The 264,943-nt window shown below is 39.1% G+C and overlaps 2 long non-coding RNA genes across 2 annotated transcripts; one reads left to right on the top strand and one right to left on the bottom strand.

Annotated features, from left to right (window-relative positions):
- Positions 1 to 29,180: 29,180 nt before the first annotated feature.
- LOC132345187 (uncharacterized) lies at positions 29,181 to 41,179 on the bottom strand. Its single transcript, XR_009494382.1, has 4 exons — positions 41,061 to 41,179; positions 36,413 to 36,531; positions 30,044 to 30,077; positions 29,181 to 29,447 (listed from the first exon to the last, which is right to left on the bottom strand). It is a non-coding gene; the product is annotated as an uncharacterized lncRNA (long non-coding RNA).
- A 64-nt stretch (positions 41,180 to 41,243) lies between these two features.
- Positions 41,244 to 151,742, top strand: LOC112446337 (uncharacterized). Its single transcript, XR_003034267.2, has 4 exons — positions 41,244 to 41,450; positions 42,386 to 42,479; positions 52,345 to 52,423; positions 151,629 to 151,742. It is a non-coding gene; the product is annotated as an uncharacterized lncRNA (long non-coding RNA).
- The last annotated feature ends 113,201 nt before the right edge of the window (positions 151,743 to 264,943 follow it).

The raw sequence follows: 264,943 nt of genomic DNA, 5'->3' as shown, positions 1-264,943 counted from the left end.
CTGTTTGTCAGCTGACGGCATGACTGGCAGACCTAGAACATCTCCAGTGTATTCCCAGCCTACTATGGCCTTCTGTCCTCTTCCTGTGTAATTAACTACTCCTCTGCTGATTGCATAGAAGCAGAGAACAGGCTGGATCTGAAAACTTCAATCTTTCCCTATTGTTTCCAACAGAAGTATTCGGCCTTCAGTTAATTTAAAAGTTTTTTCTACTGATACATATATATATACACACACACACACACACATATGTATATGAAATAAAATATTTCCTTCCATATCAATAAAGCAAGGATGTCACAGGCATAGAAATTCCAGCCCTCTAATGTAAGGCCCTGAGCCCTAAAGGCACTCAGGAAGGAGAAGAATACCTGCAATCAGGCAGCCATCAGACTGCAGCTACTGCCTATGGTGAGACCCAAGGAAGCTCAGGATGTGAAAAAACACAAGATACTGGGCTGAATAGGGTAGCTGAGATGTATATGAAAGGAGTGATTTCAGTGAGCCCAGATTCTTGCATCTTCCCATACATAGAAAAGCACTAAATTGCTTAACTTGGGACAGCTGGTTTTCTTTAATTAACAATAATCTTTTGATGTTCAGACTACCTGCCCTTGGATACAAAACTTGTGTATAACCTGCGTCCTCCTCTGGCCTCCTCAGAGCAGTCCTCTCAGGGTTACTTGAGATGCTATCTCCCAGGCTGGAAGTACTGAAAATTCCCACTGCATAAAACATAACTCTTAACTTTTCAGTTCAGTTCAGTTGCTCAGTCGTATCCAACTCTTCATGACCCCATGGACTGCAGGATGCCAGGCTTCCCTATCCATCACCAACTCCTGGAGTTTACCCAAACTCAAATCCATTGAGTCGGTGATGGCGTCTAACCATCTCATCCTCTGTCATCCATTTCTCCTCCTGCCCTCAATCTTTCCCAGCATCAGGGTCTTTTCAAATGAGTCAGCTCTTCGCATCAGGTGGCCAAAGTATTGGAGTTTCAACTTCAACATCAGTCCTTCCAATGAACACTCAGGACTGGTCTCCTTTAGGATGGATCTCCTTGCAGTCCAAGGGACTTTCAAGAGTCTTCTCTAACACCACAGTTCAAAAGCATCAATTCTTCAGTGCTCAGCTTTCTTTATGGTCCAACTCTCACATCCATACAAAACTACTGGAAAAACCATAGCCTTGACTAGATGGACCTTTGTTGGCAAAATAATGTCTTTGCTTTTTAATACGCGACCTAGGTTCATCATAACTTTCCTTCCAAGGAGTAAGCATCTTTTAATTTCATGGCTGTGATCACCATGTGCAGTGATTTTGGAGCCCAAGAAAATAAAGTCAGCCACTGTTTCCACTGTTTCCCCATCTATTTCCCATGAAGTGATGGGACCAAAGGCCATGGTCTTCGTTTTCTGAATGTTGATCTTTAAGCCCAATGTTTCACTCTCCTCTTTCACTTTCATCAAGAGGTTTTTTTAGTTCTTCTTCACTTTCTGCCATAAGGGTGGTGTTATCTGCATATCTGAGGTTATTGATATTTCTCCCGGCAACCTTGATCCCAGCTTGTGCTTCATCCAGCCCAGCGTTTCTCATGATGTACTCTGCATATAAGTTAAATAAACAGGGTGACAAGATACAGCCTTGACATACTCCGTTTCCTATTTGGAACCAGTCTGTTGTTCCATAACTATTGCTTCTTGACTTGCATACAGATTTCTCAAGAGGCAGGTCAGGTGGTCTGGTATTCTCAATTCTTTCAGAATTTTCCACAGTTTATTGTGATCCACACAGTCAAAGGCTTTGGCATAGTCAATAAACCAGGAGTCGATGGTTTTCTGGAACTCTCTTGTTTTTCTTAACTTTTAGGTTATGAATATTTTAAAGTCTCTCTCTCTCTCTATATATATATATATATGTATATATTATATATTTATTCATTTGTTTATTTTGGCTGCACCACTCAGCATGCAGGATCTTAGCTCCCCAACCAGGGATCAAACCCGTGCCCTCTGCAGTGGAAGTGTTGCAGTCTTAACCACTGGATCGCCAGGGACATCCCAAGTTAATTTAAAATTTTGAGAGCTAAGAAATATCTGTATTTCCAGGCATTTACAAAACCCTGACATTTGCCATTAGCCATTCTCCCTAAGTGTCTACTTTTACTTACATTATTCCTAGACATTCTCTCCTGTTCCCTAAAATAGGAATAAAAGCTGAGGAAGCCCATGCCCTTGGAAGATTCTCTGATTCCTTTCATAAGAAAGAATGACTCAAACAGGTAATACAGTTGAGAAGCTGGTATAAAGCAAAGTTCTAGAAAGCTAGTGATCAATGCTTTACTGTATTTCCTCTTGTAAAAGTGATTGTAGCCACAGGGACATGGCAACTATTAGGTGCCAAACATTGTTCTAAAGATGTTGTATATAATTGTCTAATCTTCCAGCAAAACTGTGATGTGGGTAACTTTACCATATTCCCAATCTCATGAGAAAACTGAGGCAAAATGATTTGTCTAGTCACACAGATGATAAATGACAGACCTTGGATGTGAATTCATATATTTAATCATTAATCTACACTGCCTCTCTCTGAAGACACTTAAGAGATTCTACACCAACTATTCCCTACCAAACTCAGATCAGGTGCCTTACATGGTTGAAAGATGTTTCTATTTTGCTTTCTTGATACATAGTACACTTCACAAGTTTGTCCCCTGTCAAATGTCAGTAACATGAACTGTAACATGTGTGATGTGGGAAATAAATATTCTATCTACCCAAATTAGATTATTATTAGCCTGAGAAGAATATTGGTTTGTGTTTCTCTTCTCTTCAGTTACCTAGTGTGTGTGTATGTGTGCGTGTGTGTATGTGTGTGTGTGTGTGTATGAAACAAATCTATGAAAAGATTTGGAAAATCAATGTAATTGACCAGAAGGTGACATCAAGACTAGAAGAAAGAGGGACACCTTTAGGACTTTTGTTTTCTTCCCTGAAGCCCCTAGCACCTGGTGAATTTCCAAAATCTTATCAAGAAAACAGCATATAATAATATTTATCCTTTATTGCTATCAACTCTATGCCAAATATTTTTGCATCTGTGATCTTTAATTATTCCAAAACTTAAAATTGGATATATCGTTTCTCCATTTCTTAGATATTTTCCAAGGCTGAAAGAGCTTAGAATAAATCAGAGTCAAAGAACTTGTGATGATAGAATTGGAATTAAAAACCAAGTTTCAAGGGATTCCAATGTGTATGCCTTTCCCATAAACAAACCTTGAATTTAGTCAGCCAGTGGAAGGCATCTTTCTGAAACAGCATTAGCTCAGTACGTACCAAATCCCCTAGTGAGCACCATAGTTCAAACTGAATCGACAAGATTCCTGCTTGCTTTATATTCCAATGAAACTAGTTCTTCATAGCATTTATGCCTGTCTGTCTTTGTATGTATAAATTTGGCAAATTAAAATCTGGAGCCCAATCAAGCATATTTAGTGAAGAAATGTCTAAGGATATGGGTAAATTGATAAAATAATAAAAGCCTACATGGGGAAAATACATAATGAAAAGTGAAGTTGGCAAATAAAATTAAAATATTTGGGACTTGACTGGATAAAAAAAGTTAATTTTTCAATCACTAGAAGCCAGTTTAGCTGCACTGAATACGGTTGTGGGGGGAATCTAGGCTGCTTTGAGCTTTTGGCATTTCCTTCTCAACATGCATTTTGACAATTTCACGGTTAAGAAAGTATTGGTGGGTGTTTCATGTCAGCTGAGATATTTCCACACAGCTATGACATCTATCACCTCCCTTCCAGCCCATTAGTTTTCCAAAGTGCCTAGAAGGAAAGGAGAAATGAATATAGGTAAATAATAGATATGTCTTCTATGCAGAGTGAAAACAAGAGAGAGAGAAACAGAGGGAGGAAAGTACAAAATAAAAGGATATATAGAAACTCAGAATCACTGTTTCATGACTGCATAATAGTCTGATAATGGTTTTGCTATTTTTTCTTTGATTCTGAATATTAAAAAATTATCTTAAAGACTTTCAGAGAAAAAGGTCTATGGAAATCTCATTGTCAGAGTTAGAACAGGTCACAGAATGTCTACCCATTGCTGTTCAGTTGCTAAGCCATGTCTACCTCTTTTAAACCCCATAGATTGCAGCACACCAGGTTCCTCTGTCCTCCACTATCTCTGGAGTTTGTTCAGATTCATGTCTGTTGAGTCAGTGATGCTATCTAACCATCTCATCCTCTGCTATCCCCTTCTCCTTTTGCCTTCAATCTTCCCTAGCATTAGGATCTTTTCCAATGAGTCGGCTCTTTGCATCAGGTGGCCAAAATATTGAAGCTTCAGAAACAGTTAACTCATACCCTCCATCAATCTTTGGCATGTTGCTTCATCCTACGAAGGCTTCTGTAGGAGGCTGAAGAGGATGGATGGTTAGGAATGAAGGGGCTGACTATGACAGCAAGACAAATAGCTTTGTATTACAAAAGCAAATCACTTCTCTGAATCTTTCCTACTTATTTCACCTTTGAAAATAAAAACGTTGATTACATTTATAAACTTTAAGATCAAGAAAGCATGAATTCATTTCTTTCATTTATAATAACACTAGTCATTCTATCACTGCTTAGAAAATGAAAAATGATTTTACCACTTTTACTTGAGCTGTATTTCCTTCAGTTTACAGTAAGAAAATGGTTTGGAAAAAAAAAAAAAAACTACTGCTGGAAATAAGTAAAGAGCCTGAGGAAAGAACATGGTCCTTCAGCTCAAATGATGGACATTGTGCCTCTCTCTGTCATCTCTTCAGAGCTCGTATAATTAGTTCAGTTCAGTTCAGTCACTCAGTCATGTCCAGCTCCTTGCAACCCCATGAACCACAGCATGCGAGACCTCCCTGTCCATCACCAACTCCCAGAGTTTACCCAAACTCATGTCCATTGAATCGATGATGCCATCCAACCATCTCATCCTCTGTCATCCCTTTCTCCTCCTGCCCTCAATCTTTCCCAGCATCAGGGACTTTTCAAATGAGTCAGCTCTTCACATCAGGTGGCCAAGGTACTGGAGTTTCAGCTTTAGCATCATTCCTTCCAAAGAACACCCAGGACTGATCTCATTTTGAATGGACTGGTTGGATCTCCTTGCAGTCCAAGGGACTCTCAAGAGTCTTCTCCAACACCACAGTTCAAAAGCATCAATTCTTTGGTGCTTAGCTTTCTCTATAGTCCAGCTCTCACATCCATACAAGACTACTGGAAAAACCATAGCCTTGACTAGACAGACCTTTGTTGAAAAAGTCATGTCTCTGCTTTTTAATACGCTGTCTACGTTGGTCATAACTTCCTTCCAAGGAGTAAGCGTCTTTTAATTTTATGGCTGCAGTCACCATCTACAGTGATTTTGTAGCCCAACAAAATAAAGTCAGCCACTGTTTCCACTGTTTCCCCATCTATTTGCCATGAAGTGATGAGACCAGATGCCATGATCTTAGTTTTCTGAATGTTGGGCTTTAAGCCAACTTTTTCACTCTCCTCTTTCACTTTTGTCAAGAAGCTCTTCTGTTTTTCTTCACTTTCTGCCATAAGGGTGGTGTCATCTGCATATCTGAGGTTATTTGATGTAACCTGGGAGAAATCTGATATTTCTCCCAGCAGTATGATTCCAGCTTGTGCTTCTTCCAGCCCAGTATTTCTCATGATGTACTCTGCATATAAGTTAAACAAGCAGGGTGACAATATACAGCCTTGACATACTCCTTTTCCTATTTGGAACCAGTCTGCTCTTCCATGTCCAGTTATAACTGTTGTTTCATGACCTGCATGCAGGTTTCTCAAGAGACAGGTCAGGTGGTCTGGTAGTCCATCTCTTTCAGAATTTTCCACAGTTTATTGTGATCCACACAGTCAATGGCTTTGGCATAGTCAATAAAGCAGAAATATAAGTTTTTTTGGAACTCTCTTGCTTTTTTGATGATCCAGGGGATGTTGGCAATTTGGTCTCTAGTGCCTCTGCCTTTTCTAAAACCAACTTGAACATCTAGAAGTTCACTGTTCACATATTGTTGAAGCCTGGCTTGGAGAATTTTGAGCATTACTTTACTAATGTGTGAGATGAGTCCAATTGTGCAGTAGTTTGAGCATTCTTTGGCATTGCCTTTCTTTGGGATTGGAATGAACACTGACCTTTTTCTAGTCCTGTGGCCACTGCTGAGTTTTCCAAATTTGCTGACATATTGACTCCAGCACTTTCACAGCATCATCTTTCAGGATTTGAAATAGCTCACCTGGAATTCCATCACCTCCACTAGCTTTGTTTGTAGTGATGCTTTCTAAGGCCCACTTGACTTCACATTCCAGGATGTCTGGCTCTAGGTCAGTGATCACCCCATCGTGATTATCTGGGTCGTGAAGATCTTTTTTGTACAGTTCTTCTGTGTGTTCTTGCCACCTCTTCTTAGTATCTTCTGCTTCTGTTAGGTCCATACCATTTCTGTCCTTTATTGAGCCCATCTTTGCATGAAATATTCCCTTGGTATCTCTGATTTTCTTGAAGAGATCTCTAGTCTTTCCCATTCTCTTGTTTTCCTCTATTTCTTTGCATTGATCGCTGAGAAAGGCTTTCTTATCTCTCCTTGTTATTCTTTGGAACTCTGCATTCAAATGGGTATATCTTTCGTTTCCTCCTTTGCTTTTTGTTTCTCTTCTTTTCACAGCTATTTTTAAGGCCTCCTCAGACAGCCATTTTGCCTTTTTGCATTTCTTTTTCTTGGGGATGATCTTGATCCCTGTTTCCTGTTCAATGTAATGAACCTCTGTCCATAGTTCATCAGGCACTCTATCAGATCTAGTCCCTTAAATCTATTTCTCACTTCCACTGTATAATCATCAGTTCAGTTCAGTTCAGTTCAGTCGCTCAGTCATGTCCAACTCTTTGTGACCCCATGAACTGCAGCATGCCAGGCCTCCTTGTCTATCACCAACTCCCGGAGTTTACCCAAACTCATGTCCATCGAGTCGGTGATGCCATCCAGGCATTTCATCCTCTGTCATCCCCTTCTCCTCCTGCTCCCAATCCCTCCCAGCATCAGAGTCTTTTCCAGTGAGTCAACTCTTCGCATGAGGCAGCCAAAGTACTGGAGTTTCAGCTTTAGCATCATTCCTTCCAAAGAACACCCAGGACTGATCTCATTTCGAATGGACTGGTTGGATCTCCTTGCAGTCCAAGGGACTCTCAAGAGTCTTCTCCAACACCACAGTTCAAAAGCATCAATTCTTTGGTGCTCAGGTTTCTTCACAGTCCAACTCTCACATCCATACATGACTATTGGAAAAACCATAGCCTTGACTAAATGGACCTTTGTTGGTAATGTGTCTACTTTTGAATATGCTATCTAGGTTGATCATAACTTTCCTTCCAAGGAGTATTTAATTTCATGGCTGCAATCACCATCCGCAGTGATCTTGGAGCCCTAAAAATAAAGTCTGACACTGTTTCTACTGTTTCCCCATCTATTTCCCATGAAGTGGTGGGACCAGATGCCATGATCTTAGTTTTCTGAATGCTGAGCTTTAAGCCAGGGATTTAATTTAGGTCATACCTGAATGGTCTAGTGGTTTTCCCCACTTTCTTCAATTTAAGTCTGAATTTGGCAATAAGGAGTTCATGATCTGAGCCCTCAGCTCTCGGTCTTGTTTTTGCTGACTATATAGAGCTTCTCCATCTTTGGCTCATGTAATCTGTTACATACAAATTGAATGGACTTTCCAGATTTTCACTTACTTGCAACAGGTGATTGAAGAATATAGACTCGTAGAGGTAAAAATATGAGTTTACATATTTTTCATTAACTGTCCTTATGAGTTAGTATGCTATAAACTGCTTTTCCTATCCCTTATTGCATCTTGGTTAGAGTCTATTCATTTTTCAGGCACTTTTGTTTATTAAAACTACACTCAAGTCTACACCATGAATACTGTATGGATTCAAATGATCTTCCTTGTCTTCAGGGGTAGACAGATTTAAGCAATTTGATGATGGTGCATTCTTCTTAAAGGATTTTTACCCCCACATTTCTAAGGGTTCTGACTCCTCAAGGGTTTGGGATAGAGATATCAGAGAAAAGTGAAAGTATCTCCTCACTTACCAGTATAAAGACACAATCCTCCTCTTATTTGTCTTGCCACTTCTCTGACTGTCATTGATTGACTGTCAATGCCCTTGAGAGAGGATTCAAAGTGGAACTCTTGATTGTTGGGCAAATGTATGGATGTCTTGGAGCTTCTCCACTACAAATTCTTCTGATGTGCATGATTTAGTCCTGGAATATGCCATGTTACATGGCAAAGGGGAATTAAGGTTACAGATAAAATTAAGTTTGCTAATCAGCCTCTAGGTTTCCCAGGTCAGGTTGGGCTCCGTCTGTCAATGCAGGAGACAGAAGAGATTCAGGTTTGATCCCTGGGTGGGAAAGATTCCCTGGAGTAGGAAATGGCAACCCACTCCAGTATTATTGCCTGTGAAATCCCATGGACAGAGGAGACTGATGGGCTACAGTCCATGGGGTTCCAAAGAGTTGGACATGACTGAGTGCACACACACACACACACACACACATACAGTCAGCTTGCAGAATTGAGGGAGATAATTTGTTGGTCATAAGCCACCTAGTCTATGTATTTCTGTTATAGCCATTTGAACAGACTAAACACTTTCTAATTTTTATTTTCTCTCCTACCTTTCTGTTTTTTTTTTCCTTGCCAGAAGATTTTTCTGAAGTGTTTTCCAACACATCTGTCAAGTTTATTGCTTCTCTCTTATCACAGTTTTAATTTTTAAAAGCTCTTTTGGTCTCTAAATGTACTTTAAGAGTAGTATATTGTTTTTGTTCCATGAATGCTGCATTTTACCATCTATTTTACTCTCTTCAGAGACTAAAACCCCCAGTCTCCACCAGGAGGGGAAGGTATCTGAGTGTGTGAAGTAAGTGAGAAGATCTAGGACTCTAGCTTCTGCAAATTCAAATATGAGTTTGTTTCTCTATATGACAAAAAATAGAATTATTGCTCTATAAATATTTACACATCAAGCTCTCCTAATTTTTTTCGGTCTTCTCACTTCTTCTTCTGGCAGTATGACACTGATAGATTTTCCTCAACAGTTAGCTTATCCACAAGACGACTCCATAGGTTCCACGCCTAGTGTCTAGAGTTCATTTTCATGATCATGTTTGATCTAATGAACTTACTATAGGTATGATGTTGAGAGAAGAGTTTCCCTCATCCTATATATCCTGCATATACTCATTTTATGATACCACTTTGATATAATATGATATTTTATGATATCACTTTCTACAAAAACTTCAATAAGTTAGAGCTGTAATTTCTGGTAGCTGATTCAACCACAGTGGAAAAAAAACAGGAAAATTGTGCTGTCATGAATCGATCATTCATATTAAGGTGCTTACTTAGCAAAGTGAAGCTTCACTCTTTGCAGTGATGAGGACTACATTTTGTAGGCAGCCAAGCAGAAAAGTAATAAAACAGGAGCAAGTGCTGGCTTTGCCTAGAATTGAACCAGTTTGCCTAGAGCAAAAGGGGAGAATCTAGCAGAGGGGTGTCAATTCATGAAGGGTTGGTTTTTTTCACATGCAGTAGCTGAGACATCACAGTTAAAGCTCAATGTGAGTTTTGAAGCACAGGGAACATGCCTTGTCTCTGGTCTGTCATTACTTGCTATGTGAGCTTCAGGCAGATTACTTATCTAAACCTCAGTTGTCTCCTTGGTAAAGCAAGGACAGGATTCTTCTGAAGAGTAAATGAGATAAACTTTGTGAGTGCCCTTTGTAAATTTTAAAATGCCATGAAGATCCAACTGGTATGATTGTTTAATGCTTTCTGTAGCTGAAGGAGGACTGCATTGCAGGGCACAGCCTGATGTAGCAGATGCTCCATAAAGAGCATCTTCCTTAATCCAAGGAAGGAAAATAAATGTCCTCTCGGTAATAAACAATTATAAGACACCCTAGAGATTTGAGTGCTACATTAACATTTTGGGGGGAAAGGATAATAACATGGACTGTTCTAAAATCCATATAATCTAATTTTTTGAAGATTATCAGTGTTGTAGAAAGAGCAGCAACTAGACTTACAGGGGAGATATATATATATATATATATATATATATATATATATATATATATATAGCTAGCACAAGTGGTTTCTCCTTTTCTCAAAAGTGAAACTAAATAAGTTAAAATTTACATGAACAATCAACAGCTTAGGTGATCATGATAATAATAATGGTGAAGTTTTTTAGGACTTTTTTAGGACTAGAAAAGAAATTTAGAAATCCTCTCTTTTACATTTCAATGAAATAAGATTACTCAGAGATCTAGTTGAAGTACAGTAGTTATTTACTTAAATAACTAACTTACTAAATAATCTATCTACTTAGTAAGAAAACCAGAACTAAAATACAAATATATTGAGCCTTCATGCAGTCCTCTTTCTACAACACCAGGCTGCCAGTCCAATATCATTTACACTTTTGTTTCTTTGATAGGATTTTAGAATATAGTGGTCGTTGGCAAACATTTGGTTATAAAACATTCTCTTATTAAAAAACAATAAATGTTTTCTCCTGAACAGGCCTATTTCTAGAAATTATGCTTCCTAAAAATATTCACTGATTGTATACCATGTCTCCTTGGCTTCTCCCCACCTATTCAATTGTTAAAATTATGTAGATAAAATAAACTATTAATTTCCTAAAAGTAGTATTAGATCCTATGGATTATCTCCCTCAACATGTATTCCAATCTGCTTTTGTGATACAGAGGCTGGAAAGCTAAAAACACTATGTTTCTCAGATGCAGTCAAAGCAAGAATTTCACCCATCAGATGACATAGGGGAGACCTACTTGGAAGTAAGTGTGGTCAGACATAAGGGCCCCTTTTCCCACTGGTTCAAATAGTGGTGGAGGAGGCCTAGTTCTGGGACTTTCAGAATTTTGGAAATTCTTCAATCTACAGATTTTGTATTGAATTAGAGGTAGCTGCTTTCTGTACTTCACAATCTAGTTGCCATAATTATCATATAGTGTTTGCATGCTATTCCACTTAATGACCAAATCATACTTTTATTGAATGTTTTTCTATTATGGACTTTTTTTTAATTGATGGCTTTCAATTTGTACTATTATAAATAATATTGTAGTCTGAATGCATAAGTTATATCCTTCAATTTTTTTTTCTCCTGAGGATAAACAGAATTGAGGTTGTGAGCTGAAAGGCATACTCACTTTTATAGGATATTATTATGAAGATATGCCTGAAAATGGAGAAGGCAATGGCACCCCACTCCAGCACTCTTGCCTGGAAAATCCCATGGATGGAGGAGCCTGGTGGGCTGCCAGTCCATGGGGTCGCTAAGAGTTGGACACTACTGAGCGACTTCACTTTCACTTTTCACTTTCACGCACTGAAGAAGGAAATGGCAACCCACTCCAGTGTTCTTGCCTGGAGAATCCCAGGGACGGGGGAGCCTGGTGGGCTGCCATCTATGGGGTCGCACAAAGTCAGACACAACTGAAGCGACTTAGCAGCAGTAGCAGCTTGCCTGAAAAGGGGCCTTTTCTGGACAGAGGGAAGAGAAATGGATCTATGCACAAATTGCAAAATTCCAAGGTATTTGAGACTAGTCTCAATCACTGAGACTAGAGAGTGATTGTTTTGTCTTGACTTCCTCTGCAGACCACAGCTAAGAAGATTCCTCTTGATGGAATGATGCCAATCAAAGAAGGTGCAGGAAGGATGGTGGAAGTTTGGGGAACCCACTCTTTGGATGGAGTAAAAGTGAAAAATAGAGCTTCAGTCTGGCTTCTACTCAACCCCCAGGAAGCAAGCTAGAATCTACAAAAATGTTTACTGGATAACCTTTATAAAATTAGACATAGTTTAGATCAGATTAGATCAGATCAGTCACTCAGTCATGTCTGACTCTTTGCGACCCCATGAATCTCAGCACGCCAGGCCTCCCTGTTCATCACCAACTCCCGGAGTTCACTCAGACTCACGTCCATGGAGTCAGTGATGCCATCCAGCCGTCTCATCCTCTGTCGTCCCCTTCTCCTCCTGCCCTCAATCCCTCCCAGCATCAGAGTCTTTTCCAATGAGTCAGCTCTTCGCATGAGGTGGCCAAAGTACTGGAGTTTCAGCTTTAGCATCATTCCTTCCAAAGAAATCCCAGGGCTGATCTCCTTCACAATGGACTGGTTGGATCTCCTTGCAGTCCAAGGGACTCTCAAGAGTCTTCTCCAACACCACAGTTCAAAAGCATCAATTCTTCGGCGCTCAGCCTTCTTCACAGCCCAACTCTCACATCCATAGATGACCACAGGAAAAACCATAGCCTTGACGAGACGAACCTTTGTTGGCAAAGTAATGTCTCTGCTTTTGAATATGCTATCTAGGTTGGTCATAACTTTCCTTCCAAGGAGTAAGCATCTTTTAATTTCATGGCTGCAGTCACCATCTGCAGTGATTTTGGAGCCCCCCCAAATAAAGTCTGACACTGTTTCCACTGTTTCCCCATCTATTTCCCATGAAGTGATGGAACCGGATGCCATGATCTTAGTTTTCTGAACTTTAAGCCAACTTTTCCACTCTCCACTTTCACTTTCATCAAGAGGCTTTTTAGTTCCTCTTCATTTCTGCCATAAGGGTGGTGTCATCTGCATATCTGAGGTTATTGCTATTTCTCCCAGCAATCTTGATTCCAGCTTGTGTTTCTTCCAGTCCAGCGTTTCTCATGATGTACTCTGCATAGAAGTTAAATAAAGAGGGTGACAATATACAGCCTTGACGTACTCCTTTTCCTATTTGGAACCAGTCTGCTCTTCCATGTCCAGTTCTAACTGTTGCTTCCTGACCTGCATACAAATTTTTCAAGAGGCAGATCAGGTGGTCTGGTATTCCCATCTCTTTCAGAATTTTCCACAGTTTATTGTGATCCACACAGTCAAAGGCTTTGGCATAGTCAAGAAAGCAGAAATAGATGTTTTTCTGGAACTCTTGCTTTTTCCATGATCCAGCGGATGTTGGCAATTTGATCTCTGGTTCCTCTGCCTTTTCTAAAACCAGCTTGAACATCAGGAAGTTCACGGTTCACATAGTTACTTTCCAACTATTTACAGACGACACAATCGTTATAGAGCTTTAGAGAATTAGAAACTTTCTCTTGTTTTAAATTGTTATTTGCTTGGTAATTTTCAGTGAAATAATTAAAATGAATAAGGATGTGTTTATGATCGGGAGCACCAAGATAGGAAGAAAGCAAGGGACTATTATTCTTTGGAATCCCACTGGAGTAGCACTATTTATTGTGGGCTGCTCTGTGAGGCGAGCTGGCTGGTCTCTTCTCATGCATGAGCCTGGGTTCTAGCACCTCAGTCAAAATGTGCCTGGAGATGGAAAGAGCTCTTATACAAATAGCCAAAGACTACAACGGTATCTAAGTGGTATATTTGATAGGACCAAAATCAGCTAGCAGTATTTTCTTTCTTTGTTCACACTAGTGTTCTTAACAGTTATTTTATGTCTGTCTTCATTTTGTTCTTGCCAGAACAAAATTGTCTACAATAATATTTAGCACATAAATAAATGCAATCATAATGTATATCTCTAACCCAGTTAACACATAAGAAGGCCTAGCAAATCAATGAATAAAAACCTACCAGACTGAGAAAAAAAATTATTCCATTGTCAACTCTATTAAAATATTTATTTACCACCTGCTTTGGAGAAATATCAATAACCTCAGATATGCAGATGACACCACCCTTATGGCAGAAATGAAGAGGAACTAAAAAGCCTCTTGATGAAAGTGAAAGTGGAGAGTGGAAAAGTTGGCTTAAAGCTCAACATTCAGAAAACTAAGATCATGGCATCCAGTCCCATCACTTCATGGCAAATAGATGGGGAAACAGTGGAAACAGTGTCAGACTTTATTTTTGGGGGCTCCAAAATCACTGCAGATGGTGATTGCAGCCATGAAATTAAAAGATGCTTACTCCTTGGAAGGAAAGTTATGACCAACCTAGATAGCATATTCAAAAGCAAAGACATTACTTTGCCAACAAAGGTCCATCTAGTTGAAGCTATGGTTTTTCCAGTAGTCATATATGGATATGAGAGTTGGACTGTGAAGAAAGCTGAGCGCTGAAGAATTGATGCTTTTGAACTGTGGTGTTGGAGAAGACTCTTGAAAGTCCCCTGGCCTGCAAGGAGATCCAACCAGTCCATTCTGAAGGAGATCAGCCCTGGGATTTCTTTGGAAGGACTGATGCTAAAGCTGAAACTCCAATACTTTGGCCACCTCATGCGGAGAGTTGACTCACTGGAAAAGACTCTGATGCTGGGAGGGATTGGGGGCAGGAGGAGAAGGGGACGACAGAGGATGAGATGGCTGGATGGCATCACCGACTCGATGGACATGAGTTTGGGTGAACTCTGGGAGTTGGTGATGGACAGGGAGGCCTGGCGTGCTGTAATTCATGGGGTCGCGAAGAGTTGGACACGACTGAGCGACTGAACTGAAATGAACTGAACTTGGACATTGTACTAGATGCCATGGGGATGGGGATAGTAGGAAGGTACCAAGAAGCATGAGAAATATCTTTTCCTGTCCTTGAGGAACTATTAGGGTTAATTTAATGAAAACTGATTGATCCTAGATAGCTCGACAGTTGGACATTAGGTGAGGTGAGACATATACATGCATACATATGTTACATTTCGTTCTTTGTAAATATAGTATAAAAATGAAGTCTTCAGTACAAACATGCACACATATAAGCAATGAGTCTCCTCTTAGGCTACCATTCTTATAATGCTCATGTTTAATGTATTTTTATAAGTGATTGTTGGATATACCCAAGAATGTACTCTAATTTTATCATGGAAATGGATTTTTTGATTAAGAACTATAGACCCTCTACTTTCCTGTCTGATGTGTTGATTTCTCAAGCTGGCATTCAGGACAGGTGAGTTGCAAAATACAATGAAGCAATTCATTGTGGGTGAACAATAACAAACTTAAATGGGTTGAAATGATTTTAGGGCAAATTTCACAAAGCTAATTGCACTTCAAAGCAATCTCTCTTTTGAGTCAAATCTAACCAAAGAATTGAACATCATCCAGTTATTATATAAAACAAGTGTAAACTAGATCACAGTATAGTACTCTAACATAGGGCAATACTACATAAAATAAGTAAGCACATCTTTTGGATAAATTAGACTATGTAATATAAAATATATGTAAGTTAAACTATGTTATATAAAGCATAAGTGATTATATTTATCATGTCTTTCATAAATGTGGACTTCCCTGGTAGCTCAGACAGTAAAGTGTCTGCCTACAATGTGGGAGACCCAGGTTCAATCCCTGGGTCAGGAAGATTTCCTGGAGAAGGAAATGGCAACCCACTCCAGTACTCTTGACTTGAAAGTCCCATGGACAGAGGTGCCTGGTAGGCTACAGTCCATGGGGTCGCAAAGTGTTGGACATGACTATGCAACTTCACTTTCTTTCTTTTTTCATAAATATGAGAAATTGGGCAAAATATATAATAATTCATTTAATCTCATATGTGAAAATAAGTCCATGTTTTAAAAATATATTATCCTAAAGCAAGATATAAAATGTTATGCACTTTATGCATAATGATGATCATTATGTAGAGGAAATTGACATTTCTTAAAATTTGGCTGTTATATATATATATCAAATAATTTTTACAGATAAGGCAAGAAACCTCATATGCTAAGATTATATTTTTATAAAATAACTTACTTTGTTTAACAAAATTTATATGGGAAACTATCAATTAACTGTGTTGATTTGCTATTTATTAGAATTGTCTAAAATATCTTCTGAAAATAGGCCCATCTGGTAAATAACATTCAGTATTCCTTTTAATTCATTGAACTGCTTTTTTTCTGACAAATATAAAGAGCTTTTAAACTATCCTTATATAATAGTTTTACCATGTAATGAATCATTTTTTAAGCAATGAGATGAATTAAAAACAATAGTTGACTTGAACAGAAATTGCATTGCATCCAAAATTAATTATCCCTAAAGTAAAGTTTCCAATTTATTGCTGTATTTTTATTATTGAGATTTTAATTATTCAGAATGAAATGAACAAAACTAAGTGTTAGTGGAATTATCCTGAGCTGAAACTGCATTTTGTGGCTTGTATCAATTATGATTTATTATACTGGCTTGTTTTCACTTTTGAGAAAAACTGAAGAACATGCCAAATATGGCAATAAATCAGTGTGGATTGGCCAATCGTTGCAATTTCAAAAGTCTTTATACTTTTTGTATCAGCCTACACAATATCTCTGGAGAAGGCAATGGCACCCCACTCCAGTACTCCTGCCTGGAAAATCCCATGGATGGAGGAGCCTGGTAGGCTGCAGTTCTTGGGGTTGCTGAGGGTCAGACACGACTGAGCAACTTCACTTTCACTTTTCACTTTCATGCATTGGAGAAGGAAATGGCAACCCACTCCAGTGTTCTTGCCTGGAGAATCCCAGGGACAGCAGAGCTTGGTGGGCTGCCGTCTCTGGGGTCACACAGAGTCAGACACGACTGAAGTGACTTAGCAGCAGCAGCACACAATATCTCATGAAATGAGAAAATAAGTTACTATGCCATAATCTAGTGGTATTTTATGCCTTTAAACACTAAAGTTTTATGGTATTTTTATTACTAATGTAGAAATACGAGACTCTTAAAATTACTATAATGTAAAGAGTAGAGGACATTGTTTATGATTTTATGAACATATCAAAGGAAATATAAATTATCTCCTGAGACCAGGAAGCAATTGTTTTGTCCTGGTTTCTTCATAGACCTACAGGCTGAAAATTCCTCTTCATGAAATGATAAAAATTGAAATTAGGGGGAGGAAGAATGGTGGAAGTTTAGGGAACCCTCCTTCTGAATGGAGTCAAAGTAGAGAAAAATTTCTGAAATTATTTGTAAAAAAAAAAAGATAAGTTTTGAAATGTACTTTAAAAATGGCTTACCATCTATATTAGTTATCTATTGCTGCATAATAAATCACTCCAAAGCTTAACAGCTTAAGGCAAATAACATTCTCTCACATTATTTTTAAGGATTAACAATCCAGGCTCGGGACTTTCCTGGTGGTCTAGTGGTCAAGAATCCACCTGCCAATGCAGGGGACATGAGTTCAATCCCCACTCCGGGAAGATTCCACATACCTCAGGACAACTAGACCCATGTGCTGCAATTACTGAACCCACACTCTAGAGCCTACTGAAGCCTGCACACCACAGTTTGCCCCACTCATGCAACTGGAGAAAGTCCACTTGCAGCAGTGAAGACCCAGAGCAGTCAAAAATAAATAAATATATAATTAAAAAAAAAAAGAAGAATCCAGGTACAGCTTTACTGGCTGGTTCTGGCTCAGGGTCTCTCAAGAGACTGCAGTTGAGCTGTTGGCTGGCATTTCAGTCTTTGATGCCTTGGATGGGGCCTGAGGGTTTGTTTCCCAAATCATTCACACATGTACTCCTTCAGTTTTTCACCATGTGCTGCTCATGGCATGACTTCCTCCAGTGCAAGTGATCCAGGATGGAGGCTGCAGGCTTTTATAAACTACCTTCAGAGCAGCACACCTTGACCTCCACTGTTGTCTACTGGTCACATAGACCAACTCTGGTGAAATGTGGGACCTGACTATACACGGATGTGAGTACTAGGAGACAAAGCTCATTGGGAGTCATGAGCTTTGGAAAGTGGTTACCACACCATCCTTCATTCAGTTGTTTATGCATTCACTCATTTGTAAACATTCACCAAGTCCCCTTTATGTGCCAGAAACTGTGTTAGATCCTAGAGATAAAATAACCAAAATAGACACAGTTTCTACTCATGGAGACAAAGTATCAGACGTTTACAGTGGTTAAAGCTATATTGGGCTTCTTGGTGGCACTAGTGATAAAGAACATGCCTGCCAATGCAGGAGACGTAAGAGATGTGGATTTGATCCCAGGGTCAGGAAGATCTCCTGGAAGAGGGCATGGAAATCTGTTCCAGTATTCTTGCCTGGAGAATCCTCACAGACAAAGGAGCCTGGTGGGCTACAGTCCACAGGGTTGCAGAGAGTCAAACATGACCGAAAGGACAACAGTATCAGCAGTTATATTAAAAAGTCCATAGACTGTCTCACAGGCTCCCATATATTGTGTATTTCTTTAACATATTTCTGGTGCTTGTTTGACTCCATGGGTAAAGGGAACATTCCCACACCAACAAATGATACACTTCCTCTTCTCAGATAATCTTCATTTCCATTCCACCTTACTATACACTCTATGCAGACCATGGAACTTTTCTTCATCTAAAGCCTTTCACCTCCAATAGCACTTATTTAAATAATCCAGGACTTCCCTCGTGTTATAGTGGATAAGAATCTGCCTGCCAACGCAGAGCACATGGGTTCAATCCCTGCTCCAAGAAGATCCCACATTCCACAGAGCAATTAAACCCATGTGTCATACCTATTGAGCCTGCAGGCTGCAACTGCTGAAACCTGTGTGCCTAGAGTCTGTGCTCTGCAATAAAAGAAGCCACTGCAGTGAGAAACCTGCATGCTGCAATAAAGAGTGGCCCCCGCTCATCATAATTAGAAAAAGCCCGCACAGAGCAAATGAAGACCCAGTGCAGCCAAAAAATAAATAAACACATAAATAATCTGTTAAGCACAATTGATAGTCACAACTTCCTTATAAAAAGAATTGTAGTAGGATTGTGCTTCAACACTGTTATGATTTCTAGTTCACTTATCCATACTTTATTCACATCTGTTAGCTTTCTCCTATCTCCTCTCCGCTTTCTATCCTCTTAGTCTCTACAATCCATCATTTTTAGTTTCCTGTTCCAATATTCCAATTTCACTTCCCTTTATTTTGCAAAACTTCAAACTAGGAAGAACCCAATTATCTGATTTTTTTAATGCCTTTAAGTGACAGCTAGAGCACTGCAAGAAAATTTAAAACAGGGTGAATGGGTTTCACTATAAATGTATAATTGTCAAATGCATAGGTATCCCAAGTATGCCAGAAACCTGATCTCATTTTCCAAATCAGTTTGTTTTCCACTATACACGACAGTGATTCCATTTCTTTTCCACTCCCCTTAAGCACCTGACCCATCTCCACTTTAATGCCTTCAACTCTCAACAGAAAACTTCCAAAGAGGAAATAGAAATCACCATCTGGAATTTCCCCAATCTCCCTTCACTGTATTTCCAAACATAATTTTGCATCTGTTCTGTCTTCATCTCTTTTCACTTACTGAAGGAAATGCACTGCTCTGTTCCCATCCCTTCTGTGTGCACATGGATCACACCTTCAGTCTAGCTGCTGCTGCTAAGTCACTTCAGTCGTGTCTGACTCTGTGTGACCCCAGACACGGCAGCCCACCAGGCTCCGCCGTCCCTGGGATTCTCCAGGCAAGAATACTGGAGTGGGTTGCTATTTCCTTCTCCAATGCATGAAAGTGAAAATTGAAAGTGAAGTCCCTCAGTCGTGTCTGACTCTTGCGACCCCATGGACTGCAGCCTTCCAGGCTCCTCCTTTCATGGGATTTTCCAGGCAAGAGTACTGGAGTGGGTTGCCATTGCCTTCTCCGCTTCAGGCTAGGGTCACCCACATCAAAAATTACACACATCATTTCTCTGATATCTTTTTGGTTTCTTTCACAATGTCCTGAGTCTTTGATTTCCTGCAAGGAACAAGGTGTTCTCAAATTTCTAACAGTGGGAACCCCCTTAGGTGGCACCAATCTTGGTTTCCAACTGGAACAATGGTGTACAAAAGGAAAAGTGATGGCACGTATGTCATAAATCTAAAGAGAACAGAGGAGAGTTCTGCAGCTTGTACCACCTGAGTGATGCCAGCCTCCTATCCTCCAGGAATACTAGCCAGCGAGTTGTGCTGAAGTTTGCTGCTACCACTGGGGCCACTCCTTTCGCTGGCTGCTTTACTCCTGGAACATTCAGTGACCAGATCCAGGCAGGCTTCCCAGAGCCACCGCTGCCGGAGCCTCCCGATCCCAGAACTGATCAGTAAGTAGCCTCTCACAGATGCGTCTTAATATGAACCCACCCACCATTGCTCTGTGTGACACAGACTCTCCTCTGCACCATGGGGGAATCGCCATCATCACGGGAACAACACAGGAGACCACTCCCAAGTCTGCAGTAGTGGATGCTCGCTGCAGAAGTTCTGCGCATATGCCCCATCATCCCTAGCGCGAGATCAGCACCATCTCTACTTCCGCTGTGACCCAGAAGAGGCAGAAAAGGAAGAGCAACCATCACTGGAAAGTCCTGAGACCAGGGAGGAATTTTGGGTGAATGGAGTGCTCCAGCTCCCAAATGTACTGCTGCTCCTCCCCAAGTCACCTGAGAAGGCGCAGTTCCCTTCCGAAGACTGAGCCTCAGCCCAGCCGTCTAGGACTGGTCTGCAGTCCCCACGGCTCTGGCCACTGAAGGGGTAGGAACAACCACAGAGTGGTCTTAAGCTGTTCTCTCACAGACTCAAACACAGAATTGAAGTAAGGTTGACAGGAGATAAACAGTTTCTTTATAACCAACCAAACAACAAATGAAAAAGACATTTAATTTTTGGTTTCTTGATGAAAGTGAAAGAAGAGAGTGAAAAAGTTGGGTTAAAGCTCAACATTCAGAAAACGAAGATCATGGCATCTAGTCCCATCACTTCATGGGAAATAGATGGGGAAACAGTGGAAACTATATCAGACTTTATTTTTGGGGGCTCCAAAACCACTGCAGATGGTGATTGCAGCCATGAAATTAAAAGACGCTTATTCCTTGGAAGGAAAGTTATGACCAACCCAGATAGCATATTCAAAAGCAGAGACATTACTTTGCCAACAAAGGTCCATCTGGTCAAGGCTATGGTTTTTCCAGTAGTAATGTATGGATGTGAGAGTTGGACTCTGAAGAAAGCTGAGCGCCGAAGAATTGATGCTTTTGAACTGTAGTGTTGGGGAGAAGACTCCTGAGAGTCCCTTGGACTGCAAGGAGATCCAACAAGTCCATTCGAAAGGAGATCAACCCTGGGTGTTCTTTGGAAGGACTGATGCTAAAGCTGAAACTCCAGTACTTTGGCCACCTCATGCAAAGAGTTGACTCATTGGAAAAGACTCTGATGCTGGGAGGGATTGGGGGCAGGAGGAGAAGGGGACAACAGAGGATGAGATGGCTGGATGGCATCACTGACTCGATGGACGTGAGTTTGAGTGAACTCCGGGAGTTGGTGATGGACAGGGAGGCCTGGCGTGCTGCGATTCATGGGGTCGCAAAGAGTCAGATAGGACTGAGCGACTGAACTGAACTGAAGATTAAAAAAAAAAAAATTCTAAAAGACAATCCCATCACTCTTCCTCCCTATAACCTAAGAATTAAATAAGGGAGAAAGTAAGTGAGAAAACAAGGAAATAAGTTTAACAGTATATTAACAATTACTGATGATAAAGGCTTCAACTGCAGAAAGTTAGTGAATTCAAATGTTTGGTGCCTCAGGAAATATTTTCCAAATTATTAAATCCATTCCTCTCTATCCCAGTGAGAGGTTTCCTCCCCTTCTTCAGCAGAAGTCTTATAAAGATAATTGCTACAGCTCTCCAGATGTGATTTCATAACTCTGGAATCAGTTTAAAGAAATCTTACGCCTCCCATTAATACTGTAGTTGTATAGCTTATTTTTCTGATGAAAAAATAAGCCCAGGAGATATATGAGAGGTGAATTCCTCATGACAATTATTTGTGGTGGTAAATTTATTTGAATTTTTTATTGATTTTATTATTTTTTTTTCTTGTCTTGGAATGAAATGGATGGAGAATTGGAGTTGAGCTGAGAAGGCCTCTATGTTATGCTGTTTGTCAGTGGGTGCACATGTATGCACATGTGGGTGTGTGTATGCATCCAGGGGACAGGTTTGATTATCTTTTGCTGCCACATTTCTTACACTATCCCTTTACTTTCTGAATTTTTGATGTAAGACAGTTGATCAATGTGAAAATATAGAGTTAGCAAAGGTACCATTATAAAAACTATTGTTGTTGTTCTTTAGTCACTAAGTCATGTCTGACTCTTTGTGACCCGAGGACTGTAGCCTTCCAGGCTCCTCTGTCCATGGAATTCTCCAGGCAAGAAAACTGGAGTGAGTTGTCATTTCCTTCTCCAGGGGATCTTCCCGACACAGGGATCAAACCTGCGTCTCCTGCTTGACGGTTGGATTCTTTACCACTGAGCCAACTAAGAGGTCCGAATAAGAACCATTAGGTCCACTTAAAAATGAATTATAGTCATAAGAGGCTAACAAGATCCTTAGTTGAAAATGGCAACATGGTAAAGAAATGAGAAATAATGAAAAAAAAGTGGAAAGCCTGAAAATGCACTTATAAAAACCCTGCTACACTGACATTTCCACAACTCAAGTTCTATGAGATGCTCTGTCTCTCGGTCTCTGTCTCTCTCACACACAAACACACTTGTTATTTTCACAGTTTAAAACTACACATAACAGAAGAAAACGGTTATAGATTGTAGTCCTATAGATTAAGGGAGGTTTCTGTGACTCCACTCAGTGAGAAACCCCTCTGTCTGCCCGGCAGAGTAGGATCCCATATACCCGCTTATGAGGCTTAAATGCTGCAGAGAGGACGGGTGGGGTTGATGGGGGGAAGGTGGGAAAGGACTAGAAATATAGCTATAAACATAGGCCAGAGAAAAGTAGGAGTATTTTCTGGAAAATTGGCTAGGTCTGTGGTTGGTTCTATTGTGGTCCAGTCAGATGACTCTGCAGTAATGGTCACAGTGATCAGTGAAATGGATTAAAGATCTAAACGTAAGACCAGAAACTATGAAACTCCTAGAGGAGAACATAGGCAAAACACTCTCCGACATACATCACAGCAGGATCCTCTATGACCCACCTCCCAGAATATTGGAAATAAAAGCAAAAATAAACAAATGGGACCTAATTAACCTTAAAAGCTTCTGCACATCAAAGGAAACTATTAGCAAGGTGAAAAGACAGCCTTCAGAATGGGAGAAAATAATAGCAAATGAAGCAACCGACAAACAACTAATCTCAAAAATATACAAGCAACTCCTACAGCTCAACTCCAGAAAAATAAACGACCCAATCAAAAAATGGGCCAAAGAACTAAATAGACATTTCTCCAAAGAAGACATACAGATGGCTAACAAACACATGAAAAGATGCTCAACATCACTCATTATCAGAGAAATGCAAATCAAAACCACTATGAGGTACCATTTCACACCAGTCAGAATGGCTGCGATCCAAAAGTCTACAAATAATAAATGCTGGAGAGGGTGTGGAGAAAAGGGAACCCTCTTACACTGTTGGTGGGAATGCAAACTAGTACAGCCACTATGGAGAACAGTGTGGAGATTCCTTAAAAAACTGGAAATAGAACTGCCTTATGATCCAGCAACCCCACTGCTGGGCATACACACTGAGGAAACCAGAAGTGAAAGAGACATGTGTACCCCAATGTTCATCACAGCACTGTTTATAATAGCCAGGACATGGAAGCAACCTAGATGTCCATCAGCAGATGAATGGATAAGAAAGCAGTGGTACATATACACAATGGAGTATTACTCAGCCATTAAAAAGAATACATTTGAATCAGTTCTAATGAGGTGGATGAAACTGGAGCCTATTATACAGAGTGAAGTAAGCCAGAAGGAAAAACATAAATACAGTATATTAACGCATATATATGGAATTTAGAAAGATGGTAACAATAACCCGGTGTATGAGACAGCAAAAGAGACACTGATGTATAGAACAGTCTTATGGACTCTGTGGGAGAGGGAGAGGGTGGGAAGATTTGGGAGAATGGCAATGAAATATGTAAAATATCATGTAGGAAACGAGTTGCCAGTCCAGGTTCGATGCACGATGCTGGATGCTTGGGGCTGGTGCACTGGGATGGCCCAGAGGGATGGTATGGGGAGGGAGGAGGGAGGAGGGTTCGGGATGGGGAACACATGTATACCTGTGGCGGATTCATTTTGATATTTGGCAAAACTAATACAATTATGTAAAGTTTAAAAATAAAATTAGAAAAAAAAAAGAAAATCTTCACACTCTCTCTTCATGCCTTTGGTGGCTGACAGTAGACAAATAGCTGCCGCAGCAGGTGAAATTCTCACATACTCTCTTAGAAAAGATGCTGGTTTCTCTGATAAAGAAATGGTTGCACACTTATCATCAGGGAAATTCAAAACAAAAGCAGGATACATCACCTTACATCTGTTAAAATAGCTACCGTCCAGAAGACAAGAGACAACAGTTGCTGGTGAGGATGTAGTCAAAAAAGAATCTTTTTTTAATTTTATTTTTAAAATTATCTAATTTTTACTTTTCTCCAGAGGAAAGCATTCTAAGATTTAGTCCTTTAGACACTAATTCTTATAAAAGTTTTTTTTTTCTGAAAAGGGAATATGTGTACACTGTTGGTGGGAATGTAAATTAGTCCAGCTACGATAGAACATAATAGGGAAGGTCCTCAAAACACTAAAAATAGATCTACAATATGATCCAGAATTTCCACTCTGAGTATATATTAATACCTTAGGGAAATAAAAACTGGATTTCAATGAAATATATACATGATTATGTTTATTGGAGCATGATTCATAATGGACAAGATATGTAAACTACACAAATGCTCATTTATGGATGAATAGATAAGAAGTGTGCTACATATACACACTGGAATATTATTTAGCAATGAGAAGAGGTTTTCCATCTGTGACAACAGAAATGGACTTTGAGTGCATTATGCTGAGTGAGATAAGTTAGATAAAGACAAGTACTGTCTCATATCACTTATATGTGGAAACTAAAAGAAGTGAAAGCTGGAAAAAGCAGAGTAAAATGATGGTGACTAGAGAAAGGAGATAGAGGGACAAGAGTGATGGTGTTTGAGGGCACAAACTTGTAACAATGAGCAAATAAACCGTAAAGATCAGTACAATGATATGGATATTATACTGATTATATTATTGTATCACTGTATTATTGATATGTACAATAATATCCTACTACAAGAAAAAAGAAACGGTTACAAGTCAATAATAGATTGGTCAATTAAACACCTTTTTCTAGCTGACTAGTTTACAATGGCACCCCACTCCAGTACTCTTGCTTGGAAAATCCCATGGATGGAGGAGCCTGGTAGGCTGCAGTCCATGGGGTGGCTAAGAGTCAGACACGACTGAGCGACTTCCCTTTCACTTTTCGCTTTCCTGCATTGGAGAAGGAAATGGCAACCCACTCCAGTGTTCTTGCCTGGAGAATCCCAGGGACGGGGGAGCCCGGTGGGCTGCCGTCTATGGGGTCGCACAGAGTCGGACACGACTGAGGCGATGCAGCAGCAGCAGCAGTTTACAAAACCCAATTCCTTTGTATTATTTTGCAGTGCATGATGTAGCAACCCGGGGTTGTAGCCAACAGTGGAGCTTTTGCGGTCCTCTTGTTACGTGATGTTTCTTGGGATGAGTATGGTTGAAGTGATATAATTAGAAATAATTGATGGAGAATGTGTTAATATAATATATATACCTCCCAAATATCTTCTCATACTTTAAATTTGCTGAAGCACCAAAAAGTTGACTGTTAAGTTGGAAGTGTCTGGCAACAACGTAGTACATCAGAATTCCTTCTATCACATCAAAGTAGTAATGAAGTCCACCCAACAAATAGTCCAGGCCATACAACAATGAGTAAAGGAAATCATGTCAGATAAGCCAGACATAATTTACTGCTTTCTGATTGTGAAATGAAAGTGAAAGTGAAGTTGCAGAGTCGTGTCCGACTCTTTGCAACCCCATGGACTGTAGCCCACCAGGCTCCTACATCCATGGATTTTCCAGGCAAGAGTACTGCAGTGGGTTGCCATTTCCTTCTCCAAAGTATCTTCCTGACCCAGGGATTGAACCCAGGTCTCCCGCATGGTAGGCACATGCTTTTACCGTCTGAGCCACTGTGAAACACAGTCATACAATCTCCTGGGAAAGATAACTTCATTTCAATTTTGAATACTTTAAAATTTCCAGAGATAAAGCTATTGGAAAGATAATATTAGATACTGAAGATAATGAAAAGAAAATTTCTAGATGTCATTCCATATGAATAGAATCCTTCAATACCATTTAACAGAAAGTTTTAAGCATATTATCTTGAATGACTACTAAAGATATGATAGTTGAGATATGACTGCATGTAGGTATATAAATTGTAAGGTTGATATGTTTAAAACTGTTCACAGATCAGTTCTATTTTAAGACGACAGTTTCTGGCACTTGGATGGTCACATTTGATTCATTAGAATTCTCTGTGAAGTCTGATTTTATTACAGTAGTTATAAATGGTGATTGAAATGTACAAGTATTATGTTGCACTATGAGGTTCTTACACAACTAATGAAATTGACTAAATCACTCATATAAATAGAGGAGAACTTGGATGTGGTGCTCTGATAGATAAAACTTTATATGATTACTCACAGAGGTATTGTTTTCAATTAAGAATCATGTTTGAGTTCCTTGAATCAAATGGGTTATTATCTATAGAAGTGCTCTCTAATAGAACTCTGTGATGATTAAAATATTCTATATCTGCGTTGTCCAATATGGTAGCTACCAGCCATATGTGGCCCCTGAGCTCTTGAATGTGGCTAGCGTATCAGAGAAACTGCCTTTTTAATTTATCTTTGTTTAAGTCTGAATTTCAATGGCCACATGTGACCGATGGTTACATTTTTAGAACAGTGCACGTCCATGGCATTGACGTGTATTGGACATAAAAGTGAATGCAGGGGTTCTGACCTCATCCGCTCTTGCAGGTGTGACAATGTGATTAATCATGAAACAATGCTAAAGAGGGTAAAATAGGAGATTATAATTTGTTGGTATAATTAGTGGGAGTTGAATATTTAAATGGTTATATGAATTTTAAGTTAGTCACTTAGTCGTGTCCAACTCTTTGTTAGCCCGCCAGACTCCTCTGTTCATGAAATTCACTAGGCAATAATACTTGAGCAGGTAGCCATTCCCTTCTCCAAGGGATCTTCCTGACCAAGGGATCAAACCCAAGTTTCCTTCATTGCAGGCAGATTCCTTACCATCTGAGCCACCAGGAAAGCCCCCAAAAGTTAGTCGCTCAGATGTGAAGAGCTGATTCATTTTAAAAGACCCTGATGCTGGAAAAGATTGAGGGCAGAAGGAGAAGCAGGCAACAGAGCATGAGATGGTTGGATAATATCACAGACTCAGTGGATGTGAGTCTGAGCAAACTCCAGGAGATAGTAAAGGATAGGGAAGCCTCGCATGCTGCAGTCCATGGGGTCTCAAAGAGTTGGACATGACTTAGTGACTGAACAACAAAAATGACTTTTACTGATTTCAATGAGGGTATAGCTGTAATGCATCCAGTATTAAATTTCCAGGGACACCAATATAATTTTAAAGGAAGTCATTCACAAACCTCAGTAGTAAAGCAGATATAGCAGATAATGAAAAAACAATTCTAAGCCCTTGAGCATCTAGAAAATAAAACAGACCTGTTGTAGAAACTGTCCATATTCCATTATCAAAAATGATCTTACTTCCTTGGACTGGAAAAAAATGTAATTTTTAAAACCTCTGGTAAAAATAGGAGTATAATTCATCAGTTTATTGAAGAATTTTTTTTTATTTGGATGAATTAAGAGACTTCATTCCTAACATCTTTAAAGATAATTAGGGAGTCCAGTTATCTGAAGTTTACACTAATGCGGTAATTGACATTGAAGACTCTGGAGTACTAATAAAGCTGAATCCATGCATGATTGCTATATTCCTTCACACTATCCTGCCCAGTCAGTCTTTGAGAAAATATCCCACTATCCTACAAGTAGAAATTGGCTAAGAAATCCACATGAAAAATTTGGATGTAATTTGGCTGGTGAAAGAATGAGGTATTATAATAAAGTAATTCAGTTTTCTGCTATAACTCCTGTCAAAATGCTAAATGATAGAAGTATAGGAATAGAAGAGGCATTTCCTTAGTTGTTATTTAATTCTTCTTCCCCAGGATTTCTTAAATAATTATAGGATAGAATTCACCACACCAACAAAGACAGCAACATTTCAGGAGTATGTTGTAGTGTATAGATTTATATGTAAAATAAATATATACTAATATTTTTATAAAAGTGAAATAGAGGGAAAAACAATAATAGAAACAAAGAGAAGGACCTAAGCAGTATAAAAATAGAACAGAAATATTTGAAACCTAGCAATGAATTTCTACTGGAAAAATATATCTGAGGAAATTTCTGAGAAATTAACACAGACATAAAAGGATGGAAAAATATGAAAGATCAGTTCAGTTCAGTTGCTCAGTCGTGTCTGACTCTTTGCAACCCCATGGTCTGCAGCACACCAGGCTTCCCTGTCCATCACCAGCTCCTGGAGCTTGCTAAAACTCATGTCCATGGAGTCAGTGATATCATCCAACCAGCTCATCCTCCGTTGTCCCCTTCTCCTCCTGCCTTCAATCTTTCCCAGCATCAGGGTCTTTTCTAAAGAGTCATTCTTCATATCAGGTGGCAAAGTACTGGAGCTTCAGCTTCAGCATCAGTCCTTCCAGTGAATATTCAGAATTTGTTTGTTTTAGGATTGACTGATTTGATTTCCTGGCAGTCCAAGGGACTCTCAGGAGTCTTCTCCAACACCACGGTTCAAAACATCAATTCTTTGGCACTCAGCTTTCTTTATGGTCTGACTCTCACATCCATACATGACTACTGAAAAACCCATAGTTTGACTAGACGGACCTTTGTGGCAAACTAATGCTTCTGCTTTTTAATATGCTGTCTAGGTTTGTCATGCTTCTGCTGCTGCTAAGTCACATCAGTCATGTCTGACTCTGTGCGACCCCATAGACAGCAGCTCACCAGGCTCCTGTCCCTGGGATTTCCCAGGCAAGAGTACTGGAGTGGGTTGCCATTGCCTTCTCCCTAGGTTTGTCATAGCTTTTCTTAATAGGTTAAGATAAAGATATATTATAGATTTTCTTGGAAATAAGGCATCCTCATCTAGAGTATAACAGAATTTTTTAGATGCAGATTAGAAGAAAAATGAAATGAATCAACATTTTAAAACAAGAAGTTAACTTACTGGTGCAATCATTTTACAATGAGTCAAATCTTCATGTTGTATACCTGAAACTCATACAGTGATGTGTCTCAATTATATCTCGATAAAACTGGAAAAAAAAAAAAAGAAGAGGGCATAAGCTACTATAAACAAGGATCAGGAGAGAAAACAAACAACAGCACTTGACCCTCAGAGTTACAGATATAGTAATTATTATAAATAGATTATAATAACTTATGAATAAAAGTTTAAGGAAATTAAAATATAAAGCCACCAAAATAAGCAAACCATAAGATCTAAATAACAAGGTAAATCTGAAGAACAAACCAGAAATTGAAAACAAAAATTACTGAAACTGTAAAATAGATCTAAGAGATTATTAAGAATTCAGCAAAGAGAAGGAAAAAATAAAAGACAAGTTAGGACATAGGAAGGCTAGAATGAGAAAAAGTAGCATACACCTTATCAGAGTTCTGAAAGGATAAAAAGGCAAGAATGGGAAGAAGTAATATTTGATGAGGTAGTGGTTGAGAATTCCCCCAGTTGAGGAGAGACATGAATTCTCAGATTCAGAAAGCATTCCAGATCCCAGAACAATGAATAAAAATAAATCCAATAAAAATTCCAATTCAAGACATATTTAACTGGCTTTGAAACTCCAAAGATAAAGACATTAAAAAAAACTGGAGAGTAAAGGTAACTTACCTATAATGTAACGTCAGTTGGATTTACCACAGGTCTTTCAGAAGCAACAATAAAAACCAGAAGATAATAAATTAATATCTTAGAAAGTCTTGGAGAAAGAACTATCAACTTAGAATACTTGGCAAATTATCTCTCACGATTGAGAAAGATAACTTCAAACAAAAACATACAAATACACCTACTTAAAAGGAAATGTTACAGAAAGAAGACAAAAAGTAAATCTATCTCAAACTAATTCAGACATACAAATAGGAATAAAAAAATTAGAAATTTAAAAGCAGGTGGGTTAATCACAAGTTATGAACCATAAATATCTGCCTTGTAGGGTTAGTAAACTAGATAAAACTTCAGTTCTGTTCAGTTCAGTCTCTCAATCGTGTCCGACTCTTTGCGACCCCATGAATTGCAGCATGCCAGGCCTCCCTGTCCATCACCAACTTCCACTCAAATTCATGTCCATTGAGTTGGTGATGCCATCCAGCCATCCCATCCTCTGTCATCCCCTTCTCCTCCTGCCCCCGATCCCTCCCAGAATCAGAGTCTTTTCCAGTGAGTCAACTCTTCACATGAGGCTTATGTCTGGACAAAGTGTTACATTTAGATAGGAGTTGTATATAGGTGTTCAAGATGTATATGTTAAGTGTATGTGAAGAAGATTGTTGTTTAGTCACTGAGTTGAATCTGACTCTTTTGTGACCCCATGGACTGTAGCCTACCAGGCTCCTCTGTTCCTGGGATTTCCCAGACAAGAGTACTCAAGTGGTTTGGCATTTCCTTTTGCAGGGGAACTTTTCAACCCCGGGGAATAAACCTGTGTCTCCTGCATAGGCTATTTGTCACCATTGAGCCACCTGAAGCCTGAAGAAAAAAGTAGGCATTGATTGTTTTTTATTTTATAAATTAAACGTGCATGTTATTTTTTTAGAATACGAATTCGCAATAAAAGTAGAGTATATAATATTCAAATTAGTAGTGTATGTAATATATATATATACAATTAATTAAAAATGCCACTAAAAAGCAAGAAAACAAAAGAAATAAGGGTTAAATATATCAGTATAAATACATGTAAATAGATTAACCTCTTCACTCCTACACACAGCTGAAAGATAGAGACTCTTGGGTTATAGGTTGCCTTCAGAAGATACCTATAAAGCATAAAGACACAGAGTGTTGAATATACTTTTCAGGATTACCAAGTAAATTCAGATATTTTCCTTTTTCTTTTCTCCTACAAATCATTTAAAAGTGATAAAGGGAATAAAAGCTAAAAATACAAAGGCTGGGCTTTTCTGGTAAAATGAGGCAGTAAAGAAAACCTTAAACCCTAAAGTGGTGAGAGAGCTGGGAACAGTAGCCAGAACAAGAGTAGGAAGCAGGACCTCACTTCCTCCAAGCTCAGAGAGTGGTGAAGAACGCATCCTGTCCTAAATTCCTCGTCTGCAGCAGTTAAAAGGTGCTACATGAAATCTTTTATGACCTTTCTTTGCTTTGTTTTTCTTCCAAGGTGGAGGAGTCAAGTTTAAACCAGCAACCACACAACAAAGAAGCCTCTTCTCTAGCAAGCAGATGGCCTCTCTAGCTGCAGTAGGAAGTCGGGTATTATAAAATATTGTCCATTTCCACTGGGGGTCATAAAGAAAGGTCTTGCTAACCTGAAGCGCTTCCCCTCCTTCCCTCAAAAGTGTGAGATCTTTTGTTTAGAAATTATTAAAAATTTTAAGATGGTGACAGAAGAGCACAGAGTCCTCTGTGCAAAGAACCTTCTACAACTGCACAAGCTGTGTGTCCACAAAGTTTTTTTCAATGGAATTCTCTTTCCCAGAAAAAAAAAAAAAAAAAAACTCACCTCCTGAAAATACGAAATAAGGAAGAACCAGAAGAGAGTTTAATTGGAGATACTACAAGAAAATGGAAGCAAGGGAAGAGGAAAACAAATTCACAAAAGCAAAAGCTTCACCAGAAAACGTTGCCATGAAATGCTGAGAAACTGTCAAATTTTAACCATGAAAAATAGAAAACATGAAAAAAAAAGAGGGGGAGGAAGAGAACTTAATGAAGCATTTGCCTCTTTGCGGAAGAGTAATGAAAGAAATGATGAGACATCAGATGATGAGAACTGAATTGGCCAAATGCCTGAAAACAGTAAAACATAGTGTAAACCAGTGGTTCTCAAGCCTGGCTGCATATTAGAACCACCTGTGGAACTCTTAAGTCACGCCAGTGCTCCAAATCTGGGTGCATAGATTTTTCTCTAATAGTTCTGGGCTGGGGCCTGCACACTGGTATGTTTCAACATCTCCGTGTGTGTGCCTGCTAAATTGCATCAGTTGTGTCCAACTCTTTGCAACCCATGGACTGTAGCCCTCCAGCCTCCTTTGTCCATGGGATTCTCCAGGCGAGAATACTGGTGTGAGTTGCCTTTCCCTTCTCCAGGGCATCTTCCCAACCCAGGGATTGAATCCACGTCTCGAACATCTCCTGAACTGACAGGCAGGTTCTTTAGTAAGTGCTACCTGGGAAGCCCGCAGATGACTAATGGGCAGCCAGCATTGATAATTACACACAACTAAAGGAAAATTAGAAGGTAGGGAGACAATTTAACAAAAAAATTAGGAGGATGAGAGATGCTGCACGAATTTCCTTATTTTTACTAGCTGAAGATAAATATAAGCCTGTAAAATCAATTAATAGAAGTATAACTACATTTTTCAGCACAAATGGAAAAACTAAGAAACATATTAGAGTTAACTAAAATTAGATAGAGGAAGAAATGAGCTGAAATAAAATAGATTTCTTTTTTTTTTTTTGAAGGAAATTTAGAAATATATTGACCAAATATGAAAAAGACTAATTTAACATATGAGTTATAATTATAAGGGGAGCCAGTAGTACAGAATAGTCTTCCCTGGTGGCTCAGAGGTTAAACCATCTCCCTGGAATGTGGGAGACCCAGGTTCGATCCCTGGGTTGGGAAGATCCCCTGGAGAAGGAAATGACAACCCACTCCCGTACTCTTGCCTGGAGAATTCCATGGACTGAGGAGCCTGGTAGGCTACAGTCCATGGAGTCGCAAAGAGTCGGACATGACTGAGCGACTTCACTACTACTAGTAGTACAGAATATAGTATTTCTCTATTTTTAGGAGATGCATACATCAAAAACAAATAAAACAGAGTGAATAACTTTTTAAGATATCTTTCAGTTCAGTTCAGTTCAGTTCAGTCAGTCATGTCCGACTCTTTGCGACCCCCATGAATCGCAGCACGCCAGGCCTTCCTGTCCATCACCAACTCCCGGAGTTCACTCAGACTCATGTCCATCGAGTCGGTGATGCCATCCAGCCATCTCATCCCCTGTCGTCCCCTTTTCCTCCTGCGCCCAATCCCTCCCAGCATCAGAGTCTTTTCCAATGAGTCAAATCTTTGCATGAGGTGGCCAAAGTACTGGAGTTTCAGCTTTAGCATCATTCCTTCCAAAGAACACCCAGGACTGATCTCCTTTAGGATGGACTGATTGGATCTCCTTGCAGTCCAAGGGATTCTCAAGAGTCTTCTCCAACACCACAGTTCAAAAGCGTCAATTCTTCAGCATTCAGCTTTCTTCACAGTCCAACTCTCACATCCATAAATGACTACTGGAAAAACCATAGCCTTGACTAGACGGACCTTTGTCGGCAAAGTGATGTCTCTGCTTTTGAATATGCTATCTAGGTTGGTCATAACTTTTCTTCCAAGGAGTAAGCATCTTTTAATTTCATGGCTGCAATCACCATCTGCAGTGATTTAGAAGATATGAAATATTTAATAAGACTATGACATCCACATCTGTCATAAGGTAAATGTGAATTGTTTTAATTCACCTATTAAAATAAAAATAATTGCTCTTTTGATCACATAGAAAGTCCCAGTTCTATTATATATGTATGTGTATGTGTGTAGGCATAAGTATATAGAGAGAGTTTGATTGTTTACCTCCATCTCATAGAGTAAGAAAGCTAGGACATTTTATGCCACTCTTAACTTAAGTTGGGTCAGGTTTCTAAAAATAAGTAAAAATACTAAGATAATTCATAATTTTAAAAAGTAGGTAAACATTTAATGTATTAATAGCTAAATATTATTTTATGTGGTAGAAGATAAAAATTATATTTATGTGAGGCTTTATGAATCAATAGACTTCTCTGTCAAAGGATTGAAGGAAAAAAATTAAAGAAAATGATTATGTTTAATTTTATATATTGTATTCTTTGAGTTGATTTTTATCCAAAAATGTTATGCATAGTTTTAATTTTTTTTATATGTTGGGTTTACACTGGTTTTTCTGGATTATGGTGTCTATTTTAGACATTTATTTGTGTATACATTTATTCAAACGTTTGCAGGGAGTATTTTTATTCTTTTAGAAGAGGGATAGTAAAGGAAAATTAAAAACTATTTCTCTCCTCACAACACTTTAAAAACTGACTACTTGGAGTTAGTGTAGACCCACAGGGCTTCCCTGGTGGCTCATATGGTAAAGCATCTACCTGCAATGCTGGAGACTCAGGTTTGATCTCTGGGTTGGGAAGATCCCCTGGAGAAGGAAATGGCAATCCACTCTAGTATTATTGCCTGGGAAATTCCATGGACAGAGGAGTCTGGCAGGGTACAGTCCATGGGATTGCAAAAAGTTGGTCACAACTAAGCAACTAACACACACACAGGCTAAGGGCTCAGTCTCACAAATTGGCCCCTACTTCAGATGACAATGAAGAGTCCAGGCCTCCAGTACTTCTAAATCTTCTGGCTATAAATCAGGGGTTCCCACAACCCCCTCTTTGGGTTTGATAATTTGCTAGAAGAGTTGACAGAACTCTGGAAAGTGCTGCGCTTATTACCCATTTATAAAAGGGTGCAACTCAGGAGCAAGCCATGGAAGGTGAGCATAGCACAAGGTCTGGGGAAGGAGCAGGAGCTTCTCGGTTCATGTGTTCACCAATCCAGAAGCTCTGTGCACCCCTTCATATTTAGGATTTTTTAATGAAATTTCCATTACAAAAGAATGATTTGTTGAAAACATTGGCCATGAGTGATTAAGTCAATCTCCAGCCCCTTTTCTTTCCCTAGAGGTAAGGAGTTGAGGGGGGTCTTCCCTTGTAGCTCAGTTGGTAAAGAATCTGCCTGCAATGCAGGAGACCCTGGGTCAGGAAGATCTCCTGGAGAAGGAAATGGCTACCCACTCCAGTATTCTTGCCTGGAGAAGCCCATGGACAGTGGAGCCTGGCAGGTTACAGCCCATGGGGTCACAGGAGTTGGACACAACTTAGCAACTAAATCACCAACCAAGGAGTTGGGGCTGAAAGTTCTAACTCTCTAATCACGTGGTTGGTTCCTCTGGCAACCAGTCACCTTTCTCCAGGAGTCACCACATTAGTATAAACTGGGGTTAGATCAAGAGGGATTTGTTATGAATAACAGAAGATGCCTCTCTCACCTTTATCACTAAGGAAATTCCAAGGGCTTTAGGGAGTTCTGGTCTAGAAACAGGGGGCAGAGATCAAATATATATTTCTTACTATGTCACAAATGGTTAAAAAAAAATAAAAGAAGGTATGCCTTGTATATTAAAAGGACATATAAATTAATGACAAAGGATGGGATAGTTAGAGAAACATGAAACTATTGACAATTTAGAATCCAGAAAGAACTTATATTTCCATTTAGATTAATATGCACATGCATTAGAGTTTAAGTCATGTTCAATTTATTTACTTATAAAGCACATTAAAAATAATCTCTATAAATATGCTAAAATTTTTTAAGGTTGAAAAGTTAATTAGTAAATTTGACTGCCTTTTTTCAGTACCTAAAATGCAATCTGTTAGTCTGTGGGCGGAACTTGTTGTTATTTTATTGTGTTATGCACTGACCAACTGTTAATTTATATTAAGCCAGGTATGGATAAAAAGAGCAAATTATTTTTTAAAACAATCAGAAATATGTCCTACTTCTTCCAATAAAATTCCATCCTAGTACTGTTAATTGCCCCTGGCTTTGTATAGGACAACAGATGGACTCCACGGCTGAAAGGAAAAATTCATGCATTCCAAAGGAAATTTTAGTAGAAATTCTCAAAGGAAAAAAAATAAGGGCATGAGAAAGAGCATTTGAAGACAAAATCATACGAAATTTATGTGATTATGGGCCAGACATAAATGTTTTTAAGGTGTACAGGTAGAAATACAAGTTTCCCTTGCTGTCTAGAAGTAGAGCTTTCCTATGAAAGCTTTCATAGGCCAAAAAGTATAAAGGCAAGAAGCAATTACCTTAGGACATTCCTTGCTAATGGAAGCACAAAATAAAGGGAGGTGAAAGCACAGATGCTTACCAACACAGTTCAAAGCTTAGGGCACCTTGATGTTGAGATGCTGCTGAGGTGGGTCCTGGGAAAGAAGCTTGGCGAGACCACTCTCACTGCATGGGGTGCACTGCCTCTATAACAGCTTGCTGCAAAACAAATAGCTGAATGATATTTTCATTTTCTCCTTTTTCCATAAAAATGAAAATCCTCCTGAGATTTCTTTTTGTTAGCTAAAACAAGCACTAATGTAGGTCTTTCATGAACATAAAGTGGAGTAAAGTGAACTTATGAAAAATGGAGAACACTTGTGAATACTTTCCATTTGATAATAGTAGGGAAACAGTTTTTAAATTTATAACTTATCTATAGTTCCATGCTTTTTAATTACATCATACCCTTTTTGTTCTTAGGTTTGATATTCTGTTAAAAAAAAACATATTTGGTGAGCAACATATTTTTCTCAAGGTTCTTATTCTATGTTTGAGCAAAAGGGCCCCCCTCCCAGTGCAATCTAACACTTTTGTATTAAAGGATGACTAATTATGCCCTCCTTCTCTTGTTCACACTTTTCACTAGTCAGATGAAATGTTTTGCAAATTTATAGCTTATGCACCATCTGGCTTTGGTACATAATTCACACAGCCAAAGACAGTGTAGTTTAGTTACATGACTAAAAGGAATGGATTTGAATCCAGGGAGACCTTCCTTTGTCATAGGCTGTATGAATATGGATTAATTATTTACTATCTCTGGTCTGCAGTTTGCTTATCTGTAAATTGAAGACAACATACTTACCTATGGAGTTGTGATATAGATGAAGTGATTTAAGTAGAGAAAGGTGTTGGTTTAGAAACACAGCACATGTCTTTTAGAACTGAACATTCACTAGTAGTTGACTATTAATTTTTACCTAAGTATAAAGAAAATGTAACCATTCAACCCGGTCTAATATCTTTTATGAACAGGTGGCAGTTCCTACAATGATGATTCGAATGGCAAGTGTTGTAGGACACAAAGAAGGGGGTATCAATTTGCTTTTGGAGACAATAAGAGGCCTGAGGAAATATAAAGATGTTTCAACTAAAAAAAAATAATTTGAAAAATTTTACTTAATATACCAAATGTTTGATGGTGAAAAGTGAAAGTTGCTCAGTTGTGTCCGACTCTTTGAGACCCCATGACTATACAGTCCATGGAATTCTCCAGGCCAGAATACTGGAGTGGGTAGCCTATCCCTTCTCCAGGAATCAAACCAGGGTCTCCTGCATTGCAGGCGGATTCTTCACCAACTGAGCTATCAGGGTATGGACACCAAATCAATACAAAGTTTGTGTGATCCTCCATTTTGTCTATCTATCTGTCTAAAATTTTCAGCCCTGCTCCAGTTTCGGGACTCAAGTTACAGTTCTCCCAGTCCTCGAGGTTCCATGCAGTCTCTTGGAATTCACAAAATCCTGTCAGCCCTCATCTACCACCATGTCTTCCATTTAAACTGTAGAATCCAAAAAGCTCTCTAATGAGATTAAGAAAGCATGAGTTCAAGGTTCAGACAATTTCATAGTTTTGTGTGTTATGATTTTTTTTGGCCTTGCATCTTGTGGGGTTCCCTAACCAGAGGTCAAACTTGGACTGGCAGTGGAAGCCCTAAGTCCTAACCACTGGACTGCCAGGGCACTCCCTGATACTGTTAGTTTCCTGAGAGTAAAAGCCACCCTGAAGAGGGAATTCCCAGCTGTGATCGTTTTCCAGAAGTCTCTGCCTTTATTAGGATAAACGAGGGGCTTCCAGGTGGCTCAATGGTAAAGAATCTACCTGCTAATGCAGGAGAAACAGTGGACGTGGGTTTGATCCCTGGGTCGGGGAGATCCCCCTGAGAAGGAAAAGGCAATCCAGTCTAGTATTCTTGCCTGGAAAATCTGATTGACAGAGGAGCCTGGCGGGCTGCAGTCCATGGGACCGCAATGAGTCGGTCACGACTGAGCATGCGTGCACCTCAGATTAAGGGAGTTCCAAGAAGTATTTTACCCTGCATCTGTTGAATCTCAAGTATTTCTTCAGCTTAGATTGTCTTTATAATAACCATGTGTTAAAGGAAATGTTTCCATACAGTGAATTCTATCCCTGTTTTGAGATGTGCTTGTGATTGCAGGCCCCCCAAATCCCAGATTTGGAGGTCTGGGAAAGTCAGTGATTATGTCCATCACCTTAGTTATTAAGGACCCTTCTTTCCTGCTGATCACGGCAGTATTGCTGCTATTGAGGGTCATATTCTGGGTGACCAATGACTCTGCCTCATATGAACCTTGTGTATTCTCCCACAACAAATGTCTTGTAGGCTGCATAAAACATACAAACTGGGACAGGGGAAAGAAATTAAAGTGATTCGCTCGGAATTTGTAGCTATAATATATTGACTATATAGCTATACAGCACTATTTAATAGATACACAATATGAGGCACATGTAAAATTTCAAATTTTCTAGTAGCCACATATCTTTAAAAGTAAAAATAAACAAATAAAATTCATTTTAATAGTGTATTTCATTTAATACAGCATATCTAAAATATCATTTCATCATGTAGCTGATACAAATACCTTACTGAGATATTTTCATTCTTTTTTCATATGACAGCTTCAAAATCTGGTGTGTATTTTATATTCATATTGCAAGTCAATCAGAACAGCCCCAGTGTGGGTGCTGACTGGTCTCTTGTGGCTTGTGCCTTCCATATTGGACAGGAAACAGGCATATGTTTAATCTGACTTAAGGAAAACCATGGTAACACAAGGAAAGATATTCTCATTCTAGAATTTATGATTATATTTTATTTTTTATTGAAATATCATTGATTTACAATGTTTCAGGTGTACAGCAAGGCAATTTGGTTATTTGAAACAACTTTCCAAGACACACAAACTAGGCAAGGAGTGAATAACCTGGCACATAATATTTCACATCTCCAAGATGCAAAATACGACCACCTAGAGATCCATAGCATGAGGACCAAATGTCAAATGTGAAATTGATCACAAAACAGAATTCATATCCTAGACCCGAGAAGACTCAAGAAAGCCACATAGCGGCCTTTCAATAGCCGAAAAAGTCTCAGTAGACAACCAACATGAATAAATGCTTCTTGTTCAAACGAAACTAATATTTTAAATGCATATTGAGAACTCCTCTGTTGTTATTTGAATCTAACGGCAGAATCGCATTTCTGCTAACTGACTTCCTGTATTTCCATCCTGAGGAGAAGCCTCAATGTACCCAATTTCCTCATTCTGTAATTACAGATCTTGTGTCTCAGTCTCCTTCTGGAAAGAGCCCCCCACCTACATGTTAGGAAGTCATTAAGAATTCATCTCCATTCAATCTTCTGAATTTCTGCCAAGATTGCTAACAGAGGGCCAAACAGCTCTTAGATGCTTGTAGATCTGGGCTGAACTGAGCAGGAGGATTTACAGTGAATCTCTATTTACCATTACTGATTCTGAGTGATCAGATTTCCTATTAGATTTAATTTAGATGATTTCTATTGGTTTTACTAGTGAAAACAGTGGAAAAATGGAAAATAACATATGAAAAATGTCTTCAGTGGAATCACATTACTAACATGGATATTTCATTTCTTAAGAGCTCTTCTGGTCACAGTTTGCAAATCACTGCCAGCTAGGTACTGAATTTTTCAATAAATAGATTTCTCTCTTTTGTGAAATTAGCTTACTCTGCTTCTTCTTGTTTGTAATTGTCATAAATCTGGAAGCATATAACATATGGTAGCTTTATTTCTTCATCATTATAAAGATGTATGACACCAGGAAGAAAAAATTGAATGTAAAGTGTGTGTCAGCACAATATAGATAATTAATTGTTATTTAAGATATACTAGGGGATGGTTTTTATTATAAGCAATCTTTGTGTTTTCCAGGCCTTTGAAGAATTGTATTTATGGCCATTTACTACTCAGAATATAACCCTGAAATCCTCCCCTCTGCTTTATAAAAACAAATCATACTGTCAAGCAGTGTTTTCCCTGTGAGTTTATCAAGTCACAAGGTAAGTGACAGTTCACCATATAAAGCTGTTTAGAGTAAATAAAGATACAGTTTACTATAAGTGATTACCTAATCTCCTTTTAACTCCTGTAAAGTCTTGGCATAAAAGTAGCTTGAGTAATTGACAATGGGGCATAGTTTGAGATGACATACTGTAAAAATTTTTATTTTTGAGAACTACAGAAAGTAATGATTATGGAGATATCTTTTATATTAAGAGAATATCTTTTATTGAGCACTTATTTGCTTCTTTTGAATAGCCCCTCTCATCTTAGATGTTAAAAAAGGAAATAAATATACCTTTCTACCATATCAGACCCCAGAAATTGAATATTAAGTGTCACATATATGTACATGTATATACAACACCCTCTAGAATATACTAGGAATTTAAAAAATAGAACTAATTTAAAGTTGCGCTTTTCTGGGGATCTTTAAAAAAAAAGAAAAGTCATTGGATAAAAAAGACAGATCCATTTAAAACACTCAACCCAAAATGGAAACAAAACCATATGTGTACATGTGTATACACTAAAGGAAAAATCTATGTATATATAGCATATATATATATGTAATGTATTACATATATATATATATATATATATATATGTATATACCTCCTCTCCTTTAAAGTAGCACAAATGAGGCATCATCAGCCAAACTGGACACTTTATGTCTTGTAAAGTCACTTTTCATGCAGATTACTCGGAAGGTTACTGTTTGCCTCTCTTGTGCGACTTCCATGAAATCAGCATTCAGTAAGCCTGGCTTCCTGGCAACAACGGAACATTCATCTCATGTGTGAGGGAAGAGATCCCTCCAATGAGAAGGGAGGCAGAGAGTGGGAAAAGTGGCAACTCGGGTACAAAGGAGCAAAGAACAGTGATTCATAAGGAGGGTGGGAGAGCCAGGCCTGCCTGCCTCCACGCCTGCCACAGTATAGATTCCACTCCTGGCACTTACTTGGCAGATGAACCACAAGGGCACTGACTGCCAGCTTTATAAAGGTAACCTTTATGTGAAGAGGAACTGTTCTTTGACAATGTCTCCAATTTGCTTGCCATAAAAAATTTTTTTCGCAAAGAAAAAGAGGGAAATTCATGAAGAAGCATATTTCATTCTTCTATCCTCATTTACCTCTTGCTGCAGAGGCAACGTTCAGGATTCATTGTGAAAAAATTCCTCTATGCCTTGTGTGTTCTTCATTGTCCTTAAGGATGTTTAAAAGTCAGTTAATTAGAGAACACAGCAACAATGGCTTTCATTAGTTCACTGTATTTTATTTCAATTCAGGGCCGTACAAAAACTAGTCCTCCCTGGTAACCTTTTGTATGGTTAATTCTTTCAGTTCATCTCATTCCCAAGAGGTCAGTCTCTACCTAGAATGTTGCTTTCTGTCCCAGTATCCCTACTTTCACCCACATGCCACATTAGAAAAGTAGCTGTGACGGTGGCCTTCTTGCTTCCATTTAGATGTCTGCTGCTGCTGCTAAGTCACTTCAGTCGTGTCCGACTCTGTGTGACCACATAGACGGAAGCCCACCAGGCTCTCCCGTCCCTGGGATTCTCCAGGCAAGAACACTGGAGTGGGTTGCCATTTCCTTCTCCAATGCATGAAAGCGAAAAGTGAAAGTGAAGTCGCTCAGTCATGTCCGACCCTCAGCGACCCCATGGACCACAGCCCTCCAGGCTCCTCCGTCCACGGGATCCTCCAGGCAGGAGCACTGGAGTGGGGTGCCTCTAACCACCTGTAATTTATTATTCTCAGAACTCATGTACTGACAATCAGAGGTGCCAAAAGAGATAAGATACCTTATGTCTGAGAAAGAGAAAGCTCTTGCTTACGAGAGTTGGAGGGAATTTTATACTCTCACAGTTAGATGCATGAATTCAGTGGAAGAAAACAAAAATAAAATCTCACCTTGTTTTTTGATGAATATAGAAATACCAGGAACAGTCTCCATACTGAAAAAGAAGTGTATTTGAAGAGTTTACCTGCCTGTGCATGCTGAGTAGGCTGCCAGCTGAGACTGATGGTAAGCCCATTCAGAAATTTCAAACCATAGCTCCTTCAGGAATAATGTGCTATTGTGCCTGCTAGCTCCAAGCCAGAAAGGGCTTTTCCCCTTACAGCTGGCCTCAGGCTTAGTGATGAATCACTTGCTTCTTTATACTTTTGCTCTTCGTATTTTGTTGAAGATTACTGGCCATAATTGATGGCTCCATGCAATTCGTAAAAGCAGAAAATAGCTGCTCTAGCATAAAACAAGAGGAAGAAAAAGGCCATACTGTATGTCTACCTTAGGTTTGTCACCAAACTAGTCAGTTATGCTTGCCCAAGAATGGGAATTTAGTTTCCTATTTTGTCGCTCAGATATTATGGTCTTTACTCATAATTGGATCATGCTGTAAATCAAAAAAATAATGTCTTCTAGACTAGCGCATGGAGAAGGAAATGGCACCCCACTCCAGTACTCTTGCCTGGAAAATCCCATGGACAGAGGAGCCTGGTAGGCTATAGTACATGGGGTCGCTGAGGGTCGGACGCGACTGAGCGACTTCATACACACACACACACACACACACACACACACACAGCACATACTTTTAGGCTAGACTGAATATGGCTCCATTGAAAGGGTGTTTTGGATTATAAAAACAGTATCATATGTTCACTTTCTATATATTGGTATTGCATTGTGTACTTTTTATTTTTAGTATTTATCATAATTCCAATTTATCAACTATTCATTCATCACTTATTTACCAATAGGTTTAGCATTTGTAAACTAAGCCCCAAAAGAGATTCCTCTTGGTCATTGCTTATCCACATCACCTAGCACATGTGAGATGCTCAATAAACATTTCAAATTATTGGATGAAAGACTAACACAAGGATGTATAACATAAGGTCTCACTATATTATGTACTTTGTTACGAAAATCAGCCAAATATATGCATTTATATGAAAATATGAGCGAGAGGTAAAAGTAACAAGATAGGGAGTGGTATAGAAGTTTGGGGGAAGATACATTTACTTTTTTAACTCAGAAGGGAAGATTAGAGCAGGTTACAAGGCAGGAACAGTGAAGCAGGGCTTGAAAACAGAAGAGCAATAGAAAAATTGAGGGACTGAGAAGCATCAAATTATTTGGGTAGAACAGATTGAAGCAAAGGGCTGATTTATGAAGTTGTTGGAAATCATGCTGGAAAAGACAGATGAGGGGCACTTTACCAAAAGTTCTGTGTAACAAACTGTAGGATTTAGTTTCTATTTAGTCAGAAAAGGAGTCAGCAAGGCTTTTCAGTAAGTCAATACCAGGATCAGAGGGAGGCATTGGGAAGACTAATCTGAGAGCATTGGGAACAATTTGTTACAATGTGAAGAAGGAAGAAAGGAATTGCATTAAAATGCTATTGTTATTGTTCAGAAAGTGGATAATGAAGTATAGTGAAGAAGGAGCATTTAAACTTAGGAGAGTGATGACTTAAAGGTTATCAACATCAGCTAATAAGCCAGCCATGGCACTGTTAACAGAAATATGAAAAACCAAGCAACGAACAAGTTTGGATAAGATGATGTTAGTACTAATCATGTTAGATTAGAGGCACTGATAGACCATGTTTAGAAATTTGACAATGCAATTGGAATTTCAGAGTTTAAATCTTCATGATAGAGCAGTGCAGGATAGTGGGAAATAACAACATGAGGAGCAGTTCAGGATAGTGGGAAATACCAACATGAGGAGCAGTTGATGGATTAAGTGGATTGGAGATGAAGGTCATTAGGTTATCAGAGCTAAGAGGGTGAGGGTCATTAGTGCTGAGTAGTCTAGGGGTAAAGGATGAATGGGAAGAGAAGATTTACTTCTAAGGAGGAAATGAAGAATATGTTCCTTATTGCCTCCTTAGAATGAACTATGACAGACTTTACTTTCTTGGGCTCCAAAATCACTGCCGACAGTGACTGAAGGCATGAAATTAAAAGATGCTTGCTCCTTGGAAGAAAAGCTACGACAAATCTTGACAGCATATTAAAAAGCAGAGACATCACTTTGCTGACAAAGGTCTGTAGAGTCAAGGCTATGGTTTTTCCAGTAGTCATGTACACATGTGAGAGTTGGACCATAAAGAAGGCTGAGCACCAAAGAATTGATGCTTTCGAAATGTGGTGCTGGAGAAGACTCTTGAGAGTCCCTTGGACAGCAAGGAAAAATCAACCCTGAATATTCATTGGAAGGACTGATGCTGAAACTGAAGCTCCAATACTTTGGCCACATGATGCAAAGAATTGACTCACTGGAAAAGACCCTGATACTGGGAAAAGATTGAAGCCAGGAGGAGAAGGGGACGACAGAGGATGAGATGGTTGGATAGCATCATCGACTCAATGGACACAAGTTTGAGCAAACTCAGGGAGATAGTGAAAGACAGGGAAGCCTGGTATACTGCAGTCCATGGGGTTGCAAAGAATCAGAATGACTGAACGACTGAACAACAACAGCAATACGATTTTTTAAGGCTCTTGTTATATACTGATAATATGGTGCTATTGTCTCTCTCTTTCACCACCCCCCACACATGCATATACGTATTCATGTTACACGGTTGGTTCATACTAAATTTGAGGTACTAGGTACTATTTCTTCCTGGTGGCTCAGAGGTAAAGAATGCACCTGCCAATGCAGGAGACATGGGTTCGATCTCTGGGGTTGGGAAGATCCCTGGAGAAGGAAATGGCAACCCACTCCAGTATTCTTCCCTGGAGAATCCCATGGACAGAGGAGCCTGGTGGGCTACAGTCCATAGGGTCCCCAAAATGCCAGACATGACTGAGCAAATAAACAACAACATGTCTTTTTCACACATATAAACTGCTACTAAATTAGATTTTCTCATTTGAATACAAAAGCAATCTTAAGACTCTATTTTGAATCTTGTTTCTGCACTACATCCAATCCAGGTTTGTGTTATCTGTGAATTATATAAGCAAATCTTCAATATCTTCATCTGTCTATGGTAAAAAGTCTGAACTATGCAAAATCCAGGTCTTCTTGTAGTTTACTAAAGTCTCCTTATATACTGAAATCAAATTAGTTAAACTTTAGAATCTTTGAATTTTAGAGTAGGAAATCAGCTTGGAATAAGTCATCTCCTGTGAAATCATCTCCTTAATTTTTTAATCAATTAAGAAACAGACCCAAAGAAATTTGCTAATGTTTACAAGGCCACACAGTCAGAATGATAAAGATACACACTGTTGCTGTTCTACATATTTAATTTCATTCTCATTTTCCTCCCTACCTGCCAATTGTTTTTATCCAAAATTATATCATTGGAAGATTCACTACACACATCATTGAAATCAAGAACTTTATATCAGCTAATTACTAGAGAAATGCAAATCAAAATCATAATGAGAAATCTCTTCACACCAACCAGAATAGCTATCATCAAAAATCCATAAGCAGTAAATGCTGGAGAGACTGTGGAGATAAGGAAACCCTCATTACACTGTTGGTTGGAATGTAAATTGGTACAGCCACTATGAGTTTCCTTAAAAAACTAAAGATAGAGCTACCATATGACCCTGCAATCCCACTTCTGGGCAAATATCCAGGAAAAAAACCACGATCTGAAAGGATACATGCACCCCAATGTTCATTGCAACACTGTTTATGATAGCTAACACATGGAAGCAACCTAAATGTCCATAAACAGAGGAATGGAAAAAGATGTGTCCATTATATATACAGTAGAATATTACTCAGCCTTTAAAAAGGATAATATAATGCCATTTGCAACAACATGAATGGACCAAGAGATTGTCATGTTGAGTGAAGTAAGTCAGACAGAGAATGAGAAATATCGTATGACATCCCTTTTGTTGGAATCCAAAAAGAAATGATGCAAATAAACTTACAAAGAGACATTACTTTGCTGACAAAAGTCCATCTAGTCAAAGCTATGGTTTTTCCAGTAGTCATGTATGGATGTGAGAGTTGGACTATAAAGAAAACTGAGTGCCAAAGAATTGATGCTTTTGAACTGAGGTGTTGGAGAAAACTCTTGAGAGTCCCTTGGACTGCAAAGAGATCAAACCAGTCCATCCTAAAGGAAATTAGTTCTGAATATTCATTGGAAGGAGTGATGGTGAAGCTGAAACTCCAATACTTTGGCCACCTGTTGCAAAGAACTGACTCATTGGAAAAGACCCTGATGCTGGGAAAAGATTGAAGGCAGAAGGAGAAGGGGACAACAGAGGATGAGGTGGTTGGATGGCATCACCAACTCAATGGACACGAGTTTGAGCAAGCTCTGGGGGTTGGTGATGGACGGGGAAGCCTGGTGTGCTGCCGTCCAAGGGGTCACAAATAGTCAGGCATGATTGAAACGAACTGACTGAAACTTAGAAAACAAAAAGAGACTCAAAGACTTAGAGAACAAATTTATGACTGCTGGAGGGAAGGGATAGTTAGGGAGTTTGGAACGGACATGTACACACTGCTATACTTAAAATGGGTAACAAACAAGGATCTACTGTATAGCAAATGAATTGTGCTCAATGTTGTGTGGCAACCTGGATGGGAGGGGAGTTTGGGGAAGAATTCATATGTGTGTCTGTATGGCTGAGCCCTTTCTCTGTTCACTTGAGACAGTCACAGCATTGTTGGTTAGTCTGCTGTACTCCAATACAAAATTAAAAGTTTAAAAAAATTTTTTAAATGAGAAAAAGAAACTTTATGTCCATGACATTTTCCTCTCAACATATCAGCAGAAATGAAGTCAAAATGGCATACCTTGCTTTAGTGTGCCATTTATTTATTCAGCCTGCAGTTTCTCACTGTCCTAAGGGAAGTATATACACTCCCCTTTTAGCTTGAGGATCATTCTCTGTTTGAACAACTAGAAACAAAATTAATTTGATGGGATCTCGGTGTCCAGCACCTTTTCACTTGAGGAAGCAGAAAACTGTGTCACAGAGAAATAAAATGGCTTGCTCAAGAGTGATATTGAGCCAGTTGCCTTTTCTTTTTTATTTGTTAACATTACATCTTAAGTCCTGAGACTGTTCCTCTTTCTTTTTACTTGGAACAAGCCATGAGCCTCATCCTGTTCAGTGAGGACTTCAGTCTTCCTGATACTATTCATACAAGTTCACACTAATCTTTGGCTTAGTCTTGGTCATATGCCCACATTCCGTGGCTTGTTCTAGTTCCTTTTAGAAGGTGTCTTTACTTGCTTCCCTCCTTAAGATTTTAGGGCATTTTTAAGTGATTACTTAGTTAAAATTCTTTCCCTCCAGCCCATTCCAGATTATTCCTGTTATTACAAAGCCGATCTTTTTATAACAGCATGTTTTTGCCCTAAATTTTTAAAATATATTTTCTAAAACTCGAGTAGAACTTTCCCTTCCCATACCTTACTGTTACTTGGTAATAATTGTTGTTACCAAGTCTTGTGTAGCTCTGTAGCCTCTACCCAATATTGCCACATCCACATTGTGAATTTGTTCTTCAGTGATGACTAAAATTAGGTAGAGGCGATGATAGATTGGGATTTGGGGACTGACATGTACACACTGCTGTATTTAACACAGATAACCAACAAGGACCTACTGTGTAGCCCAGGGAATGCTGCTCAGTATTCTGTAATAACCTAAATGGGAAAAGAATTTGAAAAAGGATAGATTCATGTGTATCTATAACTGAATCACTTTGCTGTACACCTGAAACTAACAGAACATTGTTAATCAATTACACCTGTCTGAAAGGGGTCTTTCCCATTTCTGATGTTCCCCAGCAATGCCTGTGATGGGGTGTGTAAATCTGTCTAAGTGTACAGTTCAGTATTGCAAACCTTCCCCTTGGATGCTAACATAACCCACATTCTCCACAATCAGCTTCATTGGTAATAAAGGTGGTATATCTTTATATTTTTTCCTTTTCTATTTGTGTTCTCTGTCTAGCTCTTCTCTCTGTGAGCTCAGGCAGGGGACAATGGACATTAACACTTGAGTTCCATCAAACCCAACGCCTAAGAACCATGTCTTGAAACACTGAGTCCAACTGCAGTGCCTCTGGTGAAAGCTTGTTGGCCTGCCACCTTGATGGTCCTTAAAGATAGCTCTGAGGGGCTGTGTGGCCGTGAAATGCAGAAAGCTCTGTTGATGGAGAGAAGAGGAAAAGGAGTTAGCAAAGGAAGTAGGAAAGGAAGGAATAGATGGAAAGTGAGAGATAGTACAGGAATTTACAGATACACAAAGCCCATAAGTTCTCCAAATAGCTTCAGATGTGTTATATACTGTGCACGTGGTGATTTTGATGGGAAAAAAATAAGAAAGATGAAAAGGTAGCCAGAAAGGCTATTAGGAGAATAGATGCTCTAATCTTTTTTTTTTTTTTTTTTTAAGATAAAGGATATTGATAGAAGGAAAGAGTCCATGAAAAAGACTGAAAATGCTAGAAAGGAAGTATTTGTGTGTGAGTATGTTGTTGTGTGAGGGGGAGGGAGAGGGAGGGAGAGAGAGGAAGAAGAGAATCTTACATCAATGTTTCTTAAGGTAATTTTTAAATTCAGATTCTTCAATAAGCTCAGGGATCTGTATTTAACACCTGGTGAGTGCTAAACACACTAAAGATTAGTAACTATCACTTAAGTGTCTTGGAATGGGATGTACTTTTGTGTTTACTGGCAAGAGATTAGCTTTAGATAAGAAGTAAAGGCCCTCTGACTCTAGATGGAATGATGACAAGATAGAAATACGTTTAGTATATGGTGAAGTAAAAAAAAAGACATATAAAAAGGTGCAAGAAGACCTGTGTTACTTAATGTTGCATGATTTTTTGCTTTTATTATTCTTTTAAAGAGAGGAATAATTTTCTCTGTGTATTAGTCCTTGTGCATATGTTCTCAGTCGTGTCAGCTCTTTGTAACCCTGTGGACTGTAGCCCTCCAGGCTCGTCTGTCCATGGAATTCTCTAGGCAAGAATATTGGGTTGGGTTGCCATTTCTTCCTCCAGGGGATCTTCCCCACCCAGGGCTCAAACTAGCATGACAGTCCATCAGTCTCTGTGCTTGGTACTTTGTGTGTGTTAGTCACTCAGTTGTGTTTGATTCTTTGCAACCCCATGGACAGTAGCCCGCCAGGCTTCTCTGTCAATGGGATTCTCCATTCAAGAATACTGGGGTGGGATGCCATTTCCTTCTCTAGCTTGGTACTTCTATTCTATGCCTTAATACTCAACACTGTCTCTATAGAGTTGACATTATTTTCTCATTTGTCTTAAAAAGAAACTAAGATTCATAGAAATTGAGTAATATGTCAGGATGACACATTCAAGTACTAGTAGAACTGGGGTCTGGTTTCAAGTAAATCAGGCAAATCTGTCTCCACATCTCCAACTTCTTTAGTATAAGGTAAGGGTATTCAGACATTTTCTGTAAAAGGCCATGGAGTAAAGGTATTATGTTTTGTGGACAGTTACTTAACACTGGTACTGACCGCAAAACCTGCCACAGATAATAAGGTAAATTGTGGGCATACCTGGTTTAAGAAAAGCTTTATTTGTGGATACAGAAATTTATAGGAATTTACAGATATAGAAATAACACAAGTTCCCCAAATAGCTTCAGATATATTACATAACTGTGCAAGTGGTAATTTTGATGTTAAAAAATAAGAGAGATGAAAAGGTAGCCAGAAAGGCTGTTAGGACAATAGATGCTCTAATCTTTTTTTTTTTTAAGGTAAAGGATATTGATAGAAGTAAAGAGCCCAGGAAAGAGACTAAAAATGTCAGAAAGGAAGTATTCATGTAATTTCCATATATAACAAAATATTTTTCTTCTCTTCATGTTTTTTCAACCATTTAAAAATGTTGAAACCATCTTAACCTTGTGGGCGGTACAAACCCAGATGGTGGGCCATATTTGGTCCATGGGCTTATCAGCTCCTGGCATAAGGCTCTGGCTATCAGATTCATGCTCTCCACATCATTCTTCCAAATGCAGGATCTGAGATTATCCAATCAGAGCAAAAACTACGGTTTATAGTGATAAGTAACTTTCTGAAATAATCATTGTTTTTTTCAGAGGAAAAACATGATTTTGTTAGTTCTGAATCATTTCCCATCTTTTGATCCTGGATCAAAAAAAGAAAAAGCAGACTATAATGGAGATTACGTCGCCTGTCATCTGTTTGGTTTTCAGATTCTTTTTCCCCACTGCTCTGAGATGGAGGAGTCTTGTCTGTATGGATGCCTCCTTATTCTCTGGCTTTTGCTTAGTGTTGGCCAACAAGGAGCCCTGGTAGGGAATGAAAGGGCGGGAGGAGAGTCCAGTTAGGATCTGCATTCATCTACTCCCTCCCTAACAGGTCCATGCAGTTTGGATGCTGGCTCTGAGGTCTCAGCTCCTTTTCAAGCATCTCTCTTTGTGGTGCACCTCCTCCCCAGGTTCTAGAAACCACTCTCCTCCTCTCTACTTCCAGTCTAGGAGGAGTTCTTGTCTCCTGCACTACTACCCAGGGGGAGCTGCCTTATCTGTAAGGTTTTTCTCCATATCTTTCTTGTACCTTTGTATCCAGTCCTTTTATTGCTCTCTTCCTATGTTACATGATTTGATTGTGCCCTGTTCCTTGTGAGAAACACATGAGGTGAGCACCCTGTCTAATACAGAGAACGAGATGGTGCTTGTAGCAGTATCTGTTTAAGAGGCTTCTGCAGAAGGTCTCATCCTCTGCAGGAGGAAAACTTGACCATTCTTTCCTTTATGTCCACACTGTACCCTGTAATATATTTTTCACAGCTTTATTGAAGTTTGACGTACAATAAATTGCACAGACTTAAAGTAGATATTTTAATAAGCTTTGATATATATGTGTACCCATGAAATGAACATCAGAATCAAGGTAATGAGTACATTCATCACACCTGAAAGTTTTCTTATGTATTTTTTTTTTTTTTGAGCTTGATCTCTTTCTTTACTGCTCTCCCTCTCCCATTTGACCCCATCCCCAAGAAGTCACTGATCTACTTTTGGCTATTAAAAATTCATTTATTCTTTTAAGAATTATTTATATCTTAAGCATCATTTTAGTATGAATTTGCTTGTTTTTGGTCCAGTCTCTTTCTCTTGGCATAATTGCTTCTTATAACATATTCAGTTGTCATATTACAAAGTGTTTATTGCCTGTGCATGCCAGCATATCTATTTGCCTCTATTTAGACTTCAAGTTCTTCAAAGTATGCTGCACTTGTCATTGTATCCCTAGAACGTGTCACAGCACTTGACATAGAGAAGATACTCAGTAATTAGGAAGGAAAGGAGGGAGCTGTGGGATGGCACCTAGCATCCATCCCCTGAGAGCCCTTTGCTTCTCTAGCAATGAAATTTTTTAAGTAGCTCTGTGAACAGTGTTTAATGATCTGTTCAGAATTGAAGCCTGTCAATAGGACTGGCTCTGTCAGGAGATGAAGCAGATAACTTTCTTCCTCTTTTACATGCGAGCTATCATCCTGCGTTTGCCTTGTCCTTCCTTTCTCCCATCTCCTCTATAGAATCCAGAAATCTACCTGTCTGTTGTATGTAGAGGATGCACCTGCAATTTCTCACCACCCAGGCCAGCAGGGGAGAGAGGAGGAGTGGAGAGGGGATTCCTGGGGAGGAGTGATAAGGTTAGACAGCATGGGATTCCAGGGCTGAAGCAGAAATAGTCTTACATGCATGTGGGGTGAGGGTGTGGATCACATAACTCCCATATAGGTACTTCCCTAGAGAAATGAACAGAAGATATACTTTCGTAGTTTCTTCCGCTATCATTTTGGGCTAAATCTGTGGAGTCTGAAATACCTGGATTGTCTTTATTGAAAGCTAAATAGTATGATTCCTTCCATTTAGATTTCTGAACTTGAGACAAGAAGATTGATTCTGCAGGAAAGCACAGGCCTTGAACAATCAGCTTTGGCCTCGGGCTACAGTGAGTACATGAATTGGTTTGGTTAATGGTCTGAAGATCCTGTGATAGAACCCTCTCCCCTCATTCAGATAGAGATGTCTATCTATGTTAGTCCATTCAAGTTCAGGCATAGCCTGGAAAACTCCTCTATGTTCTCTTCTCCCATGGGTTTATCAATGCTTTTAACATCATGCCTTTATTCTGGGACACAGATGGACAATGAAAGTCCTACAGGATTAAAAAAGGTAAGTAATTCCAACTACCTCTTCCATCTTTTTTAGATGCTTCGTGGTCTTTCATCAGCCCCTTAACAGAGTCAAGACTGATTATTTACATTTTAGTGTGACTGAGTTCTATAGACAAGCCCAAGCTTGCTGGGCTAGCAGCCAGCTTACTCCCAAGGCATCCTCGTGCCATGGAGTGTGTGTAACTAAAATTCCAGGCTACAGATTTCAAAAGTGTTGCTTCCAGTTCTTTACAGTTACATAGATATAACAATTTATACAAGAATGAAATAGATTTCTGCGTTATCCTGGAAACTTAACTGCCATATGTAACATGTTGTAGAAGTTTCCTTCTATTTCTTCTTTGCTAAGAGATTTCTTTAAAAATCAGTAACCGTCTCATGCCAGTCAGAATGGCTGCTATCAAAAAGTCTACAAACAATAAATGCTGGAGAAGGTGTGGAGAAAAGGGAACCCTCTTATACTATTGGTGGGAATGCAAACTAGCACAGCCACTATGAAGAACAGTGTGGAGATTCCTTAAAAAACTGGAAATAGAACTGCCATACAGCCCAGCAATCCCACTTCTGGGCATACACACCGAGGAAACCAGAATTGAAAGAGACATGTGTACCCCAATGTTCATCGCAGCACTGTTTACAATAGCCAGGACATGGAAGCAACCTAGATGTCCATCAGCAGATGAATGGATAAGAAAGCTGTGGTACATATAAACAATGGAATATTACTCAACTATTAAAAGAATGCATTTGAATCAGTTCTAATGAGGTGGATGAAACTGGAGCCTATTATACAGAGTGAAGTAAATCAGAAAGAAAAACACCAATACAGTATATTAATGCATATATATGGAATTTAGAAAGATGGTAATGATGACCCTATATGCGGGACAGCAAAAGAGACACAGGTGTAAAGAACAGTCTTTTGGACTCTGTGGAAGAGGGAGAGAGTGGGATGATTTGAGAGAATAGCAATGAAAGATGTATATTGCCATATGTGAAATAGATCGCCAGTCCAGGTTCAATGCATGAGACAGGGCACTCAGGGCTGGTGCACCAGGATGACCCTGAGGGATGGGATGGGGAGGGGGGTGGGAGAGGGGTTCAGGATGGGGAACACATGTGCACCCATGGCTGACTCATGTCAATGTATGGCAAACAATAACCCTGTATGCAAGACAGCAAAAGAGACACAGATGTATAGAACAGTCTTTTGGACTCTGTGGGAGAGGGAGAGGGTGGGATGATTTGGGGGAATGTCATGGAAACATGTATAATATCATATAAGAAACGAATCGCCAGTCCAGGTTCGATACAGGATGCTTGGGGCTGGTGCACTGGGATGACCCAGAGGGATGGTACGGGGAGGGAGGTGGAGAGGGGTTCAGGATGGGGAACACGTGTACGCCTGTGGCGGATTCATGTTGATGTGTGGCAGAACCAATACAATATTGTAAAGTAATTAGCCTCCAATTTAAATAAATAAATTAAAAAAAATCAGGAATAGATGGTGCCTTCTTTCAAATACATTTTCTGAGTCTTTCTGAGATTATCCTGTTATTTTCTCTTTTGTATGGTAATATGGGCAATAACACTGATGGATTTTTGAATGTTAAATCAACCTTGTATTTCTGGAATAAACTCTACTCGATTAACAAGTATTATCCTTATTTTTGTGGTATCATTTTTAAAATTATTATTATTTTGCTGAGGATTTTTTCAGCTATGCTCATGAGGGCTACCTTCTGTGATTTCTGTTATGTTTATGTCTGGTTTTGGTATCAGAGTAATACTGGCCTCATTTAGAATAATTGGGAAGAATTCACTCATTATCAATTTTCTGGAAGAGTTTGTTTATAATGTTAACTCTTCCTTCAATTTTCAAAACTGGGAAAATTCACCAGTGAAACTATCTGTGCCCAGAGTTTTCTTTGTGGGAAGGTTTGTAACAAAAAACTTAACTTTTTAATGGAAATCTACTGTTGTGTCTTTGTTTATTTCTCATTGAAATTTTGTTAGTTTTTCATTTCATGCAGTTTGAAGTTCTCTTACTGTGTGTATAACTGTCTGGAATTATTATATCTGCTTCATGAATTGACCTATTTATCAATAGGAAATGACCTTTTTCTGTATCTGGTAGTATTCTTTGTTCTGAAATTTACTTTTTCTGATATAAATATATTGATTTCAGCTTTCTTTTGGTTAGTGTTAACACAGTAAATCTTTTAACATCCTCATATCCGTAATTTGTGTTTTTGTTTTTTTTTTTAATTTGAAGTGCATTTCTTATAGGCAGCATAGTATTATGTCTTGTTTATTTATCCTGTTGGAAAAATCTCTGCCTGTTAATTGGGTGTTTAGACCATTTACATATTTAGTGTTTGTTCATATGATTTTGTTTAAATTTATAATTTTGCTACTTGATTTCTGTTTCTTCCACCAGTTCTTTATTCCCTTTTCCAACGTTTTCTGCCTTCTTTGGGATCAACTGAACACTTTTTTGTGATTTAATTTTAATTCTTCCGTTGGCTGAATGGCTGTAAATCTTTGTTCTGTTAATTTTAGTGGCAGCTTTAAAGGTTATAGTATACAAGTTTGGCTCATTACAGTCTACCTTCAAATGATACTATACCACTTAATCAATAGTATAAGAACCTTATGGGATTTCCAGGTGGTACCATGGTAAAGAATCCATCTGCCAATACAGGAGACTCAAGAGATGGGGGTTCAATCCCTGGGTCAGGAAGATCCTCTGGAGTGGAAAATGGCAACCCACTCCAGTATTCTTGCCTGGGAAATTTTCATAGAGAGGAGCCTGATGGGCTGCAGGCCATGGGGTCGCAGAGTTGGGCATGACTGAGCAGGCATACACCTATACAAATCTTATAATGTACTTCCATTTCTTCTGTACCAGCCTTTGAACTAACACTGACCTACATTTTACTTTTACATTTGTTATAAAGTCCATGATACATGGTTTCTACTTTTGTTTAAACAATATCTTCTAAAGAGCTTTACATAATCACACAAAGCTTCCTCAGCTTTTACGCAAATACAAATGAGGTTATGTATTTTCTGGTGCTCTTCATTCCTTGTGTAGATCAGATTTCCTTCTGGCATCATTTTTTTCTGCCTGAAGGTCTTTCTTAACATGTCTTATTGTGCACGTGTGTTTGTGATAAATTCTCTCAACCTTTGTATAATTGAAAGTCTTTATTTAGCCTTTGTTCTTTAAAGATATGTTCTGCATTTTTTTCTTTCAGCCTAATAAAGATATTTCTCTACTATCTTTTTCACTTGCATTGTTTCTGGTGACAAATTTGCTATAGTCCTTATCTTTATTCCACTTAGATAGTGTCATTTTTTTCTCTGACTGCATTTAAGTTTTTTTGCTTTTTGTTTTTTTCTCATGTTTTAAGCTGTTTAATTATAATATGCATTGAGGTAGTTTTCTTCATGCATCAGATCAGATCAGATCAGTTGCTCAGTTATGTCCGACTCTGCGACCCCATGAATCACAGCATGCCAGACCTCCCTGTCCATCACCAACTCCTGGAGTTCACTCAGGCTCATGTCCATCGAGTCAGTGATGCCATCCAGCCATCTCATCCTCTGTCGTCCCCTTCTCCTCTTGCCCCCAATCCCTCCCAGCATCAGGGTCTTTTCCAATGAGTCAGCTCTTCGTATGAGGTGGCCAAAGTACTGGAGTTTCAGCTTTAACATCATTCCTTCCAAAGAAATCCCAGGGCTGATCTCCTTCAGAATGGACTGGTTGAATCTCCTTGCAGTTCAAGGGACTCTCAAGAGTCTTCTCCAACACCACAGTTCAAAAGCATCAATTCTTCAGCGCTCAGCTTTCTTCACAGTCCAACTCTCACATCCATACATGACCACAGGAAAAACCATAGCCTTGACTAGACGAAACTTTGTTGGCAAAGTAATGTCTCTGCTTTTGAATATGCTATCTAGGTTGGTCATAACTTTCCTTCCAAGGAGTAAGCGTCTTTTAATTTCATGGCTGCAGTCACCATATGTAGTGATTTTGGAGCCCAGAAAAATAAAGTCTGACACTGTTTCCACTGTTTCCCCATTCTTCATGCATATTATACCTCAGACGTATGAATTCTTCAATTTATACAGTTATAATTTTCATTGAATTTTGACTATTTCTAGGCATTATTTCTTGAAAAATTAGTCAGTCCCACCCTCCAGCTCCTCTTCTTCTGTGATTCCAATTACATGTATATTAGGCTGCTTAAAATTGCCCCACAGCTCACTGATGCTTTTTCACTTCTTTTCTGGCTCCCTTTGCTCTAGATATTTCATTTCTGATAGCTTCTATTGCCATGTCCTCAGTATATTAATTTATTTTTTTGCAATTTATTTTATCTAGCTTTTTAATTTTAATCTCTATAAATTTTATGAGGGTCTTTAAACTTTTAAAATATCTTCCACGTCTACATACCTTTTGAATACATAGAATACAGTTTAATTGATATAGTATTCCTGTTTGATAATTTTAACATAGATGTCAATTCTGGGTTTGTCCTACCCAATGGAATGATTTCCTCTTTATAAGTCATATTTTCTTGCTTCTTTGGGTGTCTGAGAATTTTTGATTGGCATTGGGAATTTCACCGGGCATTGTGAATTTTACATTGTTGGATGTAGTTTTATGTTTGTATTTGTATAACTACTACTGAGGTTTTTCTGTGATATAGTTACATGTCTTGAGAAATTGATTATTTCAGGTGTTACTTTTAGGATTTTTTATGGACCAGAGCAGCACTCATTTTTAGACTAATAATTTTCCACCTTCAAGGTAAAAATCTTGTGTGTACTCTACTTATTGTCCCTCTATTTTTGAGGGTTATTCAGTTGGGAGGTGGCAACAGGCACTATTCCCTGCCTTGTGTGAGCACTGGACATTGTTCTGTTGTTGTTTAGTCACTGACTCATGTCCATCTCTTGAGACTCCATGGATTGTAGCCCGCCAGCTTCTCTGTCCATGGGATTTTAGGTAAGACTATTGGGGTGCGTTGCCATTTCCTTCTCAGGGGATCTTCCTGACCTAGGGAACGAGCCTGTGTTTCCTGTTTGGCTGGCATATTCTTTAGAACTGAGCCACCAGGGAAGCCCCATAGGGCAATGTTACTGTTAGTTATTTTGGGCGGTTCTTTTGTGACTCATGTAATTTCCTCAGTGAAAACATAGTTCAGCACACAGGTGAATACTTACAGGGGACAACTTACACATCAATTATGATTCTCTCTCTGTTTGAAGTTTCTCCCTTTGCTGCTCTTTCCTGAGAACTCCAGATGCTTTGTTTTTTCCAGATGGTCAGTTTCATCTCCTCAACTCAAAGAGTCTCCAGTCTCCACCTGGTTTCTTCCTTCCTGCACTATGGTTTGGAAACTGTCAAGAATGTCATAGGGCTCATCTCATTGTTTCCCATCTCTAGGGATCATTGTCTTTTGTTACCTGATGTCAGTGCCTTGCAAGTCATGGTTTCATATGTTTTCAGTTTTTTGTTGCTTTGGGTGGAAGGATGGAACTTGTTCCTGTTTCTCCATTGCGTGTGGGCTGATGTCTGCAAATTTTTTATAAAGGGAAAATATATCAACAATTTAGAACAACTGACTAGGGATAAATTTGGAAGCATCAACTGTTTTTAAGTTAGGTATTGGCTGTATAATCAGTTCTTTCAGAATTAGAAAAAAATGAGGAAGCTAAGATAACTTTCACTGTATTGAGCAATAAGAATTGTTTATAATGAGACCTTTCAATACTTAAAATAAGCTGAAATATCTTTTGAGATATCGAAAACATGTTAGGCTATTTTAGCAAAGTTTTATAGTTTCAAATTATCTTGCATTCCAATAAATAACTCATATTATGCATATGGTAACTTTCACTTAAAGAGGATGCTTGTATCATTTTTCAACTATTTAGGAGAAAGTCCAGCATGGATTGTCCTAAAGGTTTTGATCATTTTATACTATTTTCTTATAAGTTTATTTTCTCTTCACTCTCAGCTTCTTCTGGGTGGTTTTTTTATTAGCATTGATTGTTAAAGCAAAGATCATTGTATTGAGTTTTAGATTTGGTCATTTTCCAGTTGCTTATATAAAAAGCTATATGAACAACTTGAGGATTCTTGGCCTGCTTGAAGCACCAGATTGTGTTTGGGAATATATTGATGACAAAATGAAAGAGATTAAATCTAAAGAAGATACCATATGCCTGATATAATCTCATTTGAGGTCTGTTAAAATGGAATAGATGCAAAGCAGAGTTATAGAGTCATAGACCATAGTATAGAGCCATATTCCTTGAAGTGCCAGTTCATGATAAAAAGCTTGCATGGGAATGCAAATAAACTCAATAGATCCTTTATTGGGAAAGTCTTTTTTAAGCCTTTACTGAATTTGTTGCAAATTTGCTTCTGTTTTATGTTTTGGTTTCTTGGCCGGGAGGCATGTGGGATATTGGCTCCCTGACTAGTGATCGAACCTGCACCCCTTGCAATGGAAGGTGAAGTCTTAACAACTGAACCATCAGGGAAGTCCTGAGAAAGCCTTAACATGAAAAAAATGTCAATGGAACTAGAGAGTGTGCTTAGTAATGGCAACAGACTGAATGCTTATTTCCCCCCAAATTGATATATTGAAATCCTAACCCCGAAGGTGATGGTATTAGGAAGTGGGGTCTTTGGGGTGATGAAATTACAAGGCAAAAGCCCTCATAAACAGAATTCAGTCAGTTCAGTTCAGTTCAGTCGCTCAGTCATGTCTGACTCTGCGACCCTGTGAATCGCAGCACGCCAGGCCTCCCTGTCCATCACCAGCTCCCGGAGTTCACTCAGACTCATATCCATCGAGTCAGTGATGCCATCCAGCCATCTCATCCTCTGTCGTCCCCTTCTCCTCCTGCCCCCAATCCCTCCCAGCATCAGAGTCTTTTCCAATGAGTCAACTCTTCGAATGAGGTGGCCAAAATACTGGAGTTTCAGCTTTAGCATCATTACTTCCAAAGAACACCCAGGGTTGATCTCCTTCAGAATGGACTGATTGGATCTCCTTACAGTCCAAGGGACTCTCAAGAGTCTTTTCCAACACTACAGTTCAAAAGCATCAATTCTTCACTGCTCAGCTTTCTTCACAGTTCAACTCTCACATCCATACATGACCACTGAAAACACCATACCCTTGACTAGACGGACCTTTGCTGGCAAAGTAATGTCTCTGTTTTTCAATATGCTATCTAGGTTAGTCATAACTTTCCTTCCAAGGAGTAAGCGTCTTTTAATTTCATGGCTGCAGTCACCATCTGCAGTGATTTTGGAGCCCCCCCCCCAAATAAAGTCTGACTCTGTTTCCACTGTTTCCCCATCTATTTCCCATGAAGTGATGGGACCAGATGCCATGATCTTCGTTTTCTGAATGTTGAGCTTTAAGCCAACTTTTTCACTCTCCTCTTTCACCTTCATCAAGAGGCTTTTTAGTTCCTCTTCACTTTCTGCCATAAAGGTGGTGTCATCTGTATATCTGAGGTTATTGATATTTCTCCCGGCAATCTTGATTCCAGCTTGTGCTTCTTCCAGCCCAGCGTTTCTCATAATGTACTCTGCATAGAAGTTAAGTAAGCAGGGTGACAATATACAGCCTTGACATACTCCTTTTCCCATTTGGAACCAGTCTGTTGTTCCATGTCCATTTCTAACTGTTGCTTCCTGACCTGCATACAAATTTCTCAAGAGGCAGATCAGGTAGTCTGGTATTCCCATCTTTCAGAATTTTCCACAGTTTATTGTGATCCACACAGTCAAAGGCTTTGGCATAGTCAATAAAGCAGAAATAGATGCTTTTCTGGAACTCTCTTGCTTTTTCCATGATCCAGCGGATGTTGGCAATTTGATCTCTGGTTCCTCTGCCTTTTCTAAAACAAGTTTGAACATCTGGAAGTTCATGGTTCACATATCGCTGAAGCCTGGCTTGGAGAATTTTGAGCATTACTTTACTAGCGTGTGAGATAAGTGCAATTGTGTGGTAGTTTGAGCATTCTTTGGCATTGCCTTTCTTTGGGATTGGGATGAAAACTGACCTTTTCCAGTCCTGTGGCCACTGCTGAGTTTTCCAAATTTGTTGGCATATTGAGTGCAGCACTTTCACAGCATCATCTTTCAAGATTTGAAATAGCTCAACTGGAATTCCATTTCCCAGCTGTGAAAATTCACAAGATTAAGATAACCTCACTAAGCTTCAGTTTCATAATATATAAAACAGGAGCAATGGTAATCATACCTACCCCACAGAGTTGTTGTTTTCGTTGCTAAGTCTTGTCTGACTCTTTTGTGACCCCATGGACTGCAGCCTGCCAGGCTTTTCTGTTCATTGGATTTCCCAGGCATGAATACTGGAATGGGTTGCTATTTCCTTCTCCAGGGAATCTTCTTGAGTCAGAAATTGAACCCATGTCTCCTGCTTTGGCACATGGATTCTTTACCACTGAGCCACCATGGAAGACCCCTATAGAGTTGAAGTGAGGATTAAATAAAATATTCACGTAAAGCATTCAGCATATACCATGCTCAATACGTGTTAGATCTTATAATTTTTGTATCAAACTAAAGTACCTTATATAGTATTTGACCAAATACTATAATAAATTATAGATATTATGAAGTAATAAGTAGGAAGAAGATGTATGTTGTGGGGGAAAGGATCACACCAAGTTTCAAAAGTTATATTACAGGAGGATATACATTTATTAAAGGTGATAACATTCTGTACCTAGCTTTGGTCAGCTGAAACAGCAGAGTTGCAAACCAATATGTTTTAGATTCTGTGAATCCTGAAGATTTCCAGAAACAAATATGAGGTCTTCCTTTGAAATTTTCTACTTGAATGTGCAGGAGTCACCTGGTAAAAATCACTTACAGGTCATTCAACCAAATCCACACATGGATGCTTTTCTAAAGGTGAAACTTTCAGGAAAACAGTCTATTTATTCACAATAATTTCTACTGTATTGGAAGACACTCTTACTTTAGATGCTAGTAAAACAGCACTCACTGAAAGAGACAAAGAGTATATAATGTCATTCAAGTCAAGAGGTTGTACCATGGAAAAAGTATCCTTAAACATAAATCCCATGACATCAGAGCCATTCTTGGTGTTCTGGGAGAATACTCATTCAAGGGCTTAGCATGAAATGAATAATTGCTGAACAGCAAAGAGGAAAATACCAACAACATGAGCTAACTTTTGCTTGGTTCTTTTGGGAGGACTCTAATTGGAACCAGCCTTAGGCAGATTCAACAGGTGCACTAAGGTCTTGACTGCCACACTTACACCCACAAGGGAAATATGGTGCCCTCTTCCCACCATTCGGGGCTCCCAAGTTTGGCCCTGGTGAAGGAGTAGCGCTCAAAGAGATCAGCTCTTGGGGAAAGTACAAAGTGTCAGCAGCATCAGATTGATACAGAAATCTCACTTAGGATGCAAACCCTAGCCATGTGCTACTGGAAGGGGTCAGCCTGCTATCAATGGGAGAGGGTATCATCACATAACACCATCTCTTCCTCACCACCTTTTCATTGTGACTTACCTTGTAACCATCATGCCTTCAATTGTGTATTTTATACTGCTTACTCTGATAACTTTTCACTGTGGTCTTGCTATGTTGTTAAAAAGGCGTCACTTTGGGACTTCCCCAGTGGTCCAGTGGTTGAAACTAGACTCTGTGTTCCTAATTCAGGGGGCCGGAGTTCAATCCGTGGTCAGGGAACCAGACCCCACACGCCGTAACAAAGATCCTGTGTGCTGCAACGAATACCCAGCCCAAGCAAATACATTTTTACTTTAAAGGCATTGCTTTGAGAGAGTGTACTCTCAGGAAGATTCACTCTCTCGTTTTATTCTAGACTCTGCCTACATATCACATTGTTGAGAACCTCTCTGGCCACCCTCTTTAATGACACCCTACCTTCTTGCTCAGTCTAAATCCTTTTCCAACTTTCTGTTTCTTCCTAAAATGTCAGTACCCTATGTTATTTCTAGTCTATCCAAACAACTCAAGTCAGCTCTTAAAAAGTACCAATTCTACAACACAAAGATTTATGACTTCAAGATCCAGGGCTTTTAAACCTCCTGGTTTTTTTTAAATGTGTTTCTTCTGTGAACTGTGTCTCTTCCTCAGATATGTCTCTATGACTTCCTCTACTACCTTCTTCTAACAGATGTCTTACTATAAATAAGGTCAGAGGAGGCTTGGAAAGGAGACTGTGCGAGTTTCTGTGTCAAGCGCCACAACTACTCCTAGTGATTCAGGTTCCTACCACCATTTATAAAAAGCTGTTCTATCCAGTTATATAATATTTGGAAGCACGTGTCTTCTAAATCCACTTCTAGAGCTGTTGACAAAGAAAAGGGTGTATGAGTGTTGGGCTGGGAGCTGGCCGCCTTCTTCAACTAAAATTGCCCAAATGGCACTTTCTGATGAGTCACAGAGTCTACAGGCAGGGTGCTCGCATGTCATTACCAAGGTAACTGCAGCGCTCTGCTCTCTGAACACATTTTCAACAGGGCTGGTTCTATAAAGAAACAGACAAGGCAGTCTTTTTTTTTTTTTTTTTTATTTGAGGGCCCTCGAAAGGCTAGCCTGAATACAAATTTTATTCATATTTACTTGATCTGAAATTCCTAGCCTAGTCATCTTCTAGAGATACCCATCTCCTAAATAAATGAAGATTTCTTTCCTCTAGAGTTACAAAGGAACTACTTGACACGTCAGCAGGGGTTAGTCACCTGATCAATATTTCATCATATCTTTCTTCAATCAGGGGACTCAAGTACCTGACAGGCGAATAAAGTGTGGTAGTTGATTATGAGAATTAAGATATTGTATGTAAGGCACTCAACACTTAGAAGGTGCTGAAAAGATAGTAACTCTCATTACAGAAGAAAAACAGGTTGAATAAATGATTCCTATAAACCTACTAATAACATCTTTATGATATTGTTCCTCAGATTCCATGTAATTGTTAGGAGAATTAGAAACGTTGCTTCCACATGTGCTCCTGCAGACCCAACATCTCTGACAAAGAAGCCCAGCTTGTTTTCTCTTGATCATTTCCACTTCTGAACTATTCACACTGAGATATAAATGATTAATATCAAGTTAATCCTTAATATGGAAAAGAGAACACCAAAATGTCAGGTAACTTACAAGAGACAGGTGTGCATCGATAAGTACAATACTGATTTCTTCTTACTTCAGTCTCAGACAACCTTTACTCTCTTTTCAACTTAGCCTCCTGTTTTTCAGTTACTGAGGGCCCTGCGCACTGTCTTGGTAAACTCTGAATTTCCTGAATGCTAACATTTTCTCAGATGCTGGCCACCTGAAGACTCCAGCTTGCTTCTTATGTTCAGAAGACTCCTCAGTTTCCTCATTACTATGATCATTTCTCCCCAGGCTACCTATTTTCTTAAGTGAAGACACAGTAGAATAAGTAAATCAAATGCTTGAACAAATGATTTCAGAGGTATCAATAGGGGATTTGATTTTCTTTTGGCTTTTGCAGACTTGGGGTAACAACATTGATCCACAGGTTCTAACCTTTCTGAAACTATGATGTTGATGCCCAGTGGGCTCCCCTTATGTAGACTTTGTGATCAAAAGGGTTAACAAATGTATGCTATTCATAAGACTCTAATTAGAGAAGGAAAAAAAGTCTCATTTCCTATGAAAGGCAAGATCTAGTTTCCTCTGGAAAATCACCAAAGCAAACTTCCTTCATCAAATTTACTGATGCCACATGCTCTTTAGAGTTCTTACAGGGAGTTAGGAAGCTAGGTTCTTTTCATCTCAAGCTCTTGCCCCTCCCTGGCCAATCACTCAACCTCTGACACTTGGTTTCCTCAGTAAAATGAACATTCTGTCTACATTAGTTACTTTACCAAATGTTAAGAAAATCAACTAAGATAATATATGAATTTTTATTCAGGAAACATCATGGAGCAAGGTGTGTCAGATAACCTCTTGGACCCAGGGAGTATAACAATAAACATATAATAGCATAGTCCCCTCCCTCAGCTGGGAGTCAAACAAATGAATGATGAATGCTCATCATAATAAGTATGATATGAAGATACAACAGAAACCCATTTACCCATGATGTTCAAATTGATAGAAGACTCGTTATCAAAAAAAGAATTTAAATGGACTATCCGGAAAATCCCATCGACTGAAGAGCCTGGTGGCCCACAGTCCACAGAGTCACAAAGAGTTGGACCAACTGAGGGAACCGAGCATCATATGAGTGATACACATAGAACTTTAATGTACCCATTGAAATATAAATTTATTTGGTCAATCTTTTAATATTCCACATAATTCTTTTGAATATGGGTAAACTGATTGAAGTTCTGACTTCCCTTTCTTCCATAAACCATACCTGTAAGACATTCTGTATAATACCCAGTTAATTATAATTTGCTTAAAGCAGAATGAGAGCTTGAAGTCACTTGGAAAACAAACTAATAAAGACATTTATAGAATCCTGTTATATTTTTAATGATTTTTTCCCCCTAGTCTTTTATTATTGTCTAACCAATATCTCACTCAATAGAATTTTTCTTAGAGGTTTGCCCACATGTATCTTGGTTTTCATTTCATTTATATTGTGTTGGCTTACATATTAAATACATAATGAAAGTATTAAATACAAATGGCAACTGTCCCTTGGTGAGCATAGAACTCACAGGGCAGGGGAAATGATGCACTGCCCTGGAGATAGACTGCCTGCCAGGAGCTTTGAGCAGGTGTGGACAGCAGTCTATGTACTTTCATGGGGAGTAGAAAGGGTGTTCGTGAATTTAGTACCTGTGGCGTTTGTTCAGTAAAGATTGGTTAAAACCCCTTTAGCCTATGTATCAGTACAAAGTGCTAGGAGAGCAGAGTAGAGCTACTTCTGCTTGGATTTGATCTGAGATGGACATCACAGAGAACATGCTATTTGCATCCAGATCTTAAATGAGTCCAACAGGTTAAACAAAACACTCAGTTGAGGAGTTGACAAAAGGCAGGAGGGCTTTCACAATGAGGAAAGAGCTTGTGGAAACCAGAGAGGGAGGAACCATGGAAATATGTTCAGCCACACTTTCCAGGTGCCCCTTTGGGAAATGTGGCCAAAGAATGGGGTACCAGAAATGAAGTGAACAGGTAGGTATGATTTTAATCACTATGTTCAATTTTTCAACGAGTCTGCAATATTCACCCAGGAACACCTAAGGTCTCTGAACATTCAGCTCCTTTTCATGTTACCTTGCTAAAGTTTCTGAACAAGTTCATCCACTAAACATCCTTCTGTTGATGGGAAAGAAGGGAGGTCAAGAAGAACTTCAATATGGGCACCATCCTGGCCTGGAGGACCCCCAGGGAGACTTCATCACTGGTGGACTAAGAGGATCAAAGACTCATTTGTGCCCAGGGAAAGTGCAAGCTTCCACCAATTCCCCCTGCTGAGTAACTGTGATTACAAAGAAGGTGTTGCAAAACACCTTGTAACATTAGGAGGTTGACCTTTACCCACTAAACCTTCCTTTAGGGATCACTCATTACCTAATGCAAATCTTACTCCTTTTCCAGTATGTGCCCAAACGCCACCTATTTGTGGACAGTGTTTCCTGAACACTGTCCACTGCCTCTTAGTCTGATAACATTACTCATCCCCCTGCCCTCCATGCATACTTCTTAAACCTCTGTTAGAGAGCTTACTTCATCCTGCCTTGAGCCAGGGTCTGTTGGATGTGTATCTGTCACTATTAGGAAATTGTGAACTGCCTGGAACTGAATCTTTACTTTCAAGATTCTATTGTCCCCAACAGCACCTTCTACAATGTAGTCAATACGTTCACAATAAGTACTTACTTGCTCAACTGAAGAAATGAAGATATGAATGAGAGGTCTTGATAGCCTGGAAGAGAAGTGCAGTTGCATTTATGGAATATGCCCTAGAAATAAATGATGGCAAGAGTTGGGAAGAATAAAGAATTTGGGAGAGGTCTAGTGCTCAGGTACAAGCAGATTAGTGGTCTGGAAAAATAGGATCTTTGAGAAAAGTTTAGAGGAACTGGGATGGATTAGTATCGAAATAAGAAAATTTAGGGGAAACAGTGTCAGACTTTATTTTTTTGGGCTCCAAAATCACTGCAGATGGTGACTGCAGCCATGAAATTAAAAGACGCTTACTCCTTGGAAAAAAGTTATGACCAACCTAGATAGCATATTCAAAAGCAGAGACATTACTTTGCCAACAAAGGTCCGTCTAGTCAAGGCTATGGTTTTTCCTGTGGTCATCTATGGATGTGAGAGTTGGACTGTGAAGAAGGCTGAGCGCCGAAGAATTGATGCCTTTGAACTGTAGTGTTGGAGATCCAACCAGTCCATTGTGAAGGAGATCAGCCCTGGGATTTCTTTGGAAGGAATGATGCTAAAGCTGAAACTCCAGTACTTTGGCCACCTCATGCGAAGAGCTGACTCATTGGAAAAGACACTGATGCTGGGAGGGATTAGGGGCAAGAGGAGAAGGGGATGACAGAGAATGAGATGGCTGGATGGCATCACTGACTCGATGGACATGAATTTGAGTAAACTCCGGGAGTTGGCGATGGACAGGGAGTCCTGGTGTGCTGCAATTCATGGGGTTGCAAAGAGTCGGACACGATTGAGTGACTGAACTGAACTGAACTGAACTGATGTGTTGATTCTACTTGTCAGGGCTCTCCCAGAGTGTGCACGCAGGACCCCACCAGTCTTTCATGGATGTGTGTTGTATGTGTAAACATGTCTAACGGCCATGAGGAGACTGGGCCCCAGGGTGGAGGTACTCTATCTACCCAGCACCAACTCTATGTTGGCACTGGTTTAAATGAGGAAAAGGAAAATCTCATGGAGTACTGCACAGTTATCCAGGGTGTGATAAAAGAAACGTGAGAGCTTTCTCCTGTTTTCAGAATGAGACAGCTGATGGCTTTCACTCAGGAGAGTGGGGAAGCAGGTGGGGTCATCACCTATACTTAGCTCTTTCAGCAGCCTACACTGGTACCCATAGAACTGGACATTCCTTGAAGCATCACTGAGACCATAAGGTGAAAGTTATTTTTCACATGAGAATTAATTATATCTTAAGAAGTGATAACTGCTATCAAAACAGAGGGGGATGCTAGCTTATTTGTGCAGTTGCTTATTTGTGTGTGTGAACTGTGCATTTACTTGTTATTGTCCGAAGGCAGAACTTCACAGCTGAAAAGAGATGGCCTGACCCTGGGGCTAGCCAGTGTAGAAAGAAATCATTTGCATAAATAGTTTTCTCTCCCCTGGGGCAGACCTGCAGCTCATCACTAAGGAGCTGTAGTGGGGAGGATGAGGAGAGGGAGAGAGGACTGTTTCTTTCACTTCTGCAGTCGGTTGACCTCACTTTTCCCTTGAATAAGTGAGTCTGTGGTGTTGCCAGCATTCATGCTTTTCCACAACCTAGGTTGTACAGAGAACCACAGCTATTTTCAGGGGACTCAGACCCCAGCTGAGTAGCATTCTGCCCTTTTACTTTTTTTCCCAGAACTGAAAAATACAAAACGATGTGGCACTAGACTCTAAGAAGAAACGCACTTCTCCAATTCTTCATTTCCTCCCCCAAGCATACTAAGGGTGATAACAAGAACAACCCGCTCCATCTTCCTTCACTTGAGACTCACTGAAGCACACCATTTACCATCAGTGTGATTTACAGATCATTTTGGTTTCTCAGATGGCAATTCAAATGAACATTCTGGTAATTATTCCCTTTTAATGAGAGTGAGCGCTATCTTTCTGATGAGAATCTCAACAAGAACAGAAAAACAAATCAAAACAAACAAACAAATGCTCTAAACATCCTGGACTGATGAAATTAAACAAGAAAACAAGCTGTGAGCCCTTCTTGATTCAATTTGAGTTTTGAAAATAATGAACGGTAGTCATGAACGTTTTAAGCTTCACACGAATGCATATTTTAATAACTCTGAATGCATCCACGAATTTCTCTTTTATTTTTGCCTTTTGAAAACAGTAAAACTGAAACTGTCTTGCCTGGATTTAAAGAGATATTAGCTTTCTCCTCACATATTCTGTCTGGCCTTGGGAGAGTGGCCCATTGTACTCAAGGACAACAGTTTCTTTGCAGCGCTGAATCTTAGACACTAAAGACAGCCTCTCTTCAATGGGGTTACTACAGGGGAAAAAAAGAAAATTTCAGTGCATCATAGCAGGGACAATCTAATCCTCTTTGCTGGTACATCTGCTCTGGCAGTTTTGCTCTGCAAATCAAAAGGCAACCCATCAATTAAAGTTCCTTTCCCTTTCATTTTTATTCAGCTTGTGAAATGTGACCAGTATTCACCAAAAAAAAAAAAAGTTTCAGACCACTTTGCTCACAAATATCCACCCCAAGGGTGTGCACTTTGATTTGTTGTCTGGTTTCCGCTGACAGTTCTTCCTCGTTTTTTTTTTTTTTTAAGAAGGAGCCCTTCTGCTTTGGCAGAGTGCAATATATTCAGAGAGCTTTACAAAACAAAGCTTTCAGCTCTGAGTCAGCAACAAACTCATCTTTGTTCGCGTGGTTCTATTAAGGAAAGAAGGCCAATTTTCTGCAGGTTTCTATGGCTGACTTCACAAAGGCATCTCTCTGTGTGCAAGCGCTCTGGCAGGAACTGCCGACTCTGAGATCATCGTTTTCCGTAATGACCAGCTGCAAGGATGGGAGAAAGAAAATCATAAACTGGTTTATAGAGTGATTTTCCTAAGGAGCCTGAAATACAGATGCATTCACTGGGAGACACGAAATAAAGGCAGCTCACTGGTTGCGTTCCCATGTACAGGCCAAGGCCTCCTCCACATTTTCCTTTATCTCCACACAGGCTTTGATGGGATATTCAGGTCATTTGTCTTGAGGAGGAAGTGAAGCTCATTTGCATTTCCCTGGGTTTCCCAGGGAATTCCCAGGAATTCTTGCCCTTCCTTCGATGATGTTTTCTTGTGTTTGGCATCACATTAAATTACAATCTCACAGTGTGTCTCCAGGTATTGAACTTTTGTTTACCCCAGGAGCTAGAGCTGGGCTTCCCAGGTGGCACTAGTGGTAAAGAACCTGCCTTCCAGGGCAGGAGACGAAGTAGATCCTGTGTCGGGAAGATTCCCTGGAGAAGGAAATGGCAACCCACTCCAGTATTCTTGTCTGGGAACCCCATGGACAGAGGATCCCAGTGGATTGCAGTTCATGGGGTTGCAAAGAGTCAGATATGGCTGAAGTGACTTAGGATGCATGCAGAATTAGAGCACTGTTAAAATCTCCCGTTGGCCCGCGAGGAATATGGTAAAATTCAGAATAAACATCATAGTCTCAGACTCCTGAATCAAGGTTTTTCAAAACCATCAACATAATCCTACTTGTCATGAGGTTTAACAGAGTTTGCAGATACGGAATTGTGTTAGTGCTGCTTCCTTAAAAGTGTTCTAAGGATGACTTTATACATATTTGGATTTCAAAGAACATTTCCAGATTTAAAAAACTTGGGAAATGCTGGTCTTAACAAAATGAAACTTCTTTTTACTGAAGTCTTAGCATATTAATATACTAACACACACTGTCATTTTCTAAGAAAAATGCCTTTCCTCTACCCTCATCCCCATGGGAATATTTGCTTATAATAGTACTCCAAAGATCTCAGGACTTCCCAGATGGTCCATTGGTAAAGAATCCACCTGCCAATGCAGGAGACAGAGGAGACTGGGCTTTGATCCCTGGGTGGGGAAGATCCTCTGGAGGAGGAAATGGCCTGGGAAATCCCATGGTCGAAGGAACCTGCTGGGCTATAGACCATGGCATCGCAAAGAGTCAGACATGACTGAGTGACTGAGCATAGACGTACGTATGCCAAAGATCCCACTTTGGTGGGAATAAATGCTGACCAAATCCAATGGGATGATTGACAACCAAAGGCTTCCAAAGCTTAGTCTAACCCAATGAAGTCTGCAAGAGGAGTTTGAGGCATTTGTTTTAATATGAGTATATCAAATATTTATAGTCAGATGTTATCTGAAACTAGCTATTCAGAAATCAAATACAGTGTGAAATAAGAGAACACTGGACCTTTTTCCCTTCCAGATGCTATCTTTTCACAGGCAGAGTCTTAGGAGATGTCTGTTGGTTTGTAGATATACTGGTTGTATGACTTCCTTGGCTCTAGGTTGTAGAAAAAGAGCTTTAATGAAATGCAATAGAGAAGCTGGGGCTGTCTCAGCTTGCAAGTCTTATGTTGCTCCTTCTCAATTCACGGCTACCATTAAAGATTCTAGAAAACATATTATCACCATATGAAAGCATGTTGTATTTTTTTTGTCATTATATGAGAATGGCTAGCAAAGACTTTTTAAATTCTTGTTTTTAATTATTTCAAATGAGAAATATTTATGGGGTGCTTACTATACAAGTACAGTGTACAGTCCTTGTGTACTTACTTATTATACCAGGTACAGTATAAATTAAACAAACACGATCCTTGCTTTTCTGGAGCATACTAGCTAAAAAAGAGAAATGTGATGTTTTATAATTCTAGTCATGTGATGATTTGTTCATTTTCCAGAAAGGATTTCTGTGCATTTAAAACTATGTGGGTAGGGCAAAAATTACTGATGTTTTGAAAGGATGTGGTTAGTCACTCTCAGTCGTGTCCAACTCTGTGACCCCATGGACTGTAGCCCACAGGCTCCTCTGTCCATGGACTTCTCCCAGCAAGAATACTAGAATGGGTTACCATTCCCTTCTCCAGGGGTTCTTCCCAAACCAGGTATAGAACCCAGGTCTCCTGCATTGCAGACAGAGTCTTTACCATCTAAGCCACTAGGGAAGCCCCCTGGTGAATTCATCCTGAAACTTGCCTGACTTAGAGGGGTCGGCTCATGGGCATCAGATCTACACTGTGTTGTTGCAAACACCTTGCTTTTAGCATGACTCTATTTTGGGTTAGAAGTTCAAGACGGAGGGGATGGGCCTTCTGAATTACCTGCCCAGCACTCCTGAACAACTGTTTCTGTTTTCTGTGATTCATGAGTCACAGTTCAGAGAAGAATATAATCAGTGTGTCAATTGTAAAATAATGAAGCTGAATTCTACCTTGGAATCCCTGAAACAAGTCTAAACTTATCTCAAGTTGGAAAATAAGTCCTCAAGGGACATATCTTAGAGCTTGATAAACTACAGTGCATAAAGGATCTTTCTGCACTCTTGAAGCAAGTTGGGACCTGGTTAAATGGTGTTTTTGTTTTGAAAGAGGGAAAGATAATGGCTGAATTCTGGAACAAGACCATGATAGGCAAGCTGCGATAAAATGGTTTTAAGAAGTCATAAAATTTGCAAAAGTCATGTGTGTGTGCTAAGTTGCTTTAGTCATGTGTGACTTTGCTACCCTATGGACTGTCGTCTGCCAGGCTCCTCTGCCCATGGGACTCTCCAGGCAAGAATACTGGAGTGGGTTGCCATGCCCTTTTCCAGGGGATCTTCCTGACTCAGGGATTGAACCCAGGTCTCCTGCATCTCCTGCATTGCAGGCGGATTCTTTACTGCTGAACCACTGGGGAAGCTCCACAAAAGTCATAATGTACATGAATTAAATGTAGCCACCACATGGGGAAAAAGATTACTGAATTGAGTAGTATTAACTTTGAGCCAAGGAAATCATATTAATCAATTCAGAATGCAACTAGAATATATATCATCTTAGATTCTAGCCCCTGAGTGAATGTACTTTAATGTATGTTGCTTCATCTTTTTCTATTGTTTAAATAAACTAGTCATTTGTATAATGTCTACTGTAACTTTTAAGGTTTGTCTGCTGTCTTTTGGGCTTCCCACATGGGGCTAGTGGTAAAGAATCCTCCTGACAGTGCAAAAGACACAAGAGATGTGGGTTTGATCCCTGGGTTGGGAAGATTCCCTGGAGGAGGAAATGGCAACCATTTCCAGTATTTTTGCCTGGGAAATCCCATGGACAAAGGAGTCTGGCAGGCTCCAGTTCATGGGGTCACAAAGAGTCAGACATGACTGAGTGACTGAGCACATTTACTAAACACTGAAGATAAATGTTAAAAGAATACTCTTATATGTTACTTAAAAAAAACATTGTTTTTATATATATAATAATAAAAATCATTATTTATATACATATCAAAATGATGTATATTTTATATTGTATATTATATCAAGTAGAGACTATTTCTTTAACTTTTACAACTTTATTCCACCCACTTACTATATATCAAGTGTTAACAATTGCTTATGCCACACAAATGACTTTTCCTCCGTTACTTTCCAATCTCCTTACATTTCTGCACAAGCTATACTGTCAATTGTTTGAAGGATTTTAAATGAATCAAAAATAAACATGACTATAAAAGTATGAAATCTTTATATCATTGCCAACAAACATTCTTTGAAATCAAATAAATAATACACCATTTAATTACTGAAAGAAGAAAGGCTGTTAAAATGTTGAAAATTGCAGCAACTCATTCTGCTTAACTAAAATTGACATCTTGAGTAAACTGCAGATTCATTCATTCATTCCCTTCTATTTTATGTGCGTGATATGTTTGTATGTGTGTGTGAGAGAGAGAATCTAGAACTTGTCAAGACGTGTACTACCAGCTGGATGTACACCAGTAAATGAAACAGATAGAGATGCCTGACTTTGTGGAATTTAATTCTAATGGAGGGCAAGCTGTGATAAAAGGCTAGGTTGTGCTGTTTCAGAAATGTGCTGTGAAGAGAACTGAAGGAGTGTAAGGGCAGAGAGGACCATGGACAAATAGTGTTTGATGTGCTGAAGAAAGATGGCCTCTCTGATGAGGCCACACTTGAGAAGAGACTTCAATTAAGTTTGGAGCCAAGATTTCCCCAGCGATTTCAGCTCGTTGGGAAAGAGCATTCCAGAAAGAAGGACCTGTAAGTGTAAGGGCTCTGAGGCAAAAGCACACCAATTATGGTTGAGTATACCAAATGCAGCCCACAGGAGTAGAGGGAGGAGAAAGGGAGTGGTAGATGTATTTACTGACCTAGGAGGCAGCTCACACCTAACATACATGGGACCAAGGGCAAAAGCCAATGGAGACCTCTGTGATTCAATGTCTAAATAATTAAAAGTTACAAATCAAGCTAATATACTCTTAAGTAAAATATGTTCTCATTCCCTTCTTTAACCTTTATAACACCCAGGGGGCCAGATGTAAATGTAAAATTCTTGGACTCATGATTCTAGGTTGATGAATAGGAAGTTGTCCCTGATCCCTGGTCTGCGCCCTTCGCTTTCCACTCTCAGTCCCATTCTGTAGTGTGAGTGATTATACATATATATGGATATCCAAGATCATTTTATCCAAGATCCACATGGATTCAGCCCTTCAACAGCTGCCTCTTGGTTGCCTCTTGGGTCTAGAGTCTGCACAGCTGCAATAAGGCCTGTCCTTAGAGAATCGGATCGTATGGAATAGATCGCAGCCCTGGAAACAGGCTGCAGACATCTGGGCAGGGAACCAGGGCACGTTCTATAAGTAGGCTGTTGACTCCATTTGTGCATATTCCAGTAACTTACTTGTAGACTGCTCATCTGGTGGCAGGTGTGTAGTGTAGTTGGGGAGAGGTGAAAACTGGGCCCAGAAAAGCACTTGCTCCAGCCTGACTTCTAAGCGTAGTACCAGCAGGCTTTGTAGAGCTTGGTAAAGATTTGGCTCTTAATGAACAAAAATGGGAAGACATGGAAGTGTTTTGATTTGCATTTTCAGTCTCACTCTGACTACTTGTATGGAGAGTACCCTGGAATAGAACAAGAATGAAAGGAGCGAGCCCAGTTAAGAGGCTGTTGTATTAGATGTCATTGACAGATGAATGGATAAAGAAGATGTGGTACATATATACAGTGGAATATTATTTAGCTACAAAAGGAAAAAATTTGAGTCAACTGAAGTGAGGTGGATGAACCTAGAGCCTGTTATACAGAATGAAGTAAGTCAGAAAGAAAAAAAACAAATAATGTGTATTAACCCATATATTTGGAATCTAGAAAAATGGAACCAATGAACCTATTTGCAACACAAGAATAGGGATGTGGATGTAGATAACAGACTTGTAGACACAGTGAGGGAAGAAGAGGGTGAGATGAATTGAGAGAGCAGCATTGACATACAAAATATTCTTGAGTCTCTGGAAGATGGTCTTTAGCAGAGACCTCGAGATTAAGATTCTCTGGATCTGCCCAGAAGCAGTCTTCTGAAGGATATTGTTTCATTTCAAGATCATCAGACTGAGCAGATGACTAGGTGATATATATACATCTATCTCTACTATAGATAGCTTCTACCCAAGATCCACAGTAAAAGATTGTGGATTGTAATGCTTTAATCTCATTATTTTGTTGCAACCCTGAGACTGAACCCAGGTTTCCCACATGGCAGGCAGATTTATATTTAGGAGGTTTATTCAAAAAGTGGTACAGAGAAAACAATAATGACAAATGTATTATCAGTTATTATGTATAGATTCCCACTATCTAATAGATAGTAAGGGATTGATCCATTCAGAAATATACCAGAATGTACCTGCCAAAGTGAGCATTATTCTCTTGGGAGGCTAGTTTTCCTAGCACATTTAGCTGTTAAATAATTAGCAATATATTTGCATAAGAGAATTTTTTTTTAATTCATTAAACAATTTCCTTAACAGTGCTGCAGTTTCTAAAGCTTGACTTCTAACGAAGACAGCTGTGTATTGTTTTAAATTCACTTTAAAATTATTAAAATTGAGGCAAACTAAATTTTTCTTAAAAGAAAATGTATATGAATAAACTATGACAAAAACACCCAGCAGTTTCTTAATGAGCTTCAATAGAGTTGTCCAAAATGAACTGCCAAAGATACTTTCAGGAACTAGAAACAAACCCATAAAGGCCAAACTTCCTGTCTGAAGTTTTGCTCCAGTTAGTATTCCTAAAGCCTGATATAAAAATATCAAAGGAAAATTTATTTTCATTATCCTTAGGAGATAATCCCCAATAGTAGCCTAGAATTGCCACTTCTAGCTCACTGAGAATTCAAGATCTCCCAATTAATGATGTGTTTAAAAGTACCATTTATGACCAGAAAACAAACTTTTGGCCTAAAACATTTTGTAAATTTGTAAATGAAAAGAAAGGTAAAGTGGTTTTTGTGAGACTAGGGTATTTTATAAGCAGCCCTATGGTTTTCTGGCTAGAAGATGTAGGAAAATGTTTAGTTTCTCTTTATTGTCTGAAATTTCTTTTTGAAATCTTCCTTGTTGGCTTCAGTAATTAGTTTGACTCGTCCACTGCCCTGCAGGTGTCCCAGAGCCAGAGGGTTGGCCCAAGAACTTAGCACTCTCCACCTGTTTAGTCCAGAGAGGATGTGGCCCTGAGTGTCATGCTGATGGTGAAAATGGAGAAGCTCAAGAAGATAAAGAAAGCAAACAAAAGGTTGAAACCCTTGGATGCTAGTCTGGATGAGACAGAGTGAATCTGGGGGAGCAAAAATGAGGGCTGCATAGTTGTCATGCTGATCTCCCCTGCAGGATGGGAAACAAGAGAAAATGGTGACTGTTTTGTAAAGACCCTTATCCAATAGTCCCTGGACACCATGTTGTGCATCCTAAATATTGTCTTCTTTAATAAAGATGATCCCATCATAAGAAACCCAGAAAAACCCAGAAGCTTAATTGGAGAAGGCCAAGACTAGGATAGAAGAAACCATGTAAAACAGTATTAAGGTTTTGTTTGTTCATTTGTTTGGTTTAACTATGCAGAAGTAAACTGACCATCAGTTCTGTTCAGTTCAGTTCAGTCGCTAGTCGTGTCTGACCCTTTGTGACCCCATGGACTGCAGCACTCCAGCCTCCCTGTCCATCACCAACTCCTGGAGTTTACTGTACAGCTTATCAATTAAAGCTTCAGGTTACCTTACCTGTGCTCATGCTCAGTCGTGTCCTGCTCTTTGTGAACCTATGGACTGTTGCCCAACAGGCTCCTCTGCCCATGGAATTTTCCAGGCAAGAATACTGGAGTGGGGGGCCACTTCCTACTGCAGGGGATCTTCCTGACCCAGGGATAGAAACCAAGTCTCTTGTGCCTCCTGCATTGGCAGACAGATTCTTTACCACTGTACGTATGTTAGTTGCTCAGTCGTATCCGACTCTGTGACTCCCATGGACTGTAGCTTGCTAGGCTCCTCTGTCCATGGAATTCTCCAGGCAAGGATACTGGAGTGGGTTGGCATTCCCTTTTCCTGAGGATCTTCCCAACCCAGGGATTGAAACCAGTTCTCCTGCATTGAAGGCAGATTCTTTACTGTTTGAGCCACCTGGAAAACCCAACATTTCTGGGAGTTATTGTGAGTTTTCCATAGAGGGGAGAATCCAGGTTGGTATCAGGAAGCATTTCTCTGTTTGTATTTCTGGTAGATGGCTCAAAAAATCTCTGAAGAAAAGGACCATGCATCTGTAGTAATTTTGATAGTTGATTTTTCTTATTCTAAATAAATAATCACTTTTGTGATTATGCACAACCTCATGTTGTCTTTGCATTTCTGTATTTCTTCTAAAGGGTGTCCCAATATTGTATAAGCTTCAGGCCCAACAAAATATGGATCAGCCCTTGATTTTGTTTTATAGTTAGTTCACAATTTCAAACAGGCAGCTGGACACTTTCTTGACACTTTAGAAACATATATCCTGTGAACAGATGATTTATGAAATATCTATAGTGTTTGCTACTTATGTCTGAGTCATCTTCTTGGAAAGACCCATCTCAGAGACAAGGTCACTAAGAGAGGAAAGGGCCTCCAAGAGGAGACTGCCTTCTAACAGTTTTATTAGAAGACTAAAGAAGTTATTTAGTCTTCTTCCAACACATAGCTATTAAGAGATGAAAAAACCTGGTCATCATATATATTATGCATGAAAAATGGGACACCACATAATAGGCAGCAGCTGGAGCCATTTGGGTTATTGACATGTATAGTATGTTATTATTAAATTTGGAGAGTAATTTTGATGCTTCTGAAAGCAAGAATTTCATGTCCTTGTGTACTTTGTCAACATTTTTCATGATATAAAATGTATTTCCTCTAGCAGAGGATACAAGATAACAAAAAATTCTCCTCCTCATGGAGTTTACTTATGCAAGCTTTTAGCACCTAGTAGGTATTCAATAAATATTTATTGAGTGAAGAAATTATTTCAACTCTCAGATAATGACTCCTAGATATAAAGGGTATATATTTAAATGACCCAGTGATGATCAAACTTCAAAAATGACTAGTGCTTGCTCATGGATGGGAAAACAATTTTTAAGGAATTTTTCAAATTATTGATTGTATTTTTATTTTAAAATATGTATCTTTTCATTTTTAGCTGCTAGCATTAGTTGCTAACATGTGGTAGATGCTCAATAAATGTTGAATTCATGAATGAACTAGGCATATTAAGGGTTAGTTCATCAATCTGAAATTGCACATAGTTTGTTTACATTTAGCCTGACAATTTATTTGAAAAATGATATGGAATTGTCAGCAATATATAGAAGTTACATCTAATTACAGCTATGCATGAGACCCCCAAGGAAAATTCAAAAATAGACTAGATTAGAAGTAGAGAAAATTTTTTAGTCTCAAACTGACAACCCTGCAGTAATTATATGGTTAAAGATAGTAAGGAGGGCCAGTAATAAGCATGGTCCAGTAAAAAGGACAAAGGTGGAAATTTGAGGTTGTGAAAAAAAAAGGACGTAAGGGGGGTGATTAAGATATATGCAGGAAGTGATGGTTTACTTGATGAAGCTAGAGCAATAGTATGTTAAAGAGTAATGAGATGTTTGTTTAGAAAATTTGGGTACTGTGGACCCTGTTGATGAAGGGCCTTAGATGCCAGCTTCAGGGATTTAGATGAGATGCCAGGCAAGAGAAAGTGATTCTAAGAGACTGACATGATGAAAATAGTGTTTGAGGAAGATAATCCTGGCAGCTGTGTGCAGGATAGAATGACAGGATCTGAGGCTAAAGATTTAGCAGATAACTGGGGGCTTCACAGTAATCCTAGTAAGAAGATGAAGTTCTGCTCTTGGGAGGTTTCTAGAGAAAGGAAGAGGAAAATAGAAATGCACAAAGAGGGGCAGAGCCAACATTTGACTGACTAGGGGGAGATTTAGGATGCCAGTTAAATGGTGGGGTCCTCTGACTGGGTTTAAGACTTATTTACATGTCACAGACTTCACGAGACATGCTGTCTAACATAGCTGGTGGAAAAGTATGAAACACAGAGATGCAAATTGTAAACTTTGGGAATTACCAACATGCGTATGGTAGCTGAAACTGCACAAATGGGTAAATAGAATATACAGAAAGAAGAGAAAAAAAAATCAAAGTAAGCTTTATGAGTTAAGAATAGGAAAGGAAGGACTTCCCTGGCAGTCCAGTGGTTAAGACTGTATTCTTCCCATGCAGGGGGCACGGGTTCAATCCCTGATCAGGGAACTAGTAACCCAAATGCTGATGACCAAAAAAAGGCGGGGAGGGGGAAAGGGAAGGGGAGGGCAAAGGAGATGGAAAAGAGGGAAACCACAGCTGAAGAAATAGGAAGATCATGTTTTATGAGGAAAAGGAAAATTCCAGAGACAATGACCACTGGGACAACTATAGTCAAGGAGACTGAAAAGAAAGTTGGAGATGTGAAAACTTAGGAGGGATATTCATTCATCTGGGGTAAGAGGAGGGAGAAGAAATTGTTTCCTTCTTTTTAAACAACTTTTTCATGATTACCTGGAAAAATATGAGAATGGACATTGTATTACCAATGCTTTCAAAAAGATTAATACAAGTTTTAATATAAAGGATTACATACTGATGTATAGACTTGATTCAGTGTTGCTGCTGAAAGCTATAAAGTGAAAAAATTAGATGATTTTAATCCTCACAGCTAGAGATAAGCAGTTCAAACCAACTCCTAAATGGAAGAATTAGATATACTTTTAACTTCAGAGTGGATGAGTCATATTTTAAGCGTTCTTTGCTGGACTATTCTTAGTGACTAGATGCAGAGGCTGGTGGATATGTTTCTGTTCTCTCGCTTAGTTTTCAAAGCACTGGAAATAGAAAGGAGTGAAGAATTTAACCTTGTGGAAAACATTAAAAAATGCTTATTTCTAAACTTACTGAAAATCTGTGAGAGATGCGAAAACAAGTCAAAAGTTGAAAGGAAATTGAGATGTGTACTCCTGTCTCTATGACTGTGATATTTACAAAGGGAGTAAAACAAAAATAGACTTCTCTTTTAAAAGATTAAGGTCTATATGTATTTGATAACAAACAGTAAATTATATTTAAGTACATTTTGTCATACATGGTAAAACATGATTTCCTATTAAAATGAGTCTATGTAGTCAGTTTTCTTGTGCTATATGCTCCAGTCATGTCTGACTCTGTGACTATTCTTATTGGTAATGTAAGGCTGACAAGGCTGAAAGTTATTTATAGTTGATTCTTTGCAGTACTGTTGTCAAATATGCATGTGACGGTGCTCAGTGCTTATATAGGTAACTGGTTTATTAGGCAGGTTCATCCTGGTGGGGTATAAAGTGAAGTGAAAGTTGCTCAGTCATGTCCAACTCTTTGTGACCCCATAGACTATACAGTCCATGGAATCCTCCAGGCCAGAATTCTGGAGTGGGTACCTGTTCCCTTCTCCAGGGGATCTTCCTAACCCAGGGATTGAACCCAGGTCTCCCACATTGCAGGTAGATTCTTTACCAGCTGAGCCTCCAGGGAAGCCCAAGAATACTGGAGTAGGTAACCTATCCCTTCTCCAGCAGATCTTCCTGACACTAGAATTGAATTGGGGTCTCCTGCATTGCAGGCAAATTCTTTTCTAGCTGAGCTACCAGGGGTGTAAGTATGAAATAAATTTATTTTTTTCCAATTTTACTTCAACCATGCTCTGTTAAGTCATTCTTTCCAGACCTCATAAAATTATCTTAGATTGTTTCCATAACTTAAAATTTTTTAAAAATAGGGATATAGTTGCTTTACAATGTTGTGTTAGTTTCTGTCGTACAACGAGGTGAATCAGCTTTAAGTATACACATGTCCCCTCCCTCTCGGACCTTCCTCCCACTCCCTTAGCCCAACCCTCTAGCTCACCACAGAGCACCAGAGTGAACTCCTTGCACTGTGCACTAGTTTCCCAGTGCTATCTACTTTACTCATGGCAGTGTGTGTATGTCAACCTTTCATCCATTCCAAGATATTGAAAAATTGATTCCATTCTAGGATGACATAGGTTCAACTACGTGCCAAATTATCCCAGTTTCCCTCTGTGTCCTGTGCTTGTTTAAAGGTCTGAGGAGACTGCACTGTGAAGTTATGGGTCCTGTTCTTTCATTTCTTCTCCCTTTCTAATTCTGTCCCCTCCTTTTCTGGGTTTACCTTTCTCCTCTTACAGCAGAGCCTGGGAAGAGAAATATGAAACAGGTCAAATGTTTACACCTGCATTCCAAAGCTGGCTTTCTTATCTGGGATGCAAGTATAAATTATTAAAGAGCTCTACTCAGATTCTTACTCTCGGGTACCTCCCGTATTCTCTTGTTGCTGTACTCTTGTCGTTTGTGATATTAGTAAGGCAACTCCAGCATGAATACTCTACAGTTTCTATCTGGGTAGATAGTGGGCCTGCAGACTGCTCCAGTAGAGCCTCTTTACCACTGTCACCAGTTCAGTTGTTTTATCCAGGTAGACACAGAAGGCATATCCCCAGCAGTGCTGTCCGTGGGAAATTAGGTGCAGTTTCTCCTTTGTGCAGGTAACCCCAAATTCAAAAGAATTCTCTCCACTTGACTTGTGGTTGCTCAAGGGATAGAATCACCATCTTTTCCCTTTTGCCTTTCAGGCAAGCGATAGCTCCCTGCCTACTGTAGCCAGCACCATAGGTCCTTAATCATCACCTGTTGGTTGGCTTCTCTTTATTAACTGTCCGCATCCTGTGCATTGTTCTCTTACTAAACTCTCTTCAATAATCTACTAGAATATGTCTTGTGTTTCCTGTCATGACTCTGACTAAAATGAATGATAAACACAATGTCTACAACTGCATACCATGTATGTTTTAAGGTGAAAATGTGATTTACACATATTGTCTTATGAGCTATTCATATCCAAATTTACTAGAGAGAGAACTTTGGAATATGCTAATTTGAATTAAATCTCAGTTCTGACATACATGAAGTTGATGTGAATATTCATAGAGTTGAAGATTCAATGACATAAAGGTGATAAAGCATACCACTCACATAGGTCATATTCAGTATTCATTCAGCATCTACTTGATGCCGGGCACTATGTTCTTCCTATACTGTAAAATGTTTTATAAATACAAGTTAATGTAACTCAGTATGATAGAGGAGAAAATATTGAAGCCATGAAAGCGCCCTTGTTTGTGTGGAATGAGGAAGACCATACTGGAGAAAATATCACTGGCTCTTTCTAGTGTCCTTCATTTGATTCTCATAACCCTCTCTACTAATGAAATTTAGGAAAGCAAAATGTTTTAAAGTATTGAAATTGCCTGGGAATTACTTTATATATGAGAGTAACAAAAATGAAGGGAAAAAGTATCAAGACAGTGCTACGATTACTAAGTGGAAATACAAAATAAAATTCAGTTCAGTTCAGTTCAGTCACTTAGTCATGTCTGACTCTTTGCGACCCCATGAATCTCAGCACGCCAGGCCTCCCTGTCCATCATCATCTCCTGGAGTTCACTCAAACTCATGTCCATTGAGTCAGTGATGCCATCCAGCCATCTCATCCTCTGTCATCCCCTTCTCCTCCTGCCCCCAATCCCTCCCAGCATCAGGGTCTTTTCCAATGAGTCAACTCTTCGCATCAGGTGGCCAAAGTTTTGGAGTTTCAGCTTCAGCATCAGTCCTTCCAATGAACACTCAGGACTGATCTTTAGGATGGACTGGTTGGATCTCCTTGCAGTCCAAGGGACTCTCAAGAGTCTTCTCCAACACCACAGTTCAAAGGCATCAATTCTTCAGCGCTCAGCTTTCTTCACAGTCCAAATCTCACATCCATAAATGACCACTGGAAAATAGAGTCCCCCTAATTTAAAGCCTTTAAAGTAAATTTCAAATGCTCATAATTAATATATGAGTAGATTTTATTTCAAAAAACTTTGCTTAAAGGAAGAATGTCATGCTGAGCATTAGTAAGTTTGGAATTTGGATCTATTTCTGCCATTGACTGGCTATCAACCTTGGACAATAATTTAACTCTTAGAGGTATTATTTCTAGTTCTGTGGTTCAATTAAAATATTATTAACATAAATTTATAAGTAACATGGTTAGTATTCCCCTCAGTACAGTTGAGAAAAATATGTTAGACTCCTATGATGTGAAAAGCCCTCTGCTAGGTATCCCTATGGGAAGATAATGGAACAAAGATCTCTACCTGACATCAGTGAAATAGAGGGAGTCAAATGGCAATGGCAGTGAGAACTACATACATCTACAGCCAAGATTAATAAAGTATTTAATGAAAATGCCAGAAGGAGCCATTTTTCATATTTGAGGGAAGAAACGACACTGCAGAGTAGACTGCTTTTATAAATCAGTGATTCTAAGTGAAAATTGTCTTCAAGAGAAATCACGCATTAAAAAAAAATAGTTCTCAAAAGTATTTGCATCTTTTTTTGTGGGGATGAAAAAATATCAAACTTCAAAATTACTGAAAAAAATTGAAATCGAGTAAAAATGAATATTTGTTTTTCTTTTAGTAGATTTTGGCCTAATGCCTAACGAGACCACTAACTCATTAAAATAGTGCTTTAGCGTCAACACCAAAGTGAAGGCTTCTGTTTTCCCTATTCAACATTTCATCAAGGATCCCATCTCTGCACAAATACAGGGGAAAACACAGTTTCTACACAGTCACCTGATAAGTTTGGTGAAATGCTAAGATCTGTAATGATGACCATGATAATAACCTTTTAAAACTCTCAAATATTACTATGCCATTGTGACAGGACTCTGAATATATGTTATAACCAGTGGTATCAGGGGTTCTATACCATAGTCATCTGTACTCTTATACATTCAAATATGTGATGAAATTTCAATGTTTAGAAGTTTCTAAATCCCAGAAGACAAGATGATTCTATAACTATGGGAATTCTTTAAAGCTCCATTTATATGGGTCAAGTATATGATGTGACTGTATGGTACATATATTTATAGATTAATCTCTTGGACTTTCAACTCAGTTTTGTTATTACCAGTGTTTCTAAAGTCACAGATATATTTATTCTATATCTGGAATTAAGTTATAATTTTATCAGGAAAGCAATCTAGTTGAGGGAAATATAAGCATCTGCCTGGAATGTAGGAGACATGGGTTCAATCCTTGGGCCGGGAAGATCCCTTGGAGAAGGAAATGGCACCCCACTCCAGTACTCTTGCCTAGAGAATCCCATGGAGGGAGGAGCATGGTAGGCTACAGTCCATGGGGTCACAAAGAGTTGGACACGACTGAGCGACTTTACTCACTATGTAAAGTGAATAATAACATATAATTTAATTTTGACTAATGAATATTTTTATACATTACTTTTTGCTTAAAACAAGGGCACACTGGCATCGTCATTAAATTTCAGGGTCTTAAAAATCTCTGATAAGGAGTTTCTCCTTTGATATATAGGCCAGGGCAAAAGTGATAGTGAGGGGATTTCCCTGGCGGTGCAGTGGTTAAGACTGTGCTCTCACTGCAGGGGGCACAGGTTCGATCCCTGGTCAGGGAACTAAGATCCCACATGATGCATGGCATTTGTTGTTGCCGTTCAGTTGCTCAGTCATATCCAACTCTTTGCAACGCCACAGACTGCAGCATGCCAGGCTTTCCTGTCCTTCACCATCTCCCAGAACTTGCTCAAACTCATGTCCATTGAGTTGGTGATGCCATCCAGTCATCTTATCCTCTGTCATCCTCTTCTCATCTGCCTTCAATCAGGGTCTTTTCTAATGTGTCCTCTTGTTGCATCAGGTGGCCAAAGTATTGGAGCTTCAGTTTCAGCCAATTCATTCACCAGTGAATATTCAGTATTGATATTCTTTAGGGTTGACTGGTGTGATCTCCTTGCAGTCCAAGGGACTCTCAAGAGTCTTCTTCAATACCACAGTTCAAAAGCATCAAAAGTTCTTCAGCACTCAACCTTCTTTATGGTCTAACTCTTACATCCATACATGACTACTGGAAAAACCATGGCTTTGACTATATGGACCTTTGTTGGCAAAGTAATGCACAGCATGGCCAAAAATAAAATTTTAACAGTGGTAGTGGGGTGTGTGTATGCATGTGTGTGTGTTTCAGAAGGGCAGTAATTAACAGCTTTCCCCTTTCCATCTGGGAAAGAACATATGGGTTTTGCCATCTCATCTTGTTTCCCTCTCCTGCCCTCTAAAAAGAGAAGAGTGCAGGTGCATTCTCCTGAGTAGAGTTGTCATAGAGAATGGCTAATTGAATTTCCCCAGAGGGATGAGTAGGTGGAGGGAATTGTGATGTGCTGGGAGCATAGCAAGGGAGAAGCTTGGGGTGAAGAAGCTAGAAATGATCTAGGAAAGTAGATCATAGAAAAGGGAGTGAGTTCTTTTGTACTAAGGCTTTAAGAGGAATCTAGGCATTTCAAGGTGTTAAAAAAGAGAGGATTCTAATTAGCATTGCACAAATTCCATGCTCCATTGCATAAATGTTTTTAAAATATGCAAGAAATGATGGTTTATGTTTGGGCTATGCTATTCTAAAGCAAAATGGGTCATGAAAACAATCATCTATGTAAGATATATTCTCTTATAATCGGTAGGGGAAGTTAGTTGAGGTTTATGGTATACAGTGCTTTAGTCACTCAGTCATGTCTAATTCTTTGTGACCCTATGGACTGTAACCCGCTTAGACTCCTCTGTCTATGAAATTCTCCAGGCAAGAATACTGGAGTGGGTTACCATTTCCTTCTCCAGGATATCTTTCCTACCCAGGGACTGAACCCCGGTCTCCCGCATTGCAGGCAGATTCTTTACAGTCTGAGCCACAGAACTCTGTAAATGTTAGCAGTTACTGTCAAGGATTTTCTTCAAGGAGACAAACATACATGTTGCAGGATACCCGTAGAAAGAATCTCCGAAAAAGGATTATTTCATTTCCTTTATAACAAACACTACTTAAACCAACAAACAAGCTTTTTGTGTTTTCTGATCTGTTTGATTTCTCATTATTTCAAGTAACATTCTATACAACAATATTGTAGAACAATGAGATAATTTGAGCAAACTCATGGAATTTTCTAAATTACAATTTGTTCTAAAGCAAAGGAGAAAGAAGCGACTGAATGGGTTCTGACCCTATGTGATGGGGAAACCTATGACAGGCTTAATCATAAAGAACCTTGCACTATTTAAACTTTTCACAAGTATGGCTTAATTCCAACCTCTTGGTAGATCACTAACCCCTTTAGAGCCCACAAACTCCTCTGAAATCACCACTTGGTGCTATCCTTTCCACACTTTAAAAAAATAATTATTAATTTTCTCTAGAATATATTTCCCTTCCTGTGAAAGATGTAAACCACTTAAATTATAAAAACTGCCACAGATATAGGACATTCATAAAATTCAGTGCTGCAAATATATGGGGAAATTTGCACACTATCTGGAATATAAATTAGAGGATTTGAATGATGGATAACCAAAGTTTTAAAATGGTACAAATCTTTTGTGTAACAATCAGATTCTAGAAATTTATCCTAAGGAAATAATCAAGCATGAACTTAAATATTCTATAATAATCAAGATGCTCTGTGATTATTACTAGTAAGAAAAACTTATGACAAGAAACAAATAACATTAACAAATGTATTAGAAATATGTGTATATATATATATATGTATATATACACAGTAGAATTCAGTCATTTAAAAGTATATTACAGGTAATTTTCTAATTTTATGTATGTAAATAATACATGAATAATTTAAGTAATAGATGGCATAGAGATAGAGTAAAAAGTTAAAGGCCTAGATTGCTATTTTCAGTAATTGTGTTCTAGATAATAATGGCCAACCTTCCTACTAGAGGCATCTATGAAGCCAACAAAACATGTTTTACAAGACTTTAAAAGTATGAAAATATTATCAAGATGGTAAATCAGCTTCAATATGGTTTCAATAAAGAAAGCACACCAAAGACTGTGAAATAAAAAGAAATGTACTGACATAAGGTAATTTCTGAGTTTGAGTTTCATACTGAAAGAAAAAAAATCCTCCAAGATAGAGGCATAAAAAAGACAATTTCAAGAGAAGTTCTAAAAATCTACTTTGGGTGAGGAAAAATTATCCCAGATGAAAGTCAGAAGTCTAAGAAGGAAAGAAAACAATAATAATGGTAAATCGACTATATGTAAAAGTAATGACGATCTGATGATTATTAACATAGAACTAAAATAAGTTTTAAAATAGCAATAAGTGAAGAGAAGAATAAAAGATAATTACTGTAAGGAATATGTTAAAGGAATATGTAAAAGAATTAATTTTAAGATATTTATAAGTTCAATTCAGTTGCTCAGTTGTGTCTGATTCTTTGCAACCCCATGGACTGCAGCACATCAAGCTTCCCTGTCCATCACTAGAAAGTAAAAGAACAGGAATTGCATATATAACTTCCAAAGAGAGAATACATTTAAATATTAAAACTATTTTAAAAATGTAAGAAATGAGAAGTAGAAAAAACTGTGATAAATGGAAAACACAAATTAAGTCAGTAGACTTGAAGTCACATAATATACACCCATTAAATGAAAGAAGACTGAATGCTCTTGTGAAAAGATTAATGTCGTCTGACTATATATTTTAAAATATACAAGTATTAGATTAAATCTTATTAAATTGCCAACAATGATAATTTTTGACCATGGGAATTATAATTTCATATGATTCAAGCTAACAATGTTATTTGGAAGAGACAAATATAAAACATGAGGGTAGAGAAGCATTGAAGTTAAACAAATGGAAAAAATACCTGTGCAAACACTAACCAAAATAAAGTTAATTTATCTACATTAATATTAGAAAATAAGATGAAAAACAGAAAGCATTAGCAGAGATAAAGAGGATCAATTAATAATGATCAAAGTTTCATTTCAGTAAGATACCACAATTTGTAATTTTTGAGCATTTAAATACAGTAGTTTCAAAATATAGAAAGGGAGAAGGCAATGGCACCCCACTCCAGTACTGTTGCCCAGAAAATCCCATGGATGGAGGAGCCTGGTAGGGTGCAGTCCATGGGGTCCCTAAGAGTCAGACACGACTGAGCGACTTCACTTTCACTTTCCACTTTCATGCATTGGAGAAGGAAATGGCAACCCACTCCAGTGTTCTTGCCTGGAGAATCCCAGGGACGGGGGAGCCTGGTGAGCTGCCGTCTATGGGGTCGCACAGAATCAGACACGACTGAAGCAACTTAGCAGCAGCAAAATATAGAAAACCAATAATGGACAACAATACAAAAAAAAATTGACAAATCCACAATCATAATAAGTTAGTTTAGTGTGAATTTCTCAGTGAATAAAAACAAGATAAGGGAAAAATCAGTAAAGAATTCTTGTGCTAAAATCTTTAGATTTGAGCAATAGAATTAGCAAATAAACTAGGGATGGATATAGAACAGTGAATTTAACAACTTCTCTATAAACACTAGTGGCAAAAATGGAAAAAAAGGATTAATGAACTGGAAAGAGATCAATACAAAGAAAGTTTAAAAAAAAAAACAACAACCAAAAAACAGTTGGCACATAACACCAGAGACAACCTCAAAGAATATACAAATAATAGAACACAGAATATACTATAAATGAAAAAAAATATATATATATACTATAAATGTAGAATATACAGTCATATCATATATTAATAAAACTCCAGAAAAATATTTACCAAGGAGTTAACAGATTAACAATAGATAATAAATATTGTTTAATTTCCCTTTCTTTTTCCATGTTGTCAAATTTCAGTAAATATTTAAATGCTTTTTATAAATAACATTTTTCATCCATCAAAATAAGTAGAGAATATTCTAATAATTAAAGTGAAGCAGTATTTTCCAATGTGAGGCAGAAGTAATCTGTACAAAATCATCTCAGTTTTCTATTTTAAAAAGATTCCCAGGCTCTATGCCAGACCTGTAATCATAATATTTGGAGGGTATGCCTGGAAACCTGAAGGTTAATCTTTTAGCATTCAAGTTAGAGAACCATTGAAATAGAAGGAAAGTGGAGTTGGTCTAATACAGAAAAGCTAGCAATAATCTCAATGATTGACAGTTATAATAAATGCCAGATAGATTTCCTTCTCTAATCAACTTGATATGGCAGGATGAGTCAACTGTGGATATAGAATCTGTTATTTTACCATCATATTCACATTAGAGCTTGGTTTTGTGATTTGAGAAATAGAACCCCTTAATGGAATTAATTTTGACATTGACAAATACTGGTGATTCACTTAGCTTTACCTTACATACTTCTGAAGTGAAATTTCAAAAGGTTATTTTGTTATTATTTCAAGCATAAAAGGATCAAATCCTTAAATGCACTCGGTTTAGATGTACCTGTATATTCCTGCATGTACATAGCTAAAGACTAAATATTCTTTTAAGTGGATTTGGGGGCGGGGATAGTAGTTTGGACAGAGGCTCTAAAGAATAGGCACTAAATAAATTATGCCTTCAATTCTTAAAAGACAAAAGCTCAGCAATTTGATAAATGTCTATGAAGTTGGATTTCCTTTCATCCCCTACTAAGGAAACTTACTCGCAGTCCAAATGGTTAATAACTTTTATTTTGCTAGAATTTTATATAATTCAAGTGAATAGAGTCAGAGTCAAATATAGGAGATGAGACCACCCACAAAGCAGTTTAGCAATATAGTAAGAACACTAGTGCTGAAATCAGGCCTGGGGTTCAGGCTTAGTTCCTGCACTTAATTGTGTAATATTGGGTGTGTTATTTAACCTTTTTAAGCCTCAGTTACTCATCTGTAAAATAAAGCTTGAATTATTGAACTCAAAGAAACATTTATTTTCTAGAAGAGTGCCTGGTAAATAGTAAACGCTCAATGAATTATTTCTATTATAATATCAATAAACATTAGCATATCTGTATTAGGGTTCTCCAGAGAACCAGTATGAACCTACAGAGATATAGATACATATGTATTAGTTGGAGTTCTCTAGAAAACCAATATGAACCTATAGAGATATAGATATGAAATATATAGATAAGTGTGTATATGGGGGGGAGGTGGAGAGAGAGATTTATTGCAGGAATTGGCTAATGCTATGACAGAGGATGTGAAGTCCCACAGTCTGCTATCTAAAGCTGATGAAACAGGAAAGCCAGTATTGTAACCTACTCTAAGTCCATGAGCACTAATGTCCAAGGGAAGGAGAAAATGGATGTCCAGCTCAAGAAAAGAGCAAATTCACTCTCCCTGTACCTTTCTGTTCTATTCAGGCCCACAACAGATAGGATAATATCCACCTGCACTGGTGAGAGTGAGCTTTACTCAACTTACCAATTTAAATTCTAATCTTTTTTGGGAAACATTCTCATGGATGCAGCCAGAAGTAATGTTTACTAACCATCTGGGCATCTTTTAATCCAGACAAATAGACATATAAAATTAACAATCACAAATTCATATTCCCATTTTCCTTCTAATGAAAGTGCATTTATATCTGTGTTAATTTTTCTTAAATATCTTTCTTAAAGTTTTATTTGTCAGAATTCATGAAAGTTCTGTATATGTTAGAAGAAATATTTTGATAAGCGGATTGAGTGAGAGTATGAGAACTTTAGGGGGTGTTTCTGAAAAATCTCTTGTCCCCCAGAATTCTATCCCAATATAAATCACGTCTACCATCTTCTGTTCATTTCGCTAGCCATATCAGCTCCATCTTTTCCCTATTTTAAGCCTCCCCTCAAGTTCTCCTGTCGGCACGTGAAGTGAAATTTTGGCTTCTATAAATTTTACTTTCATACTCATTACCAAATATGACACATGACAAAGGTTTGTTCTTGGATTCCATGCCCTTTAGAATATGTAGAAGCATTAGAAAGTTTAAATAATTCTGTCACATGTAGTATGTATAATATACATATTAATGTTTGTCTACATATACCCACCCACTAAACACTGCAGGTCAAGAAGCAACAGTTACAACCAGACATAAAACAATGGACAGCTTCAAAATTGGGAAAGGAGTACATCAAGATTGTGTATTATCACCCTGCTTATTTAACTTATATGCAGAGTAAGAAAAGAAAGCGAAGTCGCTCAGTCATGTCCAACTCTTTGCAACCCTATGGACTGTAGCCTACCAGGTTCCTCCATCCATGCAATTTTCCAGGCAAGAATACTGGAGTGGGTTGCCATTTCATCGTGCAAAATGCTGGGCTGGAGGAAGCATAAGCTGGAATCAAGATTGCCGGGAGAAATATCAATAACCTCAGATATGCAGATGACACCACCCTTATGGCAGAAAGTGAAGAGGAACTAAAGAGCCTCTTGATGAAGGTGAAAGAGGAGAGTGAAGAAGCTGGCTTGAAACTCAACATTCAAAAAACTAAGACCATGGTATCTGGTCCCATTGCTTTATGGCAAATAGAAGGGGCAAAAATGGAAACAGTGACAGACTTTATTTTCTTGGGTTCCAAAATCACTGCAAAAGGTGACTGCAGCCATGAAATTAAAGGACACTTCCTTCTTGGAAGAAAATCTATGGCAAACCTAGATGGCATATTAAAAAGCAGAGATATCACTTTGCCGACAAAAGTTTGTATAGTCAAAGCTATGGTTTTTCCAGTTCAATTCAGTTCAGTCACTCAGTCATATCCAACTCTTTGTGACCCCATGGACTGCAGCACACCAGGCTTCTGTGTCCATTACCAATTCCCAGAGATTGCTCAAACTCATGTCCATAAAGTTGGTGGGTTTTTCCAGTGGTCATGTACAGATGTGAGAGTTGGACCATAAAGAAAGCTGAACACCAAAGAATTGAAGCTTTGGAACTGTCATGCTGGAGAAGATTCTTGAGGGTCCCTTGGACTGTGAGGTGATCAAATCAGTCAGTCCTAAAGGAAATCAACCCTGAATATTCATTGGAAGGACTGATGCTTAAGCTGAAGATCCAATATTTTGGCCACCTGAGACAAAGAGCTGACTCATTGGTAAAGACCCTGATGCTGGGAAACATTGAAGGCAGAAGGAGGAGGGGACAGAGGATGAGAAGGTTGGATGGCATCATTGACTGAATGGACATAATTTTGAGCAAACTCTGGGAGATAGTGAAGGAGAGGGAAGCCTGGAGTACTGTAGTCCATGGGGTCTCAAAGAGTCAGATATGACTGACCAATTGAACAACAGCAACCCACTATAAAAATACTTACATGGTCTTACAGGCACAGGATAAGGTACGTAAACTTCAGAGGACTCTGTAGGGTAAAACGTTGTCCTGAGCACTCTATGGAGCCTCCTGATACAGGGCACTGGGACTACAGCAATCGATGGAAGAATGAAATGTCATCAAAACAACAACAGTCTTTAAAATCTTATCCTTTTTGCTCCAGTTTTCTTTCTAACATACTTTATTGTCTGAAGTTTAGTAGTTTCCATTAAAGTTGATTCTGCTGATTAACTGTAAGAAAGTAAAACAAATCAATCAGGATTTTCTTTCCCACTGAAAATGACATGAGATGGCATCACTAAACAGGAACACTTCAAAGATCCATACAGTTGATGAATTAAAGAAGAAGCGTAATTACTGCCACAAAGTGTAGCTGTTCATTGTTCAGCCCACATATGCAAATCATGACATTTGTGACTACCAATCACTGCCAATTGTAAAGGAATGACAAGGATTTATTAATGTCAGCATCTCTCAATCAGTGAGATGTATTACAAGCAGTAACATCAACAACATCCCTTCCCTTTCCTCTTGTCCTCTTTGTAGGCTCTAGAAGGTCCCTCCTGGGAAGGACATGAGGCACTAAGTAAAGGAAACAGAGAAGGAGCTCAGCTGTGGAGCTGTGGATGTGGAGGTGGGAAGTTGACAAAACGTAGAACTTCATTCTCCCTGGGACCAGCCCTAGCCAAGAATGTGCAAATACCATCATTCCTCGGGAGGAATTAGACTATCTCAAGGCTACTGTCAAGACAATGTATCCTAGCTCAATTTCCAAGCCTCAGCCACCATGCTGCTGCTAAGTCACTTTAGTCATGTCCGACTCTGTGCGACCCCATAGACAGCAGCCCACCAGGCTCCCCAGTCCCTGGGATTCTCCAGGCAAGAACACTGGAGTGGGTTGCCATTTCCTTCTCCAATGATGAAAGTGAAAAGTGAAAGCGAAGTCCCTGGGTTGTGTCCAACTCGCAGCGACCCTAGGGACTGCAGCACCAGGCTCCTCCGTCCATGGAATTTTCCAGGCAAGAGTACTGGAGTGGGGTGCCATCAGCCACCATAGCAGGGTTATAAAGAGCTGAGGCGGCAACCCCCATGGGAAACTATATTCTTGATATCAATGTCTTTCTGCTGGTGTTCCTCTGATCACACATTTTCCTGTAACATGATATCCACTAAACAGTACACTCATAATCTTTTCAAGAGTGCAACTAATCCTTAGTAAAAAACTGAGGAGTTAGGGTTGTTCACCAGACAGGTTTATGACATTAATAGCTCCTTGTCAATCCATGTGTGTTTCAAACATGCTCCTGTTGCACCTGATGGCCTCTGGAAACTGTTTTGAATACCTCTACTCAGTCCTGCTCATTATGACCTGCCTATTCTCCATTTCAGTCCTTTACTACGGATACCCTTGTGTGGCCCTGCAGTCTCCTGGGACAAGGAGTTGGATTTCAGTCCCTCTTTACTCAGCAACAGAGGTCAACAGAAGCTACTGAATCTACAGTCTTGTGCTTTATATTTCTTAACGTTTCCCTGGCTGAGACTTCATGTTGATAAACATATCCTGTTGTCTCTCAAGTTCATGCTTGTTGGTGTGACTTGAATTAAAAATCCTTGAATTTCGACTCAAAAGATGCATGTTTAGTCCTGTATCTTCTACTTACTCACAAAAGACCTAAGGAAGCAATATCTTAAGCCTCAATTTCTATATCTCTTTAAAATAAAGTGATGGTAATTGTTCTCTTTTTATTCATAGAGTTGTTAGGAAGCTAAAGCTAAATGTGTGTGAAAGAAAGTGGTAAATTATAAAACACTGTACTGGGGCTTCCCTGGTGGCTCAGTGGCAAAGAAGCTGCCTTGCCCATGCAGGGGACACAGGTTCAAACCTTGGCTGGGGAAGATCCCAGGGCCTGCGGGGCAACTAAGCCTGCACGCCACAACTGTTGAGCCTGTGATCTAGAGCCTGTGCTCCACATCAAGAGCAGCCACCTCAATGAGAAGCCCAAGCACCACAGCTAGAGAGTAACCCTCACTCGCCACAATTGAAGAAGGCCTGTGTGCAGCAACAAAGACCCAGCACAGCTATAAATAAGTACATCTTTTTAAAAAATGAAAAATAAAAATAAAACTTTGTACGAATACAAGGAGTATGGTGGTGGGCCGATTCCTAGATGTCCTAGATTCCTTTCACCCAAAGAGGCTGTTCTGTGCACAAAAAAAGCAATATTTATGGATCTATTATTCTATTATTAAGATGTGCAATAAAAAATTAAAGTGAAGCCTATATAAAAACTTCTGATTGTTATATTTTAGTAGATTTGGGCTATTTCTATTTTAGAAAAAAAGTTCTCCATTCAAACAAGGAACTCTGTTGGTGGGATCATGAGCAATGAAAAAAAGAGTGGAATTTGTTAGGAAAAAAAAGGGTGGGGGAGCTGAGAATAAAAGAATATGGACATAGTGATGCTGTGATTCTGTCCTGTTGTCTAACTGAGTCCTATCCTTGGAAGATGAAAGGCTGCCTGAGGCTCACACTTGATGGGAGTCATTATGTCAGGGATCACAATTTCATACAAGTGTATGCAGGTTTTTCTTTTCACTTCTCTCCCAGGCTTCAATATTAAATTATGCTGAAACTACTGTACTTCAGGACTGAATTAAGCCATTATTTCTTCATTCCAGTTTCCTTGGCTGAAAAAGCTGGGGCACAGTTCCTGCTTCCATTATTGCCTGATGGAAGAGTTAAGCTCCCTGGGCCGCCTTTGAAAAAATGTTGTGGCTAATGATCTTATACAGATGTTTGCCTTGAGTCAAACATAGAACTTATGTAGAATTATATATGGACTAGTGGTGAACATTCCATTTATGAGATAAGGAATCATTTAAAATTTTTCTCATTTTACTTTAATGGTTGGGATCATTTTATCCCAGCAAAAGCACTTGACTCTGAAAGAGCAGTGGTAGAAATGCAAATACTAAATGCCCCCAGAATATAATATTTTGACCTCTAGGAAATTCATCCAAAAGTAGAAAATTATATTCAGAATCAAACATTTCCTTAAGCAACTATATTATCACTGTATTTTATAAAATTTTCAAACTTACTTTGTAATGGGCTGTGCAGTATTATTTTTAAATACACATTTAATGCAGCATGTGATTTAGAAGTTTTTATTTTTAAAAGAGTAAGGATCCATTGAACAAATTAGTAATAGAAACCAATGATAGGTTTCTTATCACAGTAACACCACTTTAATAAATTTTAGTGGGAAAAAAATCAATAAAATATGATATGAGTTTTCTACATCTGTATGTTATTCCTTCTTTCACTCAGACCTTTACATTGCTGCTATCTTTAGGACATTAAGAAAACTATTAACTTCTCCACATCTTAGTTTCTTTTTCTGTTAAATGTGGTGGTTTTAAAGATCAAATAATTTACTGTACATGCATGGCACATAGTAACTATTCCATAAATATCAGCCATTATGATTATTGGATATAAGTAACTTTTAATTTCATGTCTTAGATAGGATAATTCTGTGTTTTTAAGACAGCATAAATGTCAGTGCAAATAATTATATTTTTATAATCATTATTGAAATGTTTCACTTTTGCCAAATACAACATACTTTTCAATTTGAAACGATATTTCCTATTGCCCTTAGTTTTAAATCATGTGGTGTTAAAGTGAAGTGAAGTTGCTCAGTCGTGTCTGACTCTTTGCGACCCCATGGACCGTAGCCTATCAGGCTCTTCCGTCCATGGGATTTTCCAGGCAAGAGTGCTGGAGTGGATTGCCATTTCCTTCTCCAGAGTGCAGCTAATCAATGTTTTTGTAATGCCTGTTATGAATCAGGTACACTCCAAAATTCTTTGGGAGATTTAAACATTAAAAAAACACCTTCAATTCCCTAAACCATTTAGAATTTGTTGGCAGAGACAGGTACATTAACAAGTTAACTTTAGTACAAAGCAGAGTGGGAATAATGCTTTAAAAGAAAAATAGACATAAAAAAAAAGATTCTAAAAATAAAAGAAAAATAGATTAAAATGTTCAGGAAAACAGACAAGATATATATATATATATATATATATATAAATATATATATATAAAATAGGCTGTACTGTTAGAATACATAAAAACTTCAGATAGTAGTAGAATTTTGGTTCAGGAAGAACATTCAGGCAGAGGAAAAGATGAAAGTAAAGACATTGACACATGAATATGCATAACATACACAGAAAGTAAACACTAAGCATTTGACTTTGAATCATGTGGTAGGAATGCGATAAACCTCCAAAGGGTGGGACACATCTCAAGACTGGTCAAATCCAGATGTGAAAGAATGAGGGCAGGAATATTAAGCTCATGAGAAGCAAGTGGGGATGGAGAGGTGGGGGCAGGTAAGGGAAACTTTGTAGAGGCAGATGTAGTGGGTTTTCATAACTAATTGAATGTGAAGATAAGAGATCACCCTGATTCTCAGGTGGCATTAGAGGTAAACAACCCTCCTGCCAATGCAGGAGACATAAGAAATGAGGGTTCGATCCCTGGATCTGGAAGATCCCCTTGAGGAGGAAATGGCAACCCACTCCATTATTCTTGCCTGGAGAATCCCATGGACAGAGGAGCCTGATGGCTTGCAGTCCATAGGGTCGCAAAGAGTCACACATGACTGAAGCAACTTAGCACACACTCACATGCCTGAAATAATAATAAAGTTGTTGCTAAGAAAGGAACAAAGGAGATTTGGTATATCATGTCAACTTTAGCCATGTAAAGATTAAATATCACTCGTAGGATTTTTTGATGAAGACATTTGAGAATAGAAAAACTGGGTTTGGTATTCAGGAGAGTGGTCAGTCATCAGTGACTTGAGTGTAATTGGCATAGAAGTGATAGTGATGCTTTAAAAATAAATGAAGTTTAATTTTTTAAAAAAGCTATTTTGATGGTTAAAATTACTGGTCAAAAGCTACCTAAAAAAGAATAAATGAATTAAAGTTCATCAATAATTCCAGCGACCTATATACTGTAGGGGGCTTCCCTGGTGGCTCAGCTGGTAAAGAATCTGCCTGCAATGCAGGAAACCCTGGTTCAATTCTTGGGTCAGGAAGTTCCCCTGCAGAAGGGATAGGCTACCCACTCCAGTATTCTTGGGCTTCCCTGGTGGCTCAGATGGTAAAGAATCTGCCTGCACCCTGCAACATGGGAGACCTAGGTTTGATCCCTGGGTTGGGAAGATCCCTTGGAGGAGGGCATGGAGACCCACTCCAGTATTCTTGTCTGGAGAATCCCCATGGACAGAGGAACCTGGCGGGCTACAGTCCGTGGGGTCACAAAGAGTCAGACATGAGTGAGCGACCAAGCACGGCACAGAGTACACTGTAAGTAAATTCACTTTTTGAAACTTGGTTTAATTCTTAAAGTAGTATTATTATTTCAATTGCTGCTTAATGATTCATGAGTTCTTATTTATTTATGTGTGTTTTATTTGTAATTTATGATTTTAAACTTTTTAAAAAACTTTTTTATATTGGAGTAGAGTTGAGTAACAATTTTGTGTTAGTTTCAGGTGTATAGCAAAGTGATTCAATTATACATGTGCTCAGTATTATTTTCATTTGTCTCCTGTCTCTTATCTTTCTCCCTCCATTCCTTCACACTAAATTTCTTTGTTCTTTCTGATTCCTTTTGACTTTCATCTGCTAATGTAATAAGAAATGATTTTCTAATTTTTGGACTGTTAGTCCATGACATTCGGCATGATTAACTAAAATGCTTTGAAAATCAGTTATGAAAATATGGAAATGCATTAACATATTTTTGAGTGATGCCTCCAGAAACTTACAATCTAAAACTCTAGCCAAATTTACACTGAGGAGATCGCTCTATTTCTGGATAAGCACAACCTAGCTTTTCTCCTTAGAGGTTTATAACATATACTCAACAAACATTCATTGTGTACTATGTTCCAGATACCAAGGATTTAAACTGCAGAGCACATAGTCATTTTCTACAAGTAGCTCACAATGTAATGGCCTTCCATGACAGAATTTGCTTTAAACTGTTTTCTTCCCTAGGGCCCTCATTTCAGGCACTGGTGTTTGCCAATCCATTGTATGCAAATGTATTTAATTCTACAATTAAAATTGTTTTCAATTTATCATCTGTGGTTTGCTGCTTGTTTGGTCAGGTTATTCTTGAAAGGAATGACCATACTTTATGTTTTAAATGATTCAGTAAGTATAACCTTATACAACTCAGAGATCATGAAAGTGATCAACACGTAGAAATTTAAATTCTTGAAAATTTTCTTCTTGTATCTTTTTATCTTAACCACAGTATTTCTGGAGTTTCTTCTTTGGTACCTGATATTACATACTGAGTGGCTTTCTGTTTGATCATCTAAACCATCATTTAAAATCATCGTGCTGGAATTTCAGAAAAAGAAATGAAATTCTGACGTCTCTGCATTTTTGAAATCTTTACGAGAAATAAAGTAGGTGTGCAGAAAAAACAGGCTTTACTTTGTTCAAAAAAGTCAATGTGAAATGTGCAGGACAGAGCTTTTTGTTTTCCTTCAGCTTTTGTAGGTCCTGGAGGCAAAGATGCAGTAGTGCTTATTATGATCAATAGAAAGTGGTGTCTGGGAACACAGATTCCTGCCAGGGTGAAGTTCTCAGGCCCCTACATTTGTACTTGGCCATGTGCACCTAAGAGTCTTTTCTCACTAAGAGTCTCGCCCCTGCAGCTCCCAGTGGTAGGGAATATTGATTCAGGCATTACCCCCTCATCTGATTTTAAAAAACGTAAGGATTTAAAATATTGCATTTAATTTGTAACCGTTATATTAAAAATCTTTTAATATATTTTTTGTTTGTTTCTTTTATTTTCCTTTTAAATTTTTTGGATTTGAAGATAGCCACAAAGAAAATGAGCAGAAAGAAAAATTATGAGAAACTATAATAGTTTGTAACTTTCTTAAAATACATAAAACTTGAGAATCACCAATTATGCTGTGAAATGATACTTGGGAAGAAAATAGCTTTTCACATCAGGGTACTAATCCCTGCTGCCAGAAAACCTCGTTATTAGTAGTTAGTTTTAGCCAAGTTGCTGTGTTTCTTTGCCCATCTAAGAAAGACCTCATCCTTTTTTGGCCCCCCTCCCAGATAACAAGCTTTTGCTTGGCTATAAAATTTGAGAATGGATGTAAGGATGTTGACTAGACTACAACTGATTTTTCATTTTTTCCCCCCTAGCTTGCTACCTGCTTCTCTCTGTTACTAATTAGTGTAATATTCCCTGTCATTTTGAACTTGGGCTTCCCTGATGGCACAAGTGGTAAGGAGTCCACCTGCTAACACAGGAGATAATACAAGAGATGTGGGTTCAGTCCCTGGGTCGGGAAGATCCCCTGGAGAAGGAAATAGCCACTCACTCCAGGATTCTTGCCTGAAAAATTTCATGAGCAGAGGAGCCTGTTGGGCTACAGTCCATGAGGTCACAGAGTTGGACATGACTGAGCACATAGCACAGCATATTTTGAACTTGAATTTGATTGTACTTTGATGAGATATATACTAATTTTTTTTTAATTAGAAAGTCAAGGTGGTATATTTAAGAGAGAACAGGATTTAAAGCCAGGAGGCCTTGTTTCCACTTCCATCAATTCCATTTGCTGTCTGTATGACCATGAACACATATTTAAAAATTTTTGAATATCAATTATCTTTTAAAAATATGAATCATAATAATTATTATACTTCTCTCATAGAATTATTGAATGGATCAAAAGACAATGTATGTAAATGCATTTAGTAACCATATGAAAATTGTTAATACTGAGTTAGAAAGAATACTTTAGACTATATTCAGAATTTGATATTTGAATTGGAGCTCATGTTTAATTGTACATTATTCATAAAGAAAATGGTAAGAAGAAAGGAAATTAATTAATGTAATGATAAAATTACAGAGGAAACATTTTGACTAAAAAAGGACCATTTTTAAGGACTTTGCCACATTCAGATCAGATCAGATCAGTCGCTCAGTTGTGTCCGACTCTTTGTGACCCCATGAATTGCAGCACGCCAGGCCTCCCTGTCCATCACCAACTCCCGGAGTTCACTCAGACTCACGTCCATCGAGTCAGTGATGCCATCCAGCCATCTCATCCTCTGTCATCCCCTTCTCCTCCTGCCCCCAATCCCTCCCAGCATCAGAGTCTTTTCCAATGAATCAACTCTTTGCATGAGGTGGCCAAGTACTGGAGTTTCAGCTTTAGCATCATTCCTTCCAAAGAAATCCCAGGGCTGATCTCCTTCAGAATGGACTGGTTGGATCTCCTTGCAGTCCAAGGGACTCTCAAGAGTCGTCTCCAACACCACAGTTCAAAAGCATCAATTCTTCGGCGCTCAGCCTTCTTCACTAATTACTACTAATTTATACACAATGCTACTGCTGCTGTTGCTGCTGCTAAGTCGCTTCAGTTGTGTCTGACTCTGCGACCCCATAAACGGCAGCCCACCAGGCTCCCCCGTCCCTGGGATTCTCCAGGCAAGAACACTGCCATTTCCTTCTCCAACGCATGAAAGTGAAAAGTGAAAGTGAAGTCGCTCAGTCGTGTCCAACTCTTAGCGACCTCATGGACTGCAGCCCACCAGGCTCCTTCGTCCGTGGGATTTTCCAGGCAAGAGTACCGGAGTGGGGTGCCATTGCCTTCTCCGACATAATGCTACTAAGTCTAAATAAATTTCTAAGTTGAAATAATGCTTGCATATAATTTCATACATCAGTTTTTAGTGTAAGAAATCTAAACAAGAGTGGATTAGAGCTTAATCTAGGATATTAGAAACTTGGTCATTTGTTTGTTTATGGTTTGTTAATTTCATTTGTTGGCCATTTGTTTCATTGTTCTCTGACTTACCAGCAGAAAGATTCAAGAGACAAGAAGTTAATTTTTGAAATGTTTCCATTTATGATGAAAATAACAGTGAATTTAAGATAACTAATGTAAAAAAATTCTGAAGACCTCCATTTCTTTGTCTGTAATAATGATTAGTCCTTCTAAAAATTCCTTTAACTTAGTATTTCATGCTTGTAGTTCCTGGAATACTGGATGTGAATGGTTTGAGATATTTGTTAAAATGTACTTTGCTCAGACTTACTGAATCATACTCTTTGAAAATGGTGGCAAGAATACCATCATTTTCCTTCTTTGTAAAGGTTGAATAATACTCCACTGTATGTATAAACCACCTTTTCTTTATCCATTTGTCTGTCAATGGACACTTGGTGCTGCTGTGCTAACACTGTGCCTTTAGTTGACAGTCTTGTGCTGTATACTTAAAACTTCTCAAAAGAGGGGATCTCACGTTCAACCTTTTTACTGCAAAACAAAAACCAGAAAAACACAAGCACACTTTTGAAAGTAATGGATATGTCTGTTAATCAATTGCAATGATGGTTTCACAGGTGTTTGCCCATTCCAAACTTAGCACATTGCATATATTAAATATGTGTGGGGTTTTGTAGGTCAATTATACCCCAATAAAACTTAAAAAGATATCAATATTTGCAATACAAATAAGTATGGTGAATGAGTCTTCAGCACATTAAAATTTGCAGATCACCACACTGGTCTATAAACCCATGTATGTGTGTGTATATATGCCCCATTTTATTCCCATGCTCATGCAACCTGGAAAAGCACATATGTTGTGGGCACCACATATTATTAATTTAAAACCTCAAAAACACAAATAATTTTTAAAATTTCTTCATTTTAAGCTTAAAATGATGGAGTTTAAAATTAGGTCAGCTAATGGTAACAAAGAAAGTGTGTTACAAATTAATCTTTGTTTTAATGTGTTAACTATTTGCGTTTGAGCACACTCAATAATTGAGCAAGAATCACATAGATTACAACTGTTTGAAATGATCACTACAATCACATTATACTTATCACCTCACAAGAGGCATGGGCTGACTTGTGTCTTGGAGTTAAAGGTCATAAAAGAACGGCATCCCATCTGGCTGGACCAGGCATTGTTGGATACTCTCTAGCCGAATGAAGGCCAAGGTGGGAAACTCTTCTGCAAAGTGGGAGTGCCCTTCCTTGTTCAATTTTCTGAGGCAGTATTGAGGCCATGTGTGAGCCCCATCCTGTATGCCAACTGGCTTTTTCTAAGCTGTCTCAGAAACTGAGATCGCAACAGATGTATGTGAACGATTTGAGATCTTTCTTCTCTTTTAATTTTCAGCTATTACTTTCCCTCTGAGCACTACTTTCACTGAATCCATAAGTTTCCATATGTTGCATTTTCATTTTCCTTTGTAGAGGAAATCAGGAAGAAAGAGTATGAATTCATCTTGGACTGTGTTGAGTTGAGGTACCTGTGAGACAGATGCTGATTAGGGAAATATATTTGTACCTTGAATTCAGGAAAAGGTATTGACTTCAGTTATGGATTTGAGAATAATTCACATAGAGTTAGAAGTTGATACTGTAGAGAATAATTAAACCCATGTCAATGGCCAAGAGGTGGAAAGTATTCACTGAAAGGGGAAAGTCTGTTAAGAATGCCACTATTTGAAAATTGGTTAGGGAAGAACCCAGCAAAACAGGCTGAGGAGATGATAAAGAACTGGGAGTGGGGATCAGAGGAAAACAAATGGTGTTTCAACAAAGAAGTGGAACATTTTAATAAAAGACGCAAAGGTGCTAAGACGTTGAGAGATATGAATAGTGAAAAGTGCCCTCAGGGTGTGACGATCTGGGGTAAATGGCAGTCTTAGAGGATACAGTGGAGGGATGTGATTGGACTGGATGGTTGGAGATACTAAGGCAGACACTGGTTTGAGAGGTTTAATTGTAAAGGATAAAACAGGCATAAGGTGGCAGCAGATTAGTAACTTAAGGTTGAAGAAAAGTCTCTTTTTCATGGAGTGACTTCAAAAAATTTAAAGTCGACAGAAAGAAGCAATTTAAAGGGAGAGGAAGAGATTTAAAGGGGACAAGGGATAATTAATATCCTGTCATTCCTTAAAAAAAATATGGATTTTTTAATTTCCTTGAAGGTTTGTTTGTTTTTTTAAGCACATGTGACATTTCTTTAGCTCAATATTCTTTTTTTGGAATAGGTCATTCTCATGTTTGGATTTCCATGTTCTCAATCCCAAAATTCACCCCCTGCCACACACACACACACACACACACTCCCTACTGGTGATGGTACATAATTGATATTTCATAAATATTTTCTTATTACTTGACAGTTTAAAATATGTCAAGGTTAGTGACCTAGAAAAGGCATTTCTCAGCAGCTTCGCCAGTAGCTTTCTTCTCTATCGTAATAGAAAATGATAAGCCGTGTTCTCATTCTCGTTAGTATTCCGTAGCAATAGGTGAATGGTAAATCCTCACTGAATAATTTAGCTTAAAATGTTTACCCTTTGATGTTCAAGTAAGGCGTGACTGGAAAACACCATGTACTGAATCTATTCTCAGAAGGTATCAGTTCAGTTTATTTAACACGTTAAACGCCAGGTGAAACCCTGAGAAACAGAACAAAAAGCTTCTGAGCAAGTTTCAGATTCCCGTGATGCATTTACACCACTCTCCCTGGCCCTCCCTCCCCTCCCCTCATCTCCATCCCTGGTGGCTCAGAAGGTAAAGAATCTGCCTGCAGTGAAGAAGACCCAGGTTCAATCCCTGAGTTGGGAAGATCCCCTGGAGAAGGAAAGGGCAACTCATTCCAGTATTCTTGCCTGGGAAATCCCATGGACAGAGGAGCATGGAGAGCTACAGTCCATGGGATCACAAAGCTACAGTCCATGGGATCACAAAGTTGGACATGCCTGAGCAACTAACTCACATGTAATTTTTAAGACCTTACAATTTCCTGGGCACTAGGATTCACGAAGGAGGTATTGATAGAGGTGTGTCAATTAGCAGGAAGAACATTGAACAGAAACAAACCAGGGTCCCAACTCTGCCTTTGCCATTTAAAAACTCCCAGTTGGCCAAGACACTTCAGTGAGTCACCATGTCCTTGTTTTTAAAGCCAGACAGAGTTTACTCACCAAGCTGTCTATTGTCAGGGTTAAAGATACTAATAAGTGGGGTGGCACACTGGGAGCCCACAATGAATGGGTGCGTTTTGCTGTAGTCAGTTTCTTTTGGAGCAGTTTCTTTTGTCTTGTTCCAACCTTCACCTTCAGCAGGAAAACTATGGGATTTCGATTCCTTCTCTCTCCTGGATTTCTTGTTTGAGCCAATTTGTGCTCAAACCTGTGATGTGCTAGAGGGAGGTCCTGGACCTTTTTTTTTGGTTCCTGTGTCTGGTGACAAATGGAACACATGACTGAGATACACTGACTATAATTACGGCAGCTTTCCTTGGCAGCTGAGCTTCTTCTGCTCTTTTATGTCTTAGAAAGGCATATTTATTAATATTTAACTTTTATGTATGTGCCTACCTAGTGGTGTGTGTTGTACAGATAACACAAAAATACCCAGTCTTTGGGCTTCAGAAGCTAAGACGACGGACAGCTCTATTCATGGCCTTGAGGGGAAAAAAGTAGAAAGCAGCTGTGTGCGGGCAGGGGGTGCCACTCTCTGACCCAGCCTGCTTTCTATCCCCTGTCCTATATAGACTCAGTCTGTTTCATGCGCACCTTTGAGATTCCAAGAGCTCTGTAGGGGAGCACGTGGTCAGCACACAGTAGCCTGTGGCCTGCAGGGTTTTCAGGCTGCGAACATAGAGGCAGAGGCCAGGTTAAGTTTTCTCCCACCTGTGATTCCTAAGAGACAGAACTCAACTGGGCAGCAGGTTAGGGCACCTGCCAGGATCCCAGAATCAGGCAGTCTCCATGAAGCAACTAAATAGAAGGTAGAGAAGACAGGAGTCAGAGTTGAGGGCTCTTGGGAACTTCAAGACAAGCCCAACTCCTAACAGCCTGGCTGTGGAAACGGGCCAAGAGCTATTGAGAGCTCGTCGCTTAGCAACAGGACACCAGCTAATAAAGGCGAGTTGGAGGCTTTTTAGTTTCCCAGACTGCAGGTAATTTTTCTAGGGGGAGCCTGGAAAGCATGTGCTTGTCTTTTTCTTCTATGGAGTCTAGCATTTGCTCAGCCCGTCAATTGGGCAACAAAATGCCGTGAGTTCTCCCTGTATGCAGTGAGATCTGGGGGTTCTGTCTCTTCAGCAGTGTGAGCACAGATACTATATTTAAAGTAGAAAGCTCAGGGGTAAGTTGGTAAGCGCCACTTAATGCAAAGAACAGCAGCCGCTGCATACATTTCTGAAATAAGAAGGCAGATGGGAGACTAGCAGCTGTGATAAGAGAGCAGTAAATAAAACATCAGCTGGAGTTCTAAAAAGAAATATCTTATCAAAGACTGATGGCATCTTCTACTTAGGAAACATTTATAATTCCTAGGTTTCCTTGTCTTCTGATGAACATGTTGTCAAAAACCAGGATAGGAGAACTGCAGTGAAAAATATGGGGAGTCAGCAGTGCTCCCTTCAGTCATGTCTGACTTTTGCAACCCTGAGGACTGTAACCTATGGGATTCTCCATGCAAGAATACTAGAGTGGGTTGCCATACCTTCCTCCAGGGGATCTTCCCGACCCAGGGACTGAACCCATGTCTCATTATGTCTCCTGCACTGGCAGGCAAGTTCTTTACCACTAGCACCACCTGGGAAACCCCTCTAACCTGAGAGCTGTACATAGGCAAATAGGTACCAGGCCATGATCAGAAAGAAAACTGAGAGAAAGCACTTAAACATTTTTAGCAATCTGATAGAGTAGCTTTATGTCTGTTGAATCTAATTTGTAAAAAGAATAAGGCCTTACATTTTTGTCTTTTTGGTTTATTTTATATTAATAGTAATACATTTTTATTGTATTAAAAGAATTAGTCCATTATGGATTGAGAATTAAAATCAAACAAACATAGAAATAAAAAAACCTGCTCTAGACCAGGGGTCAGCATGCTTTTTATTCTTAATTAATTTATTTGGCCATACTGTTTGACATGTGGGATCTTAATTTCCCAACCAGAGATTAAACCTGTGCCCCCCTGCAATTGGGAGCATGTAGTCTGAACCACTGGACCTCAGGGGAAGCCCTCAACATGCTTTTATTTTATTTTATTTTCAGCATGCTTTTAAAATAAAATCTAGATAATAAGTATTTTAGGAATTTTGCAACTGTACAGTTTTGTCACAACTAGTAACTTAGTTGTTAAAGGGCAAAAGCAGTCACAGAAGACAATACATAAATGATTTTTCAGAGTTCCTGAAAGGACAAGAATCTGTAGGCGTGCCTACAGATCAGACTGTATGACACTTTTTGTGTCTGCTGGCTAGTAAATATTTCTGTAAAGGGCAAGATGCAGCGTAAGACTTACTTTGCTTGAGTAGTGAGGTTGTGAGGGAGGAGACACATAGCTCTATCCACTTCTAATTTTTCAAACCTAATAGTGTGAATGGCCAGATTGGCGTCAGACAGTTTGCCACATCAGATATCATCAATGTCTTTACAGCACATGACCCTGCTAAAGAATATTATTTTTCTTTTTCCTCACCTTCTAAAGGAAGGTACAAAAAAGAGATATCTTGGGTTTCCCTGGTGGCTCAGCAATAAAGGATCTGCCCGCAATGCAAGAGAGGTAGGAGATACGGGTTTGATTCCTGGGTTGAGAAGATTCGCTAGAGGAGGGCATGGCAACCCACTCCAGTATTCTTGCTGGGAAAATCCCACGGATGGAGGAGGCTGGCGAGGTGTAGTCCATGGGATCTCCAAGAGTCAAGGCATGACTGAAAAGGACCGACGCAACTGAGCATGCATACGCAAGGAAGACATCTTGGATTTCCTGGAGGAGAAGGACATCCTGAGCACTGAAGATAGCTGTGTTCAGAAGGACAGGGATAGGGCAAGTTTTGTCTACAACATGGATTTGTAATGGGACCTTTGGTGTACAGCAATGACAGAAATCAACTCTATCTAGAACGGAAAGGGGTGTAGTTTTCCAGGCTTTGAAACAGAAAAACTGGCTGGTCTGAGAAAGAGAGATCCCTTGGGAAATAGAAATGAGATCCGGGGTCCTAAAGTGGAAACCAGCTAAGTTGATTTTGACACTTTGTTCTGAGGGCCAGGGGTCTCCTCTTGATGTATCTGTGAGAAACCCTTCCTCATATTTGTAGTAGGATGCAAGTCCAAACAACCTTAACCTTGGAGACAAAGTGACCTTTCAAGACTAAATGAGGCATAAATGTGTTTAAAAACTCTTCTGGGCACTTGAAAGCCCTTGGTAGGAACCTCCACTGAAGGAAGGGGAGGTAAGTGTTCCGGGTGGGTGCATTGTTGGGCTCAGCAGCTTTCTTGAGCTAGATGGTAACCTGTGAGTGACTGGGTAAGGACTGAAAATGAGGGCTGAGTGCTGCAAACTTGGGAGCTCAACAGGGGAGTCCTCTGTGCTAACTCAGTCTAAGAGAAAGAGATCTTCCATCAGAGAGATCGACAGTGTCCTGGGATCAGCACCACCAGAGCGGCACCAGTTCTCAAGAGTGACACCACGTGGCAATGAGAAGAAAAGCAGCCTTGACGGAAGTCTGCATTCTCCCAGCTTGGATGTTAAAGTTGGGTTGACGCCTTCCTTTCAACTACATCAACTGCTTGATGCTTGATAATTCATGGGAAAGACATAGTCATGAAAAGTGAGATGCCTGATAATAAGGGGATGGGATCTTGAGTCACTAACTGGAAAATAAGAGGTGAGATCATATCGGTCTCATTTGTGAAAGAGTTCAATGGATTATTGTAGTAATGAAATAACCAGTGTATAGATTTCTTGAAAAGAACAAATAAAATGATGTTATTGATAAAGATATCAGGTTTCCTTGGTGGCTCAGTGGTAAAGAATCCGCCTACCAATGCAGGAGAAATGAGTTTGATCCCTGATATGGGAGGATTCCACACATGGCAGAGCAACTAAGCCTGTACACCACAATGATTTAACCTATGCTCTAGAGCCCAGGAGCCAGAGCTACGAAAGCCCGCACACATGGTAGAGCCTGTGCTCCACGACAAGAGAAACCACTGCACTGAGAAGCCCGTGCAATGCAATCAGAGAGTAACCCCTGCTGGCTGCAGCTACGGGAAAGCCTGCACAGCAATGAAGACTCAGCACAGAAAAATAAATATAAATTAATAAAATTATTAAAAAATAATAAAGGAACCACAAGGTAGTACATATTAATCTCCCACATTGCAGGTGGATTCTTTACCAGCTGAGCTATGAGAGAAGCCCACAATTAGTCTCAGAGGCTGGCAATTTGATATCAAATAAAGAAATGCAAAAAGGCAAAATGGTTGTCTGAGGAGGCCTTACAAATAGCTGAGAAGAAAGAGAAGCGAAAAGGAAAGATATACCCATTTGAATGCAGAGTTCCAAAGAATAGCAAGGAGAGATAAGAAAGCCTTCCACAGTAACCAATGCACAGAAATAGAGGAAGACAATATAATGGGAAAGACTAGAGGTCTCTTCAAGAAAATTAGACATACCAAGGGAACATTTCATGCAAAGATGGGCACAATAAAAGACAGAAATGGTATGGACCTAGGAGAAGCAGAAGATATTAAGAGGAGGTGGCAACAATACATAGAAAAACTGTACAAAAAGATCTTTGTGACCCAGATAACTATGATGGTGTGATCACTCACTTAGATCCAGACATCCTGGAATGTGAAGTCAAGTGGGCCTTAGGAAGCATCACTGTGAACAAAGCTAGTGGAGGTGATGGAATTCCAGTTGAGCTATTTCAGACCCTAAAAAGTGATGCTGTTAGAGGGCTGTACTCAATTTGGAAAACTCAGCATTGGCCACAGGACTGGGAAAGGTCAGTTTTCATTCCAATCCCAAAGAAGGGCAATGCCAAAGAATGTTCAAACTATTGCACAATTTCACTCATCTCACACTCTAGCAAAGTAATGCTCAAAATTCTCCAAGCCAGGCTTCAACAGTATGTGAACTTCCAGATGTTCAAGCTGGTTTTAGAAAAGGCAGAGGAACCAGAGATCAAATTTCCCGACATCCGTTGGGTCATTGAAAAAGCAAGAGAGTTCCAGAAAAACATCTACTCCTGCTTTATTAAGCTTCCCTGGTGGCTCAGATGGTAAAGCGTCTGCCTACAATGCGGGAGAACCGGGTTTGATCCCTGGGTGGGGAAGATCCTCTGGAGAAGGAAATGGCAACTGACTCCAGTACTCTTACCTGGAAAATCCCATGGATGGAGGAGCATGGTGGGCTATAGTCCGTGGGGTCACAAAGAGTAGGACACAACTGAGCTACTTCAATTTCAGTTTCACTTTTCCTGCTTTATTGACTATGCCAAAGTCTTTGACTTGTGTGGATCACAATAAACTGGAAAATTCTTAAAGAGATGGGAATACCAGACCACCTTATGTGCCTCCTGAGAAATCTGTATGCAGGTCAGGAAGCAACAGTTAGAACTGGACATGGAACAACAAACTGGTTCCAAATAGGAAAAGGAGTACGTGAAGGCTGTATATTGTCACCCTGCTTATTTAACTTATATGCAGAGTACATCATGAGAAACGCTGGGCTGGAAGAAGCACAAGCAGGAATCAAGATTGTCAGGAGAAATATCAACAACCTCAAATATGCAGATGACACCACCCTTATGGCAGAAAGTGAAGAAGAACTAAAGAACCTCTTGATGAAAGTGAAAGAGGAGAATGAAAAAGTTGGCTTAAAACTCAGTATTCAAAAAACTAATATCATGGCATTTGGTCCCATCACTTCATGGCAAATAGATGGGGAAACAGTGGAAACAGTGAGAGACTTTATTTTCTTGGGTTCCAAAATCACTGCAGATGGTGACTGCAACCATGAAATTAAGAAGCTTGCTCCTTGGAAGAAAAGCTATGACCAACCTAGACAGCATATTAAAAAACAGAGACATTACTTTGCCATCAAAGGTCCATCTAGTGAAAGCTATGGTTTTTCCAGTAGTCATGTGTGGATGTGAGAGTTGGACTATAAAGAAAGCTAGGTACCGAACAACTGATGCTTTTGAACTGTGGTATTGGAGAAGACTCTTGAGAGTCCCTTGGACTGTAAGGAGGTCAAACCAGTCCATCCTAAAGGAAATCAGTCCTGAATATTTTTTGGAAGGACTGATGCTGAAGCTGAAACTCCAATACTTTGGCTACCTGATGTGAAGAACTGACTCATTCGAAAAGACCCTGATGCTGGGAAAGATTGAAGGCAGGAGAAGAAGGGGATGACAGAAGATGAGATGGTTGGATGGCATCACCAATTCAGTGGACATGAGTTTGTGTAAGCTCCGGGAGTTGGTAATGGACAGGGAAGCCTGGCGTGCTACAGTCCATGGGGTCACATAGAGTTGGACACAACTGAGTGACTGAATGGAATGGAAAGAAAATGTCCTGGGCAACTGTTGTTCTTGCTGTACTTTATTTTTAAAATTTTCCATATCTGGAGGACCATCATCGATCGAGTTGTGTCCCCCAAAAGATATGTGCAAGTCCTAACCCTCAGGGCTTGCAAATGTGACTTTAGTTGGAAGAAAGATCTTGGCAAATGTGATCAATTTAAAATGAGATCCTTAGAGTGGCATTATCCAGTATGACTGATGTCCTTGTGAGAAGAAGGGAGACACAGAGAGAAGCACACAGAGAGAAGTAATGTTGGAGGCAGAGATTGGCATTACGATGCCACTAGTCAAGGGATGCCTGGAGCTCTCAGACGATAAAAGAAGCAAAAAAGGATCCTCCTTTAGAGGAGCCAGAGGAAGTATGGCCCTGCCAAAACCTTGATTTCGGACTTCAAGCCTCCAGAACCATGAGAGGAAACATTTCCATTATTTTAAGCCACCACATTTGGGGGACTTTGTTATAGCAGCCCTAGAAAATTAATACAAAGACTAGTGTATTGAAAAATTGAGATTTTTCTTATCACTCAGAAAGAATGTCAAGTCAATGTAGACAAGCTACTGAAAAGTGTGAAAGTATAAAGACCTTCATCTATAGCTTGAAGTTGAAGAATGAGCCTAGCCAAGGCTGGAATCTCTTTGTAGAAGGTGCATATGGCAGCTTCCAGGACTGGTGCTAAGTCACTTCAGTCCTGTCTGACTCTTTGTGACCCTATGGGCTGTAGCCCTCTGTCCATGGAATTTCCCAGGCAAGAAAAATGGACTGGGTTGCCATTTCCTTCTCCAGGGGATCTGCCTGATGCAGGGATCAAAACCAGGTCTCTTATCTCCTGCACTGGCAGGCAAGTTCTTTACCACTAACTTCCACAGGACAGTTAAAGGAGTCCAAAAGATGAGATGGGACTCCTTTCAGGCCTTTGAGGGGAGAATGGAAATGAGACATTGCTCAATTTCTGCCTTCCTCAAGAAGTTCCTGCTTTTTCCCCCTTCTCTTGGCTTTTCCATCTTTCCTCTTCTCTGTCTCTTCCCCCTGACCCAGTAACCTCTGCAGTGTCTTTAGTAGAGTCCTGAAATATGAAAGCTTGTATAAAACCCATGCTAGCTAAAAGATGCCCAACAATTTCCTAAAAAGCTGTCCTGAAACCCTTCTCACCTTGGGAACTGACGTGTAAATAAAGAAATTCCCTAAGACCCAAGTGATTCCTTGGGATTTCAGCCAATAAGCTGAATCCCCTTTTGTTTCTCAAAGTTAGTTAATAAATGTACTGGACGGCTGGTTTCTTTCTTGAGGAAGCACCTGGTTTTGAGCCTGGACCATTTGAAAGAAAGGGAGTAGAGTAACAGGTGTATCAGTGACCAGCTTGTTCTTCCTGAGAAGGACATTTGGATTATGTTAAGGAAGGGCACAGGAGCCTTCTGGAAAAAGACAAACTTTCTCACCCCAGCATTTACCCTGATACACACACCCCTCACAGAGATGCTACTCAGGAGTGACAGAGGAATCTCAGAGATAGAGGAACACTGATAGATACAAGCTCTGGAGCTCGAGATGGAAATACCAGCAGGGGAGTCTTCTGAGTTAGTTTCCTAGCAACACAAAGCCAGTGCAGTTTTGGCATTTTGTTTTCATTCCTTGAGAATAATGACTCCTGAAAAGAGCCTGCACATTAAAAAAAAAAAAAATGAGATAAGGAAGAATTACTGATGGCTAACTTTTCATTGGAGTCCTGTATCTTAACAACAAGTCGTGTACAACTCTTGCAACCCCATGGGCTGTGTAGCCCACCAGGCTCCTCTGTCCATGGAGTTTCCTGGGCAAGAATACTGGAGTGGGTCACCATTTCCTTCTCCAGGGGATCTTACCTACCCAGGGATTGAGCGTGTTCTTCTACACTGCAGACGGTCTCCTGCATTGCAGGTGGATTATTTACTCACTGAGCCACCATGGAAGCCCATTATAATGCCTAGATTGTCACTAATCCATGCCTGTTCAGTGATTAATGACAACAGATTCTAGCTCTGTGATGTAACACTATAAAATGGGAAGTTCAAGTTCTCTGTTCTTTCATGCATACTCAAGTATTTTTCACGAAACATTCAATCAAGAAAGAATATGATACTTACTCCTGATACCATTTATGCCATTAAGAACCCCTCTAGTAAAGACTTGTATATGGAGTGTTGAAACTTTTAGAAGCTGCCTCTGAAAATGGATCACAGCTTTCAGTTATTAACAAACCATCCTTGAAGTATGCATATCTGATTAGAGTACTAACAAATATTTGCTAACTTATCCCACTTCCCCTCCCCAGAGGTTACACAAAGTTAACTTATATACATCACATTGTTCAAAATATTTTTAAGTACATTTAGAGAATTTGACATCTAGCTTTCTTGTTCATCAGATGCTCATTTTCCTCTGAGTTATGAAAACCTGCTCTCAAACTTTATTCATACAAAAGAATAAATACTAATTTCTTTGAATATGTTCATGGGGGCAGAGATAGAAGTTGAAACCTTTTTTATTTTAAAATTATTTTAAAAATAGGACTGATCCCAGGAGATCAGCTCCTTTATGTCCCTTAGCATCCTCTCCTGTCACCCTCAGTCAATTAATCAATTGTTTGAACTAAAATCTTGCTAGTCAAAGAGGGAAGAGAAACATGTATCACTTTAAGATGCCTCTGTTTAAATTTGCTGTTGATGAGACTTAAAGAGCAGTGGCCACTGCTATATCTCACAGGTAATATTTACCTTGTTGAACATATTAAATACCAGAAACTGGCTCTTAGCTTAAGAGGCTCAGAATTTGAGTTTAGAACTGATCAGAACTATTTAGAACTGATTAGATTTGGGGACACCCACTAATGCTAATGAAGCAACCAAAGGACTAATGTGTAGACTGGAAATGTTTAATTCACAAAGAAAACCATGACTGTCAAGTGGACTTAGTACTGACATTAATTTGACCAATATATTTTCTCCTTGTGTGCATACCAGTGGGGAAATCAAAGGATCAAGTTGGCAATTGAACAAGGAATGGAAAGAGAAGGGCTTGGTTATTTGATAGAAATAGTTTATGCCACTGGGCTCTGTCAGGCTCATGGGTTTCCATTATTGGTATTTACCTGCCAAGAGGACTATTTCCTCGTGTTGATTCAATAGGTAGCCTTATGCCCATCCTCAGCTCGGTTGGGAACTGAATTTTGTGCTTTCATGGCTGTAAATCTCATTTTTTATGCTTTCATGGCTAGAGAGCTTCCTTCTACAAAACACATCCCCTCTATAAAGATGAAAGCATCTTCAGTCTGGTTAAAGACTGGTGGTTCTTGGAGCCTCCGGGCTTGCATATCTGTTTTGAGCTATTAGTCAATTTTATGTTTCAACTTACATGGCAACTTAATTTCAAACAGAATGAATTCTCATAGGCACATCTTGTTTCTCCATGTACCACTTATAGCTAAGGATTAGTCTCCTAATCCACACGAAAGAAAAACACAGAAGTCTTTTGCTATTAGAAATGAAATTCTAGGAGACTAGCTTTTGTAACAGTGATTTGTATCAGCATCAGTGGGGTTCCCAAGTGATGCAGTGGTAAAGAACCTGTCTGCAAACGCAGGAGACACAAGAGACTCCGGTTGATCCCTGGGTTGGGAAGATCATGTGGAGGAAGAAATGGCACTCTGGTATTCTTGCCTGGAAGATTTCCATGGACAGAGGAGTCTGGCGGGCTACAGTCCATGGACTTGCAAAGAGTTGGACACAACTACACATGCATTCACTGGCATCGGTAAATATCTGTTGAGTTAATAAGTTAGTAAATGCCACTCATACTAGATCTGGAAAGAAGTTTCGAAAGTGGTGAAATAAAGGCAGGGACATCTTCTGAAAACCAAGATAACTTGGCGTGTTTATCAAAAGCTTGGAGCCCAGACTTGCTGTTTCGAATGAGTTTCCTGCTGTCAGAGGGAAAGAATCGCATCCAACAACTGGATATGAATCCACCAGTAAGTCATGGGGAACCTAAAACTATATGGAATGTTTCCAACAGCCTCTGTTCTGTTTTGAAGGAAGAAATGCTTCGCGTCTTCCCCCTCTCCCTGTACCGCAGCACTGAGCTCTCCTTAGGTTTTTTCTCAACAGGAGTAAATAAAACAGCGTCCAGTGTTAATGACGGGGAGGCGTCATGACAAGAGATAAAAGGGGGAGAACATGTACTGGGAAGAGCTTTGAAAATTAATTAGCAAAGAAAGGTAGCTTTGTTAAATCCCAGTGCTCTAAATAACCTACTTTTGAAGATGATGCGTGCATTTGGACAACTTCTGTTAAATCACTTTTATTGGACTGTGCTCTGATTATTTGCTTTTCCTGTGAAATAGGATTTTCTCTTTAGAGGTTTTAGCCTACTTGAAAACTTTACTACATTTCCAAAATGCATTATGATACTGCATTCTGCTTGGCTTTAGTTTACTTCAAGAAAGAACCATAGTAAAAAAGGAACAAATACTTTTTTAGTGTTTCATTTCTGTACCTTGTTTCATTTGTTTTAGTATGTGCTTTCTTGTTGATCAAGATCATGCTTGCCCAAGATGAAAGTCTTTTTTTTTTGCAGTAAAGAATTATGGGTTTTTTGAAGCTAGCTGGAGTTATCTGGAGTTATATGTTAATAATAAATTTTAAGCATTATAACAATTAACAGTTCTCTAGAGAAAGTAAGAGAGATAGCTTTCTCTGTAATTCAAATGAATCAAATTTGTAAATGTATATCTTATCATGGTTCTCTCCTGCTTTAAGCATTTCAACGTATTCGGGTAGTTTAGTTCCAAATCAAAGTCACATTCCTGCTTGTCTCTCCAGCCCCACCTTTCAGCATTCCTCACCCCTGCTCACTCTCTGTGCTCAGGCAGGACTGAAAACTTGCAACTTCAAGAATTTGCCACCCTTTCTCTCCCCTTCTAGCCCACGTACCTGTTGTTCCTGTCACCTCGGATGCTAGTTCCTCGGCTCACTATCTCCATCCACCTACTTAAACGTTGTCCTTTTTTTTTTTTTGGAGGGGAAAAGAAAGCTCATAATTTTATTGCATACTGTACAGCTTAAAAAAACCCAAATGATATAAAAGAATTGGAAGTGAAAAGTAACAGTCTTCTGTCCACGCCCCCCTACCCCGCCCCACTTCCCCAGTCCCTGGCATTACTTCCTAGAGGCCACTTTTAAAATTTCTTTATTTTATTATTTTATTGCACTATACTTGATTTAAAATATTGTGCTAGTTTCAGGTGTACAGTAAACTGATTCATATATTTACACTAATGTGTGTGCTTAGTCGCTCAGTCGTGTCCAACTCCTTGTGACCCCATGGACTGTAGCCTGCTAGGCTCCTCTGTCCATGGGATTCTCCAGGAAAGAACACCGAAGTGGGTAGCCACTCACCTCTCCAGGGGATCTTCCCGACCCAGGGATCAAACTAGGGTCTCCTGCATTGCAGGCAGACCCCCCACCGGCCTAGCCACCAGGGAAGCCCACATCAGTCATGTCCAACTCTTTTGCGACCCATGGACTGTAGCCCACCAAGTCCCTCCATCCATGGGATTCTCCAGGCAAGAATACTGGAGTGGGTTGCCATTCCCTTCTCCAGGGGATCTTCCCGACCCAGGGATCGAATCCAGGTCTCCCGCATTGCAGGCAGCCGCCTCAACCTCTGAGCCACCGGGGAAGCCCATATATATATAAACTCTTTTCCAGATTCTTTTCTATTATAGATTATTACAAGATATTGAATATAGTTCCCTGTTGTTTATTTGACATATGTTTTGTATCTGTTAATCCCATTTGTTGCTGTTCAGTCGCTTGGTTGTGTCCAACTCTTTGCAACCCCATGGACTGCAGCATGCCAAACTTCTCTGTCCTTTACTATCTCCTGGAGTTTGTTCAAACTCATGTCCATTGAGTCACTGATGTCATTCAATCATCTCATCCTCTGTCACTCCCTTCTCCTCCTGCCCTCAATCTTTCCCAGCATCAGGGTCTTTTCCAATGAGTCAGCTTTTCTCATCGGGTGGCCAACGTATTGGAGCTTCAGCTTCAGCACCAGTCCTTCCAATGAATATTTAGGATTGATTTCCTTTAGGATTGACTGGTTTGATCTCCTTGCTGTCCAAAGGACTCTCAAGGGTCTTATCCAGCAGCACATATTTAAACCATCAGTTCTTCAGCATTCAGCCTTCTTTATGGTCCAACTCTCACATCCATACCCAACTACTGGAAAAACCATAACTTGGACTAATTTGACCTTTGTCAGCAAAGTGATGTCTCTGCTTTTTAATATGTTGTCTAGATTGGTCATAACTTTTCTTGTCCTTTTTTTTTTAACCATTACCTTACAGGACTCTACCAACCATGGTGCCATCACTTAGGACTAAAATGGCCTGTATACTCTATCCTTCAGAAATACTGAATGAAATAATAAAGTTAATGAATAAATGAATACTTCATTAATTCTATTTTTCAGTGGATAGGGCCAGAAGTTTCTTCTCACCTCTTCTACTTCACAAACTTTACTCTTGCTGTCCATGTTATTGGCTCCAGTAATTTCCATATAAAGTTTTAGAACGTTGCTGCTCTGTGAATATCATTTGCATATAATTATGGTCTTAAATTCAAAGGTCTTTAAATGCCTCCTTCGCTTCAGTCATGCACAACTCTTTGTGACCCTATGGACCATAGCCTGCCAGGCTCCTCTGTCCATGGCATTCTCCAGACAAGAATACTAGAGGGGGGTGCCATTTACATAGCCCAATGATTCAGTGGTAACTTTTCAGATATGTAGAGAATATCTTGTCCCTACGATCCCTCTCTTTTCCTTCTGGTTAGGTTTTATTTTGAGTTACTCCATACTGGGACTCACCTAATACATTAAAAAGTATCAGGAAGAGAAAAAACTTGTATCTATCAAATTCACTACTTATCTCCTCTGGTAAAATATGTTCTAAAGCGAATCCACTATATTGCCTTTGGAAGAGTGTGGGGAATGAAGAGGGTATATGAAAAAGAGATTGTAGTTTGTGTATACCCACCATCAGAAAATTTAAATGGTTTTGAGTGAACTCCTTTTTTGGTTAGTTATCCTGTATTTTGAAATTTGAATCTTAATCTACAATGTTGAAAAATATCAGGTTTGTTTGGCTTCTACAACAAAACTTACAATTGTGAATTTTTTGGGGGAGGGGGATTATAACTTAAGATAATGCTTTAGGAATATATATATATGTTTTAAAGCATGCCTTCATTACATAAAATGTATATCTATAGATATCCATATATCTATATTAATGGATATATATATAGTAATCTGTGCCATCTGAAAATGGATTCAAAAGTCAGTTAACAAAAAAAAAAGTAAGTTACCATATTTCTTCAGTTCTAAGATACCATTTTGTATAGAGAGGGAAAAGCACTTCCTTGTTGAATAAATACACTAATTGTAAGACATATTGTGAAAGAAAAATCAAAATGGAGTCAGTGTTAGTAAGAGAGCTCTCTAAAATAGAGCAGGGAGGCCACCAAGGAAGAGTAACTTAAGCACATCTCAGCCTGGATGGAACCTACAATATTCCATAAATAGCCTATCTATATATCAGACACTTACCTTAAAATAACATGCAACAGCCTATCCCTTAAGGACAAATATTTATTTTCTCACGACCAGATCAATCATAATTCTTGTCAAACAACTTTAACACTTACGGCTTTTGCCATTATAAGGTCCTGACTCATTCTCCTCCCCAGAGTACTCTTTCAGTTTTATCCACATCTGTGTCTAAGGAATTGCAATTCCTAAGACCCCAAGTAAACTTCAAATTTGCAGCCTTCTGCATTTTCTTGGTCAACAGTATCCCAGTTTTAGAACATTAAAAGCATAAAAATGAGCATTTTGAAATCAAAGATATATTATGTATTTTTTTATTCTGTCAGAAATCAAGCTTGATTATGTAGTCCTTGTTATACAAGTATATTCTACATTTTTCCATTTAAATGTGTAGAATGAACACAGAGTTACAGCTGATTTCTAAATATGGCTAAATGAAAGTCTTGCTTTCTCTACAGTGAAGAAACATCAGTACTTCAGATGCCTCTTGTCAAAGTTGTGATGGTTTTCTGTCTGCACATGTACAGGTTACACTGCCTCATGGTTGAGTATTTCAGTATTGATCTTTTACTGCCTCTCTGTTATTTGAATCTGCAATATTTTCTTTTATCTTTCATTTCATCCAGAGATGTGTCAATGCCCAAGCATAATTCTGGAATGGAACAAAAGTATTACTTGGGGGCTGAGTGTAAGTGTCATATTGATCTAGAGTTTGGCTTATTCTCATTTCTGCCTTTCCTTTGATGTAATCATCAGTTAATAAAATTAGGGTTTTGTCATCACCATAGTCCAGTGTTTTTCATAGTGCAGGCTAAGGATCACCTGCACCAGAGTCTCCTGGATTCTGGCAGAAATCGTAATTCCTAGATACCCACTCTGACTTCCTGTGCTTGAATATCAAAGGCTGGGCCCTGGAGTTTGTATTTTTAACAAGTTATCCAGGAGACTTTTATGCATGCTGAAGTCTGAGAAGTTTGGCCTAGTGCAGTATGCACTTAGGAGCTAGACTGGGTTTGAATCCCTGTTAAAAGCAGAGTGACCACAGACAAATGATCTACACTGTGGTTCAGTTTACTCCTCTGAAAAATAAGATAATGTCAGTGTTTTCTTAATAGGGATCTTTTGAGGATTAAGTGAGTGAATATTTGTACAGCACTTAAAATAGCGTGCAGTATGTTGCTGTTGTTCAGTCACTAAGTCGTTTCTGACTCTTTGCGACTCCATGGACTGCAGCATACCAGGCTTCCCTGTCCTTCACGATCTCCCAAAGTTTGCTCAAACTCAGCTCCATTGAGTTGGTAATGCTATCTGACCATATTATCTCATCCTCTGCCACCCCTTCTCCTTTTGCCTTCAATCTTTCCCAGCATCAGGATCTTTTCCAGTGAGTTGACTCTTTGCATCAGGTGGCCAAAGTATTGGAAGTTCAGCATCAGTTCCTCCAATGAATATTCAGAGCTGATTTCCTTTAAGATTGACTGGTTTCATCTCCTTGCAGTGCAAGGGACTCTCAAGAGTCTTCTCCGGCACCACAATTCAAGTGCATCAATTCTTTGGTGCTCATGTAATAAACACTATATAAGTGTCTTTCCAAATCTATAGAAACCATAGAAAAATAACAGATTTTTATTTAACAAATATTTAGCAAACACCCACTATGTTCTGGGCACTGGTCCCAGTCTACAAAGTGCTTGTATTCTCTTGGAGGAATTTCATGTGAACACTCATGCACTCTGTGTGTGTATGTACTAAGACCTTCAACAACTGTCACCTGATTAATTCTCTCAGTCCTCAGAGGCAGGTAATGTTATTCTCCTCCTTTACAAATGTGTAAACTGTATCACAAAGAGGTTAAATAATTTGGCCACGTTTGGACAGCTACTAAGTGCCAGTGTTGATAATGAACATGGGCAGTTGGACTCCAGTACACGCTCTTTTCACTTTGCTATCTTGAACTGTGCACGTACTCCATTTAAAGGAATGCTCAAGAGACCAAGCCTAAATTGCCTCTTGGTTGAATGAGGATATATCTGGAGGAGAGAAAGGAACTTGTATACAGAGGTTTCACTTCCCAGTAGGTGTGGGTGGGGTGGGCCCTTACCCTCCTTTGAGGGTTTGGCTCAGATGCTATAATATATTCACAGTAAGTGAGATGTCTCAAAAATTATATTTTTAAATAATGCAAGTTTAATTCAGAGTTAAATCTTGTTTAATCTCCATTGGCTGAATAATCTAATTGTTCCAAATAGCTATGCTAACCTTCTTAAGCCTGTAATTGGTGTCACTTGGTGGTCAAGTTGATTAGCAGGCTTTTTGGGTTTGGGTTGTACTTCATTTTCTTTACTATTGAAAGAAGAAAATTGTTTAGGGTGTGGTATCCATGAACAATACCTTATGTTTACACAAAACCTCTCTCTAGGTGTTGAAAGACTTTCATGCCTACTCCCTTTCAGTCTGGGGATATGTGTTTAGAGGTCATGATTAAGGATTGATACCAGGAATTATTTTCTGGTGTATTATTCAAGTTCCAGGTTGCCATTTGTTCACATGGGGCATGAATTTCACGATTATAGATTAGAAGAGATTATGTGAGGTAATTCACCCTTTTGGTTTCAAAGAGAACTCTTTATTTTATAACTACACTGAAAATTATTTGGTGACAAGGGAGGAGTGTGGCTTTAGTAAAGTTTCTGATGTGTGGTAGTTGGCGAGGAAGGTGTTTGAAAACTAACTGAAGACTAGAATTTCTACTTGCTGTTTGCTATAGGGATTAAAGCCATTTTCAAATTTCATTTAGTAGAGATCAGACTAAGTTTAAAAATTCATAAAATAGGCATGAGTTATGTGGCCCTACTGCCCACAGTCTTTACTGATCCACTTTATTGCTTCCTCAAAAGTGTTGACTTGTGGACATGTAGACAAAGCTTCACCAAATTTCCAAATTTTTAAAGAGGTCTCAGAAATCTGGATTTCTATATAAAATCTTCTGAATTTTAAATTTACCCATTTTATTTTAATCATTGAGTGGGCAGAACAAAACACATTTGCATGCTGGATACAGCCTACTGAGCAACAGTGTATTACTTCTGCTTTAGTCTTTCTGTTCATTACAGCATCAGACTTTACTTTCACCACCAGACACATCCACAACTGGCTGCCATTTCGCTTTTGGCTCAGCCTCTTCATTCTTTCTGGAGCAATTTCTCCACGTTCCCCCAGTATCATATTGGACACCTACTGACCTAGGGGGCTCATCTTTCAGTGTCATATCTTTTTGCTTTTTCATACTGTTCATGGGGTTCTCAAGGCAAGAATGTTGAAGTGGTTTGCCATTTCCTTCTCCTGTGAACCATGTTTTACCAGAACTCTCCACCATGACCCTTCTGTCTTGGGTGGCTGGCCCTGCTGGGCATGACTCATTGCTTCCTTGAGTTACATAAGGTTGTGATCCATGTGATCATTTTAGTTAGTTTTCTGTGATTGTGGTTTTCATTCTGTCTGCCCTCTGATGGATGAGGATAAGAGGCTTGTGCAAGTTTCCTGATGGGAGGGATTGGCTGTGTGGAAAACTGGGACTTGCTCTGGTGGGCAGGGCCATCCTCAGTAAATCTTTAATCCAATTTTCTGCTGATGGGTAGGGCTGTGCTCCCTCTCTGTAGTTTGGCCTGAGGTGGCCAGTCCTGGAGTCTGTAGTCTGTCTGGTAGGGCTAATGGCAGCCTCCTTCCAGAGGACTTATGCCTCCCAGGGCTGCTGCTGCCAGTGCCCCTGATCTGAAGGCAGGCCACTATCGACACACGCTGACTCCAAAACACTCACAAGCAAGTCTGACTCAGTCTCTTGTGGGCTCACTGCTCCTTTCCCCTGGGTCCTGGTGTGTACAAGGTTTGTTTGTGCCCTTCGAGAGTCTCTGTTTCCCTGGTCCTATGGAAATTCTGTAATCAAATCCCAGTGACCTTCAAAGTCAGGTTCCCTGGGGATTCTCAGTCCCTTTGCCAGAATGAATTCAAGATGAATACTTTTTAGAAAGAAAGTATCATTATCACTGTTCTATAATCTCAGTTTAATTTTTCAACAAAATGAAAATGCACTAAACTCTTCAGTGGCTCCTTAGTGCCCACATTATGCATATGAGTGCATGCATGCATGCCTAGTCATAGCCAACTGTGTATGACCTCAGGTACTGTAGCTCGCCAGGCTCCTCTGCCCACGGAATCCTCCAGGCAAGAATACCAGAGTGGGTTGCCATTCCCTTCTCCAGGGGATCTTCCTGATCCAGGGATTAAATCCAGATCACCTGCATTGCAGGTATGTTCTTTACCATGCAAGCCACCAGGAAGCCCACCCAGTTCAATGCCCACAATCAAAACTCTTTTAATGAAATTCAAGGTCTATTAGTATTTCCTGCTCTGTATTCCACTGCTGCCTCTGTGTGCGATGGTCTCACCAGGTGACTCTTTCCCTCCCTGTCCTGCTGAGGAACTCCTACCCATTATCAACACCAACTGGAATATTGCCTGCTGGGTGGAACTTTCTAAGTGAATGATACGGCGATTTTACAGTTAACCAGAATGATGTGCAGGAGGAAAAACCTGAATAGAAACTATCTTTATAATTGATGCCTACGGACATGATTTGATTCACTTTCAATATTTTAAAAGTCAAATCAATAAATATGCATTGAGTCCCTCCTATATGCCAGTCACTCTGCTAGGCACTGGAATCATGAGGATTGAAAGAACCGTCTGTCCCTGTCTTCAAGTTGCTCACACCTAGAACTGAAATGCCATCAAGCAGTTGGAATGCAGCATTAAAAATGTTTTATTGGATTTTGTTAGAAGGTGCCAAAGGGAAACAGAAAAAGAAAGGGCTCTAGGAGGACTCTCCAGAGGAGATACAGGAGATGAAATGGAAGGATGAGAAGAAACCTTACATGGGGCAGGAGAAAGGAAGCCATTGCAGGCAGAAGAAAAAGGCATTTCAAGCAGAGGGATCAATATGCTTATATAAGAAAGCCTGGTAAATTCAGAGAATAGCATATTGCTTCCTAGAATTATAAATTCATCCCAGTGTTTAGGTGACTACCAACATTGGGTTATCACTCTTACCCTGTGCTGTAGTTTATATGGAACTTGGCCATGAAATCATTTTTCAAGGCTTCTTAGGATAAGCTATGAGCCTCTTAGTGGAAACCCTTACTGACTCAATAGATAAATACTGCTTTTCAAGTCCCTGGACTACAACCAAATTAAGGAATCATCTCCACGTACCCAAAGTCTTGTGTTAAAGTAAAAAGATATCTTTGTTTACAAGTTCTATCTTGCCCAGTTCCTTGGCTCAAACCATGAAGATTTCCATACCACCCTTCCTGCATTCTGTTGGATCAAAGTCAGTATTTTCTTCAGAAATTTTAAATAATCTGAATGAAATTTCATTGCATATAGTTTGCAGAATTGAGATCCTTGTTTGACATTTGCTTGTCTTGAAGTATTTGAACTTAAAATCGCTAAATTAATAATGATCCCTGATTGCTTCATCTCTAAGAACCTCATTGTTTCCTATGGTTTGAATTAGGTATGAGGAGCACTCCGTACAATAACAGCCCCTGTGAATGAATATGTCACCTTGTAGAAAAATAAGCATCCTCCCTCCAGTTCTCCTTAAATAATAGAACGTCTGAGAATATTGCTAGAAAGTAAAAAACTTGTAAATTATAAGATTGTGGTATTATATTTACTTAAAAAAAACAAAAAACCAAAAAACCTAGGACTGGCTTTTAGTAACCAAGATGACAAGCAGCAAGAGCTTTGAGATTGCTGGGTCCTTAAAAGGTGTGGTTTTACCAATAAGGCAAATCTTGGGGCACATTGAGTCAGCATATAAAAAGGCAGTGAGCCCGGCTGTTGTCATTCACAATTTTGTCCCCATTAAACTCCCTTTTGAAATTAGGTTAAGCAGGAGCAGAGGCAGTGTGAGGTACAAAAAGTCCTTAAATGACAGCTGGGATAATAGTTGATAACTTGCTACTCTGTCTATCTTTGCTTCTCTTCACCTTCCTTCTTTTCATTTTTTCTGCATTGATACACCTTAGGCTTGCCAGTAGAGCCAGAGGCTTTCATTCACTCTAACGGTCAATTTGAATTAACTCTTTCCGGCTCCCCAATATTATAAACCATTGAAGTCAGGGACCATGTTACTGTGCCTGCCTGTTTTCAGTATCTAGCAGAAGGCCTGCTTTACACTTAACTCCACAAACACATGTTAAACCTGAATGAGATAGGTTGTATACCTTAAATGTATATAATGTTATATGTCAATTATACCTCAATAGAATTGGAAAAAAATGTGAATAAAAACACTTTTATTATACATGTAGCAAATATTTGAAATATTGAAATACTGGCTGGTTCCTACTTCTGCTTTTTTTAAAAAGTAATTACAGTTGGAAATTTATATGTTTAACTCAGACAATGTCAAAATGTATATATAGATATAAATATATAGATATAAGTATATTCTCTGGTGACTCAGATGGTAAAGAATCTGCCTGCAATGAGGGAAACCCAGGTTCTATCCCTGGGTTGGGAAGATCCCCTGGAGAAGCAAATGGCAATACACTCCAGTATTCTTGTCTGGAGAATTCCATGGACAGAGGAGCCTGGCAGGCTACAGTCCATGGGGTCACAAAGAGTTGGACATGACTGAGTGACTCAGCACAGCACAGCATATGTTAAATGTTCCACAACTGATTTCAAGTTTCTCATGGAATTGTCTGTAGTACAGACAATTGACTAGATAAAAGAAATATAGTCTTTTCCAGGATACCACCATCCCTTTTTGTGGAAGGTATAAATACTCCGTATTTCATACTTTCTTCCATCTCTTCCTTTTCAAAATGGACTTAGGATAAAGAAGGAAGATAGGTTTTAAGTGCTTTCTTGCAGGAGAGACAGGACTTCACACTGGTGAGCAGACACTTGTGCTGAGCTTTCAGGTATTCCAGGCTCTAATGTTGAAGTCTATGGCAATGAAATCTTGGCAAAGCTCCCAGGTTGTTTGGGCATCTCCTCTGCTGCCTCAGCCCTACCTTGGCTTTCTCTGGCCCATGGACCTCTCTATGGCTTGGATGAAATTCTCATTCAGTGCATTCATTTCAGGCATCTCATCATCCAGCCACCATTTTTATTCCTAGACGATCCATCTTTCCTGTGAGAAATCTCCTTCCAGCCTGAATAAGGAAGGTAGATCGAAACTTTTTCCTATGTGCCCCTTTTTTAAAAAAATTAATCATTACTTTCCTCTTCATAGTTGAGAATTGAATCTTGGGAGTGCATATGAAGTAGTTTGGAATTTAGTGTCTGACCTCTTGTCTCACAACCTGTTGCCTTCCCCTCCTCTTCCTCTAAAGCATAAAAGCTTTCTTTTCATTTTCATTATTGTGTGTCAGGGACATCCCCCAATGTCATATCCTCTACTTTATGGAGGTGGCATCAAGGGAACGTGATTTATAGAAAGGAATAAAAGCACAATGACTCAATATTTTCCAAGTATTATCTTCATTTTACCCAAGAGAAAGCTAAAGCTCAAACAGGTTAAAGTAACTTGATTGCAAAGTAGCAGAGCCTAGATTCAAAGCCCAGCTGTAAAGCTAAATGGTGGCCTGATGCAATTTGAAGTTTTCGAGTGTTTTAATTCAAAGTTAGCAGCTTCTTATTTCTCTTGGCAAGTTTTATCACTAGACCTTGCTTCTTATCAAATTAAAAACACAATTTGATAGCACTTCTCCAACCTCATATAATGTTCATCACATGAGACCAGAAGCAATTGCCCTAATTAATTAATTTGACAAAACAGTTTATGTGTGAAAATGAATTAATGATCAGGTGAAATTAAAATCTAAATTAGGGAAGCACATCTTTCACTTCTCACTCATGGTGTGAAGACTGCCTTCAGTTGAGTATTATCCCTGATACAAGAAATAACTGCATAACTATAATTAGCAAAATTCCTTTCATTTGATTCTAAAGAAAAGCAAAGAAACACTTCTACACTTAAAACCACTGATCTGGGAGAATAATGAACTAGGATCCATATTGTTTAAAAAGCAATGACTTTTAAGTTTTAAAAATAGAAATATAAGATATAAAATTCCTTTTTAAAAGCAAACTTTAGAATATGATTTTTCAATACATACTGTAGATACAGATATCCAACAGTTAGATTTTCCCTCCATCCATTGCTCCAGCCTGGTGTTAACAATAATGTCCTCAAAGAAGAATGTTTCTGGGTCTCACCACCATGTCACGGACATGGGAATTTTCTCTTTAAATTAATTCTGCATATCCAATTTCACATGTCCTCCACCAACCAGTCATCTGGATGGCTCCATTGCACTGTTATTTTCTTGGTGATAGTCCCAATCAAGGCTACCCATGTCTGCCAAGCACTGCTGTCCCTGATGGTCTTTGTAAAGATTTCCCTCTGCTGGCAATGCCCAGGGACTTGTGAGCCAAGATCCACCAATGCCTGATGTTTCAAAGATTTATGCTTGCTCTCATGAAGCCTTGCCATGTCTCATGAAGCTTGCCATTTGTCAGACAGTCTATTCAGCTGTCATCAATGACGCTGACACCGTGATCTCAAGACACTATCGAGCTTTCATTAAAGCCAACCTATTAAGCTACTACATTCTTAATACAATTTTTTAAGGTAAAGCTTATGAGAGCTTAGCCTTAATCTAAGGATGGGTTGAAAATAGACAACATATTATGTAAAGAACTACCCCTTTCCTACTATACTCACCTCATTGTGTCCTAGCCAAACGTACCTCATCTCTTTCTTTTCTGGGTTGAGGATTTTCCTAGGAACTTTTCCATTCCTTTATGCAAAAAATAGCTGGAGCGAGAACATCTTAGCTTTTAATGAAGATTCTGCAGTCTTTCTTCCTGACCTTCTGCTTATGTTTACAACTGCCTACTGGATATTTCTATTAGATATCCCATCTCTTTCTTGAATTCAAACACTCTGAATTGAATTCATCATTTCCCCTGAACTCCTATCTGGGTTTCCAGGCTCAATAAATAGGACTACCTTTCATGCAGTTACCTGTATCAGAAACCTGGGCATTGGGACTTCCCTAGTGTTCTAGTGGTTAAGAATCCACCTTGCAATGCAGGCGGATTCTCAACAGTCCCTGTTGAAACTGCCACACTCTCTCTCATCTTCAGGCCTTTCCAAATACTGCTTCCTGCATGAAATGACATTATTAAATATTTGTTGAATGAAAGATGTAATGAGTAATATTTTCCCAGGGCAGAGTACATTAAAGACCCATCAACAGGCAGATTCCTTGATTCTATTTATCTTTATCTGAACAATTTTACTACATTTTAAAATGTTTGCCATTTTACAAAATAAAAGTGATTGTGTCTGACTCTTTGAGACCCCATGGACTGAATAGCCTACCAGGATCCTCTGTGCAGAGCTCTCTAGGCAAGAATACTGGAGTGGGTTGACATTTCTTTCTCCAGGGGATCTTCCCGACTCAGGAATTGAACCCGTGTCTCCTGCATTGACGGAGAAGGCAATGGCACTCCACTCCAGTACTCTTGCCTGGCAAATCCCACGGATGGAGGAGCCTTGTAGGCTGCAGTCCATGGGGTCGCTAGGAGTCGGACACCACTGAGCGACTTCACTTTCACTTTTCACTTTCATGCATTGGAGAAGGAAATGGCAACCCACTCCAGTGTTCTTGCCTGGAGAATCCCAGGGACGGGGAAGCCTGGTAGGCTGCAGTCCATGGGGTCGCACAGAGTCGGACACAACTGAAGCAACTTAGCAGCAGCAGCAGCTCCTGCATTGAAGGCAGATTTTTTTACCTTTATAGGGAAGCTCTACAAACTGAAGGTAGTACTTAAATTGGCATTTCAATAGCTACCTTGCAGATTTGTTTTGAGATTCTAGCAGGACTGTTCAACAAATTCTATTGCATGGGTTCCAGTATGGTCCTCCTCTATCTAAGAGTATCACCCTCTTTGATTTGGGTGACATCATGAAGATATAGCTAGTGCCTACGGCAGGATGACAAGTGTAGTACAGTGAGGGAATCACTGGACATCTTCCAGCTGGCCAAATCCCTCAGATCAAGCCTGGCATAAATGGAGTGACAGATGTCACTGTCAGATTGCTCTAACATCCTTCATATGACCTACCGCTAGATGCTCCAGTTTTGTTTCAAAAAGCTTAAGTGAGCTTTGCAAGTTTGGATAGTGAAAAAAGAGTAAATAATTTTATGGCTTGGTAAGGCCAAAGGCATGCAATCTATTTAGAATCAGAGCTAGCAACCTCATCATTCATGAGAGCATCTGGCTGCCATCTACAGGATGCTGGGCATGTGCCAACTTTGATAATTACATTCAGTTTACCCACCTTTCCTCATTGCTTCAGTTGGATGACACACTTTCAGTTCTGTTCAGAAGGCACTGCACATGATTGCTAGTATATTCTACAAGGCAACTATCTCACGTTAGAAGCTGTAGCACTTTATGGGAAAATGAAGTGAAATAATTGCACAGTAAGTTCAGAAATGTGGCTTAAAGTGGGAAATTATGAGGTATAAAATTTTAATTGTATTACTCAGGGAAATTTAAATATGTTAGCTGGCATTGACTCTCTAGTTTATTAAAGAAGAAAATATTTGTTCTTACCTGATCTGACATTTCAATTTGGTTTTATTGTAATTAGATAATAAGATCACTATAATACTAGACACAATAGGCACACACACACTGAAGAGGTTTTGTTTAGTGTAAGTTGGACCTTCTTTTTTTCTAATTTAAATTTTATTTTTGTGGCTGCTTTGCAAAACATGTGGGATCTTAGTTCCCTGACCAGGGATCAAACCCATACACCCTACATTGGAAACATGGAGTCTTAACCACTGGACCACCAGGGAAGTCCTGAGTTGGATTTCATAAAGTTTAAAATGTGAGTTAAACAGCAGACAAGTATTAATTTATCCTGAAAATTTTTGAAAGTGAAAAAATATTTTATAGTCATTGCTATTTCAAAAGAATCTACTATTCAAGGAAGGGGGAACTTAGGAAAGTAAGTTGAAAATTAACAATAGCCAACACTTACATACACTTCACCACGTGCAGGGAAATATCCTATGTGATTTGCCTATATTCACCAATTCAGTCTTCATATGAACTCAGTGAGGTGGGTACTTATAATATTTCTATTTTACAAATGAAGGAATTGAAGCACAAGTAAATAAGTTTTCCAAGGTTGCAGATCTAGTGAATGGGAGAGCCAGGATTCAAACCCAGAGAGTCTGGCTCTCAAATTCATACTTTTAACCACCATGCCCAACTGCCTGCTGCTGAAAACATCATACGAAGCAGCTCAGTTGAACACTCATTTGAAGCCTAACATTGGAAAAGACTCCAGTGCCAGGAAAGATTGAAGGCGGGAGGAGAAGGGGACGACAGAGGATGAGATGGTTGGATGGTATCACCGACTCAATGGACATGAATATGAGAAAGCTCTGGGAGTTGGTGATGGACAGGGAAGCCTGGCAAGCTGCAGTTCATTGAGTCGGAAAGAGTTGGATATGACTGAGTGACTGAACTAAACTGAACTGATAAGCAAAGTAATGTGCTAAATGCTAGGAAAACTGGATCAAGTCTGATGCCACTCTCTAAGGGCTGTATAGGCTACTGGAAACACAAGAAGTGTACATGATGTCCTCTAATGAGGACAAAAGGGGAGTAAAATTAACATGCAAAAGGAGTACCAAGAGCAAATTTAGATGGGATGTGGAGGATTGGCCATCAGACAAGTTGCAGCAGGCAGTAGACTTTGGGGCTAAGTTTACTGGAATGAGATTCCAGACATGCAATATGAAGTAATCAGAGTCATTAAGCATAAGAGGGATTTGAAGGGTTGGAAATGAAATTAGAGAGATATGATGGTGCTGCTGCTGCTAAGTCGCTTCAGTCATGTCTGACTCTGTGCGACCCCATAGATGGCAGCCCACCAGGCTCCCTTGTCCCTGGGATTCTCCAGGCAAGAACACTGGAGTGGGTTGCCGTTTCCTTCTCCAATGCATGAAAGTGAAAAGTGAAAGTGAAGTCGCTCAGTGGTGTCCGATTCTTAGTGACCCCATGAACTGCAGCCCACCAGGCTCCTCTGTCCATGGGATTTTCCAGGCAAGAGTACTGGAGTGGGGTGCCATTGCCTTCTCCGATGATGGTGCTAGATTATCAAAAAATGACAGGTGTGTATTTTACACAGAAAACACATGTGTATACCCAGCATAACATCTCGTTGTGTGTATTATATATCCACATAGTATTCACTGAAGATAAATATTTGTGTCTGTGTTATTTAGAAGGATGTTGTGCTTAACATAGGTAGGTTTTCATTCACAATAGCATAGTAAAAAAGTTGAAATCCTTGATCAAATGTGCAATATCTCTGTGACTTCAGTTTCCTGACCTAGATTATGGAAATAATAATACCTATCTCTTTAGGATCCCTGCAAGGTTTAATAAAATAATTCATATAAATGTGGCATCCCTTATAGAGATCCTAAAGAGACAGATACTATTATACCATGTTCTAAATCAGGATATTGAAGTCACAAAGCTACAGTATGCCTGTAATCCAAGCAGTGCAAAGGGTGAATTGTGCTTGCTTCCCTAGATGCTGAGAACACTCCTGACAGACAACCTTCAACTGTCTGTTCCTTCAGGGTCGCCGCAACTATAGAGAGCCCTATTTCCTAAGGTCCTACCTCTTCCCAGTGTAGCTCCTAGCCAATGACTGTTTGTTGCAAGTACACAGACATCTTTCCATCTTGGCCTAACCAGGTATATCCTTTAGCTCCAAAGACTGCTGTTGTGTAAGCTGAGGTATACTTTGGGTTACATCATAGCTTGACTTCTGCCTTTGCAAATCCAGGATACCTGGGGGGGAGGGTGTAGTGTGGTAAATTAGGAAATTGGGATTGACATATATACACTGTTGATATATGTATTAATATAAAATAATATAACACACAGAAGTCGCTCAGTCATGTCCAACTCTTTGCAACCCCATGGATTGTAGCCCACCAGGCTCCTCGGTCCATGGGATTTTCCAGGCATGAATACTGGAGTGGGTTGCCGTTTCCTTCTCCAAAATAATATAAAATGGATAACTAATGAGAATTTACTGTATAGCTCAGGAAACCCTACTAAGTGCTCTGTGGTGACCTAAATGGGAAGGAAATCCAAGAAAAGAGAAGATGTTATGTATATGTATATAGCTGATGCACTTTGCTATACAGTAGGAACTAACAACATTGTGAAGCAACTATACTCCAATAAAAATTAATTTTTAAAAATTCTGTGCATTAAAGTCTATCTTAGAGGAAACCTAACTTGAGACATCACTTGGTAGTGGTGCATGTGGTGGCAATGGTGGGCGCTGTGACTTCCCAGTGCTTGCAGGGTTGTATTTCTTGTGCAGAAATTGTATAGGTGGGCAGCAGCCTCTGCCACAGTTTCATATGATAGTCTGTGGACCTGCACTATTGGTGGGAAGTTTGTCATTAAGCCAATTCTCTGGCATAGTATTGGCCTTTCTGCCTAGATGCTTAACAATGTATTTTTCTCTAGCTCTTTCAACAATTCTATGGGATATCCAATATCCTTTCAATAAACTGCTGTTTAATCAGCCTCAATCAACTTCTGTTATATAGTCAGTTCAGTCTCTCAGTGGTGTCTGACTCTTTGCAACCCTGTGGTCTGCAGCACGCCAGGCTTCCCTCTCCATCACCCATTTACTGGAGCTTGCTCAAACTCATGTCCATCGCGTTGGTGATACCATCCAACCATCTCATCTTCTGTCGTCCCCTTCTCCTCCTGCCTTCAATCTTTTCCCAGCATCAGGGTCTTTTCCAATGAGTCAGTTCTTCCCATCAAGTGGCCAAAGTATTGGAGTTTCAGCTTCAGCATCAGTCTTTCCAATGAATATTTAGGTCTGATTTCCTTTAGGATTGACTGGTTTGATCTCCTTGCAGTCCAAGGAACTCTCAGGAGTCTTCTCCAACACCACAGTTTAAAAGCATCAGTTCTTCGGCGCTCAGTCTTCTTTATGGTCCAACTCACATCCGTACATGACTATTGGAAAAACCATAGCTTTGAGTATATGGAACTTTGTTGGCAAAGTAATGTCTCTGCTTTTTAATATGCTTCCTAGGTTTATTATAGCTTTTCTTCCAAGGAGCAAGTGTCTTTTAATTTCATGGTTGCAGTCAGCATCTGCAGTGATTTTGGAGCCCAAGAGAATAAAGTCTTTCACTGTTTCCATTGTTTCCCCATCTATTTGCCATTAAGTGATGGGATTGGAGGCCATGATCTTAGTTTTCTGAATGTTGAATTTTAAGCCAACTTTTTCACTCTCCTCTCTCATTTTCATCAAGAGGCTCTTTAGTTCCTCTTTGCTTTCTGCCATAAGAGGGGTGTCATGTGCATATTTAAGGTTATTGATATTTCTCCCGGCAATCTTGATTCCAGCTTGTGCTTCTTCCAGCCCAGCATTTTTCATGATGTACTCTGCATATAATTTTAAAAAGCAGGATGACAATATACGGCCTTGACATATTCCTTTCCTGATTTGGAACCAGTCTGTTGTTCCATGACCAGTTCTAACTGTTGCTTGACTTGGATACAGATTTCTCAGGAGGCAGGTAAGGTGGTCTGGTATTCCCATCTCTTAAAGAATTTTCCACAATTTGTTGTGATCCCCACAGTCAAAAGTTTGGGGACAGTCAATAAAGCAGAAGTAGATGTTTTTCTGGAACTCTCTTGCTTTTTCTGTGATCCAAAGGATGTTGGCAATTTAATCTCTGGTTCCTCTACCTTTTGTAAATCCAGCTTCAACATCCGGAAGTTCTTGGTTCATGTACAGTTGAAGCCTGGCTTGGAGAATTTTGAGCATTACTAGTGTGTGAGATGAGTTCAATTGTGTGGTAGTTTGAACATTCTTTGCCATTGCCCTTTTTTGGGATTGGAATAAAAACTGACCTTTTCCAGTCCTGTGGCCACTGCTGAGTTTTCCAAATTTACCAATACCTGATTGATATATTCCCCAGGATAGAGCAATGATATGAGTATTATGGATATAAATTAAATAAGCTCCATGGAGGAAGTATTTTGGGCAACATTAGCAATAGTGAAGGGAGAGCAGCATGTTGGAGAGACATGTTGGGAAACAAAGATAAACCAGTTCAGTCATGCATATGGAAAGCAGGTTGATATAACAGAAAGGAAAGGGAAGGACAAAATGAGAATGATGAGACAGGGATTCCAACCTAATGGAATTTTATTTATATTTTGAAAAAGATGAAATAAAAATCAAATCTCTGTATACACAAGAAGTTTTAATTTCATTAAATGGACACAGTTTTTTAAAAATACACATTTCAGGTAACAAATGTCTAGTTCTATTCCATGCCTATCAGGGAAATAGTTGTGGATTTGAAGAAGATCTACAGTTTTCTAATGAAAAAAGCTGGCCTTGAAAGCTAGATGTGAATAGATTGTGTCTTCGCTTTTATTCATCAACACGCCATAATAGTGAGAAAAAAAAAGAGTGTCTCATATGCAACAAAGTTTTGAATTTAGATACACATTGGCTAACAGTTATGACTTTAATTTCATTAGAATATGACCAAAGTACAAAGACAGCAAGCCTGGCAAACTTAAAAGGAAATCATATATTTATTTAAACCACATTATGTTATTTCTGTTTAACAGCCCAGGTAGTCTGGCAAGGAGCTGAGTTTAGTGCTGGTGGGCCAGAGGTCTCTAGTTCTGTTTTTTAAAAGCAGCTAGAGTCTTCTGGGGAGAAGGCAATGGCACCTGACTCCAGTACTGTTGCCTGGAAAATCCCATGGATGGAGGAGCCTGGTAGGCTACAGTCCATGGGGTTGCACAGAGTCGGACATGACTGAAGCGACTTAGCAGCAGCAGCAGCAGCATGTTATTTCTGTACTTTTTTAAAATTTTATTTTACTGTGTGTTATATTTAAATGGCCCCCACAGACATAGCCATTTTGGGAAGGGGGATTTTTCTATTTGTTGTCTTGAAATGTTTTCTTTTCCTGGTTTGTAGACCAGTATTTGATGGCGTTCAATAGCAATAAAATAGCAGTGTTTAGAAAAACCGATATGAGATGATTTCCTAGGAAATGGCTACGTAGTTTGATAAGTCTGGAACTTTGCCCTGAATGTCAACAGTATTCAGGTTGTGTCAGAGATACCGGGAGAAAATGTGTTGCTGATACCACAGGATGACTTGGCTTCCATTTCTCTGCAACTCTGACCTGGAGACCGGTAACAGAGGTGCCCCACCTGTTTTTTTTCTACATAAATGAAATAGAGAAACAGAAGTCGATTTCTAAAAGAGACAAGAATTGGAACTTGTGGAGTGTCATATAACAAATTCAAAAGTGTTCTACCCAGAGAAGAGCCAATGGGTAGTATTGACTACAGAGCGCAAAAGCAACATGTTTCTCTTGGCAGTGGCCAGAAACAGCCAGGTCCCCAAGGAGTCTTTCTGGCCCTGGGTCCCTTAAGATGGAAAGACCCAAACTCTTGGGAAGAAAGTAATACAGAAAGGAAATGAAAATTAGATTTACATTTGTGCCCTTCATGCAGATATAGCATAAACCATAAAAGAGAAAGGAACTATTATTATCAAAAGCCATATTGTGAAACTGGAAGTAGGCTCTTTTTTTGCTCATTTTGTATTGCTTTCCACAGTTCTGAAAAACCATAAAACTCAGAAAGACTGTCAAGTTCCAATGCTCTAATTTTGTTATTATTTGGGATAGATAAGTGAGATAAAGACTTACAAGAGAAATGTAGCTACATAAACTAGACATTCTTTCCTCTTCTCTTATAAGTAAAGTTTCCATTCTTAGTGAAGTTAGGAGACAAACTGCAAAACATTCTTCAGAGTATCTTTCAATGAAATGTAGAAGCCTATCAGAAGATTGTGGAGGGAAGCTGGGGAGAGAAAACTAAGACTACTGTAATTCTACTCTCCTGCAGCTAAGTTCAGTTTAGTTCAGTCACTCAGTCGTGTCCGACTCTTTGCGGCCCCATGAATCGCAGCATGCCAGGCCTCCCTGTCCATCACCATCTACCTTCCGAGGTTCACTCAAACTCATGTCCATCAAGTCGGTGATGCCATCCAGCCATCTCATCCTCTGTCATGCCCTTCTCCTCCTGCCCCCAATCCCTCCCAGCATCAGAGTCTTTTCCAATGAGTCAACTCTTCTCATGAGGTGGTCAAAGTACTGGAGTTTCAGCTTTAGCATCATTCCTCCCAAAGAAAGCCCAGGGCTTATCTCCTTTAGAATGCACTGGTTGGATCTCCTTGCAGTCCAAGAGACTGTCAAGAGTCTTCTCCAACACCACAGTTCAAAAGCATCAATTCTTCGGTGCTCAGCTTTCTTCACAGTCCAACTCTTGCGTCCATACATGACCACAGGAAAAACCATAGCCTTGACTAGATGGACCTTTGTTGGCAAAGTAAGGTCTCTGCTTTTCAATATGCTATCTAGGTTGGTCATAACTTTTCTTCCAAGGAGTAGGCGTCTTTTAATTTCATGGCTGCAGTCACCATCTGCAGTGATTATGGAGCGCAAAAAGATAAAGTCTGACACCATTTCCACTGTTTCCCATCTGTTTGCCATGAAGTGATGGGACCAGCTGCCATGATCTTAGTTTCTGAATGTTAAGTTTTAAGCTAACTTTTCCACTCTCCTCTTTCACTTTCATCAAGAGGCTTTTTAGTTCCTCTTCACTTTCTGCCATAAGGGTGGTGTCATCTGCATATCTGAGGTTATTGATATTTCTCCCAGCAATCTTGATTCCAGCTTGTGCTTCTTCCAGCCCAGCGTTTCTCATGATGTACTCTGCATAGAAGTTAAATAAGCAGGGTGACAACATACAGCCTTGACATATTCCTTTTCCTATTTGGAACCAGTCTGTTGTTCCATGTCTAGTTCTAACTGTTGCTTCCTGACCTGTGTACAGGTTTCTCAAGAGGCAGATCAGGTGGTCTGGGATCCCCATCTCTTTCAGAATTTTCCACAGTTTATTGTGATCCACACAGTCAAAGGCTTTGGCATAGTCAATAAAGCAGAAATAGATGTTTTTCTGGAACTCTCTTGCTTATTTGATGATCCAGCGGATGTTGGCAATTTGGTCTCTGGTTCCTCTGCCTTTTCTAAAAGCAGCTTGAACATCTGGAAGTTCAAGATTCATGTATTGCTGAAGCCTGGCTTGGAGAATTTTGAGCATTGAGCATTACTTTACTAGCATGTGAGATGAGTGCAATTGTGTGGTAGTTTGAGCATTCTTTGGCATTGCCTTTCTTTGGGATTGGGATGAAAACTGACCTTTTCCAGTCCTGTGGCCACTGCTGAGTTTTCCAAATTTGCTGGCATATTGAGTGCATCACTTTCACAGCATCATCTTTCAGGATTTGAAATAGCTCAACTGGAATTCCATCACCTCCACTAGCTTTGTTTGTAGTGATGCTTTCTAAGGCCCACTTGACTTCACATTCCAGGATGTCTGGCTCTAGGTCAGTGATCACACCATCATGATTATCTGGGTCATGAAGATCTTTTTTGTACAATTCTTCTGTGTATTCTTGCCACCTCTTCTTAATATCTTCTGCTTCTGTTAGGTCCATACCATTTCTGTCCTTTTTCGAGCCCATCTTTGCATGAAATGTTCCCTTTGTATCTCTAATTTTCTTGAAGAGACCTCTAGTCTTTCCCATTCTGTTGTTTTCCTCTATTTCTTTGCATTGATCGCTGAGGAAGGCTTTCTTATCTCTTCTTCCTAGTGTTTGGAACTCTGCATTCAGATGCTTATATCTTTCCTTTTCTCCTTTGCTTTTTACTTCTCTTCTTTTCACAGCTGTTTGTAAGGCCTCCCCAGATAGCCATTTTGCTTTTTTGCATTTCTTTTCCATGTGGATGATCTTGATCCCTGTCTCCTGTACAGTGTCACGAACCTCAGTCCATAGTTCATCAGGCACTCTATGTATCAGAACTAGTCCCTTAAATCTATTTCTCATTTCCACTGTATAATCATAAGGGATTTGATTTAGGTTATACCTGAATGGTCTAGTGGTTTTTTCTACTTTCTTCAATTTAAGTCTGAATTTGGCAATAAGGAACTCATGATCTGAGCCACAGTCAGCTCCCGGTCTTTTTTTTTTGCTGACTGTATAGAGCTTCTCCATCTTTGGCTGCAAAGAATATAGTCAGTCTGATTTTGATGTTGACCATCTGGTGATGTCCATGTGTAGAGTCTTCTCTTGTGTTGTTGGAAGAGGGTGTTTGCTATGACCAGTGCGTTCTCTCGGCAAAATTCTACTAGCCTTTGCCCTGCTTCATTCCATATTCCAAAGCCAAATTTGCCTGTTACTCCAGGTGTTTCTTGACTTCCTACTTTTGCATTCCAGTCCCCTATCATGAAAAGGACATCTTTTTTGGGTGTTAGTTCTAAAACGTCTTGTAGATCTTCATAGAACCATTCAACTTCAGCTTCTTCAGTGTTACTGGTTGGGGCATAGACTTGGATTACCGTGATATTGAATGGTTTGCCTTGGAAACAAACAGAGATCATTCTGTCACTTTTGAGATTGCATCCAAGTACTGCATTTCGGACTCTTTTGTTGACCATGAAGGCTACTCCATTTCTTCTAAGGGATTCCTGCCCACAGTAGTAGATATTATGGTCATCTGATTTAAATTCACCCATTCCAGTCCATTTTAGTTTGCTGATTCCTAGAATGTCAATGTTCACTCTTGCCATCTCCTGTTTGACCACTTCCAATTTGCCTTGATTCATGGACCTGACATTCCAGGTTCCTATGCAATATTGTTCTTTACAGCATTGGACCTTGCTTCTATCACCAGTCACATCCACAGCTGGGTATTGTTTTTGCTTTGGCTCCATCCCTTCATTCTTTCTGGAGTTATTTCTCCATTGATCTCCAGTAGCATATTGGGCACCTACTGACCTGGGGAGTTCCTCTTTCAGTATCCTATCATTTTGCCTTTTCATACTGTTCATGCGGTTCTCAAGGCAAGAACACTGAAGTGGTTTGCCATTCCCTTCTCCAGTGGACCACATTCTGTCAGACCTCTCCACCATGACCTGCCTGTCTTGGGTGGCCCCACAGGGCATGGCTTGGTTTCATTGAGTTAGACAAGGCTGTGGTCCTAGTGTGATTAGATTGACTAGTTTTCTGTGAGTATGGTTTCAGTGTGTCTGCCCTCTGATTCCCTCTTGCAACACCTACCATCTCACTTGGGTTTCTCTTTCCTTGGACGTGGGGTATCTCTTCACGGCTGCTCCAGCAAAGCGCAGCCGCTGCTCCTTACCTTGGAGGAGGGGTATCTCCTCACTGCTGCCCCTCTAAACAACATATATATGTGTATATTTACAGCACCTCTCCTCATCGCCGCCCCTCCTGACCTTGAATAATTTGCAAGGAACTGGTGCAACTCATTTAAAAGCAGGTATGAAAAGTAATTGGGACTTCCCAGGTGATGCTAGTGGTAAAGAACTCTCCTGCTAATGCAGGAGACATAAGAGACACGGGTTCGATCCCTGGGTCAAGAAAATCCCCTGGAGGAGAGCATGACATCCCACTCCAGTATTCTTGCCTAGAGAATCCCATGGACAGAGGAGCCTGGCAGGCCATGGTCCACAGGGTCGCAAAGACATGAGTGAAGCAACTTAGCTTGCATGGTCCACAGAGTCGCAAAGACATGACTGAAGCAACTTAGCTTGCATGCACATGAAAAGTATTTAGCAGAGTATCCATACAAAGACACTAAAAAGAAATTAGAGGATAATACCAGAAAATTTAAAAATAGATGGATACTCCAGAAAAAAAAATGTTGACATTGAGCAAATGAAAAGTTTGAACAAAGATCTTGCCCTGAATTAAAACAAAACAAGCAAACAAGGACAAAATTCAATGAAGCAATTGCTTCTATGATAGAAGACCACGAAACAAAAATGCAAAACTCTGGGGAAAGATGGTAAAAGATCAGGAAGAGGCGAAATTGTGCTCAAGAAGGAAAATATATAAAATTAACAAAGTTATACATATATATTATTTTCAGATTCTTTTCCATTATAGATTATTATAAGATATCGACTATAATTCCCTGTGATATACACAGGTCTTTGTTGTTTATCTATTTTATATATAGTAGTATATACAATCCTGAGATTACCATAATAAGTGAAGTAAGTCAGAGAGAGAAAGACAAATGTCATGTGATTTCACTTGTGTGTGGAATCTAAAAAGATGATACAAATGATTTTAGTTATAAAACAGGAATAAATTCACAGTCATAAAAAATAAACTTAAGGTTACCAAAGGGAAAAGTAAGGCAGGGAGAGATAAATTAGAAGTTTGGGATTAACAGGTCGCAAAGAGTCAGACATGATTTAGTGACTAAACAACATATATATGTGTATATATACACCACATCTTCTTTATCCATTCATCTGTTAATGGACATTTAGGTTTCTTCCATGTCCTATGAACACTGGAGTGCATGTATCTTTTCAAATTAGAGTTTTTGGCATTTCTGGATAGATGCCCAGGAGTGGGATTACTGGATCATATGGTAACTCGTATTTTTAATTTTTTAAGAAACCTGCAGATTGTTCTCCATAGTGGCTGTACCTATTTACGTTCCCACCAACAGTATATGAGGCTTCCCTTTTCTCCACGCCCTTTCCAGTATTTATTATTTAAACAATCTAATCTTTGTCTACACAGAACCAGTAAAGTAAATTATATTGTATCCATAAGGACTTGTGTATTGACATGATAAGTTCTTCAAGAAGCACTTAATGGAGACCAAACAGCTGTCCAAAACATTATAGTACACTATCATCATGTAGAAATGTGTATGTTTTCCTTATATTTAAAAAATGTGAAGAAGAGACTAGTAAGTAAAGTTACTTATAGGAAAGAAAAAACTAGTAGGAAGTAAGAAGTTTACTTATAGAAAAAGGTGGAAACAGTGCAGATGGTGGACAGGAAAGAGTAGATGACTTTTTACCGCTTACTTTTTTATTTTTCTTTGATATTTGTTCCACGTTTATTAAACAATGGAAGTGTATTAAATAAACAGTTTTAAAAACTGGGGTAAATATTTGCAGTCTGCCTCAATATTGCAAAACTGGATTTTTAATATGGAATCTAGTTTTGTTATACATTTATAAACTTCAGTGGCACAGCAAGCATGCCCTTACAGCTTCATGTTCATTCCTTGGCCCTCTGCAATTCAGGTTCCACTGAAATTGCTCTTTCAAAACTCACTAACAGCCTGGCCTCCTAATTGCCAACTCCAATAATCCCCCTCTCATTTGAATTTCCTGCAGTGGTCTATGCTGCTGTCCGCCCCCTTCATTACTGAAACACAGTTTCTTTGTTTGCATGTCACCAACCACTAAAGTCCTGGCTTTCTGCATCCCGTGAATGCCCAGGCTCTCCTTCACAGAATTCTCTCCCCTGTGGGTCTTGGGAACAGTGGGATAAGAAAGCTTTGTTAGTTATCTTTCCTGATTGAATGCCCTACCACTCCTGACAATGGCGAGAGCCTATAATGCCAATTGTGTCAAGATTTTAATAATCACTGGAAAAAAGACCCTCATTGGAAAAGACTCTGATGCTGGGAAAGATTGAAGGCAGGAGGAGAAGGAGATGACAGAGGATGAGATGGTTGGATGGCATCACCAACTTGATGGATATGAGTTTGTGCAAACTCCGGGAGTTGGTGATGGACAGGGAAGCCTGGCATGCTGCAGTGCATGGGGTCGCAAAGAGTCAGACATGACTGAGTGACTGAATTGAACTGAACTTTAATAATCAAAAGACCTTTCCCCCAAACTAAAGATCATTATGATTGAAGAGGCAGAAAATACTTGGTAGTTCTATTATTTCATTTCCTTATAGTTACTGTTCTCTTTTTTCAAAATGGCACCTATAGTACTTGAAAAGAGTGGAACTGGTGCCGGGATACGAGATGTGGCAGGGATCTAGCCTCTGGACCAGACTACTGTCTTCAGATTCCAGCTTCATTCCTCACTAGTACATGACCTGGAGTGAGTTACTCCAACTGTGTGTGTGTCTCATTTGCTTCTCCCTGAAAGGGAGCTGTCATAAAAGCATCTTATTAATTGGGCCCTTGGGCAGTCTTTATGAAGGAATAGATATGAAATCACTTTGAACTGTTGCTGGCATCCAAGTTCTTGCAACTATTGCTGACAATGTTCCAAGCAGAAGATCCTAGAACAGGGAATCTAGAGTCAGAAATCTGAATTCCAGTCACATTTCTGCTACTAATTGGATTTATTTTCTGAATAACTTTTTATTTACTGCCTATAAAATGGGAGGTGGAAATATGGTCTCTGAAATTCCTTGTGGTCCTAACAACACCTAACTGCTTTGAGAAACAATGTATTAAGCATGTTTACTTCAAAGTCTGATAGCTGAAGCACTGCTTGGTGTATAAACTGGAAGCTATTTTAAGGTCAGAATTAATAGCATCACAGAATGAGCAACAAACTAACTTATTCTATGAATTTGTGGTGTTTTACTTATTTTTGTCCACTTCTGTTAGGAAGGAAAAGAATCCTATTCTTCAGAGATAAAGTGGCTCTTGTATGTATGTAATAAACACAGTCTGTTAGAAATATCTAATATTTGAGAATAAAATAAATATTGTGTAGCTTAGAAATAGGCTGCTCAACAGAATACCTATGTTAGAAATAAGGTATTTATTTTGACATTACAAATGTAACTTGACAGTTAGATTTTATCTCAACATTATTTTTGAAAACAAGTTATCCCTTAAATTCTACATTCTTCCAGGTTCCTTGGTTAAAACTTTAAGCCTCTATATTTAACAATTTATTATCACTTACTCTTTATATCCAGTATAGCCCTGAGCCCTGGCTTCTCTTTTGCTTCACACTCCATTGCCACTGGGTCCAAATCCTTTTCACATCTTGGTATGGGAGCAACAGACTGGCCATCTCAGCCTTCCTATTTTCAAACTATCACACAGGCCACTGCCAAGCACCTTCTTCTTTAAAGCACTAAGTGCTAATACTCCTATTTCCAGAAACCACACTGGTTCGCTGCCACCGTGTATTAAGTTTAAACATCTCCGTCAGACTCACAAAACTCTCCTTTAACTGCTCCAGCTAACTTCCTTTCTCATTGCTTTCTTCACCTTTGCCTCCTCCCAGCATAGATTTCAGTTTCCTCACAGTCTCTGCACACAACACTCTTATTCCTGATTTTACGCAGAAATTTGGTTCCTCTTCCTGAAAGTGTGTGTTCAGTCACTCAGTCATATCTGACTCTTTGTGACCCCATGGACATTAGTCCACCAGGCTTCTCTGTCCATGGGATTTTCCAGGCAAGAATACTAGAGTGGGCTGTCATTTCCTCCTCCAGGGGATCTTCCCCACCTAGGGATCGAACTGAGTCTCTTGCATTTCCTGTATTGGCAGGCGGATTCTTTACCAGTGTGCCACCTGGAAATCCTCTTCCTGAATAACTTTTTCTTATCTTCTCTACTCACCCTATCCAACAGTCCATCCATCCTCTCCACCCTTGATGACATGTCAACTCAGAGTTTTGAATGAAGCTTCATATATTTACTAATAGTGCTCAATACACTAGGGCTTCCCTGGTGGCTCAGATGGTGAAGAATCTGCCTGCAATGCAGGAGACCTGGGTTTGATCCCTGGGTTGGGAAGATCCTCTGGAAGAGGAAATGGCAACCCTCTCCAATATTCTTGTCTGGAGAATCCCATGGACAGAGGACCAGCAGGCAACAGTCCATGGGGTTGCAAAAGAATCGATCATGATTGAACAACTAACACTTTCTTTCACTTTCTATGCACTTAGTATCAGCAATACAAAATTTTATTACTCTTCAATTATTTCAGGTTCAGGAATTGTAATAAATGAGCACCATAATATAATGGAAAATCCACTGACTTGAATTTAAGAAATCAGTTCTGCTTTTGACCAGCTGTATTTCCTTTGGCAAGTCAGTCTCAGGGTCTCACAAAATTGTTATAAATATTAAAAGTGTAAGATGGAAACCTATTTTGTAAGCCCTAAATGCAATGCCAATATTACTGTTGTTAATGTATTATTTCTGTGAAGAACAACACATCTTTGGCAGTGTTAGATAAATAAGAGTCCTGTTAGAAGTGTTTAACAAATATATCAAGTTAAAGAAACCACGAAGCAAAGTTTGTATTAAAAAAGGAAAATTTGAATTAAATGTGAAGCCATAGGGGCTAAACTTGTTCAGTCCTAAATATGGAATTCGATGGCAACTCTCAGGAGAAGGAATTCTCATATAAAAAAGGATGAAACATTGTTTATTCAAGTGCTTCCCAAGGAAATACTAGTAGCAGCTGACTGCACCCATGGCAAGTTACAAGTAACTTCCCCTAATTGCACTGTATTGTCACTGATGAAAGATCTATTTCTATGAATGGGGAAAACCTAATTAGGCCCTCCTTGCAGAGTGAATCCCAATTCTATGTACATATTTTCCCCTGGGACCATTCTGCGTGATATCTACAGGCATCTATTGAAAGCAGTGGAGACTTGGCTGACTGGGGAAGTTTAATGGGAAATGCTTAAAACAGAAAATGCTAATGAATTGAGAACACATATTATATTCCAACAAAGATGAAAATTATATGAGAATAATTAACATTGCAAATCACAGCTTGGTTGCTAAACTATTACACAAAAATTCAAGAATATAGGATGAAAGTGGAAATATAAGGTACTTTCAAAAACAATTTGTTGAAGTGCTTTTCATACGGAATGAATAAATTCTAAGGATTCATGAATATTTTCTTCTAAATTTTCCACATCACTGAAATGGGAGGGAAGGGACAGGGCACAACCTTTGAAAGAATGACATAGACATAGGACATGACAAAAACTTAGGATCAACTAGGTCCAAGATGGTGGAAGATTTGACTTCCAGTGGAACTTGATCTTCATTATATGCTCATTATATTAATAATACATTAGCATGTTAAGGAAACATTCACCAGCACCATGACAGTTCCATGAACAACCATCAAAGATCAAAAAGTGAGCTGGTGGCCCAATTCTTGGAAATCTCTGCCCCTCCCCCCAAGTAATTAGAATAATCCTCCCATTCATCAACCTATGAAATTACCCAGTCCATAAAAGCTAATTACCCCCTATTTTGAGGCCTTGTGTCTTCTAAGACAGCCCACACATTGTCTGTGGAGTGTGTTTCTCTTTAAATAAATCCCCTTCTTACCTATCACTTTGTCTCTCACTGAATTCTTTCTGTGAGGCGACACCAGGAACCTGAGCTTCATTAAGTCCTGATACCAGGTGTGTGATCTCAGCTGAAAGACGATAAGACGATAGGTTCAAGTCCTAGTCTGTGTTACACAATTGAAACACTAAATCATGTATTTCTGCTCAACCTGAAAGTTAGAACTGAAGAGTAGTAACCAAAGTGGACTTGAGGTATATCTATAGAAAGCTAAGATTTGGGGTAAGTATAACAGAGACCCCTAATTGTCCATCATTAGCTGTGCTTCCCATAGTCTAAGGTTGTTGTGGGCAAACAGTTGCCCAGACAATAATTACATTTCCAATCTCCCCTTGCATCTAAATAGGACTACATGACCAGTTCTTCCCAAATGGAATGGGAACAGAATAGATCAATTTCTGGCCAAGATGATGATGCAGACGTGCGTATTCTCTTCTCCCACCTGCTTAGAGACTCTGAGGGAAGGGTACAGCTGCTGGAAGGAAGAATTCATGTGCCTGAGTCACAGGATGAAGGAAAACCATCCACTTGCCAACTAGGAACACTGAAACTTGTTGTTTTTCAGTTGCTCAGCCCTGTCCAACTCTTTGTGACCCCATGGATTGCAGCACGCTAGGCTTCCCTGTCCTTCACCATCTCTTGGAGCTTACTCAAACTCATGTCCATTGGGTTGGTGATGCCATCCAACCATCTCATCCTCTGTTGTCCCCTTCTCCTGACTTCAGTCTTTCCCAGCATCAGGGTCTTTTCCAGTGAGTCAGCTCTTCCCATCAGGTGATCAAAGTATTGAAGTTTCAGCTTCAGCATCAGTCCTTCCAGTGAATATTCAGGACTGATTTCCTTTAGGACTGACTGGTTTGATCTCCTTTCTGTCCAAGGAACTCTCAAGAGTCTTCCTCAACACCACATTCTTTCAGTATGTAAGAATGATAATAGTCTTTATAGACTTTATTGTTTATAAAACATATTCTTATATTGTGACCTTCTCTAAGTGACTTTGGGAATTGTGTTTCTATCCCATTTTATTTTAACTCAGTCATGCCTTTTATTTTGACCAGTAGCCCTTTTCAAAATTACCCATTAACTCTGAGTACCACCAAGAAGATGTTTTCTCATCTTTCTTAGCAGCTTACAAATAACCTACCTCTTTTACCACTGTCTCTCAGTATGTCCTTGCATGTAACTTTTCAATTTTTTAGTTATAACATCTGTTTTGACAAACCCCACAGCAGTTGTTTGGAACCCTAGCATCCATCACTTATTGCACATATCAGCTGGACAAGGTATAGGAAGTCTTACTTTGAAGAATTAAGCTGGTTGTGGTATAGGGCACAGTTGGTCATGATAGCATTTGGCTTCCAAGTTAGCTTTAACTTTGGCTGAGCAAGAATGAAATTACTGTGGCGATGTAGTATGCAACGGGAGGACATAATTTGGTCGGAAACTATACTACTTAAAATGTCAAACATTTCAGAACAGTTTTTAAAGTGTTGCTTGGAAGTTTCACTAGAGGAAAAAAATCTAGATTTAAGACAAATGCAGAAAACAGGCTATAAAATATTTAGAGCCAGTGATTACCTAAGAATTGATTCAAGGCAAATTAAGAAAAGGTGCTTGAAGCGGGGGAACAATAAATGATGTGTTTGCTTGGGAAGTGAGGGTAACATTTACACCTTAATACGTGTAAGACTGGATAACCATGGGTTGAACAAAAGCATGTAATTTTTCTTTATTTTCCTTTGTGATCTGGATAGGAGAGGTCAAGGCTGTATGAACAACTTAAAAGAAGCTGTATTTCTGAGACTCATAATTAGGACCAGAGAATGGAAAGTTAATATATTCTAACTAATTAGTCTAAATTGGAGCAAGCAGAAGTGCTGCAGCTTCTAAATCAAACTCCAGAAGCACTGAACACTCCAGAGGAGCTTGTAGAATTACAGATTCGTAGGCTCTGCCCCAGCTTCTGATGCAAGTTTGGAGTGGAAACCTAGAATCTGAATATTTGATTTGAGGACAGATGTTCCATAGAACATGCTTTTAAAAAACACTGCTAAATAGTATTACAAATTTGTATTTCCTGTTAAAATAAGAAAGGGAACTAGTTTGGATAGTAAAATGAATGAAAATGATCACAAAATGTGAAATGTAAAATTGCCTATGTGCCAGAATTGCAAGCAAAGCAGCTGTGCTTTGAGTATTTATAAGCAGATATTTGCGTATTTTGTAATACTCTATAGACTCTGTTTCTTTGATCATTAACTTTTAGTTAGAACCATTGAGATAGCTTTTATATGTACATCTATGATGGGTAGGCGGGTACAGTGTTGAGTGTGGACACTGAAGACAGACTCCCTGGGTTCAAATCCTGGCTCCAGCGCATAAAGGATATGCGGACTTGGAGAAGCTCCCTAACCTCTTTGTACTTCAGAGTTCTTACTGTCAAATGGGAATGATGATAATATTTATATCATGGAAATTATTTAAAAGTAAATTATTTAACACATATAAAACAGAAAATTTCCTGGAAGCCCAAGATTATTTCCATATTATAGTTATTGCCTAATAGATAACTACTGAAATAAAATAAATATATGGATATATTTGAATATATATCTATGGTGACAGATTTGGAATGAATTGAAGGCAGTTGTTGCTCAGCCTAAAATATGAACCCATAAGGAGGAGGATAAAGTAAACAGAATCAAGTCAAGTTTAGAGTGAAGCCTTGCATTTTGGTCTTTTGTTATGTTTCCCAAGCTCTTTATTGGTATATTCTCTTAGAGGTTTGTTTTTAAATTTTTTCTTAATTAGCTATATTTTAAGGGATGAAAGCCCTAGAGAAGGGAACAGCAACCCACTCTCGTATTCTTGCCTAGAGAATTCCCTGGAAAGAGGAGCCTGGTGGGCTACAGTCCATGGGATCACAAAGAGTCAGACATGACTGAGCCACTAACACTTTCACTTTTCACTTTTAAGGGATGAAAGAAATGGCTGGAAACCATTTAGGGATACTAGAACAAACTTGTCCTTTTCTTTGGAATCCATGCTTCTCTTATTCCCTATTCTTCTCCCCAGTTTTTATTTTCCTGAGACCATGGAGAGAACAGATACTTTTCAGATTCTCTCCAGTATTCCAAACACTTGGCACAATTTTTAAATAATTTTACCCATAGGAAATGAGGAAACTGTAAAGTTTGCAAAATACTGTCTTCTAGTTTAATCCCATAGCCAAAATGTAGGCAATTTGAGACCAAAAAGCTAAAAAGAAAAAAAAAAGAAAGAACCATCTATGTTTGATGAAATGAGCCTGGCAATCATCACCTCAATTCGACGGTAGAGTATCCAGTTAGGAACCAAAACTGAACTCACCAGAGAGATATTCATTTGGATATACATTTTACAGCAGCAGAACTCCACTTTGGGAGCTGGGGTCTGGGACAAAGGTCTATATGATTAGAGTTCTGGGGCAGAAGAGCCCTCACATATGAAGCCAAGATTCAGAGTGAGGCAAAGGGTTGAGACTCAGGAAGAGATACCAGACACTCTTTTAACAGCATAAAGCAACAGGGAGATCAATAACATAGACCTAGAGGAGTCATCTGTAGATACTGGAATTCTAAATCTAGCAAAGGAAGTGAATTGTAAGGCCCATCATATGGGGCATCAGCAGCTGTTGATAACTTCCTGCCCGAATCTCGCTCAGCAACTAGAACAAGATCACACTTTCAGTGGACCTTCAAACAATAGATGGGTCTAATGAATCTTGTTGAATAAAATAGAATCAAAGATCATTTCTGTTGTGCTATACTGCTGTGCCAATTTGTCATTCAGGGAATAATAAATAGGTCATGGTGAATAGAATAGCACATGGACTCTGGAGAGGATATTGCCAGCAAACAGCAGCAGTCATAGAGAGAATGTCTCACAAATGAAAAGGCCTGCATCTTGGCAACATGTGTTTGATGCCATGTGACTTCAAATGATTTTAAGAACTGCCTGTTTTGCTCAACAGAATAATGTGTAATTATTTTAATTAACCAGAAAAATTAATTGCTGCATGAGGTTAGAAAGAAAAAAAATGCATGGTAAACATTATTTATGAAGAAAGAGATACCTAAAAATCAGACTGATGATCAAAAACTTATTATAAACCTTGTGATAGAGATGGCCAGTTCCATCATAATTTTGTGTCAATTAAACACTGATGTTTATCCTTTCCTAGAGAATAACAGTTCTGGTGTGCAAAGAAAATGTACATTGTATTTTTAAAAAACTTTTGATGTGGACCATTTAAAAAATTTTTGATGACTTTGTTACAATATTGCTTCTGCTTTATAGTTGTTTTTTTTTTTTTTTTTTGTGGGGTTGGTTCCAAATAGGAAAAGGAGTACGTCAAGGCTGTATATTGTCACCCTGATTGTTTAACTTATATGCAGAGTATGTCATGAGAAACGCTGGACTGGAAGAAGCACAAGCTGGAATCAAGATTGCCAGGAGAAATATAAATAACCTCAGATATGCAGATGACACCACCCTTATGGCAGAAAGTGAAGAGGAACTAAAAAGCCTCTTGATGAAAGTGAAAGTGGGGAGTGAAAAAGCTGGCTTAAAGCTCAACATTCAGAAAACTAAGATCATGGCATCTGGTCCCATCACTTCATGGGAAATAGATGGGGAAACAGTGGAAACAGTGTCAGACTTTATTTTTTGGGGCTCCAAAATCACTGCAGATGGTGATTGGAGCCATGAAATTAAAAGATGCTTACTCCTTGGAAGGAAAGTTATGACCAACCTAGATAGCATATTGAAAAGCAGAGACATTACTTTGCCAACAAAGGTTCGTCTAGTCAAGGCTATGGTTTTTCCAGTGGTCATGTATGGATGTGAGAGTTGGACTGTGAAGAAAGCTGAGCGCTAAAGAATTGATGCTTTTGAACTGTGGTGTTGGAGAAGACTCTTGAGAGTGCCTTGGACTGCAAGGAGATCCAACCAGTCCATTCTGAAGGAGATCAACCCTGGGATTTCTTTGGAAGGAATGATGTTAAAGCTGAAACTCCAGTACTTTGGCCACCTCATGTGAAGAGTTGACTCATTGGAAAAGACTCTGATGCTGGGAGGGATTGGGGGCAGGAGGAGAAGGGGACGACAGAGGATGAGATGGCTGGATGGCATCACTGACTCAATGGACGTGAGTCTGAGTGAACTCCAGGAGTTGGTGATGGACAGGGAGGCCTGGCGTGCTGTGATTCATGGGGTCTCAAAGAGTCGGACACGACTGAACAACTGAACTCAACTGAACTGAGGGGGTGCCTGGAGGATTTGGCCACAAGGCCTGTGAAATCTTAGCTCCCTGTACAAGGAGCAGACCTGCAACCCTTGCATTGGAAGGCAAAGTCTTCACCACTGGACCATCAGGGGAGTCCCCAAAATATACATTGTATTAACAGTGCTTATATCTCTAAATGATACCTTTGACAAAGAGCTATTTCTTGCTTTCTTGTTTTCTTTCTCAAACTTTAATATTTGTTTAAAAACTTTTCTTCTGTATTAGCTCAGAATCTAGAAAAGATTTTTAACTATAACAATTCAAGGCGAGCACTAAACTATATTACTTCAGGGCTTGTATCTTGGCAAGAAGAAGGAATGGTTGGTATTAATGGGAGCATAACAGTTCTGAAGGAAAACCAGCTCATGGCATTATGAATCATAGGGCTCTAAAACATTTATAAATGAATGAAAAGGCTTGGGGCTGACATGAATTATGAGTCTCATTAGGGCACTGTAATATGTCCAGCAATGTTTCAGAGGGAAATGACACCTCCCAAGAAAAGTGTTAAGACTTCTGTTACATTATTTTTCTACTAGTAATTGGCTATGGTCAAGGTGGGCTATGATCTGTATCCTTGGAGTACACATGGCAACATATCTCTGCATATAAATGTTTCCGTCTGTCAAGATCCTGTAAGACTCCTTTCTTCTAAGTGCCAAGCATTACTGTTGACCTTCAAGAAATAATAACAGGCCCTAGTATGAGGACAGCATTTCCAATCCTTCCATTCCTTTAAATAGAGCTTATGTAGGCTACAATGATCCTATTATTTTCCACATGTTGATAGACAGCAATATTGAAGAAGATAGCTTCCAGAAAAAAATATTTTTTACTTACAGTGGTTATGAAAAAGAAAAAAATAAGTGGTAAACTCCTTATTCATGCAAATATAAATGCTCTTAGAATTAGCACACCTTTGATTTTTATCATCTCATTTCAGCTTTGGCTAATGTATCTTCACTAATTATGAAGTTAGTGAATTGAGAGAGAAGCCTGCATTATCAGTCATTCCCAAGAAAAGCTTGTATTATTGTAAAAAAATAAATAGGCTTATCAAAGCATGGCTTTAAGCAATGGCAAATTTAATTTAAGGAAAGTACACACATTACTTCTAATGTCTGTCTCTCTACCAATCAACTATGATGACGACTAATTAGAAATATTGTGACTGCAATGTGTGGCAGGGATACTGCTCTATGATTGCTGAGCTTCTTTTTCCTCCTAGGACAAGATGTGGACTTCAGAGCCCAGCCTCCTTTTAGTGATATAGGGCCGTGTTACTGAGTTCTGGTCGATGAATGTGAATGGAGGTGATATTTGCTCCTTCTAGTCTGGCCTCTAAGAACATCCTGAGTGATACCTTCTGCTCACTCTTTTCTTCTTGCCAGTTGATCACGGTCAGGTAGAGGACTCCAAGGCCTTAGCAAAGTGAGAAGCTAACAGATCAAAAGGATCCTAGGTGCCTGAAAAATGCCACAACTCTTTGATAACCCCTATCTGATATAAGGTAAGTGATGAACATTTATTATGTTAAGTCACTGAGATTTGGAGGTCATTTGCCATGGTTCTTAGCCTACTTTTGTGAATTAATAAAAAACACATTTTTAATTTAAAATGTATGAAAATACAAACTCAAAATATTTCCAGGACACACAGCAAAATGGAAGGTGTGTTTTCCTTCCTTAGTCATGGGTTACAGGAATGTGTTCTCAGAGATCTATAGATTTTAATTTATCAGAAAATTGTGCTGTTAAACTGGTAAATTATTGGACCAAATTAAGCAATTCTTAGAGGAAAGCACTTTCAGGAACGTAGTTTGGCAGATAATCCACCAGCCAATTCAAGAGACACAACAGACTTGAGTTCAATTCTTGGGTCAGGAAGATCCTTCTGGAGAAGCAAATGGCAACCCACTCCAGTGTTCTTGCCTGGGAAATCCCATGGACGGAGGAGCCTGGCAGGCTGCAGTCCACAGGGTCGCAAAGAGTCAGACACAACTGCGCAACTGAGGGCGCACACACACACACACACAGAGTAGCACACGTCCAGTCATTATTTGGATCCCATCTTCTGTCACTTTATTCCAGTTTCTACTGCTGGCTCAGCCTCTTGGCCTTCCAATCCCAGTGACCATTCCTAGATGTCAGAGTTCAATATCTGACCACACACCATCAGAAAAGCTCTGTCTTCCATTTTCCTTTTCTTCTCTATTACAATTTGGTTAGTTTGTAGAATAACTGCTACAATTAGTATGTAAAGTTTGGCATGTTCATTGGGATTTGCTCTGCTAATCAGACTAACTTATAGCTTATGAAAGCCTTTTTTGGGGTAGTGATTACTATCTACATGTTTTCTGTGTGACTTACCAGTACAGAAGACCTGAATCATTGTAGCAAGTACAGAAGATATTAAGGAGAAGAGAAAAATAATGCTTTTACTTTGAAACCTGCCATAGAATATAAAGCTCATTTTGGTATATTTTAACCCTAAGGTATGAATACATAAAGCACATATAGATAATTAAGAAATCCATTTATAGTATTCCTAATGTCATAAAACTAAAGCAGGGCTAGTCTCTTAAATCATGAGTTCTTATACTTTCCTTTAGGAAGAACTCTACTTGTTTCTCAGGAAGCTTTACATCTCCCTAAAATTTGTATCCTGATGTCTTAACCTTCCAGGACTTCATAGTGTGACTGTTTGTAAACAGGGTCATTGCAGATGTAAGTGGTTAAGATGAGTTCTTACTGGTGTAAGAGGGGTCCCTATTCCAGTTTTACTGGTGTCCTGATAAAAAGAAGAAATTTGGAGACAGACACACATACACACACACGGGGAGACCGGCCTTGTGAAGACAGAGATCAGCCAAGGGACAGATTGCCAGCAAGCCATCAGATGCTAGGTCAGAGGCACGGAACACATTCTTGCTCCCAACTCTCAGAAGGAATCAAACTAGGAGTGATATCAACAAGATAGTGGAATAGAATAATGGTCACCTGCTTCTTTACCCTCAACTCAGCAACAATAACTTGGCAGCCTTCAAGTTATTGCCAACAATAACTAGGCAAAAGGACCTTTGTGGAAGCTTTGGGATCCTAGTAAGAGACTGTGAAACACTAGTAGAGGCCGTGACCCAAGAAGGGTGTTTTGAAAAGGCAGCCCATGCCCAGGTGGCAGACTTGCCAATCCCAACTACAGACTTGAAAATAGCCCTGTCTCCCGGGGGACTCAGCTACAGCTGGGAGACAGGGGGACTTGCCTGGCATCATCCTGCCACAATACCATCTGCCAAGGGATTGTGCAGAAGTCATGCCTACCCATGCCCCAGGTATCCAGCCAGCCAACCCCAGTCCTGGCTGTGGACCCTGAAGGGGCATGTGTTCTAGCTCCAACCTCTCTCAAGATGCTAATCTTACCTCCAGGGATCCCCTGGGAGATATGTCTATCTGTGCCTGAGGCAGGCCCTCCAACCTGGTCCAACTTCAAATCCTGAAATAGCTCTGTAATTTGGCTCCAACCGCTCTCAGTCCTGAACGAGGAATTCTCTTCTTCAGCCAGGGACCCACCAGAAGACACATCCTTGTGTGTACCTGGAGATAGGCCTGATGACCTCAGTCCAACTGCAGATGTTAGAGGGACCCTGACACCCTTGACATCTGTCTTCAGGCTCTCACAGCCATGGTCCAGGAGCAGTCATGTCTGCCCAATGACCTCTTCTTGCTTCTCATGGCTCTTCACACTCCTTGGCTTGTGGCAGCATAATTCCAGTCTCTACCTTTGCCTTCCTCCTTGTGTCTCAACCCCTCCTCCCCTTTACTCTTTTAAGGATACTAGTCATTGGATTTAGGTAGGGTCCACCTGGATGAGTTCATCTGAAGATTCTTAAATAATCACATCTACACAGATCCTGGGCTTCCCAGGTGGTGCTAATGGTCAAGAACCCGCCTGCCAAAGCAGGAGATATAATAGATGCTGGTTCAATCCCTGGGTTGGGAAGATCCCCTGGAGGAGGGCATGGCAACCCACTCCAGTATTCTTGCCTGGAGAATCCCATGGACTGTAGCCCATAAACTAGCCCATAGTTTATGGGCTACAGTCCATAGGGCCACAAAGAATCTGACATGACTGAAATGACTGAGCATGCATTCACACAGATCCTACAAAGGTTTCATCCACAGATAGTGGGGATTCAGACCCGGATATATCTTTTGAGGGGCCAATATTTAATACCATCTTAAAATAGAGAATAACTGGAGAGTGATAAACCTTGGGTATATAGAGAGTGCTGAAAATAGGCAATATAACTGCTAAATAAGGATGACAACATCTTAAAATAGATAATAACTGGGAGACAATAAACCTTGGGTACATAGAGTGCTGAAAATATGCAATATAACTGCTAAATAAGGACTTTTGAAATAGATGACAATTTTTGTAATACTGCAAAGGAAACTCTCATAATAGTCTAGAACTAAAAATACTAGTCTATCTCAACAAAACTTGGGAGTAGAAGGTTAAGGGAAATGAAAGTATTTCAAAACTGCTAACTTGTTGGAGGGAGGATGAGAGCAGTGGGGAAGTAGAACATCTTGATGGAGAAACAGCTGGAGGATTGTTTTCTATTATCAGAGAACTAAGTGATGTGAGATTCAGAAAGTGGAAGGGAATTTTCTGTCTTTTAATAAGAAAGAAGAAATGAGCGACAACTCTATTAACTCCTCCCCACTAAAAAAAGAAAGAAGGAAAGCAACATTGCAAACAGGTACTAGCATAACAAAAATGGAAGATGTATATTAAGTAAATCACTAAAAAGACAGTTGCACCAAAATTATTACATAAATCTAATATAATTGCAATTAGGAGCTCAATAGGGATTTAAAAAAAATATTGAGTTTCAATAATCTTTGAGTTCATATGGAAGAATCAGTTCAGTCGCTCTTTGTGATCCCATGGACTGCAGCACACCAGGCCTCCCTACCCCTCACCACCTCCCGAAGTTTGCCCAAGTTCATGTCCATTGCATCAGTGATGCCACCAAGCCATCTCATCCTCTGATGCCCCCTACTCCTGAAAAGAATACTCTCATATATTCTTATGTATAGGTGGCATAAACATGAATTGTTACAACATCCATGGGTATCAGTCTGGTAGTATTTACTAGCTAATTCCACACAACCATTGCACTCTTGCAAATCTAAATAAAAGCCACGATGTAAGTTCTAGGGACTGAATTATGTCCCTCCCAGAATTCATATTTTGAAGTCCTAATCTCCAACATGATGGTATTTAGAGACAGGGCCTTTGGGAGATAGAGTTAAAACAGGTCATGAGGTTGGTGCCCTCATGATGGGGTGACTGACCTTATGAGAAAGGATACCAGAGAGGGCATCCTTGCTCTTGCCTTGCCTGTCCCTTCTCTGAAATTTAGTGCATTCCTGTAATTGAATTCTACTTAATAGTGCTTTCTATTATGCATGTTTGTATGTATCACTATCATGTCAAGAGCTTGTGAAAACAGATTGCTGCTTCCCATTGCCAGAATTCTGATGCAGTAGATCTATGTAGAGACCTAAAATTGCATTTCTAAAAAGTTTCTAGCATAATGCTGATGCTGATGGTCAGGGGCTGACACACTGAGTACCAGTTGTCACTGAGAACTCAGTTGAAGTACTGAGTACTTCTGTGAAGTAATAAAAGAGAACATCTGCACTGCATACAGTCATAATGAATAGAAAAAGACACACCTCTAAACTATGTAGAGTGCTCAGTCTCTAAGTTGTGTCTGATTCTTTGCAACCCTCTGGACTGCAGCCCACCAGGGTCCCCTGTCCATGGGATTTTCCAGGAAAACTACATCTATAATGAAGTAATTAATATAATACTCAAATGTGCATAACTACATACATATGTAGTTACATATATGCATAACTACACTATGTTTAGAAATGTAAACATAGATGCTAAAGCATTTTTTTAAGCAAGGAAATGATTATCACAAAATTTGGATAATGGTTATTTCTGATGGGAATAGAAAAGGCAGGAATAGAAAAGCACCTGGGGAGTGTTCAGTTCTGAAAGTGTCCTTTTTCTTTATATAAACGATGTTTTCATAGTGTTGACATTATAATTATTCTTTATTCTATTTTTTAATGCATTCTTCTGTTCTTAGATCTTGTAGACTCTTTGATGATGGTCATTCTGACCCATGTAAGATAGTGCCTCATTGCGGTTTTGACTTGCATTTCTCTAATAGTTGGCATTGAGCTTCTTTTCATGTGCCAATTGGCCATCTGTGTGTCTTCTTTGAAGAAATGTCTATTTCAGTCTTCTGCCCATGGGTTGTTTTTGATTTTAAGTTTTCTGAGTTGTCTGCGTATTTTGAAAATGAAACCCTTGATCAGTCACACTGTTTGTGAATATTTTCTCCCAGTCCATAGGTTATGTTTTCATTTTGTTCATGGTTTCCTTTGCTGTGCAACAGCTTATAAGTCTGATTAGGTCCCATTTGTTTATTTTTGCTTTTATTTCTTTTGCCTTGGAAGACTGACCTAAGAAAACATTGGTATGATTTATGTCAGAGAATGTTTTTCTATGTTCTTTTTTAGGTGTCATGTCTTGTATTTAAGTCTTTAAGCCATTTTGAGTGTATTTTTGTGTATGGCATGAGGGTGTGTTCTGGCTTCATTGATTTACCTGTAAGCAAAGGCAATCTTAATGATAGATGGAGTAACAAAAGTTATGTGAGTAGCTTTGAAAAAAATAGTTTTGAAAAAAACTTTATGGAATTAATAGATATTGTAAGAAGGTCTTAACTTTCCCTAGTGACTAAACTTTCTGTTGAACTATAGACTATTTAACAATAGAATACTTTTGCGACCCCCATGGATTGTAGCCCACCAGGCTTCTCTGTCCATGGGATTTTCCAGGCAAGAATACTGGAATAGGTTGACATTTCCTATTCCAAGGGATCTTCCCCACCCAGGGATTGAACCCATGTCTCTTGCATCTCCTGCATTGGCAGGCAGATTCTTTACCACTAGCGCCACCTGAAGAGCCCAGAATAATACTAAGAAGTAAGTAAATAACTTGTTGAATGTTTTTGCCCACTGTATACATAGTGGGGGTAACAATAAATACTGGTTAATGATCACAGTGGATTTGGGGCTTACAGATTCCTAGCAGGGATTCAGATTTGGAATTTTAACAAAGATTCTAAGGTAACACCTTTCGATTTTAAGAATGATAAGAAGGATGCTGTGCCCCTGAGTGATGCACACTTTTAAAAATATTTATTGTGTTATGAAGATATTTACTGTCAGTTCTGTATCCTGGGAGATGCTTTATTATTCATTTCAGAGCAGCCCAGTCATGGATTTAATTTTATTGACGTCACTGCAAATAATCTGCGCATGAAGTGATGGGGACACACCACTCCTTGACTCACATCAGGAATTAGGTCTCACTTCTTCCTTGCGTGGAGGCATGTGTGTATACACTCCCCTCTGTTGGAAGACAAGGATTATAGAGACACAATTTCATCACTGCTTGTGACAGATGCTAAGAATATGGGAAAAATTAGAATAAATAAACTTCTAACTAACCTGATGTTACTTACTATAATCTCCAGGGCATGAAAAATAGGCTTCAGAGTAGAGAAAAATGGTTAAGAAGCTGGCAAGAGAAGATGCGTCTTGAACTATAAGCTTTGGATCATATCATTTAGATATTCTAAAATAATTATAAATAAAAATTAATAATTATGTATACTCATCATCTCGTTTATAAATTTTTTTTCCTCTGGAAATATTTTTCAAAGTGAAGTAATCTCCTGGGAACCCACAACTCTTGTATAAATTGAAACAGCTATTTTATTGAACAGCAAAGCCAAGGTGTATTAACTTTGGCCATAGTGACCTCATCAGGCCCAGGTTAAGTAGTGAATAATCTCTACCTAATCCTAGAATAGAAACCTTTATAACAGGTGATATAGGAAGAGAACACAAAATAATTTCCTATTTACGTCTTTCAAAAACTTCCTGAAATTTTTCTTACTATTTTGTTTGTTTTGGAACTCAAAACTCAGTATTTTGTTTGTTTTGGAATTCAGGTGCAGAGAATTGGAGTAATCACACTCCTTATTGTATTATCACCCTTTGTTCTTGCATAGTTTGGTTAAACTGCTTTCTCAGGTTAATCTCCCACCAGCATTGCAAGAGTTCCTTTTTACACACATCTTCACCATCACTTGATGTTATCTAGCTCTCTATGTTTGCAAAACTGGAGGAGAACAATTTTTACCTGAAACTAAGATTATGAGCCTTGACCCTGAACAGATTTTGTGAGCATGGAATTTGAGAGTGATCAATTAATATGAGGAAGCTTTTCTTCCAGTAACATTAAAAAGATTTTCATGTAATATTCTCCTATTGCGTACAAAGAAGTTACATAGAGAAAATATAATTGAAGGTTTTCCAGAAAATATGTACCTTTCATTATTTGGTCAAGTCTCTTCAACTTGAATATATTTGAAGACTCATTTCCACATGAGTACATTTTTTTCCCTTTTTAAAAAAAATTTCAAGGAGTTGACAGCAGAAATAAATTCATTGAATGGACATGAATCTATTATATTGGTACTTGAAAAATTCTAGTGACTATCCTAAAATAAAAGAAAATAGAAAAATAATTATGTAATGAAAAAGAATACCATGTTAATATAATGAAGGTCTTTTCTTTCCCAAATAGATTTTCTTCCCCAAAGTTTATTTTCTATATAGACTTTGGTCTTGAAAGCAAATAAAAAAAGAGAAAAAATGGTTTATTTTTAAAATTAAACATGAGTAGTAGGTGATTTTAATACATTAAGACTGCCAACTAGAAAAAAATTCTAAACTATAAGACATCTACCATATGGCAAGTAATTAGGAAAAATACTTTGCAAAGAGTTGTAGATGAAAGAAAATTATTTAGTAATGAATAGAAACAACTATTTAAAATAATTCATTTAATTGTCTTGACATTTGAAACTAAAACTCTAAAGAGAAAGAATTTTAAATCTCTCTATGATTAAAATAGAATTTAGGCTTCGGAACTAATTTAGCTGGAAATTACTGGAAGTTTATAATGGTTATAGAACCTAATGAAGTTGGGCTTTGTTTTTTCATGAATGGAGAGAGAATAAATAATGGATTTGGTGTCAAAAATAATTTACTGTGGAACTGTGATTTACTGTGGAATTGTGATTGATTCTGACTATCCAGTGACTAGTTCTGAGAGAGTTGGTATTAAAATCTTGTTGTATTATTTGACCCATGACATTACTACTTTGGCCACATGATGCAAACAGCCTACTCACTGGAAAAGCCCCTGATGCTGGGAAAGACTGAAGGCAGAAGAAGAGGGCGACAGGATGAGATGGTTGGATGGCATCACCGATTCAATGGACATGAACTTGGGCAAACCCCCGTAGATAGTGAGGGACAGCGAGGCCTGGCATGTTGCAGACCTTGGGGTCGCAAAGAGTTGGACACAACTTAGTGACTGAACAACAACAAATCATGTAATTTTTTCTGAACTTGTTTCATGGTGTATACAAAAAAAAAAAAAATCACCCTCAATTCTTTCTGTATCTACAGATTGATGATAATCCAAAGATTTTTAGGTGGTTATGACTACTATGTAAAAGGTGGAGTTTCCGGTGCTCTATAACTGCAACAGGAAAACTGCTGGGGGGAGAATGGGAATAGGCTGCCTTTGTTATGCTAATTTAGCTGTAGGCAAATTTTGTTTCAGACTGAGGGCGAAGCACCAGATCTATGTGGAGGAACGCTTTGGCTAGGCAGGAATAATAGCTTTCTATAATAATAATCAATTTTACATAAAATCAATAATGTTGAGCTGAGGTCTGTCCTTACTCAGTGAAATAAGGCAAAAGGGAAATTGCCCCTGGCTAAATCTTGAGATGTCAGCCTTCCTTTCCACTGTGACTGTCTCAAGTTTTTTTGTCTCCAGTTTTTCACCTTCTCTGACTTCAAACAGGGAAGGAGAAACTAGTCTTATTGAAACCGATTCCTTTCCCTCTTCTTTAATATATTAAGAGAATGGATTAGATGTGGAGATAAAAGAAAAGGGAAAACTCAAAGACAGGAAATTCACTGAACAGTGAGGTCATTTACTGAAATGAAGACAGAGAAGAAATAAATTGTAATTGAGGGCAGTCAAGAATTCTTTATTTGTCCCAAAATATGTGAAATTATTTGTTAAACCAGAACCTTATGGGGAACACATGTACACCCGTGGTGGATTCATGTCAATGTATGGCAAAACCAATACAGTATTGTAAAGTAATTAGCCTCCAATTAAAATAAATAAATTTATATTAAAAAAGGTACTTTCTAACTTTTTAGAAACTGGAATAAATGAAATATTTTAATTAATTTTACTTCAGTCTTTAAATTTTTAGGTAAGATACAAGATGCCTTTAAAAATGTACCCATTTTTAAACCAAAGCAGAGGAATATAAAAATACTTTCTTTAAAAAAAAAAAAAGTAAAATTTCACATTTACATAAGACAAATCAATTCAAAAGCTTCTACAGGTAGGTAGAAGGTAGGTAGGTAATAAGATTTAGCCTCAGATGAATTTCCCCATGATTCCTTTTACCCACCCAAAGTATTTGACATCTCACACCACTAATACAAAAAATATGGGGTATTTATGGGGATAAACTCTCTTCTAGAGAAGTCCTGATATGATGAGATTAAATTATGCCAAAAATACTTTTGAAATGCAATATATATAACACTAACTGAAAGTGAAAGTTGCTCAGTTGTGTCTAACTTGTTTGCAACCCCATGAACTGTAGTCCAACAGTCTCCTCTCTCCATGGAATTCTCTAGGCAAGAATACTAGAGTGGTTTGCCATTCCCTTCTCCAGGAATCTTCCCAACCCAAGGACCAAACCCAGGTCTCCTCATTGCAGGCAGATTCTTTACTGTCTGAGCCATCAGGGAAACTCTAACTAGAAAGATGGTTTTGAAATTTTAAAATGTTGAGAAATTTGGATTACAGTGATTATAACCTGTCTGGTTGATTAATCCCATAAATCTATCTTCACAGTTGCTTAAACTAAACTGACTTAAAAGTATTTCTGTGATACTCAGCTCAAATCTCACTCTTCCTGTTCCGTAATTCTTCAATTAGTGGCTTGAATGCTAAGTTGCTTCAGCATGTCTGACTTTTTGTGACCCTATGGACTCTAACCCACCAGGCTTCTCTGTCCATGGGATTCTCCAGGCAAAACTACTGGAGTAGGTTGCCATGCCCTCTTCCAGGGCATCTTCCCAATCCAGGGATCTAACCCTAGTCTCATGTCTCCTGCATTGGCAGGCGGGTTCTTTACTGCTAGCCACCTGGGCTTCCCTAGTAGCTCAGATGGTAAAGCATCTGCTTCTATGCAGGAGATCTGTGTTCAATCCCTGGGACGGAAAGATCACCTAGAGAAGGAAATGGCAACCCACTCCAGTATTCCTACCTGGAGAATTCCATGGACAGAGGAGCTTGAAGGGCTACAGTCCATGGGGTCTCAAAGAGTTGGACACAACTGGCAACTAACACACACACACACACCCTTGGGAATGACTAATTCCAATTCCCTTAGTTAAAGAATAGTCCCAGTGACTGGTTCCCTGGCCCTGAATTTCACTTGCTCAGTGACTCTGACACGTCTGATCGTCTGCACTATCCACCATTTCCATCTCTACTTTCATGCTTCCACTTGCTGATGGTGCGGTCTTGTCTCATGTGGGTAGATAGCCTGAATCCTGGACTCACTGTGTCTTGTGTATCACTTATTTTTTCCTTCATGGATTGTACCTCAATTTAATTCTCTTCGTTCACATTATCACCTGACTCTCTCACTTGACTCAAATAAAATTCTCAGCTTTTGTTCCCATATATATATGTATTCCAGAGCTATTACCCAGATCTTTAACATCCCCCCAGACTGAGTCCCAAGCATAATTCCTTGATTATCAGGATCAATGTCTGTTTCTCTTTTTTGCCCAGAATTTTTTGTATGCTCCATAATGACACTGTTGTTGATAAGATACTTTGTCTCCATATATGCTCGAATTCCTATCAAAAAGTATTGTTTTGTTTATCATCATCACAGAAGAATAAAGCTTTCAGTTGTATATGACACTGTTAGATACTCGAAAAAAGTAAATTTGACAGCACTGGTTCTTATATTTCAGGAAGTTATGATTAAAAAGGAGATAGAGGCACACATTTTTAAAAATAAAATTCTACATTATCTGAGTAATTTGTTATACTTATAGTCCAAGGGCATTAGTCGAACCCACCAGAGATGATGAATGTTGATTCAGTGTCATCCTATTTCAAGGAATTTATTAAATGTATCTGTCAATGTTTTTATGAGAACAGTGATCCAGGACACAGTGATGAAATGTGACTTTGAAGTAGATTCCTAAATCCACCATGCTGCCGATCCTCACTCCCACTATGTTTTCTTCCCTCTTTCTCATGTTTCTGGGATATTTATTTCTTCAGTTGGTGGTCACAGTATTTAAAATATGTGATTAAAACCAGTAAGCTTAAATATATAAATATGTCCTTGTGTGCAAAAGAAAAGACTCAGTTGATGCCAGAGATGTTAGAGGACTAATATGGCAAACACTTACCATTCTCTAGCCAATGTCACTGCTTGGTAAAACAGGACCATAGGGAAGGATGTTGTTTTTCTCCCCTTTAAGCTTATAAGGTAAACTGAAGTGTCAGGCTGGACCAGAAAAGAATCAAATCAGTTATAGAATGAGTCAGTCATGGGTACCATTCATCAAGAAGAAATAGATGAAGACTTCTGTTATTGTAGAATAAAACAAATCAGCCAATCTTCTCCATAAAAAAGAGAAATAAAACTGGGGGAAAAGCTGACAAAAATAACCAGAGTTCTTGAAATTAACAAAAGGCAGATAAATTGAGACACTCATTCTTGAAAATTTTCTAGATCTTCAGATAACAATAGCACATGATTTCAAATCAACCATTACATATATGTGCAAAGAATTAATGGAAATTGCATTAAGAAAGTGAAAATATGATACCAATTACTAAATACTTAGGGAATTTTAATAAAGGAAGAAAATGTATGAAAGAAAACCAAACTGAAACTTAGATTTAAAAGTGTAATAACTGAAATGAAAGATTCACAACATGGGCTCAATAGCAGATTTGAGATAGGAGAAGATAAAAATAGAGAACTGTAAAGTAGATCAACAGAAGTGATCCAATTTAAAGAACAGTGAAAAAAGACTGAAGGAAAATGAACCTATTGAATTCTATAAAGCACATAAAAATATCTGTAACAGCAGCTCCAGGAGAAGAGGAGAATAAAAGTGGGCAGGGTAGATATTTGAAGAAATAATGGCTGAAACTGTCCCTAGTTTGATGAAAAGCATTAATTTACACATCCAAGAAGCTTATCAAGCTATAAGTTAGATAAACACTAAGAGATTCATAGTAAAACTGCTGAAAGTAAACACAAAAATAAAAACTTGACGGCAGCAGGAACAAAATAATTCATCATGTACTAGGAAACCGCAAAATGATTAACCACTGACTTCTCTTCAGGGCTGTAGTCCATGGGCTTGCAGAGGTGGACGTGACTGAGTGAGCATACAACACGCACTCATCAGAAACAATAGAAACCAGAAGGCAGTAAACTGACATAGGCAAAATGTTCAAAGAAGACAAACCTGTCATCCAAGACTTCCATAATCCTCTAAACTTTCCTTCAGAAATGAAAGTGAAGTATACACATTCACAGATAGATACTGCAAAGAATTTATTGCCTGCAGACTTGACCTAACAACAAATACCGAAGGAAATTCTTTACGTTGAAGGAAAATGACTATAGATATAAACTTGAGTCCACAGTAAGGAATGAGAAATGCCAGAAGTTTTTAACAGGTAAATAAAAAGAATTGTATATACATTCCCTCTTTTTTTTAAAATGTAAGATTGTTCAATGTAATAATTATAATAATGTTATGGGGATGGGTGTGTGTGTGTGTGTGTGTGTATGTGTGTGTGTGATAATTATAGCAAAGAATGGAGGAAGAAATGGCATTACATTGGAGTAAATTTTCTAGTTTACAAACGTTAAGTCAGCATTTAACTCAAGTAGATTGAGGTAAGTTTAAAAAGTATATTGTAATACCAAGAACAAACACAGATAGATGGATAGGCAGACAGATTAAAAAAAAAAAAAAACAAATGGTGAAAAGAACTATGGAATTAAGATGGTAAATTAAAACATTTACGCAAAAGAAGTAAAGAGGGAAAAAGAAACAAAAACATGAGACATAAAAAAATAAATAGCAAATCAGATCAGATCAGATCAGTCACTCAGCTGTGTCCAACTATTTGTGACCCCATGAACCGCAGCACACCAGGTCTCGCTGTCCATCACCAACTCCCGGAGTTCACTCAGACTCATGTCCATCGAGTCAGTGATGTCATCCAGCCATCTCATCCTCTGTCGTCCCCTTCTCCTCTTGCCCCCAATCCCTCCCATCTTCAGAGTCTTTTCCAATGAGTCAACTCTTCGCATGAGGTGGCCAAAGTACTGGAGTTTCAGCTTTAGCATCATTCCTTCCAAAGAAATCCCAGGGCTGATCTCCTTCTGAATGGACTGGTTGGATCTCCTTGCAGTCCAAGGGAATAGTAGATGGAAATCCAAATGTATTAATAATTGGCTTAAGTATTAAGTGACTAAACATTTCAGTGCAAAGGCAGAGGTTGCCAGACTTGATGAAAAGCAAGATCCAAAGATACGTTGTCTAGAAGACACACACATTAGATTCAAAGACACAAGTAAGTTAAAAATATAGAAAATGATACACTACACAAACAGTAACTGTGAGAGAGGAATTTAAGTAGCTATAGTACTATCAGACAAAATTGAGTTTTAGAAAATAAATATTACTAGAGACAAAAGAGGGACATTTCTTTAAAAGGTTAATAGCATCTGAACAATATACAAATTTTAAATGTATATACTCTTCACAGAGCTCAAAATATTTAAAAAAAAAGATTTGACAGAACTGGAAAGAGACACAGAAAATTCAGTAATTATAGTTGAATATTTTAATACTCCTCTTTCAGTAATTGATAAAATAACTCAGCAGTAAGTATATAAAAGAACTGAAAACATTATCAACAAATCCAGTCTGTGTAACTTATGGTACACTCAACTCATCAACATTAAAATATACACTCTTTTCCAGTGCACACAGAACACTCTCCAGGATAGGCCATAGGCTAAGCCATAAAACAACAAATTTACAACAAATTTAAAATGATTTATAATAAATTTTTAAATGATTGAAATTCTACAAAGTTTGAACTACAGGCATATTTAAATCTCCATGGATGGAAAGCCTGGCAGGCTACAATCCATAGGGTCACAAAGAATCAGACAAGACTGAACTGACTTAGCATGTAGCAAGAGAGAGAAATTAGGAAAACTCTCAAATATTTGGAAGTTATACAACATACTTCAAAATAATCCCTTGGTCAAAGAAAAAAATACTAGAGAAGATTTAAAATATATATCTTGAATTAAATGATAAAAAAGTACAAAACAGCAAAGTGTAATACCAAAAGTGAAAGTTGCTCAGTCGTGTCCAAATCTTTGCTACCCCATGGACTATACAGTTCATGGAATTCTCCAGGCCAGAATACTGGAGTGGGTAGCCTTTCCCTTCTCCAGGGGATCTTCCTAACCCAGGGATCAAACCCAGGTCTCCCGCACTGCAGGCAGATTCTATACCAGCTAAGCCACAAGGGAAGTCTGTAATACCAAAAGATGATTCTTTTTAAAAAAATCAATAAAATTGATAAACCTTTACTTAGACTGATATAGAAAACCATGAAGATACAAATTGTCAAAATCAGAAATGCAAAGGGGAACATCATTATAGGCCCTACAGAAATTAAAAGAGCATATTTAAGAAATATAACAAACTGCATGCCATAAACTGAAAAAAAAATAAATGAAATGGAAAAATCTTAGAAAGGACTCAAATTACCAAAAATTTCTCAAAGAAAAATGGAGAGGGGGGAAGCTGAATAAATGTTTATCAAGTAAAGATCTAGAACCATAATTTAAAATATTCCAATTAAAGAAAAACAGCCCAGGCCCAGAAGACTTTACTTTTGAGGAAGAAATATTAGTGCTACAAAGACTCTTTCAGGAACAAGAGGAGAGACCACTTACCCTCTCATTTTATAAGGACAGTATTACTCTCATACCAAAGATATCTTGGAAAAGAAAACTATAGCTCAACATCCCTCATGAAAAGATTCTTTACCAACTGAGCTGTCAGGGAAACCCAAAATCCTTTAAAAAATATTAGCAAACTGAATCCAGAAAGATGAAGAAGGATTATATACCATGAACAACTAGTATTTATCTTGGGGATTCAAGGAGGCTTTTAACATCCAAAGTTAATTACTATAATATGAAAGTGAAAGTGTTAGTCACTCAGTTGCATCCGACTCTTTTCAACCCCATGGACTGTAGCCTGCCAGGCTCCTCTGTTCATGGGATTCTTCAGGCAAGAATACTAGAGTGGGTAGCCATGCCCTTCTCCAGGGGATCTGCCCAAACTAGGCATCAGACTCAGGTCTCCTGCATTGCAGGCAGATTCTTTACCATGTGAACCACCAGGGAAGCCCAATTAATATAATACACAATATTAATAGAATAAAAGACAAAAACAACATGATCATCCATTATAATAGGTACAGAAAAAGAATTGGACAAAATTCAATAGCCGTTAATCATAAAAACTCTAAACAAATTCAGAATAGAAGCAAACTTCCTTAATTTGTCAAAGGGTAAGTAATCTTATAAAATTTACCTGTAAAAACCTATAATTAACATCATATATAACTATGAAAGATTGACTATTTTCTCCCTACAATTAGGACTGGACTTCCCAGGTGGCCCTGTGGTAAAGAATCTGCCTGCCAATGCAGGAGATACAGAAGATTCAGGTTCCATCCCTGGGTCAGGAAGATACCCTGGAGGAGGGATCTCCATGGCCACCCATTCCAGTATTCTTGCCTGGAGAATCCCATGGACAGAGGAGCTTGGTGGACTACAGTCCATGGGATCATAAAGAGTTGGACACAACTGAGTGACTGAGCAGGAGCATGAAGATTAGGACTAGTAAAAGGAGGTGTGCTTGTACCGCTCCTAGTCAACATTGTACATAAGATTCTAGTCAATGAAATAAAGCAAGAAAAAATTTCAAACTATCTTTATTCACAGAGTTGTACACGACTGAAGTGACTTAGGAGCAGCAGCAGCAACAGACATGATCTTTTAAAAAATATCCTACACAATCTACAAACCAAAATTTTTAGAACCAGTAAGTGGCTTATCAAGTTCACAGAATACAAGATTAATATAAATAAATTAATGATACCTACATACTAGTGACAAAAAAAAAAACCCCAAAATATAATTAAGAAAACAGTTTGATTCACAATAGCATCAAAAATAATAAAAAAAAAACTATAAATAAGTTTAGCAAAAGAATCATACGTCTACATTGAAACTACAAAATATTGTTGAATGAATTTAAAGAATAACTAAATAAATGCAGAAATATACCCTATTCATGGACTATATGTCTCAATAATGGTATGATGGCAATTCTTTTCAAAAGGATATGAAGATTCAATTAAGTCATTATCAAAGTCCCATCCAATTTTTTTTTTTTGATGAATCAACAACTGATGTTAAATTTATATGGAAATTCAAGGGAATTAGAAAACAATTTTGAAAAAACTTATGCTACTTACCTAATTTTCAAAATTTACAATAAAGCATTGTAATGAAAGTATGGTATTATTTTAAGAACAGGCATACAGATCATTGTAATACATTAGAGAATCCAGAAATTTATAGTCATTTGAATGTTTACACAGATGTCAAAGTGTAAAGTGTCAAATGAGAAAAGATTAGTTTTTTCAAGAAAGGTGCTAAAACTGTCAGATTTTGTAAAGTGAATTTAGTATCTTTCCAAGTGCCATACAAAAAATTTTACTCAAAATGGATCACAGACATGAATTAAAACTATAAAATGCCTAGAAGGAAACTGTAGGGGAAATTTTTGACTTTGAATTAGTCAAAGACTTCTTTAAATAAGACACCAGAAAACATATTCCATAGAAGACAAAATTGATGAATTAGTCTCCACCAAAATTAAAAACATTTGCTAAAGACTCCATTAGAAAAATAGACAGAGATGAGAAGAAATTATCTGAAAATCATATTTTATAAAGGACTTGTATCTGAAATATATAAAGAACTCATCACTTAATAACAAATAAAAATAAGATTTGAATAGACATTTTACTGAAAAAGATATACACGTGGCTGTAAAGTAAATGAAAATATATTTAACATCATTAGTCATTAGACAAAAGATAATTAAAACAACAATGACCTCCGAAGATGGCTCTGCAATCATTCAAAAAGACTGACAATACCAAGCATTAGTAAGAACGTTGTGGTGGGCAGACTCCCTTGCTATCCAGAGATGTTCATGTCTAGTCCTTGGTGTACATCTTACCTTGCATGGCAAAAGGAATTTGCATGTATGATTAAGTTAGGAATCTTAAAATGGGAAGATTATACTGGGTTTTCCTAGTGGGCCTGATATAATCACAAAGGTTTTCATAAGAGGGAGGCAGGAGGGTCAGAGTGAAAGAAGATTTGATGATTAAAGCAGAAGTTGGAATGATGTGAAGCCAGGAGCCAAGGAATGCTGGTAACCTCTAGAAACTAGGCAAAGTAAGGAAAATCTACGAAACATGTTTTCTCTGGAGCCTCCAGAAAGAAGGCAGCTTGGTTGACACCTTGATTTTAGCCACATAAGACTCATTTCAACTTCTGACCTCCACAACTATAATAGATTATATCTGTATTCCTGCGACTATGCTTATGGTAAATTTGTTACAACACCAATAAGATACTAACACAGAAGTGGAAAACCTTGAACCCTCATACATTTCTAATGGGAATATAAAAATGGTATAGCCACTTTGAAAGCAGAGATTGACAGTTACAACCCAGAAATTCTACTCCCAGATATCTGCCCAAGAGCAGCAATACCATATGTGTGCACAAAGACTTATACACACATCTTCATAGCTGCATTATTAATAACAGCGAAAAACCAGGGGAAAAATCCAAATGTCCATTAATTTGTGAATGGATGATATTGAGCTTTCAGGGTGGCTCAGTGCTAAAGAATCCACCTGTCAATGCAGGAGACAAGGAGATGTGGGTTAAATCCTCAGGTCAGGAAGAGCCTCTGGAGAAGAAAATGGCAACCCACTCTGGTATTCTTGCCTGGAGAATCCCATGGACAGAGGAGCCTGGTGGGCTACAGTCTATGGAGTCGTGAAGGAGTTGGACATGACTTAGCACCTAAACCACCAAAATACAAGGCGATATAACCATTGTAGTATAACCATTGTGCAAGGAAATAATAACAGTGAAAAAATAAACTATATAGCCACAAGAATGAACCTCAAAAATCATGTTAAGTGAAAGAAGGCAGACACAAAAGTCTTTATATCGCATGATTCCATTTCATAAAATTCTTAGAAGAGTCAAAAGTGAATTCTATAAACAAATCAATCAGTGTTTCCCCAGTAGAGAGCTAAAATAGATTGTAAAAAAGTACAACGTGTTTTTAAGTGGCCATGAAAAAGTTCTAAAACTGGATTGTGGTGATTATTGTACAAGTGTAAAATCTTACTAAATATCATCAAGTTGTCCATTCATTATAGGTAAATTGCTTTGTATATAATTAGCTCAGTAAATCTGTTAAAAGTGGTGGGGGCAGGGAGGAGCTAAGATAGCGGAAGAGTAGGATGGGGAGAACACTTTCTCCCCCACAAATTCATCAAAAGAACATTTAAACGCTGAGTAAATTCCACAAAACAACTTCTGAATGCTGGCAGAGGACATCAGGCACCCAGAAAAGCAACCCAAGTCTTTGAAAGGAGGTAGGAAAAAATATAAAAGACAAAAAAAGAGACAAAAGAGGGAGGGACGGAGTTCCGTCCCGGGAAGGGAGTCTTAAAAAGAGAGAAGTTTCCAAACACCAGGAAACCTTCTCACTGCTGGATCTGTGCCAAGCCTTGGAAGCACAGAGGGCAACATAACAGGGAGGAAAAATAAATAATCAATTAAAACCCGCAGATTATGAGCCCTATGGTAACTCCCCCAGCGGAGAAGCAGCGTATATGCCTGCACACGCCACTAGCAAGCGGGGGCTGGGCAGGGAGGCGTGGCGCGGGCTGCATCGCTTAGAGTAAGGATCTGGCCTGAATACCCTGAGCGCTATCTGAACGAAATAATTTGGGCTAGCAAACCAGACTGTGGGATATCTACCACGCGAAAAGCCAGCCCTAACCTAAGACACCGCCAGGCACGTGCACGGAACAAAGGACTGAACAGAGATAGCCGGCTGCAGACCATCCCCCTCCGGTGACAGGCAGCCAGAGCCGGAAGGGGGCAATCGCAGCCCCAGAGAGACATTATCTATAAAATTGTAAGCAGGCTTCTTTGCTAACTAAGACTTCTTGGGGGTCTGGACAGTCAACATCCGCCTGAGAAGGTGTGCTGGTTGTACACCTAGATAGCCGAGTGGTGGGGAGGCGATAAGTCACAGCAACCACGCTCGCCAAACACCTCATCACCTGAGCTGCTCGGACCTGGGAAGGGCACAAAAAGCAGGCCCAACCGAGTCTGCGCCTCTGAGGACTACCCGAGTGCCTGAACCTGAGCGGCTTGGACCTGGGAGGTGCAAGCAGCCCAGGGCCAGCCATGGATGGTTCCCGGTGGAACAACCTAGAGCCTGAGCAGTGTGGGCAGGGAGGCTACACGCACCGTGAGCAGGGGCAGACGCAGTGTGGCTGAGGCACTGCGAGCACACGCCAGTGTTATTTGTTTGCAGCGTCCCTCCCTCCCCACAGCGTGACTGAACAAGTGAGCCTAAAAAAAAAAAAAAAAGTGTCCTCCACCGTCCCCTTTGTGTCAGGGCGGAAACCAGACACTGAAGAGACCAGCAAACAGAAGAAGCTATAACAGAGGGAACCGCCTTGGAAGCTACAGGCAATAGATTAAAACCCTGAGGTTAGTACTGTCTACATAGGAAGGGGCTTATAGATCTTGAGAAATATCAGTTGGACCAAGGAACTAGCCAAAAATGAACTGAACCCACAATACCCACAACAAAACCAGAGAAAGTCCTAGATATATTTTTACTATTTGTACGATCATTCTTTCTTTCTTTTTATTTTTAAAAAGTTTTAAGTCCTCTATTATTCCTTTAATTTTCACTTTTATAACTTATTACTTTGCAAAAAAAAAAAAGACCTTTTTTTTAAAAGCAAACTTCATATATATTTTTTTAATAATTTTTTTGACCTTGGTTTTTTTTTTTTTTTTTCTTCTTTTCTTTAACATTGTATTTTTGAAATTCCAAACTCTACTCTAGATTTTTAATTTATGCTTTTTGGTATTTGTTATCAATTTTGTTCCTATATTTTCTTTATAATTTTTGCGACTTTGTTTTTGTTTGTTTGTTTGTCTTTTTCTCTCTTTATTTTTCTTCTTCTTTTTTATAACATTGTATTTTTGAAATTCCAAACTCTACTCTAGATGTTTAACTTTTGCTTTTTGGTATTTGTTTTCAATTTTATACCTATATTTTCTTTATAATTTTTGTGACTTTGTTTTTGTTTGTTTGTTTGTTTTCTCTCTTTCTTTTCCTTCTTCTTTTCTTTAACATTGTATTTTTGAAATTCCAAACTCTACTCTAGATATTTAATTTTTGCTTTTATGTATTTGTTACCAATTTTGTACCTTTAAGAACCCAATCTTCAGTACCCATTTTTCACTAGGGAGCGAGATTACTGGCTTGACTGTTCTCTCTGCCTTTGGACTCTCCTTTTTCTCCACCAGGTCGCCTGTGTCTCCTCCCTAACCCCTCTCTACTCTACCCAACTCTGTGAATTTCTGTGTGTTCCAGATGGTGGAGAACACTTAGGGAACTGATTACTGTCTGGATCTGTCTCCCTCCTTTTCATTCCCCCCTTTTATCCTACTGGCCACCTCTGTCTCCTTCCTCCTTCTTCTCTTCTCTGTATAACTCTGTGAACATCTCTGAGCGGTCCAGTTGTGGAGTGCACATAAGGAAGTGATTACTGGCTAGCCCACTCTCTGCTCTGTTGATTCCACCTCATCTCATTCGGGTCACCTCTAACTCCCTCCTCCCTCTTCTGTTCTCCATGTAATGCTGTGAACCTCTCTGGGTGACCCTCATGGTGGAGAAACTTTTCATCTTTAACATATATGTTTTATCAATGGTGCTGTATAGAAGGAGAAGTTTTGAAACTACTGTAAAAATAAGATCGATAACTGGAAGCAGGAGGCTTAAGTCCAAACCCTGACTCCAGGGAACTCCTGACTCCAGGGAACATTAATTGATAGGAGCTCATCAAATGCCTCCATACCTACACTGAAACCAAGCATCACACAAGGGCCAACAAGTTCCAGGGCAAGACATACCAAACAAATTCTCCAGCAACAAAGGAACACAGCCCTGAGCTCCAAGATACAGGCTGCCCAAAGTCACCCCAAAACCATAGACATCTCAAAACTCATTAATGGACACTTCATTGCACTCCAGAGAGAAGAAATACAGCTCCACCCACCAGAACACCGACACAAGCTTCCCTAACCAAGAAACCTTGACAAGCCACCTGTACAAACCCACACACAGTGAGGAAACGCCACAATAAAGAGAACTCCACAAACTGGCAGAATACAGAAAGGACACCCCAAACTCAGCAATTTAAACAAGATGAAGAGACAGAGGAATACCCAGCAGATAAAGGAATAGGATAAATGCCCACCAAACCAAACCAAAGAGGAAGAGATAGGGAATCTACCTGATAAAGAATTCCAAATAATGATAGTGAAATTGATCCAAAATCTTGAAATCAAAATGGATTCACAGATAAATAGCCTGGAGACAAGGATTGAGAAGATGCAAGAAAGGTTTAACAAGGACCTAGAAGAAATAAAAAAGAGTCAATATATAATGAATAATGCAATAAATGAAATTAAAAACACTCTGGAGGCAACAAATAGTAGAATAACAGAGGCAGAAGAGAGGATTAGTGAATTAGAAGATAAAATGGTAGAAATAAATGAATCAGAGAGGAAAAAAGAAAAACGAATTAAAAGAAATGAGGACAATCTCAGAGACCTCCAGGACAATATTAAACACTACAACATTCGAATCATAGGGGTCCCAGAAGAAGAAGACAAAAAGAAAGACCATGAGAAAATACTTGAGGAGATAATAGTTGAAAACTTCCCTAAAATGAGGGAGGAAATAATCACTCAAGTCCAAGAAACCCAGAGAGTCCCAAACAGGATAAACCCAAGGCAAAACACCCCAAGACACATATTAATCCAATTAACAAAGATCAAACACAAAGAACAAATATTAAAAGCAGCAAGAGAAAAACAACAAATAACACACAAGGGAATTCCTATAAGGATAACAGCTGATCTTTCAATAGAAACTCTTCAAGCCAGGGGGGCATGGCAAGACATACTTAAAGTGATGAAAGAAAATAACCTACAGCCCAGATTATTGTACCCAGCAAGGATCTCATTCAAATATGAAGGAGAAATCAAAAGCTTTACAGACAAGCAAAAGCTGAGAGAATTCAGCACCACCAAACCAGCTCTCCAACAAATACTAAAGGATATTCTCTAGACAGGAAACACAAAAACGGTGTATAAATTCAAACCCAAAACAATACAGTAAATGGCAACAGGATCATACTTATCAGTAATTACCTTAAACGTAAATGGGTTGAATGCCCCAACCAAAAGACAAAGACTGGCTGAATGGATACAAAAACAAGACCCCTACATATGTTGTCTACAGGAGACCCACCTCAAAACAGGGGACACATACAGACTGAAAGTGAAGGGCTGGAAAAAGATTTTCCATGCAAATAGGGACCAAAAGAAAGCAGGAGTAGCAATACTCATGTCAGATAAAATAGACTTTAAAACAAAGGCTGTGAAAAGAGACAAAGATGGTCACTACATAATGATCAAAGGATCAATCCAAGAAGAAGATATAACAATTATAAATATATATGCATCCAACACGGGAGCACCGCAGTATGTAAGACAAATGCTAACAAGTATGAAAGGAGAAATTAACAATAACACAATAATAGTGGGAGACTTTAATACCCCACTCACACCTATGGATAGATCAACTAAACAGAAAATTAACAAGGAAACACAAACTTTAAGCCATACAATAGACCAGTTAGACCTAATTGATATCTATAGTACATTTCATCCCAAAACAATGAATTTCACCTTTTTCTCAAGCGCACATGGAACTTTCTCCAGGATAGATCACATCCTGGGCCATAAATCTAGCCTTGGTAAATTCAAAAAAATAGAAATCATTCCAAGAATCTTTTCTGACCACAATGCAGTAAGATTATATCTCAATTACAGAAGAAAAACTATTAAAAATTCCAACATATGGAGGCTGAACAACACGCTGCTGAATAACCAACAAATCACAGAAGAAATCAAAAAAGAAATCAAAATTTGCATAGAAATGAATGAAAATGAAAACACAACAACCCAAAACATGTGGGACACTGTAAAAGCAGTCCTAAGGGGAAAGTTCCTAGCAATACAGGCATACCTCAAGAAACAAGAAAAAAGTCAAATAAATAACCTAACTCTATACCTAAAGCAACTAGAAAAGGAAGAAATGAAGAACCCCAGGGTTAGTAGAAGGAAAGAAATCTTAAAAATTAGGGCAGAAATAAATGCAAAAGAAACAAAAGAGACCATAGCAAAAATCAACAAAGCCAAAAGCTGGTTCTTTGAAAGGATAAATAAAACTGACAAACCATTAGCCAGACTCATCAAGAAACAAAGGGAGAAAAATCAAATTAATAAAATTAGAAATGAAAATGGAGAGATCACAACAGACACACAGAAATACAAAGGATCATAAGAGACTACTATCAACAATTATATGCCAATAAAATGGACAACATGGAAGAAATGGACAAATTCTTAGAAAAGTACAACTTTCCAAAACTGGACCAGGAAGAAATAGAAAATCTTAACAGACCCATCACAAGCATGGAAATTGAAACTGTAATAAAAATCTTCCAGCAAACAAAAGCCCAGTTCCAGATGGCTTCACAGCTGAATTCTACTAAAAATTTAGAGAAGAGCTAACACCTATCCTACTCAAACTCTTCCAGAAAATTGTAGAGGAAGGTAAACTTCCAAATTCATTCTATGAGGCCACCATCACCCTAATACCAAAACCTGACAAAGATCCCACAAAAAAAGAAAACTACAGGCCAATATCACTGATGAACATAGATGCAAAAATCCTTAACAAAATTCTAGCAATCAGAATCCAACAACACATTAAAAAGATCATACACCATGACCAAGTGGGCTTTATCCCAGGGATGCAAGGATTCTTCAATATCCGCAAATCAATCAATGTAATACACCACATTAACAAATTGAAAAATAAAAACCATATGATTATCTCAATAGATGCAGAGAAAGCCTTTGACAAAATTCAACATCCATTTATGATAAAAACTCTCCAGAAAGCAGGAATAGAAGGAACATACCTCAACATAATAAAAGCTATATATGACAAACCCACAGCAAACATTATCCTCAATGGTGAAAAATTGAAAGCATTTCCTCTAAAGTCAGGAACAAGAAAAGGGTGCCCACTTTCACCATTACTATTCAGCATAGTTTTGGAAGTTTTGGCCACAGCAATCAGAGCAGAAAAAGAAATAAAAGATATCCAAATTGGAAAAGAAGTAAAACTCTCACTGTTTGCAGATGACATGATCCTCTACATAGAAAACCCTAAAGACTCCACCAGAAAATTATTAGAACTAATCAATGATTATAGTAAAGTTGCAGGATATAAAATCAACACAGAGAAATCCCTTGCATTCCTATACACTAATAATGAGAAAACAGAAAGAGAAATTAAGGAAACAATTCCATTCACCATTGCAATGGAAAGAATAAAATACTTAGGAATATATCTACCTAAAGAAACTAAAGACCTATATATAGAAAACTATAAAACACTGGTGAAAGAAATCAAAGAGGACACTAATAGATGGAGAAATATACCATGTTCATGGATTGGAAGAATCAATATAGTGAAAATGAGTATACTACTCAAAGCAATTTATAGATTCAATGCAATCCCTATCAAGCTATCAATGGTATTCTTCACAGAGCTAGAACAAATAATTTCACAATTTGTATGGAAATACAAAAAACCTCGAATAGCCAAAGCTATCTTGAGAAAGAAGAATGGAACTGGAGGAATCAACCTACCTGACTTCAGGCTCTACTACAAAGCCACAGTCATCAAAACAGTATGGTACTGGCACAAAGACAGAAATATAGATCAATGGAACAAAATAGAAAGCCCAGAGATAAATCCACGCACATATGGACACCTTATCTTTGACAAAGGAGGCAAGAATATACAATGGATTAAAGACAATCTCTTTAACAAGTGGTGCTGGGAAAACTGGTCAACCACTTGTAAAAGAATGAAACTAGAACACTTTCTAACACCATACACAAAAATAAACTCAAAATGGATTAAAGATCTAAACGTAAGACCAGAAACTATAAAACTCCTAGAGGAGAACATAGGCAAAACACTGTCCGACATACATGACAGCAGGATCCTCTATGACCCACCTCCCAGAATACTGGAAATAAAAGCAAAAATAAACAAATGGGACCTAATTAACCTTAAAAGCTTCTGCACAACAAAGGAAACTATTAGCAAGGTGAAAAGACAGCCTTCAGAATGGGAGAAAATAATAGCAAATGAAGCAACTGACAAACAACTAATCTCAAAAATATACAAGCAACTCCTGCAGCTCAATTCCAGAAAAATAAATGACCCAATCAAAAAATGGGCCAAGGAACTAAACACACATTTCTCCAAAGAAGACATACAGATGGCTAACAAACACATGAAAAGATGCTCAACATCACTCAATTATCAGAGAAATGCAAATCAAAACCACTATGAGGTACCATTTCACGCCAGTCAGAATGGCTGCGATCCAAAAGTCTACAAGCAATAAATGCTGGAGAGGGTGTGGAGAAAAGGGAACCCTCTTACACTGTTGGTGGGAATGCAAACTAGTACAGCCACTATGGAGAACAGTGTGGAGATTCCTTAAAAAACTGGAAATAGAACTGCCTTATGATCCAGCAATCCCACTGCTGGGCATACACACTGAGGAAACCAGAAGGGAAAGAGACACGTGTACCCCAGTGTTCATCGAAGCACTGTTTATAATAGCCAGAACATGGAAGCAACCTTGGATAAGAAAGCTGTGGTACATATACACAATGGAGTATTACTCAGCCATTAAAAAGAATACATTTGAATCAGTTCTAATGAGGTGGATGAAACTGGAGCCTATTATACAGAGTGAAGTAAGCCAGAAAGAAAAACACCAATACAGTATACTAACACATATATATGGAATTTAGAAAGATGGTAACAATAACCCTGTATACGAGACAGCAAAAGAGACACTGATGTACAGAACAGCCTTATGGACTCTGTGGGAGAGGGAGAGGGTGGGAAGATTTGAGAGAATGGCATTGAAACATGTACACTATCATGTATGAAATGAGTTGCCATCCAGGTTCAATGCACGATGCTGGATGCTTGGGGCTGGTGCACTGGGACGACCCAGAGGGATGGTATGGGGAGGGAGGAGGGAGGGGGGTTCAGGATGGGGCACACATGTATACCTGTGGTGGATTCATTTCAATGTTTGGCAAAACCAATACAATATTGTAAAGTTTAAAAATGAAATTAAAAAAAAAAAACAGTGGGGGGGGGATAAAATTAAAAAATAGATGAAGTTCTCTCTTCAAAATTTCTTAAGGAGTTGTTTTATTCAGAAGAGATTGTATGAATAAATTCCTAAACCAACTTTCCTCCTTAATACTTGCTTAAATTTAGTACATTTAGCCATATATTTACATATTAATTGTCTTTCTCATCTTACTAGAAAATGCTAAACTTTGAGAACAAAAATAATAGTTAATGTTGAATCCATACCACCACTATTCCTCTCCAAGAATCCTCCATGTATTTGGGAAACATTTGCTGAATCATGAGAAATCAATGTTCTCAGCTCAAACATCAGTGATTACTCTAACCCCCTAAGAAAATGTCTTTTGTCATGAGTTTTTTCATGGTTAACCCTTGATGTCATTCTAAATTTTAGATATTGTTCTATTCTTAAGTTTCTGTGAGCACACAAGGAAAGGGGCAGGCGGAAGAGAGTCTATACATTTTTTTTCCTCATTAGTAATTCTGTTCCCTCATTTCTCAAAATGTGTATTACCATTCCTAGAAAATTTTTTAAGTTTTTCACTTTATATATTTGGCTTTATATCAATAACCTCAGATATGCAGGTGACCATTCTTTCTGCCACCGTTATGGCAGAAAGCCAAGAGGAACTAAAGAGCCTCTTGATGAAAGTGAAAAAAAGCTGGCTTAAAACTCAACATTCAGAAAACTAAGATCATAGTATCTGGTCCCATCAGTTCATGGCAAATAGATGGGCAAACAATGGAAACAGTGAGAGACTTTATTTTTGGGGCTCCAAAATCACTGTAGATGGTGACCGCAACCATGAAATTAAGAAGCTTGCTCCTTGGAAGAAAACCTATGACCAAGCTAGACAGCATATTAAAAAGCAGAGACATTACTTTGCCATCAAAGGTCCATCTAGTCAAAGCTATGGTTTTTCCAGTGGTCATGTATGGATGTGACAGTTGGACTATAAAGAAAGCTAAGTGCCGAACAGCTGATGCTTTTGAACTGTGGTGTTGGAGAAGACTCTTGAGAGTCCCTTGGCCCTCAAGGAGGTCAAACCAGTCCATCCTAAAGGAAATCAGTCCTGAATATTCATTGGAAGAACTGATGATGAAGCTAAAGCTCCAATACTTTGTCCACCTGATGCGAAGAATTGACTCATTGAAAAAGACCCTGATGCTGGGAAAGATTGAAGGCAGGAGGAGAAGGGGATGACAGAGGATGAGATGGTTGGATGGTATCACCGACTCAATGAACATGAGTTTGAGCAAGCTCTGGGAGTTGATGATGGACAGGGAAGCCTGGCATGCTACAGTCCATGGGGTCACAAAGAGTAGGACGTTACTGAGCAACTGAACTGAACTGAATTTGGCTTTATATCCTGTATGTTGTCCCTTTTCTAGCTTTCCTCTTCTATTAATGACTCCTTATTTTGAAAGAAAAATTATAATATGATCAGGTGTTCAAGTTCATATTTGGAGAATTTCCCCCATTCATTACTTCATCAAATAAATCTCTTCTACCTTGACTCCAACTGAATTATTTAATCCATTCATTTTATTATCCATAAAATTTGATTTTTTATATCCATAAAATCAGCCATGTGGTGAGTCACATCAATTTTTAAATAATCTGAAGTGAATGAACTGGGTAAAATGAAGTTGATGTGCTTAAGCAAATGTCAGCACTGCCAAAACCAATTGCCACCAAGAACTTTTTAAGAAATGACAGCTGTCCAGTCCTGCAAGTAATATCTGTGGGGATGATAGACATTCAGTCATTTTCATTCAACAGGCTCCAACCTCCTCTCAAATAGTGCACAAAGTTCAGGAGATGCAAAATCAGAAGAGAAAATGCTCAAGTTTGGAGAAACTCCCATTGAACTAGAAACAGACGTGGTAAGGGATAATTTGCTCCACATTGTGACCAGAGCTATCAGTTCAGTTCAGTCGTGTCTGACTCTTTGTGACCCCATGGACTGCAGCATGCCAGGCCTCCTTGTCCATCACCAATTCCTGGAGTTTACCAAAACTCATGACCATTGAGTTGGTGACGCCATCCAACTATATCATCCTCTGTCGTCCCCTTCTCCTCCTGCCCTCAATCTTTCCCAGCATCAGGGTCTTTTCAAATGAGTCAGTTCTTTGCATCAGGTGGCCAAAGTATTGGAGCCAACCCTTTAGCATCAGTCCTTCCAACAAATATTCAGGGTTGATTTCCTTTAGGATGGACTGGTTGGATCTCCTTGCAGTCCAAGGGACTCTCAAGAGTCTTCTCCAACACCACAGTTCAAAAGCATCAATTCTTTGGTGCTCAGCTTTATTTATAGTCTAACTCTCACATCCATACATGACCACTCACATCCATACATGACCGGAGCTATAATGTGATGTAAACAAAATGTTGAAATAGTTCAGAGATAGTAAATACATTTTCTTGGTTCTTCTACTGCTCATCCTCAATGCTACAAACTTCAACCAATTTCTTTTCTTGATTCCTTATAAGGAAACTGAAGAGAAAGCAAGGAAGGGATTAACACAAATGTACCTCAGCAGAATGCTCTTTATGACAGTAGCAGCTACATATTCTTATTTTATATATATATCTATATCTATTTATATATAGATTATTTTTTATGGTAGCTTAAACAAGATCAACATTTATTTATGTTGCTTACATTCACATAACAATAGATATATATAGATAGGTATAGATAGATAATTCAGACAGCAGTGTACATATATAGTACATAGTATATATATATATATATATATATATGTAGCTTCAGGTTCTATAATCAGAAAATATTATCTTAATAGTATATACATATCTTCAGGTTCTGTAATCCAAAAATATAACAAAGAGAATGGCTGGCTCCAAACAACTCAGATTAGTGTCAGTTCTTTCATTAGGAGAGATTATTCAGGGACTATCGGATAAAGACATATTGAATACAAGCACTTACTATAATTTCTTCTCCAGACCCATTAAAATAATAATAGACTTTAAAAGATATTACACTCACAAGGATGTAAAAAATGGGAGAAAAGAGGACAGCAACCAAATTTTGGAAGGCCTAAAGAAGAGGAGTATATTTAGCAGCTCCCCAAAAATGAGTTCTAAATTGGCTATAGAGAGAGCTAAGAATAATCTTTAAATTCTTTAAAGTTTTAGGAATTGATGATACCATCCTCTGAAAGTGGAACATTATTGAAAATCAATTTGAGTAATAGATAGTTCTCTACATCCCCCATCTCCAGCAAAATAAATAAAAAAGCAAATAGATAATTGAATTTTATTCTCAAATATAGGCTCTTTGGACTGCCAAACATGAGAAAAGGATAATAGCTACACGTGTATAGGAAAAGGTCAGTTTTCATTCCAATCCCAAAGAAAGGCAATGCAAAAGAATGCTCAGACTACCACACAGGCTATCTCACACGCTAGTAAAGTAATGCTCAAAATTCTCCAAGCCAGGCTTCAGCAATATGTGAACCGTGAACTTCCAGATGTTCAAGCTGGTTTTAGAAAAGGCAGAGGAACCAGAGATCAGATTGGCAACATCTGCTGGATCATCAAAAAAGCAAGAAAGTTCCAGAAAAACATCTATTTCTGCTTTATTGACTATGCCAAAGCCTTTGACTGTGTGGATCACAATAAACTGTGGAAAATTCTGAAAGAGATGGGAATACCAGACCACCTGACCTGCCTATTGAGAAACCTATATGCAGGTCAGAAAGCAACAGTTAGAACTGGACATGGAACAACAGACTGGTTCCAAATAGGTAAAGGAGTTCGTCAAGGCTGTATATTGTCACCCTGCTTATTTAACTTCTATGCAGAGTACATCATGAGAAACGCTGGGCTGGAAGAAGCTCAAGCTGGAATCAAGATTGCTGGGAGAAATATCAATAACCTGAGATATGCAGATGACACCACCCTTATGGCAGAAAGTGAAGAGGAACTCAAAAGCCTCAATGAAAGTGAAAGAGGAGAGTGAAAAGTTGGCTTAAAGCTCAACATTCAGAAGACAAAGATCATGGCATCTGGTCCCATCACTTCATGGGAAATAGATGGGGAAACAGTGGAAACAGTGCCAGACTTTATTTTTCTGGGCTCCAAAATCACTGCAGATGGTGATTGCAGCCATGAAATTAAAAGATGCTTACTCCTTGGAAGGAATGTTATGACCGACCTGGATAGCATATTGAAAAGCAGAGACATTACTTTGCCAACAAAGGTCCGTCTAGTCAAGGCTATGGTTTTTCCAGTGGTCATGTATGGATGTGAGAGTTGGACTGTGAAGAAAGCTGAGTGCTGAAGAATTGATGCTTTTGAACTGTGGTGTTGGAGAAGACTCTTGAGAGTCCCTTGGACTACAAGGAGATCCAACCAGTCCATTCTGAAGGAGATCAACCCTGGGATTTCTTTGGAAGGACTGATGCTAAAGCTGAAACTCGAATACTTTGGCCACCTCATGCGAAGAGTTGACTCATTGGAAAAGACTCTGATGCTGGGAGGGATTGGGGGCAGGAGGAGAAGGGGACGACAGAGGATGAGATGGCTGGATGGCATCACTGACTCGATGGAAGTGAGTTTGAGTGAACTCCGGGAGATGGTGATGGACAGGGAGGCCTGGCGTGCTGTGATTTATGGGGTCACAAAGAGTCAGACACAAATGAGCGACTGAACTGAACTGAACTGAACTGAATAGTACTTTAATACCAGAACTTCACATTTTTCAGTCTTTTATTCTGGGAATTGGGGGAATAGAGAAACATACCATAGGAGAAGATAATGAGGGAAGAATAAGAGCACTAACTTAAAAATCCATTAAAAACCCAAATAAGAACCATAATAACTTCACTATTTATTGTCACTGATATTTTTATGAAACATTTGTGCTAAAAATAAAGTTTTGTTTGAATTTAGAATCATTAGTCTGAAATTATCAAGCTGCAAAAATTCACCTATGGCAACCACAAGTGTATGTCCCAAAACTTGTCTATTTATGTCCAAGGGGTGGTAATAAATTTAGACAAAAGAAAGCCAAACATGACTTTCAGAATTTTCACAGCAAATTTAATGAGTGCTATGGTCTGAATGTTTGTGTCCTCTCCCCCTACAAATTCACAAGTTGAAATCCTGACATCTAATATGATGGTGTTATGAGGTGGGGCCTTTGTCAGGTGATTAGATCATGGGGTGGAGCCCTCCTGAATGGGATACCAGAGTCTTTAGCCCTTTTCATTTGACAGATGTTGATAATCCAACAAGCTACAGGAGAAAAAGAGTACCAAAGTTTAGGTGCCCCCAAGAGCTGTGAGGATACAGTGAGAAGTCTGCTACCTAGAAGAGGGTCTGATGTTGCTGCTATGCTGATCTTTGACTTCCAGCCTCTAGAACTGTGAGAAATAAATTTCTATTCAGTTGATTAAGAATCCACCTGCAATACAGGAGACTCTGGTTCGATTCCTGGGTTGGGAAGATCTGCCCGAGAAGGAATAGGCTGCCCACTCCAGTATTCTTGGGCTTCTCTTGTGGCTCAGCTGGTAAAGAATCCAACTGCAGTGCAGGAGACCTGGGTTTGATTGCTGGGTTGGGAAGATCTCCTGGAGAAGGGAAAGGCTACCCACTCCAGTATTCTGGCCTGGAGAATTCCATGAACTGTATAGTCATGGGATCACAAAGAATAGGACATGACTAAGAGACTTAAAAATAAATAAATAAGCCACCCGCTCAGCAGTATTTTGTTATAGCAACCTGAACAGATTAAGTCACTGAGATTCTGTGTCAGTGGAGACCTTGTCCAGTGCACTGAAAAATAATTAGGGACAGGAAGAATGCTGGCTTTATAGAAAAAGTCATTATGGGTCTCAAGAATATTAAGAACTTGATCACAACACTTTGATATTTGCACTGAAAAAGAAAAAGTCACTGTTTACTCTCATTTGTATTCTGAAACACAAATAACATGAGAGAGTAAAAAGGCATCTCAGGCAAACATTGAATGACACAGTGATAATGTCATATTTATCTGACACTGTTTATCAGACACTATGGTATGTGATCAGAATACAGTGTATTAGGGACAAAAAAAAGCACTAGAAACATTCCTATATGTATCTGTTGACCCAATAAGTTCATTACTAGGAATATTTCTCCCTAAATTTCACGTATTTAGAAAAATATATACACAAGGATGTACATTGCAATATTATATCTAAAATAAAGGAAGAAAACAAATGTTCATTAACTTTAGAATTTTCAATTGATCCAACTGAATTATAGAATATTAAAAATCCATTTGAATGTGCATACTTATACACATCTTAAACATATATACTAATATATCCAAGATTTTTAGAAATAAATTTTTAAAATTGTGTTTATTTGTTTGGGGCTGTGCTGGGTCTTCACTGCTGTGTGGGCTTTTCGCTAATGGTGAAAGCAGGGGCCAGGGCTTCTCGTCGCAGGGGCTTCTCATTGCGGAGCACGGGCTCCAGGGCACACAGGCTTCAGTGGTTGCAGCACGTGGGCTCAGTAGTTATGGCTCCTGAGCTCTAGAGCACAGGCTAAATAGTTGCAGTGCCTGGGTTTAGTTGCTTCTAGGCATGTGGGATTTAACTTGTGTCTCCTGCATTGGCGGGCAGCTTCTTTACCGCTGAGCCATCAGGGAAGCCCCCAAGATATTTTTTAATGAAATAATCTTTAAAATATATTACTGTATCTCGTTTATAGTTTTGAAAGATCTGTATGTATGTACACATATGAATTTCAATGCCTAGAATGGGCTCTAGAAATGCACACAGCTTTCTGGTAGTGATTACCTTTGAGAGGGTTATACGGGAAGGGTGAGTGTTTAGAGAATCTGTGTATACACTTTGGTGACAGCCCTCCTAAGTCTGAATCCTGGCCACTTGCTGTATGTCCTCTCTAGATCCTTCAGTCTCCTCATCTCTAAAGTATCTGGGTGCCTGTGAGTATTGCTTTGAACAGATACAGAGCATAATCAACATTATATGAATTAGCAAGTGTGAAACAAAGGTTCATCAGCATTATTAAGGGAGAATTTTAGTGCAACTGCTGTTTTATTTAACTCTTGCAGAATAAATCAATGTACTAGCTTATAGTCTAAAATAAGAGCAAATCCAGAAATTTTGATGTAATTGTTCTAATAACGATGGAATTGTGTAACAATGTTGAGGCATTGAGTTCCAAGACCTCCTGCCCATTCACTGCTAACTGAACTAAACTACTCAGAGTAAATAATTGCTCCTCTGCTATCTCAAGGGCAGGAAATTATTGCTCTTTCCCCTTTATGAATCCCACAGTGCTGTGTACACAGCGGGTGTGCGCTGTTTGCTGATAATGATAATAGTGGGGATGCTGACAGCTGTGACACACTATAAAGCTTAATTTAAAAGCCATCAGGAAAATGTAACACAAAATATGGCCCTTCTGAATTTTGTCTGCATGGGAAACAAATTCTGTGAGCTTATTAATAAAGTAATTCAGTGCACATTGTACTATTGATTGCTTTGGTACCATCTGAGTTTTTGCTCATCTGTATAATCTAATTGTTATTTCAGATGATTCAGAGGGCAAGGCAAGGCAAGCCCATGCCCATTATTTCAGTATTAAAAGTTGGTTTCCTATAAGCATTTTCTAAATTAAATGTACAAAATAGACGTTATCAACTAAATTATGTTTAATCCCTACAGCAAGACTTCGCGGCAGTGTAACTGTTTTCTATTTCCTTAAATCGCAGTGGAACTTTGTTTCTGCAGGGACTTACTCCTTTTCTGTGTGTTTCAGCCAGCCACACATGGAGAGAATGACTTTATTGGAAACATGATGGTGCCTCTCTCTTCTAGCTCCATCCACATTTTGGGGAGTGGGGGTCTAACTATTTATGTATAGGGTACACTGCCTCTCATGTGCAATCACTGAAACATCAGCAAGGTAGCATATCAATGACAATTATCCTTCCTATCAGCAAAATGTGAAACTAATCTTTAATGATGAATCTCCGTCTCCTTGATGCTGGCGTGGTGGTGACTGCAGTGATAGGAAGAGCCTCCGCAGTAAATAATACAGAGATGGTCCACTGCAGGGAACAAGAGCCAGGACTATGGCATATAGGTGGTCTTTCCCCAAGGGGAGAGTCTCCCTCCATAACTATACCATCAGCATCTAGTCAAGAAAGGAAAACAAGGCTAGTTATCTGGACAGAGACATTTTTTTAAGTTAGTTTTATGGTTTTGTCTTTCGTGATAGTAAAAAACACATAACAAAATTTACCATCTTAACCATCTTTAAATGTACAGTTCAGGAGAGTTATGACAGTTTTGTGAAACAGATCCCCAGAATTTTTTATGTGCTCTATGTGCTACTTTATTTTTTTAACTTTTTATTTTGTACTGGGGTATGGCTGATTAACACTGTTGTGATAATTTCAGGTGAATAGCAAAGGAACTCAGCCATATGTATATGTGTATCCTTTCTTCCCCAAACTGTTTCCCATCCAGGCTGCCACATAGCACTGAGCAGAGTTCCCTATGCTATACAGTAGGTCCTTTTTGGTTATCCATTTTAAATATAACAGTTTGTACATGTCCATCCTGAACTCCCTAACTATCCCTGTGTCCCACCCCTCCTCCCTGGCAACCATAAGTTCATTCTCTAAGTTGTGAGTCGAATAGGGAAATTTTAACATACAGAATTATGCACTAGTAACGGATATGAACTACTTAGAGGGGCAAGGAAAACTCTAAAGGCTACAGAAATAGCAGATGGAGGGAGCAGTTGTCACTCTCAGGTAGAGACAGAACACCCAGGAAGGGACAAACTAGGAAGAGGATTCTACCCGTGGCTGAGATCCAAACCTCACTGGAGAAGGTGGCCCTGTGGCTCACTGGATGACAGAAACATGTCCTGGGATGAGCCTGGCTGCTGGCGTGCTGATGAGACACACTGATAAACTGCCGGAGCGTTAATGAGACTCATTGGAAAGTCACCCAAATGCCAGCAAAGACTGAAAACTCCCTGGGAAACCACTTACTGGGATGATAGTGAGATTTGCAAAAAAGTCTACCCTCAGGGTGCCCATGAAGCTTTCCAGTGGGAAACCAAGCACTGGGATGCCTTCATGACTTACTGGACAGCCACTGGCTGGGGTTGGTGGCAAGATTCACTGAGAGGTTGATACCACTTGCAGCTGCACACTGAATGATGCAGAAGGCAGAAGCACATCATATCTGGGACAGGAAGCCCCCTTCTTGTGACCGTGTCCCTCCAGTGTTCTCTATTTGCAATATTAATAGTGTCCCAGCTGGCAGAGATATATTTGCAAGATTGAGCTTCTGTATCGCAAAGCGGGGCAAAGAAGAGTGGATCAGGAGCTCAGAGGCAGTGCATTGATAGCTGGTACAATAGCCAAGTCCGAGAGACTGCATTCAGGATCCTCTGTGCTAGTGCCCTGAACAGAAGTTACCAGGAAAATTGATGGTGTCTTTCATGGGCACTGGTGGATAGAGACCATGTTGATGATTACCACACAGAGGAGCTTAGAGATACATCCCGCAAGTGCAGATTCGTGTAAATACAAGAGAATCTTACTGGAAGAAAACGTAAATAGCCAAATAGAAAAACACAAGTGGACCCCTCAGCCATTCAGATATAATTGGATGAATACCATGAAAAAGGCTCCTAGAGGGGCCCACCCCAGTAATAAACTATCCATTTAGGAAAGTGAGACATATCCAGACCAGGCATGCTGCAGTCCATGGTCCGCCAAGAGTTGGACATGACTTAGCGACTGAACAACAATTTTACAACAGAAGCTTTCTGAGTCAAGAAAAGGACTTGTGAGAAGAAAGTCTCCAGAATTCACTGCTAGCTGGTATCAGCCTGTTTATCAGTTGAGCTAACTCATACCTGCTGAACCAGCTTTTGAAATACCTGGGGAAACTATGGGGTAGCTTTTGGTGATCAAAAAAAAAAAAAAAAGAGCATGGGACTTCTCTGGCAGTCCAGTTGTTAAGGCTCTGTGCTTTCATGGCAGAGGATTCGGGTTTGAGCGCAAATAAAATCCTGTATGCCATCGCCCAACAAACAAACAAAAGCCTGTAGGAGAGGAGCCAGAGAAATAGTCTTTGGGGTCTCAGAAACATGTAGTCAGGACAAGTGGATTAACTGTAACATACATAGATTGTATACAAAGATACTGAGTTGACCCAAGAAAATGGATTACAGACAGATACACATGAATAGAGGAAAGAATTATCATATAATCCCTTCACCAACAGATGAGTAAATTTACATCTGACACCATTTTGCTTAAAGTACACCATCGATATCTTGACCGTCAAAAAGGATCCATATTTTAGTTTTAAGAAAGTAAGTTCAGATACCATGGAAATTTTTTTATTGGCCTAGTTTTGTTTCCGCATTGTTCTGGAGATGAGTAAATGTGGAAAACAGAAATAAAGAAGAAGCACTTCTGCTTCTTTCCATTTCTTTTTTGTATTACTCTACCTCAATCTCCGTATCCATACATTCCCTACTTTCCTTAAAGAGCTAAATTATCTCCAAGGATCAGCAACATACATCCTTTTCCTACAATCCGTAGAAACAACCCCACGATTTGTTTGTGTGCATGTGTGGTGCACGTGTGTGTACTCTTAAATCCTAAATTCTTTACTGATATTGTAATAGATGCCATCAATTGAAGCCTGCATATCATTCTTTTTTCTTCCTTTTATTAATAAATCACACACACCTTTATTCAAGTTTGAGCAGGCACAAGGCCACCCAGCTAGACTGCATTTCTCTGACTTCACTGGCATTTAGCTGTGGCATTGTTACCCAATTCCCACCAAGGAAATGAGAACAGCAGGAATTTGTGCATTTCCCTGGTGCTTCCAGGACTCCCCTTCCCCTCTTTTCTCCTATTCTTACTGGCAGCTGGAGCAGTCACCTTCTAGAGATGGAAGTCACATGTTGAGGAGGACGAACATAAACATCTCATCTGTCACTTGGAGGACTTCACGGAGCAGAGATATTCCATTAAAAAGAATCAAACAACTTTGCACTAGCTATCTGTTTGCTGTATAACACGGGGAGCTAAGTTTGGTTCTCTGTCATGATCTAGAGGGATGGAATGGTGGCGGTGGGAGGGAGGTTCAAGAGGGAGGAGATATATGTGTATTTACAGCTGATTCATGTTGTACAGCAGAAACTAATATAACATTGTAAACCAATTATCCTCCAATAAAAATAAATTTAAAAAGAATCGAACATTCACTTTATTTAAGCTCCTTCATTTTAGGCCTCAGTTATAACAAATTAACTTGTACCCTCACTACAAATATTAAACTATAGAGAACTGCCAACCTATCTTGTGATGCTGTACTAGGAGAGGTATGAAATTCTGAAGTCTCCAGCATGTATTTTTCATCTAATTCAGTCTTATTCTTACATCTATTTATGTCCGCTTTACTGTACAAAATTTCAGCTGCTTCCAAGATATCTGGCTTTTTGTTAACACAAATCTGGCTGATATTTATTTTCAGTTCACTAGATGTTAATGTATGATATTTTCAGGTCAATCACTTGTAGAAATAAACTCTAAAGGTACTAAATATTACTCATTGTGTTCAAGAGGCCAGAATGATTGCATTAAGTTAAACCTCTGTCTTTTTAGCTGATAAGCAGTGATTCCCATTATGACAAAGTTGTGTTGACTATCATCAAAAGAAATGTTCTAGTTCAAAGACCTCTAGTTTTACTGACTAATTTGGCGGAAATAAAACTAACGCAGTTTTCACAATGAAACTGAGACTCTAAGGAATGGTCTATAGAAATCTCCCTGTGCAAAGGCATGATTAATTAGTATGCTTCATTTAATCATCTCTCTTTTTTAAATTTTACCAAGGATGTTTTTCCTCCCTTAGCATATGATTAGAAAATTATTGTATTTCATGCAGCTTTGGAGAGCATTTGCCATCTTTAAAATTTGAAGAGTTATAGGTCATATTCCTCTGCACTGGAAAACTCCACTAAGAAGCTAGTTGTTTGTATAGTGAGATTTAAAGGCAGAAAAACTTTCATTGCCTTAAGATATCTCCTTCTCATTATAGTAAGCCAACTCTCATTATGAATGTCTCATGTATTTTTTAGAGTATTATCTTCGGAAATCCCTATTCAAAATGTGATTGTGCCGTTTTAAATGGATAGTAGTAACGTAGTGTATGACATGTTCATGTGTTGACAAAGATGGAATTTTTAATTACCAAGTGTTACAAAGCCAGATGGCATGAGGTTTTAGATCATGAGGGAGAAACATTTTTATACTAGGAAAAATAACAGGCTAAAGAGCCTATAAGAAATGCTCTAGTGGACACTGAGTCATTCAGGAAGCACTGGGACACACTGGATTGTGAGGAAATCTTCTTATTGGCAGAATTTGAATGGGGTCTAGGGAATACGGGCTTCAAAGGTGGCGCTAGTGGTAAAGAACCCACCTGCCAATGCAGGAGATGTAGGAGATGTGGGTTTGATCCCTGGGTCAGGAAGATTCCCTGGAGAAGGACATGGCAGCCCACTCCAGTGTTCTTGTCTGGAGAATCTCACTGGCGAAAGGAGCCTGTTGGGCTGCAGTCCAGGGCTCACAAAGAGTCAGACATGACTGAGTAACTTGGCACACTGGCATGCACTAGGGAATGTAGTAGTAACTGTATTTCTGCATATAACTGTTTTATTTATTTTGATGGCTGTATAATGCAGCAATAGGAAATAAAGAAATGGACTCTAAACTATTTGAGAATGGTAGGGAATTAGCTGCCAACTCAACTGGTTCAGAAAAAAATAAAGGCTGTTTGTATTAGACCTGTAACTATTCCGTACATTTGTGATTGGTCAAAAAAAGTATTTTTAAAAAAATTCAGAAATCAACATTGAAATGCTTAATCTCATTAGAGTTACTTCAATTTATTTGTACTTCTTAAATAATAGCTACTGCTTTTTAAATGTGATTCAGTCTATACATGTTCAACTCTGAGTATTATAACAGAGATTAAGAGTACAGAATCTAAAACTGGACTGAGTTTGAATCCAGTTCTGTCATTTACTATCTGTGGGGTATGGGCAAATTATCTCACCTCTCTGTTCTTCAGTGCCTTATTTATAAAAGGTAGAATAAAATGAGATAACATGTATAAGGCATTATAGTATTGACTAATACATATTTATGGCTAAATAAATTTTCCTTGGTGCCTCAGTGGTAAAGGAATCCACCTGCCAATGCTGGAGATACAGGTTCTATGCCTGGGTTGGGAAGACCCCCTGGAGGAGGAAATGGCAACACACTCCAATATTCTTGCCTGGGAAATCCCATGGACAGAGGAGCCTGGTGGGCTACAGTCCATGGGGTCACAGAGAATTGGACATGACTCAGTGAGTAAACAACAACAACAACCAATGTTGTAGAGTCAACATTGTTGAAGAAAGGATTTTGAGTTGTTCTGAATATAGTAAAAATATACAACTACTAATACAGCAATACTAATGACAATACTACTACTAATATATGCCAAATCCATGACTCATATTTTTCACAATAAATCATGATTTTCATTTTACCTACATTAAATATTTAGCTATTTCTCATAGTACTGATAACTCTATTTTCTCCTTCAGGACTTTCAAGGTGATATATGATAGATATAGAAATAGAAGCATTTTTAGGGAAGAATTTGAAAACTGCTTGAAACTGGGAGTTAAGGGCTGTGTGCTTTGGATAATAAGACACTTGGGACAGTACTTCATAAGGTTATACGAGCCAGCTCAGACTATAAAAGCAATACTAGAGGCTGCCTGGCATCACACTATTTTCTGGGAAAGCTGTGTTAATGAAATGCAGTCTCAATTCCTTGGGCTGGTGGTTTTTGGTTTGTTATCAAAGAAATATAGAAGGTTTCCTGCCCAAAACCCTTATGCCGAGAATTCAATGACCTTCACAGAACAGGCTCAGCAAATTCCCATGATGTCAGTCCCTTGGGCAGTTTTCTGAGACAGCAGGTCATGGCAGGGACTTCTTGGCAATATTCCACAAAGTGGGGAAAAGCTGCGAAGTGGGGAACCAGCACTGTTCACACAATAAGTAAATAAATCACACTGAGTCTATCTAGTACTGTCATAGACTTTCCTTTCATTAAAGAATCCCTAGAGAATATTTTTTTCAGTAGAAACAGATTTCTGTTTTCATTCTAGATCAGGCTATTCTGACTCAGATATTCAGATCCCGAAACAGGAGTTTAACGAGACAGGTGAGGGGCCTAGAGTATCATCTCCTATGAAGGCATGCCTTGTTAGAATGTAGTATTAGCTCCAAAAGAAGTGGTAGGTTCATTTGTTTTGTTTCTTAGATTCCACACATAAGTGGAAACAGACCATATTTGTCTTTCTCTGTCTGACTTATTTCACTTTAGCATAATACACTCTAGGTCCATCCACCTGTCAGAAATGGCAAAATTTCATTCTTTTTCTATGGCTGAGTAATATTTTATTATATATACCACACCTTCTTTAAGTCCAGTCATCCATCAGTGGACACTTATGTTGCTTCCTTATCAGGCTGTTGTAAATAATGCTGCAATAAACATGGGGCATATAAATTTTTAAAAATTAGTGCTTTCATTTTCTGCAGATAAATACCAGGAAATGCAATTGCTGGATAGCAGAGTAGTTCTATTTTTAATTTTTTAAAGAAAACTCCATCCTGTTTTCCATAGTGGCTATACTAATTTACATTTTCATCAACAGTGCACAAGGGTTCCCTTTCTCCACCAATACTCTCACCGATACTTATTATTTTTCTTTTTGATAATAATCATTTTGACAGATAGGTGGTGATATCTTATTGTGGCTTTGATTTGCATTTATCTGATGACCATCCCCATGGAAAAGAAATGCAAAAAACCAAAATGGCTGTCTGAGGAGGCCTTACAAATAGCTGGGAAAAGAAGAGAAGTCAAAAGCAAAGGAGAAGAGGAAAGATATAAGCATCTGAATGCAGAGTTCCAAAGAATAGCAAGAAGAGATAAGAAAGCCTTCCTCAGCGATCAATGCAAAAAATAGAGGAAAACAACAGAACGGGGAAGACTAGAGGTCTCTCCAAGAAAATTAGAGATACCAAGGGAACATTTCATGCAAAGATGGGCTTGATAAAGGACAGAAATGGTATGGACCTAAAAAAAGCAGAAGACATTAAGAAGAGATGGCAAGAATGCACAGAAGAACTGCACAAAAAGATCTTCATGACCCAGATAATCACGATGGTGTGATCACTGACCTAGAGCCAGACATCCTGGAATATTAAGTCAAGTGGGCCTTAGAAAGCATCACTACGAACAAAGCTAGTGGAGGTGATGGAATTCCAGTTGAGCTATTTCAAATCCTGAAAGATAATGCTGTGAAAGTGCTGCACTCAATATGCTAGCACATTTGGAAAACTCAGCAGTGGCCACAGGACTGGAAAAGGGCAGTTTTCATTCCAATCCCAAAGAAAGGCAATGCCAAAGAATGCTCAAACTACCGCACAATTGCAATCATCTCACATGCTAGTAAAGTAATGCTCAAAATTCTCCAAGCCAGGCTTCAGCAATATGTGAACCGTGAACTTCCAGATGTTCAAGCTGGTTTTAGAAAAGGCAGAGGAATCAGAGATCAAATTGCCAACATCCGCTGGATCATGGAAAAAGCAAGAGAGTTCCAGAAGAGCATCTATTTCTGCTTTATTGACTATGCCAAAGCCTTTGACTGTGTGGATCACAATAAACTATGGAAAATTCTGAAAGAGATGGGAATACCAGATCACCTGACCTGCCTCTTGAGAAATTTGTATGCAGGTCAGGAAGCAAAAGTTAGAATTGGACAAGGAACAACAGACTGGTTCCAAATAGGAAAAAGAGTACGTCAAGGCTATATATTGTCACCCTGCTTATTTAACTTCTATGCAGAGTACATCATGAGAAACACTGGGCTGGAAGAAGCACAAGGTGGAATCAAGATTGCCGGGAGAAATATCAATAACCTCAGATATGCAGATGACACCACTCTTATGGCAGAAAGTGAAGAGGAACTAAAAAGCCTCTTGATGAAAGTGAAAGAGGAGAGTGAAAAAGTAGGCTTAAAGCTCAACATTCATAAAACGAAGATCATGGCATCTGGTCCCATCACTTCATGGGAAATAGATGGGGAAACAGTGGAAACAGGGTCAGACTTTATTTTTCTGGCTCCAAAATCACTGCAGATGGTGATTGCAGCCATGAAATTAAAAGACGCTTACTCCCTGGAAGGAAAGTTATGACCAACCTAGATAGCATATTCAAAAGCAGAGGTATTACTTTGCCAACAAATGTCCATCTGGTCAAGGCTACGGTTTTTCCAGTGGTCACGTATGGATGTGAGAGTTGGACTGTGAAGAAAGCTGAGCGCCGAAGAATTGATGCTTTTGAACTGTGGTGTTGGAGAAGACTCTTGAGAGTCCCTTGGACTGCAAGGAGATCCAACCAGTCCATTATGAAGGAGATCAGTCCTGGGTGTTCATTGGAAGGACCGATGCTGAAGCTGAAACTCCAGTACTTTGGCCACCTCATGTGAAGAGTTAACTCACTGGAAAAGACCCTGATGCTGGGAGGGACTGGGGGGCAGGAGGAGAAGGGGACAACAGAGGATGAGATGGCTGGATGGCATCACCGACTTGATGGACATGAGTTTGAGTGAACTCCAGGAGTTGGTGATGGACAGGGAGGCCTGGTGTGCTGCTATTCATGGGTTCGCAAACAGTTGGACATGACTGAGCGACTGAACTGAACTGAACTGATGACTAGTGATGTTGAGCATCCTTTCATGTGCCTCAAACAAGCAAATATAACAAAACAGAAAAATAACCACAGGTACAGAGAACATACTAGCAATGGCCAGAGAAGACAGAGTAAGGCTACGCGCTAAATAGATGAAGGGGATTAAGAAGTATTACTACCAGTTGTAAGATAAATCAGTCTCAGGGATGTAATGTATGGCACAGGGAATATAATTAATAATATTAATAACTTTGTACAGTGCGTAATGTATAAAATATCAAATCATGTATAAAAATATCAAATCACTATTTTCTGTACACCTGCACCTGAAACTAATATAATATTATGTTAACTCTACTTCTATTAAAATAAAAGTAAAGAAGCAGTGGATGAGAGGTTGAATACTACTACTACAGCACTTCAGAAGACTCTGGTTTGTTATCACACAGCTAATGGATTCATCCTGTATTGCCTGTTCTCTTTCCTGGTGGTTTAGTCAATAAATCATGTCTAACTCTTTGTGACCCCATGGACAATAGCCTGACAGGTTCCTCTGTCCATGGGATTCTCCAGGCAAGAATACTGGAGTGGGTTGCCATTTCCTTTTCCAGGGGATCTTCCCAACTCAGGAATCGAACCTGGGTCTCCTACATTGCAGGCAGGTTCTTTACCAACTGAGCTACGAAGGAAGCCCCATTCTCTTTCCTAGATTGCTAAAATTTGAAATTAGCAGAAGATAAATTCGCAAGATTGCATAGGAACCCAAACTTTGTTTCATGCTAAGAGAGGAGAGGATGGAATTTAATAGATAGGAAGAATATTCTTCTCCTAGTGGACTTTTGCTATTCAACACTTATTCTGCATTTACCTCTTCTAAGTTCTTTGTTAAAATAATACTCCCACTTAGACTATAGGACTTAAGGTTAATGTTTATTTTTAATACTTTAAGGTTAATGATATTCTGTATCTAAAGCACTTTGCACACAGTGACTGACACATTGTAGATGTTCCATTGTACACTTAACAATTTTTATTTCACTCTCTAATTCCGGTCAGGCAGATAGTTGGTCATCAGCCAAAAAATTGTTTTTTCTTTCCTGCCCTCTGGGATTATTGGCCTTTTGCTGATCTCCTAAGATATTTTACCATTCTGTTCATCAAAGATCTGCTCTAAACCATACCTTCCCTCAAAGCAAAATAAGTAGAGTCAGAGAGGCACGGAGTCAAATGTTGGCAGTGTCCATCGGATGTGTCATAGCCAAAGGATCCCATGCATCTTGGTGTCATTCCCAAGGGTATCTCTAGTATGGAGCTACTTGAATTAGACTACCTGCCTCTAATTCTGTTGAATGAATATTCTATTCATCTCAACAGCTTCCTTTGCATTGATTCTACATTCACTAAGCAATCTTTACATTTTTATTTTACTTCCTATATAATTCTTCCTACAAGAAAAGAATATTTGCCACATACAATTCAATTTTTATCCCTACATTAGTTATTTCTCCCCCCAAATTAACAAATTAATATTCAGGTTTCCTATACTGATTTTGAAACTTCATTTGGGTCTGTCCATGAGCTGTGGCAGGAATCCTAAGAATAACAAAGTTCTTTCTGAGGCTTTAAGGCTAGAGAAACAGACCTAGCTTCAGAAACAAATAGCAGCCACCAACCAAGGTCTTCTGAGACATAGGCTGGTGGCCTTTCCCCGAGTGAGGTCATCCTCTGCGGCCCATGGGTAACCTGATGCACGTCACAGTATTTCTGTAGAAGACATTAGTGATAGTGCACTCTTTCCAGTGGCTCTGGACTCAGACACAGATCTGGTTACTGGCTTGTCAAATGTAATCTATCTGACATGAAATGGACATTGAAGGGGTCATTTCTACAGTCACCATACAAGACCACTGCACAGATCATACAAATGTTTCAGTCATACTCATTATCCATACACAACACTGTGCAGTCATTCTGGGTGTGAGGAGGACCTTGATAGTGTATATGACCTTAACAGTATGTGGTCCTAACAGTGCTCCAGTCGTGGTCTTAACAGTGCTCAAGTCTAGCTGCCTCCAAGCATGTGGAAGCTGAGCAGTACACTGCAGGGTTGACTCCATTTTACTCTTTTTAACTATCACTGAGATAGGCTGCCCAGTAGAAGCACATAGGAGTTTTTTCAGATGATCAGGATGCCCTGATCGGACTAGAACTGGTTAAATTTCTTATTATTATTCTGCTTTGTTTTAGTCTTAATTTCAACAACAATGATCAAACTTACTTATTTTTTTCTTTACTAATTTATTATTTATCTTCATGGCAAGTAGGTGAGACAGGTAAGGTAGATTTGATTGATGAGGAAAGAAGCTTAGAAAGGATAAACAATTATACCAAGCTCAACACAGTCAATAGATGATAGAGTTGGAATTTGAAACTTGATCCAAAGATCTATGTCATGTATTTGTTTAATAGACTTTGGAACAGTGTTCTTGCATTTCAGTATACTTAAGAATCAGTTCGGAGAAGGCAATGGCACCCCACTCCAGTACTCTTGCCTGGAAAATCCCATGGATGGAGGAGCCTGGTGGGCTGCAGTCCATGGGGTTGCGATGAGTTGGACACGAATGAGCGACTTCACTTTCACTTTTCACTTTCATGCATTGGAGAAGGAAATGGCAACTCACTCCAGTGTTCTTGCCTGGAGAATCCCAGGGATGGGGGAGCCTGGTGGGCTGCCGTCTATGGGGTTGCACAGAGTCGGACACGACTGAAGCGACTTAGCAGCAGCAGCAGCAGCAAGAATCAGTTGGGACCCTGACTACATATCAAACTAATTCAAGCTGCTAGTTAGTTTTCCCCAAAACAATTGTAATGAAACAACAGTTAGAAACAAAGTGGGGAGGTGGAGGGAAGGGAAGGAAATGTGGACCTGAAAATCGAAACAAAAACTGTGACAAACTTTTAGAGGCGCAAACGTGTTGAAGTTGGTTAGAAATATATAGACATAATAATGGTAAGATTGGTTGGATAAGAGCTATTTAATTAACTGAATTCAGAGAAAATAATTTTTAAAAAGAAAATAGAAAATGAAAGCTAAGAGATTTAAAGAACAGAAACAGAAGTATCAAAATTGAAGAGTAGGTACTACCGAAAAAAAGGGAAAATAATAAGCCAAGAAGAAAATATTTGAAGAAACAATATCAAGTTTGTCCAGTTAAAGTAAGATAAAAGATTGAAGGGCTTCTCTGGTAGCTCAGATGGTAAAGAATCTGCCTGCAGGGCAAGAGACCCGGGCTCGATCCCTGGGTCAGAAAGATCCTCTGAAGAAGGGAATGGCAGCCCACTCCAGTGTTCTTGTCTGGAGAATCCCATGGAAAAGAGGAGCCTGATGAGCTACAGTCCACAGGGTCACAAAGAGTTGGACATGACTAACACAAAAGACTGAAAATATAGATTGAAAAGCCTTAAAGAGAAACAGGAGAGAAAAGAAAAAGGAAAGCTTCATACTCAGACATATTATGATGAAATTTGTAAACGTCAAAGAAAATATAAAAGTTTATGAGAGCAAGGACCAAAAAATTTTAGGAAAGCAATTTCCTGGGTTAAAGAATAGACGCATTTGTAATATTAATTGGTATTGCCACAGTTACTCGCTATAGGAATCGCAGCAATTTATACTCACGCCAGCAAAGTATAAGAGATGTCTGTTTCCTTCAGCTCAGCCAGCATGGTGTGTTATCAGACCTGGAATTTTTGACATTTGATAAATGGCACTTCAGAGTACTTTTCATTTACAGTGACCTCAGTATGAGTAAAGTTTTATATATTTTCACATGTCTAAAAGGCACTCGTGTGTGTGTGTGCTAAGTCGCTTCGGTCAAGTCTTTTTGACCCCATGAACTGTAGTCCACCAGGCTCCTCTGTCCCTGGGATTATCCAGGCAAAAATACTGGAGTGAGTTGCCATGTCCTCCTCCAGGGAATCTTCCTGACCCAGGGATGGAACCCACGGCTTTTACCTCTGTCTGCATTGGCAGGTGGGTTCTTTACGGCTAGTGCCACCTGGGAAGTCCCCCAGACCATCCACATACCCTTTAATACGAACTATTTGTTTTTCACTCACTTTTTCGTTAGGTTTTTGCTCTTTCTCAGTTTTCTCCCCCATTTTGTCACTTATCTTCTGACTTTGCTTATAGACAGAATTTCTGATTTTTATATGAATAAACATTAAAATTTTCTTTTATAATGTCTGAATTTTTGATATTGTAAAGAAGGATCTTTCCACTCCACAAATACAATTTCTAGGGCTTTTAAAAAAAAACTCCTAAGCATCAACTTTGGAATTTCTGGTCCTGTAGTTCTGACATGAAGTCAAGACTCTGCTTTAGAAATCTCTCTAGCCTAACCTACCCTCTTGTTAGATACTCAGCAAGTGATGACTGGTGACAGTAACCCAAAGATCACTTGTATTAGACCACTCAGTGAAGACAAAGCTCTGATTCCCCAAATCTGTCAGTTCGTTGTTGTTCAGTCACTTAAGTCTTGTCCCACTCTTTGTGATCCCATGGACTGCAGCACGCCAGGCTTCCCTGTCCTTCACCATCTTCTGGAGTTTGTTCCAAACTCGTGTCCATAGAGTCAGGTGATACCATCCAACCATCTCATTCTCTGTTGGCCCCTTCTCCTCCTGCCCTCAGTCTTTCCCAGTATCAGTATTTTTTTTCCAATGAGTTGGTTATTCTCAACAGGTGGCCAAAGTTTTGATGCTTCAGTATCTGTCCTTCCAATGAATATTCAGGATTGATTTCCTTTAGGATTGACTGGTTTGATCTCTTTGTTGTCCAAGGGACTCTCAAGAGTCTTCTCAACACCACAGTCTGAAAGCATCGGTAAAGTTGTGATCACTTTGAATACTTACATCACAAAAGCATAATTTCAAAATTGTGAAACTAAGGAGTCTGTGAATAAGCCTCCCTCCCACAGCCCCACTGCAAGGATTCTGCTTACCTCCATTAGAGTCACTGCTGTTTCCAGATCGTAGCCCACTTAGCACAGGCGAGGGGGTGGGGAGGGATGATAATGCAACTCAGGCCACAAACAGGGAAAACAGAGCTGGTAGTACTAGAAAGAAGTTTCTTCTTTTGTTGCCCCTATTAACCTGTTCTGTGCACTCAAAATGATCTCCCCTCTCTTCCATCCATTAAAAATGCACAGATTCATTTAGCATAGCAAGCTTCTTTTCCTGGCTCCCCCTTCTCCCTCCCTGCTCACTCTGTTGAGTTTTTAGACATCATTTGGTTCAGTGGTTTTCAACCCCTGCTGTACAATAAAGTCACCTAAAGAGCTTTATAAAACTCCACTTGCTAGAGCCTCAAGCTAAGCCTATGAAGTCCGAATCTCTGGAGGTGGGGGTCCAACATGTTATCATATCTCCTCAGGTGATTCTAAAACACAGCTGACAGTTCAGTTCCCCCTCATCTAGTTAAATCAATTAACACTTCCTGCATAGTGAACAACCAGTCCAAGGATGCAACCGGAATTTTGATAAACCTTGAGAATTGCTTTTGGGATGGTACATTCTGGATAGAGTGTGGTAGGAAAGAATTTGTTTCCCAGGGAGTACCATGAAAAGCATGGGAAATTAGGATTAGGATTTGAAATAGTTCAGCTGGAATTCCATCACCTCCACTAACTTTGTTCTCAGTAATGTTTCCTAAGGCCCACTTGACTTTGCATTCCAGGATGTCTGGCTCTAGGTGAGTGATCACACCACCGTGGTTATCTGGGTCACGATCTTCTTTGTATAGTTCAGTGAGTTCTTGCCATCTCTTCTTAAAATATTCTGCTTCTGTTAAGTCTTTGCCATTTCTGTCCTTTATTGTGCCCATATTTACATGAAATGTTCCCTTGGTATCTCTAATTTTCTTGAAGAGATCTCTAATCTTTCCCATTCTGTTGTTTTCCTCTATTTCTTTCTTTGTGCACTTAAGAAGGCTTTCTTATCTCTCCTTGGTATTCTTTGGAATTCTGCATTCAGTTGGGTGTCTCTCCTTCTCTCCTCCCTTTCTTCCTATCTCATTATTCCACACTTCACCCACCCCACCCCCACCCGTCTAAAGTATAGGCATCTTTTTGTTTCACACATAGCCTACTTTTCAGACATTAAGTATTTGATATTCCTCAGCACAAGAGCTGAGAAGTCTTTTCTCAATCAATCAAGTGCATTTTTCTAATATTTAAAGATGTTCGTCATGGTGAAGCAATTTAACTCTCACTTCCTGCATGTTTAAATGTGAATGAATAGGCTAATGTGTAACTTGGATTCTATCTCTGCAGACTGGCTGCTGGTATTTATAGCTAACCTTTTAGACAATAACTGCTGTTCCAAACCTAACAATCTCATTCTGTTCACCACAGTCTTTTCCATATCCAATGCATATGACCTGAAAATAGAATTTCCTTGATTCTAGTTGTTTTCCTCCATTTTTCCATTTTGCCCTTAAGTCTTCCTTTTCATTGTTCCCCCACAAGGTAATTTTGCTCTCTTTCCAACTCGGCAATTCCAAATAACTAAAGTATATCTTTTTGAAACAAATTTTATCTACACAGATTGAAAACATGATTGTGTTAATGACAGCATTACTTTGGTTATTGCAGAAAACAAAATAGGTTTCTCCCATATTTTTGGCCAAATGTACATTAAACCCATTCTCCTTTGATTTTATATTTTCATTTTGTATATCAAGAATAATAGATCCTTATTTAATGTGCAGGTAACATATTTTTGTTTCAGGAGTTAGGATATAATAATTTAAGATGAGGGACTTATCTAAAAACCAGGCTCTAAAAGATTATAAATTTAAATAGTTGCGACATTAAAGATTATACATTTAGGTATTTATGATATAAAATAACCTGATTCTTTATACCATAAAAGGTTTATATTTTTTAAAATACAGACAACTAAATCAGAAAACAATATTAAAATAAGGTCTATCAAATTTACCAATTTTTAAAACTTCAATTCAATTATATAAAATGCAATTGTGAACTCACTCTGATTAAAAGCTTAAAGATGTTAAACTAGTACTAATGAAACAACAAAAAGTTTCTTTTACAATTAAAGATAACTTGAGTATATGGGGGAATTCTTATTTGCCGGTAAACAAGCTGTGAAGCAAGCAAAGTTATACAAATGTGGATGACTGAAAGCTTTTAAAGCATCCCCAATATGGAAATAATTTGCTAGTATATTCTCAAATTTATCAGCATGTTGTTCTACATTTATGTTCAATATTTAATATAGTTTAAAATAAAAGACTTCCTGCTCACCACATTCTTTCCCTTCTATAGCAATATGTGGCCAAACATGTAAATTAATTTTTATGAATCATTTTTCTTAAGTTTCTTCAGTCTATTTGAATGTCTTTCGCCTCCTTGTTTTATATCTTATTTTCCATGTCACTTTCCAAATGAGAAATGTCAGTCTGTTTCAGCTTTAAGAGTGTGCAGCTCTTAGATAGCACTTAGGGTTAATTAGAATTTTCTGTCTGGTTACATTCTGAAAATTAACAAGTGAGTTTATCAATAAGCCTGTGTTATCACTTCCATTTCTGCTGTTCCTCAACTTTGGTATGGGAGTCTGACTTTGATCTTTCATGGTAATGATTGCCAAGTATAAAATTCTTACTATGGCAATTTTCTGGGTCATAATTTTCTTTTTCAATAAGAAAAATATGGCATTTTTAACTGGTTTATATTGTTTTATGGTACTTTACAAAATATTATGTGCCTACAAAAATTAAATGGAAAAGTTTCCATAATTAAAGAATTAAACTACCAGTTAGAAATGTGGTTTTATCTTTGGTGTAATGTCCATGTTTATGGCTGAGATAAAGAATCAACTGAATTAACTAGATGGAATTTAACAGAAATGTATGTCATATTTTCTGCTTATAATTTTACAAGTATTTAACAAGATCCATCAAGTACAACTTGTCAAATAAAAGGCTTAGAAGTTGTGTTGGACAGTAAGCTTCATGCCAGTCAAGAGTAGCTTTGAAAAAGTGAATTTGTTATTTTGCTATCTTATAATAGAATATTGTGTTGGATAATCTACTCTTCTCTTTACTGGTTAGGTTATATCTGATGTATTCTGTATAATCTAGTCATCACAGTTCATGTTTTTTCTAAAAGATACAGGCCAGGGTCCCATACAGTATTTCATGGAACATATTTTATCAACAGCTGTTGGGGGAAAAAGAGGTTCTGAGGTCAGCCACTGAAGTAAACAGATTTCTTTATTGTAAGGCTTTGCAATGCTTTTAACATGCAAAGCACAGTTTACCTCTATGAGAGGATATAGTGTATACATTTTATTCCCTAAGGTAATTGACACTAGAATTCTCTTTTCATACAGAAGCTATTACCATATTGAAAAATAACCCAAGTGATAACTGGGTTCTACAGAATACATCTGAGAATATGCTGATACATTCGACTGGGACTTGATCAAACAAGAATAACCAGCAAAGCATTTTTCCATTCCTGGCCTGGCCTCCTCATCACACCAGTGTCTCTCTTCTGGTCTCTTTTCTGTGACCTAGATGTTGTCTTGAAGTTTGACTTATACTCAGATAAAAAGAAAAATTTATTTTTTGCCTTATGAAGTATCTGATGCAGACTCAAGAACAGATTTGCTTGCTCAAATTTAAAAGTCAAAACTGGGATATTAGAATGTATGCAAGCTGTTGAAGGTGACATATTTACAATGTAGTGCTTTCCTTTAATATGGAACACTTCTATTGGAATTACCATTTAGAGATGGAGTTTGTTACTGACTGTTCCATAGCTTCATGCATGCATGCTCAGTTGCTTCAGTTGTGTCTGATTCTTTGTGACCCTATGGACTGTAGCCTGCCAGGCTCCTCTGTCCATAGGGATTCTCCAGGCAGGAATACTGGAGTGGATTGCCATGGCTTCCTCCAGGGGATCTTCCTGACCCAGGGATTGAACCCACAACTCTTATGTCTCCTGCATTGGCAGGAGAGTTCTTTACCATTGGCACCACCTGGGAACTCCTTTTCATAGCTTCAGATATATATATATAAATTTAGTTAAATTTTCTTTAGGGGTATGTGTAAAGCAGAATATCATCATTTGCAATGTACAAAATGACTCCAGCACATGCCAGATAATATTTCAGTGAGCAAAAGACCTACAGGAATCAAAAAATTATGAAAGTACATTTCAGAGCACCCTAAAAGCCAGTCAGCACAGTCATTAATCTAATACTTTAACTCCTTCTACCCATTAAATGGCTTGGTAGCTAGGGAGATTAGGTGGGAAATACCACAGTGAGAATGTCCAAGTAGAGCTAACTGACTCAGGTGACCATCACATTCCTCTCTTTTCTGAAATATTATAATTCTGATGTGAAGGATTAGAATTAATCCAGAATAGGAAATATCATACAGTTTTACATATTGAATTTAAGTAATCTTATGTTGATCTGTGCAAGGCAATTGCTGGCATTATTGCATCAGTTGTTTTAAATAGAAGCTATTTGTAAGACTCTGCTCTTCTACTCACACTGCCTAGACACACCAGAGGCGGGAAATGGCTCAGAGAGGGAATGGAGAAGAGTTCATGCTTGACAAATGTCCTAAAAAAATCAATAGGCAGTACGTTTAGCTTGTATTGTTTCTAATGTAGATCAATATCTGGCCTGCAGAGGGCATCTGTAAGGTTGAGAGGTTCCTGCCTGAAGCTGATGCCATCTTAAGCTTAGCCAGTTGAGAGATCGATCCTCCTCTCCCATCTTTCATTTCTCAGATGCTATCAGTAACTTTGAAGAGTTCTTGAAATTTCCACATACACATAAAAATGTAAACAATAGAACCTCTAGTACATTTGGGGAATCTCTAGAGCAGAGGGAAGGAGAAGGAAATAGAGGTAAACAATAGAATGGGAAAGACTAGAGATCTCTTTAAGAAAATTGGAGATATCAAAGGAACATTTCATGCAAGGATGGGCATGATAAAGGACAGAAATGGCAAGGACCTGACAAAGGCAGAAGAGATTAAGATGAGGTGGCAAGAATACATAGAACTATACAAAAAAGGCCTTAACGACTGGGGTAGCCATGATGGTGTGCTCCCTCACCTAGAGCCAGACATCTTGGAGTATAAGTTAAGTGGGCCTTAGGAAGCATTACTACCCACAAAGCTAGTGGAGGTGATGGAATTCCAGTTGAACTATTTCAAATCCTAAAAGATGATGCTCTTAGAGTGCTGCACTCAACATGTTAGTTTGAAATTTGGAAATTTGGAAAACTCAGCAGTGGCACAGGACTGGAAAAGGTCAGTTTTCATACCAGTCCCAAAGAAGGGCAGTGCCAAAGAATGTTCAAACTATCATATGACTGTGCTCATTTCCCATGCTAGTAAGGTTGTACTCTAAGTCCTTCAAACTAGGCTTCAACAGTACATGTACCAAGGAGTTCCAGATGTACAACCTGGGTTTAGAAAAGGCAGAGGAACCAGATATCAGGTTGTCAACATTCACTGGATCATAGAGAAAGCAAGGGAATTCCAGAGAAATATATACTTCTACTTTATTGACTACAAGAAAACTTTGACTGTGTGCATCACAACAAACTATGGAAAATTCTAAAAGAGGTGGGAATACCAGACCACCTTACCTGTCTCCTGAGAAACCTGTATTCGAGTCAAGAAGCAACAGTTAGAACCTTACATGGAATAACTGATTGGTTCGAAATTGGGAAAGGATTATGACATGACTGTATATTGTCATCCTGTTTATTTAACTTCCCTGCAGAGTACATCATGTGAAATGCTGGGCTAGATAAGTCACAAGCTGGAATCAAGGTTGTCAGGAGAAATATCAACAGCCTTGAATATGCAGATGATACCACTCTAATGCAAAAAGCAGAGGAACTAAAGGGCCTCTTTATCAGGGTGAAGAGGAGAGTAAAAAAGCTGGCTTAAAATTCAACACTCAAAAAACTAAGATCATGGCATCCAGTTCCATCACTTCATGGCAAATAGAAGGAGAAAAATTAGAAGCAATGACAGATTTTCTTTTTCTTGGGCTCCAAAATCACTGCAGATGGTGACTGCAGACATGAAATTAGAAGACACTTGCTTCTTGAAAGGAAAGCTATGGCAAACGGTGTATTAAGGGGGCTTTTCTCGTGGCTCAGATGGTAAAGACTCTGCCTGCAATTCGGGAGATTGCAGGATGGTAAAGAATCTGCCTGCAATTCGGGAGACCTGGGTTTCATTTCTGGGTTGGGAAGATCCCCTGGAGGAGGGCATGGCAATTGACCCCAGTATTCTTGCCTGGAGAGTCACCATGCACGGAGGAACCTAAAGGGCTACAGTCCATGGTGTCGCAAAGAGTAGGACATACCTGAGCAACTAAGAATAGCAGCACAGACAGCGTATTGAAAAGCAAAGATATCACTGCCAACAAAGGTCTGTATAGTCAAAGCTATGGTTTTTCCAGTAGTCATGTATGGATGTGAGAGTTGGACTGTAAAAAAGACAGTGCTGAAGAATTGATGCTTTTAAATTATGGTGCTGGGGAAGACTTGAGAGTCCATTGGACTGCAAGAGATCAAACCAGTCAATCCTCAAGGAAATCAACTCTGAATATTCATTGGAAGGACTGATGCTAAAGTTGAAGCTCTAATACTTTGGCCACCTGATGCAATGAGCTGACTCTTTGGAAAAGACCCTGATGCTGGGAAAGATTGAAGGCAAAAGAAGAGGACCTCAGAAGATGACATGGTTAGATAGTATCACTGACTCAGTAGACATAAACTTGAGCAAACTCCAGGAGATGGTGGAGGACAAAGAAGCCTGGCATGCTGCAGTCCATGGGGTTGTAAAGAGTCAGATGTGATTTAGTGACAGAACAACTTAACTAAAAAGTCCTTGAAAAAAAGAGTTGAGGAAGTCTAGAATGAATGGAAGTCAGTGTAGAGCTGTCATCAAATGACTGCCACTGTACAGACAGATTTTTGTGGACTCAAAACAGGGAAACAAGGACTTAATGTAAATGTAACCTGAGTTCAGATATGCTGATTTGGGTGTACAGTATCTCTCACTCCATTCTTCCCACTCCCCATAGCCAGGTATTTCCCATAATGTACATAACCCCTCCATGCCCAGATTGGGGAAAGTCCTTTTCTCTTGATGCTAATGCTTTTTTGAAACACACACACACACACACACACACACACACACACACAAGTTCTGGAATAAACACCTCCCAGATCCAGCACAAACATTCTCAGCTCCTACCTTCCTAACCACATGCAGATGCTGGCTCTTTCCACTATGGTAAATTTTTTCGGGAAGATTATTGCCATGTTCTTTTCCCAGGGCTTGACTGGTGTCACTTGAATCCACATCCAAAAAAAAAAAAAAATCCCCCAATTTCAACTTTAAAGAAGAAGGTGTTGGATATCTGAGATCCTTTTCCTTCCAAAAAATCCCTAAATTAACTCTGTACCAAGTCCTCTGCAGAACATTCACACTGTGGAAAACAAGAGCCTTCTACTAAATTGTGGAAGGTGAAATCAGTGTCGTGATGGATTTCCTGTTACCCTCTTTCTCCTGGAACATTTCTTGAAACGGTTATTGTCATCATGATTACTTGCCTTTCCAGTTATGCCTCTAACAAAAGAAATGACTGCTTTTGTTTCTATCACTGGAGTGGTTTCAAGCTGAGACTAGACGATCACTTGTCAGGAATGTTCTGGAAGTGATTTATACATCAGAGAAGTTAACTCAAATGACCAATAATCTCTTCTTCCAATTTGGAGATTGTATCTCTCCACAAGAATTTTCCAGTTTGTTAAAAATGCACTCTTTGGAGGAATTGTGTGTGCATTAAATTTTCTAAGAAATACTTTCATTAGACCTAAATAGTCCTTTCTCATCACAACATTTTTGTGCAACTAAGCTATCCAAAGGGAAGTGGTGCCTCATTATCTGAGCTCATTATCTTAGTACCAGAGTCAGCATTAGCCTCGGAAATACTTGTGTGATTTTGCTAGGGGTTGACAGATGGACTGATAGACAAATGCCCAGCTGCTGTGGCAGGTCTAATAGAGGAAGCCTGGCCCCCACATTCACACAGCCGGCTCCTGACAGCAGGGACCACAGAGCAGTGGACAGGGCATCTGCCTTTTCTAACTGCCATGCGCTACAAACGAGAAAGTGGAATGGAATGTTAATGTCTTAGCCAAAAGCCCGGGTGAAATATGTCAAACACATAAAGTTAATTATATCACACGTCCATTAAAATCAAAGAAAGAGACATGGGAAGAGAAAGAGAGAGACAGACCCAAAGTCAGTTTTTTTGGAAACAATGGCCATTTGCTGGTTTTACTGAATTGAATCCATTTTGTTTCAAATAACTCAGCCTTCATGTTGTTAAGGCCAAACCCATTCTTGGAACTTGAGAGATAGATTCAAATTATTCAGAGCTTAGACAGGTTGTCCAAAGTTTGTTAGAAAACCTAAGATTTGTGTCTAATATCAAAAGTCCTGTATTCATGATTTCCAGAGTACGTGAACTTTAGTAACTGCTGCAAATATTGCTTTGTCCAAATGGGTTATAGCAAACTGAAATGATTTTTTCCTTGTGTTCATCTCATTTAAAATTTATTTGGCATCTATTCATTTTACCATTAAAGTAAGTCAGTGTTATAGCCTTGAACATGAGCTGCACTATCCATATGGCTAATTAACACAAGATTGAAAGTTAGCAATAGTTAATGAACACAGAAGACTAATTTAAAAAACCCAATACTCCTCCCCATGCCCCCAAAAAGATGCCTTAAATTGATCTTCAATTCAATACTCTTACAGAAAACCATTGCCTACCTTTAGGAATTGCTCAGAAAACTCTATGTGTAAAAAGCGTGATTTTAGTTTGTTTCCAAAAGCTTGAATTGAGCTCATGGACATTGAAATAAATTCCTAGGCAGTACAATGAAAGTTGTTACTACCCAGCAGAATGATAAAATTAGAAAAGCAAAATCATACAGAAAAACTGAACCCCTAAAGTTGTGTTGCTTAAAAGAGAAATTTAAAGCCCTCTCAATGGAAGGAAGTCTTGTTTTGGAAACCCCCTTCTTCAGAAGCTTTCTACTTCGTGCAGCTTTATCTTTAATTCATGGACTCTGGTAGACAAAAGGACATTATCATTGAAACTGGATTAAAAGCTAGGAGCTCAGTAAAGACCTTATGCAGTAGATGTCCAAGGGCTTTTTTGTCAAGCCTCTCTCACCTCTTGGACTTCCCTGGTGGCTCAGATGGTAAAGCGTCTGTCTACAATGTGAGAGACCTGGGTTCAATCCCTGGGTTGGGAAGATTCCCTGGAGAAGGAAATGGCAACCCACTCCAGTACTCTTGCCTTGAAGATCCCATGGACAGAGGAGCTTGATGCAGGCTACTATCCATGGGGTCGCAAAGAGTCGGGCACGACTGAGCGACCTCACTTTCACTTTTCTCCCACCTCTTATGTTGAGAGTGCCCACCTCTTTTTAGACTCCATCCTTCCACCCTGCTTCAGCCATGTATTTGCACAAGGACTGTCACTGCCACTATATTACCTTGTTGCCCCAGCAACATGGGCACAAAGCTCAAGCTACATCAGTTAGAATCCTTACCTGATGTTTTAAAAATTGGAACAAAGGAAAGAGATTTTCTTTTCTGGTGGCGGGAATCGGGGATGATGTGGGTTCTGAAGCTGCGGACAGCCATGCTTTCATGTGTAAAGAAAACTACTGAGGAAATGAACAGAAAACACAGAGACTAGAGTACGAGAGAGAGACAGTCCATGTGATACTCAGGCCTGGACTGCTGTTTTCCCTGAAGTGCTGTCCTTAATGCTACTGATTTCCTGATAAAAATTCCCCTTTGGGGGCCAAGCTAATTTAAATCAGTTTGCTGTTATTTGCAAACAAAAAGTTCTGAACAATATTCTCTGTGCATGACAATTGATTGATGGGTTGGAGCAGGCCAAGGTTTGGTCAGAGAAAATAAATATGCTTCCAAAAATATCTGCTGTGTTCACCTTTCATGTATTTTATCATTTGTGACCCACACAGTTGCACCAATAATAACATGCTACGCCTACATTTCAGGAACATCTTCCCATCCATATCCCTGTTTTCTTCAACTAATAGCTCAAAGCAAACTTGCACAGTAAATCTCCTATCCTGGCATTCTGTCTATGGCGTACAACAAAATAAAGTATAGACCTATCAAAAAGCCATCTCTGTTGTACAGTTTTTTTGTAAGTCAGATCATCCTGCTAATTGGCTCATAAAAAAAAAGTGAACTCGCTCAGTCATGTCCGACTCTTTGCGACCCCGTGGACTGTAGCCCGCCAGGTTCCTCTTTTCATGGGATTCTTAAGGCAAGAATACTGGAGTGGATTGCCATTTCCTTCTCCAGGGGATCTTCCCAACCCAGGGATCGAACCCGAGTCTCCCGCATGACAGGCAGATGCTTTATCCTCTGAGCCATCAGGGAACACATGAATTGGCTCATAAAAGTATCCAAAATAGTGTGATCACTAACATTTCCAAAACAGGTGGTCTGATGCCACACTCAGGATTGTCTGACCATGACCCTGAGACACTCTTGGGGCTCTGTGAGTCACCTGAGACCTTAGACTGTCAGATGCATGGCTTGAACCCAAGTTCAGCTTTCTGTATCACTGGTGGGGCTTCCTTCTCCTGGCAAGAGAAACCATATCTCCCCATAAGCCTCAACTCTTCTAGCACTAGGCACCTGGCTCTCCCAGAGAAGGCTTATAAACAACCAGCACCTGAACTCTGCTTGCCGAACCCCCAAGTGCACTATAGGTGGCAGGTCTGCCATCACACTTGATACAGAGGCGCCATCCCTTCCCTGCAGCGTTTAGCGGCTCCAGAGAGCTCGTCAACTTTACCAGGCGCTCTCTGGGGCTAATGAAAGATAGGTTATCAAATGTCCTCTCGCTTTGCTGACCATTATTTGTATATTGTGAAAACCTGCTCCTTCAGAGATAGCGTGTGACATTGGGGAGTTCTTCTCAAGCCGTGTTGCACTACAGGGGGCAACCATGAAATGACCTGCCTGGCTCTACCTGTTACCTGGTGAAGTGGCATACCCTTGACAGACATCAGGGCTGGTTCTTCTTAACCACCTCTCCTAATTGCGTGCCAAGAATTAGTGTTAATTCATTTTATTTATTTGTTTATTTTTGACTGCCCTGGGTCTTCGTTGGGGTATGTGGGCTTTTTCTAGTTGTGATGAGTGGGAGGTACTCTCTAATTGTGGTGCGGAGGCTTCTCATCGCAGTGGTTCTCTTACTGCAGATCATGGACTCTAGAGCGCTCAGGCTCCAGTAGTTGCGGCATTGGCCTCAGTAGTTGTGAAGAATGGGTATTAGTCCAGCTGCTTTTTATGTCTGAACGTGAACAGCGAAAACTCAAGGACCACGCCGGAGCTGAACTATATAACAGGGTCTGAAACTAAAGGGATATGCTCACATCTGCCATCTCTTGGCTAAACGGAGTATCTGCTCTGATGAATTCAACTCAGCACATATACCCCCTGCTCTGCCGTGCTGCATACTGTTCTAAACACTTTGGGGGATTAGAAAATGAGCCACATCTCTGTAAACAGACCTTGGTGTGATCACAGATATTATATTCTTGCAGCAGCTTGCTTGTTTTATTGCTTGAACTTTTTTCACATCAGGAAGACTAATGCCTGGCCTTTTCCAGACAGCTCTGTGCTTGGGGTAAAAATACAAACCTAACACCTCAATAGTTGCCTAACACAACTTAGAGAAGAACCAAGTGGGCTTTGGTTGGACACTAATGGCAAGTTTGGATCTTGGGAACTGAAAGTAAAAAGGACACTGTATTTGACTCAGATAACTAAAGACAGGAAGGGCCTGACACTGAGTATAAGTCAGTCTGCAGAGAGCACCCGAAGTCCAGGTTCTGCTCAGTCACCCAGCCTTCAAAACCAAAGGTTTTGGAACCAGAAAGAGACAACAAAGTCAAAGGATTAGCAGGACTGAGCCTCAGTGGAGCTGGTAGGGGGAAATGGGATGTAGAGACAGGAGGAGCAGAGATCGGGGCCAGAACAACCACTGCAGACAGAGTGGCTTTTATTTCCCAGAAGACTTGGCGGTACATGAGTCAGACTTTTAAAAGTTCAAGGCGAGGGCCGATAGAAGTAAATTAAAAAAATTATTATTCTTGTATTTCCATTGTACCAGAATTATTCAACTTTCTTGAGGCTAATTCCAATACGGCTGAAAACAGGAAGAAGTGCTTTTTTTTCCTCACCTTGAAGAGCATAGAAGCTACAGCTTGAACGATTCTTTTTAATCTTTCAGGCAATGTAAATGAAAGCTGTAAAGCAAATATCTTTGTTGAACAGCAAGATAAAAGTTATTTCTGAAGTGGAATGTAGAAGATGAGGTATAATATTTCGAGTTTGGAAATAATAAAGCAATTTTCTGAGAAAAATTTTATAGAGCATTTCCTAGTAAAGTGACCTTCTGTGTCTCTGGTCAAAGCCCATTTACTCATTTTTTTCATCCATTCTGTGAAAAGCTTTGAATTAATGTCAATTTATTAGCTTTCACTTAAGGCAAAATTTTTCAACCTCTGATTGAAAATATGTTTCACATATTTTATTTGACATGTATTCTCTCTTGGTATCAGTCTTCTAAACTGTTAACATTAAAACTAGAGTTTATAAGTTTCAAAAAGTGCAATAGCTAAAATTAATGCAAATAACAGCTAAAGAAAAAAAATCCCCAATTATCAAAGAAAGATATAGTGACACTCATTTTAGATACTTGCCCTTTGCAGATGGATGCAATAAATATATATTGGAGCTTCCTCCATTCCAGGCACTGTTCAAACCCCAGGAGATCACCAGGGAACAAAACATGGACACAGAGTAGAGGAAGTGGGAAATTAACAATACATATGCAATGATATTAAATGGTATATAGCAATATAAAGTATAGATCTAATAACACAAGCATATAATAATGGTAAATGTAATGAAGGAAAAATAAAGAAAGCCAAAGTTCTTGGACAGCAAGGAGATCAAACCAGTCAATCCTAAAGGAAATCCACCCTGGATATTCATTGGAAGGACTGGTGCTGAAGCTGAAGATGCAATACTTTGGCCACCTGATGTGAAGAGCCAACTCATTGGAAAAGACCCTGATGCTGGAAAAGATTGAGGGCAAGAGGAGAAGGGGATGAGAGAGGATGAGATGGTTGGATGGCATCACTGACTCAGTGGACATGAGTTTGAGCAAGCTCCGGAAGATAGTGAAGGACAGGGAAGCCTTGGGTGCTGCAGTCCATGGGGTTGCAGAGTCAGACACAACTGAGCGACTGAACAACAAAGGGGATGGCAAGTGATAGAAATGCCATTTTAGATACAGGTTTTCTGGAAAGCAAATCTGGAACCAGTATTGTCTAAATTTTAAGGACTACTGATCTAGAGACAAAGAGGTTTAATCCCAACTTGACAATTCATTAGCATTATGTTCCCAGGAAGGTTATTGTGTCTCCCTAAACTTCGGTGCTCAAATTCATAAAGTGGGGATAAGGAAACCTCTTTCCAAGGACTGGTGAGTGCTTAGCCAAGTGCCTGGTACCCACAATACTCCATGAATGGTCATTATTATTATCTGAGATGTGAAACTGTGATTTGTTTTTTTTGTTTTTAAAGCATTCATGCTGTACATCACTGCTGAAATAAAGAAGCTTCTTCAGCTATCATGGCCCCATGATCACATCTATGGCTCTAACAAATAGACTTATAAGCAAGCTGCCTGGCTCTCATCTTACATTCCTCTGTATTTCTCCAGTATTCAGTGGACTCACCTCATTTCTTAATAACTTAGTTTCTTTGGGGTGCACCTAAGTCATTTTTACTGACTGTCTCTACTCTAGCAAAATGAAGTGTATAATTGTTTAACTGCCAGAGGTTATAGTTGCCTTTTTATTTCCCTATAGCACTTCCAATATGGGAACATTTTTTCTAATTACCAGGTTTATTATCTATCTTCCAACTGGGCAATGCTACATCCTACACCCAGTGGGGGTAATTATAAGACATGAAAAGAAAGAAACTTTCAAGTAAAAAGATAGCACCACATTAAAAAAAAAAAACAACTCCCAGACTGGATGTTTTGCAGCATTGCCATAGGTAATAGATGTGCCAATTCTGAACTGATGAAGCTTTTATTTTCTAACATGCTTTTAAAGCCAAGAACATCTAAAATGGAGGGAGATGATGGTAGACACAGCTCCTGCCTGTACTCTGCTTGACTTCACCGGTACTTCAGCACCACATCACCAGCAATGTTATTTAGCTTGATTGCATACTGCTTAAATCCCTTCCCACGCCACCTGGTTATTCAGATTACCTGGGGAAGAAATCATCCAGAAAACTACTTTCTCAGAGTAGTTTGCAAGAGAGATGAAGTGACCTGGGCCATAATTGGTGACAGAATCAGAAGTAAAAATCAAGTTCTCTGAATCCTACATCTCCATATTCATTCATTTTACACTCAGCTTCCTGCTCTGAGTGAATATGACAAAACCATCCCACAAGATAAACAAGAAGAAATGTATTAAGAGGGGTGGGATGGATTTTTGTATATAGTGTGGGTTTTTCTACAAACCATCCATAAATGCCATTAACGCAGGTCATATACAGCTATAATGTTATTCAAATTTATTCACTTTTGCAAAAAAATCTGTGAGAAAACAAAATATTAGTCTTCATGTTTTGATCAGTTTAACAGATAATGTGTACTGAGCAATACCACCAAGACTACTACAAATTCTATGAAAACCAAAGATCTACTAAAGAAACTGGAATATGTCACTAAGCTTTTGGTCATTGTACTATTCCAAAATAAGCTTTTGGGGTGAGATTTTGTGTAGAATCTGTCTGGTGCTTGAATCCACAGCAGCCTTTTCTTTTATATTTTCTTACATGTGTGCATGTGCTAAGTCGCTTTAGTTGTGTTCGACTCTTCGTGATCCCATGGACTGCAACCTGCCAGGCTCCTCTGTCTGTGGGGTTCTCCAGGCAAGAATACTGGAGTGGGTTGCCATTCACTTCTCCAGGGGATCTTCCCAACCCAGGGACCGAACCCCTGTCTCATATGCCTCCTGCATCGGCAGACAGGTTCTTTACCACTAGCACCACCCGGGAAGCCCCATTTGTGCATAAATTGCTATAGCTACATCTTTTAAGAAAACCCATGATGAATTCCTAATGATCATTTCAATAGGGTAAACATAAACAAGAGACATCAATTATCAAAAATAAAAGCAAACAGTTCCAAATTCCACATGCCTACACACACATGGAGTTATTGGCAAAATTCATCAGGTATTGCTTTTAAAATATAGGTTAAAATATTGTCATTTTTTTTCATTTTGAAATATGCAAAAGTATATTTAAATATGTATTTCCTTATATACCCCAGGAAGAGGAGCTCCACCCTGTGTCCTGTGCTTTCATTGGTCCTGCATAACACAAACAAAAAAAAGGAAACGTCTTACAGAACCTCTGGGTACCACTCAGAATCGTCAGTGCTACTTACAGCACAGCCTCCCCTCCAAACACCTGTTCTAATGATCAGCACCATTCAGGCCTCTGAGGCATAACTACCCATATCTCCTGCTTTATATTCTGGAAACAAAAGGCAGATGCAGGTGTGGGCTGTGAAAGTTTGTGGGCTGTGCCCCTGCAGACGCTGGTGATGAATGCTATTTCAGAAAGGAGCGCAGAAATGCTTGGGTAAGAGAAAAGACAAATCAATCTACTGCTTGGATCCTGCCTCTCAAACAGCATGAATGCAGCGCAGTGTTACATACCAGCAACAAGAGTCCACTTCTAGGAAACTATTGTATAGCAAAATTTCAGAATCTGATTTTTTTCTATGTGTGTTAATTGCTCAGTCATGTCCAACTCTTTGCAACACCATGGACCCACCAGTCTCCTCTGTCCATGGAATTCTTAAATCTAGGAAGCTATTGTATAGCAAAAATTCAAATTTCTGCTTTTTTTCTTTGTGTGTAGTTGCTCAGTCATGTTCAACTCTTTGCAACACTGTGGCCCGCCAGTCTCCTCTATCCATGGAATTCTCCAGGCAAGAATACTGGAGTGGGTTGTCATTTCCTTAAATCTTTAAAAAAAAAACAAACTTAAAAAAAAATTTATTTTATATTGGAGTATAGTTGATTAACAGCAATGTGTTAGTTACAGGGTGCAGAGCTAAGTGATTCAATTATATTCATACAAGTATCCATTCCCATTCTTTTTCAAATTCTTTTCCCCTGTAGGTTATTGCAGAATATTGAGCTTAGTTCTTTGTGCTATACAGTAGGTCCTTGTTGGTTGTCTGTCTTAAATACAGTCGTGTGTACACGTCAGTCCCGAACTCCCAGTCTGTCCCTCCCCCTTCCACTACTCTTTTCCCATGGTAACCATAAGTTGGTTCTCTAAGTCTGTGAGTTTTCCTGTTTTGTCAATAAAATCATTTGTATCATTATTTTAGATTCCACATATAAGTGATATATATTCAGAGAGGTGCAGTAATTTTTATCTGAGAATTTTTATATATTTAAAAAGAAACAACCTAGATTCTCAACAATAAAAGTATGATTTAAGATAAGTATACACAAATATGATGAAATATCGCGACCAGATTTCTTTTTATGGCTGCACGGGATCTTCCTTACTTTGCTCAGGCTTTTTCTAGTTGTGTTCTCTTTGTTGTAGTGCTCAGACTTTTCATTGCAATGACTTCTTTTGTTGCAGAACATAGGCTCTAGGTGCTCGGGCTTCAGTAGCTACGCAGTAAGTGGAATCTTCCCAGACCAGGAATCGAACCCATGTCCCCTGCATTGGCAGGCAGATTCTTATCAACTGCACTGCCAGGGAAGTCCAGATTTTTTTAAAATTATGTTTTTAAGGAATATTTATTGACTTAAGATAATATTCAGGGGAGATAAAGGAGATACAAAAAGTGTGTTTCATGTGGTATCAAATTTTAAGAAGTATATATTGTTAAAAGACAATTCAGAGAGCTTTACTTAATATGAATCTTTTATTGAGCAAAGAACAAACAATTTACAAACAGGGTGACTTCAAACCCAAAGTGATATGACGTACAGAAACATGACGTTTCAGAAAGGCTTATAAAGTGAAAATGAGGAAATTGCTTAACCTTCATAATTATTGGTTATTACGATAGAAGTTTCCAGATGGCAGGGACTGGTTAAAAGTGACTCATACTATTTTTGGAAAATGAATTTTGTTTCATTTATAAACAGAGGCATTTATAAGAAATAACCTAAGTTAAGAGTTGCTTAAGTGACTTTGTCCGCTTGGGGGAATCTTTAAGCCTGGTCTCCATTTTATTTTATTTTATCAATATGGAAGAAGATATATCAAAAATACTCATAGTAGGTATGAGTTTGAATAAGTGAGGGTCAATCAACAGGACTCAGTTAATAACTACTTACAACAGAAGAGTATTTATTGTTAAAGTCTAGAGGTAAGCTCTAATAGTATTCATTCAACCACTCAACTCTCTCACCAATGATCATAGTTTTTTCTAGTCTTTTGTTATGTTGTGTGTGTGCTTAGTCACTCAGTCGTGTCTGACTCTTTATGACCCCATGGACTGTAGCTTGCCAGGCTCCTCTGTCCATGGGGATTCTCCAGGCAAGAATACTGGAGCAGGCTACTATCTCCTCCTCCAGGGGCTCTTCCCAACCCAGGAATCAAACCCCAGTCTCCCGCATCGCAGGTGGATTCTTTGCCATTTGTTATGTTATTCTTAGCATATTACTTCTGGCCCTCATATTGTTGTCTCATGGCTTCAAAATAGCTGCTGCAGCTCCAAGGCTTATATACTCACAGGACTATATTCAGACAAGGATGTAAAATGGATGTCAGCAAAAGAAGCCTTCCCTAAAATTCAGTCCTCTTTTCAGGGAGCAAAATCTTGCCAGAACTCCATGAAGACGCCCCTTGCATATCATAGGCCAGAACTGGGTTCACATGCTTAAACGTGGAAAGAATAATAATGGTAATATTTATGCTAATTTTAGACTAATCATGAGGATGGGCATTTTGTCACTTATAATGTAGTTTCAGATGAGAAAAAATGACCTCGATAGATAATCAACAATAACTCCCAATCAAAATTATCACTGAAAAACAGAATTACAGTTGATTTCTACTCATTGTCTTTTTATATATATTTTGAAATGTTATTCAATGAGCATGTATTACTTTGTAATAAAAGAACTTTTTCTTAAAGAACATGCCTCAAAATATTATAAAACTACTAAAGGATTTTTCAACCCGATGACAAATACATGAATTCACTGGCCCAAGAGCCCTCAAGGGTCACAAAAACATAATCCAATACATTTGCAAAAACCTATTATAGCTGCACTGCTATTTATGGCCTCAAATCAAATTGACCTGCTCAATATGATTTAGGTTATAGCTAGGGGAAATGTTTGTCTTGCTAAATTTAAGGAACAATAAAATTGACAAGATGAATCTGAATCTAAACCTTGTCAGGCAAGACCAGTATTTATACCAGTGGAGACCTCATGTTCATACAGATGATGTCTTACCCAGCTGCTTATTCCCTCCTTCTCTGGTGGCTGCTATCTCTAGGTTCCAGGTCTCCCAGGCAATGTAGCCAATTTTTAAGTCTAATAAATGTTTTCAAATATAGCCTTAAGGAAAAATGAAAAGAGAAAATCCCAGGACAGAATTTCACAGCAGTTTTAAGCATAACTTTGATTCTAGCTCCATGATCTTTGCTGCCTTTGAAATAATGAATTTGTTATTACCAAGAGCAAAGGGAAACTACAAAGGCAATTAAGAGCTCATTTTGGAAAAGATCCATTAAAGTTTCCCATTATGATCTCCAATAAAATCAGAGATATGGTGGTATTTATATTTTTAAATTTAGATACCACAGCATACATAAATATTAGCATGCATGTTCTTCCAGGGTTAAAATTTCCCTGCTCCTTAATCGTCTGTGTGTTACTGCTGAAAGTGAATTTTTAGTTGAAATGTGATTGAAAACCAATGTAAGGCAGTCTAAATTTTAGAAAAACTGCTTTCTAAATCTTACTTTTTACTATTTTATGGTGGACTGTGCTTTCAGAGAGATTTTAAAAATGAAAGACTTTGTATTAGCAAAGTGTTCAAACTGCTATTAACAAAAGAATCTAAATATTGTGAATTTAAAAATATACAAAGTGCTACTCACCAAAATGTTCACAGTTGTTACCTCTGGGAAAGGCATGGAGTAAAGATCAACTAAATTTTTTCTCTCTACTCTGTATTATTTGAGCTTTCATGGTAGTATATATTCATGTATTACTTATGTAATTAAAAGTGAATAGCATTTTTAAAAATTTATTTTATTGAAGTACAGTTGAGTTACAATGGTGTGTTACTTTCTGGTGTACAGTAAACTGATTCAGAAGTGAAGTTGCTCAGTAGTGCATGACTCTTTGCTATCCCATGGACTGTAGCCTACCAGGTTCCTTTGTCCATGGAATTTTCCAGGCGAGGGCACTGGGGTGGGTTGCCATTTCCTTCTCCGGGGGATCTTCCCCACCCAGGGATCGAACCCAAGTTTCCCACATTGCAAGCAGATGCTTCACCCTCTGAGCCACTAGGGAAGCCACATACACTTTCTTTTTCATATTCTCTTCCATTATGGTTTATCATGGGATATTGAATATAGTTTCCTGTGATATATAGTATGACCTTGTATATTTATTCTATATATACTAGTTTGCATCTGCTAATCCCAAACTCCCAATCCATCTCTGCCCCACTGCTCCCTCGGGTAACCATGTTTGTTCTATGTGTCTGTGAATCTGTTTCTGCTTCACAGATGAGTTCATTTGTGTCTTAGTTTAGATTCCACATATAAGTGATATCATATAGTATCTGTCTCTTTCTGACTTAGTTTACTTAGCATGATAATCTCTAGGTCCATCCATGTTGCTGCCAATGAAATTATTTGATTCTTTTTATAGTTGAGTAGGATTCCATTGTATATATGTACCAATCTTCCTTATCGATTCATCTGTTGATGGCTATTTAGGTTGTTACCATGTCTTGGCTGTTGTAAACAGTGCTTCAGTGGACACTGGGGTATACCTATCTTTTCAAATTATAGTTTTGTTCATATATATACCCAGGAATGGGATTGATAGATCATGGCAACTCTATTTTTAGTTTTTTAAGAAACGTCCATACTGTTTTCCGGGATTTCCCAAGTGGTACTAGTGGTAAAGAACCCACCTGCCAATACAGGAGACATAAGAGATGCAGGTTTGATCCCTGAACTGGAAGATCCCTTGAAGGAAGGCATGGCAACCCGCTCCAGAATTCTTGCCTGGAGAATCTCATAGACAGAGGAGCCTGGTGGGCTACAGTTCATAAAGTCTTAAAGAATTGGACATGACTGAAGAGATTTAGCACACACTGTTTTCCATAGTAGCTATACCAATTTACACTCCTATCAACAATGTAGGAGAGTTCCCTTTTCTCCACATCATACACTGTCTCCAGCATTTGGAAAGTGAACAGTGTTTTAAAAAAAGAGTATTGCGTGTGGTTGTGTTTCATTTCCCACCGTTACACAGCATGTATTTCGTGCCAGGCTTTTCAAGTTGTGGTCCTACTGGTGTACCAGAGAACTCTCTAGGGACAAAGTAAACCTGGATTTACTCTACTATTAATTATTTAAAGCCATGTTTTTATGTTAAAGTAGATAGGATGCAAAATTTGCTTAAATTATTAATGTAAACCATGAGACCTCAATCAAAGTCATATTTGCTGTGAGCCACTTAGGGTTCTAGATTGTAGGGAAACTTGAGAACCACTAACTCTTGTCTCTTTAAAAGCTGAAGTGAACTTTGGAGAAGCTTAGTGACTTGTCTAAGTCATAACTTCTCATTTCCATTGTTAAAGGAAAATTATCATGACACTTGTGAAAAACAATAAAGAAGACTTTATGCCAAACTATTGCAATAGGGAGAGAGATTGATCTCAACTCTGAATACAGCAGGGACAGTGGGATTTATAACCAGAGTGGGAAGGTCTGTAAATAGAAAATTACTAAAAGGAGATTTCAAGAGGAGAGGGATTCTGGCTTATCAGGATTCCAGCTAAAGGTGGACCAAGGCAGAGGCCCAGTGGGGAAAAGGGCTCAGAGGACCATGACTAAAGTTTAGTCAAAGAGGGAGTCTTTGTGACTGTGAGCTGTACTTTTGTTTGGCTCTTTTCTTCCAGCCAATAGCATCTGCCACCAAGAGTTTGTTTTGGCTAATTGACAAAACCAGTCTTTGGTTGGGAGAGTGAAGATGGTAAGGTGTGGCAGAGTTTTGAATACTTTCATGGACCTTCAATTTTCTAACAGTTAAAACAATGAAATAAAATATGTTCTTTTATTTCTAAAATATTTATAGGAAAACAGAAGCATACTGCCCATGCAATGGTTAAAAAGACTTAAAAAAAAATGATTGTCCTTACACATCTGTAAGGAAATTATATGAATTCTGACCTCAATCTATCCACTTCCTACCCAAACACAAAGCATGAAATGATACATCTGCTAAAAATGGTAGAGCTTTGCTTTAATTCCTCCTCTCTCAATTTTACAAACAAATTCCAAGAGGCCAAAGGAAACATATTATTTTGAAAGTGTAGTTCATTTCTCAAAGATATTATTATTTCCCTCATCACACAGTATGAAGTTTCATGTGGTAGCCCATGTAATTTTTATAGCTAAACATATGGTTCAAGGACAAAACAGTCATGGTCCACAGAAAGCAGAGATTCAACAAAATGGCCGCCATTGCTTCACTTAAGTGGGTTGATCCTGACTTTCTTATATATCTGGGAAAGTGTATAAAAAATCTTCATGATTTAAATATCCTGGGGCACTATTCATCACAGAAACAAAGTGAAAAAGAAGTAAGTTAATTTAAGGTTTATTATCTTTAAAGAGATTTAGTGTTAAAATTCTGATTGCCAATTTGCACCATATTTATGTTTGGTTATGGAAGGCTTCAATTCTCTCTTTATGCACCTTGGCTCCTGTCCGTAGGCGGATACCCATTTTTTTTCCCTTGGAAGAGATGTTGGGATTTGAGGTTGGGCCAAGAAAAGCTAAAGCGGCTAGGAGGCACTTACAGATGGAGATAATTAGCATATTAAAAATAGGCCAGCCAGATTTTTTTTTTTTTTTTTTTAATCAGGAAGTAGAGGGGTAAATGCTCTCTCTGGCAAGACTATAGAAGCTGTGTGGACAGAGGAAATGTGATTCAAATTCTGGTATGAGAATGGTATTTTACTTGAACCAGGTTTCAAAAGACTGAAGCAGGAGTTCCTTTTACTGGAAACCATGGAGTTGGCGGGCTTTGTAGGGGCCTCCCTTGAAATTCTGCTCCAAGGCCACTGTTTTGAATTTTGTTTGAATATCTTAGAATAGGAGACCCTTGGTTTCAGAAGACACAGGATAAACATGGTGAACTCTATTGCTTTCTAATGCCTGCTAGCGGAAGTGGCATTTCTGATACCACCTCCCATTGAGAGAGGATTATAGAGGAAGGCAGTAGGTGGGAACCACAGCCCTAGAACAAAACTGCTCAGGCTTCCAGGGGCTATTTTGCCAATTCTAAAGCAAAGGCTTGAGGCTGATCTGGATTCAGACACTATCAATGGGATATGTTTGATTGCCAGATAATTCACTGCAGTTTCCTGAAGTTCTGATTCACAGACTGAGCCCTTCATATCATATGTTCCACTCATTCTCCGAAGTTTACTGTTATTCAAAACAGAAAAGGGGGTGTCTGTCTGGAACTGGGCTTCTCAATGGGTGGTGTGGGCATTGATGACTAAATTATGCATGTAGGCCAGGGGTTTTATAACAATTAATAGAAATGAGAAATTCCTCAATTCTAATGAATAACTGGAAGTCTAGTTAGCTGTCTTTTGCTGAGTCTACCTACCATGGATTTTACAAATACAATATCTTGACAATTACTTTTTTGAGCTTCCTTTTTTCCATACAGGTAATTAAATGTTACAAAAGAATGTAGAGAAGATTTTAGAAATTACATGAAAAGCTAAGAAAAAGGTGAAGGGAAAATTATCAGTCTGGGATGGTTTCATTAATGACCTACTTAGAGAAAGTGAAGTAAAAGTGAAGAAAATTTTAGTTACTTGGTCATGTCTTATTCTTTAAGACCCCATGGACAGTAGCCCACCAGGCTCCTCTGTCCATGGAATTCTCCAGGCAGGAATACTAGAGTGGGTTGCCATTCCTGTCTCCAGGGGATGGAATTAGACCAAACGACTCTTGTCTTTATTTCTGTGGCTGTAGCTCTATAATTTAATAAGCAGCCACTCCTATTGTCAGATAGGCACTTGGGTTTGCATCATTAGCATGCAATATCAGGGTAGGGGAAAGAGGAAGAGGTACACTGCTTGCTTTCAACATGTCTTGTTTGACTTTATATGTGTGTTTCTAAATTTTCAACCAGTCCATCCTAAAGGAAATCAGTCCTGAATATTCACTGGAAGGACTGATGCTGAAGCTGAAACTCCAATGCATTGGCCACCTCATGCGAAGAACTGACTCATTGGAAAAGACCCTGATGCTGGGAAAGATTGAAGGCAGGAGGAGAAGGGGATGACAGAGGATGAGATGGTTGGATGGCATTACCCACGCAATGGACATGAGTTTGAGTAAACTCTGGGAGATGGCGATGGACAGGGAGGCCTGGCATACTGCAGTCCATGGGGTCACAAGGAGTCGGACACAACTGAGTGACTGAACTGAACTAAAATTTTCATAAAATTGCAAATTTTAAAAATGGAAAATAGCAACAACCCCAAAGTAAGAATAAAATTTTATTCAGGTCCAGCTTCCTAATATGTATAATTCTCCTTCAGTTCAGTTCAGTTCAGGTGGAGTTTCAGCTTCAGCATCATTCCTTCCAATGAACACCAGGACTGATCTCCTTTAGGATGGCCTGGTTGGATCCCCTTGCAGTCCAAGGGACTCTCAAGAGTCTTCTCCAACACCACAGTTCAAAAGCATCAATTCTTCGGTGCTCAGCTTTCTTTATAGTCCAACTCTCACATCCATACATGACCACTGGAAAAACCATAGCCTTGACCAGATGGACATTTGTTGGCAAAGTAATATCTCTGCTTTTCAATATGCTATCTAGGTTGGTCATAACTTTCCTTCCAAGGAGCAAGCGTCTTTTAATTTCATGGCTTCAATCACCATCTGCAGTGATTTTGGAGCCAGAAAAATAAAGTCTGACACTGTTTCCCCATCTATTTGCCATGAAGTGATGGGATTGGATGCCATGGTCATAGTTTTCTGAATGTTGAGCTTTAAGCCACCTTTTTCACTCTCCTCTTTCACTTTCATCAAGAGGCTTTTTAGTTCCTCTTCACTTTCTGCCATAAGGGTGGTGTCATCTGCATATCTAAGGTTATTGACATTTCTCCCGGCAATCTTGATTCCAGCTTGTGCTTCTTCCAGCGCAACGTTTCTCATGATGTCCTCTGCATAAAAGTTAAATAAGCAGGGTGACTATATACAGCCTTGACGCACTCCTTTTCCTATTTGGAACCAGTCTGTTGTTCCATGTCCAGCTCTAACTGTTGCTTCCTGACCTGCATATTGGTTTCTCAAGAGGCAGATCAGGTGGTCTGGTGTTTCCATCTCTTTCAGAATTTTCCAGTTTATTGTGATCCACTCAGTCAAATTCTCCTTAGTCCACTTCTAATATTAAAGACATAGTTCTGGGAGTTATATGAAAATGAGATAGGAGGCTGTGTAGATCAAATATTTGTGCCCCACCCCCAATATTTATGCAGAAGCCCTACCCTCAATATGATAGTATTTGAAGATGGAGCCTTTGGAGGTCATTAGGGCTAGATGGCGTCATGCGGATGGGGTCCTCAGAATGTGACAGATTCCTTATACACAAAGATAGCAGAGAGTTTGCCCTCTTACTCTCATCACCATGTGAGGGCAGTCATCTACAAACCAGGAAGTGAGGTTCCGCAAGAACCCAACCATTCTAGCACCCTGATCTTGGGCTTCCAGGCTCCAGATTATTAGAAAATAAATTTGTTGTTTAAGGTATCCAATGTCTGATACTTTATTATATAGCCCATGTTGATTAAGAAAGATGCCCAGAGTTCTTAGAGTGATCCATGTGGCCATGAAATATGTCATAATATTAGCCATACTACATTGCATTTCTTCCAGAACTGTATATATTTTAGCAAGGGAAAACACCAAAGAATATTCAAAAAATATTGTCTCACTACCTGTTGGATGCCTTACTTCATAAATAGCATTTAAAATGACCATCAAAGTTTTTTTTTTTTTTAATTTACCACAAGAAATATGGCATTCTACTGTGTTGTTGGCTACATTATGGTGTTGGGTTACACGTGCCCCTTAGCTTTGGTCAGAATTGCTTTGGCCAGTTATGAGATTCACATTGCTGCCTCAGTAGGTGATCCTCTGACAGAAAGAGAGAAGCAGTATTTTCAAATGTAAACTAGTCTGCCAGTTAATTGTCATTAGTATCAAGGCTTATAAGAAACACTTTACACAGAGAAAAAGATTGGCTTGGTTCTGTAAACTACTGAAAACTGAAATTTGGAACTTGGTTTTGCTTGTATTGAAAGCACGTTTAACTCTTCATTTGAATCCTGAAGGTTGACCTGGTGTAGAGTGTGTGGAAGTTAATATTACCAACTTAATATTAAATTAACCTTGGTTAAAATTTTAAGAAGCACAGATCACAAATCCCAGTGATAATTAATGAGAAAATTTGAAAGGAGATATGAGAATTCAAAGCATTGAGCTGGTCATGATACTGGAGTCAAGATAAAGGAATGGATCATATTTAATTATAAGATATCATCAAGTTATAAACAACATAAAAAGCACTAGTAAATGGAGGTAAAGTCCAATTCCACTAAAATTTCTTTAACCTATGTATCCTTTTATCCTGAAATGACTTTCTGTCCAGCTTGCTTACTAAGCAGGATGCCAGGTAGCAACTACTCCTTGAGGGTGTCTATGTAGGAGAGGCTTGAACCTCAGCTTACATGAGTCTACACAGAAATCACGTGTCCTGTGATAGGGGAGGACGGGAAGCCAAGAGGGGTACCTCTGAGGCCACCCTCACCTCCCAAGATCCCTTGGGAGGCTGCCATGACAGAGGGAAATTTTCTCTAGACTCTCATTTTTGGGGTGAACAAAGGAAATGATTTTTGCCACAAATCCAGGTTCTAAAACACCATAGAGATTCTCATTCTTTCACATGCCTGCTTGAGTAAACAGACTTGGAACTGGACATATTCCGGAAAGTAGAAGGAAAGAGTCGATGACACAAGAATGTCATTTTTACAGGTTAATGCATCTTCTTGCTGTGGTTAGTGTGGCAGATGAAAAATAGTTACAAAAAGTGTAAGTAGGTTAATCTGAGACTATTGATTATTTTTAAAAATATTTATTTTTTTGATGTACAGTTGACTTACAATGTTGTTGTGTTTAATTTGCTGTACAACAAAGTGATTCAGTTATATATATATAACATATATATAATATATTCTTTTTCATATTCTTCTCATATGGTTTATCACAGGATATTGAATATAGTTCCCTGTGCTATAGACCTTGTTGTTTATCCATTCAATATATAATAGTTTGCATCTACTGATCCTGAACATTCCTCTCCCATCCCCCTCCCCTTGACAACCTGTTTTCTATATCTGTGAATTTGTTCTGTTTCAAAGATAAGTTCTTTTGCTCCATCTTTAGATTTCACATATAAGTGATACCATATGGTATCTGTCTTTCTGACTAACTTCACTTAAAGTGATAGTCTCTATGTCCATTCATGCGTGCGTGCTAAGTCCCTTCAGTCGTGTCTGACTCTTTGCAACCCTATGGACTGTAAATTGTCAGGCTCCTCTGACTATGGCATTCTCCAGGCAGGAAAATATTGGAATGGATTGCCATGTCCTCCTCCAGGGGATCTTCCTGACCCAGGGATCAAAGGAGAAGGTCTCTTACCTCTCCTGCATTGGCAGGTGAATTCTTTACCACTAGCGCCACCTAGGAAGACCCTAGGTCCATTCATGTTGCTGCAAGTGGCACATTGTTTAATTTTTTACGGCTAGTATTCCACTGTATATATGTACCACATCTTCTTTATCCAGTCATCTGTTGATGGACATTTAGGTGGCTTCTGTGTCTTGGCTATTGTAAGTAGTGTTGCTATGAACGTGGAAGTGAATGTATCTTTTTGAATTAAAGTTTGTCTGGGTTTATGCCCAGGAGTGGGATTACTAGATCTTATGGCAACTCGACTTTTAATTGTTTTGAGGAATCTCCACACTGTTTTCCACAGCGGCTGTGCCAGTTTACATTCCCAGCAACAGTGTAGGAGGGCTTCCTTTTCTCCACAGCTTCTCCAGCGTTTGTTATTTGTAGACTTTTTAATGATAGCCATTCTGACTTGTGTGAGTGGTACTTCACTGCAGTTTTGATTTGCATTTCTCTAATAACTAGTGATGATGAGCATCTTTTCCTGTGCCTATTGGCCGTGTGTATGTCTTCTTTGGAGAAATGTCTATTTAGGTCTTCTGCCCCTTATTTGACTGGGTTGTTTGGTTTTTTTTGTTATTAAACTGTATGAGTTGTTTGTAAATTTTGGAAATTAAGCCCTTATCAGTCACATCATTTGCAAATATTTTCTCCTAGTCCATAAGGTTATCTTCTCATTTTGTCCAAGTTTTTCTTTACTATGCAAAAGCTTATACGATTCATTAGGTCCCATTTGTTTGTTTGCTTTTATTCTATTGCCATGACAGACTGACCTAAGAAAACATTGGTATGATTTATGTCAGAGAATATTTTGCCTACGTTCTTTTCTAGGACTTTTCTGGTGCCATGCCATATATTTAGGTCTTTAAGCCATTTTAAGTTTATTTTGTGTAAGGTGTGAGGGTGTGTTCTAACTTCACTGGTTTACGTGTGGCTGTCCAGCTTTTCCAACACCACTTGCTGAAGAGACTGTCTTTTTCCCATTATATATCCTTGCCTCCTCTGTTGAAGATTAATTGACTGCAGGTGTGTGGATCTGTTTCTGGGCTCTCTATTCTGTCCCATTGATCCATATGTCTGTTTTTGTGCCAGTACCTCATAGTTTAGATTACTGTAGCTTTGGAGTATTATCAGAAGTCTGGGAAGGTTATGCTTCCTGCTTTGTTCTTTTTTCTAAGGATTTCTTTGGCAATTCTGGGTCTTTATTCTTCCATATAAATTTTAGAATTATTTGTTCTAGTTCTGTGGAAAATGTTGTAGGTTATTTGATAGTGATTGCATTAAATCTGTAGATTGTTTTGGGTAGTATGGCATTTTAACTGTATTAATTCCTCCAATCCAAAGGCAATGGATTTCTTTGCATTTCTTTAAATCATCTTTAATTGCCTTTATTAATGTTTTATAATTCTCTGCATATAAGTCTTTCACCTCATTGATCAGGTTTATTCCTAAGTATTTTGTTTGCTTTGATTCAATTTTAAAAGGAGTTTCTTTAATATTCCTTTTCTGATATTGCATTGTTAATGTAAATAAATGCAACCTCTTTATGTTAATCTTGTATCCTGCTACCCTGCTGAATTTATCAGTTCTAAGTAGTTTTTGTGTGGAGTCTTTAGGGTTTTCTATATGCAGTATCATGTCATCTGCATATAATGACAATTTTACCTCTTCCCTACCAATCCGAATACTTTTTACTTCTTTTTGAGACTATTTGATTCTTGAATAAACTACAGAGAATGAGAATTTTTAACTCTTATTATCATTAATTTAATTTATATTTGTTAAATTTACCATTCTTTCTCCAAAGTAGAATTTAAACTTAAACTATGAGCTAAGAAACCCACAGCACCCTTGATTAATGCTGAAAAACATTATAAAGATTTCCCCATCTGTCTACAATTTCTATGACAGCTTCTCGTCAAAGTGATGAAGTATTTGCATCCATTATCAAGCAAACAACCTGAATCTCCTGCCTTGAGATAGATCCCACAAAAAGTAACTACTATTTCAAAGGCTTTAGAAATCCCACAGACCTATTTTTGCTTTATAAGAAATTCTACTTCAATGTCATAAGGCAAAGTAACTGACAAAGTGATATAGAAAACAGCTAGCGTTCAGAAAGTTTGATGAGTTCTGTACCTGTTCACATCTTTGGTTTGATGTCTGTTTTTGAATCCTTTATGGTCTACTTTTTTCCTTTCATCCACTTAACATCCCACAGTGAAGTCCTCTTGGGGACAAACTTTTCTTTCAGATGCTTTTCCTTTCTCCACCCATTACCAGGAGCAAAATCATCAATAATGACTGGGATCCTGAGTCTACCTGAAATGAAGAGAAATGTAGAGTCTTTCCAGGAACCAAAGAAATTCTAGGTTTGCATGGGTTTGAGAAGGAACAATATTGAGGATTCCAATATCAAAGAAGGCTTAGAAATAAGAGTCCAAAGCAGCTGGCATGTCAACCAAGTATTTTTTAAACCTCTCCATGTGCTCAGAGGTAAACCAGTAAGAAAGGGGTGAAAGTGAAAGTGAAGGTATCAGTCATGTCCGACTCTTTGCAACCCCATGGATTATACAGTCCATGGAATTCTCTAGCCCAGAATACTGGAGTGGGTAGCCTTTCCCTTCTCCAGGGGATCTTCCCAGGGATCAAACTCAGGTCTCCCACATTGCAGGTGGATTCTTTAGCAGCTGAGCCACAAGGGAAGCCCAAGAAAGGGTAACAATTGGGAAATATCAACCAAAGGTGTGAAATGAGGGAGCAGTAGCGTAAAGGAATCTTACTGATCTAATAGTCTGTAATTCATGTTCTTTTCCATTGTAGAGCTTAAGCATTAAGGTAGGTTGGGAGGGAGCCCAATCCTATGTGTAGCAAGTTTACAGTTTTCTAGGTTATTATTTGCAAGTCATTTAAACTTTTTGTACAGATCATTAAAAGAAAGACCCTGGCCTAGAAAGAAAAACTCATGTAAATCAAAATGACATTGACCAAAAAAGAAAGAAAGAAAGAAACTAACAAGAAAGAAGTATGTAAAGGCCTGGGAATATAAGAGATAGGTAAATTTGGGATCAATGAGTTAGGATTACAGTTAATACTTAGCAAATGTTTATTTAACACTAGTATTTGCTCAAAATGTTATACTTATTATCTCACTTAATAGAGAGGTAAAGTAGTCATCTTAAGCCTGCACAGATACTTATTACACTTGAAGACAGAAAACTCGATTCTCTGCCTCCAGGGCCAATGGCCTAGTGTTTTTAACTCGGCACGTGTTCATAATCTGGAGCCTTAAAGTCTCCCAAACTGATGGCCTGATTTTAATTGTTCAAAGGAGCAAGAGCAATTGCTACTAGATGCAATTGACTACGGAGAATTTGTTTTTACAAGTAGCCAGTTAACACGAATGAATTATGAGGTGACTTGTCACTGGCAAAGATCAGAGATCCTGTCTCTCAGGTACCCACAGGGGTTGGAGAACTATATCCTTGGGCTCTTCCCTCTTAAGGGTCTGTACTTTTTGAAGGGGAAGGAAATGCTGGAATGAGGACTACTGTCACCACAGGGTCAGCAAGAAAGTCAGTCCTCTGAGAAGAGCAGATCTAATGGTGAAGTCAGCGGCCCAAGATAATGAAAGAAACCCTGGGGGAATAAAAGCAGGAAAGAAACGATCTGGAGATGGTTAACAGGAAAATACTAGTGCACTTGCAAGAAAGAAATCCATCAGTATAAAGTAAAAACTGAAGAACCCCTGGGAAATAGAGAAAATGCTGGAGAAGTCAAGGGTTTCTTCTATTTTCTTTCTCCTTGGTCTCCAGGTAAACAGTTCTATGGCACAAGCATATTTTATGGGATGAGATGTTAGAACACTGCTTTCATACATGTAAAAGAGCTAGTCATCCTCTGCCCCTGGATGGAAATGGATGTGTTTGGTCACCACAGTTGTTGTTAGTTACTAAATGGCCCCACTTCAGTTAAAATGTAGCAATCAAAATTCAGAAAGTGGTTAAAAGTTGCTGTCTCTCCCAGGCCCCAGATTCTTCTCTCTTCTTACCCAGAATTTCTATTCTTCCTCCCACTTTGCTAGTCCAAGGGTGACCCCTGACCCTTCTAGGGTTGGAGCTGGAGAGAAGAGGAGACTTGAGCGAGAGTTCTCTGAGCTTGGATGTTCTATGCTACCTGGAGCATAATGCTCTTCATAGCCCCTAGCAATCTAGCAATACCGCCCTCCAACTTCTCTCTCTAACCCTTTTGGAAAGGACCTAGGATGCCTCCAAGGCCAAGTTTTCTCACCAATGGTCCACATCACACCCAAGGGAGGTGCTCACTACTCAACAGACCCAGTGAACTCCAGGGTGGCTGGTGGGTCCTTCAGCTTGCCTGTCACACATACCCAGCCAAACTATCATCCCGAAGATTTCTCAGGAGAGAGTCAGATACAAGTCCACTGTGTCCTTCAACCTTGGAGGTCATATAGTGAACTCTCCTGGTGGTTCAGTTATAGATCTGGCTTAAGGAAAGGGACAGGCATCTCTCAGAACTTGCCCTTGTAGAGGGCCTGGGCTGTTAGTACAGCTCTCAAAAGAAATTCTCCTGAGAAGTTACACTTCAATCTCCTCTACCCTTTTATTGTCCTGATAAGGATGAGGAATGTTAAGGATTGTCTACTAGTTCTCAGTCTCTTACTTTTTCATCTCAATCCGGCACTTCAATTTAGAATAGGTACCTGTTGTTTTGCAGCAAAACTTCCATTCCACCATCCTGTTACATCCTGCCTATGTTGTATATTTGGTATTTTCCATTTTTACATATAACCCAAGTTTTCCAGACCTCACCAGATTGGGAGTATAAAATAAATTTGAAGACTATTTTTATGCCCAAATTATGATGGTAAGAGTTCCAGCTGGTTGGATGACTAGTAATTTGTGCATGTCCAAGTGTTCCCAAGTTATTTCAGGGAGTTCACCAAAAGGATGCTACTCACATACCCACAAGCCAGTCTGTAACTGCGTGGTATCTGGTCTTCCCTTCCTTTCCTACCCTGGCTTATAATTTTCCACATTCTCTGCCTGCAGATTTGAAGGGTGTCAGATCCTTGCTGGTTTCTAAAGTGGGGTGGGGAGGGGAATGGCCTCTTCTCCAACTGATTGCCACATTTGGTCCAGAAATTAACTTTTGGCCATCTCCTTCATCCCATAAATCCTTTCTCTAGTCACTCCTAAAAACAAAAAATAGTGCCATTATTTTTGTGAATGCTACTTTTCTGACCTTGAGTGTATAACCCAATCTAAAGTTCTAAAATAATAATAACTCCCATCCTTAATTTCCCACTAGCCACAGATACCAACACCCCTAGATTCCTTCCTTCTCTTCTCTGCTGCCCAAGTCTGAAATAGAAGCCTCCATACCTAGTAGTGTACGGAAGGCAAGGGGAGTAACTCATGGGCTTCTGCTGGCTAAGGACGTCCAATATTATTTTAACATACTTCCAAATTCAAGAACTACTCAGAAAAAATGTAGAGCAGATGACACCATATATAGTCTGCTGCTAATGGAGTTCAGTTCAGTTCAGTTCATCCGCTCAGTCGTGACCGACTCTTTGCGACCCCATGAACTGCAGCACGCCAGGCCTCTCTGTCCATCACCAACTACCGGCGTCCACCCAAAGCTGTGTCCATTGAGTCAGTGATGCCATCCAACCATCTCATCCTCTGTAGTCCCCTTCTCCTCCTGCTCTCAATCTTTCCCAGCATCAGGGTCTTTTCAAATAAGTCAGCTCTTCGCATCAGGTGGCCAAAGTATTGGAGTTTCAGCTTCAGCATCAGTCCTTCCAATGAACACCCAGGACTGATCTCCTTTAGGATGGACTGCTTGGATCTTCTTGCAGTCCAAGGGACTCTCAAGAGTATTCTCCAACACCACAGTTCAAAAGCATCAATTTGGTGCTCAGCTTTCTTTATAGTCCAACTCTCACATCTATACATAACCACTGGAAAAACCATAGCTTTGACTAGATGGACCTTTGCTGACAAAGTGATGTCTCTGCTTTTTAGTATGCTGTCTAGGTTGATCGTAACTTTCCTTCCAAGGAGTAAGCATCTTTTAATTTCATGGCTGCAATCACCAACTGCAGTGATTTTGGAGCCCAGAAAAATAAAGTCAGCTACTGTTTCCACTGTTTCCCCATCTATTTGCCATGAAGTGATGGGACCGGATGCCATGATCTTCATTTTTCTGAATGTTGAGCTTTAAGCCAACTTTTTCACTCTCCTCTTTCACTTTCATCAAGAGGCCCTTTAGTTCTTCACTTTCTGCCATAAGTGAAGTCTCTGAGTCGTGTCCAACTCTTTGGGACCCCATGGACTATAGCCTACCAGGCTCCTCCATCCATCCATGGGATTTAAGGGTGGTGTCATCTGCATATCTGAGGTTATTGATATTTCTCCTGGCAATCTTGATTTCAGCTTGTGCTTCTTCCAGCCCAGCGTTTCTCATGATGTACTCTGCATAGAAGTTAAATAAGCAGGGTGACAATATATAGCCTTGACGTACTCTTTTTCCTATTTGGAACCAGTCTGTTGTTCCTTGTCCAATTCTAACTGTTGCTTCCTGACCTGCATACAGGTTTCTCAAGAGGCCGGTCAGGTGGTCTGTTATTCCCATCTCTTTCAGAGTTTTTCACAGTTTATTGTGATCCACACTGTCAAAGGCTTTGGCATAGTCAATAAAGCAGAAATAGATGTTTTTCTGGAACTCTCTTGCTTTTTCCATGATCCAGCGGATGTTGGCAATTTGATCTCTGGTTCCTCTGCCTTTTCTAAAACCAATCTCGAAGTTCACAGTTCACGTATTGCTGAAGCCTGGCTTGGAGAATTTTGAGCATTACTTTACTAGTGTGTGAGATGAGTGCAATTGTGTGGTAGTTTGAGAATTCTTTGGCATTGCCTTTCTTTAGGATTGGAATGAAAACTGACCTTTTCCAGTCCTGTGGCCACTGCTGAGTTTTCCAAATTTACTGACATATTGAGTGCAACACTTTCACAGAGTCATCTTTCAGGATTTGAAATAGCTCACCTGGAATTCCATCATCTCCACTAGCTTTGTTTGTAGTGATGCTTCCTAAGGCCCACTTGACTTCACGTTCCAGGATGTCTGGCTCTAGGTGAGTGATCACACCTTCATGGTTATCTGGGTCGTGAAGATCAGGGGAACACATAAATATGTACAAGTACAAATGCAAAGAATAACTCCAGAAAAACCCACAAGAGACTGTAACAGTGGTTGCCTCCAGGGTGGGAACTTGGTGACTGGGGATCAGAAGAGAAGGCTTACTTCTCACTTTGTTTCATTTGTACCTTTTGAATGTTTTACATGCATATGTCTTCTTTATTCAAACTGCAGTTTTCAAATTCTGTTCCTTCCTGGGTGGGCTTTTGTAACCACTGTATCTAAGCAAGTATGACAGAAGTGATACTCTGTGACTTCTGGAAATGTCATTAAAAAATGAAGCAGCTAAAGAAAAAATGACATTTTCAAGATTACTTCATAAAAATATTTTTCTTCAGAAATATTTCCTCTATTGCAAAAAGATCTACAATGAAAAAGCAGATTAAAATTCTTCCCTTTCCTGTGCATGATGATATTTTTCAAAAATATTCTTTTCTAAAAAGCACTGCTCTACAGTTTCCCCTCTTGTCCAGTGTTCTGACAAAATATAAACTCTTTTGGTTTAAGTCTTCATAGCACTGAGGAATGTAGACAGTGACAAATTGCAAACAGTGGCTGATGCATTACTTGTATTCTGTATAATATGGATTCCACATCCCCTCCCACCAATGTCCTTTCAAATGAGCAAATATCAGAAGTTTCAAAAGAAGCAGAGACTTTAGTATTATTATCTCATGTATTTTTAATTGAGTAATTCTAAATTTATGAATAGTGTACCTAGAATGTGCTTTTACTTCCAGGAAATAAATGTATTGCTTATTATTTTTTCTCTTAGGTTCTGTCTACACAATAGTACAAAAAAGGGTTTAGTAAGGAAAAATGAACACCATGATTCATTGTCTTTATGACACTCACATGTTTTTCCTAACAATGAAATATTTTTCCAGATCCATACCAACTGGAGGGCTTCCCCTTTGACTCAGATGGTAAAGAATCTTCCTGCAATGCAGGAGAGCTGGGTTCGATCCCTGGGTTGGCAAGATCGGAGAAGGAAATGGCAAACCACTGCATTATTCTTGCCTGGAGAATCCCTTGGACAGAGGAGCCTGGCGGGCTATAGTCCTTGGGGTGTCAGAGTCAGACACGACTGAGTGACTAACACTTTCACTTTCATACCAGTGAAAGAGCATATAAAGGAAGAGGGTAGGGAGCAGGAGAGATAAGGACAGTAATTAGGGAGGTGATATATACAATCAGAGTGTGTGGATGATAAGAAGACTCAGTTAGAAAATCATCTGAACTCCAATAAGGTCCTGAGGGTTAACAGAACCCTTTTCTTTGAGACCCTTTTCCCACCACTCCTTCTCCTCAACTTGGGAATATGCTCAAGTCTCTTCCATCTTAAACTCTGTCTCTCCACACACACACACACTCACACACCCTTACAACACTCCCAGAGAGACACACAGACCAAGATATACACACAGATACATACAGACATAGCCACACATATGGATAGACAGACACAGGTTCACACACATTGTCATACACACACACACACACACACACACACACACACATACACACACACAGGCATACTACCCACAGTTACCATCTTACACACACATACACCATTTCTAGGTGCTCCGTTCTCCAGCTCCCACCTCTTACTCTTCGGCTGTGAAAGAAGCCTTTTAAGAAGGATCTAGTCAAGGCTATGGTTTTTCCTGTGGTCATGTATGGATGTGAGAGTTGGACTGTTGAAGAAGGCTGAGCGCCGAAGAATTGATGCTTTTGAACAGTGGTGTTGGAGAAGACTCTTGAGAGTCCCTTGGACTGCAAGGAGATGCAACCAGTCCATTCTCAAGGAGATCAGCCCTGGGATTTCTTTGGAAGGAATGATGCTGAAGCTGAAACTCCAGTACTTTGGCCACCTCATGCAAAGAGTTGACTTATTGGAAAAGACTCTGATGCTGGGAAGGATTGGGGGCAGGAAGAGAAGGGGACGACAGAGGATGAGATGGCTGGATGGCATCACTGACTCGATGGACGTGAGTCTGGGTGAACTCTGGGAGTTGGTGATGGACAGGGAGGCCTGGCATGCTGCGATTCATGGGGTCGCAAAGAGTCGGACACGACTGAGCAACTGAACTGAACTGAACTGAACTGACACTTGTTACCCCCATTCCATCTCCCTGTCCTTCCTTTTCTCTCTGCAGTCTGTTCCCAGATCCCCACATCATTAAATCACCCAAACCCCATGATGGCGAGCCTCTTCAGTACTTTTGCCTGGGAAATCCCATGGTCAGAGGAGCCTGGCAGGCTACAGTTCATGGGGTTGCAAAAGAGTTGGACACAACTTAGCAGCTAAACAAATTCCATGCATACATTTCAATCCTTAGTTTCTCCAACCTCTCTTAGCATCTGACACTGTTTAATGATCCCTTGCTGAAAAACACTTGTCGGTTGAGTTTTGTGAAACTCTTTTGTCCTTATTTTTCTCTTATCTTTCTGACTACTCCTCATTTATTTAACAATTTTATTATTTTTAAATTATTATCTCTTCCATATATTTTACATATCAGAAACTACAGCTTCTTCTTTCACCGAGCTTACAGACAATTGGGGAAGAAAGGCAGTAAAATCAGCAAATATTATAAAAATCCATAAATGTCATGAATGGAGAGCAGGATGGTGGGACATGGCATGGGCATCTGAAAACAGTGGCTAAAATTGATTGAATTTCTCACTGGGAAAACAGTGATGTGTTATCTTCTTTAACCTTCAGTATAAGTTATGTATCATTATCTTCATTCTTGAGAGGGGGAAACCGAGGTCTAGAGGTATTAGGTAATTTGCAGCCTACTAGATAAGTTGAGGAGGCAGAATTAAACCCTGAAGTCCAAAGAATGCTTATTCTATCCCACCATACTCCCTCTAGGAAGAATGAATGGATCCTGGGGAAACTGCTGCACAATTTATTCTGTTTTAGGGAGATGGGATAACTGTCTTCCTACCTGTATTACACACTATCTTACCACACCCTCCCCCACTTTAGCATGGCAGACCAGATCTTTGCTACTTTTTAAACCAGCCCCAAGGAGCCTTCCCCATTCACCTTTCACCACTTCTGTTTTTTTCTCTTGTCCTCTTTACCGTTACCTCAGCCCCACCATTATATTCCCAAAGAATATTTAATGTTATGGTCATAAAAATTTTTATGACATTGTCTTATTTTCCTTAAAGTCAAATAATATGCATATTATTACAGTCTGAAAGACCACATATATGTGCATAAAAAGACTAAAAGGATAATTGTAAAAATATTATCAATAGTGATTTCAGAAAGCTTTTATTATAAGTGATTTTTATTTTCTTGTTTATGATTTCTGAGTTTTCCAAGAGATCATTGATAAAAAAATGTATTTTAATAATAAAAATTGAACAAAATGTTTGGAATAGCTACTATACCAAAGTAACTTTCTTTCATAGCATAGTTATCAAATCCTCTGCAATTTGCTATAAAACAGAAAACAAAGGAGGCAGTTGCATTCATAGCCATATTGTTAAGGTTGGCTACACTACATGTATTATGTATGTGACTATTTAAGGTAAAAAAATGATCCATTTAAGGTAAAAAAGTGGATCCATTTTCACTTAGGTGGTAGCAGCTCCTCTGGCAGGCAGCATATGCAGGCATGGACCGAGCTGAAATCATTTTTTCCTACTTTCTAAGTTCTGTAGGAGTGAAAGCACAGTATGTATCTTAATGCTCTGTCTCCCAACAGGGGCTCTGGTATGTCTGTCTCAGCTGGAAGCAGCTCTTTGCACATGTCTCAGAATCATAATGAAAACAGTCTCTTCTGGAAAATAAATGTGTCTAATATAGAGGTCATAAATACAAAAGGGAAAAAAAATGGTGTCATTAGCCATCTTGACCCCAACTGACTGAATCCCTCTTACCCTTACAACATCACTTCTTCCTTTTTTCAACCTAATGCCATCTGGTTCAAAGATTTGGGGCTATTAGCATCATTAAAAGTAATCTTAGAAACTTGTAATTTACATGTATCAAGGGTTTTAAGGCCAATGAGCTCTATAAAATATCCTGCAAGAACCCAGATTTCCAAAACACATTAAAAGAGCAATGGTTTTGCTTCTGTCTTTGAATTTAGTTTTAACTGTAGTCTTTCTCTCTTGCTCTCTCTCTCCCTCAGATTGTCCTGAGCATTATACCTCAGGGTTCCTACATACCACTGTCTCAACTGCTTTTACTACCCATCCTTTAGTTTCCCATGAACTCTTTAAAAAAAGAATCTCAGAATCACAAAATTTTAGAAGGGACCTTGGAAGTCTCTGTTCCAACTGTCTCTTTTTTGTAGATGAGGACACTGTAGCTCACAGAGATTAAGTGATAATTTGGATTATCAGGATTACAGCAATAACTCGCAGCAGAGAGAGATTCCTAACTGCCTGCATGCTGACTCCCTCGAGTCAGTAAATTTCTCCTAAGGCAAGGACTTCGAAAACAATGTGACAGCCTTAGAGCAAACTGTAATCTCAAGAAAGCCAATGCTGTTTTCCCAAGACTCTCTAGAGTTTTCCTTGAAACTCAAGGCCTCCATGACCTCAACAACTGACATGTATAATATCATGTATGAAACAAGCCGCCAGTCTAGGTTTGATGCACGATACTGGATGCTTGGGGCTGGTGCACTGGGACGACCCAAAGGGAGGGTATGGGGAAGGAGGAGGGAGGAGGGTTCAGGATGGGGAACACATGTATACCTGTGGCGGATTCATTTCAATATTTGGCAAAACCAATACAATATTGTAAAGTTTAAAAATAAAATAAAATTTTAAAAAATGCCAGCAAAAAAAAATTAAATTAAATTAAAAAAAAAAAAAAAGAGCTACTGCTTGCCTAGTTACTACATGCATCATCTCCAACCTTCTGAGCAACCTTTGAAGTATCTATCAAAATTCCCCACTTTCTGATGAGGGGCCTGAATCATTGAGAGATGTGAGCAATTTGCCTAAGACCTCATAGCTGAACATAGCAGATCCAGGACTCAGACGCATGTCTTAAATACTTTTTGCGTGTGCTACGTTGCTTCTCTTTCCATGATACCAGACCTTAAATCCAAGGACAAAGGGATTTATCTGTGCCTCTTTTTAAAGGGCAGGACAAATATTTAAGGTTTGTAATAAAACATATGCATAGTATACTGCTCTTGTTTTTATTCATTCATTTATTCATTAGTTCAGCAAGTAGGCATTGGAAACACAGGCATTAATACAACACTCCAGAAAGAATTCTAAAGTAATCATATTCAGTAGAGAAATCAAATACTCAGAGACTTTAATCACTTAATGCACTTAATAGGTTGTTCTGGGATATACACATAAAAAGAAAATGCATTTAGAAATGATTCTGAAGGTAGCAAAATAGTAGATGGTTGGAAAGCAAAGAACTACACAAAGAAGGAAATTATTTTGCCAGGTCAAGAGAAAGCAACATGATAATCATTTTCCAGTGTATGAAATGTTGTTATCCTGACAATGATAACAGACTGTTCTCCATTTCTAAATGAAATGAGACAGAAAGAAGTATAAGAAAGCATAGATGGTTTGCCTAAATGTATTCAGTAGTCTCCTGGGCATGTTTTTAAATTTTGGTTTAATTTATGGAAAAAAGATCATAAAACTTCCAGAATGGTGGACTCTAATCACACAAGAGTGTATAAACTCTGGTGGTTTACAAATGATAAATTATGATTTTCTTTAAGTAAGGTACATGTGAAGAGAAGAATGGGGGGGAAAGTGACATTAAAATAGCTGACATCTCCAAAATTGTGTAGAATGAAGCATGTTAATATCACTATCCTGCAAAACACCTAGTTTTACCACTTTCCACCTTAAGTTATTCTAATTATTCCTGCAGAAGAGTTAGCCAATATTTCCATGACCATGTATATCTTGGTGGCCACAGCCTTGCCCTTCTCCGTCACATCTACATGTGATTTGGAGCAGGTGTTATCTGAAGAGCTCCCTTCCCAAATCTTTCCTAATGCAAGAACCCTTAAGTTTTATAGATGTAAAAACTACATGGGTAATCACTGGTGCTGACTCACAATTATGGGGCCAAAATAAAACTAAGGAGATGAAGTAGGAAGGAGAAAAAAAAGGTCAGTAATATATTTAGAAGGGATTCAGGAATGACACTTGAGCAAGCTTTGTATCTCTCTTTTATTTATTATTGTTTTTATTGATGTACAGTTGTGAAATATTATATATTACGGGTATACAATAGAGTGGTACAATTTTTAGAAATTCTACTCCATTTATAGTTATTATAAAATACTGACTATATTCCTTGTACATTACAATATATCCTTACATAAAAATTTGTAGCTTTATATCTTTTAAATTCCTGTGTAAAGTCAGTTGCTCTGCAGATTAGTACCTATTTATAGTGGTGTGAAGATAAGTGAGTGTATTATATGCAGTATATATAATGCTTACAGTAATGTCTAGCATGTGTTGTGGTTTAGTCACTAGGTCGTGTTCCACTCTTTGTGGCCCCATGGACTGTAGCCCTCCAGACACCTCTGTCCATGACATTTCCCAAGCAAGAATACTAGAGTGGGTTGCCATTTCCTTCGCCAGAGGATCTTCCCAACCCAAGGATTGAATTGGGTTCTCCCCAACTCCAGTGTACTTGCCTGGAGAATCCCAGGGACAGAGGAGCCTGGAAGGCTGCAGTCCATGGGGTCGCTAAGAGTCAGATATGACTGAGCGACTTCACTTTCACTTTTCACTTTCATGAATTGGAGAAGGAAATGGCAACCCACTCCAGTGTTCTTGCCTGGAGAATCCCAGGGATAGGGGAGCCCGGTGGGCTGCCGTCTATGGGGTCGCAAAGGCTGTATATTGTTATCCTGCTTATTTAACTTATATGCAGAGTACATCATGAGAAACGCTGGGCTGGAAGAAGCACAAGCTGGAATCAAGATTGCCTGGAGAAATATCAGTAACCTCAGATATGCAGATGACACCACCCTTATGGCAGAAAGTGAAGAGGAACTCAAAAGCCTCTTGATGAAAGTGAAAGAGGAGACTGAAAAAGTTGGCTTAAAGCTCAACATTCAGAAAACTAAGATCATGGCATCTGGTCCCATCACTTCACAGGAAATAGATGGGGAAGCAGTGGAAACAGTGTCAGATTTTATTTTGGGGGGCTCCAAAATCACTGCAGATGGTGATTGCAGCCATGAAATTAAAAGACGCTTACTCCTTGGAAGGAAAGTTTGACCACCCTAGATAGCATATTGAAAAACAGAGATATTACTTTGCCAACAAATGTTCATCTGGTCAAGGCAATGGTTTTTCCAGTGATCATGTATGGATGTGAGAGTTGGACTGTGAAGAAAGCTGAGCGCTGAAGAATTGATGCTTTTGAACTGTGGTATTGAAGAAGACTCTTGAGAGTCCCTTGGACTGCAAGGAGATCCAACCAGTCCATCCTAAAGGAGATCAGTCCTGGGTGTTCGTTGGAAGGACTGATGCAGAAGCTGAAACTCCAATACTTTGGCCACCTCATGGGAAGAGTTGACTCATTGGAAAAGACCCTGATGCTGGGAGAGATTGGGGGCAGGAGGAGAAGGGGATGACAGAGGATGAGATGGCTGGATGGCATCACCGACTCGATGGACATGAGTCTGGGTGAACTCCAGGAGTTGGTGATGGACAGGGAGGCCTGGCATGCTGCAATTCATGGGGTTGCAAAGAGTTGGACACAACTGAGCGACTGAACTGAACTGAACTGAAGCGACTTAACAGTAACAGCAGGAGCTTCAGCACTGCAGGCAGATCTCTTTACCACTGCACCACCAGGGGGCACCCTGTGATGTCTGGCATAGAGTAAGCTGAATATTAACTATCATGACTGTTATAAATATGAGACTCCTGGCTCTTGTCTTAGGTTGAATTTCCTAGAAGCAGCCTCTGAGATCATGATTCCTTAATCGCACTGAAGAATTGATGCTTTTGAACTGTGGTGTTGGAGAAGACTCTTGAGAGTCCTTTGAACAGCAAGTAGATCAAACCAGTCAATCCTAAAGGAAATCAACCCTGAAAATTCACTGGAAGTACTTATGCTGAAGCTGAAGTTCTGATACTTTGGCCATCTGATGAAGAGAGCTGACTCATTGGAAAAGACCCTAATGCTGTGCAAGATTGAAGGCAGGAGGAGCAGGGGATGACAGAGGATGAGATGGTTGGATGGCATCACTGGCTCAATGGACATGAGTTTGAGCAAACTCCAGGAAATAGTGAAGGACAGGGAAGCCTTGGGTGCTGCAGTCCATGGGGTAGCAAAGAGTCAGACCTGACTGAGTTACTGAACAACAACAACTCCCTAGAGAAAGCAGTTAGGGAGGAAGGGAAGCAGGGGGAGGCAGCAAAAGAAGCCAAACTCTAGTAGACTTCAGACAAAGTCCCAGTTCCTGCCTGATCCTTTGAGGCATTTTGGAGCATAAATGCTACCTCAGCATTTGTCCTGCCTCAGGGCAAGAGAATTGGGGTTTCATACCCCCACATTGGAGTCATCAGGACATGTTTTATCATCTTTGCAAATAGCCCAGAGGCAGTTTCTGAAGGAGGTCCCAGTGACAAGCAGGTAGAAGAACAACACAGAGAAACTAGGGGCTGACACAGAGAGCAGGTAAAAGGGACTTGGGAAATCTGGGTGGAGCACTGACAGTGCTCTTTCCAGCACTCCAGCGGTACTATACAGTCTCACCAGCATCCAGTGAGCCAGTTTTACTACTTGATTTATATTCAGCCATTCAACTAGTGTCCATGCAATACATGTGCACTCACTCTGGCAACCTTGTTTCCCTAGCTTTGCTCCCTGACACCAGGAAAGTGATTGTTTCTACCAAAAGCCCCATTCTTATTTAAGTGTGCATGCATGCTAAGTCACTTCGGTTGTGTCTGACTCTTTGCAAACCTATGTACTGTATCTCACCAGGCTCCTCTGTCCATGGGATTCTCCAGGCAAAAATACAGGAGTGGGTTGCCATGCCCTCCTCCAAGGAATCTTCCCAACCCAGGGATTGAACCCATGTCTCTTAGGTCTCCAGCATTGCAGGCAGATTCTTTACCACTAATACCACCTGGGAAGTCCCAAGATAAGTGTAGCTTTCAGTAACAGTTGCTGCTCCTATAATTCAATAGCAAAGAAACAAATAACCTGATTAAGAAATGGGCAAAGGACTTGAATAGATATTTCTCTGAAGAAGAAATGCAAATGGCTCATAGTTATGTGATAAAGGTATTCAACATCATTAATCATGAGGGAAATGCAACTCAATACCACACTGAGATATAACTTCACACCTGTTAAAATGGCCATCATCAAAAACACAAAAGATAGCAAGTGTTGGCAAGGCTGTGGAGAAAAAGGAACCCTCGTACACTCTAGTGTGGAAGTAAATTGGTGCAGCCATCATGGCAAATCATATGGAGATTCCTCAACCAATTGAAGACAGAACTAATATAAGATCCAGCAATCTCCCTTTTGGATAGAACACCAAAAGGAATTGAAATCAGGAGCAAGAAGAGATTTCTGAACTCCCTTGTTCTTTTCAGCATTACTCACGATAACCAAGACATGGAAGTAACTTAAATATCTATCAACAGGTGAATGGATAAAGAAGATGCGGTGTAGACATACAATGGAATATTATTTATCCCTTAAAAAGAAGGGAATCCTTCTATTTGCAACAACATAGATGAACCTAGAGGGCATTATGCTAAGCGACACAAGTCAAAGAAAGACAAATTCTGCATGTTACCACTTACATAAGGAATCTGAACTGGCCAAACTTGTCAAGGCAGAGAGTGGAATGGCGGTTGCCAGACAGTAGGGGAAGGAGGTAATGAGAAGATATTAGTCAAAGAATACAAGTTTTGGTCCTGCAAGATAAATCAGTCCTAGGGATCCACTGTTTAGCCTAGAGCCTACAGTTAAAAACATTGAGTCGTATACTTAGAAATTTACTAAGAAGGTAGATCTTATGTTTTCATATCACTGAAATATAATAATAATAAAGATGGCAGGAGGTGGTAGGTTTGTTACTGGCATTGATTGGGTTGATGATTTCAAAGATACATACTTATCTCCAGACTCATCAAGTTGTGTGCATTATGCATGTGCAGCATGTCGTTCAGACTTTAATAAAGTGGTTAAGAAAAACAACAGTTAATCCTTTGGATAATATTAGTTGTTGGAGTCTCAGAGCAAGAAAAAGGTTAGAGAAGGAAAGGTAGGACAATTAGGTGAGATATAGCTGTGATGCAAGGCCAGTGGTGAATCCCCAAGGGCAGTGCCATGCACTTACTCTTCTCTGAGAGATTCAGAACGGAGGGCACTTGGTCTTGAAAAATATTCTTACCACCTCTGCACTCTAGTTCGATGTACTTTCTGACATGAAAGTTTGCACAAAGGAAGGACTTGGAGCCCAAGTATCCAAGATGTAGAAAAGCACACATTATGAGTGGGGTAATGACAGCCAAAGAGCCATCCATTGCCAAGCCTTTTGCTATCACAGAAGAAAAGAACTGACTGATTGTGTGTATGTATGTGTGTGAGCTCAATCGTGTCTGTCTATTAATGACCCCATGGACGGTGGCCCACCAGGCTCCTCTGTCCATTGGATTCCCCAGGCAAGAATACTGGAGTGGGTTGCCATGGCCTCCTCCAGGGGATCTTTCCAACCCAGGGATTGAACCTGCGTCTTTTATGGCTCCTGCATTGGCAGGCAGGTTCTTTACCACAAGTGCCACTTGGGAAACCCAATTAAACTATCACAAAGCTAATTTTTCAACTTCCAGATTATATATACCTCCCAACTCTCAATCTACCACTCATTTATTTTACTGGTTTTGCTTCTACAAAATCGCTTCCTTGAGTAATTATATTGTGAAGAACATTTGACTTTTCAAAATCAATTCTTAAGTTAACTATCCCCAGAGCACCTGAAAAATTGCCTATCTGATGGAAAAAAACATTTTCATTTTTATGCTCCAATAACTCAAAATTGGCACAGTGAATTTTTATCAAACATTTCAAAAGAGGGGAAAAAATCAGTTCTGGATTGGAAGTAAGAATAAGAAACTCAGAGCCCGTGGGGGACAAGAAACTTAGAATGAAAGTGCTTTCTCAACCAGAGCACTCCTGTTGAGACATGATAATAAAATGTTCACAGTAATGGAGACAAAATCCTAACTGGCACAGCCTGAACAAAAGAAAAAAAACCTTTATATTTTTGGAGGCATATCTGTTTGTCCAGGCATTTAAGTCTTTCTTTAGACAAACATGTCACTTTTTATTGCTCACCAAATATTGAATTGGTTGGATTAAATCTTTGAGTCTGATCTTGTTTTACAAAACATGAAACCATTTTCCGAGAGTTGAGTGAGCCCATGGATGAAAGGCATGTATACATTGTTATTACACTCATCTTTCAATGGAGCTGAGCTGACAGGCAGTATCTAATCTATTTCCCCATTGTGCTTAAATTTTAAAAAGAAAAACACTGAAAAGATTTAAAACCATCTGCAAACCTAATTAACATGAACTCTAAGGGATTGTCTCAATTCTATTGTTATACAAGAATGCTATTATCCTAAGTATTGTTTGAAATAAGTGGGCCATAGCCAGACTGAAAGGCCATTTTTGGTATTTGGAAATTCTCCTGGCTCTAGTAGAATCTGACTTGCAATAAACTTAGAGTTCAGTGTGAAGTCTGCTGTTTTCACTAGCCAAGAAACTATTTATTAAACAGCTACTATGTAAAACTTACAGTGGCAGGTTAATATATCATAATCAGAGTACATTCAATTTTTTAAGGAATAATAGCATTTGTTGGGCAATTCAAAGAGTCTTTCTGCAATGGGGAGAGGTAACAGGCTGTAGTTGAAATGCTAAAACAACTATATATGATGTAGTTGAAATATATATGTACACACATATGCTGCTATTTCATAGCTGTATGTGAAAGTGACAACTAGATGACCAGATAATTTTTTAAAAGTTCACAAGAAGAGATCCCACCATATTCACTGGGAACAATCATATCATTCCTCTAGGAAATCCTTTCCTAAAAAGATGCATTGACTGGGACTTTAAAATGAGTGGCCAAAATGGTAGAGAGAAACCTAACTCCTAATAAATGTAGGTGATCTTGAAGCAGAGGAAAACTGTGTTTTTCCCAGGATAAGAATGAAAGCAGGGGTCTGCATAACCTAGGGTTGAGCAGGGAGGACAGAGATTTCTTGGCTCTTCAAAAAGCATAGAAGATGCAAAAAGCAAATTATAGATTCAAAGGAGTCTCACTGGGGCTTAAGGAGACTGCAGTTATTCACACAGACATGTGAGGGAGGCTCCACTGGGACTGCAGTTGTCTCAGCATGACAGGTATGAAGGCCAGTGCCCAAAGACCAGGATCAATTATAGCTCAGTGGTGGCTATCAGATGTCATAGGATGATTGAAGATCTGAGATTCTCACCTGGGTGATACTTTCAGTTCAGTTGCTCAGTCATGTCTGACTCTTTGCAACCCCATGGACAGCAGCATGCCAGGCCTCCCTGTCCATCACCAACTCCCAGAGCTTACTCAAACTCATGTCCATTGAGTCAGTGATGCCATCTAACCATATCATCCTCTGTCATCCCCTTCTCCTCCTGCCTTCAATCTTTCCCAGTATCAGGGTCTTTTCAGATGAGTCAGTTCTTTGCATCAAGTGGCCAAAGTATTGGAGTTTCAGCTTCAACATCAGTTCTTCTAATGCATATTCAGGACTGATTTCCTTTAGGATAGACTGGTTGGATCTACTTGCAGTCCAAGGGACTTTAACCAGGGGTGATACTTTAGCCTCCCATTACCCAGACTGTTAGAAGGTTTAAGGGGAGAAAGAGAAGCAAAAATCAAGTTATTTCTTTGCACAGTGAGTTTTGTGGCTATAAATTCATGTTGACTGGACACAATTATACAATGCAGAGGTTGATTGAAGCCATGAAATTAAAAGATGCTTCCTGCTTGGAAGGAAAGCTATAAGAAACCGAGCGTGCATGCATGCTAAGTCACTTTAGTCGTGTCCGACTCTGTGTGACACTACAGACGGTAGCCTGTCAGGCTCCTCTCTCCATGGGATTCTCCAGGCAAGAATACTGGAGTGGATTGTCATGGCCTCCTCCAGGGATAACAAACCTAGATAGCATATTAAAAAGCAGAAACATCACTTTGCTGACCAAGATCCATATAGTCATGTATAGGTGTGAGAGCTGGACCATAAAGAAGGCTGAGCATCACAGAATTAATGCTTTTGAATTGTAGTGGTGCTGGAGAAGACTCTTGAGAGTCCCTTGGACAGCAAGGAGATCAAACAAGGCAATCCTAAAGGAAGTCAACCCTGAATATTCATTGGAATGACTGATGCTGAAGCTGAAGCTCCAACACTTAGGCCGTCTGATGTGAAGAGCCAACTCATTGTAAAAGATCCTGATGCTGGGAAAGATTGAAGGTGAAAGGAGAAGGGGCCAGCAGAGGATGAGATGGTTAGATAGCATTACTGACTCAGTGAACATGAATCTGAGCAAACTCTGAGAGAAGGACAGGGAAGCCTGGTGTGCTGCAGTTCATGGGGTCACAAAGAGCCAGTCACGACTCCGGGATTGAACAACAGCAACCATTCTGTCATTCAATGGCATTTATTGGGCTACAGCCTTGAAACACTAATGTCTTTGGATGATAGCCATTATGTACAGTAAGTTCTAAGAAGCATATACATGAATGATAAAATAAGCAACCCTGTCCTCAAGCTGGTTATAGCTAATTAAATAGAAAAGCATGTAAAGAAGTGATTGTGTTACAGAGTAATATGTGTTTTAATGGAACATAAACACAGCTTCTCAGAGGGGTATATAGGAGAGGCTCATTATGCAAGACTTGTAGAGTTTTTACATACTTTTAAGAGCTGAACCGGAGAGGAAGCATTTTACCAGACAGAGGAAACAACAAAGAATAAAAGCTTGCATATACAGCAAAACATAGAGGGTTTTAAAAAATGTGCAATTGACCCCTGAACAACACTTGTTTGAACTGCATGGGTCCACTTTCACTTAAATTGTTTTTATTTTATTGATTTATTTATTTTGTGGCTGTGCTAGGTCTTCCTTGCTGTGTGTGGGCTTTCTCTCGTTGGAGCGAGCAGGGGCTACTCTCCAGTCGCAATGCACAGGCTTCTCACTGTGGTGGCTTCTTTCGTTGTGGAGAGTGTGGGCTCAGTAGTTTTGGCATAGGTGCTTCGTTGCCCCACAGCATATGGAATCTTCTGGAGCAGGGATTCAACCCTTGTCACCTGCAATGCCAGGCAGATCCTTAACCACTGGACCACCAGGGAAGACCCCTGCTTTCATGTGAATATTTTTCAAAAAATACATTGGAAAAAAAATTTTGGAGACCTGAGACAATTTGAAAAAATTCACAGATGAAATTGGTAGTCTGGAAATATTAAAAAAAAATAAAAAATATTCCATGAATGCAATACACATATATATATAGATACTGGTTGAGTTTTATATAGGCTTAAGTTAGTGATATTTCATATAAGATTAATAATGTGTTAGTTTTCTTACTGTTTTGTAATTTTACTTTCAAAGAATTAACATTACTGCACAGTATGCCTCACTCATAATTGGAGAAACTGTGTATCAGCCTGTCAAGACAGGTAAGTGGTTTTTTAAGAAATATTACAATGCTACCAATACTGTATTATGAATATGACTGCAATACTGTATGCCATGAAAATTTTACAAAAATTCATTTATTAGTGTGTAGGCTAGGCTACCCTGAGGCAATTGTATTGATTACTCTAGGCTCCCATTAACAATCATCCTGCTGCTTTTTTGTTATCAATGCATAAATTGTTATACCTGCAAAGATATATGAGTTTCATTTTCACAGTTTTCATTATTGATGTCTTGTGTTAGTAATACATATAATATCTATGTATTTTGTATCATATATGACATTTACATAGGTACTGACAGACGATTCATCTTGTAAATAGATGATGTGAACATACAGTGTCAATAAATATTAATACAATTCAGTACTGTGAATGTATTTTCTTTTCCCTATTATTTTCTTAACAAAGTTTTCTTTTCTCTCACTTACTTCATTGTAAGAATATAGTGTATGATACATATAGGTACCAAATAAGTGTTAATAGACTGTCCATGTTCCAGTCAACAGGAGTCTATTAGCAGCTAAGTTTTGAGGGGGTCAAAAGTTATACGCAAATTTTCAGCTGCCAGAAGCTCAGCACCCCATGTTGTTCAAGGGTCAACTATAAATGGTTTAGAATAGATATGGAGTAGACTCCAATTGTGGAAAATATATTGGAAAGGTAGGCACAGGCCAAAATTGTGGAATTTTTTGCATATCTAAAGAGTTCATTCTTTGTTTTTTGATTGTGTTTTAATTAAGGAGATTCTAAGAAAATTTTAAATGATTGCTAATTATCAAATAGAGTATTAATTTTAATTACCAATGGCCATTAAAAATATTTATCTATTTATTTGGCTGTACAAGGTCTTCACTGCAACGTGTAGGATCTTTAGTTGTGGCAGGGGACCTCTTAGCTGCAACATGTGGGATCTAGTTCCCTGATCAGGAATTGAACCCTGCTACCCCCGCATTGAGGAACTTCATAGTAGCTCAGCAATAAAGCCTCTGCCTGCAATGCAGGAGACTCGGGTTCGATCCCTGGGTCAGTAAGATCCTCTGGGAGGAGGGCATGGCAACCCACTCCAGTACTCTTGCCTAAAGAATCCCATGGACAGAGGAGCCTGGTGGGCTGTGATCCATAGGGTCACACAGAGTCGGACATGACTAAAGCAAATAAGCAGCAGCAGCAGCCCCTGAATTGGGAGCTGAGTTTTAGCTCCTGGATCACCAGGGAAGTCCCCTGATGACCTTTTAAATTACATCTTAATTATCCTCCTGGTAAGGTAGGGACTCTCACCTGACGGTTATGGGATGGCTGAATATATAACACCCAGCACTGGACACAGTGAGGTCAAGGGGAGTTTGTCATGCATACTTATAGCCTGGGGCAGCAGAATATTGCAACCATGCAAGGTCAAGGTTGCATTCAGGAAGAGAGTGAACCAGCAGGTGTTGTCGTGGGAGGCAGGTTCTGTAGTATTAAGACTGTGATGTGTCCCTGAGCTCTGCTGGGAGGATGTGATTGACTTGCTTGAATACTTCTGTGGGCTGGCAGAGAACAGAAATTCCTACTGAAATCCCAGAAACAAATAGGAAGGGCACCTGGTCCTCTTGATAAGGAGAGTGGTTTGACTAGGGAACATTATTAACAGGAATCCCTGGAGGAGGGCATGGCAACCAACTCCAGCATTCTTGCCTGGAGAAGCCCATGGACAGAGGAGCCTGACGAGCCACAGTCCATAGGGTCACACAGAGTCCGAAAAGACTGAAGTGATTTAACATGCATGTGTGCATTCACAAGAGTAAAGTAGGAAGGGGAACTTGGAATTAGATCACTTGAAGATGAAATGTTCTAAAATTCTAGTATGTTATTTAGAAAAAAAATGTAGTACAGAGTATGTACTCAATAAATACTCCCTTCCCTTGCCATCTTTTTTTTTTTTTTTCTGATCTCCCCATAGAGTAGTTTGCATAACACTCTGCAATTCTCTCTTTTTTTTTTTTTTGCATTTATCCAATGAAGCTTTGTCATATGATTGTGCCCAAGTGATTTCCATCTCTAGAAGAGGTATCTGCTGCTGCTGCTGCTAAGTCGCTTCAGTTGTGTCCGACTCTGTAGGACCCCAGAGACAGCAGCCCACCAGGCTCCCCCGTCCCTGGGATTCTCCAGGCAAGAACACTGGAGTGGGTTGCCATTCCCTTCTCCAATGCATGAAAGTGAAAAGTGAAAGTGAAGTTGCTCAGTTGTGTCCGACTCCTAGCGACCCCGTGGACTGCAGCCTACTAGGCTCCTCCGTCCATGGGATTTTCCAGGCAAGAGAACTGGAATGGGTTGCCATTGCCTTCTCCAAGACGAGGTATCTAGCACTGCATATATCTCAGCATTCCCTACACTGCTGGGAAAGTGCCATGTACACAGTAGTTACTCAATATATTTATCAAACTGAACCCCAAAGCAGTCAAGTAATTTGACCAAAACAAGAATTAGCAGAGCCAAATCTCTTGACACCAATCACAGAATTTTTCAACTCTACCATAGTAGGGACTACTTGTATAGGGAATACTTCTTATAGAATGAAGGAGGTTACTTTCTTTGGGAGGTCACATTGTCTCTAGAAAATTATTCCCAAAATATATTTCAACCACTTTAACATGCTTCCCTGATAGCTCAGTTGGTAAAGAATCCATCTGTAATGCAGGAGACCCCGGTTTGATTCCTGGGTCAGTAAGATCCCCTGGAGAAGGGAAGGCTACCCACTCCAGTATTCTGGCCTGGAGAATTCCATGAACTGTATAGTCCATGGGGTGCAAAGACTGAGCAATTTTCATTCACTTCACTAGTAGGATTTAACAGAAAATAAACATGAACAAAATAAAACATTAAGTTCTGACACAATATTTTAAACTGAAAATATTAGAATTTAATTAGTTCTTGATAGCTTCAAATCATTATTAGCCTTCCCTGTATACTACTCCTTTTTTCTTCGTTGCTTAGTCACTAAGTTGTGTCCAACATTTTGCGACCCCATGGACTGTAGCCTGCCAGGTTCCTCTTTTCATGGAATTTCCCAGGCAAGAATACTTGTGTGGATTGCCATTTCCTACTCCAGGGTATCTCCCCAGCCCCAGGATTGACTCATGGGTCTTACAATGGCAATTGAATTATTTACCATTGAGCCACCAGGGAAGCCCATTCTCTCTTAGACATTCCTTAATATATCTAAAGTTGTTCAGTAGAAGACTGATGCCATAGGAAACATATGAGCCCATCCCCAGAACTGGATATTGCTGGTCTAGGGTGAGGTCCAGGTGGACATATACAACTCTAGGATAGATTTCACTGAGATTCAGTCATGTAGCCAAGTGCCTCTTGGACATTTCCACCTTCTACGGAAGGTGTCCACAGACACCTATGATACATACAAGACATTTCAAACTCACTTTTTTCTCCCATACCTGCCCCTTCTCCATATTCCCATTCTAGGAAATCACCATCACATCACCTCACCACCCATCCTCCAAGCTACCCAAACAGAAAACTTTGGAGACATTCTTGGTTTTTCCTTTTTCCTCATCCCACTCCCTCCAGAGTCAATTAGCACCAAGTCTCATGCATTTTCACTCAACACTCCTCAAATGTCCCCAAGTTCTCCATAACCACTCCTAATGGCTTAGTTTATGTCCATCATCCATTGCATCACTGAAAAATTCTATTCAGTTTATATCCTTGAATCAACCATTGAGCTACTAGAGGGTTCAGGGGAGATTATTATTTCTGAAAATTCAAACCTGAGTGTGTTACTTATGTTGAAAGGCTCTCAATGCCTGCTCTTTGCCTAAAGAACCAATTATGAGGACCTCCTTATCCACCTTTCTCCTCTAATCCTTTCTTTCAGAGTCCAACCCCATATTTCTACACACAGTCTAAGCTTTAGTCCTGAAGAAATACCTGGGGAGCTTGGAAATCACTCTTCAGTTCTATATTTTTCATATTGCTTCCTCTGCTAAGTATGTCTTCCACCATAGGAATGAAAAAAAAATCTCACGTTCAGAAATCACACAGCTGCTGAAGTTCAAATCTTAAATCTGCTTCTTACGAGTGTATTACTTAACTTTTCTGATTCCCCTTTACCCTCTTAATATGGGGTAATAAAAGTACCTACAAGAAACATTAACTATAAAAGAATTAATAAGTTTTTCCAATATTGAATAGATTGAATAGTACATGGTTTCCCTGTTTCCCCAAGGTTGTGCAAAGCATAGTTTTTATTTGAAAATTCCTTCAATAAATACACAAGTATCAAAAAAATCCACCCAGCTTAGCCTTGAGAAAACAAACATGTTTTTATTGAAATATATTGGATTTACAAGATTGTGTTAGTTTCAGGTGAACAGCAAAGTGATTTGGATATATACATAAATTTTTGCAGATTCTTTTCCATTATAGGTTGTACAAAATATCAAATATAGTTGCTAATTATTGTTGCTATTGTTGTGTTGTCACTAAGTTGTGTCCAGCTCTTTGCCACCCCATGGACTGTATGTAGCCTGACAGTCTCCACTGTCCATGGGATTTTCCAGGCAAGAATACTGGAGTGGGTTGCCATTTCCTTCTCCAGGGGATCTTCCCGACCCAGGGCTCAAACTCGAGTCTCCTGCATCGGCAGGTGGATTCTTTACCACTGAGCCACCTGGGAAGCCCATAGTCCCTTATACTATACAGTAAATCCATGTTGTTTCTCTACTTTGTATATAGTAGTATATACCTGTTAGTCTCAAAGTCCTAAGTTATGCCTCCCCCTCTTTCCCTTTTGGTAACCATAAATTTATTTTCTAGGTATGTGAGTCTATTTTTGTTTTGTAAATAAGTTCATTTCTATTATTTTCTAGATTCTACATATTAATATAAGTGGTATCATACAACATGTTTTTCTCTGTCTGACTTACTTCACTTAGTATGATAATCTAGGTTCATCTATGTTGCTGCAAATGGCATTATTTCATTCTTTTTGTAGCTCAGTTGGTAAAGAATCTGCCGGCAGTGCAGGAGACCTGGGTTCGATGCCTGGGTTGGGAAAATCCCCTGGAGAAGGAAATGGCAACCCACTCTAGTATCCTTGCCCGGAAAATCTCATAGACAGAGGAGCCTGGTGGGCTGCAGTCCATGGGATCGCAAAGAATCGGGCACGACTGAGCAACCAACACTTACTTACTTACTTACTAATATTCTATTGTGTGTGTATGCTGCCAGAGAAAACATTCCTGGAACCTAACAGGTTCCTCTAGATAAGTTTGCCTGGAGGGTGACACCTGGGAGCTGCCTTCCTTAGCTTTGAAGCACTCTCAGACTCACCAAATCACTTATTTCCACAAAGTATGACCCATGCTGAGGCAAGATGGGTTTAGCAATGTGCTCCCATGGTTGGATGTAAAATTTGCCAAAGTGAAATACTTGAACTGCCCCTTAAGTTTGATAGAACCGTATCTTTTTACTCTGACCTCCTCTCTACCACACTCCCTTCCTGCTCAAGATACTTGAGTGGCTGTGGCATTTTTTAGGTTCAGATAAGCAGAGGTTGGGAGAAGGCAATGGCAACCCACTCCAGAACTCTTGCCAGGAAAATCCCAGGGACAGAGGAGCCTGGTGGGCTGAAGTCCATGGGGTTGTGAAGAGTTGGACATGACTAGGCGACTTCACTTTCCCTTTTCACTTTCATGCATTGGAGAAGGAAATGGCAACCCACTCCAGCGTGTTGTCTGGAGAATCCCAGGGAGAGCGGAGGCTGGTGGGCGGCCATCGATGGGGTCACACAGAGTCGGACACGACTGAAGTGACTTAGCAGCAGCAGCAGCAAGCAGAGGTTGAGTTGGGAATATGCCATTTCAACTGCAATTTGAAAATGAGTATTGGAATGTTGTAGGAAAGCAAGGTATAAATGACAGATTCCCAATTTTCTTATATCAGAGGTAACTCCCTTATACATCTTTAAATTTATTCATTAAATAAATGAGAACATTTTAGATTAATAAAAAGTTAAGCAAAGGCCATCAAGATGAGTAGTGAAATCAAGAGGAATTAACTTTTCATTGGAAAGTGAATTGTAACCAAAAATTAATCAAATTATACCAAAAGCAATAATTCATTAAGAAAAAGAGATGCATTTACAAGAAAAGTAATGAATAGACTCTTAGAGTATTTGGTAATCCAAATGATGAAGGGGAACAAATCGTAGGAACATGTTGGAAAAATATTTCAAATACATATCTTCCTTTCTTCCTTTTGTCCTTTAGTTTATAAACTTAGGAGCCTGTCCCATTCTTTTAAAAAACAATTGGTTATAAATAAATACTGTCTTATATTAATAGTTATAATGTCCTGATTGTTTCTGTATATTCACTCTTTGCTTTCTTGTATAGAAACCTTTCTTTTTTAGAATAAGGTACACTGCCATATGTTGTCCTATAGCAATTCATGTCTGACCTCAATGGGTGCATAGGTAGATTCTGAAGAATTTACGTGGAAAATTATGCCCATGTTCAACAGTTTCAAGAATTGGTATGTGCCTGCATGTGTACATAGTCACTTCCATCGTATCTGACTCTATGCAATCCTATGAATTGTAGCCTGCCAGACTCCTCTGTCCATGGGATTCTCCAGGCAAGAAAAACAACCCACTGGAGTGGGTTGCCATGCCCTCCTCCAGGGGATCTTCCCCACCCAACGATCAAACCCACATCTCTTGTGTCTCCTGCATTGGCCATTAGCACCACCTGGGAAGCCCCAAGAATTGGTTAAAAAAACATTAAATTTTTTTTGTTGTTCAAAAGATAAAACCTGAAAGTCACTGCATAATGAAAAAGCTTATTTTCAACATAGTCAAAATGATCATATGACTGAGTGTAACTATTATGCTTACTGAAGAGGTAGTTATATTTTATGAAACTGAGGTTTTGGTTAATGTTCTAGAGAACACTTGGGAGTGAGTGAATTTAGGGCATACAAGTCATTTTTACCTAGTTGACAAGGTGATAATTGATTCTTGATTACTTGACACGTATAACTGTCCCTGGCAAGTTTCTGAGTTCCACCAGATGTTAGGCATGGTTTTTAGAATGCTTAAGAACAGCCTCTCACAAGGTTCATGTCACTGCACCACTTCAGGGAAACAAAACCTTCATGATTCATGTCATCAGAATGTGACTCCTTGGATATCCCTGTTACATAATACAGTTCTTACTCTGATGGGGACAGAAATCAATTCATTGCTCTACACAGTGGTTGTATGTTATTGATTTAAACCCCAAACTATATTGATGTCTCAAAGTTGGACCCTCAGAAAAAAAAAAAAACCCAAAACTATAATTTAAGCAAATTTAAGTGAAAACTCACTTTCTTCCTTGGCAGATTAATTTCCTATTTTTCATCTTTAAAGATGACACATGAGCTATAACAAAGGGGTCATCATTTGCTTTACAAAGGAAAATGAGAAATATTTAGCGACTCTTTCCTGTAAAAAAGGTCCCACTTCCAACAAAGTACCTTCCTTTATGGTATTGAATTTAATTATTCAATACCTTAAAAACAGAACTTTTAAGAGGCAAGTGAGGGACTTTCCCTTCTGGGAAGATGACGTACACATACTGTTTCCTATTGCTCCTGCTACATACAACTAAGACCCCTGGACGTGATACACAAGACAAACATAAAACGGGAAGGCAGAGAGAAGCCAGACCAGACGGGAACCTCGGGACCCAAAGCCCAACTTGATGATACATTCCTGGGGATTTCCTGTTTTCTGGTTTTTGAAGATTTTTTCTCATCTATCCCCAAGCGTAGAGCAATGAAGATGGTTACCTGGAGATGCCAATGAATGCAGACAAAGCAAACAAAAAACAAACTGACAAAAAAACCTGAAACCTGTTCTCACTAGCCAGAAGACCAGGAAAGGGACATCCTACAAAGAAAAAAAAAAAATATATATATATATATATATATGTATATTGCTGCATAGACTGTTATGGTGACTGTGGGTTGCCTTGTTGTTGGCCTTTCCTCCAGGATCTGAAAGAGCACTACAATCAAAACGTTGTTGCCACGAGAGCAACCTTGGAGGGCTCACCCCCACTGCAGACCACGCTTGGGCTGAACTTGTGCAGTTACAGGGATCCAGCCCTCAGAGAGCTCTTGATGTTTGCTTGCTCAGTCATGTTCAAATCCTCACAACCCCATGGACTGTATCCCACCAGGCTCCTCTGTCCATGGAATTTTCCAGGCAAGGGTATTTGAGTGGGTTGCCATTTCTTACTCCAGGGGATCTTTCCAACCCAGGGATAGAACATGCATCCCTGTGTTTCCTGCATTGCAGGAAGATTCTTTACCTGCTGAGCCAACAGGGAAGCCCTCAGAGGGCTCTGCACGCGGTTTAATAATCTCTTGTTGCCATCTTGAAATTCGTAATGATTTTTGAACAAAGGGACCTGCTATTTCCTGTTGCCACTGAGCATCACACATTATGTAGCTGGTCCTGACTGTGGATTCTAAAGTGTTTGGTATTTGTGTTAACAATTGTTTCGTGTCTGACATTATGCTGTCAGCAAAGTGAGAGTAAATGTTTATCAAATAAAGCCTTGTTATATTAATATTTCATGATCATCAACTTTTAAAGCCTGCAATACAAATTGTACTTATACTGTCATTGTTATAAAGATAAATATGAATATGATTCTAGCCAATCATGCATTATGAAAGGTCCCAAGCAAAGGGCACAAATCCAGTTTACTCAGTTTAGTACTTATATAATGTAAACTTGGAGAAGGTAGTCGGGTAACATTTATCCTGATGCCTCCACATTCTTCCCTATATTCTCTTGTGCTTTCTACCATGAACACACAGCCCCTCTTGTTTCAGATCTATTCTCATGATAAAGTCTTATATATTATTTTCACTGTACAATAAAATTTTACCAATTAGTAGATAATTCTGGAATATTTTTATTTTGCTAACTCACTTCTAATTTTGGAATGCAACATCCTACCCAGTAGAAAAAATGATCAACATCAGACTTGAAAATGACAAAGGCACTCTTCAAAGGTCTCTGAAATTTTGCAAACAGGTGAGACCTAGACCTACTCTTAAATGATATGGTTACAAAATGGCAGAACTTTTCCAAAGAGCTATTTGCCCTGGTTGCTTTAAATTAAACATTTTATAAACTACAAAAGGAAGCTGAGTTATAATTTTATATTATAGTTTGATTTAAACACATGTGTAGAATAATTATTCTGATTTCTAAACCTATAGTTTTTTTGTTTGTTTTTCTCTGGAAGTTTCATTTGTTTTTGTTTGTTTTTATAATCCTTGAGCATTGCAATGGTTTAGACTGAGATAAAGTTGGATTATAAATCTCTGTCTCTAATGGATTGCTTTACCCAATTCACAAACCACTTTATTTCACTCACAGATACTCTAAAAAGGGAGAGATATCTAAATTTACAGTATAGCTGTTGCCATAATGTCCCTATGTGATCAAATTTTAATCAGAAAAAAATTGCTGTATTTGTGCTAACATAGTAAACCATCAATCAATGCCTTGATGCATAAGCCAGCACTTCCCTTGGCAGCATACTCAGGGAGATGGAACAGAGGCAGGAATTCTGATGCTCAGACAATTCCCTGCTGTTCCAACAGCTCAGGGTCACTTATATTTTGACCCTGGTTTGTGACAGAACTTAACTAAGAAGGAATTGAAGAAATTTTATACTTTTACATATTTTTCTCTTAAGTAAATTTAGATATTGGGGCTTCCAAATTTAGATACTGGTGGCTCAGTGGTAAAGATTCCACCTGCCAGTGCAAGAGATACAGGCTCGATCCCTGGGCAAGAAAGATCCCCTGGAGAAGGGAATGGCTGCCCACTTAAGTATTCTTGCCTGGGAAATGCCTTGGACAGAGGAACCTGGTGGGCTTCTGGGGTTTTGTCCATGGGATTACAAAAGAGCCAGACATGATTTAGTGACTAAAAAACAACAACAACAAAATGTATATATTGTCTTTCAATAACTCTTTGAGAAAAGGACTTTGTGGTATTAGAAATGAAAACAGTAATAGTTATACATTCAGAACCTCTTCTTAGACCCTGATATTTTTCAACCTTTTCAGTCAACTTCATCTTCCTTTCTAATGTGCTTGTGCTCTATTAGAAATATTTTTTACACATATCAAGGATTTGTTTAAAAGAAAACGTATCTTTTTTTTCCATAAGAAAGTATTGCAATATGATAGTCCTAAAGAGTTAAATAAAATAGTTTCTTCCTAATTTCCATGTTACAACATGCATTCTGGTTCAATTTTTAATCTCAAATATGTATTCTAGCCATCCTTTAATTTCAGTGGGATATGTACACAACATGTATTTGAAGAGAAAATTGTACCAGAGGTTGAAAAATATTTCAAGGATAAAAGTACAACTGAAGTGTTCAGTGAGATCTAAATCTTTATTATTTAAATGATGTTAAATATAAATCAAAGTTACTGACTCTTTCGTGTCTCAGACACTTGCTAGTGCAAGTAGAGGTTACACTATTCTTTTCTGCAAATAGTTGGATGGCATCACCGACTCGATGGACATGAGTCTGAGCAAGCTCTGGGAGCTGGTGAAGGACAGGGAAGCCTGGGGTGCTGCAGTCTATGGGGTCCGGACACGACTGAACAACTGAACTAAGGCCTCGAGAGTGTACATGTCGGATATTGATGTTATTCCTCACATATTTCACTAGATGGCGCCATGAGCCTCTTAAATAGAGTACCAGACACAAGCACCCTTAATAACATATATTTCTTTATTTCAGCATTTCCTTAAATTGTAAAATAGTCTTTCTGAAAAAAATTAATTACTTTTGCACATTCTATATTTTTATATATACCTAAAACCTATGCTTTTCTATCAATGTTTTTTAAAAGTCATGAAATTCCATTGGTAACTATAATTTTTTTTACCCAAACATTGCTATTTTTTATGGTACTGGTTTTTCTTCTTTGATTGTGAATCATTTATGATGATTACTCTACTTGGTATCATCCTGCCAAGCTGCCAAGGTTGCACTTGTAGTATCTTAACAGCTTAGTTTTTCAGAATGTACACATGTCTACGAGAAAATTAGAAATAATGGCTGAAGGAAGGTAAAGAACCATATCTGAAGTCAGATCTACAAGAGAATGGTCACATAACCCAGCTCTCATAATCAGGAATCTTCACAGTATAATTTCTCTGATTTTTAAGATTTATTGAACGAAGCAAGCCATGAAGTGAGTTGGAAAATTATGGCCTCAGAGTAGAATCTTCCCTTTGCTGACGTTGAAAAAGAAGTTTCTAATTTCCAGACTACTGAACCTCCATTAAACCGTAGGAGCTTGTCAGTATATAATTTCCACTAGTCTTTAGGAGAGTTTCTTTCTTTTATTATTTAATTAAAGTATCAGTGTGGAGATAATGGAGATAACGCGTATGAAGGACTAAATGTTCACATTGGACTCTGCTAGGTATGGGTACAAAGATCAACTGAAAATTGAAAACAGGAGGAAGAAACTCAGAGACAGATTTGTACAGTCAAGCCCAAAAAGATGTTCAAGACAAGGATCTCACATAGTTGGCCCTATGGCATTTTGCAATGCCTTGAACCCAAATTCTCTGGACACAATTCATTAATACCTACTGCTGGGCTTCCCAGGTGGCGCTAGTGGTATAGAATTCACCAGCCAATGCAGTAGCAGTAGACGTAAGACCCTGGGTAGAGAAGATCCCCTGGGGGAGGGCATGACAACCCACTCCAGTATTCTTGCCTGGAGAATTCCATGGACAGAGGAGCCTGGCAGGCTACAGTTCTAGGGTCTCAGAGTTGGACACAATTGAAGCGACTGAGCTCACATGCTATTTTGCACAGAGCTTTCCTAGAAGAAGATATTTTCTGATCAAATAGATCAAGTAACTAAAACTTATTTTAGTTATCAATAGGAAGGGGCAGGGATACCAGAAATTGGACCACTCTCCACTTTTTGACCTTTTATGGTCAGTTTAGGAATTGTCATGGCACCTGTGGGTGTGTTGTTTAGTGTTTGCTATTTCAATGAGCATATAATGAGGCTCAAGGTCTACTGGAAGTGGAATCTTCTGCCATCCTGGGCCTAGCTGGTTCTAACTAGTTTATGTCATGTCCTAGCTGGTTCAAACTAGTTTGTGTCATATAGCTGAAAATAGCTATGTCGTTCTTTTAAATGTTGTGCCCTGCCCCCTTTCCTCCCATCTCACTGGTAGAAAACACATATGTGTGTTTGTCTTAAGGAGAGAGTTCTAAATGTATAGGTTGTTTACTGATTTCTGAAGAATTAACTCTGCAGTCATATCAGATATTGAGAAAGTATAAAACTGTCAGTTAATAGGTGTGTGATCCTGAGTGGAATATTAACACCACTGAGCCTTAGTTCCTTGTCCCTAAAATGGGGATAATATTGATCTTACATAAATCCTTATACGGATTAAGAAAATTTAGATGTCGAGCCCAGGCCAACACTTACTAGATCTTCAGCCGATATGATTTTTTCACTTCTCACAACTCCCCTACTCAGAGTGATTGGATGTTATTTAAAATGGGCAGGTAAGCACTAAATTGATGGCATTTTAAAACAATGTAACAGTCTTTATTTTCTCAGTGGTTAGATTCACTATAACAGCAACATGTTGCTGTTATTTAGTCACTCAGTCCTGTCCGACTCTTTGCAACCCCATGAACTATAGCCCAGCAAACTCCTCTGTTCATGGGATTTCCCGGACAAGAATACTGGAGTGGGTTGCCATTTCCTTCTACAGGGAATCTTCCTGAGCCAGGGATAGAACCTGGGTCTCCTGTGTTGGCAGGCAGATTCTTTACTGTTGAGCCATCAGGGAAGCCCAATAACAGCAATGTAAAAGTCTTTAAAAACTTATAATTTCCTGCTTTCCATATCTCTAATTTAGAGATTATGCAAACAGTACTAGTAGCTCTCATAGTCTTATCTGATGGTTCTATAAGCTGATAGGTTTTCCCCTCTATTTCTCTTACTTGTCTGGGTAGTAACAAGGAAAGAGAATGCATTCCCAACCAGTACCCACTCACCTCAGCCACACAGGGAGTTCCCCTGGATCCTGAGCATAGGGCAAAAGGAACCCAACAACTACGAAGATTTTGTCTCTGTGTCCAGCTCCTTTCAGGAGAAGGAACAGTTCTAATCTTAGCTAATTGCCCCTGAAACAAAGAGCAGGATGTTGGCTAAAGGCAAAAGGGGAGGGGTTTGTGTCTGGTTTTGTCAGCAGTTTCAGGCAAAAATGAAAAAGTCTGTGTTTGGCTTTGTCATACGGGAATCGTGAGAGAGAGTGGACAGCAAATCCCAGATAAATCAGATGCAGGAGGATGGCTTTTTTTGGTAATCTGATTTTCAGAACATAAAAGGGTGAGGGATTTCAAAAGACCAAAATTTGGACAGGTTTCTCAAGCATCATTGTTTTCTGAAAGCACAGTTTAGTTCAGTTCAGTCGCTCAGTCGTGTCTGACTCTTTGTGACCCCATGAACCGCAGCATACCAGGCCTCCCTGTCCATCACCAGCTCCTGGAGTCCACCCAAACCCATGTCCATTGAGTGGGTGATGCCATACAACCATCTCATTCTCTGTGTCCCCTTCTCCTCCTGCCCTCAATCTTTCCCAGCATCAGGGTCTTTTCTAATGAGTCAGTTCTTCCCATGAGGTAGCCAAAGTACTGGAGTTTCAGCTTCAACATCAGTCCTTCCAGTGAATTTTCAGGACCCATTTCCTTTATGATGGAATGGTTGGATCTCCTTGCAGTCCAAGGGACTCTCAAGAGTCTTCTCTAACACCACAGTTCAAAAGCATCAATTCTTCGCCACTCAGCTTTCTTTATAGTCCAACTCTCACATCCATACATGACCACTGGAAAAACCATAGCCTTGACTAGACGGACCTTTGTTGGCAAAGTAATGTCTCTGCTTTTTAATATGCTGTCTAGGTTAGTCGTAACTTTCCTTCCAAGGAGTAAGCGTCTTTTAATTTCATGGCTGCAGTCACCATCTGCAGTGATTTTGGAGCCCCAAAAATAAAGTCAGCCGCTGTTTCCACTGTTTCCCCATCTATTTGCCATGAAGTGATGGGACCGGATGCCATGATTTCTGAATGTTGAGCTTTAAGCCAACTTTTTCACTCTCCTCTTTCACTTTCATCAAGAGGCTCTTTAGGCTCTTCTTCACTTCCTGCCATAAGGGTGGTGTCATCTGAATATCTGAGGTTATTGATATTTCTCCGAGCAATCTTGATTCCAGCTTGTGCTTCCTCCTGAAAGCACAAGGCTCGTACAAAGTTCAACATTGCCAGGCCCTTCTCCCCTTTAGTTCAAGATGAATGAACTCCATACATTGTTGGACAACTCAAAGGTGACCATGATGACCTGAGTGGAGTGAACCAGGATCTAAGAAACACTCTGATGGGGACTCTTGTTGTAGTTGTATCTATAGAATTAATTGAATTATCTGTTAAGAGGCATTGGCAGGGGTCAATTGTTTTGGAGTTCTGGAGATCAGTCATGCAAAGAGAGGGATGTCTTAAATGAAAATAGAAATGCTAATATAAAAGTTTAGGTTAAAGTGAAGAGATAGGAGGGAAACCACGATAATGTTTGGTCCAGTGGGATCCAAATGTTGGTGCTCATTGAAGTTAAGACATCAGTACTCTTGGTGGTGTTGTCTAGTCTTGGTTGTTGTTCGTTGTGTAGTTGCTAAGTCATGTCTGACTCTTTGTGACCCCATGAACCGCAGCACATCAGGCTTCCCTGTCCTTCACTATCTCCCTGACTTTGCTCAGACTCATGTCCATTGAGTTAGTGAAGCCATCCAACCATCACATCCTCTGTTGCCCCCTTCTCCTCTTGCCCTCAATCTTCCCCAGCATTAAGGCCTTTTCCAATGAGTCAGCTCTTCACATCAAGTGGCCAAAGTTTTGGAGCTTCAGCTTTAGCACCAGTGACTAAATGGTGCTATTCAATGACTATTCAGGGTTGATTTCCTTTAGGATTGACTGGTTTGATCTCTTTGCTCTCCAAGGGACTCTCAAGAGTCTTCTCCAGCATCGCAGTTTGAAAGCGTCAATTATTCGGCACTCAGCCTTCTTTATTGTCCAACTCTCACATCCATATATGACTACTGGAAAAACCATAGCTTTGATAGACGGACCTTTGTTGGCAAAGTGATGCCTTTGCTTTTTAATACTGCTCACATAAAGACATTATGGCCCAAACATTTCACTAACTTCTTTAGTGGCCCAGTGACTTGGACAGGGAGAAATCCAGCCCATGCATGGTCTTCTGTGGTGGTGAGCCCTTCAAGGTTGGTATCATGTCAACAGGCTTTGGGCTTACTGGGTAGCTCAGCTGGTAAAGAATCAGC

Source organism: Bos taurus, chromosome 4 (assembly GCF_002263795.3).
Source record: "Bos taurus isolate L1 Dominette 01449 registration number 42190680 breed Hereford chromosome 4, ARS-UCD2.0, whole genome shotgun sequence".
Taxonomy (NCBI): Eukaryota; Metazoa; Chordata; class Mammalia; order Artiodactyla; family Bovidae; genus Bos; species Bos taurus.
This window is presented reverse-complemented; position numbering and strand designations above follow the sequence as displayed.